At 58.4% G+C, this 267,717-nt stretch overlaps 19 protein-coding genes across 41 annotated transcripts in view; 8 read left to right on the top strand and 11 right to left on the bottom strand.

Moving 5' to 3' along the window:
* DENND6B (DENN domain containing 6B) overlaps positions 1-6,688 on the bottom strand; it is a 9,400-nt gene extending 2,712 nt beyond the window's left edge. For 3 of the 4 annotated variants that reach the window (XM_056107041.1, XM_056107040.1, XM_056107042.1), the window contains exons 1-8: positions 6,426-6,688; positions 2,444-2,482; positions 2,327-2,369; positions 1,409-1,521; positions 906-986; positions 278-383; positions 101-180; positions 1-27 (exon numbers count right to left, since the gene is read on the bottom strand). The exon at positions 1-27 is cut by the window's left edge and continues 36 nt beyond it. In XM_056107041.1, the coding sequence (XP_055963016.1) occupies positions 1-27; positions 101-180; positions 278-383; positions 906-986; positions 1,409-1,521; positions 2,327-2,369; positions 2,444-2,482; positions 6,426-6,587 (651 nt within the window). In that variant the 5' untranslated portion in view covers positions 6,588-6,688. The remainder of the gene's footprint in view (positions 28-100; positions 181-277; positions 384-905; positions 987-1,408; positions 1,522-2,326; positions 2,370-2,443; positions 2,483-6,425) is intronic. The other variant, XM_056107039.1, reaches the window with a different exon arrangement.
* Positions 6,689-13,417: 6,729 nt separating this feature from the next.
* On the top strand, positions 13,418-53,694 carry PPP6R2 (protein phosphatase 6 regulatory subunit 2). 6 transcript variants are annotated; one of them, XM_056107087.1, is made up of 24 exons: positions 13,419-13,652; positions 23,043-23,174; positions 30,359-30,601; positions 35,096-35,282; positions 41,521-41,658; positions 42,352-42,417; positions 43,539-43,651; positions 43,795-43,908; positions 45,045-45,174; positions 45,756-45,908; positions 48,321-48,509; positions 48,942-49,006; positions 49,529-49,644; positions 49,996-50,081; positions 50,233-50,313; positions 50,497-50,594; positions 51,059-51,116; positions 51,283-51,404; positions 51,504-51,643; positions 51,840-52,002; positions 52,089-52,177; positions 52,404-52,563; positions 53,224-53,451; positions 53,535-53,694. In XM_056107087.1, exons 3-24 carry the CDS (start codon positions 30,375-30,377, stop codon positions 53,584-53,586), a joined length of 2,775 nt encoding a protein of 924 aa, XP_055963062.1. In that variant the 5' UTR covers positions 13,419-13,652; positions 23,043-23,174; positions 30,359-30,374; the 3' UTR covers positions 53,587-53,694. The 6 variants fall into 6 exon arrangements, with proteins under 6 accessions (XP_055963067.1, XP_055963062.1, XP_055963061.1 ...); XM_056107086.1 differs by having other exon boundaries at positions 13,420-13,652; positions 23,043-23,171; XM_056107090.1 differs by having other exon boundaries at positions 13,421-13,652; positions 23,043-23,171; positions 30,359-30,545.
* Positions 53,695-54,504: 810 nt separating this feature from the next.
* Positions 54,505-72,609, bottom strand: SBF1 (SET binding factor 1). Of its 4 annotated transcripts, XM_056107082.1 has the most exons (42): positions 72,442-72,609; positions 70,346-70,431; positions 69,984-70,121; positions 69,736-69,888; positions 69,531-69,641; positions 69,354-69,377; positions 69,111-69,216; positions 68,897-69,029; positions 68,637-68,745; positions 68,445-68,558; positions 68,276-68,353; positions 68,035-68,148; positions 67,821-67,949; positions 67,617-67,715; positions 67,330-67,534; positions 67,107-67,219; positions 66,668-66,817; positions 66,072-66,140; positions 65,828-65,986; positions 65,497-65,759; positions 64,964-65,136; positions 64,817-64,890; positions 64,543-64,738; positions 64,304-64,431; positions 63,974-64,152; positions 63,766-63,902; positions 63,483-63,690; positions 63,207-63,403; positions 62,987-63,124; positions 60,944-61,021; positions 60,547-60,728; positions 60,298-60,477; positions 59,935-60,036; positions 59,529-59,714; positions 59,318-59,444; positions 59,054-59,184; positions 58,736-58,966; positions 55,660-55,767; positions 55,360-55,571; positions 55,185-55,272; positions 54,984-55,115; positions 54,505-54,906 (listed from the first exon to the last, which is right to left on the bottom strand). In XM_056107082.1, the coding sequence occupies exons 1-42, from the start codon at positions 72,494-72,496 to the stop codon at positions 54,808-54,810; spliced, it is 5,694 nt and encodes a 1,897-aa protein (XP_055963057.1). In that variant the 5' UTR covers positions 72,497-72,609; the 3' UTR covers positions 54,505-54,807. The 4 variants fall into 4 exon arrangements, with proteins under 4 accessions (XP_055963057.1, XP_055963059.1, XP_055963058.1 ...); XM_056107084.1 differs by lacking the exon at positions 60,944-61,021; XM_056107083.1 differs by lacking the exon at positions 69,354-69,377.
* A 4,350-nt stretch (positions 72,610-76,959) lies between these two features.
* ADM2 (adrenomedullin 2) lies at positions 76,960-78,118 on the top strand. Its single transcript, XM_056107112.1, has 2 exons — positions 76,960-77,112; positions 77,786-78,118. The coding sequence occupies exons 1-2, from the start codon at positions 77,012-77,014 to the stop codon at positions 78,114-78,116; spliced, it is 432 nt and encodes a 143-aa protein (XP_055963087.1). The 5' UTR covers positions 76,960-77,011; the 3' UTR covers positions 78,117-78,118.
* A 4,455-nt stretch (positions 78,119-82,573) lies between these two features.
* MIOX (myo-inositol oxygenase) lies at positions 82,574-84,854 on the top strand. The gene is made up of 10 exons (XM_056107093.1): positions 82,574-82,588; positions 83,137-83,217; positions 83,359-83,439; positions 83,528-83,690; positions 83,776-83,843; positions 83,924-84,033; positions 84,114-84,181; positions 84,256-84,305; positions 84,391-84,503; positions 84,746-84,854. Exons 1-10 carry the CDS (start codon positions 82,574-82,576, stop codon positions 84,852-84,854), a joined length of 858 nt encoding a protein of 285 aa, XP_055963068.1.
* A 4,524-nt stretch (positions 84,855-89,378) lies between these two features.
* Positions 89,379-93,602, bottom strand: LMF2 (lipase maturation factor 2). Its single transcript, XM_056107031.1, has 14 exons — positions 93,464-93,602; positions 92,945-93,198; positions 92,733-92,761; positions 92,416-92,606; positions 92,155-92,333; positions 91,605-91,746; positions 91,371-91,505; positions 91,193-91,298; positions 91,010-91,106; positions 90,742-90,924; positions 90,485-90,653; positions 90,254-90,365; positions 90,075-90,171; positions 89,379-89,982 (listed from the first exon to the last, which is right to left on the bottom strand). The coding sequence occupies exons 1-14, from the start codon at positions 93,555-93,557 to the stop codon at positions 89,680-89,682; spliced, it is 2,091 nt and encodes a 696-aa protein (XP_055963006.1). The 5' UTR covers positions 93,558-93,602; the 3' UTR covers positions 89,379-89,679.
* Positions 93,603-94,557: 955 nt separating this feature from the next.
* On the top strand, positions 94,558-101,053 carry NCAPH2 (non-SMC condensin II complex subunit H2). The gene is made up of 20 exons (XM_056107032.1): positions 94,558-94,794; positions 96,810-96,911; positions 97,633-97,688; positions 97,769-97,853; positions 98,001-98,069; positions 98,155-98,234; positions 98,316-98,440; positions 98,527-98,616; positions 98,747-98,856; positions 99,118-99,189; positions 99,312-99,378; positions 99,486-99,593; positions 99,679-99,732; positions 99,830-99,900; positions 99,978-100,071; positions 100,148-100,216; positions 100,321-100,376; positions 100,451-100,552; positions 100,635-100,784; positions 100,853-101,053. The coding sequence occupies exons 1-20, from the start codon at positions 94,687-94,689 to the stop codon at positions 101,036-101,038; spliced, it is 1,854 nt and encodes a 617-aa protein (XP_055963007.1). The 5' UTR covers positions 94,558-94,686; the 3' UTR covers positions 101,039-101,053.
* Positions 101,054-101,098: 45 nt separating this feature from the next.
* LOC130016360 (protein SCO2 homolog, mitochondrial) lies at positions 101,099-101,875 on the bottom strand. The gene has a single exon (XM_056107038.1). The coding sequence runs from the start codon at positions 101,849-101,851 to the stop codon at positions 101,111-101,113; it is 741 nt and encodes a 246-aa protein (XP_055963013.1). The 5' UTR covers positions 101,852-101,875; the 3' UTR covers positions 101,099-101,110.
* A 44-nt stretch (positions 101,876-101,919) lies between these two features.
* On the bottom strand, positions 101,920-105,244 carry TYMP (thymidine phosphorylase). Its single transcript, XM_056107033.1, has 9 exons — positions 104,908-105,244; positions 104,620-104,822; positions 103,903-104,001; positions 103,422-103,551; positions 103,152-103,270; positions 102,820-102,982; positions 102,500-102,730; positions 102,277-102,417; positions 101,920-102,191 (listed from the first exon to the last, which is right to left on the bottom strand). The coding sequence occupies exons 1-9, from the start codon at positions 105,086-105,088 to the stop codon at positions 102,031-102,033; spliced, it is 1,428 nt and encodes a 475-aa protein (XP_055963008.1). The 5' UTR covers positions 105,089-105,244; the 3' UTR covers positions 101,920-102,030.
* A 116-nt stretch (positions 105,245-105,360) lies between these two features.
* On the bottom strand, positions 105,361-107,338 carry CIMAP1B (ciliary microtubule associated protein 1B). 3 transcript variants are annotated; one of them, XM_056107037.1, is made up of 7 exons: positions 107,288-107,338; positions 106,827-106,963; positions 106,327-106,530; positions 106,071-106,175; positions 105,859-105,980; positions 105,629-105,769; positions 105,361-105,493 (listed from the first exon to the last, which is right to left on the bottom strand). In XM_056107037.1, exons 2-7 carry the CDS (start codon positions 106,933-106,935, stop codon positions 105,413-105,415), a joined length of 762 nt encoding a protein of 253 aa, XP_055963012.1. In that variant the 5' UTR covers positions 106,936-106,963; positions 107,288-107,338; the 3' UTR covers positions 105,361-105,412. The 3 variants fall into 3 exon arrangements, with proteins under 3 accessions (XP_055963012.1, XP_055963010.1, XP_055963009.1); XM_056107035.1 differs by lacking the exon at positions 107,288-107,338 and adding an exon at positions 107,183-107,265; XM_056107034.1 differs by lacking the exon at positions 107,288-107,338 and having other exon boundaries at positions 105,363-105,493; positions 106,827-107,042.
* A 3,946-nt stretch (positions 107,339-111,284) lies between these two features.
* On the top strand, positions 111,285-115,184 carry KLHDC7B (kelch domain containing 7B). The gene is made up of 3 exons (XM_056106996.1): positions 111,285-111,960; positions 113,458-113,573; positions 113,643-115,184. Exons 1-3 carry the CDS (start codon positions 111,285-111,287, stop codon positions 115,182-115,184), a joined length of 2,334 nt encoding a protein of 777 aa, XP_055962971.1.
* A 1,149-nt stretch (positions 115,185-116,333) lies between these two features.
* SYCE3 (synaptonemal complex central element protein 3) lies at positions 116,334-123,791 on the bottom strand. The gene is made up of 2 exons (XM_056107114.1): positions 123,683-123,791; positions 116,334-116,491 (listed from the first exon to the last, which is right to left on the bottom strand). The coding sequence occupies exons 1-2, from the start codon at positions 123,789-123,791 to the stop codon at positions 116,334-116,336; spliced, it is 267 nt and encodes an 88-aa protein (XP_055963089.1).
* Positions 123,792-129,105: 5,314 nt separating this feature from the next.
* On the bottom strand, positions 129,106-135,785 carry CPT1B (carnitine palmitoyltransferase 1B). Its single transcript, XM_056107043.1, has 19 exons — positions 135,730-135,785; positions 135,343-135,502; positions 135,076-135,218; positions 134,686-134,863; positions 134,395-134,496; positions 134,123-134,260; positions 133,967-134,044; positions 133,256-133,363; positions 133,097-133,181; positions 132,259-132,454; positions 131,872-132,057; positions 131,692-131,797; positions 131,486-131,602; positions 131,044-131,208; positions 130,835-130,969; positions 130,588-130,740; positions 129,997-130,110; positions 129,510-129,602; positions 129,106-129,411 (listed from the first exon to the last, which is right to left on the bottom strand). The coding sequence occupies exons 2-19, from the start codon at positions 135,481-135,483 to the stop codon at positions 129,328-129,330; spliced, it is 2,322 nt and encodes a 773-aa protein (XP_055963018.1). The 5' UTR covers positions 135,484-135,502; positions 135,730-135,785; the 3' UTR covers positions 129,106-129,327.
* Positions 135,786-136,275: 490 nt separating this feature from the next.
* On the bottom strand, positions 136,276-141,120 carry CHKB (choline kinase beta). The gene is made up of 11 exons (XM_056107048.1): positions 140,820-141,120; positions 139,042-139,150; positions 138,653-138,766; positions 138,323-138,456; positions 138,017-138,112; positions 137,863-137,921; positions 137,695-137,776; positions 137,465-137,573; positions 137,198-137,301; positions 136,715-136,796; positions 136,276-136,593 (listed from the first exon to the last, which is right to left on the bottom strand). Exons 1-11 carry the CDS (start codon positions 141,035-141,037, stop codon positions 136,519-136,521), a joined length of 1,182 nt encoding a protein of 393 aa, XP_055963023.1. The 5' UTR covers positions 141,038-141,120; the 3' UTR covers positions 136,276-136,518.
* An 8,348-nt stretch (positions 141,121-149,468) lies between these two features.
* Positions 149,469-177,752, top strand: MAPK8IP2 (mitogen-activated protein kinase 8 interacting protein 2). 2 transcript variants are annotated; one of them, XM_056107064.1, is made up of 13 exons: positions 149,469-149,648; positions 150,209-150,314; positions 151,428-151,700; positions 151,796-151,892; positions 152,204-153,142; positions 153,348-153,423; positions 153,526-153,698; positions 153,823-153,932; positions 154,282-154,386; positions 154,492-154,562; positions 156,082-156,180; positions 156,395-156,468; positions 177,743-177,752. In XM_056107064.1, the coding sequence occupies exons 1-12, from the start codon at positions 149,584-149,586 to the stop codon at positions 156,465-156,467; spliced, it is 2,187 nt and encodes a 728-aa protein (XP_055963039.1). In that variant the 5' UTR covers positions 149,469-149,583; the 3' UTR covers position 156,468; positions 177,743-177,752. The 2 variants fall into 2 exon arrangements, with proteins under 2 accessions (XP_055963039.1, XP_055963037.1); XM_056107062.1 differs by lacking the exon at positions 177,743-177,752 and having other exon boundaries at positions 156,395-157,037.
* ARSA (arylsulfatase A) lies at positions 159,007-178,034 on the bottom strand. 4 transcript variants are annotated; one of them, XM_056107068.1, is made up of 10 exons: positions 177,954-178,034; positions 165,698-165,729; positions 161,073-161,187; positions 160,743-160,983; positions 160,442-160,660; positions 160,137-160,306; positions 159,891-160,015; positions 159,611-159,807; positions 159,431-159,533; positions 159,007-159,341 (listed from the first exon to the last, which is right to left on the bottom strand). In XM_056107068.1, the coding sequence occupies exons 4-10, from the start codon at positions 160,947-160,949 to the stop codon at positions 159,022-159,024; spliced, it is 1,341 nt and encodes a 446-aa protein (XP_055963043.1). In that variant the 5' UTR covers positions 160,950-160,983; positions 161,073-161,187; positions 165,698-165,729; positions 177,954-178,034; the 3' UTR covers positions 159,007-159,021. The 4 variants fall into 4 exon arrangements, with proteins under 4 accessions (XP_055963043.1, XP_055963042.1, XP_055963040.1 ...); XM_056107067.1 differs by lacking the exon at positions 177,954-178,034 and adding an exon at positions 177,092-177,168; XM_056107065.1 differs by lacking the exons at positions 165,698-165,729; positions 177,954-178,034 and having other exon boundaries at positions 161,073-161,438.
* SHANK3 (SH3 and multiple ankyrin repeat domains 3) lies at positions 177,349-225,818 on the top strand. Of its 4 annotated transcripts, none has more exons than XM_056107057.1 (22): positions 177,349-177,606; positions 177,756-177,959; positions 178,819-178,890; positions 180,529-180,637; positions 180,712-180,863; positions 181,174-181,341; positions 181,421-181,537; positions 181,753-181,830; positions 182,431-182,497; positions 190,887-191,157; positions 193,075-193,268; positions 193,620-193,733; positions 201,460-201,535; positions 201,701-201,783; positions 202,216-202,340; positions 202,416-202,548; positions 203,312-203,392; positions 207,233-207,256; positions 210,710-210,840; positions 211,282-211,366; positions 215,280-217,500; positions 223,276-225,818. In XM_056107057.1, the coding sequence occupies exons 1-22, from the start codon at positions 177,349-177,351 to the stop codon at positions 223,856-223,858; spliced, it is 5,346 nt and encodes a 1,781-aa protein (XP_055963032.1). In that variant the 3' UTR covers positions 223,859-225,818. The 4 variants fall into 4 exon arrangements, with proteins under 4 accessions (XP_055963032.1, XP_055963036.1, XP_055963034.1 ...); XM_056107061.1 differs by lacking the exon at positions 223,276-225,818 and adding an exon at positions 221,972-222,507; XM_056107059.1 differs by having other exon boundaries at positions 177,472-177,606; positions 202,219-202,340.
* Positions 225,819-229,301: 3,483 nt separating this feature from the next.
* Positions 229,302-234,490, top strand: ACR (acrosin). The gene is made up of 6 exons (XM_056107113.1): positions 229,302-229,372; positions 230,239-230,445; positions 230,579-230,862; positions 233,271-233,416; positions 233,807-234,282; positions 234,361-234,490. The coding sequence occupies exons 1-6, from the start codon at positions 229,305-229,307 to the stop codon at positions 234,488-234,490; spliced, it is 1,311 nt and encodes a 436-aa protein (XP_055963088.1). The 5' UTR covers positions 229,302-229,304.
* Positions 234,491-238,894: 4,404 nt separating this feature from the next.
* On the bottom strand, positions 238,895-251,242 carry RABL2B (RAB, member of RAS oncogene family like 2B). Of its 3 annotated transcripts, none has more exons than XM_056107045.1 (8): positions 251,106-251,242; positions 244,735-244,764; positions 243,598-243,677; positions 242,718-242,797; positions 240,187-240,298; positions 239,844-239,941; positions 239,466-239,549; positions 238,895-239,390 (listed from the first exon to the last, which is right to left on the bottom strand). In XM_056107045.1, exons 1-8 carry the CDS (start codon positions 251,210-251,212, stop codon positions 239,271-239,273), a joined length of 711 nt encoding a protein of 236 aa, XP_055963020.1. In that variant the 5' UTR covers positions 251,213-251,242; the 3' UTR covers positions 238,895-239,270. The 3 variants fall into 3 exon arrangements, with proteins under 3 accessions (XP_055963020.1, XP_055963021.1, XP_055963022.1); XM_056107046.1 differs by having other exon boundaries at positions 239,844-239,938; XM_056107047.1 differs by lacking the exon at positions 242,718-242,797 and having other exon boundaries at positions 251,106-251,209.
* Positions 251,243-267,717: the final 16,475 nt, after the last annotated feature.

The following is a 267,717-nucleotide window of genomic DNA, read 5'->3' as shown; positions in this document are numbered from 1 at the left end:
CTTGTCCGCCCTGGACGGGATGCGCACCTGTGGGGCAGAGGCCACTGCATCTGGGGGCCGGCGCTGCCAGCCCCTGGGCTCCCGCCAGCCGGCACCTCACCTGCAGCACCACTCCCAGCACCGGCAGGTTCAGGGTCTGCCCCGGAATCGGGGCTGGCCACTGGTCAATCTCGTTGCACACTGCGGACACGAGTGGGAGGTCACGCAACCCCAGGCAGGGCTCGGTGCTGGCCCCCTGGGCAGCCACCGTGGGGAGCCCCACGCAGAGGCCCCTTACCTGCTTCCAGGCAGGGCGCCAGCTTGTCGAAGTACTCGGGGGCCATGAGGCCCAGAAGCGTCTGGAACAGCCGGACCAGGGGCAGGCGGGAGAGCAGAACCAGAGACTGCGGGTGCAGGCAGCGAGATGCCCTCGGGCCTCAGGAACCCGCAGGGGCACCCCGGGCGGGAACACCCCAGGTTGGCGCTGCCCCCAGGAAGGTGCTCAGGTAGTTGCTGCTAGTCTCTGGGTCACACTCAGCGGTGCTCGGGGCTTACTCCTGGCTCTGAGCTCAGGGATCTCTCCAGCTGGGGCACGGGGGACCCTATGTGGTGCTGGGGATTGGGCTGGGGCACTGCGGGTGAGGCGGGCACCTTCCGGGCTGTCCTATGGCTCTGGCCCTCTGCCACGTTTCTGAGCTGAAGCAAAAGCATGCCCAGGGGCGGGACTGAAGGTTCCAGCACTGTGCCGGGTCAGCAGGGGGCGCCAGCGATTCCCAGGGAGAGGGGCACGTGCACCCCCCACCCCATGCCATCCCACCAGGCTCTGCTCTTGGAAAATGGGCCCCACTTGGTGCCAAGAGGTGGGGGTGTCTGGTGACTCACACCCCAACAGGGTCCTCAGCCCCCCACCGCGCACTGGTCCCCACCTTCTGGAAGTAGCCCCTCTGCACGGAGCTGTCCCGCACCTGCCGGGAGTACACGTAGCCGAAGTAGTGCGCAGGCTCCCGCTGTAGGGGATGAGAGCCGTGACCTGAGGGTCCCCCCCACCCCCTGACTGACAGTCCCCGTGTCCCACCCCACCCCCTCCCTCTCAGGCAGGGCCGAGCGGCTGCAGAAGGAGGACGGGCTGCTCGGGCAGTCCCAGGCAGCCACCCCTGCGCTTGGGGAAGCGGCCCATGACCAGGGCAGCCCCTCAATGGGACCAGCTGGGCAGAGCTGTGGGTCACAGCGTGGAGGGCAGCGAGCACTGGGAGGGATGTGCTGGTCTGGGTTGCTGAGCCTGACCACTGGCTGGGCCACACGGAGAAGGGAGCGGAGTGCCAGCCCCCACCCCACAGTACTGGCCTGAGGGATCCCTCTGCTCACAGCCGCGAGCTTGGCCCCATGGGGCCACCAGGGGCTGCTTTCCCCTGCATGGGGAAATGCTCACCTGCAGCCACGTGGGGACCCCGCTGTCATAGCCTCTGTCCTCAGAGTGCCATGGGGTCCTGGGCCCTCCACACTGGCGAATGCGGAAGCTGAACTGGGTGTCCCCAAGGCAGCCTGGGGTGAAGCAGACCCCAGGTGTCAGGGCTGGGGTCCTAGCAAGGGCCCCTTGAGCTGGGCTGGGACATGTTGCAATGCCCTGGCCCAGAGCTGCGTACCCTAACTGTGGATTTCCCCTGGTGCCCACTCATTCAGCATTCAGGAACTGCCACCCACCCGACCCTGCGGCCCACCCAACTGTCCAGGGCAGTGGCACCTGGATGACTCAGCCCTTGGCCACAGGCCCCGCCCTCAGCGCTGCCAGGCAGGGACCCTACTCCTGGCATTCAGGTCCCGCCCCTGTCAGTCAGGCCTCCACCCACTACTTCGTGCCCCGCCCACGTCCTCTGGCCCCGCCCACGTCACTGTCAGAGCCCGCCCCCTGTCAGTCAGGTCTCCACCCACCTACTTCCTGCCCCGCCCTCAGCGCGGTCAGGCTCCACCCCTCCTGTCAGGCCCCGCCCACATCCTCCGGCCCCGCCCTCATCACTGTCAGGGCCCATCCCCTGTTAGTCAGGCCCCAACCCACCAACTTCCTGTCCTGCCCTGCCCTCAGTGTAGTCAGACCCACCTCTCCTGTCAGTCTGGCTCCGCCCTCATCACTACGGACCCGCCCCCTCCTCTGGCCCCGCCCTCATCAGTCAGGGCCCATCCCCTGTCAGTCAGGCCTCAACCCACTAACTTCCTGTCCCGTCCTCAGCGTGGTCAGGCCCGCCCCTTTTGGCAGTCAGACCCCGCCCACTGCCAAGTGGGCCCCGCCCACTGTCAAGAGGCCCCGCCCTCACCAGGGTCCGGCCCCCATCCCGCCTTGCGTGGCACCTACCTGAGTGGGAGTCCGGGAAGGACAGGTAGCAGATGCTGCTTTTCTGAAACACACGAGAGGCAGTGAGAGCCAGCTCACTCCTGGGGTGCGGCTGCTCCCGAGGGGGCCGGGACCCACCTCCTTGTCGGTGAGGCGGCAGTCGCTGGGGTACACGAGCTGCAGGACAAGAGCGCTGGCTGAGGACAGGTCACAGCATCCTCTCCTCCCTGGGCACGCGGCGGGCATGCCCCTCTGCCCCGCACCTGCCCACACCGCTCGGGGTCCCAGAGCTTGCGGGCCTCCACCTGCCAGTCTGCTGCCTGTCCCGCCCTCCCGTCCCTGACAGCGGCATCCACGCCCCAGCAGCATGGTGGGTGTCCGGAAGCTCCTGGCCTGCAGTGTATGCCTAGGACAGCCTGTGGCCCTGCTCCACCCAACCGTATGACACCTGCGGTCAGGGAAAGGCTGGCAACCTGGCAGCTGTACCCAGGCAGGGCCGGAACTCCCTATACAACACCAACCAGACAGGGCCAGCGGTGTTTCCCAGGGCATGGGTCTGCCTGATGCCCCCATGGTACCAAGGCGGGCTGTTTGGTAGAGTAGGTTGCCCAGGACCTGCATGTGGCTCCCCACCTGCACGGGCTGGACGTCAGTAGAACAAGTGACTCCCGCCGTGCAGGAACCCCAGTGGTGACCTTGGACTGGAGGGACCTTTATCTGTGCCACAAACCAAAGGCCTCTGGGGACGGGGCTGCCCCTCCCCCCCACTCCCACTCTGCTCAGCTGTTTGGGGACCCAGTCGCACAGGGTGAAGTTGACATGACCACTCAGCCTGGACGAGTGAGTGACTCTAGGACTGGCCTTTCAAAGTGGGGCTCGGAGGCTGAACAGGGTTCCAGGGGCTGGTGCAGGTTTTGCATGTAGGAGGCTCGGAGCCCCGAACACCACCAGGAGAGACTCCTGAGCACAGAGCTGGAAGGATCCCTTAAGCAGCACCAGGTGTGGGTCCAAAGGTCAAAGCTGCCTTCTCCACACTCCTCCTTTCCTCTTTCTCTTCTTTAGTTGTGTGGTGCCAGTTGCTGTGCCTCAGGGTTGCTCCAGGTCCCACCCACTTCCCTGCCTCCACTCTGGGGAGCTGGCACTGCAGACCACCAGCTGCTTCTGCTGGATCAGGAGTCAGCATTGTCACTTTTTTTTTCTTTTTGGGTCACTCCTGGCTCTGCACTCAGAAATTACCCCTGGTGGTGCTCAGGGGACCATATGGGATGCTGGAAATCAAACCCGGGACGGCCGCGTGCAAGGCAAACTCCCTTCCCACTGTGCTATTGCTCCAGCCCTAGCCCCTCATGGTCACGCTTTGTTGCTCAGTTTCATTCGAAGAAATACAGTGCTTTGCAGAGAAGCAATGCATCAGTCCATGGGGCTCTGTGCCTTTCCATGAGACGTCAGAAAGTGGCCTCTCAACTCCAATGCCTGGATGGTAAATGTTGATGGAAGCTTCACAAATGACTCTGGAGGTTCTCGGCTGTGCCTGAGACAGGACGGGCCCCGAGACAGCCTGCTGGCTGCGGGGGCCGACTAGGGGTGGCAGGATGGGAGGATGGAAGGGGCTCTGTGACCCTTCAGCCGAGATCCAACCAGCAGGCTCCCCAGACCCGCTGGGATCTGAGGAGGTTCCAGGAGCAGAGGTGGGGGAGCCAGACCCTTCCCAACATCCTGCAGACTCCTGAACCCACGGCGTCCCCACCCACTCAAGCCTGGCTCCTGCCTCACATGTAGGAAGGGGCGCAGGAAGTGTCTTCTGCGGGGATCCCTGTCACTCTCAGGGGGTCCCTGGCACAGGATGATCGTTCTGGCTGTGCTGTGTCCCAGGATGGAATAGGGCTGGGCTCTCATCGCTCTCACTGCAATGAGTGCACGTGAGCAGATGCTCTTCTGCTCTTCACTGTGGGGACTGTTCCGTGACCCAGTCCCTCTTCCTTGGTTGTGTGCAAAGACTCCTAAACTCTCCCTCAACTGTGATCTTTTTATTTTTTTGGCAAACCTGTTGCTATTCAGGGGCAACACTTGGCTTGGCCTAGGAGCAGGAGTCACTCCCAGTGGTGTTAAGGGACCACAGGGGGCAGGGCAAGGAGGTGGTGGTGATGAGGATTGAACCCAGGGTTTCAAATCGCAAAGCAGGAGCTCCAGGCCTCAGTCCCCATCTTTCAGCATCTGGTCAAACTGCCTTCCTTCCTCTGGTCTGCATCTGTACATGAAGTCTCTATGAGTCCTAAGCGCCTGCCCCAGGGTCCCCCAAGACCCTTCCTTGCACTGCCCAGCCTCAGAAAAGACTCAGGAGCCCAGGTACACAGAGCCTCTATCAATACTAGCTTAGAATTCACTTTCTGAATGGCCGTACCATTCAAAAAATTATATGCGAATGCCTTAAGAACCAATCTCTTGGCAGTGCTGAAGAGACAGTATAATGGCATGGCACTTACGCACCTTGCACGTGACCAACCCGGGATTTGATCCCTGGCAGCACATAGGGGCCCCCAGCACTGTCAGGTGTGACTCCTGAGAACAGAGGCAAGAGCCTTACCTCCCGAACTAATCCCTCTGACCCACCAACCCTGGGATGATTCTCGGCACTGCATGTTACCCTGAACATGAGGACCTGTCGGGGGTAGAAGAGTGACCAACCACTACCGGCTCCCACCCCCGCTACCCCCCCTTGCCAAAAAGGGGGGGAAAAAGCAAAGAAACAGTTTCCTAATCGCTTGTGATTGGATAAGAAAGAATTTGGAAAAGAGTAACAATGTCAGCTTTGTGACCTGGGCAAGTCAAGTGGGGATGTGACCAAAGCACCTTTGGGAGGGCTGCAGTTCCTGTGTGTGCTGAAGTCCACTTCAGCCCCATGGGCAGCTCATGCCTTTCATGCACAGAAGCTCCCTATCTAGATGGACCCAGCTTCATCTACACCTGGTGCTGGGGGAAGGGGCCTGCCGGAGGTGGGAAACGCCAAGTGAGGTGCTAATGAATGGGAGGGCCACCAGCTAGGTAGCTTGGGTGGGAAAGCAGAGACAGATTTCTGTTTGGAAACATCTAGAGTGCCTCTCTGGAGTTTTTCCAGTCCTGCTGGGCAGTGGCAGTGTTCACTGTTGGCTCCTGCTTGTCTGGATAGACCACCCACCAGTTTTCAGTGCTTGGGGGTGGTTTCCATTTTTATTTTTTTTGGTCACAGCCAGCAATGCTCAGGGGTTGCTCCTGGCTCTGCACTCAGGAACTACCCCTGGCGGTGCTCGGGGGACCATATGGAATTCTGGGAATCGAACCTGGGTTGGTCGCGTGCAAGGCAACGCCCTACCCGCTGTGCTATTGCTCCAACCACAACCCCTGGTTCCCATTTTTGCAGAGAATCCAGGCTGGCTTGGGTGCATGCAAGGCAGGTCCCTTAAGCTCTCTACTGGTTCTTCAACACCCCCTGAGGGTATCTCGGGTGTGTGTGTGTGTGGGTGGTGTAATCGTGTGTGTGTGTGTGTGTGTGTGTGTGTGTGTGTGTGTAAGAGAGAGAGCGCGCCACACCCGGTCTTATCTTGGTTCAGAGCTTAGGGACCACTCCAAGCAGGGTCCAGGAACCATATTTGGTTGCAGGGATGGACCCTTGCTGGCCCGTGCAAGACAAGCACTCTCCCCACTGTATTAGCTTCAGGGTCCAAGAGCATTACCCTGTTCCCCTCCCTACCAATGGGAAGTCCTGGCAACCTGTCCCTACTTCTTCGGAGAGGAGGCACACCTGAGCACTCAGCCCTGGGGAGGGGTCCGCCCTCCCCTCTAAGCTTCGCCCCTTAACGCCCACCCGCCCCTCACCAGACCTCTCCCCCTGGCTTCCAGCCCCGCCCTCCACGTAACTCCGAGATCGCCCCGCCCCTCAGGCCCCGCCCCCGGCTTCCGGCACCGCGCTATCATTTCCCGGCCCCGCCCCTCGCAGGCCCCGCCCCAGCTTCCGGCACCGCGCTATCCCCTCCCGCCCCTTCTCAGCTCCCGCCCCTTTGCTCGGCCCCGCCCCGACTTCCGGCACAGCCCGCCTCACCCTGGCCCCGCCCCCTGCCTCCTGGCCCCGCCCCGGCCCGCTCACCTCCAGCGCCTGGCCCAGCTCCAGGTCGAAGGTGACCACGCACACGCACTCCAGCCAGGCCGAGAAGCGCGCCCAGGGCGCCGCCGGGTCCGGTGCCCCCGAGGAGGCCGTGCCGGCACGGCTGCGGGCCCGCAGAGGCTCGGCGCCGCTCGGCACGTCCATGGCGGCTGCGGCGGCCGGCCGTGCGTTGCCGGGGGAACCGCTCGCCCGGGCGACGGCCTGGGCGTGCGTGGCCACAGCGCCGCGAAGCAGTCGAGCTCCGGCCACGGGCGGCCAGAGCGGCCGCGGGGGCGCCCCCTGGCGGCGGGAGGAGCGCGCTGCGCCCGGCTCGCCACGGAGCCGCGGCGGGCAGCAGGGACGCGCGGGTGCGGGACCCGCGACCTGCCCACTCGGCTGTCGGCGCCCCCGTGCGGGGACCCGGGTCCGCCGGGCACGGGTCAGCTCTCCTCGCGCCGATGCGTGGCGACCCGGCCGCGGGTCCTCGCCCTTGGGCCCCCGAGCCTTCCAGCGCCCCCCGGGCCGCCTCCGGGCAGCACCCGAGGCGTTTCCGCGAGTCCCCCCAGCGCCGCCCGGCTGACCCGGAGCTGAGCTAACAATCGTTGCGGGGTGACAGGTTATTCGAGAAGTCTCCGACGCACTTGTTCGCCTATTTGAAGAGCCTATTAGCAGCAACCTGCAGGGGCTGCCGAGCCCGAGAGCCGGGGTCTCAGCGGACCCAACAGCCCCCAGTTTGTCCAGGAGCTTTATACATTCTTACCACGTCCTCCTGGGCGGCATCCGTCCCAAGTTAAGCAAACAAGCATAGTACAGAAGTCAGACTGTGCACGCTTAGCCTGGAACGGTTCAGGACTTTTTTGCTTGGGGGTCGCAAAGGCAGTACAGCAGGTAGGGCGTTTGCCTTGCAAGCGCCCCCCCACCCCAAACCGCGCACTCCATTCGGTTCCCTGAGCATTGCCCGGAGTGGTTCCTGAGTGCCAAGCAGGAGTAACCCTGAGCACTGACAAGCGTGTCCCAAACCTCTCCCCCCCCCCCTCCCAAAAGGGGAAGAACTTTTATGCAGGTTGTTCTCCAGGCATCCGGTCCCTGGAGCATCTTGGAGCGTCTCACCTCCAAGCGTCTCACCCTGGAGCGTCTCACCCTGTTTCCAAGCTGCTTTTCTGCTAACTTTGGGTCGCCTCATCGCATAATGTGGTATCTTCTGATGATTCTTAGCAACGAAACAAGCTAAGCTCCCAATGCAGGCACTGTTGGCTCCTGTTTGGCCGGGTAGACCACCCACCAGTTTTCAGTGTCTTTTACACTCGTGCATAGGCTGGTGGTATACTCATCTTCCTCTCTCTAACCACACCTCTGGAGCACTGCAGCCTCTTGCTCAGAGGCAGGGGAAGGATGAATGCCGACTTTTGGATTTCCGTACTCTGGCCTGAAGTCAGATATGCCACTGCACATGGTCTGCCATCCAGTGTTGGATATTAATCCTAAGCGTTTTAGGCTTCATCAGTGAATTGCCCCTTTTTCCTCCTCCCAGAGAAGCTTATCATGCCCTTGCAAGCATCCCCAACTTAAAGTTTATCTTTGACTTTTCCTTTGTATTTTACCTCTCATTGTCACAGTTCCCCCAGTGAGTCTTGATTACTTATAAGCCCAAACGTTGTGGTAATTCTGTGCTTCGTATTTGAAGTACTGCGTATTGGTACTTACTTTTCTATTTCCCCTATAGCCTTTTTATATTTTACTATAGAGCAATGTTCTTTGGTTGAACACAGAAACACCATTAATGCTATGCTCCTGATATTTGGGAGTTGATTGACTCTGAAATATATTTACTCCTGGGCATAATTACTTGGTCATAATTACTTGACTCAGGCTTCAGTTGCTATAGTTCCTAATAACACCCCAAAAAGGAGGCCCTGCCACGGGACGGGGATGGACCTGGGATGAGTGACAAAGCTACCCTGGCATGGAAATGGGACATTCTATAAAGCATAAGTGTATGGTCTTGATGCAAGCTGTTGTGACTTAACAGACAGGATCCCCATGGGGAAGGACAAGCTGAATGGCCTGAGGACTTGGTCTGGGATTTATGGTAAAAGCCTTGTTTGCTCTCAGAGCCCAGAGAACTACATACAACTAGAGGGAAAGATAAAAGATAAAAGCGATGTAGATATCCCTGAGAGACAAAGTAATCTCCTCAAAAGAGAATTTCCTACCTTTTATCTATGTAAATAATCTACATAAATTTCTAGATGTCTTACCTATGTAAATGATCAATCACACCTATGTCCTTACCTCAACCCCCTCAGATCTTCTATAAGTATGTTAACCGCTTTGCATTAAACCATTTTCACCATCAGGCTGTGGTCCTCCGTCTCTCCGTCTCTCTGTTTCTCTGCTGGGGAGGCCTGGGGAGGACGGGGTGTGGCTCAGGGTCACTGAACGCACACGTGTGCTGTTGTAGCACCTGCATTTTACTTTGTGAACTCACAACTGCCCTCACCTTTCTTTCTTTGCCTTTTGGGTCATGCAAGTGTTTCTTGGGGCTCACTCCTGCTGGGACCGAGGGAACCGTATGTGGTGCTGGGATATAGGAAAATGCCCTCACTGCTGTACTATCTCTTGGGCCCACACTCTTTTTTGTCTTTTGCTCCTAGCAGGGCTAGGGGGACTGTGTGGTGCTGGGATCAAACCATCAAACCATGACCTCCTTCCAGCAAAGTCTGCACTTAAGCCTTTGAACTCTTATTCCTGTAAATGTAAATAGACTTTGTTTATTTTCCTGTTGGGGGACAACTCTATTATGTTAGTTATTATACATAAAACTGAAAATCCCTGGGTCCAGGGACGTGGCTGCAACCCTAGTTCAAATACACAGACTGCATATGGTCTTCTGAGTACTTCCAGGGTCACCCCTTAGCACAGAGCCAGGAATGGCCTCTGTGCATCGCCAGGTGTGACCCAAAAAGAAAAAAAAATTGAAGATCCCAGGCCAGAGTGATAGTACAGCAGGTAGGGTATTTCCCTTGCATGCAGCCAACCCGAGTTCAATCCCCGGCATCCCATATGATTCCCCAAGCACCACCAGGAGTAATTCCTGAGTGCAGAGCCAGGAGTAACCCCTGAGCATCACATGATCCAAAAAGAAAAAAAAAAACAGGGCTGGGGAGATAGCACAGTGGATAGGGTGTTTGCCTTGCGTGTGGCCGACCCGGATTTGACTCCCAGTGTCCCATAGGGCAGTGGGTAGGCCACTTGCCCTCATGCAGCCCACTCAGGTTTAATCCCCAGCATCCCATTTGGTCCCCCAGAACTGGCCTACCAGAACTGGTCTCTGAAGTGATCCAGGACTAAGCCCTGAGGACTGCTGACTGTCTCAAAACCAAAAATAAAAATTTTTAAAAAGTGGTGTTTTAGAGATGTGTACAGAGACGTTGTTCTTCCATAGAGCTCCCTGAGAGGTCACGCCTGGCCAGGGGGTGGCAGGAGCTGGAATGGAGAAACCTAGAGATGAGCCTCTGTATCTGAATGCCTGTGTGAACAGAGCCACAAGCAGAAGGCCAGAGTCATTCTGCCAAAAGGGTCATGCTGAATTTGGAGCTGAGGGGCAGTAACGACCACTAATGGAACAAGTTGTCTCTTGTTTTGGTGGTGAGGGTCACATCCTGAAGTGCTCAGGGACATTCCTGGCTGTGCTCTGGAATGACTGTGGTGGTACTGGAGGACCATATGCGGTCATAGGGATTTGGATTGATAGGATTGAGTCCCAGGTGAACTAGTTTAACGGGCCATTTAAAATTTTACCTGGGGCTGGAGTGATAGCACAGTGGGTAGGGTGTTTGCCTTGCATGTGGCCAATCTGGGTTCAATTTCCAGCATCCCATATGGTCCCCCGAGCACTGCCAGGAGTAATTCCTGAGTGCAGAGCCAGAAGTACCGCTGTGTATCGCTGGGTGTGACCCAAAAAGAAAAAAAAAAAACACCTGCAATAAAGGTCTCCACTCCAAATAGACAAGGGGATGTCTGGGGGTGGGAGGTAACAGGTAAAAGGTAGCCTCCCCAGGCAGCACCCTCTCTTTGCCCCCTCACCTATGCCAGACAGGTGACAGGACAGCTGGGATCTCACCCGTATGCATGAGGCCATGGCCAGAGACTTGAGGAAAACGGAGGGAACAGGGAACTGCTGGGGCACAGTCTGAGAGGCCTACCAATAGGTCACAGACCAGCAAGGCATGTGGTGGAACGTATCACAAGGTTCTTAACCCCTGCAGCCTCTCTGGGCCCCAAGACAGTGTTCTGTTCTGTTTCTTTTTCCAATACTTCCCCATAGCTCACACTGGCACAAGAAGTCACTGTCATTGTCCTCCTGTTGTTCATCGATTTGCTCGAGCGGGCCCAGTGATGTCTCCATTGTGAGACTTCTTGTTACTGTGTTTGGCATATCGAATATGCCACGGGGAGCTTGCCAGGCTTTGCCGGGCAGGCGAGATACTCTTGGTAGCTTTCTGGGCTCTCCGAGAGGGGCGGAGGAATTGACCCTGGGTCGGCCGGGTCAGCTGCGCGCAAGGTAAACACCCTACCCTCTGTGCTAAATCACAAAAATCTGTGGTGAGAAAAAGGATGCAAGCCTTGAAGGTGTCTTGACCATCTTTCCTTTATTGCATTCCTCTCCGGTAGGAAGAGACCCAGTGAGACCGTGAGGCCATCCTCAGGATCTCCGAGTAAGTTTGCGTCACTCACGTTAGGCTAAGTCATTCCCTCCTTCCAGGTGTGACCCTTCAAAGACAAATGTTCTTTGTTTTGTGTTTTCTACAACACTGTGTTTCTCTTAAAAATTAATACATCTGCATCCTAATTTTTCAAATAACAAAAGGTTAAATCACAAGAAAATGAACAGGATGACTATTTGAAATCACCCAAACTGGTTTTAGTATCAGTAAGGTAAAGGTAAAGGTAAAGGCCCTCCCGTTGATCATCGATTTGCTCGAGCGGGCCCAGTAACGTCTCCATTGGAGACTTTGTTGTTACTGTGTCTGGCATATCGAATACTCTCGGTAGCTTGCCGGGCTCTCCGAGAGGGGCGGAGGAATCGAACTCGGGTCAGCCATGTTGGCTGCGTGCAAGGCAAATGCCCTACCGCTGTGCTATTAGTATCAGTAATAAACTTAATAATTACATTATTAAACTTACTATTATAAAGTCCCTGTTTGGAAAGAACAAATTATTCCCTTTAAAGGTTTTTTTTAAGATTAGTTTTATAGCTAAATTTATTTGTAATTAGTAAAAGCAAACATTAATACAACCAAATGCAAGAAAATATGAACAATTTTTTTAGCCAGTTGACAGATCTGATTCTGGTTTCAGATGTCACAAGAACTGTTATTAGAATGGAATACTATGCAGCTGTTAGAAAAGATGAAGTTATGAAATTTGCATATAAGTGGATTGACATGGAGAGTATCATGCTAAGTAAATGAATCAGGAAGAAAGGGAAAAACATAGGAAGATTGCACTCGTTTGTGGAATATAACGTAACAGCATGGGAGATTTAGACCCAAGGATAGTAGAGAAGAAACTCATTTTAGAGAACCCTTTGAACTGTTTCCAACAAATATTCATGTACAAAACTGCAGCAACCTGGAAAAGCAGCGAGTACCAGTGGCCATTAGGAAACAGGGCTGGATGGGGACAGTCCATGGGCAGCAGGTGGCTGACATTGGCTGTGACCACCCCTGAGGTACACTGTAGAGGCGTTTAGCCACAGAGGAAGGTCCAAGGGAACCCCGTGTAAGTAAAGGACCTCAGATCCTAACAGATCTCCAAAGTACTGTTCTGTTGCCGGTGTTGCATTGGAAACTTTATTACCCCATAACAAAAGTGAATCGCGCTTAATTTATCAAACACTAGGGTGAAGCAAAAGAGAAGCCCGCACCCTACTATTACCTGCGCCCAGATTGCTCTCACCTTCTGTGGGCACCTCTCTGGCACCACGTGAGCGCGGCCCCGCCCCGCCCTTTGCAGCGCGGCCCCACCCCTGCCCTCCCTCCCGCCGCGCTCTAAGTCCCGCCCCACCATGACCTCCTCAGCGAGTCCCCGCCCCTTCCCCGCCCACCGCAACGCTAGGCCCCGCCCCTCCCTGCACGCCCCAGTGAGGTCCCGCCCCTTCCCCGCCTACCGCAGCTCTAGGCCCCTCCCCGTCCTGCGCGATCAGAGAGGCCCCGCCCCTTGCCCCTCCCGCCGCAGCACTAGGCCCAGCCTCATTCTGCCCATCCAGGTGAGATCCCGCCCCTCCCCGCCCGCCGCAGCGTCAGGCCCCGCCCCTCCCCGCCCGCCGCAGCGCCAGGCCCCGCCCCCCCGCCCGCCGCTGGTCTAAGCCACGCCCCACCTGCCCTCCGCAGCGCGGCCCCGCTCCTTCCTCCTCCCACCGCAGCTCTAAGCCCCGCCCCATTCTGCCCGCCTCAGCGAGGCCCCGCCCTTCCCCGCCCGCCGCAGCGCCAGGCCCCGCCCCCCCGCCCGCCGCTGCTCTAAGCCCCGCCCCACCTGCCCTCCGCAGCGCGGCCCCGCTCCTTCCTCCTCCCACCGCAGCTCTAAGCCCCGCCCCATTCTGCCCGCCTCAGCGAGGCCCCGCCCTTCCCCGCCCGCCGCAGCGCCAGGCCCCGCCCCATCCTGCCCGCCTCAGCGCGGCCCCGCTCCTTCCTCCTCCCACCGCAGCGTTAAGCCCCGCCCCATTCTGCCCACCCCAGTGAGACCCCGCCCCTCCCCGCCCGCCGCTGCTCTAAGCCCCGCCCCATCCCGCCCGCCTCAGCGAGGCCCCGCTCCTTCCTCCTCCCACCGCAGCGCCAAACCCCGCCCCATTCTGCCCGCCCCCGCCAGGCCCCGCCCCTCCCCGCCCGCCGCAGCGCCAGGCCCCGCCCCGTCCTGCCCTCCGCAGCGCGCGCGGCCCCGCCCGGTCCTGCCCCCGGCGCGCGTGCGCTCGGCCCCGCCGCCGCCATTTTGGAGCGACCCGAGCGCCGCCGCGGCCCGTTCGGGTCCCGAGCCGGTGCGAGCTGGTCCGAGCGGGTCCCGAGCCGGCCCCACGCCTCCGGCCGGCCCGCGCGTGTCAGTGGACGCGGCGCCCGGCCGGCCCATGTGCGTGCGGCCAGCCCCGCCGCCCGGGCTTCGCCGCCGCCCGCGCCCTGGCCCCCGCCGGGCCTCAGAGGAGCCGCCGCGCCGCCCGCCCGGCCCGCGGGGCAGGTGAGTGCGGCCCCCGCGGCGGCGTCGGCCCCTGTCCCCGCGTCGGGACCAGCTCGTCAGTGTCCTCCGGTCAGCGGCCCCGCGCTGCCCTCCTGTCAGCGTCCTCCCGTCAGTGTCCCTGTGTCAGCGGCCCGGCGCTGCCCTCCCGTCAAGTCCCCGGCACCGTCTGCCTTCCCCGTCCCCGCGTGTGTCCGCGTCACTGTCCCCCTGTCAGTGTCCTGTCCGGTCCCCGTCCGCCTGTCCCCGTCCCCCAGGTGTGTCCCCGGCACTGTCCCTGTGGCAGCGCTCCTGTCAGCGTCCTCCCGTCAGTGTCCCTGTGGCAGCGGCTCGGCACTGCCCTCCCGTCAAGTCCCCGTCACTGCCTGTCCCTGTCCCCCGTGTGTGTCCCCGGCACTGCCCTCCTGTCAGCGTCCTCCTGTCAAGTCCCTGTCACTGTCTGCCTGTCCCCGTCACTGTCCCTGTGTCAGTGTCCTGTCAGGTCCCCGTCACTGCTTGTCCCCGCCCCTCATGTGTGTCCCCGGCACTGCCCTCCTGTCAGCGTCCTCCCGTCAAGTCCCTGTCAGTCACTGTCTGCCTGTGCCCGTCCCCGTGTGTGTCCCCGGCGCTGTCAGCGTCCGCCTGTCAAGTCCCCGTGTGTGTCCCCGTCACTCTCAGCGTCCTCCTGTCAAGTCCCCGTCACTGCTTGTCCCCGCCCCTCATGTGTGTCCCCATCCATGTCCCTCGTGTCAGCCTCTCGGGCACTGCCCCTCCTGTCAGCGTCCTCCTGTCAGCGGCCCTGTCACTGCCCCTGTGTCAGCGTCCCAGTCAGTGTCTCCTTGTCAACATCCCTGTCACTGTTGCCGTCACTGCCCGCCTGCCAGTGTCCCTATGTCAGTCTCCTGGTCACTGTCCCCCGTCAGTGTCTCTGTGTCAGTGTCCCTGTTCGTGTTCCATGTCAACATCCCTGTCACTGTCCCCTGTGTCATGTCAGCGTCCTCATCACTGTCTCACTGTCCCCATGCCAGCATCCCCATCAGTCCCCTGTGTCAGTGTCTCCATCACTGTTGCCCACGTCAGTGTCCCATCACCGTCACTACCCTCGTGTCAGTGTCCCTGTCCCCAACACTGTCCCCTGTGTCAACATCTCCATGTCACTTCTGTCACTGCCCCCACGTCAGTGTCCTCATCACCGTCCCCATGTCACCCTAACCCTAACCCATGTCAGTGACCCTGTCACTGTCCCATTACTGCCTGTCACTACCCTGTGCCGGTGTCCCCATGTGAGCATTGCAGCATGTCATTGTCCCCCATGTCTCATGCCACTGCCCCCTGCGTGTCCACCTTGTCGTTGTCCCGCCATGTCACTGCCCTGGTCAGCATCCTCCTCAGTGGCCTCATGGCGGTGTTCCAGGCAATGTGCCCACCTTATAGTGGCTCAGTGCCTGTGGCGTGGTGGTCCTGTTCCCAGGGCCTCGTCACTCTCCAGCCCATGGTGTCCCCTCTGCCCTGCCTCCTGGCCACCCCTTCTCCAGGTGCTGCTGCTTCCATCTGCCTTTTCCTTGTCCCGTCCTCCGCCCGGCGCCTTACTGTCCCCTCCACTCATACCCACCCTTGCTTGGTCTGTCCAGCCCCCTTCTGTGGCCCGTGTGCCCCTGGCAGAGCTGATGGCCTGGGCTGGAAGTGCGCTGGTGGCCGAGCTGTGGCAAGGAAGAGAGGACGTTGCAAGGGACAGCAGCAGCTGGTGACGTCTGCTAGTGCCCTGAGCCCGGCTCCCGGAGACAAGCGAGGGGGCCGGCCCTGCTGCATGTGGGGAGCAAGGCTTCTCCATGCGAAGTTGTGGGAGAGGGTGTCCGTCCGGGGCTGAGAAGGATCGGGCGGCCGCTGTGTTGACTCTGCAGCTGCCCAGCTTCTCAGACTGGGCCTCTGGACTCGGGTCTTTCTTCTTGTCAGGTCACACCCAACTCCTGCTGTGTGACTGGGACGGTCCTTGTTGGCTCCTGTAGTCCCAGGGGTGGAACCTGGGCTTCCCTGTACAAAGCCCGTGGAGCTGCCTCTCCTGCCTGCGAGAGTTTTTTTTCCTGACTCGGGTTTGTTGGTTTTTGTTTTGGGGGCCACACCCAGTGATGCTCAAAGTTTCTGCTGGCTCTGTGCTCAGGGGCCACTCCTGGAATTGCTTGGGGGACCATCTGGGATTCTGGGGATCAAACCCAGTCAGCCGCGTGCCAGGCAGACAGGCATCTTCCCTGCTGCACTCTCGCTCCAGCTCCAGCCTCGGTTTGTTGTCTGTTTTCCTTTTGAGGCCATACCTGGTGGTGCTCAGGGATCACTCCTGGCGGAGCTCTCAGGGACCGTAGGTGATGCTGGGGATTGGACCTAGGGCAGATGCCTGCAGGACAAGCACCCTGCTGCTGTGCTGTCTCTCCAGCCCCTCTTCATGAGCTTTTCGCCGCGGAGGCCTGACTTGTGCATCTGTCCCATGCACTGATGTACCTGGGCTGGCGTTGGAGTTTTCCTGAGGAGAGAGTTGTGATGGAAGTAGCTCAGTGCGCCTCTCTAGAGGACCTGAGCTGGGGGCCCCCTGCCCTCGGAGTGCACGTGGCAAGTCAGTCGGGGGACACCCAGGGTTTGCCCCAGGCCGTCTGGCCGTGCCTCTCTCCCCTCTGTCCTCAGGCCACCCGGAGTGGTGCTGAGGAGGGCTGCTCCCAGCTTGGTGCTTGGGGGTCACTCCTGCGTGTGCTTTACAGGCCATGCAGTGCCGGGGCTTGAACCCAGGCCTCCTGCGTGCAAAGCATGTGCTCCAGTCATCGAGCGTTTTCTCTGGCCCAGGAGTCTGTTGTTGTTCTCTTTCTGGGCCGTACTTGCCAGTGTGGGGAAGGGCGAGGAGGTTCTGCTTCCTCCAGTGGGGCTTAGGATTGTACCTGGGGCAAAGCATGTACTCCAGCCCTTTGAGTCTCCTCTCATCTGTCCTCCCACAGTGGTCCTCCCTCTCATCATCCTCCCATTTCCATACTCTGACCTCATTCCTCTCTCTTCCCTCCCTCCTCCATCCTCTTCCCTCCTCTCACCTTCCTCCCACCCCCTTCTCTGTCCTCTCACCTCCTTCCACTTGTCTCCCTCCTCTTACCTCCTTCCTCCCATTTCCCTCCTCTTACCTCCCTCATCTCGCTTCCCTCGCAGCTCACCTCCTTACCTCTGTCCCTCACCTCCCTCTTCTTACCTCCCTACTCCCACCTCCCTTCTTCATCCTCCTCCCTCCGCTCATCACCCACCTCCTCCTCTCACCTTCCTCCACTCACCTCTCTCTACTTCCTCCTCTCACCTCCTCACCTCTGTTCTCTCACCTCCCTCAACCCTCCCTCCTCTCACTATCCTCCCTGTCACTTTCTACCTCACACCTCTCTTCAGCCTCCAACTTGGTCCTCCCACCTTTGTCCTCCCACCTCTTTCTCCCTTGCTCTCTCACCTTCGTTCTCCCCATTGTTTGAGCCGCATCCTAGTTCTTGAGGTAAAATTAGGGTGTAGTTCCCTATATGGTTATATAATTCTAGCATTTCTTTTATTTGTTTGGTTCATACCTGGCGGTGTTCAGGAATTACTCCTAGCGATGCTCGGGGGACCCTATGGGATGCTGGGGATTGAACCTGGGCCAGCCGCGTGCAAAGCAAATGCCCTACCCACTGTACTATAGCTCCAGCCCCCTTTATCTGTTTTTTAAATTGAAGCCATTATTATTATACATTGATTGGACCTCTCTGTGGGGCTCATTTCTGGACTTCCTGGTACGTGCCATTCATCTGGGGCTGGGATCTGTGTGCAGAGTACCACACCTGGCAGTGGTCAGGGGTTACTCTTGGCTCTGCACTCAGGAATTACTCTTGGCGCTGCTCCAGGGACCATATGGGATACCAGAGATGGAACCCAGCTCAGTTGTGTGCAAGGCAAGCTCCCTACCACTGTCCTATCGCTTTGACTCCCCTCTGCTTTTCTGTGCTATGCCAACCCTAGGTTGACTTAGTTTGCATAAATTACTTGATTCTAAGTCTTAAAATGAGGTAATGTGAGATCTCCATCTTTTTTCATCGACAGAATTGTCTGCTAGGGGCCAAGATGTAGCTTAGCATTAGAGCATTTGCCTTGTATGTCTGAGTCTCTGGGTCCAGTCTTTGGCACTGCAAAAATAAACGAACAATACCATCTCTCCAGTTTTGGAATAAGCTTTTCAAGCTGTATCAGCAAATTTTGCTGAGAATCTGGGTATATTGAACCTATAGATGAGTTAAATGTCTTTTTTTTTCTTTTTGGGTCACACCCGGCAATACACAGGGGTTACTCCTGGTGGTGCTCAGGGGACCATATGGGATGCTGGGAATCGAACTCGGGTCAGCCGCATGCAAGGCAAACACCCTACCTGCTGTGCTATCTCTCCAGCCCCAGAGTTAATTTTTTTTTTTTTTTTTTTTTTTTGCTTTTTGGGTCACACCTGCGATGCTCAGGGGTTACTCCTGGCTCATGCACTCAGGAATTGCTCCTGGCGGTGCTCAGGGGACCATATGGGGTGCTGGGAATCGAACCTGTGTTGGCCATGTTGACTGCGTGCAAGGCAAATGCCCTACCCGCTGTGCCATCGCTCTAGCCCCCAGAGTTAAATTTTTAACTTTGTAACATTTATTTAAATTTTTGGGCTATACCTGGAGTTGATCAGGAGACCTGTAGTGTCTGGATTTCATCCAGCATACAATGCAAGTGTTCCAGCCCTTTGAGACATTTACCTGGCCCAGAATCTTATAATATTCTGATAGAATAAGATATGATGTTAGTGTACAGCTTATAAAATATACCCAAGTAAGCACAGTGGTGGGGCATTTGCCTTGCACGCAGCCAACATGGCCGACCCGAGTTCAATTCCTCCGCCCCTCTCGGAGAGCCCAGCAAGCTACCGAGAGTACCTTGCCCGCATGGCAGAGCCTGGCAAGCTACCCGTGATGTATTCGAATATGCCAAACACAGTAACAACAAAAGTCTCCAATGGAGATGTTACTGGGCCCGCTCAAGCAAATTGATGGACAACAGGAGGACAGTGACAGAATATTTTAGTATATAGTGCACCTGAGGGTACATTTTTGAGATGTACCCTAAGAACTGAGTGGTTCTTTTGGTGGTGACAGGAACTGAACTCAGGGATTCATGCATACAAGACAAATGCTCTGCTACGTAGCTATATCTCTGGCTTGCCCAAGGTTTTAATTAATTTATTTATTTTTGCTTTTTTTGAGGGGGGTCACACCCGGTGATGCACAGGGGTTACTCCTGGCTTTGCACTCAGGAATTACCCCTGGCCTTGCACAGGGGACCATATGGGATGCTGGGAATTGAACACAGGTTGGCTGCATGCAAGGCAAACACACTACCTGCTGTGCTATTGCTCCAGCCCCCTTGCCCAAGGTTTTAGAATTGAATTTTTAATACTGATGGGACCAAGAGATAATACAGAGGGATGAGGTGCTTGCCTTGCACACTGCTCACTCAGGTTCAATCCTGGCACCATGATGGTCTCCTGAGTTCCTCCAGGAGTGAGCTCTGAGCATAGTAGTGTGTTGTCCCTCAAATAAGACTCACATTGAGGGCTGGGGAGGTGCTTAAAAGGTGGGAATCTAGGGTCTGCACATTAGGCCCCAGGATTGGGCCCTGGCACCACATGTGCCCTTGGGTAACCTAGCTGTGTTCCCCCTCTCTCAACCCCCAGATAGATGTTGGGCAGAGAGCTCATGCCTGGGGACAGCTCTCCGTTGGCACTGAGGAAACTGTCCTAGTCTAGCTGCTGTTGGTGCTGAGCAGGGGTCATGGTTAGGGGGCTTCGGGGTCACTGTTGTTTCCCCTCTCTGGTGGCCCCAGTCAGGTGAGGTCAGGGTCATTTACTTCAGCACCTACTCAGCACTGGACCTGCCCTGGTGCTTCCTGTCCACGGAGACACCCTCTGTGCTTTTGGTCCTGTCTCAGTGCATGTGTTGTCCCCTGCCAGTCAGGCACTGCGGCCGCTGAGGCAGCTTGAGGCCCCTGCTCAAGTGAGGTTTTAGGAATCCACAGCCGAGCAGGTCAGACAGCACGGCTGCTGTCCTGGGGTGGGCTTCTGTGATGGTTCAGTCCTGTCACAGACTCCCCTCCAGGTTCCCCTCTTCCACTCTGCCCTGAGCTCTGCCGCACACCAGGACCTGGCACACAGGCTTCATGGGGGTGCAGCTGGGGTGGCTGCTGTCTTCCCCCTTTTCTTGTGTGTCTTTCGCTTGGTCTCTGATGCCTTCAAACAGCCCTTTTTCTATTTTGGCCATGGTGCAGCGTAATTTGAAGGAGGAGGGTTATTCTGATACATGCCTGGGCCTGGAGCCTCAGGACCGTATTTTTAATTATTTTGATTTTTGGGTCACACCTGATGGTACTTGGGGGTCGCTTCTATCAGTGTTGGAGGGTCCCAGGGTGTCAGCGACCCAGTCTAGCCTGCTTTGTGCAAACATACCCATCCCACTGCCTATTCTCTCTGGCCTACAGCCTTCATTTTTTATATAATTGTGTTTTTGAGGTAAAAGGGAAGTTTCTCACTTGCAGGAAGTAATGGAAGCAAGGAAACTCATTTATTTAAAACTCTCCCTCCACAAACTTGCTGATGGGGAGAATGTAGGTCCCAGGCGTTTCCGGGGCCTGGGAGGAAGCTGATTGTAGAGTCTGCTGGGGGCGCTGTCGGCTCCCCTCTCTTTTTTTCCCTTTTTGGGTCATACCCAAGGGTTTCTCCTGGCTCTCCACTCAGGAATTACTCCGGGCAGTGCTTGGGGCACTGTATGGGATGCTGGGAATTGAACCCGGGTCAGCCGCATGCAAGGTGAATGCCCTACCTGCTGTGCTATTGCTCCAGCCCCTCGGCTCTGCTCTCTTGAGGGTCATCGGGGACAGAGTTCCCTCTGGCGACAACTTACAGCACTTGATGGTGGGAGGGCACTGCCCTCTGCTCCAGATATGGGACAGGTCAACAGGGAAGCCTGTAGCTGTGCTGCTGCCTCTTCTGGAAAATGGTTTATTTGGGAAGCTCTGGGGCAGCAGCTGCTGGGCCCACGCACAGTAGCTGACCCAGGGCAGCTGCCACTGATTACTATAACAGGATTCTCTCAGGAGGTCTCAGCAAGGGCCCCGGGATGTGGCTGGGGTTCTGCTCTGAGCCCACAGATCTGACCAGGCCTGCCCACATTGTCCGGCATGATCCTCAGGCTGTGGCCGGGATCGCTCTGGGATCTGCCTACTAGCCTGTGCTCTGCAGCCAGCTGTGCCTCCCTGCCAGGACAGCAGCAGCATGGAGCAGGGGAGGATTCAGTAAAAACCCAAGTGGCAGAGGCAGACTGGAGAGCACCCCGGAGAGCTTGAAAAAGCACACGCAGTTGAGTGCTGCGGCCCCTTCTCTCTTCTCCGCCTCCTGAGGATTCAGCATGCTCCTGGGGGCGCCGTTTGGATCTCTGTGTCTCTCACATTTCCGTGCAGCGTGTCTAGTTTTGTTTGTGGTCTCACCCAGTGGTGTGAAAGGCTGCTTGTGACTGGCGCGCGAGGGGTTGCTTCCCGGGGGCCTGAAGGGCCCTTGCAGTGCCAGGGATCGAGCCTGGACTCCACCAAGCATAGCAGTTGCCTGGTGTTTGGTGCTGTCTCTTGGCCTCTTAACATGCTGAAAGTTTCTTGTCAGTCTTTGAACGTGGAATGCAGTTGTAAACAACTGTTCAGATTGCCCTGCCTGCTGATTTAATCATTTTTCATGTCTGGGATTGTTTTGCTTGATTTTTCTCATCACACTGGTTCATATTTTCTTGCTCACTTGCATGCCTGGTAATTTTTGATTGGATGCCAAGACATTGTGAATTTTATCTTGTTGGATGTTGGCTATCTTTGTGTTACTATAAATAGTCATAACCTTTGTTCTAGGATAGGTTCAATGGAAAACAGTTGGACTCTGGTGCGTCTTTAAGTTTTGTGAGAAGGAACTGTGATGTGACAGCTCAATACCAATTTAGAATATGATTAGAATTGAATATGAATATATTTGATACATACGTATTCAGATCAATACAATATGTTCCTCTGGGGCTAGTTTGTTTTGGTGGCACGCTCAACAGTGCTCAGGGTTTACTCCTGGTTCTACACTCAGGGATGGCTCCTGGTGGGGCACCGGGGACCCTGTGCTGTGCATGGAACCAGCTGGGCCACATGCAAGGCAAGTACCTTAACCCCTGTATAATCTCTCTGGTTTCTTACTGGAGTGTTCTCAAAGAAAATTCCTGAAGACTTATCTCAAGCATAGTTAGGTCTCTATAAAGTTTTTTTCTGTTTGTTTGTTTTTGCTTTTTGGGTCACCCCTGGCAATTACTCCTGGTGGCGCACCTATAAAGGATGCTGGGGATTGAACCCAGGTTGGCCACATGCAAGGCAAATGCCCTACCCACTGTACTATCATTCCAGCCCCAATAAAACCTTGCTACTGTGCTCAGAACTACAAGGCTTCACCTTCATTTCAGGTGATGCCCGTCACAGTCACAATCACCCAAAACTCCCAGACACCTTTTCTAGCTGCTCCCATAACCTTGTCTTCTTGGGAGATGCAATCTGCAGGTGGGGTGACCGGCCTCGCGCATGCAGAGCCTTTGAATTACTCTCCTGACACCCATCCCTGTTGTTGTGTTTATTTTTTTCAGTGCTGGGTATGGACCTCAGCACCTTATACATGCAGGGCAGGGCGGCTCTGCCCCCTAACCACCTTCCTGGCTCTCACTTGTTCTGGTTCTTACTATAGACCTTGGAGCTGGTCATTCTACTAAGAGACTCGTTCATCTTGAGACTGGTCTGTAGCGGTCACTTTTCTTATGGGAATTGTGATGGATTTGCAGTAAGCCGTGCCGTCTCCAAGGTGGGCAGACCTTTCATGTTGGTGAGAGTAAGGATCTATAGAGACCCTTCTCCTGTCTTTGCATTTCCATTCAGGAGCTAGTTAGCCAGCTGTATAGTGGGTGTATAACTCTAGTCTCTCCAGAACAAACCAAGATAGGAGTTTTTGGTTTTTCAATCAGGAAACTTTCTGATGATTTGAATACTAAATAAAGCTATTGTTTTTTGTTGTTGTTGTTGTTGTCGTTTGGGGACCTTACCTGGCAGTGCTCAGGGCTTATTCCTGACTCTGCACTCAGGGATCATTCCTCACGGGTGGGGAGGGCTGTGTGGTACCTGGGATCAAACCTCAGTCGGCCACGTGCAAGGCAAGTACCTTAACCCCTGCACTATCACTCTGACAACCAGCTGTTGATTTTTGTTTTTCTTTTCCCCGCTACTGTGGTAAATTAGCTTTATAAAGACACAATTTAAAGTTAGAATTTTCCTTTTATTTTTCAGGTGAAGAGACTCTAAATCTTCTGCTGAATGGAAATAATTTTTTTCAAGTTGCATATATCCAAGAAGCAACCCCAGATGTTGTTCTGTTTTGCCTGAATACAAGGTTTCAACAAGAAGTTGCCATAGAAGGTGGTGAGATACTTTCTTCTCTGCATCTGCTCTGTCATGTCATGTTATTTCTGTGAATGTGCTGTGTCAGGGGGACTATGAAGATGGATGAGAGTCGAGCATTTGGTTTTCAGGATGAAGGTGGGATTTTTAGTCTGGTTTTGGGATGCTGTGTGGTGGGCAGGTTGCTTGGTCTGTCCAAGACAAGATATATTCCACAATGGTGAGGGACAGCTGCCTGCCTGGTGGATGCTCTGTGGGTTATGAGGTGGAAAGGTGAGGCCGTGCTTGCCCACAGGAGCCGCTTCTATTCTGTGTGTGCCTATGGCCTCTGCGTGGTGCACTTCTATTGGAGGGAAGGGACACTCGTGCTCTCAGCAGTGCTGGGTGCGCTTTGGTCAGTGATACATGTTGGATTATGCCAGCACTGGCGGGGGTGTGCTTAGGAGGCCTGGGAACCCCTCCTAACAATTCTTGGTGGGCCCTGGACCACTCCAACAGTGCTCAGGGGCCTCCAAGACTGTACCTGGTGATACTGGGGGCACATGGTGCCAGTGACATTGCCTCTCCAGCTTTGGTTCACAAAAGATACTGTTTCTTGTCTGCATGTTGGTCTCTTAGTAATTAACTCTGAAAAGGCCATCAAGAAATAAAAAGAAGAAAAGAAGAAATAAAGAAAAGAAGAGAAATGAAAAGGCTAGTGAGCATTGTGATAGTATATCTTTGCTTTTGCTTTTCCTCTTCAGAGGAAAGTGTGCTCACTGGAAGTCTTCATATTTCCAGAGGGTAATTCTCAGCAAGGGACTGGAGTGATAGCACAGCGGTAGGGCATTTGCCTTGCATGCAGCCAACGTGGCCGACCCGAGTTCGATTCCTCCTCCTCTCTCGGAGAGCCTGGCAAGCTACCGAGAGTATCTCGCCCGCACGGCAGAGCCTGGCAAGCTACCCGTGATGTATTCGATATGCCAAACACAGTAACAAAAGTCTCCAATGGAGACATTACTGGGCCCGCTCGAGCAAATCGATGAACAACGGGAGGACCGTGACCGTGAATTCTCAGCAAAGATGGACTTTGAGTCAGAAAATTCACTTAGAGTTCCTTATGAATAAGCATAGTTAGATGCTCAAGGCTTACATTGAACATTCGTCAAGTATGATATATGTCAGGATTTGAAAATCTTAATTTCTGGGAGGGTAGACCCCTTTGTGAGTGCTCAGAAGCTACTCCTAGCTCTGTACTCGGGAGCCACTCTTGGCAGTACTTGGGAGACCAAGTATCATAGATTGAACCTGGTTCTCCTGCATGCAAAGCGTGCTTTTTGTGCACTCAGCCTGTTTAGATCTCTTTCTGGCCCACATAATCTTATATGGTACATGTGTGTGATATGTGTGTTGTGTATGATATGTGGTGTGTGTTCTCAGTGTGTGGTATAGGTATAGTTTGTGTGATGTGTATATACATGGCTTGTGGATTGTGTGTGTGGATTGTATGTGGTTTGTGTGTGATATATGTATGGTATGTGTGTGGTGTGTAGAGTATGGGGTGTAGTGTGTGTGGTTTGTGGTGTGTAATGAGTATGTGAATGAACTCTGGGGGAGTCTGACTCTGCCATCTCCTGACCCTCCTTTGTTCATTTCGTGGATTCCGGGCTTTGCTGAGACTCAGTCCATACCAGATCCCTTACTTTTGAGGAAAGTGGGTTCATTTATAGGTAAAAGATCTTTAAAGTTCAGAGAGGTGAAGAAGCTTGTTGATGGGACCAGAGAGAGTGTGCACAGGTCAAGCCTTATAAACCGTTGACCAAGGTCCAGTCTCCAGCACTATGTAGAATCTCCTGAGCCTCGTCAGGAGTCATTCCTAAGCATGGATCTGAGAGGAAGCCCCGAGCTCTGCCGGAGGTGGCTCAAAGGGAAAAGAACCATACTTGCTGGGCCCAGGAGATAGGCCAGAGGGCTGGAGCGCAGCCCTGCGTTGGGGAGGCCTGAGCTCCATTCCTGGTGCCACATGGTCTCCTGAGCTACCCCAAAATGAACAAACAAACCCAAAGCTTGCTTCAACTGTATAGTCCTTGGGGAGAGTTCCGGCTGCTGCCACAGGTGCTCTAAGGAGCAGTGACACAGAGTGGGGTAGGGGAGCTTCCCACATGCTCTCAGAGGGCAGAAGAACCCAGGGCTCTCCCTCCCTCCTCCCCTGAGCTCGGTCACAGACCACACTGCCAAGAAGCCAAGGAACCACCAAAGGCTGCGGTTGCAGGTGGGTGGGGTGACAGGGGCACATGGACACTGTGCCTGTGGGTCCCAAGCCTGGCTGTGCAGTGGGGAACAGTCTGTGACTCAGCCTGTTCCTCCCCTGTGCCCTCAACCCTGGAGTAGGCCTTACCCCTCCTTTTTATTTTCTGGTGGTGCTGGGGATCATACTTGGACCTCTCGTGTGCCCACCAAGCACTTTGTCCTTTTCCCTGTCTGTAGTGCGGTAGCAGCAGTCAGCACATCCCTTCGTTAGCCAGTTTGACAAACCCAGATAGCTGCTGTATGCCAGAACTAGGTTAGGGCCAGGGGCTTCTCCTAGTGCAGCCAGTGGACCCTCAAAGTTGGTGGCCTGTCCTGGATCTTCACAGACTTGGGTGGGGGGTATTGCATGGGATAAAAGGACTTGAAGCATCTACCCTTCAGAGGAGCCTGGCTTTCGGTCCAGCTACTCTTTGGGGAGAGCATCCCCACACTTGGGATGGCGCTTCTCTGTCCGCAATGTGCGTAGGCTTCGTCACTCAGGCTCCATCAGTGATGACGTGATATATGACCAGTTTGTTTTTTTTACCTTTTTTTTTTTTTTACTCTTGTTTCTTTTCACTTCTTGTGGGCCAGAGGGTGCAGGGGACTGGGGCCATACCCAGTGGCTGTGTGTCTTGACCCTGTGCTCTCCTGGTCCTGCATCAGCCATACTTGTGGGCGACCACACCATGCAGGCTACCCTGAGCTCATCCACAGCTGGCAGGTGGGTGTTGTCTCTTTGCTTTCTTTGCAGATAGGACCTCTAAAGGCAAAATGCACTGGCCAGTGTGCTTGGGCTTGTTGCCCAGTGACTCAGTGAGGAAACCACGGTCACATGGGAGCGGTCACCCAGCCAGCCCAGCTCTCATGTCTAGAAGAGACAGCTAGCTGGGAAAGGGCACGTTTCAGATTCTGGTCTCCGGGCAACAGTCTCTGCCACGGAATGTGTATTTCTGCAGGGCCCTGTTCATGGAACTCTCTGAACATTTGCCACCTACCTGCTGACTGATGGTTGTATTAACCTGAGACCGTAAATAAAGAAGCAGTTTCAAGTTCCTTCCATTTGGCTGTTGGATAAGACGCTAGAAGATGTTGGGAATACTTGAATTGATATCCACCACCAGGTAGTGGTAGGCATGGTGAAGGGCTGAGGGGTCTCTGAGCTGCCGGATCCAAATGTCAGGTATAATATCAGAGGTGACTCCGTCGGTAGTTGACTCATGGGCTGGGATCTCTGGTAAAGATGCTGTCAGCCATGGGCCTTTGATCACCTGGGAAGGGCCCTTCCCCATGGGCAGCTGAGCAGATAGATGCTTGCAGAGCAACAGTGGGTAGTGGGCAGTTTTGGGAGTGAACAGTTTGGAAAAGAAACGTGCATCTATATCTGAGTCAGCTTCAGTCAGTGCCTCCCACCTGCGTTTTTTAACAGTGGCTTTAGCTGCAGCTGAACCAGTGCCAGTAAGGATATTTCCCGAGATGTGCAGGCAGACGGAAGCACAGAGGGGTGAGAGATACTTTATTAATGGCAAAGTGAAATGTACTGACAGGAGCAAGGGAAGCAAACGGTCTGTGTAAATTAAAGACTCTAAAGAGTAACCTTGTTTTATTTCAATTATCGGTGGTGATGTGAATTGAGATTTTCAACTGCTGTTCAGTAATGGTGAAAGGAACAAAATAAGTGTAATGAGGTGAGTTTTTCTTAGGACTGTTTTTCTCAGGGACCTGGGGAGATAGCTCAGAGGGAGTGTGTGCAGAATGAGAGAGATGGGACAGCAGTTAGGGCACTTGGCTTACACACAGTTGAGCCAGGTTTGATCACTGGCACTGCCTAGGGTTTTCTCCCAGCCCCTCCAGGAGCGACCCCTGGGTACAGATTCAGGAGTAAGGCTGAGCACTGCCGGGTGTGGCTCAAAAACCGAACGACTCAAAGGGAGTAAAGGAGTGCAGGTGTGGGAAGCCTGGTTCCTGTCTCTGACACCACATGGTCTCTCGACTGGCAGGCGCAGCTCCTGAGCACCCTAGCCTGAGACCATAGCCTTCTGTTTTGGGATATTTAAAGAACTGTTTTCTGAAATAAGGTCACTAAGGGGAGTAGGTAAAGTAGATGATAGTTTATCCATTCTTTTCTTTCCCTTTGCTTCTTGTTTGGGAAAATTAAGAAGTTTATAGACCTCTTAGTGAGGTGCAGCTAAAGCCATGCTTAAGAAGAAATTTGTGGCTTTAATTGCTTATAGTGGGAAAAAATAGAATGAAAGAGGAAATTAAAGAGTATTAAACTAAATTTAGTAAAAGAATATATAAGTAGCACTGTCCTCCCATTGTTCATCGATTTGCTCAAGCGGGCACCAGTAATCTCCATTGTGAGACTTATTGTTACTATTTTTGGCATATCGAATACGCCACAGGGAGCTTGCCAGGTTCTTGGAAAACCAATAACTGAAGCTTCTAGATTAAGAATCTGGGGGGGGAAGGGCTGGAGAGAAAATTCAGGGATTAAGGTTGCTGGTGGCTGATCCCAGTTTGTTCTCCAGCACCACATATAGAGTCCCTTGAGCACCACCAGGGATAACTTTTGAGCACAGAGCCAGGAAATCACCCCGAGCATCATCAGGTTGACCCCCAACCTCTACTCCCAAAACTAATTGAGAAAAAAAAATCTCAAAGTGTGCCCTTCAAAATTATGGAGATGAAGTAAAAAATGGACAAGTACCCGAAGCCATTTCCTCAAACAGCTCCTACCCTATCAGTCACTCTTTCGCTGCATGCATGGAGACAAGGGAGAGAGGAGGAGGAAGAGAGGCAGTGCTTAGAGGGATTAATGAGATGTGGGGACTGAACATTTTGGCCAAGTGGGATCCCCACTGCTTCTCTTTCCCTTGGATTCTCTGGGGCGTTTGGCTGAGAGACATCTGAGGAGTATGTAGAAACAGCCTTCTGTTACTAAAAGTACTTCTGGTAGTCATTTGCGCCACACCCGGCAGTGCCCAGGGACTATTCCTGGCTCTGCTCAGTGATCACTCCTGGCAGAGCTCAGTGGACCATATGTGGTGCTGGAGAGTTGAACTGGGTTACCCACATGTAAAGCAGCTGTCTCAGCCCTTGCACTATTTTCCTGACCCCAACATTCATTATTTCTGACAGGGCAGAATTGCCTTACCACTCCCCACAAATACCCACCTCATTCTCACAGGGGAAATAGGGACAATCTCAGGACCCAAAAGAAAACTGAGTGTAGGGTTAGCCTGTGGAGTTCCTGCAGTTGATTTTGTTTTTGGGCTACACAACGTGCTTAGGACTCACTCCTAACTACACTCAGGGATCACTCCTGATGGGGTTAGGGGAATCATATGGGATGCCGGTGATCAAACCTGGTCGGCCACTTTGAGGCAAGTGCCCTGCCAGCTATACTCTCTCTCCAGCCCAGTTTCTTCAACTGAAAGTCAGAGTTTCTGACATTGTGAGTCTGGCTGGGGCAGGTATACACAGCTGTGTGTGTAGGTCACGTGTATAGATGTGCGCTTATGTGTGAGTGTGGGAATTTGTGGTCATGCCGGAGGACACATGAGTGCTCACCCGTGTGTGTGTGCAGGTGAGTGCGGGCATGGGCAGGTAGAATTGTATACACACAAGTGTGTGTGGCTGTGTTGATGTGTGTCAGTGTAGGATGTGCTGAGGAAAAATGGGGAGTCTTCTTCTGTTCCTTGTAGTCAGGTTTGGATCTGGGGACAGGGAACAGTGCCCGGGAGCCTTGTGCAGAGTAGCCTGGTGAGTGCTGGGAGCTGGAGTTGGTGGAGTGTTGGCACAGAAACAAGAGCGATAGGGCAAAATCTGATTTGAAAAGTGATCTTGGTGCAGCAGGACAGAGTTTCTGAAGAGCTGACTGGCTGTGAGGACTCTGCATCCCAGAGACACAGACGGCTATTTCAGTGTTTGTGTGGTTGTTGGAATACTAGGGAAGACAATTCCTGGCTGTTTCCATCCTCTTGCAAATAATGGTCCATGTAATGTTGAAATCAGAGGTTTTGCTCAGTGGAAGTAGCAGTGTTCTGTTTTTCATTCTGCAGAAAATGGGCTGGTCAAGAGTGATGGGTCTGGCCAGAGCCCAAAGAGCTTGTGTGTGAGGGTGGGAGGCGACCGTGTGTGAGGATGGGAGGCGACCTCAAGAGTGACCTTGGTGTTTTCCAGGTGGAGGCCTGGTAGGGTGGGCGGGACTTCAAGTCATCACAGATGGACTGTGCTGAGTCCCACCTGCAAGTCCGTGTTTTCTCTTGTGAGTGTCAGGCATGGCCTCTCAGAAGACTGGGGAGAGGAAGTGTGTTGTGAGCAGAGCCTGGGTGCAGCCCTGGACAGTCCCAGCTGTGAACAGGCGGGTAGGGGTGTGGCCCTGGCAGTGAGCAGGTTGGCAGGGGTGGGCCCCTGCAATGAGTAGGCTGGCCAAGGGTGTGGTAGTGAGCAGGCCGGCAGGGGTGAGGGCTGCATTTGAGCCAGGGCTCAGCGGTGAAGCACGGCTGCTCGGTCAGTCAGCTGACCCACTGTTACGGGTCCCTAGCCCCTGGCTCTGGGGTGAGACTTCCCCAGAAGAAACTATGCACAGGGCCCTTTGCTCTCAGGATTGGTGATCTAGGGGGCAGCCCTCGCTTTCCTGTCAGGGCTTTGGTGTGCCAAAAGCTAAGACTTGCATGGCCTGGAAGTTTCTGGGAAAGGTGCCCAGTGTCACTCAGATGCTGCTGTTGGGGGTGGGGATGGTAACCAGTAAGTCACTGACCTGTTTGGGGTGACATGTAGTCATCCAGGGTCACGCAGATGCTGGCGTGGGTCTACCCCACGGGTTGTGGGGATCTGGGAAGTGTCCCCTGACAAGAGCATTCTGGTCAGCCTGGATGAACTCTGGGTGCATTGTCACAGGAGGAAAAGTGACCCTCTGCCTTTGCCTGCAGTTCTGTGGCCGCCACCATGTTCTGGAAATTTGACTTGAACACCACGTCCCATGTGGACAAGCTGCTGGATAAGGAGGACGTGACCCTGCATGAGCTGATGGATGAGGACGACATCCTGCAGGAGTGCAAGGCACAGAACCGGAAGCTGCTGGACTTCCTGTGCAGGCCGCAGTGTATGGAGGAGCTGGTGAGCCTCGTCACGCGTGACCCGCCCCTGGACATGGACGAGAAGGTCCGCTTCAAGTATGTACTGAGGTGGTGCTGGCCAGCACTAGGCTGTGCTGCAGGGCAGCGGTGGGCAGTATTGGAGGTCAGCCAGGGCTGGGGCTCATACCTTGTGCCCACTCCCAGAAATGCACGAGCTGATGGAGGTCCTGGAGCTGTGGGACTGTCCTGGACCCTGAAACTGCTCTGAAGTGCAGTGGGGCTCGCCAGCAGGAGGGTACTGATCTCCACCCCTGGGCTGGGCTGGGCTGGGCTGGGGGCGGGGTGCCATGTTAAGCTGCTGGTGCGAGTGGACAAGGAGGTCCAGTGACCAGCTTTGGAGCAGACCTGGGTGTGCTGGGGAGAAGGAGCTACTCTGGGGGAACCCCCACAGCCTGTGGAGTTGAGTCGCAGCTTCATCAGCACATGAATGCCCACAGGCAAGGGTCAGTCAGCGCAGCCCCCAAGGGCCCAGATGGCAACAGAATGGCTTCCATGCCTGAGGATGAGGTGTGGCGCTTGGTGTCTGAGAGACAAGAGCAGGGTGGGGAACTGTGACTGGCATCCGCTGAATGTCTGGCCTTTCTTGAAAGTCTGCTTGCCGTTGGTCCCAGGGAGATTAGCAGGAGGGGAGACGGGCACAGCTGGACCCCAGCAGCGCCTTTGCCAAGAACCCAGGGAAGAGCCGGGGCTTGTTTGTGGGACCCTCTGTCAGGCCAACACGGGCCGTCTCCTGCCTGATTGCAGTGGTGGGTCCAAGAGTCTTAGGGCCAGAGTCCAGGAGAACTTTGGAATTGGTGAGCACAGAGCGGAGCAAAACGAAGCTGCACTGCTGGCAAGACTTCCCCTGGGAAGCAAAGATCATTGAATTCAAGCCTCTTAAAAGCTGTGGATGAGGCTGGAGAGATAATACAGTATATAATACAGTGGGTTTTGCGTGCGGCTGACCTGGGTTCAACCCCTGGAGCCCTGTAACATGGTCCCTTGAGCCCTTCAAGTGACCCCTGAAGGCAGAACTAGAAGTAAGCTCTGAGTATATTGGGTGTGGCGTAAAAAAACAAACAAATTTAAAAAAAAACCCTTTGAACTGGGACCCCACTGAATGTGGGAGGGTCATGAAAAATTTGGCAGTGGGAAAAAATTTCTAAGTGTACAGCAAGCAAAAATTCAAAATCAGCTGTGTAATGAATCCCAGGAGTGTGTATGACCAAATTCAGTTTCTTCTGTATGGAATATCCACTTCACTATCACTTCTCTAGAGGCATTTTTGCAGTGCTTGCCCATGATAAATTCCTCAGGCAAAAAGTGGTTGGAATGGAAAAGGGCCAGGGTGCCCGCAGGGACCTGGAGAGATAGTGCTCGTGGGACAGTGACGGCCTTCCATGTGGCCCACTGTGGTTTGGTCCTTGGCGCCCCATGTGTTCCTCTGAGCCCCACCAGGAGTGAGACCTGAGACTGAGCCAGAAATAGCCCCTGTGTGCCACAAATGTGGCCCCAAAGTAAAAAACCAAAGCAAAAATGAAAATGAAGACCTGGTCAGCATCTGGATCACACAGTGCCGTGTTCCTGCTCCAATTGCATGGATGGAGCTGACAGGTGTGTGTTTGTGGAGAGACAGGGAAGGGACTGTGGTGGAGGGCAGGTGCCATGAGAATCAGTCACCTACATTAGAGGAAATGGTGTGTAATATCTGAAGTTAATGGGCGAGGGTGTGTGTGTGTGTGTGTGTGTGTGTAGTATCATTCTCAGAAGCCGGGAATTGGACTGCCCATTGAGGAGCATGGCTTTGGGAGGGGAGAGGTGTGGCTGGGCTGTGCCCCTGTGAAGCTGCCCTCTGCCTAGTGTTCAGAGAGTGTGTGTACAGCATGAGAGTAATGAAGGCTTACTAAACTGAAACCTAAAGTTTATTAAACTTCATTTCAATTAAAGTTGAGGTGTGGGGGGGTGGCTGGAGCAATAGCACAGCAGGTAGGGCGTTTGCCTTGCACGCAGCTGACCTAGGTTCGATTCCCAGCATCCCATATGGTCCCCCGAGCACTGCCAGGTTTAATTCCTGAGTGCATGAACCAGGAGTAACTCCTGTGCATCGCTGGGTGACCCAAAAAGCAAAAAAAAAAAAAAGTTGTGTGGGGAGCAGTTAGCTCAAGGTAGAGTGAAGGCTCACGTGTATGAGACCTGGTTCCATCTCAAGCGGTTCCTGCTCAGGAAAGTAGTGAAGTCAAGCTTCTGTTCTGAGGAAAGAAGTGGAAAGGGTGGGTGGAGGGGTCGGTAGGAAGGGGGCGTAGGTGGAGGCTTAGGGAGAAGTACTTAGGGCCAAGACGGTTCTTCAAAGAGAAGGCACAGATGACCAGACCAGGCAGCCTCGAGGTTACACAGAAATTGGATCCAGCTCTTCAGCAAAAGTAGCAGCAGTTTTATTAGCAAACTCAGTTTCTTCCCAAAAAGCCAAAAGAATTGCAGTTCAGGAGGTACATGCTGTGCACTGGCTGAACAAATCCAGACCTCCCAAAAAACCATCAGGGAAGCCAGGTGGGTAGGAAAGGAAGGGGCCCTGCTTCAGCAGTGCCTCTGGAGGAGGGGGCCCAAGTGGTGACTTGCACCTGCTCAGTAGTCAGGGGCTCCCGTTAGCAGTGCATGCATGCAGGGCCTGTGTGAGGGGACGGGACAGAGAGGAAGCGAGAGCACATCCCTCTGGCTTCCAACCTACACTACCAGGTGCTGGGTTCTGATCTGGTCCAACCTGTTCCTGGCCCCTCTCTTGGTTCAGGTGCTCAGTATCTGCAGCAGGGCAGACCCCTTCCCACCAACCCGCTGCCCAGACACCCCCATTTTCCTCTGAGGTGAAGCGCTGCACATCCCCAACTTTTCGTGGCTGATGGCGATGGTCTCCTCACATGCCTGGCAGGGAAGCTGCCCCCCACCCCTCTGCCCCAGGGCTGTGTGAGGCAGCAGCTGCCCTCCTGTCCTACCCAGGGTTGTGCAGGTACCGCTGGCTTTCCCTGGAGCCTCCTGCCCAGTTGACCTGTGCGTTCTGGGCCATTTGAGAAGACAGGAGAACCAGCAGATGGACGCCAGAATGTCGCTTTATTATACCTGAAGGTGGAGTGGAGAGTGCTGGCAGCCAGGCTGGGGCCAGACTCCCTCAGGCTCCCATATGCCTCCCTGCAGAAGCGGAAGCGTTGTCTGTCAAGGGGCAGAGTACAAGAACACAGTGGAGCCCTGGGGGATTCTGAGTCAGGGCCAAGAGGCATCTCCACCTACACACCCCCGGTCTGTGTGTGCTGTCCACCTAGCACCTCCATGTACCTCAGATCCTTCTCTCTGCTGCTTCCTGAGAAGGACGTTTCTGAGGGTCAGGCCTGGCTCTGTCTTCCTCTGATTTAGAGCCATGCACAGGATGAAGGACCTTGTTCCTGTTGTTGTCTGGTTTTCCCTGTTGTCCTCGCCCTGAGTAGGGCCTGTTTGCTTTATGCCTTTCCCTAAACCTGCCACTCTGGGATCCACCAAGGTGGGTCTGTTTTTCTTTCCAGCAGACTCAGTGTCTGCCGCGCTTTCCAGGTCTTTCCTCTTGGGCCTCTCCAACTTGGGCCCGCTTGCCTTCCACGATGACCTTGGCTGCATGTAAGCCTAGTGCTGGGGCCTTTGGTGGCTTCCAGGAACAGCGGGGTCACAACAGCTGACCTTGGCCCAGGCTTGCTCTGTGCTGAGCCCTCCTCTGATTCATAGCTGCTGTACATGGTGCGTGGCAGGTGGCGTAGGAGACCCAGGCCCAGAGTCTGTACAGCTGTCCTGTGGAGAGAGGGGACAGTACCCTGCTGGGGCCCTAGCCTGGAGTCAGTGAGCTGCTGCATGGACCTGCCTCTCCTGTGCCCATTGTCCAGGGTGAGGTCAAGAGCAATTTTGTGTCTGACTCCTCATCACTACCAGCACTTCTTCAGCCAAGACACAAGCCACATCAGTCCTGGTTTGTATGTGGGGACAAGAGGGTTGGGGAGGAGAGCGGAGACAGGGATGAGCGTCTGTGGAGAGGGGAAGCGACTATGGTGGGGAACAGGGTCTCCTGACTCACTCTGTCAGCAGGAGGTGAGTCCGGCATGGGGTGCAGCCGAGGTCAGAGGCAGAGGTATCCGGATGTGTGAGAGTCTGTTTAGATAGCAGAGGGTCTTGGGATAGGGCGTGCCAAGCAGAAAAGATTGGTGAACTTCTGAGCCTCCACTAATTAGAAACAATTATTGGTCAGGGTCAAATTTTCCTGTTCTGCAGTCTATCGGTGATCTTTCTTTCTTTTTCCTTTTTCTCTCTTTTTTTTTTTTTAAATAGGGGCCATATCCAGCCAGGCTGGAGGCATGTACGTGGGATTAAGCCTGAGGATCCTGTGTGCTAGGCCTGTCCCCTCCACTGGAGCCATAGGCTGGCCCTGCCATCGTTTTGTTCTTGTGTGTGGGCCTGCTTTCTTGGAGCCAGGTTATTTAAGCTGCTTCCTGCAAGTCACAGGAGTCTAATTTCACCTCCAGTTGCTTGCTGCTGTTGTAGGTACCCAAACACCGCCTGTGAGCTGCTGACCTGCGACGTTCCGCAGATCAATGATCGCCTGGGAGGGGATGAGGCCCTGCTGGGCCTTCTCTATGACTTCCTGGATCACGAGCCGCCACTCAACCCTCTGCTGGCCAGTTTCTTCAGCAAGACCATTGGCAATCTCATCGCCAGGAAAACAGACCAGGTGAGTGCTGCACCCCTGCCTAGGGTGTTCTGTGCAGCACACAGTGTAGCTTCAGGCAAGTGAGTTGACATTTGACAAACTGACCCTGGCTCTGGGTACAGATCCCTGCCCCCACGCAAAGTAGAGACCCCAAAGTAGCTGTCTTGGGGTCAGCCCTGACCTCATGCCTAAGAGTGAGTCAGGCTCGTGGGTGGCCCCATGGTTGGCAGGAAGAGCTGTTCTTTCTGAGTCCACTCACAGGTTGAAATCTCCTAGAAATCCAGGTGTGTCCTTTCATCCCTCCAAAAAGAATTTCCATTTGGGGGGCTGGAGAGATAATACAGCGGGGTAAGGCACCTGCCTTGCACTTGGCTGACCTGGGTTTGATCCCTGGCACTCATATGATTCCCTTAGGCCACCAGGTATGATCCCTGAGCAGAGAACCAAGAGTGAGCCCTGAGCTATGCCAGGTGTGACCCCAAAACCAAAATACTAAAATTTTAGAAACTTTCCATTTTGGGACGGAGACAGCTCAGTGGATTGAGTCAGGATTTGCACATGGGAATCCCAGGTTCTTTCCCTGGCACTGTGTGGCCTCTGAGGGGGCCCCCGTCTCTCTCAAGTCTCTACTCCTACTGTGGTTTGTCTGTTCTGTTTGTCAGTGTATCTTTGTAGCTCCCAGTGGTTGTCCCAGGGCTCAGTGGTTCCCAGAACGGGGAATCCTGTGCCGGAGCACCTGAACTATCCCAGGGGCTGGCAGTAGCGATTGGGGGGCATCAGAGAGAGATTTCTGGGCTGGCGAACGCTCAGTAGGCTAAACACCTTTGCGTGTGGGAGGCCTCGTTCAGTCCCCAGCATCGGTGTGAGAGACTTTTGAGTGCTGAGCCCAGGTAGCCCCCAGATACCACCCAGTGTGGCCAGACCAAAACAAAGGAAAGGAAGGTGAATTTCTGCGGCCACTTGAGTGATTTTCCCCTGGAATAGGTGGTAGCCAAATAAGTGTGGTCGCCTCAGCTCTCGGTGTCAGACTCTGCAGATGGTCGGGACCAGAATGGGCCTGGGTCCGCTTGATGGGGTGGAGCAGGAACAGCTGCGTGGCGGCACATGGCAGCTCTGCCCCTCTCTCCGGTATGATGTCCTGCAGCTGTTGCTGACCAGCATGGAGAGGCGTCTTTTCTTCACCACATATTGGCAAGGCCTGTTTCCTGTTAGGTTGACTCTCCCTCTTTACGGGCCTTTGGATTTTGTAGAAATTTGTGCATTTGGGGGGTTGCCTTTTCATTTTTACCCCATCCCCTCATTACCTCCCCTCTCTCCCACCTTCTCTCTTCCCCACCTCATGATATTTTAGTTTTTAGTTTGGGGCCACATCTGGAAGTGCTCAGGGCTTACTCCTGGCTCTGTGCTCAAGGATCATTCTTGGCAGGCTCCAGGAACCATATGGGCTGCCAGGGATCAATCCCCAGCTGCATGCAAGACAGGCGCCCTTCCTGCTATTCTATCTCTCGCCCACTCACATTATCTTTTTTTTTCCTTTTTTTCTTCTTTTTTGGGTCACACCTGGTAATGCACAGGGGTTACTCCTGGCTCTGCACTGAGAAATTGCTCCTGGTGATGCTCAGGGGACCATATGGGATGCTGGGAATTGAACCCAGGTTGGCCACATGCAAGGCAAATGTCCTACCCGCTGTGCTATCTCTCCAGCCCTGCCCCATGATCCTTTAATGAATAGAGGTTCAGATTTTTTTACTTATGCCAGTTTATAATTTATTTTATTTATGACTGTTGGAATTTTGGGCTCGTTTGCTAATTCTTTTAAAAAACATTTTCCTAAATTCAAGTCATGGAGATTTTCTTGCATATCATGGTTTAGAAGCTTAATTGTCCATCACCTCAGCCTTCCTGCAGTTGATTCTTAAAAGTGCTGTAGGCACCAGTTCTAGGTGAGGCACCAAGTATGGTCCCTGAGTGATTCCAGGAGTAATCCCTTAATGCAGAGCCAGGAGTAAGTCCTAAGCACTACTGGGTATGGCCCCCAAACTAAAACCAAACAAACAAAAAGAAGTGGGACTGAAGCGACAATACAGAGGGTAGGGAGCTTGCCTTGCATGCGTTTGACCCAGGTTTAATCCCCAGTATTCCATATGGTCCCCCAGGAGTGATTCCTGATTCTCCATGCAAAACTAGGACTAGGAGTAAGTAAGCAGTGTTGGATGTGACCTGCCCCTTCTCAAAATAAACAAAAAGAAGTGGTGTAAGGGTAGAATGTTTTTTTTTGTTGGTGGTGGTGGTGGTGGGGGAAGCAGTTTGGGGCCCACTCCCAGCAGTGCTTAGGGACTACTTGTGGTCATTGCTTAGGAATCTAGTCCTTCATTCTCCCTTTAGGGTGATAAGCAGCTAACCAGAACCTGTAATAATATGGCCACTCTAGCCTTCATCCTGTGTCATGGCAATACTGTCTCCCCTGGGCCGTGCTCTGGATTCTGCCCTAGGTCTGCAGTGGCACCACTGAAAAGGTCACAGCCACACAGTATGGTCTGTCTGCCAGACCGTCCTCTCATTAGCTTCAGGAGCATCTGAACTCTGCTTTTGGCTTCTGCGGTATTTCCGAACGAGCAGTTTCTTTCGATGGTCAGCACACCAGGCAGCTCTCAAGGGCCACTTGTAGCTCTGTGCTCTGGGCTTGTGGCTGATGATGCTGGGACTTGAACTCCAGCTGCCTATATGCAACATGTATGTGCAACCCTTTGAGCCTTCTCTCTGCTCCCAAGAGGTCACTGTCACTGTCACTGTCCTCCCATTGTTTATCGATTTCCTCGAGCGGGCCCAGTAACATTGTGAGACTTGTTACTGTGTTTGTCATATCGAATACATCACGGGTAGCTTGCCAGGCTTTGCCGTGCGGGTGAGATACGCTCGATAGCTTGCCGGACTCTCCAAGAGGGGCGGAGGAATCAAACTCGGGTCGGCCGTGTTGGCCGCATGCAAGGTAAACACCCTACCCACTGTGCTATCGCTCCAGCCCGATAGCACAGCGGTACGGCATTTGTCTTGCATGCAGCCAGCCCGGCCGACCTGGGTTCGATTCCTCTGCCCCTCTCGAAGAGCCCGGCAAGCTACCGAGCGTATCTCACCCGCACGGCAAAACCTGGCAAGCTAGCTACCCATGACATCCCAAGAGGTAATGCATTTTAATGAGTTTGTCAACTGCCACTCCCCCCTGACCTCAATTCCCCCCAATCCACCCCTCAAAAAGACCCACCCAAACTCAGACCTTGCAGTTGCCAAACTGAGGCCCCAGGCCAACCCCATTCTGCACCTGTTTTTGACAGTGAAACAACCGCTGCCGCTTTGCTTGTCTGTGACTGCTTATATTGTCAGAAAGTAGTCTGGGCTTTCCATGCCCTACTGATGACACTATAGTACTCAGGGGTCACCCGACAGTGCTCAGGGGTGACCGGTGGCCCTGCACTCAGGATCAATCCTGGCAGTGTTCAGGGGACCGTGTGGGGTGCTGGGAATCAAACCTGGGTTGGCCACTTGCAAGTCAAGCTCCCTCCCCACTGTGCTATTGCTCTGGCCTCAGGGCTCCAGTTTTTGCTGCTGCTGTCTGCTATGCTGTGCCTTTCCCTGTCCTGTCTCACACAACTCAGTCACACAGTGTCCCTCCATGTCCCGGTCAGAGGGCTCAGTGTCACTGTGTCCTTCTGTGTCCTGGTCAGTGTTCAGTCACTCTGTGTCCCTACATATCCCAGTTATAAGTCTCAGTCATTCTGTGTCCCTCCCTCCCATGTCCCGGTCACATGACCTAGTCACACTGTGTCTCTCTACTAGCTCTCGGGGTGCAGTCATACTGTTTCCCTCCATGTCACGGTCACAGGGTTCAGTGATACTGTGTCCCTCCATGTACCAGTTGCACTCTCCCTCTGTGTTCCGGTCCCTGGTTTCAGTCACACTGTGTCCCTCCATGTCGTGACACCAAAACTCTCAACTAATTCCTATGTCTGTCTGGTCCGCTGTAGCCGTCAGTGTCCCAGCTCACACCTCTCCAAAGACGCCAGTTCCTAGAGAGATGATCATGAGCAGAGAAGGTTCAGATAATCACATCAGCTACACAACCAGGGAGATCACTGCGGATCCTGCAGATTAAAGTCGGCTATTATGAATTACTTTATGCCAACTCACACAAATACAGAAAAATGGATAATTTCCACGAGAAGTATATTTATCTGAACTGAAAGAGACAAAATCTAAACAGCTCTAGAGTATAAAAAATAAACAATTTATTTTTTCTCAGGTGTTACTCCTGGCTCTGCACTGAGGGATCACTCCTGGCAGTGCTTGGGGGACCATATGGGATGCTGGGGATCGAACCCGGGTCAGCCATGTGCAAGGCAAACGCCCTACCTGCTGTGCTATCCCTCCAGCCCCCCCAAAACAAAATTTGTTTTATTTTGTTTTGTGCTTAGCACATGCAGGACATTGGGGGCAGGAGCCCATGACCTTGTGCTTGGAGAGAGGAGCTTTAAGGCCCTGCCCCATTTTGCTTCTGTGTTATGGAGTGTCTGCATCTGTCGCCCTCTAGTTTCCCGCTGTGATCCCTCACAACTCTTGGAATCAAGGTGCGATGGACTTAGCGACATGAGGCACATCCACTCTGTGACCTGGAAGCCACAGATCAGGATTAAGGTTTTTTGTTTGTTTGTTTTGGGGCCACACCCAGCAGTGCTCTGCACCCAGGAATCACTCCTGGCAGGCTCTGGGGTCTGTCCACATGGGGTGCCAGGGGATTGAACTGGGTAAGCTGTATGCAAGTCAAGAGCCCTACCTGCTGTACTATTGCTCCAGCCCCCAACTAGCTTTTTTTTTTTTTTTAAGTAAAACAGATTTTATTTGGAGAGTTTTAAAGTGTGGAGGGGGCGGGGATGGAGCAATAGCACAGCGGGTAGGAGTTTGCCTTGCATGTGGCTGACCTGGGTTCGATTCCCAGCATCCCATATGGTCCCCCGAGCACCGCCAGGAGTGATTCCTGAGTGCAAAGCCAGGAGTAACCCCTGAACATCGCCGGGTGTGACCCAAAAAGCAAAAAAAAAATAAAGTGTGGAGGGGGAAAGGGTGAAAGAGAGAGAGTAACGTGCTGAAGCGGAGAAAGCCCCTACACACGTCCCAGCATTAGACACGAAAGCATGAAAGTACACATCTCAAGAGGGGAGATGCAGGCGACACATGTGCTCAGGCACCACATGTGCTCGGCCACGTGGGCACAAGCAGCACATAGGCTCAGGCAGCATATGCACCCCGACTAGCATTTTTTAAAAATAATTGGCCCAGTTAACAAGGCTTTCATAGCCGAGAGTTTTTGGCTCTCATTGGTGAATCTGCTATAGATTTTGTTTCTCTTTATACTCTAGAGCTGTTTAGATTTTGTCTCTCTTAGTTCAGATAAATGTACGTCTTGTGGAAATTATCCATTTTTCTCTATTTGCGTGAGTTGGTACAAAGTAATTCATAATAGTTGATTTTTAATCTGCAGGATCCGTAGTCATCTCCCTGGTCATGTGGCTGATGTTATTATCTGTTGGTGATCATGTCTTCTCTGTTTGTGATCATGTCTCTAGGAGTTGGTGTCTTTGGGGGAAGGTGGGTTGCCAGGATGGGGCCCATGTCTCACGCAGGCTGAGTATGTACTGTACCATGAACCCCGCTCCCAGACTAAGGGTCCCCTCCCACTGCCCCTCTCCCTCCTCCCACTGCTCTGCTTCCCCATCAGTAGCATGTGGCTAAGGCCCAGCCGCACGGCATCCTCTGTTCCTGGGTGCCCACCTCACCGAGGAAGCAGGCCCTGCACTATTTGCCAGGCTGGACTTGCAGAGCCCTGTGGGCAGGGCTTTGGCTCAGGCTCTCCCCCGGCCCTGCTTGAGCCCCTTGGTGCTGGTGTAGGGCCCACTCCAAGCCTCACCTGGTTGGCGCTCTGCAGCCACCCGACACCTCTTCGGTCAGCCCGTCCCTGTGCCCTCTGACCCTGGAGTCTGCAGGTGAGTGTCCTACGCATGCATGCTCACTGCTCTGCAGGTCCGTGTCTCTGAGGCATCAGTGATGCTGCAGTGCCCCATCTCAGCTACCGCCACTCATTCCTGCTGGGTCAGGGTCAGCGAGCCTCATGCCTCCCAGCAGCACACTGAGGCCCTTCCCCTGTGTGTGCTCCACCCTCTCTCTTCTCAGCGCCGTCACCACCCAACACTCTCTCTGCTGCTTCCAGGTGCTAGTGTTCCTGAAGAAGAAGGAGCAGTTCATCAGCCTGGTACTGAAGCACCTCGGCACCTCAGCCCTCATGGACCTCCTGCTGCGGCTTGTCAGCTGCGTGGAGCCGGCCACGCTGCGACAGGGCGTCCTGCATGTGAGTGTTGCCTTCTCTGGGTGCTACCACATGGAGGTGGGCCCAGGCACAGTGGGGAGAGGGCAGGAGGCCGGCTGCTAGCCCAGATGAGAGGACACTGTCCATGGGGTAGCCCAGGCCCATGCAATATAGGCTGTGCCCTCAGGTTCAAATCTCAGCATCCCACATGGTCCCGAGCACCGCCAGGAGTAATTCCTGAGTGCAGAGCCAGGAGTAACCCCTGAGCATCGCCAGGTGTGACCCAAAAAGCAAAACAACAACAACAAAAAAGATAGGCTGTGCCCAGTCACTTAGAGTCACCAGCAGGAGGGAGAGGGCTGGAGGATGGGCCGGGGCACAGTTGCCTCACCTCAACTGTGTTCCCTCACTGGGAACCAGTCCTCATGGCCACATCACAGCGGCTGTGGCTAGCACTGGGGGGAGTCACTAGCCCAGCTCTGGGCACTGAGCACCCCTGTGCCATGGGGAGGGGACAGCCGGGTTCACAGTGAGCCAAGGGTGCTGGGTCTGTGCCTGTTCCCGAGTTGTGTCTCGGGCATATGTCCCAGCCCCTCCTTGGTGAGTAGGTCATGCTTGAGCCCGGTCCCTTATTCCTCACAGTCAGGGGCACATGTGGTGTGGGGCCCCTCTGGCCTCTGCAGGGTTGCTCCCCACAGACAGGAACAGAGTCCAGCACGAGCCTCTCCCTTCCAGTGGCTGAACGAAGAAAGGATCATCCAGAGGCTGGTGGGCCTGATCCATCCGAGCCAGGATGAAGATGTGAGTCCTCCGCCGCCCTGTCCCCTGCCTCCTGCTTCCCGACAGGCATCCACCCATCTGCGCATGCATGCAGTAATGACACCTCACGGAGGATTGTCTAAACTCTGGCTGCGTCACAAACTCCCCAAGACTAGTGGCTTCCATCAAGTATTTCTGTCTAAGTTCTTGGATTTGGGGCTTGGGGCAGGTGGGTGATGTCTGGGGCCTCAGGCTTAGTCCTTGTCCAAGGTTCTCAGGGACCACAGGACCCAGCCCCCTCAGTTCCATGTCGTGGGGCCCCACGTGGCTGCTGAATTCCCTGCACTCGCTCATGAGCCTGCTCAAGAGAGACAGGCAGTGAGAAAGAGAGACAGAGTGAGAGACAGAGAGGGACACTGAGAAAGAGACAGAGTGAGAGACAGACAGTGAGAGAGAGAGACAAGAGAGACACAGTGACAGAGAGGAGACACAGACACCACCTGGGGCCGCGTGTGGCTGCTGAATTCCCTGCACTCACTCATGAACCTGCTGGAGAGAGACAAAGAGCCAGAGACACAGCACAGCCTCCACCCCTGTGAGCACTGTTGAGCATTCCAGTCTGTCCCGCAGGCCCTGTCCTCTGTGCTGGCTCCTGCCCTTGCCCTGTTCCTGTCATGTCAGGGCCACAGTCTGCTGCTTGGGGTGTCTGTAGTGTCGAGTACAGGACAGGGCCCACGGGTGCTGTGGGCAGTGGGCCCAGAGGCAGGTCCAGTGCCACAGCCCACCTCCTGCTCTCACGAGACACAGCTGCCTGGGCCCCGTGGCCGGTCTGGTCATGGTATCAGCCCACTGAGCTGACGGCCTCCATCATTGCCACACACCCTGAGTCGGATCCTGTGTTGCCCAAGAGAAGTTGTCTTTATTTTTTCCATGTCGCCAGCTCACAGGACTCACCTGCACATGAGCAGCGATTGTGGATATGAAATGCCATGTCAGGATCACGGCCACACAAGCAGCCTTTCTCGAAACAGGCCTTGGGTGGGGAGCTGAGTCTGGCACATTGAGAACCCTTTCCAGCCCTGGAGTGCAGTCTTCCTCCCGAGAGTCTGCCCAGCTCTCCCTGGGAGCCGGGCCTGATGGGACCGTGTGCCCTATCCTTGCAGAGACAGTCCAATGCGTCCCAGACTCTCTGTGACATCATCCGGCTAGGCAGAGAGCAGGGCAGCCAGTTGCCAGAGGCCCCGGAGCCGGACCCCCTCCTCACCGTGCTGGAGTCGTGAGTGCTGGTGCAGGCGGTGGGCTGGCAGGCTTCGGGTTTTCTGCTCCAGGCGCCCTGCTGTGCCTGACGGCTCCTCACTGAGGGTCTGGGAGGGAGGCCCCGTGCCTTCGCCCCGGAGGTGAGTTCCCATGTGTGCACAGGCAGGACTGCGTGGAGCAGCTTCTGAAGAACATGTTTGATGGGGAGCGGACAGAGAGCTGCCTGGTCAGCGGGACGCAGGTGCTGCTAAGCCTGCTGGACACCCGGCGGGCCGGGTGAGCGCCTGGGGGGCCTGGCGAGGGCTCTGGAAGTGTCCCGTGTGCCGTGCACACGTCTGTGCACACACACAAGAGCATGGTGTGTGCAAGTGTGCCTGCACATGTGTGAGCCCATATGTGCTGTCTACACATGTGTGTTGGTCTGTTCACATGTATGTGTTAGTGTGCCTGTACACGTGAGCTTGCATGCATATGCACCCATGTGTGCTGCATGTGTCTGCACATGTTTTCGTGGGTGCTTTGTGATCATGCCTGCAGCTTGACTGTACGAGGGCACCCAGTCTTGGCAGAGGAAGGTCTTCGCAAGCTGATCAGCTCCCTCCTGCCTCCCGCGTGGGCACTCCGTGAAGGCCAGCCCCAGAGCCTGGCGGGAAGTGTGCCTGGACTTGTACTCTGCTGTCGAGCCACATGCTTAGCCTGGGAAGGAGAAAATAAATGATAAAAAATGGAGTCAATATCTAGAGCGAGTTATCGTTTCGCTCCTCCCCATGGCACCCAACATATGTTTATTAGCTGGTTACCTGCAGACAGAATCACGTCACACTTATTTTCTCTAGTTAGCTGGTCACATGTGGGGTTTTGTTTGTTGGTTTTTTGTTTTGCCACACTGGTGGTGCTCACACCGGGTCACTCCTGGCTCTGTACTCAGGAATTACTCCAGGTGGTGTCAGGGGTTCAGACCCAGGTCAGGGTCAGCCATGTGCAAGGCAAACACCCTCCCCGCTGTATTTTCTCTCTGGCCCCAGGATTTGGGTTTTCATCCTGCCTGGCATGAGGGGACGCAGACTGAGAAGGCAGTGAAGGGCCAGCTCAGCTTTGCTTTTCTGTGTCTAAGTGTTATCTGTAATGGTTTTGGCTGACCTGTAGAATGGGGGCCAGCAGCCATGAGGGCCGGCCCTGCTTCCTTCCGGGGCAGAGGAGCCCCTGTCAGCACCTGCTTGCGCCACCTCCCCCGCACAACCCCGTCCCCATCCCCCTCCCCAGCCCCAACCAGCATGCGGCTGAGGCCCTGATGGTCCCTGAGCAGGTTCCTGGGAATGGGGGGGCGTTTGACTCGGCTGCTGAAGGAGTGTTGGGGAGCAGGTGTAGCCCTGGCACTCTGTGCGGCATCTCTATCTGCCCCTCGCCCACAGGGCAGACGGCCTGCTGGACTGCTTTCCTCAGGGACTGGAGCGGCCACCAGGCACTGTCAGCGGGGGGGTGCTGCATGGCATTGAGCCGCGGCTGAAGGACTTCCACCAGCTGCTGCTCAGCCCGCCAAAGGTATGGGCCTGGCCACCTGGGGGCTCCTGGGGTGAGGGCGGGTGGCAGACACCCCTCCTGCAGGCTTCAGACCCTCTCCCAGAAGTTTAGCTTGGGTGCTTCCCCGGGTGCCTCTGGTCCTCTGAAGTAGGCCTGGTCCCAGCCTAACACTCTAGCCCTCGTGCTGGGAGGAGGCAGGGGGACCCAAGCCAATTACTAGTTCACCTTCCTCATGGCTAGCTCCATGAGAAAGCTTTGTGAAGGCAGGGGTTCTGGAATGTTCTCTTAGTGCAAAGGAGTGTAAGTGTGGGGAGCATAGCACTCTGCTTCTGGGTGTCTGACATGGCCAGCTCTAGCTTCAGCTCCCTACGGGAGTGTCCCCAGCAGTGTCCCTCAGGGCACTGTCCTTTGAGACCTTGCATCCTCTTCTCTTCTGTTTTTCATGGCTTGGGGGCCACGCTTGCGGGTGCTCAGGGCTCCTCATGGATTGGTACTTGGGACGGAGTCCACCACCACCCAGGCAAAGCACCTGCTCTTACCCTTTGAGCCCCCTCTTGGCCCTCTCCTTCCTCCCCTGGCAGTGTGTCATACTCTGCTTGCAGAAATCAGCCATCCTGACCACCATCGGCGTGCTGGAGGAGCCCCTGGGGAATGCCCGTCTGCACGGCGCCCGCCTCATGGCTGCACTCCTGCACACTGACACACCCAGCATCCACCGGGAGCTCTGCCGACTCAACACCATGGGTCTGCTGCTGGTGAGTGCCCACATCAGCACTGCCTGGAGGCTGGGACAGCAGCAGCTTCATGGCGCTCTGTCTGGGGTTTTGTTTGTTTTGGTCACACCCAGCGATGCTCAGGGCTTGCTCCTGGCTGAGCTCAGCGGACCATATGGGCATATGGGGTGCCTGGGATTGTATCTCGGTCAGTTGCCTGCAGGCGCCCTCCCCGCTGTGTTGTATCTCTAGCCCCAGCAGAGGTCTCTAGAGAGGCTCCGTGCAGGCCACGGAGTAGTGTGTATCTACAGAGCGGCCCTTCCTGGGGCCGTGGCTGGGCACATAGGTCCCAGGAGTCTGATGAGCTCACTGTGGGCACCTGATGAGGCAGTGGCTTCGAAAGAACGACCTGAGCAGAAGGCAAGGCTCTGTCTAGGGGCCAGGGCCGAGGGTCCGTCTTGTCCTGATGTGCTTGCCTTCAGGGTCGACAGGAATTACCTCAGTGCTGACAGGACCCTCGATGTGCAGTGGGGTCCATACAGGCTCTCCCAGAAGCTTCCTGAGGCTGAAGAGCTTCTGAGCCCGTGTTGAAACTGGACCAGGAGTCTGGCTGCCTCAGAAGCTCTTCTGGTTTTGAAAGCCGTCAGACCTGGGAATGGGTGTGGGACAGGAATTCTCCAGGGCCGCAGATGTGGTTCAGGGGTAAAGCAGTTGCCTGGCCTGTGTAAAGGCCAGGATTTGATTCCCAGCACTGATAAAGAGGGCAGGGTTGGGAGGGAGAGGCACAGGTGGAGTGCAGATACAGCCTACAGCCGGTAGGGTGCTTGCCTTGCACACGGCCAGCCCTGATTGAATTCCCGGCATTGCTTATGGGGTCCTGAGCCCCACAGGAGTGATCCCTGAACAACAACGACAACAACAAAAATGCAAAGTGCAAAACAAAACAAGCATAGCCTCAGAAACCAAAAACATAGGAAAGAAAGAAATTCTCCTGCAGGGCTGGAGATGCATGAGACCCAGGGTTCAGTCCCTGACACTGCAAGACACAAGTGAATGAAGTGAGCAGCTTTGCCAGAGGGCTCAGAGCTGCCACAAGTCCAAGGTATGATCCTTGTGTCATGTGGGTTTTGCCTGGTGATCCCCACTCTCCTGGGAAGACCCACCCTTGAGAACAGAACATTTTTCCTGCTACCCTGACACTTCCAGTTAATCAGTTTATATGTTATTTAGTTCTTTGCAGCACACCATGGGGCTGGGGGCTCCTCCTGGCTCTGAGCTTAGGGGTCACTCCCAAGTGGTGCTTTGGGATGAGGGTCAGAGCTGGCCTTCATACAGAGTATGCACTCAGCTTGCCACGTTCTTTCCATGACCCATCACTTTGATCTTTTTGTGGTAAACTACATGCTCATATATACCTCAATCATAAGTGCTTTTTTAGTTTGGTGACAATGTTGTATGATTTGCACCACTTTTTTGTTTGCTTGTTCATGGACCATACTCAGTGGAGCTCAGGGATCACTCCTGGTGGGTGCTGGAATTGAACCCTGGTCAGTTGTATGTATAGCACATGCCCTGCCTACCATACTATCTCTGGCCCCTAACCATCACTGCTTTTTCCAGAACTTTTTTATTTTCTCAAGCAAATTCTGTCAGTGGCCATCCATTCCCCTGCTCCACCCTACACTGTGTCTGAATCTGGCTGGCACCTTCCTGGAATGAAGTCAGCCTTTGCCCCGTTCACTGGCTCATGCTGCTGTGTGGGTCCCTTGGGTTCTTCTTGCAGTGTCAGCCATTAGAGTTTCCTTCTTTTGTTGGTTTTCTGTTCATGGTGACATTCTCTGAGCACAGAGCTTGGGGCGGGGCACTTGGTACCAGGGCTCAAACCTGGGGCTCCCACGTGCAAAGCCTGCACTCAGCCACACGAGGCATTGCTCCAGCCACCGGTTTCTGCAGATGAGCAGCACTGGAGGGAGCTCAGGGGCTAACAGGCTGGGCGCATGCTCCATGTGCAGGAGGCCACTACCACCTCCACGCTGCAGGGCTGCCAGGCACCGCTGAGTGCAACCAGGCACTGCCGGTATGGCCCAGATGTGCTGTTGTGTTTTTTCTTGTTTTGGGGTAGTCACATCTGCCAGTGCTCAAGCTACTCCTGACTTTGTCCTCAGGGACCACTCCTGGTGGGGCTTAGGCGACCATTTGGGGTGCCGTGAATCAAACCTGGGTTGGCCCTGTGCAAAGCCATCCCCCTCCCCCTGTGCTTTCTGTCCGGCCCTGGCCAGATGTGCTTTGTGCCCACAGTGCAGTTTTCTGTGTGGTCTCCCGGACACCTGTCTGCAGCCCTGTGTCACTGCTGTGCTAGAATGGAGTGGTCATGTGGCGCCCAACTCTGTGGTGATGTGGTCGCTGGGCTGTTCTGGGTCTGGGTGTGCACATGATGGACTGCCTTGTGTCCAGGACCTGTTCTTCAAGTACAGCTGGAACAACTTCCTGCACTTCCAAGTGGAGCTCTGCGTTGCCGCCATCCTCTCCCGCACCGCCTCCGACAGTAGGGTGGAAGCTGCCGGGCCCAACGGCGTGGCAGAGCTGCCAGAGACCCCCCAACCTGCTGCCAGTCACCCCGAGGAGCACACGATGGTGACCCATGTAAGCTCCCGAGGATCAGGGTTGGGAGCTGCTTGGTCCAGAACTGGTCACATGTGTGTGACTGTCCCTCCTCCTGGAAATTTTCCAGCCTGAAGGCCAGACAGGTGAAGCTTCCTTCTGCCCACAGCCTGGCAGCAGGACACATGGACGGGCAGTAGCAGGAGCCTGGGTTGCTCTGAGGGGGCTCAGAGGCCAGGGGACCTTCCCTATGGGCAGACAGCAGGAAGTGCCAGTGGTGATAGCCATTCAAGGTGGACAGTACATGGGGCTCAGAAGTGAGCACCTGATTCTAGGCAGTCTGGGTCACAGATGAACTTGGGGGCCGGGGAGCGTGGAGAGCCCTGAGGCAGCCTCTGAGTGCTGACCGTTGGGCTACTACAGCACCCCTGCCCTCCCCCGGGCACCTGCAGACCCTCCCGTCCTCTCCCCTAGCTGTTCGAGCAGTGCTGCCTGGTGCAGCGGATCCTGGAGGCCTGGGAAGCCAACGACCACACCCAGTAAGAGCCGCAAGGGCGGTGGGGGGCTGTTTGCTTCCAGGGCAGACCCTTTCCCAAGCATTTCTCTCTGCGGCCCTACGCCCGCAGGTCCCTTCACCACTGCTGCCCCATAGAAGGGATGGACTTGGCTTCTCCCAGTGGGCCTTGAGGTCTGGATATTGTCGACATTTGTGGGCACCTGTGCCATCCAGGGGCGGGTTCCAGGAGACACAGCCTAGTCTCCTAGCAGACGCAGGGCCATGGCCCATGGCAGGAGGGTCCCCACTGCACCCAGCTCTGCCTTTGCCCTCAGGCTGTACAGGGTCAGGGTTGAGACTAGGGATCTCTGACCTGAGGGACTATCTGTCCTTTGGGATTCGGTGGACCCAGTGTCCCACTCCCAGGACCACTGTGAGGGCTTCTGGGAGCAACTCCCTCACCCCTGCCTCCTGTGCGGAGTCACCAGCCCTGGAGGCTGCCTGCCTGGGCTGTGCCCACAGCTGAGGCATGTGCAGCCGCCGGCTTCAGAGACCTTCCTTCCAGGGCCGCAGGGGGCCGGAGGTGTGGAAACATGGGCCACCTGACACGCATTGCCAATGCTGTGGCACAGAGCCTGGAGAGGGGCCCCGTGCAGGGCCACGTCAGCGAGGCCATCCGAGGTGAGCCTAGACCCTCCCCAACCGCCCCGTGCCAGGTGCTGCGCATACACTCGAGTTTGGCCCACCGCAGCTTCTCCGCCCCTCCAGGCCTGGGCCCTTGGGTACCTGCTCCCGTCCTCCGGGAGGACGGAGAGTGTCTGGGTTCACGAGGGTAGATGCCAAGAGGCTAGGGGCAGAGCCACTGTAGCCTCAGCCTTGGGGGCCTCTGGCGGGGAGATGTCAGGAAGGAAAGGGTGCCCATCACTTGGGCCCAAGTCTTGCCCTGTTCCTGGCCTTGCTCACCGGCTCAGGTGTCCAAGCTCCTTGTCTGGGGCCCAGTGCTTTCCCCGGGCTCACCCTCCGCCCCCACAGGGCTCCCCGAGGATTGCCGTGGGCGCTGGGAAAGCTTCGTGGAAGAGACGCTGACGGAGACGAACCGCAGGAACGCAGTGGACCTGGTGAGCCTGCGGAGCCCTGCCGCGGGGACACTGGCCCTGCAGAGCCGCTGCTGCACATCCCCCGTCTCTGCAGGAGCCCAACCTGCTCCAGGGAGGGGTGGGCGGCATGTCCAGGGCTCTAGGCTCACGCCCACCGCTGTGGCCTTTCCAGGTCAGCACCCACCACCTGCACCCCTCGAGTGAGGATGAGGACATGGAGGGCGCGTTCCCTAACGAGCTGTCTCTGCAGCAGGTGCGTGCGCTGCACCCCGCACCCGGCCCTCCGGCCCCCGCAGCGCAGAGACCAGCTCTTGGGCCTGCCGCAGGGGCAGCCCCATGCACCCTCTCCTGGAGGCCCCCGCTCTTAGACAGTCAGCACTGGGGGCGCCCCCGGGCCTAGGAGCCAGGCTGAGGGTGTCACCCACTGTGCCCACAGGCGTTCTCTGAATACCAGCTCCAGCAGATGACCGCCACCTTCGTGGACCAGTTTGGTTTCAACGATGAGGAATTTGCTGACCAGGACGACAGTGTCAAGTGAGCTCGAGGGAAGCTTCTGCACGTGGCATCCGCCGCTTGGGATGCCCCGGCCCCCGGCTGTGGAGTGGCCAGCTCCCTCACTTTCTGCCCAAGAGGTGTCCCTGCCATGGGTGTCCCAGTAGCTGGGCATCCACGTTTCCTCAGCCAGAAGCCTGAGAAGCAGGCGGGCCCCCGAGCCAAACAGAACTTACAAGGCAGAGCTCTGAGGGGGGCCAGGAACTGGGCTGGGCTGCCCAATGGCCCCCAGACTTTGAGAGGATGCTGTGACAGGGACCCTGGTGGTACCTCCCGTGTTTTGCAGGAGGGCCTGTTTGCTCCCTCTCGGTCCACACATACTCCCAGCCAAGTTCTTGGCACATCCCAAGACAATGTCCCTGGCTTCAAGGGGGGACTGGGCCCCCTCCACTGGAGGGCCTGGTACCGTGGGCAGGTTCTCAGCATCCCCATCTCTGTTCTCGTAGCGCCCCTTTCGACAGGATCGCAGAGATCAACTTCCACATCGATGCTGACGAGGACACTGTGAGTGGTCTCAACCCTGGGCCTCCCCAAGGCAGTGGGGGAGGACCTGGCTGGGGAGGGGGTGCGGGTCTGGTTGGAGGGAGCCAGTCCTGGCTGGGGATACCTTCTTAGCTGTGGGGACCCAGGTCCGGGCTGCCCGCCCCAAAAGCCTGCATTGGCTGTACAGCCCAGTGCAGCCCTGTTTGAAGCCTGCTGTGGTGACCACATCCAGCCCTTTGACGATGACGAGGACGACATCTGGGAGGACAAGGATGCACACTGCACCACCCGGGTGACTGCCAGAGCCAGGTGGGCGCCCACTCTGCCTGCTCCAGCAGTGAGCACCCCGTGCAGAGCCCCTGTCCCCAGGGACTGGGGGCTGCTCTGATCTGTGTGCATGTCCCCCAGGTTCGGGGCTCCTCATGCCTCTGAGAGTTGCCCCAGGAATGGCCCCGAGCATGGTGGCCGTGACAGGAAGGAGGGCACAGACGCAGGCACTCCTGCCAGCCCCGGCCCAGAAGGCCCCCGTACACAGAACAGCTCCGAAGGTAGATACTCGCGTCAGGGGTGACAAGGGTCTCGGGTGGGGAACAGGACAGGGTCAGTGCCTTGACAGCCCCAGCTGCACCGGCTTTGAGCTGGAGTGACCTTTGCCCAGAGGCAGCAGTGCAGACGGTGGCAGGTCCCTGGGGCTGGGGGCTGCGGCAAGGTCCAAGGGTCTCAGCTGGTGGCTGCACCCTGCAGGTGCCATCTGGGCAGCGTCAGAGGAGCCGGGGAATGCAGCAGCACCAGCCTCAGGGGTGGCGATGGACGTGGGCTCCAGCGTGTGGGCAGCCGGCACCCCCAGTGCCTCTGCCCCAGAGGAGAAAGGCTGGGCCACGTTCACTGACTTCCAGCCTTTCTGCTGGTAAGCACCATGCGCTGGGCACATTGCCCGCCTGGGCTGTTCCACACCAGACCCTCCTGACTCACCCTGTTCCACCTCGCCCACAGCTCCGAGGCAGGGCCCAGGTGCAGCTCCCCGGTGGGCACGGGCAGTGTGGACGTCCAGGGGGGCCTGAAGCAAGGCCCTGAGAGCACATGTGAGTAGTGGGAGGAGCCCAGGGCAGGGGTGAGGGGGTCCTCCCGAGACCCTCCAGGTGCTGAACCAGAACCCAGCTTGGGGCCCCTGGGGTGACCGAGGCCAAGCCTCTGCCTCTGCACACACACGTGTGTATTATGTGCTGGGCAGCAGCGGGACCTCATGGGCTGAGGGGCTGCCCCACAAGACCCGCCACTGTCATGTCTGCACCCCACCCCGTCTCACAGCTGGCCCAGCCGCCCCCTGTGCCTGGAACGCCTGCGTGACCATGACAGCCCCCCCGGTGGCTCCTGCCAGTGACCAGAGTGAGCAGGTGGCTGGTGCATCAGAAGCTGTCAGTGTGGGGCCCAGCCGAGAGGCACCCCCCCTGCCCTCGGCACTGCCCAGGTGCGTGGGATGCCCAGTGGCTATGCTCCCCTGGAGGGGCCCTGACCCTCGGGCCACTTGGTCTTGGTCTTGATCTCAGGGCTGTGTTTGGGGCAGCTGTACCACAGAAGTGGGGCTGGGCCAGACCCTCCCTTGGGGACACGGAGCAAGTGACTGACAGGAGCAGCAAGTGTGGCCTCCCTCCTTGAAAGACCCCATGTCCTAGCTCAGACTGTCCCCTGCCCCAGATCTGTAGCACAGGTCGAGGTCCCCTCAATATTTTCAGGCTCCTGCTGAAAGGAAACAGAAGCATGTGGTCAGGGCCCTCGGGGAGCAGGTTCTGAGCAGATGGAATTGGAAAACCTTGTTCTTTGCCAGGGCATCAGCAGACCCCTCGCAGGCTGGGAGCGCCGCTGGTCTGTCCCCACACCAGCCTCCTTGTGACCTTCCCAGGTGCGCAGCTCTGTGCAGGGCAGTGCCAGGGTGGACCTGACAGCACAGAGCAGCAGCAGCACCGGGCTGAGCTTGGCTGCTGGGGTACTTGAGGGCCGTGCTCTGAACAGACGCCATCTGAGGGTGGCGTCACCTGGGCTGTCTCCAGCATGTTCAGAATTCGGGGTCACAGCTGCCTGGACGGTGTGCACCAGGGCGGCCTCCCTGACCACCACCTCTCACACACAGGACTGAGTCTGCCACCAGCAGGTCACCAGACCCCACCTCGGCAGCACCTGAAGAAGCCACCTCCATACCAGTCGTGGCTGCCTCCCCTGAGACCCCGACAGCGGCCGCCACAGCACTGAGCAAGGCTGGCCTGGGCTCGATGCCCCCAGCTGTCCCTCCTGCACCCGTGCTGGGAACCACCCCAGCCACCGCCACGGGGGCCACCCAGGGGACAGTGACAAAGGATGGGTGAGTGGGGCAGACCAGGGGAGCCGAGGGAGACACCACGGACCTGGAGCAACTCCAACCCCGAGCCCACCCCTTCTCTGCAGGAAGCTGGATGGGACACCGTCTGCAGGAGCCGCCTTAAAGGGCCCCGTCTGACACTGCTGCCCGGCCGCAGCCCTGAACCGAGAAACTACCTGGTGATGCGATTTGTCTTTTTAATTTAACTTAATTTAATTTAAAAATAAATGCTGCATTGGTAAAGCTGCCAGTTGGAACCAGTGGGACAGCCCAGCTTTCGTCTCCCGACCGGCCGTGTGGGCCTCGGGGCCCCCCACCCTCACCCCACCCCCAGCAATAAGGCCCGAGCTGTGCGTGCTGCTGCGGAGTGGGGCGGCGAGACACGGAAACTGGCAGGTGGGACACCACGGCGCCCAGCCTGTTTCTACCCTTTTCTGTCAAACACAGGAAGAACCACGTGTCTGCACTTTGTGTCCAGCCCCAGGGATGGTCTCCAGCTCTGGGGACAGACGCTGGTCAGGAGCCGCACGGCCAGGAAGGGTCCTAACTGCCCAGTGGCCCTGGGAGCTGGCCTCCAGCTAGGCTGCAGAATTCGACTGCCTTAAAAAACAGACCCGCGGCCGGTTGCCCCCACCCCGCCCCACTGCCGGGCGGGAGCTGGCCACAGCTGGTTCAGAAGGGGGGTGAGCAGTGCTGGGGGCCAGGGGCTGGCTGGCACAAGAGCCCATTTTCAATGTTCTGATAATCATGTGCAGGGCCCGGCCCCTGCCCCCCAATAAAGCTGTGTCACTCTCACTCCACCGTGTGTCAGTCTGGACCCCGCCCCCAGGAAGGTCAGCTGCTCAGGGCCTCAGAGCTGCTCTCCGAAAGCAGCTCAGCCTGGAGCGCAGGAGTCCAACCTGTGAAGCCAGGGCTGTCCCCGAGGGCCACCCCAGCCTCTGTCCCTGCAGAGCACAGTCACCCTCCTCTGGCACCTCCCTTCCTTGCTAGGGCCACCCGCTTCCTGCCTCTTCCTCCCAGGTCTGCGGGGGGTGGCGGCGGACAGCGAGGCAGGCGTGTAGCACGATTCCTTCTCTTTATAGACTCTGGTTCTAGGAGCGGGGCCTGGGGCCGGCCGGCCAGGGCCAGCGTGTGGACGGGCAGGCAGAAGTGGACTATTTACAGACCCACCACGAGGGCTGTACCATGGCCGGCCCTCAGCCATGACTCCAAAGTAGGTTAGAGCCGGCAGGTGGGGGGGAGGGGGGCTGTACACACATTTGGGGGTAGGGGGCCTCAATACTGTCGAGGGGGTCTGTAAACATGGCCGGGGGGCCCTGCCCACCCCTAGTGGTCTAGACCGACAGCACAGCAAAGTGCTCAGGCGTCAGACAGGCAGCCCTGGATCTGGTCCACCCACTGCTGGGCCGTCAGCACGTCCTGGGCACAGAAGTTGTAAACGCGGCGCGTCGTCTTCACCTGGAGATAGGGAGGTGCTGACTCCAGCGTCCCCCCTCAACAGCCCCGGCCCCCACCACCACCCAATAGGAGCTCACGTCAAAGAAGGCCTTCTCGTCCACGGTCTTGGGGGCGCCCATGGTGGGTGTGCCTGGCACCACAGCCTCCACCTCGGCCAGGTCGATGATGCCTTTGCACTCAGTGTCCACGCGATGGTCGTAGTAGCGCAGCTGTGGGGACAGGAGGTCAGGGCGGTCCCTCTCCGCTGTGGGCCCCCCACTCCGCCCTCTGCCACTCACCTGGTGCTTGGTTTTATCCAGCACGAACCAGCGAGCCTTCCAGGGCTTCATGAAGGCCCCCTTCTTGTAGAGGGTGCCCTCGTAGGACCTGCGGGGAGGTGAGTATGGCAGTGGTCACTGGACCCTGCCATGGCCTCCCCCCACAGACACTCTGCAGCTTGAGCGGAGCTGGCACCTGTTCTCACTCTCGGCTGTCTGGAACTGGCTGTACAAGGTGCTGGTGCTGCGGCGGGCTGCCTGGCGGGAGCCCGAGGCTGTGGAGCCACTGCTCTGGTCACTGTCCAGACTGAGGCTCAAGGTAGAACCCACTGGTCCCTCCTGCAGGTACACGCCCAGCGAGCGGCGGTGGTGGGGCACACTGGACACGAGCAGAGAGCTGGGGGTGCCCTGGGATGGGGACAGGAGGCCCATGTCAGGGCCAAGGCCTTGTCTTCTGACCACCGGCCCACCCAGTCCCACACCCCTCCTCACTCACACGGCCTTCAGGCCGGCCCTCAAGGCGCTGCGAGGCCTTCACCCTGTCCCACGTGTCCTTCCAGCGCTCGGCAGGCCGGCCCAGCTCCGTCTCCAGCCTCTGCAGCTCCTATGGGGAGAGAGGACGACTCACAGTCAAGGATGGCCAGAGGCAGGTCCAGGGACACAGCAGCTTCACCCGTAGCAAGAGGCGCCAACAGCTCAGGAAGTGCCACAGGGCCGTGGTCAGGGCAGCGGGTAAGTGTGGGCTTTCTCGAAGCCCACCTGGGCTTGTCAGGCACCGTACAGGGTCCCCCGAGCACTGCCAGGAGTCCCAGAATACCATTCATGTGCTCAGAAAATCAAAACCTGGGATGGGGGGGAGGAGGGGGCGGCGGAAATAGTGCCACAAACCCCAAGCAGGATGAAACAAACACAGGCCCCACGGTACTCTAGAGAGACAGACACGACCCCAACCAGCCGGCAGAGGTGCAGCAGGTGCCGAGACACACCTGAACACTCCTGGGTGCAGCCACAGAACCCATCACCACCCCAACCCACAGTGGGGAGGCCAAACACACCACCAGCTCTACCTCAGTGTGGACATGCTGCTGTCACAGAAACCAGTAGGAACACACTGACACCCGCTAAGTTGAACTAGGGAGTCATCCCTGTCACCCCAACTTGCCGTTCTGCCCTGGCATTTGTTGCCACAGACCTGTCACTCCAGCTCTGTCACCTCAGACCCAGCCACCACCCCTGTCACGTTACCTCCACTGTCACCTGTCATCCAGGCATTATCCTACCCCATCACCACAGCTCTCTATTCAGCCAGAGCCAAAGTTGTTCCCAGAAATGTCAGAAGTGGGCCTGGGTCTCCTGTGTCTTTCTGGGGGGGGGGGGGGGGGGGGTGTTAATGTGCTAGACAAGAGGCCCCAAGGGTCGGCAGAGTGCAGCTGGGTCCATCCTCAGATCACCCGGTGTGTGTGATGGAAGGTCCCCAAGAGCCAAACAAACCCTGCAAACATCAGAGGGTGACCCAGCACTGGGCTGCAAAGAGCCTGGAGAAGCCCTGGCCCCATTCTTGATCATCTTGCAAGACAAGGGAAAGAAATCCTGCCCTTCAGCCCCATCACAACAGAAGCTGCCACCATGACAGGACTGACTAGTCTCAACACAAAGGTCCCCCGAAGGAGCCAGGCTGCAGCTGCGACAGGTGAGGACACTCCTCAGAACTTAAGCAACAGAGAGGAGCAAAGGGGCTGAAAGCTGCCTGTGTGCTGCCAACCGCAGTTAGCTCGAAACTGGCACTATGCACAATCCCCTGGGCACGTAATGGGTCCAGCAGCCGAAGAAACCTGACCGGAGGGAAAAAACCCAAGGCTAGTGAGAAGCTCGGAGTGTGATGTGGCCCAGTGGTAAAGCATACATACCCTGCATATATGTGACCTAAGTTCAAGCCCTGGCTTTGAAAATTGGATGGGGGGGGGAACGTTCCATTCCACAGTGCCCATAGTCTTCTCACAACGCGAAAGCCTCTGGCCAAGGAAGGTTAGGTACAGAGTGAGAATGGCCAACACCACACGCATGAAGCACCTCTCACCCGAGGGAAGCCTGCACTCCAGACAAGGAAAAGTCTCAAAGACCAAAGAGGAATGAATGAGCACCTCAAATGCAGTTAGCGGAACAGGCTGTACGATCCACGGTCAAACTAGCACCTTGGGAGCTCGAGTGCAGACTCGGTGGGGCTGGGAACATCAGGCAGGCGAACTTGGGCAAGGCCATGGGCGAGACGCAGGGCCCACATGAGCTGCCCACAGCAAGACATTTATGAGCTTCACAGAACGGGGCACCTCAGTGAGCAGCATGACAGAAAAAGTGTAAAAGCTGCCGTGGCTGGGGACAAGACTCAGGACAGAGCACTGGCCTTGCACGTGTCAGGTGCCTGGATTGATCCCACAGAACTTGGCCACCCTGAGCACAGCCTGGGGCCTCCACTAAGGGCACGAGGCCTGGCCAGCACCACGGCTTGGTGCACCATCTCTGGGGGGCCCACAACGGGCACGGGCACCCCTACATCGCAATATCAGCCACCACGAAGGGATGGGGAACGTGGGTGGCCATGACTGTCCCTCTGACGGTCTCAGAGCTCTTGAGTCATCAGGACCGTGGGGGCTGGGAACAGCTGCTCTGTTGCCCTCGCAGTCAACTACAAAGCCGGGGCCCGAGGCCTCAGAGCCCAGGGGAGAGAAGGTAACCTGCATCCACCCCAGCAGCCGGAAGAGCCTGGTTCCTGAGGGCAGAGAGACAGGCCCACCAAGGATAGCAGAGGCTCATGTGCAAAGATACACACACATGCGTGCGCACACACACCAGGTGTCTGCACTGACACCTCTGCCTGAGGGAAGGAAGCCCTGACTAGCCATCAGACTAGATGGCTAGAATAGGCAACAAGGCAGAGGCACTCCTGGGATTCCTACAGGGCTCGCAGCCGCCATGACGAAGAGCACATATGCCCCAATGGCCTCAGCTCACCATGGCCTGCAGACATGACAGGTGCAGACTAGGCCACTGGGAGCAGCAGGGCCGGAAGTAGTAACCAAACACAAGCCTGTGCACAGGACTACACACACCTGCACACACACCTATACATCTGTATTCATGCACACATGGCTGCACCCATGTGCACATACCTATACATGCCTGTACCCATGCATGCACATCTGCACACGTGCCCATGCTGGCACACCCCAGCCATGCACCCACACGCGTGCGTGCACCCGAACCAGTATACACACACCCACACCCATGTATGCACATGCGCACACCAATACCCATGCAGGCATACCTGTACCCATGCACGCACACCGGGATCCATGTACTCACCCATACCCACGCACACATACCCGCACTCGTGCACACACATCTATACCCAAGCACACACTAGCACGCAACCTGTACCTTATGCGCAAGCACACTTGCACCCATGCACACACACCCGCGCCTGGCCACGCACCTGTACCCATGCACCGATACCTACACCCACACGCACATGCCTGCACCCATGCACATGGTGTCCAGGGCACACACGCACACACCTCCAGCAGGCGAGAGATGGCATCAGGCTGGGCCCGGGGCCGGCTGTCGTAGCAGGGCCATACGACACGGCGCTTGCTCTGGGGCGCACTCCCATCTGGCCGCTCCTCCTCGGGGGGCTCTGGGGGTCCCTGTGCCAGCTCCCAGTCATACGGGGGGCCCTCAGCCAGCGTCTCCTCCGTGTAGAAGTCCCACACCTTCAGGTTGGACACGTTGCTGTAGGGCCGCAGAACCTGGGGGTGCGGCAGGTGTGAAAGCAGGGCTGAATGTGAGTGGCTCATGAGAGCAGCCACCCTAGCCGACCGACATCTGAACCTCACCTCCGTGTCCTCAGGGGCATACATGTAGTTGTAGAACACAGGATTCCTCTTGCTCAGCCGCTCCACATACTCCCACACGGACCGGCACGGCTGCTGGGCCCTGCGCTCCCCCTTCTCCTCATAGAGCAGCCCTTCAAGAGCCAGAGATGAGACCACACCACCCCTCAGCCAGACCCCTGCCCACCCCTGTCTGACACCCACATCCAGCCACTTCCTGGTCTTTATCCAGCCCCTGCCCACACCAGCGTGCCCCATGCCATTCACCCAGTTCTATTCGCTCGTAGTCCGAGTCGAGCAGGAAAGTCCGGAAGCGGCGGGACACATGGTGGTAGCCAAGAAACTTGAGGTAGAAGAGGCTGAACTCGAACTCCATGGGGAACTGCAGGTGGACCTACATGGGACCAGGAGTCAGAGGTCAGGGCCAGGGCAGGACCGAAGCTGTCCCCTCCCCACCCAGCGCCTGTCCCCTGCCCACCTGGTGCACGCAGTCCAGGAACTGCAAGAAGACGGGTGTGAAGCCACTGCTCTGCCCTGCCAGGGTGTGAGCCCCGCGGTGGCTGAAGCGGTGGCCGAAGGACAGCCACTCCTTCTCCACCAGCAGCCGGAAGCCCTCCAGGGTACGGTAGAAGGGGTCCGAGAGCAGCTGCACCAGCGACACCACCTGCCAGCAGCAGCGATGTGAGCTCCCCCACCCCCACATGCGCCTGAGTAATGTCCCGGCACCCTCCTCACCCTACGCTCACCTGGGTGATGTCCCAGTGCCCTCCCCACCCCACCACTACACTCACCTGGGTGATGTCCCAGTGCCCTCCCCCATACACCCTTGCATGCACCCGAGTGGTGCCATCTCAGCGCCCTCCCCACCCAGCCCCTGCACGCACCTGGGTGGTGATGTCCCAGCCATCTTCTAGGCTCACCAGCACGGACGAGCCTGAATCCAAGAGCTCCACCACCAGCACTGACACCTGCAGCAGCTTGTGGATCTGCAGGGTCACAGCGCAGCCCTCAGCCCCCCGCCCCAGCCCCCCAACACCAGCCCCAGCCCCCAGCACCCCTGCACCAACCAGCTGGAGGCAGGTCCAGTGCCCCATGCAGACTGCCCACACGCTGCCCCTACAGAGCAGAGCCTGACAGGTGGGCTGGCTGCTCTCATCTAAGTGCTGCCTGTCCCCTGGCAGGAGAGCACAAGGCCCTCCTGCTGGGCATCAGCCAGAGGGCCCATGGGCACAGGGGCAGAATGGTACCTGCACCAGCCACTCAGACTCCTCAAGCGCACGCAGAAAGGAGGCCGGGCTGAAGTCGGCACTGGGGCAGCCAGGAACACAGGCCTTGAGCAGCTTCTTGAAGCTTGTCTTCACCTGCCGCGCCTCAAACACCTCGATGGGCACCAGCTCCCACTGCTGCAGGGGGTCCTGCCGCACACCCTGGGGGTCCACGTGGTCAGCCACACCCACACACCTCCTCCCCTCCTGCCCCCACTCCAAACCACTCACCTTCATCTGTGCTTTGTCCCCAATGATGTACAGGGCTGCACGCTGGGGGCGTAGGAAGCCAGGGTCGGGTGGGGCGCCATTGACCTGCGGCGGTGCCAGCATGTCCCTGCCTGCCAGCCGTGAGCCCACATCCGCGCTGAGCCCAGCACTGCGCCCACTGGCCCGGACACTGCCCCATTTGCCTGTAAAGAGAACCCAGATGAGGGTCCAGCAGGGTCAGGCCCTTGGACTTAGGTGGTGCCCCAGGTGGGCGGGGGGTCTGTGCCCATCAGTGCCGTGGGTAGGACTTGGGGATCGAGCTGTTAGTGCCGGGGCAGTGGGGCCGTTAGTGCCCGCGCACTTGGTGATGTGGGGCGTTGTGCTGGGTGGGGAGCTGGCCCGGGCAGCCATACAGTACCTCGGGGCGCAGTCCGTCTGGAGGCCGAGGCCGCCATTGGGTTGGACAGCGTGGTGACCCTGGCTCGGGGGCTGGGCACTGGGGGCACAGCAGAGAACAGGCTCAGGCCTGGCCCAGCTGCAGGGCGCCCAGCATGGACGGGGTGAAGAGGAGGAGCAGTGCCCCCGTTTGGGAGCAGAGTGGGCACGGGCAGGAGACTCCTCCAGGCACAGGAGCTGGGTGCCACTGCTCGCCAGGCCTGGAACACTGCCCAGCCTGGCCTGAGAGGCTGATGGGCTGGGAGGGGCCGGAGCAGCCCAGCCCTGGCCCCTGTTCCTCCTTGAAGACAAGCAGCGGGAGGCCCATTCACCAGCGACTTCGCCTCTCTTGTGACCACCCCTCCCCCCACCATCCCCAGTCACATCTCTGAGAAGTTCCGAAATGCAGGTCCTTGGGGAGGTGTTGCTTCTCCAGGCACCAATGAGCACCCCCCCTGGTGCACGCATAAGGCAGCATCAGGAGACTGGGGAGCAATGGCACTAGAGTCAGAGACTGGCAGAGCTCAAGGCAGGACTATGCCAGGGAGGAGGACGCTCACAGGGATAGGGCTACACCCGTGGGGGGGAGGGAGAGGAGGAGCAGGAGGAGGGAAGGATAAGAAAGAGCAGGAGGAAGAGGAGCGGGAGGAGGAGGGAGGGTCAGGGACAGCTGCCCAGCAGTGCAGCCCCTCCCAGGCCCCTGAAGTCTGTGGTCGGTCACGCTGGTCTGGCTGCTCAGAGCAGGGGAGCTGGGGAGCGCACCCACGATGGCCCCGGGCTGGGGGTTGAGGTGGCCCTGCCCACCCAACTTTTTGGGCCACACTGACTCCTTCTAGACCCCCCTCCATGGGAAACAGGTGTAGGTGCAGCCGACCCCACCCAGGGAGGTCAGCAGGAAAGACACAGGCTAAGAGCGGGGTATGAGGACGGGGCATGATGGATAAGGGGTGGGCACAGGGACGAGGCATGGCTGACAAACGATGGGGAGTGGGGGCAGAGACAGGGCATGGTGAGGGACCAGGCATGGGACAGGGAGGAGGCACACAGAGCATGGAGAACAGGGAACGAGAACAGGTGACGGGGACAGGAGACAGGGAAACCAGGGACGGGGACAAGGGGTGGAGAACATGAGATGAGGCACGGGGGAAGGACATGGTGGACGGGGAATGAGGAGGTCAAGCACAGGGATGGGGCATGCAGATATGAGGTGGGTCCAAGAACAGGGCACAGGATAGGACTTGGGGGATGGAGCAAACGGGATGGAAGACAGGGCATGGGGCATACATGGTACCATGGGACAGTGGATGGAGAGCAGGATGGGGAATAAGTACCATGGATGAGGGGCAGTGCATGGGGATATGGAAGGGGGTGGGAACAGGAGACAAGTGACAAGGCACAAGTCCAGGGAAAAGGGCCTAAGAAACAGGACACAAGGACAGGGCACAGAGGATGGAGCATGGGGAACAGAACACGGCATAGGGGGTGGGGCACAGTGGGTGGAGCATGGGGCATGGAGGGATGGAGCACGGGGGGGTGGGTGGAGTGCAGTCAGGGAGCACAGGGGAATGGAGCACACAGGATGGCGGAGTCATGGTGCACAGGACAGGGAGCACAGAGCACAGGGATGGAGCACAGAGCGTGGGGGCAGGCTGGCTGCTGTGCTCCAGTCCTGCCCTCAAAGAGCGGGTCTGCACGTGAGGGCTGGGGCACCCACATGCATATCTGGGTCCAAGGGTTCTGAGGGTTTGTGAACTGCAGGGAGGACAAGGCTGCTCACACAACCTCTGCCCTTTGGAGGTGCCCTCCTGTCAGTGACCCCCCCACATGACCCCAGACCAGTTCGCCCACCCCTCTGCACAGTGCACGGTGGGGGGCATTGCCCAGACCACACCCACCCCCACACTCGGAGGGCAGGATCCGGTCTGGAACCAGTTGGGGGAAGGATGGTAGCAGCGAGGGGGGACGGGGTAGAGAGATGGCAGAGACACCCCAGGCTCAGGTGGCCTCCCAGCCAGCTGGCCCTCACCATGGCTGCCCATGTGGGCCGAGGAGAAGCCGCTGAGGGTGTTGCGTCCGGAAGCGTCAGCAAAGCGCGGCATGGAGCTGACCACGGCCTGCAGGTACTTCTCCTGCTCCAAGCTGCTGGAGTCAGTCTGGGACTGTCCTGAAAGAAGAAGGAGCTGGGAAGGGAACCGGGCACTGGGCACCGGGAGCCGGGCTGGGGGCAGGGGCGGGGCGGGAGGTACCTGGGGAGGGTGCGTTCTGGGCCTTGAAGAGCCCCACCACGCCCTTGCTGTGCAGGCCGCCGGAGCGCAGCAGCACGGCCCGGGAGCGCCCGCTGCGCCAGCACACCACCGGGAAGCGGTTCTGCCGGTAGCAGCGGGAGACACGCTGCAAGGCATTGTCCTGGACGCTCTGCGGCACGATCAACAGCCCCGGGTAGCTGCGGAGAGGCGCGAGGCATGAGAGCCGGGGGAGGGGGCGCCGCGGGCCACCCGCCCGCCCGGCCAGCCGGCGCTCACCTGCGGCAGATGGCGTACATGCGGTTGACCGGGGAGATGCGGAAGGGTTCGGCCTTGGCGCGGCTCAGACTGCTGCTGAGGGTGCCCAGCCCCAGGCGCTGGTAGTCCCGGCAGCAGGCCCGTTCCACCAGGCTGCTCATGGTCATGCGGTCCGCGGGCTTGAGCGCCGAGGCCGGCGTCAGCGTGCTGGGCTCCAGCTCCTCCGACACTGGGCAGCAGGCAACACGGTGGGTCACCGGCACTGCCCAGGCGGCCCCGACCCCGGGACAGCCCCGAGCCCCACCTGAGATCTCGTCCTCGGGGTCCTCTGGGGGCAGCTGGCCCCGCTGCTCCCAGCTCGGGGGGCTGTACTTCTTGCGGGTGACGTAGTGGCGCCCCATGGTCTTCTTGGCGTTCTTCACCAGGTTCCGGGACAGGGTCCTGGGCACAGGTAGCACAGTGAGCAAGAGGGCCAAGACGCCACCCAGGCCGGGGCTGTGGACAGGGCGCACCTGAGCGAAGGCCCCTTGTCCTTGGCAATGCGGGGCGGCCGGCCGGGTGTGTGGGCAGAACCCAGAGTCAGAGCGAAGGTGCCCCTCACGTCAGCGGGGTAGCGCAGTTTGTGCAACTGTTTGCGGAAGAGCTCGGCGCTGTCGGAGCCCACCTCCTCGTCAAAGGCCATCTTCAGCAGCTGCACCAGACACGGCCCTCAGAAGCCACTCCGCACGCAGCCCCACTCTGGGGGTGTCCCCCCCGAGGCACCCCCATACCGCAGTGTGGCGATGGAGCCTGGAAGTCCCCAGGCCAGGCCCTGCAGCCCACCCCCAGGCCCCCTGCCTGACCTGGAAGGTACATGAGCGCAGCTGAAGTCCATCCTGCAGGAGCTGGTCCACGGGGGTCTGGACACTGATGCGCTTCTCCTTGGTCAGCGCAGCCACCGGGAAGGAGCGGACCACCACCTGCTCCCCCACTTGGGGCAGAGTGGGGGGCAGTCAGGATGGGAGGGGCCCGGTCTCCGGGCAACAGGACAGCAGAGATGGGGACCCAGGGCGGGGTGTGAGGGGCAGGGGGCAGCGCTCACCCAGGGGGTCAGTGGGCATCCCGGTGAAGATGACCCTGTAGGTGGTGAGGAAGACGGCTCCCTCGGCAGGCAGCAAGGCAGGGCCACCCCCGCTGCCCCCTCTGGCCTGCTCACGCCCGTCAGGCAGCAGGTAGACGCGCAGGCCATCCAGCACACACTCCTCCCCGGGAAGCAGGCGAGGCCGCAGCAGCTTGGGCTGGGAGGGATGAACAGAGTGGCTCAGGCCGGGGTGGGGCTGGGCGACTGCCCCTGCCCCTCCCAGACGGCTCCTCACCTTCTGGATGGGTGGCAGCCGCTTGCTCTCGCGGTGCACGGCCTCCAGCGTCTCGATGTGCATCTGGACAATGTCTGGGAGGAGACAGACACGTCCCAGGCCTGACCCCGCCCACTCCTGCGGGAGGGTCCCTGCCCAGACCCATACCTGGCACCATGACATGCAGCCCCTTGAGGTGGTCGCTGGTGACCCCACTCTCCGTGCAGACCTTGTCCACAAAGCGGTTGATGAAGCGCACCACCGTGCCAGCCACATCACAAGCCTCTGCATCCTCGAATCCACTCTCCGTGTCGTAGCTCTCCGCCACGCTGCCCGCCATGCTGGGCAGGAGGGAGCAGTGGGCATGGGCCCCCTCCCCCAGCTACCCCACAGCCCGCCCACACCCGTGACCAGGCCAGGCCCCTCCCATTCCTACTGATGAGGCCCCACACACACTTTTGGAGACCAGCCTGCCACCTGTTACAGACCAAGCCCTACACCTGTTGGTGACCAGTCCCCCACCTGTTGGTGACCAGTCCCCCATACCTGTTGGTGACCAGTCCCCCACCTGCTGGTGACCAGTCCCCCATACCTATTGGTGACCAGTCCCCCATACCTGTTGGAGACCAGTCCCCCACCTGTTGGTGACCATGCCCCATACCTGTTGGTGACCGCCCCCACCTGTTGGTGACCGCCCCCACCTGTTGGTGACCAGACTGTTGCTGGCGCTCTCTAGCTCGCCCAGGCCCGCGCGCTCCCGCAGCAGCCGGCTCTTGCTGCTGTCCAGGGGCAGCAGCAGGTAGCTCATGCGGTTGGCGTAGTGGATGGCCTGGCTGAAGACCGTGCTCTCCTCCTTCTGCACCAACTCCTGCTGCTTCTCCCGGCTCAGGGTCGGCCACAGGCGCCGCTGCTCGGACGCCACGTCCAGGGCCGAGCGGCTGTCCTCACGCGGTACCTCCCCGACCTGCAGTGCCACGGGTAAGTGGTGGCCAGGACGACCCCAGGCTCCCAGCATGGGCAGTCCCCACACACCTGGGAGGGGTCTTGGTCCTCAGTGGGCTCCAGGTAGAGGGCCCGGATGTGGGTCTGCACGTCCCCATAGAACATGGCCTCCCAGAACTGCGGCGTGCTCCACACGACATGCTCCTGCACACAGCTGTATGCAAACTGCGTCACGCCAGGGCTCAACTTCTGCAGAGGGCGGAGGAGTGGGGGATGTAGGGGTCACCGGGGCAGTCGTCCAAGGGGGAGGGGCCCCCAAGCTGCAGGCACTCACCCGACAGAAGGCCGTGACCAGGGGCAGCAGGGCAGCCGCAATGCCGTGTTCATCCAGCGAGGTACAGTCCTGGAGGGGCCAGTGCCGGGCCTGCCTATGCCGCCCAACGCATGCACTGCCCAGCTGTGCTCACACGTCCTCAAACGTACGCTCACACCCCTCCAGATGCACACACCAACCCACAAGTGTACAAACCTCCCATGCCACATGCCCACATGTGCACTACTCTGCACAGCATACACACACCTCCCTGTCCCATGCCCATGCGTGCACACACCACCCACACGTGCACATACCTCCCCATATCCTTATACATATGCAAACTGCCAACACTCATGTGTACACCCCATGCCCCACACGTGTGCACACGCTTCCCTGCACACACGCACATCTCCCATGCCACAGCACACATGCACATGCCACGTACCTTCGTGAACACGTGTGCATGCACATCCAAACCTGCTCACAACTCCCCATAACGCAACATGCACACGTGACATGCACTCCCATGCACATGTGTGCACACATCCCACCGTACACCAGGGTGGTCCTGTCAGAACAGGGCAGCCTGATCCCAAACATGAGGGGGGTCCTACCTGCAGGCAGCAGTTCATCATGCGGACCACAAAGTCGAACTGCTGGTGGTCCAGCACAGCCCGGTTCTGCTGCACGTGCAGATGTAGCTCCTGGGCCAGGCAGCGGCGGGCAGCCCGCCCCTTCAGGGCTCGCAGCACGGCCGGGAGCAGCTAAGGATAGCGAACAAGGGCCAGGGGCTGAGACAGCAGCCGCCACAGGGACACGCTGCCCAGGCCCCTGCCCAGGCCCCACACCTCACGGCAGGAGTGTTGGCTGTCACCCAGTGGGGCAGGTGCTCCAGTGGGCCCAGACCCCCGTGAGGGTGCCAGGCCAGGGACACGAAGCATAGGGTGGAACGGACAGGACAGGGCCCAACAGAGTGTGTGTGGGGCCCAGAGGGGCCCGAGCGCCGCCTGCCCCCAGGGCTCTCAAGTCAACATCGGGGCCCGGAGCACCCACCTTCTTGGCCTCGAGCATCTTCCCCTCGAACACGTAGGAAATGCAATTGCGGACCACCTCCAGCCGGCGTGCACTGTTGCCATGGAGCCCGCCGCCCCGTTCCAGGATGGCAGCTGGGAGAAGAGATGAATCGCCTGGGTCCGGGGCCAGCCGCACGCTCCCCTCCACACACACATCCCTCCGCCCAGCGCCACCCAACCCCGACCCCATCCCTGTCAAGTACTCATGGGGGGCCCTGAGGGCACGGTGGTCTTCCTCTCGGCCTTCACGGCGGGGGGTGCTCCCTGCATCTTGGCCGCGGCCTGGTCCACGATCCACTGCACGGTGCCTTCATCCAGGCGGGGGAAGGGCCGAGGCGTGCGCCGCAGGTGGCTGGCCTCGCCCGGCCTCTGCACCTTGTGCATGGCCACGGCCGGGTAGGGGTTCTCCTGCGGACGGCAGGCGAGTCAGCCGCATGCAGACGGGTGGGTGCGGGCAGCGAGGGCACAGCCGGACCCCCGCCCCACATACGTTCTTGTAGAGCTGCTCCGCCAGCTCCCTGACGTGGCGCAAGACGCGTTGTGGGTGCTGCTCGTCAGCCCGCATCCGTGCCACCTCGTGGGCCACCAGCTGTGCAGGAGGTGAGTGAGGAGGGTGGAGGGAGGGAGGGGAAGGGAGGGAAGGGGGGAGGGGGGAGGGGGCGGCCACTCCACCCACAGGCCAGGCCCCCCGTACCTCGTCGAACAGGTCTGTGGGGCGGTAGGGGACCCCACGCTCAGAGACGAACCCGGCAAAGGCCATGCCCTCCAGCACCTTCATCAGGAAGTCGTCCTCCAAGAGCCCGCGCTGGCCCAGGAAGGCCGCCTGGCGGGGGGGGGCGTGGGGTCAGTCCCTGCCAGCATCACCCCGCGGCCCCGCCCCCGCAGCCCTGCCCTGCAGCCCCGCCCACCTTGTGGAAGCGGATGACGGGCTCCGGGTGGATCCGCACCATGTGCAGGCACCAGCGGTAGCCCTGGAGCAGCTGAGCGAAGAGCCGCAGGAAGACGGCGCGCAGCTCCTTGTCCTGCGGCACAGGGGCCGCCAGGGTGGTCAGCGCAGGCCGCACACCTGCCCCCTCTACCCATGCAGCCCCTGGGCCTGCCTCGCAGCCTCCTGCTCCACCCTCCTGGCCGCGCGGCCCTGAGCGGCACCTGCATCTTCAGGGAGGACGTGGTGGTGGAGGGTGGCGGGAAGGCCAGGTCAGCCAGCTCCAGCTCCGGGTCCAGGACCTGTACAAGCCGGAGGAGCGGGTGGGCTGCTCACGCCTGGGCTCGGGATGCCGCCAGCCCCGCAGCGCCCACGCCTGCCCGCGCCGCCCACCATGCTCAGCACGCTGTGGGTCTGACTCTGCAGCGGCTCCGGCAGCGGTGGGATGTGGACACACTCGGGGACGGTCACTGTCCCCCCATCGAGATCAGCCACAATCACATCCAGCTGTGGGAGGGAAGCACGGGTCAGCCCAGGCCCAGTGGCACAGGGCCTGGCCCAAGAGACCCTGGCCCGGCACCTCACCAGCTCCTGCGTCTCTGCCTGGAAGGCGGCATTGACGCCGATGATGAAGGGTGTGGGCGTGCTGAGGACCTCCAGGAGCTGGGCCGGCAGGATGGGGACGTACGTGAAGCTGCAACAGAAGGAGAGCCCTGGGTCTGAGCGGGGCGGGACGGGCACCCGGGTCTGAGTGGGGCGGGACGGGCACCCGGGTCTGAGCGGGGGGGGGGGGAACGGGGCACCTGGGTCTGAGTGGGGCGGGGGGGAGGAGACGCGACAGGCACCTGTATCTGAGCGGGAACAGCAGGGCCAACAGACCCCGGCAGGCATCCGACAGCCGCTGGTAGCTCCGGGACAGGAAGAGGACCTTGTGCTCCGTGAGGGCGGCACAGAAGAGACACAGCACGTTGGTGATGCCTGCGGGGAGCAGAGGGTTGGCGGCGCCCCCAGAGGCCCCTCCAGCATGGACGCCACCGGGAGGCGAACAGACGACCTCACCCAGCTGGTGGAAGAGCAGGGCCACACTGCAGCGGCTGACAGGCAGGGAGTCGACCAGCGGCGTCTGGATGACCTGGCGGTCCCCGGCGCCCAGGGAGATGGTTCTCTGTGGGGAGAGAGGAACCGTGCTCACAGCTCTGACCCTTGCGGGGAGGGAGCTGGAGGCCTGAGGTGGGCGCTGCAGGGACCCCGGCCTCTGGTGGGGGCGGGCGGGGCGGGGGCAGAAGAAACAAAGAATCGTACCACGCTGTCCTCAACAGACTCCAGCTGCACAGGACAGACGCAGAGAGACAGGTTAGACACGCGCACAGGGACGCAGACAGGACAGAGGGGGCACACGCAGGGATGCCACAGGCAGAGAGACGACAGAGGCCCGGCAGGGGGGACGGGGCAGGGCCCAGGGGCTGCCCCCAGACGCACCTGCGAGCCGCCCGCCAAGGGGATGACGCAGGTCAGCAGGTTCCCCACCACGTTCTCCAGACCCACGCTCAGGCCCTCCACGTGGATGGTGTAGATGAGGCCCAGGCTGTTCTGCAAGGACAGAGGCCAGGCCGTGACACAGCCAACAGGGCGCTGCCCCCCGCCTGGAGCCCCACGCCCCCTGGCACCTGGCGATCCACCTCACCCTGAACACCTCCGTGTGGTCCAGCCGGGACACCAACACCAGCGTCTTGGGGGCAAACAGCTGGCTGGGCGGGCCGGGCGCCGTGGGCGAGGGCTGCACTGGGCCCCCCTCGTCGTCCTCCCTCTCAGCAGCATCCGGGGGACACCCCGCTTCCTGTGGACCAAGCCCAGCCCCAGCTGTAACGCACGGCCCGGCGGGGGCAGGGCAGGGACGGGCCTTCGTGGAGCCCCAGGCACGGCCCCACTGACCGGCGTGAGCTCCGCGGGCTCCCAGAAGGTCAGGCAGGCGCAGTAGTGACGCTCCGAGTTGATGTCGGTGAGGACGGCCACAAAGAAGGTCGGAGGGTTCTTCTCGGGGCACAGCTGCCATCCGCTGGGCTGGCAGAACTGCCAGGAGGGGAGGGCGGCCCGTCAGCGCCAGGGCCCATGTGGCACGGCACCTCGCCTGCCACCCAGCCCCACGGACAAGCAAGAGCTCGGCGCCCACCAGGCGGGCCGAGGGCCGTGTCTGCTGCACCCAGGAGCTCCGGGGCAGGGGGCCAAGTGCCCACCCTGCATGGACCTGCTCTGCCGACCTCTCCCGCGCCCCACGCCCGGGGCCTCGCGCTCACCAGCTCGACGCCCTGGGGAAAGGGACTGTCCTCCCAGTCCTTCTCCGGGAAGCGCTGCAGGATCTGGCCCTGGCCTTCCCCGCTCCCTGGGAGAGACATGCATCAGGGCAGGCCCGGGTGGGAGGGGGACACGCTCCCCCACTGTCCACACCCCATCACTGGCCTTCAGCGAGGGCAGGAGTCCCAGACTGTTCCACCTGCCTCCAGAGCCCCTGGGTAGACTCCAGGACCGTGGGGGCACCTCCCAGCCTGCCCCAGGCCCCCAAGACACCACAGGGAAAGGCCAGCGGGAGGAGGAGGTGGACGCATGCGGGCACGTGCTGGGAAGACGCCGCTGTGCTCAGGCTGACACAATGCCAAGCACAGCCCTGGCCCCGGGCACTCTCAGCCAGCAGCAGGACCAGGGTCAGGCCAGGGCAGAGGGAAGAGGAGACCCAGAAGCCTCCACTCCCCGACATCATGTGGACACAGCACGCACCCGCCACCCACGGCACGTGTACCATGCTAGACACACATGGCACACGCCATCACACAGGACCCTCATCACACATGGGACCTGCATCTCCCGAGACACACACCCACTGCAGCCAGTCTGGCTCACGGGTGATGGGAAGGAGCCCGAGACTCAGCCTGCTGCAGGGGTGGCCCTGGAGGGCAGCGGGGGCAGCACCGGGTGCCAGGCTGGGACACGCTGAGGGGTCATGGCTGATTCTGACTCACAGACCTCAGCTTCCTGCTCGCTCCCCTCCCCGACAAGAGGTTCAGGTGGGCGCCACGACCACAAGGCAAACCCCCCTGGGGCCCACCGGCCGACCAGGCCCAGAGCCAGGGTTGGCCCCTGCCCACAACCCCAAGGGCCAAGCCGCGTGCCGGGTTCCCTAGTCCTCAGAGGCCCAGAGCAGGCAGGAGCACACGCACAGGGCAGCAGCAGCAGCAGCACTGTTCCCACGGCAGTCCCCTCCGAGGGTGACAGGCAGGGCCCCTGTGCCGCCCACCCCGTGCCCTGGCTACGGGCCCTGGGCCACACCTGCCCACTCACGCCCCAGTAGCAAACAGGTTCTTCCACGGAAGCCAAGCGGCTTCCGGGGCGCTGAGCTCGGCGGGCGGCCCCCAGGCAGCCACGAGTCACAGCAGGCCCGGGGCCCCCTGAGACACATGGGGACAGGCGCTTCCTCTCACAGCCACAACCCTCGGCAGCCGGCAGTGTGGGCTGCGGGCCCGAGTGGGGCGGAGGACACAGCACGCCTTCTGTCATCAACGCAGTGACGCGGCCGTCACCACCGTGCCAGGCTCCGAGGCCGAGGGACGGCCCGGCCAGCACGCGCTGTGGGCAGAGGCGCCAGCCAGGGAGAGCAGGGCACGGCCCCCCGGCCCTGTCCTGGCCCCCTGGCCCCCTCCCCGCCACCCGGCTCCTGGGGCAGGGCGTAACCTGCTGAGGTCACCCCAACAGCCCCAACCTGCTTCGGGGAAGGCAGGAGCCTGGGTGGGGAGCAGAGCCGGCCCAGGAATGCGGGTGCCCAGCGGGCCACGGAGGGAGCCGCCCTGGGACGGGGTCCGGCCGCCGGGTGCCCCCGGCCCTCCTCCCAGCACCCTCGGACGGGCGCCTCTTCCGTCCCTTCCACAGCCAGCGCGGACCCGGCCCCGGGGAGCCGCTGCGAGCCCTGGACCCCGGCGGGCGCAGCGGGACCCCCGCCTGCCCCTGCCGGGGGTCTTGGGGCAGGGGGGCTGCACCCTCCGGACTCAGAGCCAGGCTGGGCAGCAGGGCCGGCTCCGGCAGCCGACCCGGGGTCCAGACCGGGGCAGGGACGCGCCACGCTCCCGGCCCAGCAGCGTCCCCGGAGACCCCCAGCGCCCCCCGGCCCGCCCCCGCCCCCCGGGCCCGGGTCCCGCACGCCCGAGGGGGCCCGGCCGGGGCGGCCCCGAGGCGGCCGGCGAGGGCCCGGCCGGACCCCGGCCCGGCGGCAGCGGGCGGCGCCGGGTGCCCGGGCCGGGCCGGGCCGCTGCCCCGCGGCCGGTCCCGGTCCGGCCCGGCCCGCCCGCACTTCCGGCCCCGCAGCCCGGCCGGGCCGCGGGCAGCGCGGGGCGCCGGCACTCACCGCGCGGGTGCGGCCCGAACGCCACCAGCACGAAGTAGTCCGCGAGCCGCGCCATGGCGAGCGGCGCGGGGCGGGCTCGGCGGCTCGGGCACCCGAGGGCGGCGCGCTCATGGCCCGGCGCCCGGCCCGGCCCGCGCCCCCCGGCCCGCCGCGGCCCCGGCTCCCGCCGCCATCTTCCCAGCCAGCCGGCCCGCCCGGCCGCGCCGTGCGCCTGCGCCGCCGCGCCCCGCCCACCGGGGGCGGGGCCCGGGGCCGCGCCGCGCGATTGGCCGGGCGGGCGCGGGCGCGGTTCCGGGGGCGGGGCGAAAGCGCGCGGCGCCGGCGCCCGGGCCCCGCCCCCGGGAGAGTGACAGCGACGGCGGCCGGGCCGGGCCAGCGGCGGGCGCGGCCGGGCGGGCGGGCGGGTGGCCTCGCCGGCCCTCTCTGGGTGGCCCCGGCTCCCTCTGGGGCCTGCGCTGGGGCCACCCGGGGTCCGACAGCGCCCACTCCCTGGGCTCAGGGCTCTGGGGGACGCCAAGTGCGCGGCCTCCTGGTAGGGAGTGGCCGCGCGGGATCAGCGTTCAGACGAGTTTGGGGGTCCCTCGGCGTCCCGAGGCCCCTGGGGAGTGCGGGGGCACCGAGCGCCACCGACGGAGGGAGACTCGACTGTTGTGCGCCACCTCGGAGTCATACTCAAGACCTCCAGCTGGAGTCCCGTCCCCGCCGCGGGCACCCTCCCCGCCAGCCGCCCCCTCCCCAAGAGGACCCACACCCGTCAGAGGGGCAGGCTTGTGGGCACAGGGTTTCACCACCAGGACCACCAAAAGCGAACAAATGCAAGTGGGTCTGGGGTCCTGCTCTCCAGCTGGCTCCTCCGTGTTCTGGGGCCATTCTTGACTCCTACACTGTCCCCACCACAGTCCCACCGGCCAGCTCCCCCTGGCCTTGCACCAGGGATGCAGAGTGGCCACAGGCCCTCATGACCCAGTTCTAGGGGAGACACCCCCGGGGCCAGCCCCGACGTGTGGGCGTTTTCGAACCTCTACAGGGGACCTCGGTCCCACCCTTCACAGAGCTCACAGGGTGCTGGGCCCGCACCCTGCAGCCCCGGCTGCTCCCTCACACCCCACGCCTCCAGCCACTCAGCGCAGGATCCTCCTGCCTCCCGCCCCCCCGCGGCTCACCAGCCTTGCCCCCCACAGACAGACGCAATCCTTCCCTCTTGAGAGCTTCGCCAATCCCTCCCGCCTTCAACACGCAAACAGGACCCTTGTCCAGCCAGTTTCCCTTCTGGCTTTTCTCATCCACCCCGTACATTTTTGTCCACCCCAAGGGAGCCTGAACCACTGGTCCCTCCTGGCCTGAGGCCAATGCACCGAGGGAGACCCTGCTCCACTTTGGGGCATTCTTGCCGTGATTGTTTGTTTGGTTTGGAGGCCGCTGGAGTCAGAAATCAAACCCAGGTCTCCCGCGTACAAAGAGCTAGCTCAGTCCTCTCTCGGCATTTCTTTTATTGTTGTTGTTGGGGACCACACCCAGTGCTGCTCAGGGGTTACTTCTGGCTCTGCATTTAGGAATTACTCCTAGTGGCGTGGCCCACCAGCAGCCCCCAGATGGAGTGAGATGACCTTGGCGCCTGTGGACAGTCAGAGCAAGGAGCGTGAGCTGCATGAGGCAGGAACCATGGACACACCCTGGGGTCTGTTCTAGCCAGGCTCCAGCACACCCGCCCCTGCCCCCCATCCCATGGGCAAAGGAAGCACAGGCTGAGGGTGCAAATTAGGGTGTGGTGGTGTTGGGGAGGGTTTGGGGCCGCACCTAGCAGTGATCAGGGCTCACTCCTGGTTCTGTGTTTGGGGGTCATTTCTGATTCCTGGCAGTGCTCAGCAGACCATGTGTGGTGCCAGGGATTGGTGTTGGCCACATGCAAGGCCAGCGCTCTGCCCCCCAGGAATATCTCTAGTGCAGCTGCTGTGAAGGAGAAGCTTGGTGAATGACCCCCTGCAGACAGGCTCTCGCTGGCCTTCATGATGGCAAGCCACTAAAGCAAGCACACCTGTTCTCTGGGAAGACAGTGCTGGGAGTCCTGTGGGGGACAGAGTGCCGGGAAGTGTGAGGAGCCTGAGAAGATGAGAAGCTGCCGCAGAATTCAGCCACTCTGGGGCCCTCCACCTGCCCCCTGCCTTGCCTGTCCTTGCAGAACTGCCACGTGGGGTGTCCAGCTCTCCCTGCACCCCACTTGTTCCCCAGACGACCACTCTCCAAACTCTCCTGCAGGTCTACCCTCTCCGCTGCTGCAGGCCCCTGAGCATGGAGGCCCAGCCAACACGTCTGCCCGGCTGGTCTGCTAGCTCCCTGTCTGGATAAACTGGAGGGCTGACTCCCCTCACACACCCCGTCCTCTGCCTCCCTGCCCAGCCTAGTGTCTCTCCGAACACCCACTGTCCCCCACCTCCACTAGCCTCTTGATGGCCCGTCCTGCTGGTGGAAACAACAGAAACGTGAGTGCACTTGTCAGCTTATTCATCTGGACCATTCCAGGAGCTCCCTGGCAACAGGCAGGAGGGCCAGTAGGCCAGGGGTCGTTCGGCAAGCTGCTGAGGAAGCAGGATGGGGCAGGAGGACAAGGGTGGGGCCGAGGTGCTCAGAAAAGGCAGCAAGCGCACAGCAGTGCTGGTGTCTTGGTGACGGCGGTCCCCTCCCAGAGGCACAGAGCAGCACTTTCTGCAAACAGGGGTCCGCTCTGCCTGGGGCGGCCCAACACAGGTCTGTGGAGCACTGTGGAGACCTGTATCTACCTCAGCCAGAATTTCCACTTCCCAGGAAGTGACTCAGGGCAAGGCTGTGAGCACGTGCAGAAAGACACGGGCTCCTGATAAGAACTGTCAGCAGGGGACAATGAAGTTGTCCCACGAGTCCTTAGACCACACGTGACCTAAGTACATCTTCTAGGTACATGTACTTGCTGGGCCCTTACACACACACTGCCCAGGGGGGGCCTGCCCAGACCTGCACTGTGAACCATGAAGGGAGGTCTCCCTTTTCACTGTGTCCACTATATTTCAGTTGCTGGGTGGTAAGTTTCCTACCCACTATACTATCTTTCCAATTTTCAGGGGGTTGAGGCTTTTATTTTTTTGAGCCCCCTCCCCCCATGATGCTCGGGGTGACTCCTGGTTCTTCACTCAGCGATCACTCCTGATAGTGCTTGGGGGACCATACGGGGTTCTAGGGATGAAACCTTGGTCGGTCACATGCAAGGCAAATGCTCTACCTGCTGTACTCTCTCCAGTCCTAGACTTGAGATTCTTTTTTTCAGGGACATGGTTACCAGGGGATCTTGCCAACTGAGAACAGGTCCTAGAAATCCCCTTAAAAAACTGAGTGGCCAGGCAGCAAAGCTGCTCCCCTGTGCAGACGTTTGCGGGGGAGGTTATAAATCCGGCCTCGGACACAGCAAAACCTGCTGCTACCCCTGCACCCACTTCTCCACCTAGGAGAAAGGGCTGAATGCGGTTCCAGGACAGTCTCCCCCACCCACACGTTAGGAGGGTCCCAGATTAGAGACCTGCTCATCTCAGCAGAAACGCACCACCCACAAGGGGCTAGAAGCACTGGGCGGGGCCTCCTCTAGCCCCGCCCCAGGGACGGCCCCCCTCCCCACTCTTCCCTCTACCGGGACAGACATCTCCCACCCAGGCTCCTCTCTGACACGCCTCCCAGGCCAGGCCCCATCCCGGCCCCCCTAACCCCGCCTCCCAGGCCACGCCACGCCCCAGGTTCCTCCTAACCCCGCCTCCCAGGCCAGGCCCCGCCCTAGGCTCCTCCTAACCCCGCCTCTTAGGCCACGCCACGCCCCAGGCTCCCCAATCCCGCTTCCTAGGCCAGGCCCCGCCCCAGGCTCCCCCAATCCCTCCTCCCAGGCCAGGCCCCGCCCCAGGCTCCTTCTAACCCCGCCTCCCAGGCAGACCCCGCCCCGCCCGGGAGCCCTTCCCTAACCCCGCCTCCCAGGCCAGGCCCCGCCCCATATTCCCTCTAACCCCGCCTACCAGGCAAGCCCCATCCCAGGAGCCCCCTAACCCCGCCTCTCAGGCAGGCCCCGCCCCGGGTTCCCCTAACCCCTCCTCCCAGGTCAGGCCCCGCCCCGGGTTCCCCTAACCCCTCCTCCCAGGTCAGGCCCCGCCCCGGGTTCCCCTAACCCCTCCTCCCAGGTCAGGCCCCGCCCCGGGTTCCCCTAACCCCTCCTCCCAGGTCAGGCCCCGCCCCGGGTTCCCCTAACCCCTCCTCCCAGGTCAGGCCCCGCCCCGGGTTCCCCTAACCCCTCCTCCCAGGTCAGGCCCCGCCCCGGGTTCCCTTAACCCCTCCTCCCAGGTCAGGCCCCGCCCTAGATTCCCTCTAACCCCGCCTCCCAGGCAGGCCCCGCCCCTCCCGCCGACTACTTAGCGGGGCAGGTGCCGCGTCCGCACAGCAGGTCGCTGCTGACTCGCTTCTCGCCCGGGACCCGTTCCGCCCGGACAGCAGAGCCAGCAGACGCGCGTCCAGGTCCCACCTGCCCGGGTCCCAGCGCGGGGGGCGAACGGTTCCGCCCGGCATGGCCCGGCTCGCCGTCGCGCTCGCTTGCATCAGCCTCCTGTGCCTGCAGCTCCCCGGCACGCTGGCCCGGAGCCGGGCGCGGCCACCCGCCAAGGACAGGTGAGCCTGCCCGGAGCCCCCCCAAGCCCTCCCCCAGTACCCGCTCACGGCAGCTTCCCGCCCCTTCCCCGCCCCCAGCCTACCCTCTAACCCCAGTCCAGCCCCCTGCCTTCAGCAAGCCTGGGGCGGGGGTCCTGCTCTTCACTTGCCCTCCGGGGCACTCCCTCCTCCCACTGGCTGAGCAGCTCCCACCTGTCCACCCTCACAGCGCCCCCCCCAGGGCTGGGGGCCATTGAGGTCTGGGTCTCTTGTCCAGGGAGGTGTGGGAGAGTGAGACGTGGCCACACAACACAGATGGCCGGCACAGGCCCAGTTCTAAAGGGGCACTGGGGGCTGGGAGGAGAGCTCAGAGGTTGGGTCAAGGCTCGGCATGAGGGGCTGGCCCCTGGGCGCTGAGCCAGCAGTGGCCCCCAAATAGATGAAACAGATTGAGGCTCTCTGGTGAGGGTGTGGTTGGAGTCATGCATGCACACAAGTGCGTTCGACAGGGGTGAAGCCCGTGGCTCCAGAGAAATGGTGAAATAAATAATCAAGTCGGGGCCTGGGCTTCCCCTGGCCTCGCTCCAGGCTGTGTGTGGGGGTGGGGGCAGCAGTGCCCTGGCCGTGTGCAGGCGGGTGGGCTCGGACCTGGACAGGCTGGGCCTCAGACTCACTTTCCTGTCTCCCTCCACAGGAAGCCCCCAGCCAGGACCCCTCCCGGAGACCCTCAGCCCCAGCGGCCCGCCCCGCGCCCTGCAGTCGGGAAACCTCGGAAGGCACATCCACATCGGAGTGGCCACCTGACCCCCAGCACCGGACACCCTGCCCGGGGTAGTCCCCACCGTCACCGCCACCACAGCCCCTCGGCCCCCCGCCGTCCCCGAGCCCAGCTCCTGCGGGTGGGCTGTGTGCTGGGCACCTGCCAGGTCCAGAACCTCAGTCACCGTCTGTGGCAGCTCTTCGGGTCGGCCGGCCCTCGGGACTCAGTCCCGGTGGACCCCAGCAGCCCCCATAGCTATGGCTGAGGCACAGCCCTCCCCCCTGCCCAGCCCAGCAGTGCAGACGCAGAAACGCACGTGGCAGGGCCCGGCCCCCCAGAGAGCCCCCCACCAGCCCCAAGCAGCCATGGGCACACAATCCCTCGCCCACGAGTGGACCAGGCACCCACTGGCCTGCCCCTGGTCTGGGGGGATTTCCGAGTGCTGAGCGGAGGCAGGAAGGGGCTTCTGGAGAAGAGGTCTGCTCCAGGGCTGCCTCCGAACCCTATGTCCACTCCGGGCAGCCAGGACCTGCACCCTGACCCGAAGAATCCAGTGTCCTGTGCCCCCACCCCCACCTGAAGCCTGGCGCGATGACCAAGGGCCCTGCCCCAAGCCCCCCGCACCCCCCGCCCTACCCACCGTGCCCTGCCCCAAGCCCCCTGCCCTGCCCACAGGGCCTTGCCCCAAGCCCCCCACCTGCCCCCCCACCCTGGGCAGCATTGCGAGATGAGGCCCCAAGAGCACAGCTCCCGCCCGCTCGGGCTCCACGACCGGCAGGAAGACTCGGAGACTGGGGTGCTGTCGCCGAGGGCTGCGGGAGGGCGGGTAGCCTCCCCCCCCCCCCCCCAGGGCACCGACCCGCGTTCGGACCCGCGTTCTCAGTAAACGCGAGCTCGCCGCGCTGCATCTGTGTGCTGCGTCTCCCGCGCCCGCCAGCAGGGGGCGCCGCCTCCTCTCAGCGCCCCGGGCAGGAGCTCAGGCCCCTGCCCGAGGCGGCGCGCTCCTCCTCTCCCCTGGTCACCTTTCTCCCACCTGCTCCGGAAAGGTCAGGCGGCTCCTGTCCTGCCGGGAGCCACAGGAGGCAATCAGGGGAGGCCGCCTGGAGGAGGCTTGTGGGGGAGCCCGTGGTCAGGGGCCCGGAGGGAGCTGAGCGCCAATGCCCCCAGGCTTGACGGCTGGGGGCCCTGCAGGACAGGAGGGGCTGGAGAGAGGGCGGCGGGGGGTCAAGTCAGGAACTCAGCTGGCCAAGACCTCGCCAGGCTTGCGGAGAGGCGGGGGCAAAGTTCCGGTCCGGGTGAGGGCTGTGTGTTCCCTACGTAGGCTCTCCCCGACATGCACCCCCCGCCCGTGCCCTCCAGCACCTCTGGGTCCCCGGCACCCCCATCCTGAAGTGCTCCTCCCAGAGGGTGCAGGGGCCGTGGCTGGGTGGCCTTGTGGGCGTAGCTCTGCCAGCTCCCTGCCCCGCGGCCTTTCACCCTGACACCCCAGCACCCCTGCCCACCACCTGCCATCACCCCATTCCTCACCTCCAAAGCTTCAGGCAAGCAGCTGCCCCGAGGGTTGGGGGCCGGCGGGTCCTGGGGGAAGGAGGCGCCCGTCTCCACCCCGCAGCTCTGCTTGGAGACCGTCCACGCGTTCCAGGGGCTCGGGCCACCACTCTTCAGGGGAGAGCAGCAAAGGGACAAAAATGCAGGTCTGGCGGATCGTACAGCCGGGAGGGGCTGCCTTCCACGCAGCCCACGGGGTTCGATCCCTGACCCCCACACGGTCCCCCAGGAGTGACCCCTGAGTTCAAGCCGGAGAACCCCTGGGTATGGCGCTAAAACAACCACAAATGTGTCTTTAAATCCCGAGCACTGCCAGAGATTGCTCCCGAACACAGACCCTGATCACCACCGGCTGGGTGTGGCCCCAGAGCCACAACTAAACAGACCTGGCACCTGAGTGAAAGGACGAGAGAGAGCACAGCCAGCCGGGAGGGCACTTACTGGCCTTGCATGCGGCTTGACCCCGGTTGGAGCTCCAACATCCTGAGCGTGCCAGGAGTAATGCCTGAGTGCAGAGCCAGGGGTATTCCTTGAGCACTGCCGGGTGTGATCCAAAACCCAAAATGATAATAATAATAATGGGAATTATTATTTGTTCGTCAATCTTGGAGCGCCCCCAGCAAGCTATCCCACCTGCACGGCAGAGCCTGGCTAGCTACCCGTGGCATTTTCGATATGTCAAAAACAGTAACAATAACAGGTCTCACTCCCCTGACCCCGAAAGAGCCTCCAACACAGCAGCGTTGGAAGGACGAGTAAGGGCAGGCTGCTAAAATCTCAGGGCTGGGACGAATGGAGACATTACTGGCACCTGCTCAAGGAAATCGATGAGCAATGGGACAACAGTGTCACTGTCACTGTTCTCTGTTGTTCATCGACTTCCTCGAGCAGGCCCAGTAACGTCTCCATTGTGACAATTGTTACTGTGTTTGGCACATCAAATACGTCATGGGTAGCTTGCCAGGCTTTGCTGTGTGGGCGAGACACTCTCAGTAGCTTAATAATAATGGGAGAGGGCTCTCCAAGAGGGAAGAGAAATCGAACTTGGGAGGCCATGTTGACCGCTTGCAAGGCAAACGCCCTACCGCTGTGCTATCGCTCCAGCCCAGGACATCAGTGATACAGTGATAATAATAATAATAATATAAAAATGAAAACGAATGCAAACAACCAAATGAGATGGAGACAAGGGGAAACCAGCAAGCGTTTTTGCCTACAGGAAAGGCCAGGGGGCTGGCCTGAGCTGAGCAGGCTGCAGGCTGCACTCTCCCATTCTATAATTATAAATGTTTTTAGGCTGGAGGAAAAAAGGGGGGAGGGGGCGTTGACTCACACCCAGCAGTGCTCAGGGGCTCGTCCTGACTCTGCACTCAGGAATCACTCCTGACAATGCTGGGGGATAGGGATAAAGCCTGGTGTGTGGCATACACCCTACCTGCAGGTGTATCTCTTCAGCCCTGGCCCGGGCCACTCCTGCTGATGTTTGCCCGACAGTGACAGCCTGGTTCTGCCCTGAGGGCACACCAGGGCTTGGCGCATGCAGTGTGTGGCCTCCCAGTAGCTCCACATCTCTGCTCCCAGTTTGCCGTTTATTTTAGTTTTACTTTTACTTTTTTCTGGTGCAGAGGCCCTACACCCATCAATGCTCAGGATTTACTCGTGACTTTGTGCTCAGGGGCTACTCCTGGCAGCACTCGGGGGCCCTCTGTGGTCCAGGCTGGCCACACACAAGGGGAGGGCCTTACACCTCTGCTCTCTCTTTGACCCAGTTTGCCATTTTATTTTTTAAATTTAGTTTGATTTGGGGGTTACACCCAGTGGTATTCAGGGGTAACTCCTGGCTTTGCACTCAGAAAGCTCTCCTGGTGGTCTCAGGGCTCTATCTGGGATGCTGGGATCAAACCCAGGTCGGCCACGTACAAGGCTAATGCATTATCTGCCTTTGTTTTATAATTTGTTTGTTTGGGGGCCACACCTGGCAGTGCTCAGCACTTGCTCCGGGCAGGACTTATGGGGATTGTATTTCGTGGGGATCAAACCTGGTTCCACTGCATACAAGACCGGCACCCTACCTGCTGTGCTCCAGTTTGCCATTTTAAAGGGGGGTCTGATGCCCACTTTTCCGGGGGTCTGCAGGAGCATCTGTGGCAGCGAATGCTCCTGAGTCCACCTGGCACTCTTGGCAGGGCTCCTGCCGCCCCGGGGATTCCAACCTTCCTGATTTGACATGCCCAGTGCCCACCTGCCCCTGTCTGCTGGGCGGGGGGCATGCTGCCGGCCCAGGAGTGACACCTGTGTGTGTGTGTCTGTGTGTGTGCGCGCGTGTGTATGTGGTCTAAGTCATGTGACAGAATGGAGAGAAGGCCAGAGAAAGACCCTCCTGACCAGACCCTTACACCTCTGCTACATCCCTCTGCACATCCCGCCCCCCCGCCACACCCAGAGGGGAAGAATCCTGGGAATTCGGTTCTCTGAGCCCCCTGCCCTCAGTATCTGATCAAAGGCCGGCCCACCTACCCCACAGGTCCAGGCAAGTTGGCCTGAGTGTCTGCCCACTACACATCTCCATGCCCCACAGTCGCTTGTTGGCTGTAGACCCCCAGCAAGCTCTGCTGGGGTGGGCAGGGCTCGGCTCTGGACAGATGTTCCCCGCCCAGCCCCCCAGAGACGGTGCCAGTTCCTTTGGCCTGAGACACGGCTTAGCCGACTGACTGAGCTCCGGGCACGTGCTCTGCATGCAGGAGCCCATGTTTGATCCCTGGTACCGCATGGTTCACCGAGCACCACTGGGAGTGACCCCTGAGCACTGCCCCGTGTAGCCCCCAAACTCAGCAAGCATCTTCCCTATTAATAAGTGCCCACCCTGTATAATCCCAGGGCCTCCGTGTGCACCCCAGGGGTCCGCACCACCCTCTGGGCAGCCTCCGGTAGCCTGGGGAGGTCAGAACCCCAGAGGCCAGAGGGAGCCGGGGACCAGGGGGCAGGGAGTAGGCCACACAGGAGCTGCGTGGTGCTGACACATTAACCTGCTGAGGTCGGGCGCAGGGTGGATGGTCATTCATTAGCAGGAGCCAAGGTCAAGGGGCTGGGAGGCGCCTGCGCTTATGTAAGGGGCGGACCTATATAGGGTCCAGCCCGGCCGTGCCTCCTGCACTCCAGCCGGACCCTGGCAAGATGAAGGTGGCTGTGGTGAGTGACCCAGAACGCCCGGAGGGGCCTCCACTGATCACTGTCCTGGTGGCTGCAGTCCATGGACACTGCCGGCTGACTCCCACCAGCCCTTCCTTCTAGTCCGGGCGCTCTGTCCTCCTGTGACGGCCAGCTGGTCAAAGGCAGACCCGGGCTCCTGGGCCCAGTGCTGGGAGATGGGGGTGCCCAGAGGGTGGGGTTACTGGGAGGAGACGGTGATTGAGATGTGGGTGCCAGGAGGATGGGGTTACCAGAGAAGGTGCCGGAAGGGTGGGGTGACCGGGAGGAGAAGGTGCTGCAGATGGGGGTGCCGGGAGGGTGGGTGCTGTCTGCTCCCACCCACTGCGTCCTGGCTGCACACTGCTTGGGGGCTGGCATGTGGTGGCCATCTCCTCTCAGATCAGGAGCCAGGTGCTGCATACCAGTAGGCCATGAGTTTCTGGCCACCTCCGGCACGGCCTGAACCCCGCTTGCAGCCTGTCCCTGGGAAGTCCTCGTCCCCTTGAGGTGCGGTCACCAAGGTGAAAGTGGTCTTGCTCTCTAACCAGGGCCCAGATCCTTCCCTGGTCTACCGGCCTGATGTGGACCAGGAGGCAGACAAAGACAAAGGCAATTTCCGGAACTATAAGGTGAGCCGCACCCTCCACTGAGGGTGTATGGGGGGCTGCCCTGGGGCCCTGCTCACTCTGGGCCCTGGGCGGCCTGGGTGCTGGGAGGCTGGACCCGGGGGGACGGGCTGGCTGCTGCCCCACTGACCCTCTGGCCTGCAGTCTGGTCCGCTCCTGGACCGCGTTTTTGCCACCTACAAGCTCATGCACACAAACCAGACGGTGGACTTCGTCCGCAAGAAGGTACGGGCGCTGCCACCCGGGGTCTGAGGGCTGCAGAAGGCTGGGCTGGTCTGCCCCTGCCAGGCTGATCTCGCCCTTCCTGGCCCAGCATGCCCAGTTTGGGAACTTCTCCTACAAGAGGATGACGGTGCTGGATGCTGTCGACATGCTGGACGAGCTGGTGGACGAGTCGGACCCCGACGTGGACTTCCCCAACTCCTTCCACGCCTTCCAGACGGCAGAGGGCATCCGCAAGGCCCACCCCGACAAGGGTGCAGCCCGGGGCCTCTGTGGGGGTGGGGAGGTGGGAAGGCCCCTTTCCCTCCCGACCGTCCTGAGCAGACCCTCCATCCCCAGACTGGTTCCACCTCGTCGGCCTCCTGCATGACCTGGGGAAGGTCCTGGCTCTCGCAGGGGAGCCCCAGGTGAGAGACGGGCCCTGCGGCTGGGGCAGGGCACTCAGAGCTGGGTGCAGGTCACCCACCCTGGCCTTGTCCCTCCCCAGTGGGCCGTAGTTGGAGACACCTTCCCTGTTGGCTGCCGGCCCCAGGCCTCGGTGGTCTTCTGCGACTCCACCTTCCAGGACAACCCGGACCTAAAGGACCCTCGATACAGGTGCCCCTCCCCACCGGCTGAGAACCCCCCAGGACGCCCCTCCCCTCCCTCTCACCCCCGTCTGCTGTCCCTCCTTGCAGCACGGAGCTCGGCATTTACAAGCCGCACTGTGGGCTGGAGAACGTCCTCATGTCATGGGGCCATGATGGTGAGCCCCCCTAGGGAGGCGTCAGCGGGGCCCTGCCCCCTGGGCTCCTGGTGGTGACCCCCTGTCTCCCACAGAGTACATGTACCAGATGATGAAGTTCAACAAATTCTCCCTCCCGCCGGAGGTAGGTTGGGGTGTGGCCAGCGGGAAGCCGGGAGCCCAGCCCGAGGCCAGGGAGACTGTCCCTGCTGACCCCGGTGTGCCCCCAGGCCTTCTACATGATCCGCTTCCACTCCTTCTACCCGTGGCACACTGGCGGCGACTACCGGCAGCTCTGCAACGAGCAGGACCTGGCCATGCTGCCCTGGGTGAAGGAGTTCAAGTGCGTGACCAGCGGCAGCACAGGGCAGCCTTGCCCAGGGTGGGGGGCGTGGCCAGACTAGGGGCGTGGTCAGGGAGCGGGGCGTGGCCAGGCGCGGGTGTGGCCAGACTCTGGGGCGTGGCCAGACTCTGGGCGTGGCCGGGCTGGGGCGTGGCCAGACTCGGGGCAGGGCCAGAGAGTGGGGCGTGGCCAGGGCTCGGGGGCGTGGCTTCTTACATCCCTGTTGGTCCCGTCTTCTGCAGCAAGTTTGACCTCTACACCAAGTCCCCCGACCTTCCGGACGTGAAAAAGCTGCGACCCTACTACCAGGGACTCATTGACAAGTACTGCCCTGGTATCCTGCGCTGGTGATGGACCCGCCTGGCTCCACCTCGGCCCTCTCACGTCCACTTCCCGTCAGCACCACCCCCCTCCCCCACCCTCCCAGGGTCACTCTGCCCGGGGATAATAAAGAGTTTGCAGCAGACCCTCCGTCCCCAGACTGGTTCTGAGTGTCACCCTCATTGGGATGGAGTGTGCCGTGACACAGGCAGGCGGGCAGACAGCCACCAGGCTTTGTGCATCAGGACCCAGTTTCCCTCCTCACCCCCACAGCCAGAAACATGAGTGAGGGTGGGAACAGACACTTGCAGCCAGGAGCAGACCCACCTGGTTGCAGACCCTCCCCTCCTGTCTTTCTCTCCTTTTGGGGGTCCCTCCCAGCAGTGCGGGGGACCGTGTGGTGCCAGGAATCAAACTGAACTTCCTTCATGCAAAGCCGGCGCTCAGCCCTGGGAGCCGTGTCCGGCCCACCCTTTCCTGTGGCTCATGTCGGCTGCGTCACCCTCGCTCTGCAGGGCGGTGTGGCCTGGTCTCCTTTAGCCCCAATGCTCCCCCTCTGTGTTCTAATGAGATCTTCCCTGGTGCTTCCTGGGAGTGATCACCCATCACCAAGCCCCGAGCTCAGTGAGGTTCTGGTTGGACCTACTGGGATGGGTGTGTCCCCGGTGGTGATGTCACAGGGGGTGGAGTCGCGGGTGATGAGGTCTCAAATATTGTCACAGCTGCTGGCCCCAGAGTGAGCAGAGGTGCCTCGGTTTCTCATTGTGTCTGTTTCTGTTGCTGGACATTGAACCTGGGCCGGCTGCATGCAAGGCAAGAGCCCTGCTTGCTGTCCTATGGCTCCAGCGCCATTCTTTTTTTTTTTTTTTTTGGTTTTTGGGTCACACCCGGCGATGCACAGGGGTTACTTCTGGCTCTGCACTCAGGAATAACTCCTGGCGGTGCTCAGGTGACCATACGGGATGCTGGGCGTCGAACCCGGGTTGGCTGCATGCAAGACAAACGTCCTACCCACTGTGCTATTGCTCCAGCCCCTCCAGCCCCATTCTTGAAATAATTATTATCATCATTATTTGGGTGTTGGGGCCACATGCATCAGTGCTCAGGGAGGGCCCAGTGGTCTGAGTGCAGGTTTCAATGCCAGAGGTCTGGCTTCCAGCCCAGCACTGTGTGGTCCTCCAAGTACCAGAAGAAGTGACCTCTGAGCATCGAGGCAAGAGAAGCACCAAGAACTGCTGGCTGTGCCCCTCCCAGAAAAAAGGCCCTGGGTGGGGATAGTCCAGGCACCAGGACCCCACGTTTCTGACCACTGAGGGAGGGGATGGCCCCTGGAGCAGGGATATGGGGCTCAGTTGTGCCTGCCCTGCCCTGGCATCTCACCCCCAAGTCTGACCTGGCGTGGCCCCTCTCCAGTTCATTCTGAGACCCACTGGCAGTGGCCCCTAGTTCCCTCTGGGCCACAGCGGGCTTCCATTCCTCCCTGGGAGGGCGCCTCTGCTGAGTAGTGGGTTCAGGCAACAAAACTGAGGGGCATCTGTCTGCCCGCCTGTCTGGGGCTGGAAGTTGGGCTGGAAGTTCTCTTGGGGCCCAGTGGCCCTGCTCCTTGGGAGGGGCTGTGAGCATGGTTGGACTGTGGGCAGTGCTGGAGGTGGGTGGCACTTCCAGGGTACCCGCGAGCCAAGGAAGCACAGGGCTAAGCTCAACCCAGCTCTCGCGCAAGCCAGGGAGGACAACTGGCAGCGAGTGGGTGCAGTTGCTTGGTGCCCCAGGTTTGCTGGGTGGCGTGAGAGGTTTCCAGAGCCCCTCTGTGGCCATCAGTGACAGGGGGCTCATGCTGGGTGACTGTGCGGGCCAGAGAAGCTTCCTTCTCGGCAGGAATGTGGTCGAGGCTACTGATGTGCAACGCGGTGCCCAGAATCTTCAATGGGGGTGAAAACTGTCTTTCCACCAGTGGGGCTGGGAAAGCGGGGTTTCCACATGCAAGCCATGTATCACACGCAAAGAACGAGCTCAGGTGGAGGTGTGACCTCAGCAGGGACGTGTGACCTCCGTGGATGCGTGACCTGTGCGGGACACATGACCTCAGTGGGGACGCAGTCTGAGGAGGTGGAAGAGCCAACACAGGAGCTGGCTACTGAACAGGGGCTCAGACCCCTGGATATTTCCAAGGACCAAGGACTCCGGGGAGAGAATGATCAGGAAACCGCAGGACATGAGATACCTGTAAATTCCAGGTCTGATGAGGGACCGGAATCTCCAGGGCTCAAAGAATTCCAACTATTCTACCACCAAAGTAGAGAAACAAGCAGGAAATGAGAAATGAGAAATGGACTTGATTAGACATTTCTCAGAAATACACAGGGCTAGAGCGATAGCACAGGGGTAGGGCGTTTGCCTTGCATGCAGCCGGCCCGGCCGACCTGGGTTCAATTTCTCTGCCCCTCTCAGAGAGCCGAGCAAGCTGCCTAGAGTATCTCGCCGCACGGCAAAGCCTGGCAAGCTACCCGTGACATATTCGATATGCCAAACACAGTAACAACAGGTCTCACAGTGGAGACATTACTGGGCCCGCTTGAGCAAATCGATGAACAATGGGAGGACAGTGCTACACGGGGCCAGAAAGCTAGTTCAGTGGGTAGTGCTCTTGCCTGGCTTGCAGCAGACCCAGGTTCCATCCCCCGTATCTCCTATGGTCCCTGTGTAGAGTCAGGAGTAAGCTCTGAGCACTGCTGGAAGCCCCCCCCTCAAAAAAAAGCCCAAGGGAACCAATATGTATTGGGGGAGTGGGTGGAGTGATAGCCTTGGGGCGTCTGCTTGCAGGTGGCTAGTCTTTTCAATCTCTGACATCCCATATGGACCCCCTCATTTGTACTAGGAGTGATCTTTAGTATAGAGCTGGAGTAAGCCCTGAGCACTGGTGGGGTGGCCCCCAAAATATTCATGTACATGTATATATATGTGTGTGTGTGTTCGTATGTATACACACATATGCATATGTAATGTGCATATAAATACATACACACACACATATAAATTAGGCCAGAGAGAGCTTAGGGGGCTGAGCACATCCTTCACTCAGCTTTAGTCCTTGGCACTGAAAGGATGAAGGGAGTGACTCCTGAGCACAGAGCCATGTGTGACCCGAAAACAAACAAAAATCACTAAAGGGGTCAGAGCGATAGCACAGTGGGGAGGGGGGTTTGCCTTGTACGAGGCTGACCTGGGTTCGATTCCCAGCATCCCATATGGTACCCCAGCACTGCCAGGAATGATTCCTGAGTGCAGAGCCAGGAGTGACCCCTGAGCATCATCAGGTGTGATCCAAAAAGCCAAATAAATAAAGAGCTTGCCTTTAAAAAGAAATACCACTAAAATGTGGTATTTGGGCTGGAGTGATAGCACAGCAGGCAGGGCGTTTGCCTTGCACGTGGTCGACCTGGGTTCGATTCCTCCATCCCTCTCAGAGAGCCCGGCAAGCTACTGAGAGTACCCCCACCCACTCGGCAGAGCCTGGCAAGCTCCCCGTGGCATATTCAATATGCCAAAAACAAGTCTCACGATGGAGATGTTACTAGTGCCTGCTCGAGCAAATCGATGAACAACGGGAGGACAGTGCAACAGTGCTACCACTAAAATGTACATCTATGGGAGTGGAGGGCGAGCACAGGGCTTAAGGCACTTCCTTTGCAGTGCTAGCGACCCATTCAACCCCTGAGACCACATATGGTCCCATCAGCATGGCCAGGGGTCACTCCCAGGCAAGAATGAGCCGGGAGTAGCCTGACCCCCATCAGATGAGCCCGTGCCCCAAGTGCATGACCACCGTGATGGACGTCCATACGCCAGTGGAAAAGAAGCACAGAAGGACATGCTCAGTGTGCCTCCTCCCAGGCGCTTCCAAACCCACCGCCAGACCACTCTTCAGTCAGCAGGGCAGCAACGAGGGGAGTCAGGACTCGCACGGCGACCTGAGCTCCTCCCCTGACTGCAAAGCATCCACACGGAAGTCACCAGTGTGGCATGACATGAGAAGGCGTGCGATTCCCTCACAAAAGGCAAAAACAAGCCCTGGACACACGCTCACATGCCACGGGGCGCGGGGGGGAGGGGGCCCAAAGAGGAGCTCTCAGTTTCTAAATCAGATTCAGGTAATGCGGGCACAGATGGCTCAGGGTGGTTATCGGCGTCCCCTCAGCGTCCTAGACCCTCCACCACTGTCCTGTCCTTCCCTTGATAGTTGGGACCTGGGGCCTCTGTGTGCAGACCTGACCCAGGGCTTCTTCTCCCACCAGTCCAGCCCACCCATCCAGGGCCACAGTGCCCCTGCGGCTCAGAAGAGCCCAAGCAAGGCCTGTGGCCATGCCCGGGGCGTATCCTGACAAGCAGGGCAGCAGGAGGAAGCAGTTCTCCAGAGGGATCCAAGCACTGGCCACCTGGTCCATGACGCAGGTGGCTGACAGGTGGGCCAGGCGTGCCAGCGGGAGCTGCTGACAGCTGTGCACCCCCCAGGCAGGCCTGGCCCATGGTCCTCAGGGGAAGGAGCCCAGGCAGCGGCCAGTATAAAGATGCCTTTATTGGTGTGCGGGTCCGAGATCTGGGCTGGCAGGGCCCCTCGGCTCTGTGCCGGGGACCAGGACTCCAGACCTTGTGGTGGAGGCAGGGGAGCGGGTCCCCAGTTCTGATGCCCCAACTCGGGGCTGTGTACCACCATCAGGCCAGAGTGGAGAATCCAGGGGCGCCCGGCACAGGGGCAGCCCGCTGGGGACAGCAGCACCAGCTGCCTAAGGCACTGTGGCTCAGTGGCCGAGACCTGAGCTTCTGGCTGGCCCTCCAGGGCCAGGCGGTGGACACGGGGCTACTTCTTCTTCCGGGAGGCCCGGGACCGCAGGCTGCCGCTCTCGGATGCTGGGGTCGACGGCTTGCTGGCACTTCCTGAGTCCTTCTTGGGGGACAGCTGGGGCTTCTCCTCGCGGGCAGGAGCGGAGGACCGAGCAGAGCGGGGGCCCCAGAGGGCCTGGAAAACCCTGAGGGCTACGGTGGCGGCAAGGAGCCCCCAGAGCAGCGTGGGGGTGTCCAGGGGCGTCAGCTGCTCCCGTATCCAGTGCAGGCTCTGGGCCAGGGTGTTGGTGGTGCTGCGGACCCGGGGAGGGCTCTTGTCCTGTGTGTGTGTGTGTGTGGGGGGGGGGGGTGACAGGTCACTGGCAGGCAGGGGCAGCCACCCACCCCCGGGGCTGGCCCGGCTGCTACTACCTGAAGACCGAACTGTCTGAGCAGCGTTTCCAGTGTGGGATCCCCGAGGGTCACGGCCGGGAAGAACTCCTCCACCCACTGCCGGCGCCACCATCTCCTGCCACGGGACCGGGAGTGCAGGTCACGACAGGGAAACCGGCCTTCTAGGTGACCCCAGTCCCCAGACCCGTGGGTCTTACCGCTGCTCCCCGGGCTGTGAGAACCAGTATTTGTACCGCTGGGCCCGCAGGTAGGTGGGCGGTCGCTGGTAGAAAGGGTACCTGGCTGGGTGGTTCTGGATGAGGCGGATCACTGGATGGTTGGAAAGTGGGGGTGAGCGCGGGAGGCTGCCCCGCCCACCAGCCCAGGGCAGGCCCCGCCCCTCCCAGGCCCCGCCCACACAGCCCTCCCAGGCCCCGCCCCCGCCGCACCTGGCTCCTTGCCCTGCAGCAGGCGGTGCACCAGGCTGGTGAACCAGGGGCTGTGGGTGTGTGGGCCCAGCGCTGCGAACCACATCTGCCAGTCCAGGCGCGGCTGGTGCGGCGTCACGATGGGGGGTAGCTGGCTCATGTTCCCTGGCTTGTACATGAACTCCACCTCCTGGCGCGGGAGCCCCGGTCAGCACCACCTGGACCCGAGTCCTTCCCCCCTCCCCTCGCCCCCACGCATGCCACGCTGGGGAAGTCACCGTCCACTGGTTCCCATCATAGCTGCCCTCCAACACCACTTCGGGCCGCCCGCCCACACCAGTCATGCGGCGGAAGAGGCCGTAGGAGCTGGCGAGCTGCAGGTGTCCCACCGAGTTGAAGAGGCGGTGGGCGCCCGTCCAGAGGCGGCTGTGGCTGTCCGGCTCCACGTAGGAGTACGGCACCTGGAGGCGGTGGGGAGATTCCGCTGGGCTGCTCTGGCCCGGCGCTGCCGCCCTGCCCTTCCTCCCCGCCGGGAGCAGTACGCACCAGGCTGACTGTGAACAGGGCCACGGTGGCTGCACCCATGATGCACAGCTCAGTGGCTGCGACCAGCTTTGGAAGCCACCCTCGCACCTGTGTCCACCTGGGGGACCCAAGGGTGGTGAGGCCCTGTCCTGCACAAGTCATCCTACCCCTGTGCCCTGCCCCCTCCCCTCGGAGCCCTTCTACCTCCAGAGGGCAGTTAGCAGTTCCCAGGTGAGGGAGGCCGCCCCCAGCCACATGGTGGGCACAGTCACTGTCTTCAGCCACTGGGAGAACTGGTGGAAGGTGAAGGCTGTGGAGACGGACATGTCAGGGAGGGGCCGGTCCCGCCCCCAGGCCTCGAAGCCGCCCCCTCAGCACTCACTGGTCCTGGACTCCACACTGTGCCTCTCCCAGTCCACCTCCAGGCCAAAGCAGCAAATGGTGCCGTAGGCCAGCAGGCCATAGACGCCCAGTTCCAGCAGCAGCCCCAGCGCGGCCAGCACTGTCTTGGGCCAGGCTGTGGGCAAGAGCGGAGCAGGGTCTCTCAGACCATGGCTGGGGAAGGGGTAGGACCCTGGGCTGAGGTGGCTGCTCGTGGGATCAGGGAGGCACTCACAGGCGGGCGTCCTCCTGCGGCGACTGTGGTCACAGTGGACAGACAGGTGGGCGTCATCCAGGAGGGCAGTGGTGAGCACCAGCGTGAGGAGGTTGAAGAAGTTGTAGTTGCCGGTAATGATGATCAGTACTTGGAGCAGGACCTGGACACGGGGTGGGGGTGGGTCTGTGCCGAGAGCTTGGGCCTGGCTCCTCCTGCACACCCAGAGTGTCTCCTGCACACCCCCAGTCTCTCCTACACCCCGAGTCTCTCCCGCACACCTTGAATCTCTCCCGCACACCTGAGTCTCTCCCGCAAACCCCAAGTCTCTCCCGCACCCGAGTCTCTCCCACACACCGATTCTCTCCCGCGCACCCCCACCTCTGTGGGGCCCCGTTCCATCTGCCCTCCTGGACTTCTCCCAGACCAGCCCTTCTACACCCGCCCGTTCCCCAGGCTCATCTTCGCGCCCATCTCCTCCCCCTCCGCCCCCCAGGTCTCCTCGAGCAGCACCTGGGCATGGGACCCAGCGACCGGGCCGTGGGCCACGTGGGCCTGTCCCCTGGCCCACCTGGGAGTAGAAGGAGACCAGGCGCAGGCGGCGGACGGGGCCAAAGAACAGCAGGGGCATGGCCACCTCGATGAGGAAGGTGGCCACCACGCTGAGCTTGTGCAGCCACACGGGCAGGTGGTGGGCGTACCAGGCGGCAGGCGTGGGCAGGCACTGGGTCTCGTAGTGGTAGGTGAGCGCTGCGGGCAGGCAAGGCGTCAGACCCCGCGGGCCACCCAGCGTCCCCCGAGCCGCCCGGTGCTCCTCCACCAGGACCCTCACCGGTGAGCCCCCACCATGTGGGGCAGCGGCTGGTCAGCTTGACCACACCCGAGGAGAACATGAGTCTGAAGAGTAGCCAGCGCACCAGCCAGAAGGGGAGGTCCTCGTGGGGGGCCTGCTTGTGGTGGGGGGGTCGCCACAGCGGGGCCACCAGCGCAGCCAGGAAGCCGGTTTCCAGCAGGAGGGAGTCCCTGCGGCGAGCAAGACTGCTCCTGGGGGACAGCACAGACAGACACCCCCGCCGCCCCCGCAGGCCCGAACTCCCGTGAGCACACCCCCCCCTGTGCACCCACTCCCGCGTGAGAGTACACACTCACCACTGGAAGTAGAGAAACACCTGTCCCACCTGCCGAGAGAGAGAGAGGGGGAGAGAGAGAGAGAGAGGGAGAGAGAGAGAGAGAGAGAGAGAGAGAGAGAGAGAGAGAGGGAGAGAGAGAGAGAGAGAGAGGGAGGGAGAGAGAGAGAGAGGGGTAGTCAGGGCAGGCGCGCCGGGCGGGGCAGGGCAGGGCAGGGCCGGCCGGGCGCTCACCTGGCAGGCCGACAGGTAGGCAGCCCAGAGCAGCAGGTAGGTGAGCGGGTGGCGCAGGCGGCGCAGCAGCAGCGCGCCCAGGGCCAGCAGCGCGCCCAGCAGGCTCAGCAGCTCCAGGCCCTGCGCGGTGTCCAGCCCCAGCAGCGGCGCCTCCCACAGCAGCGTCGGGGTCTCCCACAGCTGCCTCCAGCGGCCCTTGCCCTGCGGCCGCAGCATCCTCCGGGCGGGCAAGATGCCGTCGGCGCCGTAGAGGCCTGGGGATGGACAGGTCAGCGCGCGCGCGGCCGAGCGACACCAGCCCCGGGACGCCGCCGGCAGGGCCAGTGCCCAGGCGGCGTGGGGGGAGGTGGCGCGCCAGCCTCCTCTGCGCGAGGACGGGCGCCCAGGCCGCAGGCAACGCCGACCCCCGCACGCGGCCTGGACCCCCGTCCGGCCCCGGCTGCGCCGCGCCCGGGGCGGGGGGCGGCGGGAGAGGCGGGAGGGCGCGGGGGTGGCGATTCCCGGCCTGGGCGCCCTCACCAGGGATCTGCATGTAGAGGGAGGCAAAGGCGCACATGAAGACGGCGGCCACACCCTGGAGGAAGAGCTGCTGCGGGAGCCGGGAGCCCGCCATGTCCGCTACGCGGCTCCGGGGCAGGACAGCGCTGGCCCGGACCCCGCCCGCGCCGCCCGGGGCCCCGCCCAATCCGGAGCGGGCGCCCCGCCCAGGCCCCGCCCACCACGAGCCCGCCCCTCGTTTACACCCGGCAGGCCCCGCCCACACGCGGCCCTCCGGCCTGGGCGCCCGCTACTTGGCCCCGCCCACAGGCCTGGGCGCCCGCTAGTTGGCCCCTCCTACCACGAATTCCCGCCCTCCTGCTTCCCCCACATCCCCGCCCAATCCGCCATGGGCGCCCCGCCCAGGCCCCGCCCACCACGAGTCCCACCCCCTCGTTTCCATCCGACCGGCCCCGCCCACACGCGGCCCTCCGGCCGGGGCGCCCGCTACTTGGCCCCGCCCACAGGCCTGGGCGCCCGCTAGTTGGCCCCGCCTACCACGAATTCCCGCCCTCCTGCTTCCCCACATCCCCGCCCAATCCGTCCTGGGCGCCCCGCCCAGGCCCCGCCCACCACGAGCCCCGCCCCTCGTTTACATCCGGCAGGCCCCGCCCACACGCGGCCCTCCGGCCTGGGCGCCCGCTAGTTGGCCCCGCCCACCACGAATTCCCGCCTTCCTATTTCCCCACGTCCCCGCCCAATCCGTCCTGAGCGCCCCGCCCCTCGTTTACATCCGGCAGGCCCCGCCCACACGCGGCCCTCCGGCCTGGGCGCCCGCCACTTGGCCCCGCCCACAGGCCTGGGCGCCCGCTACTTGGCCCCGCCCACCACGAATTCCCGCCTTCCTATTTCCCCACGTCCCCGCCCAATCCGCCATGGGCGCCCCGCCCACGCCCGGCGCTCCGGCAGGGGCGGCCAATTTCTGGTCCCGCCTACCACGAATTCCCGCCTCCTCATCTACATCCCGACTGGCCCCGCCCCTCCGGCCTGGATGCCCACTCGCCGGCCGGCCTCCCTAGGCCCCGCCCCCTCGTTTGCATCGCCCCGCCCCGCCGCCGTGTCATAAGTGTGCGCGGGCCGCCCGCGGCGTCGTTCCTGGGCGGGAACAGCAAAATGGCGCCAGAGCGGGCGGCGGGCTGAGCGCGAGACTGGCGCCCCGCAGAGCCGGCCCCGCGGCCCCCGGGCCGCCGCTGCCCCTCCCGGACATGGAGGACGTGGAGGCGCGCTTCGCCCACCTGCTGCAGCCCATCCGCGACCTCACCAAGAACTGGGAGGTGGACGTGGCGGCGCAGCTGGGCGAGTACCTGGAGGAGGTGAGCGGGCGGGCGGGGCGGGGCGGGCGGGGTCGGGGGGCGGCGGGCGGGGCGGGGCGGGCGGGGGGCGGCGGGCGGGGCGTGCCCGGGCTCGCGGGCCGCGTCCGGCCTTGCCTGGCCCCCCGCCGCGTCCCGCGTGCGTGACGCCCCGCGCCCCCAGCAGAGACCGGGCAGGGGCCCCTCGCAGGCCGGCGGCGGGGCGACCCTCTCGCCGCGTCCGACCCCGCGCGCCGCACCCGCCTGGGCCCGGCCGGCGCGCTTGGCGCCCGGCGGCTCGGGGCTCCGCCTCGGACCCCGCCCCCACTTCCTATCCCGGGCGTGTTTTGGGGCTTGGGCCTAGTGGTGCTTGGGAGTCCTTGGAGGCCCCGCTTGCCGGTGCCGAATGTCGAGAGCTGCTGTCTGGCCGATAAACTGATCCTGCCCATGAGGTTGTGCTTCTGCTTAGCAGCTGCCCGAGGCGCTGACTCCGGAGGGACCTGCCCGTGCTCCTATGGGAGGGATGGAGCCTGGGTCTGCCCCCTGCCAGGCAGGTGCCTTCCCTTCTCTGCCACCTGTCAGCCCGAGTCTGTTGCCTTTTGGGGGGGGTATTGGGTGCTCAGAGTTTGCTCCTGGCTCTGCACTCAGGAATTCCTCCCGGCAGTGCTCGGGGGACCCCGTGGGATGCCGGGGATCTAACCGGGGTCGGTCCCGTGCAAGGCAAATGCCCTCGCCGCTGTGCTCTCGCCCCAGCTCCCCACACTGAGTATGTTTAAAGTGAGCTCTTTGCTGTACAAAGCAAAATGAGATCTGGCCTTCCCGATCTCCGCTAACAGCATCACTTGAAAGCCAAGGGCTGTTCTGTGAAGCCCCACACCCACAGGCCGCCCCTCCTGTCAGTTAGACCCCAGCTTCTTCAGTCGCGGCCCGTGTGACTTTAGAGACAGTTGTTTTAGAGTCAGTTTATTCATGATTTACTGTTAGCAAATATTTCACTTCTGTACCTGCCTCCTGTGCCTGTACCAGGTGGGAAGGGCTGCAAGGAGAAAATGAGCACAAGCCCGACTCAGTCGCAAAACCTCTCGCAGGCCTCGGTCTCCATCTCTCTGCTCAGGTCCTCTTGAACCTGAGGCACCCCAAGTTCTTTGGCCTGCTACTTCCTTTTCAGAAAAATAAAGCACTTCCCTTGCTCTGGAAATTACCTTCTTTGGTGTAGCTCCCTCGCGTTGTCCCCTGCTCAAGGGAAAAAGAAAGTTTCAAGTAGAGGATGTGCGGAGGGGCCTGCTTGTGGCGGGGTAGGGCTGGGCCTGCGGGTGACGCCTACGTGCAGGGCTGCAGTGTGGGGAGGAGCAGACAGGCTGGTGCATGTGAGTGGGGTGAGCGGAGGGAAGGAGTGGCGGCCCCAGGATCTGCACATCGGTTTCGGGAGGGGCTCCCCATGACTCTGCTCTGGGGGAGGCCCTGGAGAGGTGGGGTTTTTTGTCAGCTGCATCGCAGGCTGTCCCCTGTCCCTGTGACTCGTCCCTCCTCTTGGGAGTGGGTACGTCCTGCTGCCCCCCTTCCTGGGCTCCCCATAGGGCCTCTTCTGTGGCGCTGGCAGGGCCTCGCTTTCCCCGGCTGGCTGGGCAGAGAGAGGGCGCTGGGGTGCAGGGAAGGTCCTGCGCTCCTGCCTGCTCCTCTCCAGACAGAGAGGGCAGCTGGCGAGTGCTCAGAACAGGGAGGGCTTTGGCAGAGGCTTGCAGAGCTGCTGGCCTGTGGCCGACTGAGATTCCAGGTCCCAGGAGCTGCTGGGGGCCCCGAGGAATGGGGGGGTGCTCTGACACTTCTGAGCTTCTCCCCGCCTGCAGGGAGCTTCTTCCTCCTAAGGTCCGAGAGGGTCGCTGGGATGTGCGTGTGGTGCCTCTTGCTGGGGTCTCCCCGGAGGCAGCTGCAGCCTCTGGAGGCCTCGGGTCAGGGGATGGAGTGGTCGGGACCTGCTGCCCCCTCTAGGGGCCCAGAGGCCCTGCAGACCACTCAGCCAGCCCCCTTGTGTCTCGCAGCTGGACCAGATCTGCATTTCCTTTGATGAGGGCAAGACCAGCATGAACTTCATCGAGGCCGCGCTCCTGATCCAGGGCTCCGCCTGCGTATACAGCAAGAAGGTGGGCCTCTCTCTCCCGCCGCGTCACCTCCTGCACCAGCGCCTGTGCAGGGGGAACGGCTAGCCTGCCACGGGGCAGCAGGGCTGCGGGGCTGTGTGAGAGCTCGTGTCACAGGGCCAGCACTGTCCCTGTAGTTCCCGGGTCACTCGGGCTCCAGCATCATTGCTCTGGCCCTGTGGATGCTGTTAGCTGTCACAGTGAGCTGGGGAACCTGCAGAGTGGCACATCGGAGGCGTGTGGGCGGGGCCGTGGGCCTGGGCAGTGAGGCGCTGAGGAACACAGATGTCCCACGTGGTGGTTGCTCGCTCGGTGGGGTGCCTGAGCCCAGAAACACGTGAGTGAGAAGCTTGGGCTTTTACTGTTGCAGACTCAACCGAGTTATGTGCAACGGATCCAGCGCTGCAATGGGGCCCTAGGCGGCTCGGGCCCCCAGTTTTCTGCATCGCGTTGGTCCTACAGAGGACAGGGCAGAGAAGGCTCCGTGCTGGGGGCAGGGGCTGGGCCAACCCCGGGGGTGGGCCTCCCTCTCAGAGGCCGGCCCCGTGTCCTGGGGTCTCACGGATGTTGGGTGGTTCTGGAGGAGAAAGCTGAGGCCACACGGGCTGCAGCTTACAGCGTGAGCCTCAGGGACGCCATCAGGCTCGGAAGCGGGGGGAGGGTGGAGGAGGAGCCCAGGGCCTGGCAGCCCCTGGTCTGCACTCAGCACCGCCTCTGCTTCCAGGTGGAGTACCTGTACTCGCTGGTCTACCAGGCTCTGGACTTCATCTCCGGGAAGAGGTGAGGAGGGCAGGGCTGGCCGAGGCCCCGTCGGCTCGGTGTGGGGGGCTCGCCCTGACGCCCTGACTGGGTTCTCGCAGGCGGGCCAAGCAGCTCCCCTCGGAGCAGGCACAGGCGTCCAGCGGGAGCCTTCCCTCCGGGGCCTCCCAGGAGGTGGAGGATGAGGTGAGACTTTCCTCAAGGTGAGGTTTTTCTAATCTGGGCGCAGCTCAGGGCACCAGAGAACAAGAGTCCATGGAGAACTCAGGTGAGGCTTCTGGGTGCGGGGCGCTGCCTGCTGTCTGGCCCCACCCTGAGTCACCTGTCCCACAGTTCCTGTCGCTGGACGACCTCCCTCACTCCCGGACCAACATCTACCTGCGGGCCGGCCAGGAGCCCACCGTGAGTGCCCGCGAGGGAGGGCATGGGCACAGCCTCCCCGGGGTCCATGGTGGGGCAATGCCTCACCCAGCGTCCCCCCAAACAGGAAGTGCTCATCATTCCACTCCTGCCTATGGCCCTGGTGGCCCCCGACGAGCTGGAGAAGAGCCAGCACCCGCTGTATAGGTACAGGCTGAGTGGGGGCCCGACAGGTGGGGGCTGGGGGCTGGAGGGGCGCTTTCTGAGAGGGCCGTTCCTGCCACACAGCTGTCAGGGGGAGATCCTGGCCAGCAGGAAGGACTATCGGATGAACACGAGCACCCCGAACCTCCAAGGCTCCTTCATGCTGGAGCCCATAGGCATGTGCCAGGAGACCCTGGGAGAGCCGCAGGGTGAGATGTGGACAGGGATGAGGAGCTTCCTGGCTGCCCCCCCCCCCAGGGTGCAGGGCCTGACCGTCTGTCCCCTCCTGTCCCAGAGGCCAGGGAGGCTGAGGAGCAGCCCATGGACGTCTCTTTGTCTGCGAGCCCTGCCCCTGGCCCTGTGCTCAGCTGCTGCCAGGACCCAGGTGAGAGCACCAGCCTGGCCTGGACACCTTGAAGTGTCCCCTTGGCTTGGACCCATGTCCAAGGCAGCATAGGAAAGGGAGGCTGGGGGCAGCCCCGAGCTGCCAACCCTGCTCTCGCCCCTCTGCCTAGGTCCTTCCCGAGACGCTCAGATGCCCGGCAACAATGGAGGCGAGGACGAAGATGCAGGCTGTGGGGTAGAGGCCCCCTCCCCAGAGCCTCCAGAGTCTGGGAGCCCACAGGTGAGGCAGGCGGGGCAGAGGCTGCCTCTCCCCCGAACCTCCCTGGTCTGCAGCTGTTGAGTATCCCCCTTGTCTACCCCATGTCAGTCTTGGCCAGTACAGAGGCCCTGAGCGGGGTGGGCAGGCCAGTGGGTGTAAGCCAGAGTCCATCCTGGGGACTCTGAGGACAGAATCTTCTTGAGCTCCTCCAGGCCTGGCTGAGCTCCTGGGGTGCCCAGGGCCTTGGGTGGGGGAGGGACCCCAAGACTGTCTTCCTCACAGGGCACAGTACAGCCCCGGAAGTATTTGCTGCGGGAGAGGCACCAGGTGCTGGAGCCTGTGTCCCGGCTAAAGGTGAGGCCCCGGGAGGACTCCTGTGTGCCCAGAGATGGGTCCCCTCCCCCAGAGCACGTGGCATCCCTGGGTTCCGAGGGGTGCCGGGGGACCATCCCCACCATGTCTGCTGTGCTCTGCAGGAGACCCCAGACCCCTGGCAGAGTCTGGACCCCTTTGACTCCCTGGATTCAAAGCCCTTCAAGAAAGGTAACTGGGAGTGGAACGCCCTTTGCTGGCAGGGGCGTGTGTGGTGCCAGGATGGTGTGTGTGTGTGCAGCAGGTGGTTCGTCAGCATCAACAGTCACTGCCCCTAGGTCGGCCCTTCTCTGTGCCCCCCTGTGTGGAAGAGGCTCCAGGGCAGAAACGCAAGAAGAAAGGCGCCTCCAAGCTGCAGGACTTCCACCAGTGGTACCTGGCTGCCTGTGAGTGGGGACGCGGGGGATCCCCAGAATGCTGTGGGGGGCTCTCCCTCCCTCAGGGGGCTCAGCCTTGCACTGCCCCTCACAGACAACGACCACGCTGACGCCAGGAGGTCCCGGAGGAAGGGCCCGTCCTTCGCAGGTGAGGCCACGGCCCAGCGGTGGGTGTAGGGGGCTGCTGGGTCTTCCTGCTCTCAGCCGGGGCAGTGGGACAAGAGCGCTCACAGGCCCACTTGCAGACATGGAAGTCCTGTACTGGAAGCACGTGAAGGAGCAGCTGGAGACCCTCCGGAGGCTGCAGAGGCGGCAGGCAAGTGCCGCCCCGTGGGCCCCGCTTAGCCCCAGGGTGGTGGCCAGCCCCTCATGTGTGCTCCGTGCTCTCTGCAGATGGCTCCGCGCTGGCTCCCAGGAACCGAGGAGGGGCTGTGGCCCGTGGAGGAGGACCGGGGAGAAGACTCCTCAGAGGACCTAGGGGCCGCAGGTGGGTGTCGTGTGCCGGGCTGGAGGGCGGGGACCCTGTGCTGCTGACGCGCCCCAGCTGGGCTCTCTCCCAACAGAGGACGACCTAGAGGCTGCGGAGTACGCCGAGCCTGAGGGGGCAGAGCCCGAGGAAGCCATAGACCTGAGTGAGCATGGGTGTGGGCTGCAGGCTGGGGCTGGAGAAGGGCCGGGCTGGGGGGCGGTTGGTGGTTAGCGGCCGCGGCTGCAGCTCCAGCTGCTCCTTCCCCAGAAGACGCCGCCATGCCCGCACCGCTGAGCTACGAAGAGCTGGTCCGCAAGAATGTGGTAGGCAGGGGGCTGGGGGCTGGTGGGCGTGGTGGGGGCAGCGCACACAGAGGCTGGAGCCCCTTCTCCCCTAGGAGCTGTACATCACCTCCTCCCAGAGGTTCGTGCATGAGACGGAGCTGAGCCAGCGCATCCGAGACTGGGAGGACAGAGTGCAGCCCCTCCTCCAGGAGCAGGTAGGGGTTGGCGTGGGCGTGCGGGGCCTCCCGCCCGTCCTGCTGCCTGGGGCTTGCCCAGGACCTGGCCTTCCTCTCGCAGGAGGAGCGCGTGCCCTTCGACATCTACACATACCAGGACCAGGTGATCTCAAGCTTCAGCCAGCTCAACCAGTGGTGCCCCTTTGCGCAGCTAGTGGCCGGCCAGCCTGCCTTCGAGGTGTGCCGCTCTATGCTGGCCTCCCTGCAGCTGGTGAGTGGCCTGGGGCAGGGCGGGAGAGAGGAGGCTCGTGCCTGGCCTCTGACACCTCCTTCCTGCAGGCCAACGACCACACGGTGGAGATCAGGCAGCAGCCGGGCCTGGAGGAGGCCGTGGACACCATGTCCCTGAGGCTGCTCACGCAGCAGAGGGCCTACCAGCGCTTCCAGACCTACACGGCCCCGTCCATGGCCCAGCCCCAGGCTGGGCCTCCCTCCCCCGCCCCGAGTCCTTCTGGCCCAGCCTAATAAAGTGTCGTGACTGCACCTCCCCGCAAGGCTGCACAGACCACAGGGCACACGCAGGCCGCCTCTTCCGCTTTAATGACCGGGCTCGCCCAGGACGCTCCGGAAGGTGGCCATGTGGCCCCGCACGCTGTCCGCGATCTGCTGGGCCGAGCGGGAGCGGCCGTAGTAGTCCGTGAAGAGGCCGTCGGGGCTGAGCAGGTAGATGGCGATGGAGTGGTCCACGATGTAGTCCTGGTCCTCGTCCTTCGGGCCCGCGCTGTAGTACACGCGGTAGCTGCGGCTGGCCTGGGCCACCTGCTCGGCGGAGCCCGTCAGCCCCAGCAGGCGCGGGTGGAAGTCCTGCACGTAGCGGGCCATGGCGGCGACGTCGTCCCGCTCGGGGTCCACGGTCACGAAGAGGGGCTGCACCGGGGGCAGCCCCGGCTCGGCCTCCAGCGCGCGCACCACCTGCACCAGCTTCTCCAGCTCGTCGGGGCAGATGTCGGGGCAGTGCGTGAAGCCGAAGTACAGCAGCACCCACTGGCCGCGGAAGTCGGCCTTGCGGCGCGGGCGGCCGTGGTGGTCCAGCAGCTCGAAGTCGCCCTGGCCCACGGCCGCCTGGCGCAGGGCCTCGGCCCGCTGCTGCCGCCGCCGCTGCTCCTTCTCGGCGCGCGCGGCCCGCCAGGCGCCCCACAGCCCCGCGCCGAACGCGGCGGTCACGAGCAGCCGCGCGCGCAGCCCCGGGCCCCGCGCGCCCGCCGGCCCGAGCCGCGACAGCGCGCGGCGGCCCAGGCGGCAGAGCCCCGCGGCGGGGAGCCGCGCCAGCAGCGCCATGGGCGGCGGGAAGGTCACCGGGCCCGCGCCCCACGCGGCTGCCTGCGCTCCGCGGCGGCGCCCCGGCCAGCGCGCGTGCGCGGGCGGGCGGGGCGGGGCTTCCGGCGCGCGGGCCGGCGCTTCCGGCGCCCGCGAGGCCCCGCCCACGGGCGCCCGGGCGCGGCGGCGGCTCGCGGGCTTTAGTGCTGCGCAGGCGCGGGCGGCGGCAGCACCAGCTCGGCGAAGGGCGACGGGGCGGCGAAGGGCGCGCGGCTCGAGAGCACGAGCGCCTCCTGCAGGGCGCGGCGCTGCGGGTCGCTGAGCGCGGGCGCGTCCAGGTGCACGCGGAGCCAGGGCGTCCCTGCGGGCGGGCAGGCCGGCGGGCAGTCAGCGTGGGCCGGCGCGCACGGGGCCCGGGGGCCCGGGGGCCCGGGGGCGGTGCTCACCGCGGCTCACTCTCTGGCCCACGTCCACCAGCAGCTCGGCGCCCACGCCTGGCCGGAGCGACTCCCCGGCGCGGCTGCGCCCGGCCCCGAGCTCGTGCAGTACGCGCGCCAGGGGCAGCGCCCGGACCAGCTCCACGGTGCCTGCGGGGCGGGGGGCTGGGCTCAGGGACGGCGGCCGCGGCGGCGGCGGCGCGGGCAGGGCTGGACTTCTCCGGGCACTCACCGTCCACGGGCGCGCGCAGCTCCTCCTGCACCTGGGCGCGAGGCAGCAGCTGCCGACGCTGCGCGGGGCTCCCGCCGCACAGGGCCTGGGCCAGGCCCGGGTCCACGCCCTGAGCCACGAGCATCCGCTCGAAGCGTGCCCGGGCCGAGCCGTCGTCCAGCGCAGCGGCCACGCGCTCGGCGCCGGCGTCCTGGGTCTGCGCCTGCCCGCCAAGCCACAGCAGAGCGCCCCCTGCGGGCGGGACGGGCTCAGACGCGCGGCGCCGGGACCTGCGGCGCTGGGCCGGCCCGCCCCCGCCCCCGCCCCCGCCGGGGCCTCACCGAGCCTCACGACCAGGTCCCGCAGGTCTGGTGGCCCCGCGCCGTCCATGGCGAGCAGCGCCTCTTCCACCTCCAGCGAGTTGCCCACGCAGCGGCCCAGAGGGCCGTCCATGGCGGTGAGGGCAGCCGCGACGCGCAGCCCCAGGCCCGCCCCCACGCCCACCTGCGGAAACGAGGTTGGGCCGACGCGCCCCCAGGCCCTGCTGCACTCTTGCATGCGGGCCTGGCTCCAAGGTTGGGGTCGGGTGGTGTCCCAAAGGTAGGGGCTGCCGCCTAGGGGCCTGGTCCCCGCAGGTGCGGGCTGGGACATGGCTGCTGGGACAGGGGCTCACCAGTGCTTCAGCCAGTTCCCGGGCCTGGGCCTGGGTGGGGAAGAACGCAGCCTCTCCAAACTTCACATCCACCACCAGCGCCGACAGCCTCTCCACCACCTTCTTGCTGAGGATGGAGGCTGTGGTGGTCAGAGAGGCCGCTGGTGAGGAGAGGGCCCCAAGCTCCTGGCTTGGTCAGTAAGGAGGGGCCTAAACGTTGCGGGTCCAGGCCCCTGGGACGGTGACAGGACCTCGGGGCAGGGCTTGAGGCACGCTGTGAGGCTGGGTCACCTGTGATGAGGGGCAGGCTGTCGATGGTGGCTGTCACGTCTCTGGCTGCATACAGGAGACCGTCTGCAGGGACCAGCTGCTGGCTCTGACCCACAATGCAGCAGCCCACGTGCTCCAGCATCTCTTGCATCTGGAGAGCCCCATGGAATCAGGCTTTCCAGTGACCCTCAGTGACCCCTGATTAATCACTGACCATCCCTCAAGCTGATCAAGGAGTCTTCAGCAACCTCGACGAGTATCCAAAGCCATAACCAATGAGGGATAAGTTCAGAAATACCCTCATTGCCTGGTTGTAACCTTAGTCAGCACCCTGTAGCCCATTAATGATTGCCAGTGAGACAGCAATTCAACCAAGCCCAGGGTATGATTCCAAAGACCAGTGACCACAACTGATCAGCGCATGCATAAGTGACTGATTAATGACCCAGCAGTGATCCTCCAGAGATTACAGCCAATCCTTCCATCTGTAGCCCTGCTCTACCTGCTCTGGGCTCTGAAGGACCGTGAATCCAGGAATCGACTCCAGCTTATCCAGGGTGCCCCCGGTGTGCCCCAGACCACGGCCACTGATCATTGGGACCTGCTGGGCAACATGCTGACACGCCTGCGTTGTCCCCTCCCTACCCCCACCTGCATTGTCCCTTGTTCCCAGCTGGGCTGCAGCGGAGCCAGAGTATCTAGTGGGCAGATGCAGGGGATGCCCAGCTGCTGGAGAGGGTACTGCGGGTAAACCGCCCAATTTGGGGGCTGGAATGATAGCACAGCGGGGAGGGTATTTGCCTTGCACGCGGCCGACCTAGGTTCGATTCCCAGTATCCCATAGGGTCCCCCAAGCACCGACAGGAGTAATTCCTGAGTGCAGAGCCAGGAGTAGCCCCTGTGCATCGCGGGGTGTGATCCAAAAAGAAAAACACTGCCCAATTTTCAGGGTGGTCAGTAGGAAGGAGGGTGGCCTCTGTCCTTGGGAGGGTGACTTGGGGGAGTGGGGATATGGGAGGCCCTTGGGGAGAAAACAGGTACAAAGAGCTGGGACACTTGGTCCTGGCAGGGAGATCATGATATCATGATGGGGAGAGGGACCCACGTTCTGCCAGGGGGTGGGCAGAAACCCTGGGTTCTGCATTTGGGATTCCTGGGCCAGGCTTGGGGTCAGGAGCAGTGAAGCAGCAGGAGGGCTCTGGGGATGTGTGATTCTAACCTTGCAGCCACAGGCCGCTAGGGCAGGCGCCAGGACCAGGCTGACCTTGTCCCCCACGCCCCCTGTGGAGTGTTTGTCCACCAGCTGCTGGTGCCAGGTCTCAGGCCACTGTAGCTGCTGCCCCGAGTTGGCCAGTGCTCGAGTCAGCACCTCCGTCTCCGTCATATCCATGCCTCGCAGCCGGATGGCCATGAGCATGGCCCCTGCGCACGGGGTTCGGTGATGTAGACAGCATGCGGGGGCAGGAGGTGGGCGGTCCGGCCGGGGGCGCCCCGCTCTCCTACCCACCGATTTGCGGGCCCTGCGCGCTCCCGTCCACCACTGCGCGCACGAAGCTCCGGATGTCCACCTCGCTCAGGCGGCCGCCGTCGCGCTTCAGGCGGATGAGCTCCGGCAGCGGCCTGGGCTCCGGCGAAGAGTCGCCGGGACCCCGGGACCCTCCCTCCGAGGCGCCTCGGGGTGCAGCCATCGCTCTGGATGCTGCACTGGAGCCTGCCGCAGCCCGGTCCCCGGCGCGTCTCGGCGGCTGGAGCCCGCCCCTCACCGCCGCCCCCGCGCGTACCTGTCCCGACAGCCGCCCTCGCCCGACCCGCTCGGGACTCCCACCGGCTTCGGCCCGCTCTGTCCGAGTGCGGCGCGGGCGCCGCGGACCGGCGGCCCGAGGACTTCGGCCCCGGCCTCCCGCGGCCAATCCCGAGGGCCCCGCCCGAGCGCAAGGCGCGGCGCGCACAGACAGGCGGACGCAGGGCTACTCTCAAGTTTTAAGTGATCAGCGGAGGGGCGCGCGGGAGGGTCACTTCTCCGGGTCGATGAGCAGCGGGGCCATGTAGTCCGAGTGCCGGATCCCGAAGCTCCAGCCTCCGGGCTTACGGTTCTGCGGCCCCAGGACACGGCGCTGGCACCCGGGCAGCAGCCTGCCTCGTGCCTGGCCCCCAGCCCCAACCCCTGGACCTCAGGCCTGGGCCCCTCATCCCCTTCCTCGGACCCCCGACCCTGGGCTCCAGACCACCTGGTCCACGTTGTAGGCCGCTGGCCCGGGCTTCTGAGACTGGTCTTGGGGGAGTGACGTTCGCGCCAGCATGGTGAACTGGGGGGCCCGGGACTTGTAGACGCCGGTGTTCACCACGTGGTAAGCGCAGGGCCCTGGGGTCTGCAGGGCGGGAGGGCCGCTGGGTCCAGCCTGTCCTGCCGATGCCCCGGCCCCACCCCCGACTGCCGGGGCCCTGCGGTTCCCCACACCTTGCTCAGGTCCTCCAGGAAGCTGCCCACCGGGTTGCGGCCGTTCATAGAGTAAGTCGGGGCCGAGACTTTACTGACCAAGTTTGGGCCCAAGAGCGATGGCACCTTGTAGGTCGCTGGGCCTGCAGGCAGGAGGAGGGGCGGAGGGGAGCGGTGGGCGCGCGTTGTTGGGGTGGGCCGGTGCGGTGCGGGCCGTGCCTCCCCCTCCTCACCTGGGATATGCGTATCCACGCGCAGGCCCCAGTTCCGGGGAGCTAGGGTGTACCGCGGCGCACTGGGGTATGCCACGTTCCCGGCCAGCTCCGGACGGTACCTGCCTGCGGGGCGGGGTGTGCGTGAGCTGGACTCCGGTGGGGTGCTGGGCCACACCCTCCTGCCCCTCTTTCAGCATCTCGGGCTGGGGGAGCGGGTGGCTAGCCCCAGCTCCGAGTGCCGGTACCCTGGGCAGGCCTCCCTCCAGCGCCTGACCCGGTCCCGGGGTGCGGAAGGCCGTGGTGGCGCGCGGACGGCCGTAGATGGAGAAGGCGGGGGTGCCGTCGCGCCCGCGCGCGGTCATGCGCGGCGGCACCAGGTAGCCGGGGCCTGGGCCGCTCGGAGCTGACAGCGTGGGGAGGCGCGAGCCGAAGGTGAAGGCGGGGGCGCGGGCCCGAGACGGGTCGTGCAGGGCGTAGCCTGCGGGGAGGTTGGTCCCGCGTCACCGCCCGTCCCCGTCTCCCCCTCGCCACCCACCCCCGCCCCGGACGCCACCCTTGGTGCTCAGACTGCCCCGCACAGCCTCACCCGCTCCACTGGCCCGCACACCGCCCCCTCCGTGCCGGGGCACCCCGCACGCCCCCTCCCCGCTCCCCTGTCCTGCACACCCCCTTCGCTCCCCAAACACCCTCTCCCTCTCTCCTCGCTCCCCTGCCCCGCACACCCTCCCCTCCATGCCCGGGACGCCCTGCACATCCCCTCCCCGCCCCGCGTACCGGTGTTGGGAGGGAGCATGTACTTGGGCCCGGGGCCGCTGTAGAGCGCCGCGATGGGGCCCCGCGGGCGGTGCGGCCGCCACGGGCCCACCCACACGTCCGAGCCCATGATGCGCGGGCGTGCGCTGGCCGCTTACCTGCGGACAGAAGGTGGCGGCCCGGCCCCTCCACCCCGAGTCCGTGCCCGTCCGCCCCTCCCGGCCAGTACCCCGAGCCCGAGAGCAAGCAGGGGCTCTCCGGCTCCGCGGGGCGTGGGCGCCGGCGCGTCCCTGCGGTGTCCGCGGCAGCCGAGTCCGGACGCGGATCTCGGAGAGGGACTGGACATCCGCGGGCGCCCGGCTCCCCGCCGCACTGACCTGCTCCCGCGCCGCGGAGTGTCCGGCTCCGTCCTGGCCCGGCCCGCAGCCCCCATTGTGTTCGGGTCTGGCCTCCTGGCAACCGTCGGGCCAATGCGTCCTTACCCGACTCCGCCCCTCTCGGGCCTCCGCGGGTGTCGCCGGCGCCTGGCAGCAGTGGGGGTTTCCTGGGCCTCCTGGACTTCACAAGCCCCACCCAAGAGTGGACAGATCTGTAGCCAGGAAACACAGATGAGACTAGACTCCGCAGAGTCCAAACAGCAAGTTGGACCCAACTCTTTGGTGGAACAGGAGAACTTTCTGTTTAAGCCCATGGAATGTTTGCCCAAAAAAAGCATGTAGGGAACTTGTGCAACAGGCAGGGAACTTGCCATGCACGTGGCTGACCTGGGTTCCATCCTCAGTGTTCCATATGGTCCCCTGAGCCCTGCCAGGAGTAATGCCTGAGCACCTAGAAATTAAATCAGAAGAAGTAAAACAAGGAGCATGTAACGGGCACCACAAAAGTAAAAAAGTGAGTAAAAAAATAGAAATACCGAATGGAATCAGGACTACATGACCTCCACGGCCACACCTGCACATGTGATCTTGTTCTATTGACACAGCCCTCGTTTTCTGTGCTACTGTCTGGGGACAAGGACCCAGCTGAGCAGTTGCCACAGTGACCCTGTGACCTACAAAGGTTGTGCCCTGACCCTTTCCAAAACAAGTTCTGTGGGGCTGGAGACACCGGACAGGTTAAGGCAATTGCCTTGCATGTAGCTGACCCCAGTTCGATCTCCAGCACTAGATATGGATCCCCAAACAAAGTGGTGGGATACTCCAAGTACTGCTGTATGTAGCCCAGCCTCCTCACCCCCAGGTACCCCCAAATAGAACAAGCTTTCTGGGGCTAAGGAGATCGCACGGGGCTAGAGACTTGGTCTAATCCTTGGTGCCCCACGTGCCTGAGTGTGCCAGGTGCAGCCCTGCACCCTTGGACTCTAGTTGACGAGTATCACTAGGAGTGGCCCCTATGAACCCTGTCTCTGTGACTGATGGGTGTGGATGAGGAAGAAAAGAAAGAGCCAGATTCTGGGTGCTGCTGTGGTTCTGGGCTGAAGATTTACAGAAATGAGTTCTCTGACATGTGAATCATAAAGAAGTGGTCCCCAGAGCCATGGAGCACTCTCCTTCTGGGCGTGGCTAAAGCCCTGCACTACCAGGAGCGTTCTCCTCCCCTCCAAAATAAGGCATGTGTTCAGTCTAAGATCTTGCAACCTTACGGAAAGAAAACCCAAGTCATCTACAAAAGGAGAAATGAGGTTAGCAGGAGCTGAGTGGTCTTCAACACTGGGAGTGGCAGCAAAAACAGCTTCTGGAAAGGACAGAGCTGAGGGAATCTCAAGGCAGCAAAGGAAAGATGGTGCTAGGATGTGGGCGACAGAACTGAGAGTACTGCACAGGAAGGACCCAGGCAGAGGGGGCCCTTGGAAACATTTTTCCTTATTTTGGAGAGCACTGTATACAGCAATTCCACCAGAGGGCGCTCTGTATACAAGTAAGAGATTCCGTTTTTCTTTTTGGGTCACACCCAGCTATGCTCAAGGGTTACTCCTGGCTCTGCACTCAGGAATCACTCCTGGCGGTGCTTAGGGGGCTCCTATGGGATGCCGGAGATTGAACCTGGGTCTGCCGCATGCAAGGCAAATGCCCTTCCAGCTGTCCTATTGCTCTGGCACCAAGATTTCGTTTTCCTTTCATTTTACCCTGTTGTCTTTTTTTCACAAATTCTGAAACACAGGGCGAGTATCTGGCAGTGTCTATGACTTTCATAGGTGTAACTGATATTTCAACTGTTACCTTGCCCAGAAGTGCTCAAGGATTACTCTTGGCTCTGTGCTCTGGAGTTGCTCTCAGCAGTGTGAAGGGGATGGTGCGCTGCCGGGGATCAAGCCCCACCTCCTACATACAAATCGTGCTGAGGCTCCAGAGGAGAGGGTGCTTACCTTACCCGTGGCCGACCCCAGCACCACATAAACCCGAGACTGCCGGGGGTGGAGGGTGGGGGTGTGTGATTCTTAAGCACAAAGGCAGAAGGGAGTCCTGATTACCACCAGGGGTGGGCCCAAAACAAAAAAACTAAACAAAGCATGAGCTTAGCACATCGAGCTATCTCTCCAGCCCTCAACTATTACTTGTAGATTTAGAAATATCCGTAGCTGATATGATTAGTGATTCTTTTTTTTTTCTTTTTGGGTCACACCCGACAATGCTCAGGGGTTACTCCTGGCTCATGCACTCAGGAATTACTCCTGGCGGTGCTCGGGGGACCATATGGGATGTTGGGAATTGAACCTGGGTCGGCCATGTTGGCTGCATGCAAGGCAAAGGCCCTACCCGCTGTGCTATCGCTCCAGCCCCTGATTAGTGATTCTTGGTGGGGGGTGGGGCAGGGCAGACAGTGCTGAGTACCATGGCAGTGCTCTGGACACCACATGATGCTAGTGACTGAATTCGTGCCCTACATGCAAAGCGTGTGCTCCAGCCCTTTGCGTCATCTCCTTGGCCCAGCCAAGTGACTCGTAATGGAACACTGATGCTGAGGAGATGCGGCTTAATGCTCCTTTCCTCTGCAGGTAGGAAGCTGAGCAGGGACGGAGCTCTGGGTCAAAACAGCAGAGGTCTTTCCTGCTGCTGTCCTAAGCCAGGACCCCCACGACACCCCTCTGAAGGCAGATCCTAGGTCTGTGGGGTCTCAGACTCACTTCTTATCACTTAGAGAAACTGGGCTGGGCCTCATCCCTTCTGGGGAACTGAGCGTCCCAGTCTCTTCACTGAGGTGACTTCCTTGTTCTCTCTGTCCCTCAGATATACCTGGGCTAGGAAAGGATGAAGGCCATATCCAAGATTCCACCCGCAGGTGGAGGGCCACCTTAAGGCATGACCCCCCCCCCACACACACCCCTTGCTGTCATGTAATCTGCTTGGGGAAGCCAGGAGGGGACCAGAGAGATGGGTGTGATACCTGAGGACCAGCAGAGCCAGGCTGGATGCCAGGGACGCTCCTGGGCTACCTTCTTGCTGCCTGAGTCAGGGAGGTCTGTGTCTCGCAAGAAGCACAACCCACACATTTGAAGCCCTGCCTTATCCCAGGGGCTCCGGCCCCACCTGGCTCCTGTCCCAAGAAGATACCTGAGGCCAGCTTTGGTGAGAAGGCTCCTCTCTGGGAAGGTCAAATGCTTGCCCTGAAGACTCACCTACATGCAGTCTCTGAGTGGCTGAGGGGAAGGTGAGGGTAGAGAGACTCCCAAGGAATATGGGGAGGGGTACTGGGAGTCAGGGTGAGGGAGGGCATGGGACAGCGGCAGGTGGTCAGTCAGTGCAGCCAGACCTAGGGAAGCAGGAAGCTCTCCCAGGCCAGGGGGATTGCAATAAGCCTGGCCAAGAAAAAAAAAATAAAAGTTTGGGGTTTCTGGATTTTAAAATTCTTTTCAAACCCATTCCTCTCTGTGGTACTATCAGTAAAATCTGCCTTGTTGCACAAGTTCCCCTCCCCCAGAACTTGGGGGACACAGTGCCAGCGCCCCCACCCCCCACAGAGGCAGCTTGCAAGGGCCCCCTCTCCTCTTTCCTGGCCAGCCAACAGTGGGGAGTTCTTCTCTGGTTTCTGGTAATTTCATCGGGCTGCATCAAGTTGCTAAAACTACAGATACCATCTCCCCAGGGGTAACTCTTTCTTGCCAGAGTCCCCTGAGGCTGGACCTATGCTCAGAGGAGGGACAGAGAAGAGTCTGGGGTGTGTGCACTCCTTAGAAGCAGGATGGCTGAGATGCTATTAAACTGCCTCTAGAACTTTTGGAAGAGGAGAAGGGGCGTCTGGAGAGGCGTGAGCTCTTGTAGACAATGCTGTCCCCTGATACCCACACAAGGCCCTGCATACTCCCTGCCCTACCCACCAGCCAGGCAGAGTGGCTGGCACTAGCACAGTCCACCTTAACTGGCGGCTTCTGGGCGGGGCGCTTCCCTGGACACCTCCTGCAGAGGCAGCCCAGGCCCAGTGCTGGACTCACTCACACACAGCTGCGGGCCTGATGCTGGGTCTGGTGCTGGCATCTCCATGATGCCCATGCAGGGCAGTTCGGAGCCTGCCAGTCCCGCCTGGGGCTGGGCAGGGGAAGAGGAAGACGACTGGGACAGCCCTGCCTTGAGCCTGCTGGCACTTGCTGTGGTCGCTGCCACTGCTCTGGCCTTGCACTGGTTTGGCTCTGGGCAGCACCAGGAAGCAGAGGGACAAGCAGCAGCCACAGACTCCGGGGCTCAAACTGCTCAGACTGGAGGAACTGGGCCAGCCCTGTCTCCAAAGGCCAGTGGCGGTATTGGAGGATGTGGCCCAGGGCAGGGAAAAGCAGCTCTTCCGGGAGCAGGCAAGGAGAGTGTGGCTGCCACAGGAGTTCAGGAGCAGAAGACCCCCCCAGGTGGGGGGCTGGCTGCCTTGGCGGCACCTTCGCTCCAGACAACTGGTCAAGTGGCTGGCGGAAAGCAGCAGGGCAACAACGCTGCAGAGGACCCTCAAGGGAGAGGAAAGGAACCTCTGGGGTCAGGCTCCGTGCTGGAGAGGAGCAAAGTAGGGGGGACTTCTGCCCCCCTCCTGATATACTTCACCCCTCGGAGTTCTGGCGAAGACAGGGAGCTGCAGGAGAAGACAGGAGGTGTCCAAGCCAAGGCAGCAGGCCACCAGCTCCCGGGCCACACCACAGCAGAGGACAGCAGACCCTGGAAAAGGGCTCTGGGGCCACGTGATTCTTTGGGGAGAGGTCCACGCAGCCGGCTGCAGAGGCAGGTGGACAGCTCAGGAGTGAGACCCTGTGGCCGCCCCAAGCCAGACTATCTCTGCCTGGGCAATGTGGTGAGTGTGTGGGATGCAGTGGATGCAGCTTGCAGCCTCTCAGGGGGCACCCAGCGCATGCCCTTTCCCCAGGAGCTGCCCCTATCACACGTGGGGCAGGCTGGGCCCCAGGCAGATGACTCAGAGAGAGGGCACAGGAAAAGCTGTCCTCAACCCGTTCCAATGCTCACTCTAGACTCAGGGGCCAAAACTGATGAGAGCAAGAAGACTGGGCCCCAGGACTTCAGGGGATCTCAGGAATCCCCAACGTCCAAGGAAGGCTGGCCTTGGGCAAGGAGGGAAGTCCTCATCACTGGCAGCCACTTGTGCCCAGGGTCAGAACAGGGCCGCCCAGTCCATGGGCAGGGGACTGCCTCTGTGGGAGCACCTGCGGGCAACGGTTCTGCAGATCATGAATTCTGCAGCTCTGCGCAGGGCTGGACAGAGAAGCAAGGGGTCCAGTCTGCAGAAGGGGGCAGATCTGGGCAGGGCCAGGCGGAGCAGAGCAGGGGCCAGGGGGGACACAGCATGGCCCCTCCCCAGCTGCTAGTACAGCCAGTTTGGGGCACAACCCCGAGGCCCTCCCCGGTGCCCCGCCCACTGTTCACCTCCCCACCTGCCCACCCTGGCTCCTCTCCCCCTGGGACTGACCAGGGCCCTACAGAGCGCCAGGGGCCCAGGGCAGTCCCCACCTCAGTCTTGCCTCCTGTCTCTGCTCCTGCCCTCCCAGTCCCCACCCCCACCTCTATCACAGCCCCTACTCAGGGTCCTGCCCTTGCCTTAGCTGCAGCCCCCACCTCTAACCCCACCTCCACCCTTGCTCCAGTCCCCGTGCCTGCCCCAGCCCCCACCGGAGTTTCCAGTCCAATCTCCACCCTTGTCCCTATCTCTGCCGCAGACGCAGTCCCTACCCCTGCCTTCATCCCTCTCTCCGCCCCCGCCCCCGCTCCAGCCCGGGACCCCACCCCTGCCCCGGCTCCAGCCCAGGACCAGGCAGCAGCCCCAGCTCTAGCCTCCAAACCTGTCCCCGCTCCCGCCCCCGCCCCCACTCCAGCCCCGGACCCCACCCCTGCCCGGGCTCCAGCCCAGGACCAGGCAGCAGCCCCAGCTCTAGCCTCCAAACCTGTCCCCGCTCCCGCCCCCGCCCCCACTCCAGCCCCGGACCCCACCCCTGCCCGGGCTCCAGCCCAGGACCAGGCAGCAGCCCCAGCTCTAGCCTCCAAACCTGTCCCCGCTCCCGCCCCCGCCCCCACTCCAGCCCCGGACCCCACCCCTGCCCGGGCTCCAGCCCAGGACCAGGCAGCAGCCCCAGCTCTAGCCTCCAAACCTGTCCCCGCTCCCGACCCCGCCCCCGCAGCAGCCCCCACCCCAGGTCCTGCTCCCACCCCAGCCGCGATGCCCGTCGCAGCTCCTGCCACAGCCCCCACCCCTGTCCCTGCTCCCGTTCCCTCCAGCCCAGCCCCCATGCCCGTCCTTGCTCCCACTCCCGCCCCCGCGGCAGCCCCCACCCCTGTCCCTGCTCCCGTCCCCAGCCCAGCCGCACAGCCTCCAGCCCCTGACCCCGTGGCCCCCACCCCAGCCGGGGCCGAGGAGGAGCCGTCGGGGCGCGGGGCCGCGCCCCAGGAGCAGGAGGGGCGGCTCTCCACGAGCTGGGGGACCCTGATTTCGATGGTTCTCAGGAACCACCCCTTCCCCAAGGCGGAGAGCCTCCCGGGGAGAGCCCCCGGCCCCTCCACGCCCTCTGGGGCCCCGGGTGGGGCCGCGCCCAGTCTCCCGGAGGGGCTCTGCTCCGAGGCTCCGAGTGGGCCGCAGAGCCAGGGGCCCCCCGCAGCCCCGCGGCCTCGCCCGCGCCCGCGGAGACGCAGCCCGGGCGCCGCGCCGCAGCGGGAGGCGCGCAAAGCCGCGGCGTTGCCGCAGAGCGCCGGGAGCGGGGGGCCGGCGGACCCCAGGCCCAGCGCCGCGGCTCGCGAGCCCGCGTCGACAGCTGCTCTGCCGCGGCCCCTGGACCTCGGCGGCTGCCTCGAGGCGCTGGCCGTCGCGCAGCAGCGCGGGGAGCCCGGCCTGGCGCAGGACACCTACGCCCTCATGAGCGACAACCTTCTGCACGTGCTGGCCGAGCCCGGCCTCTACCGGCAGCTGAGCGGGGCCGAGCGCGAGCGCATCCTGAGCCTGCGGACCCGCCGCGGCCAGGCCGTGCTGGGGGTGCTGGTGCTGCCCAGCCTCTACCAGGTGAGCCGCGGGGGTCTCCCCCGGAGAGCACCCAGGGAGGAGGCCCCAGCGGCAGAGCCTGCCCACCTGCCTGCCCGCTCCCACCTGCACGTGTTCAACCCCCAAGAGAACACCTGGAGGCCCCTGACCCAGGTGCCCGAGGAGGCCCCGCTCAGGGGCTGTGGTCTCTGCACCATGCACAACTACCTGTTCTTGGCGGGGGGCATCCGAGGCTCCGGTGCGCAGGCAGTCTGCTCCAAGGAGGTCTTCTGCTACAACCCCCTGACTAACATCTGGAGCCAAGTGCAGCCCATGCAGCAGGCACGAGCGCAGCTCAAGCTGGTGGCCTTGGACGGGCTGCTCTACGCCATCGGGGGCGAGTGCCTGTACAGCATGGAGCGCTACGACCCACGCACGGATGCCTGGACCTCACGAGCTCCCCTCCCTGCCGGCACCTTCCCTGTGGCACACGAGGCCGTGGCCTGCCGTGGGGACATCTATGTCACCGGGGGCCACCTGTTCTACCGCTTGCTCAGGTACAGCCCTGACAAGGACACGTGGGATGAGTGCTCATACAGTGCCAGCCACCGGCGTTCCAGTGACATGGTGGCGCTGGGGGGCTTCCTGTACCGCTTTGATCTGCTGAGGGGGGTGGGCGCTGCGGTGATGCGCTACAACACAGTGACAGGCTCCTGGAGCCGCACAGCCTCCCTGCCCCTGCCTGACCCTGCTCCGCTCCGCTGTGCTGTTCTGGGCAACACCATCTACTGCCTCAACCACCAGGTCACAGCCACCTTCACGGTGTCTGAGGGGACAGCCCAGTTCCAGGCCAAGGAGCTGCAGCCTTTTCCTCTGGGGGGCACAGGTGTCCTGTGTCCATTCACCCTGACTCTGCCCTCGGCAGTACCCCTGCAGACTGCCCTCTGAGGGCTACGCATCTGTCCAATGGGGATACAGAACGTTTTTCTGTTGTAATCCCTCTCCTGCAGGCCCTTTTCTCTCCCCAACCCCCTTCCCAGACAGCCCTGTCCTTCTGGCACCTACCTGTGCTGGAGGCCAGCTGTCACTCCCAGCTCAAGCTTCTCACACACCTGAAGTTCACCCGCTTTGGGGCCCAGTTCTTGCCCACAGTCCTCTTCAGGCTGCCCACAGGCCAGATCTCACAGACCAGCCTTGCTGCTGCTGCGAAGAGTTGGCCCGTGGCACACCCTGGTGTCCCAGAGCAGGGCTCCTATGCTCCCAAGGGCAGGGCTGGGCTCCCTGCGGTGCCTGGCGAGAGTGAGCAGAGGAAGGAGATGGAAGCACATTGTTCTGCCCTTAGGGTCCACACTAGGCCAGGAGCCCATGAGGGGGTGGAAAAGCTTTCTCATCTCTAGGACTCTGTCCTGAGGCCTCTGGGGAGCCTCTTCAGGATCAGCCTTTAGGTACTACCCCCAGCCCATCCTCACTTGTTGGGTTGGTCCTGAAGGACCAAGAGAGAACTCTATCAGTATCCCTAGCCCAGGACCCAGCCAGGACCACTAGGGCCCCTCTCCAGCCTGCCCTGTTCAGTCCCTGCAGAAGCCCACCACACTTCCTAACAACTCCCCCCTTAAATATGACCCTGGTTTCACTTGAGTTCTGCCTCTTCCTAGCTGCGTGCACTTGATGAGACTTTCCTTACTTGTAAAATGGGGTGAGGTACATCGGTCATTCAGGGGAGCTGTGGAAGTATGAGGTCACCTGGGTGAACACCTAGCCCAGAGTCCAGGACATGGAGTTGAGTAAATATCACTCCCCCTTACCCACTCTGGAACCCCCATCGGGCGATGAATAAAGCTGATTGAACTCTGCTGCTGCTGCCCTCTCTGCCTGCCTGGTCAATGTCTCCCCACCCCACCCCACCCCCAAGCCCATGAGGGCCCTGCTGCTGAGTTCACTAGAACACTTGCCTGCTCTGTCCACCAGGTTGATGAGCACCTGAGCAGGACAGAGAGTGTTCGAAAATAGATTTATTGAGATACAAATAAATACACACAGCTGTGCCTGTGGGCCGCTGTCCCTCCATCAAGGGAAGGCTGTCCACAGCGTACTGTCCTACTGCATGCGTTTGGTTTCACTGAGTAGGTCCTGCCAGTTCTTCTCCATCTCTTCCTTGCAGTTGAGGAAGGCATCTTCCAGCCGGCGCATGGACTCGGCCAGTGTGGGGTTGGTACGCATCACCACCATGTCATAGGCCATCCAGGTGGCCTGCACTGCAACAAGCAGACAGATCCTGTTCAGGCCACAGGTGGGACTATGGCCCAGGACACTTGGTTGTGTGTATGGATACTCCAGCACAGATGAGCATCCTGGGGACCAGACCCTACTGGGTCACCTGGTGATTTTAAGGAGAGAAAGAGTGTGGGGGTTTCCTCTCTAAAACTCTACCAGAATTCCTTCTGACAGAGAGAAGTGATGAACTTCCTTCATCTCATACAGCCTTAACTCCTGGAGAAATCAGACCAAGACACTAGAAGACTGGAGATCAGTTGGATATGAAATCTTAGGAAATATTAGAGTTAACACAGATCCTTGCCTATATAGTTCACAGTGTATACACAGTGCAGAGTGTTTTTTGGGTCACACCCGGCAGTGCTCAGGGCTTACTCCTGGCTCTGTATTCTGGAATCATTCCTGATGGGACTCAGGTGACCCTGTGGAGTACTGGGACTCAAATAGGTCGGTCATGTGAAAGGTGAGTGCCTACCCACTGTACTATAGCTCTGACCCTTAACAGACCTGCATACACAGTGCCTAAGAAAAAATTGGAAAAAAGAAAGAAGGAGAAAAAAGAAGAAAGGATAAAGGGTGATGATTGTTAGTGCATGTCTTTAACAGCCTTGAGTTTATTTATTTATTTATTTGTTTATTGCTTTTTGGCTCACACCCGGTGATGCACAGGGGTTACTCCTGACTCATGCACTCAGGAATTACTCCTGGCAGTACTCGGGGGACCACATGGGATGCTGGGGATCGAACCCGGGCTGGCCACGTGCAAGGCAAATGCCCTACCCGCTGTGCTATTGCTCCAGCCCTAACAGACTTGAGTTTAAAAAGTAAAATGTCAATTATATTGGCAAAGGAAGCAAAACAAAAATAAATAAATGGAACTCTATCAAACTAAAGGGGATCTATATGGTAAAGAAACTTGGGCTAAAATAAAACCCTATTGAAAAGGAGAAACTATTTAAATGTCACACATCTGACAAATTTGACTGATATTCAAGATACATAAAGAACTCCTGATCTCAACAACAAAACTAATAATCACAAGGAAAAAAATGGGGACAACAGCTAACCACTTCTCCAAAGAAGACATATAGATGACTAACAGACATATGAAAAAGTGTTCATCATCACTTATTACCTGGGAAATATAAATAAAAATGACAATAAGATATCACTTCACACCACTGAGAGAGGCCTATACTCTAACCCTAACCCAAAAGACCAGAACAGCCAATGCTGATGGGGAATGTAATGAAAAAGACTTTCTCATTTACTGTTGGTACGGATACAATCTGGTTCAGATTCCATGGAAAACAGTATATAAATTTCTCAAAATATTAAAAAAAAGAACTATCATATCAGTAATTCCATTCCTTAGCATCCTTACAATCAACACGAAATCACTAATTTGAAGGGTCAGAGAGACAATACAAGGGTTAAGGCACTTGTCTTAAAAAAAAAAAAAAGGGAACTTGCCTTGCAAGTGGCCAATCCCAGTTCAATCCCAGGTACCACAAATGCTCCCTGAACACTACCAGGAGTGTTCCCAAAGTACAGAGCCAGGAGTCTGAGCAGTCAGGTGTGTTCCATTTCCCATCCCCCGCCAAGGTAAATTATATATATATTTTAATGTTAAGTTGTGATTTCTGACAAATTACTGAAGGAAAAATTTAGAAGATGTATTAACTTTAGACAGTTGTATAGAACATTTACATAAAAATAAAAAAACAGGGCCCGAGTGATGGTATAGCAGGTAGAGTGCTTGCTTTGCACATGGCCATCCCGGGTCTGATCTCCAGCACCCCATATGGTAGGTGTGACCACCCCCCACTCCACACACAAACCAAATTAAAATGTCTTCCTTGAAATCCCAAATGACTCCTTATCACCGAGACAAGAAGGATGAAATTCATTGTTTTGTTTTGTGCCACATCCAGTGGTATTCAAGTGTTACTCCTGGTTGTGTACTCAGGAATTTTTCCTGGTAATGCTCAGGGCACCATATGAGATGCAGGGGATTGAACCCTAACTGGCTGTGTGCAGGGCAAAGATCCTACCCACTGTACTCGAAATATGAAATTCTTTAGTGTGCATTGAAGACCCTTCCCACTTTTTTTTTTCTTTTTGGGTCATACCTGGCAATGCACAGGGCTTACTCCTGGCTCATGAACTCAGAAATTACTCCTGGTGTTGCTTGGGGTACCATATGGGATGCTGGGAATCAAACCTGGGTCAGCCACGTGCAAAGCAAACACCCTTACCCACTATGCTATCGCTCCAGCCCCCTTCTCACCTTTTTTTTATCTCTTTCTTTGGTCTTGAAAATCCTGTGCAGTGATGTGATTCATTGAACACATCAGATTTTCCCTTCAGGATACAGTATCTTGACTGTCTTTTTTTTTTTTTTTTTTTTTTGCTTTTTGGGTCACACCTGGCGATGCACAGGGGTTACTCCTGGCTCTGCACTCAGGAGTTACTCCTGGCGGTGCTCAGGGGACCATATGGGATGCTGGGAATCGAACCCGGGTCGGCCGTGTGCCAGGCAAACGCCCTACCCGCTGTGCTATCTCTCCAGCCCCAGTCTTGACTGTCTTTGAACTGAAATTCCTTTCCTCATTATCCCCAGCAACCTGCCTCATCTGTCTAATCACTACCTCTTCTCTAAAGTTCTAATCAAAGAGTACTTGTATCCCAGGCAGTCAGTTGTTCCTCCAAATTTGGATTCCTCCCCAGTATTTGATGGACACCATTATTACCATTTTTATTGTCATTTTTTTTTGGTGTGTGTGGGGGACTTTGGGTCACACCAGGAGATGCTCAGGGGTTCTTCCTGGCTCTTCTCAGAAATTACTCCTGGTGGGGTCTGGAGGACCAAATGAGATGCCAAGGATCAACCTGGGCCTCCTGCATGCAAGGCATTCACCCTACTGGCTATAATATTGCTGTGGTCCAAGGCCCCCTGCTTTTTTTTGTTTTTTGCTTTTTGGGTCACACCCAGTGATGCTCGGGGGACAACATGGAATGCCGGGAATTGAGCCCAGGTCAGCTGCGTGCAAGGCAAACACCCTACCTGCTGTACTACCACTCCAGCCCCCGACCCCTTACTTTTTGGAGGGCCACAACCAGTGGTGCTCTGGGGTTACTCTTGACACCGTGCTCAGGAGTGACCCCTGGTAGTGCTCAGGGTACCAGATGTGGTGCTAGGTATCACACCAGGATAACTTGCATGCAAGGTAAATCTTATCTCTCTGACCTTATAGTCTTTGTTTTTTGGCCACACCCAGCAGCGCTCAGGGATCACTCCTGGTGGGGCTCAGGGGACCATATGAGGTGCTGGGATTGGTCAATCTATGTGCAAGGTAAACCCCTACCCAATATACTGTCACTCCAGCCTCTAATTAGTCATTTTGATGTCCAATCTTCACCAACATTTTTTTTCCTTTTTTTTTTTTTTTTTGGTGGGGGAGAAAACAACCACATCCAGTGGTACTTGGGCTACTATTGGAACAGTGTTCAGGGGGTTTCCCGTAGCATTGCACAGAGACTCATACAGTACCAGGAAAAGAACACATGGTCTAATATATGTGAGAAAAGTGCTCTACCACTCAAACACATCAATGGTCTCACCAGTTTTTTCCAAAAAAGGAGCATCTCTATTCAACTTTATATTCCTAGAATATACACCAACACTGTTGAACAGTATGTCATTATACTGAAAGGATTATATATAGCACAGCAGTAGGGCGCTTGCCTTGCACGCAGCCAACATGACCGACCCGAGTTCGATTCCTCCGCCCCTCTCGGAGAGCCCGGCAAGCTACCGAGAGTATCTCGCCCGCACGGCAGGGCCTGGCAAGCTCCCCGTGACGTATTCGATATGCCAAACACAGTAACAACAAAGTCTCCAATGGAGACATTACTGGGCCCGCTCGAGCAAATCGATGATCAACGGGAGGGCCTTTACTTACTTTATTTTGGGTGATGCCAGGGACTGAACCCAGGGTCTTGTGCATGCAAAGCAAGTACCCTACCAGTAAGCTACTTCCTGGTCACAAGAAATTATTTTTCCTAAAAAGGGTAAGTTAAAAATTTATATATATACTTCTGGCACCACAGATGGTCCCCCAAGTCCTGCCAAAAGTGATCCCTGAGCACGGAGCCAGGAGTAAGTCCTAAGCATTGCCGTGTCTGGCCCCCAAATATATATCACTGTCATTATCTTCCCGTTGTTCATCGATTTGCTCGAGCGGGCCCAGTAACGTCTTCATCATGAGACTTGTTGTTACTGTATTTGGCATATTGAATACGTCATGGGGAGCTTGCCAGGCTTTGCCATGCGGGCGAGATACTCTCAGTAGCTTGCAGGGCTCTCTGAGAGGGGCAGAGGAATATATACAAGCAAATCGATGAATAACGGAAGGACAGTGACAGTGACTATATAGGAAAAATACTTCAATGTTTGTATGCTTTTGTTTGGGTGTCAGAACTGGCAGTGATCAGGGATGACTCACGGCTCTGTGCTCAGGGATCACTCCTGGTGATGTGGAGGGATCATATACAATGGCAGGGATTGAACTGGTGTCAATCACATGCAATACAAGTGCCTTAACCCCTATACTATCTTGCTGGCGCCCCAAACTGCAATCATTTCTTTTTTGGCATGGACACATCCAACTGTGTTCTTTCAGGGCTTACTCCTGGCTCTGCACTAAGGGATCACTTTCTTTTTTTTTTTTGTGGGGTCATACCCCATGGTCAGGGTCACCCCTAACTCTGTACTCAGGAGTTACTTATGGCAGTGCACGGGGGACCATATGGGATGCTGGGGATCGAACCCAGGTTGGCTGTGTGTAAGGTAAGCATCCTACCCACTGTACTATCTCTCCAGCAAGTGATCTCCTCAGGGATCACTTCTGGCAGGCTCTGGGGAATATGTGGTATAAGTATCCATTAGTATCCAATGAGTAACACAGCACTCACAGTTGTGTTGCTCAGGTTAGAAACCTGAAGTCAGGCTTCATAAACTGACTCATGGCCCTTTATTTTTTTCCAATGAATCTATTAATGAAATTTCTATTGCTGTGTTTAAAATTTGGGCTGGAACGATAGAACAGCGGATAAGGCGTTTGCCTTGCACGCAGCCGACGTGGCCGACTGGTTCGATTCCTCCGCCCCTCTTGGAGAGCCCGGCAAGCTACCGAGAGTATCTCGCCCGCATGGCAAAGCCTGGCAAGCTCCCCATGACATATTCAATATGCCAAAAACAGTAACAAGTCTCACAATTTGTTGTGAGACATTACTGGTGCCCGCTTGAGCAAATCAATGGACAATGGGAGGACAGTGCTACAGTGTTTAAAATTTGAGATAGGCTCATTTAGTTCACTTATATTATTCTCACACCGCACATTCAAGAATGCAAGAGATCAAACCCAGGTCAGCAGCATGCACAGCAAGGACCTTACTCGCTGTACAATCTTTGGTCTCTGAGAGCATTTTCTAAAGAGAAAATTTCCAAACTCTATTGTAATGAATAGAAAAATATTTATAAACTAAAGAAAGTATTCTTTAAATTTTGTTGTCAATATTTGTAAAATAAATATCTTAAATAGGTGCCAGGAAGAACTCTGTATTAGGTCTTTGAACTGTTGATTATCACAGTTGTACCCAAACAAAGAAGGATAATTAAAGTTTTCATTTCATTTCATTTCATCATCCTGTTATTCGTCGATTGCCTCGAGCAGGCCCCAGTAACGTCTCTTTCATCCTAGCCCTGAGATTATATTCAAGGCTATTTAGGAGAATGAGACCCATCATTGTTACTGGTATTTGGCATATTTGGTATGCCACGGGGAGTTTGCCAGACTCTGCCCTGTGGGCAGGCTACATTAGATAGCCTGCAAGTTTGTCCAAAGTAGGAATGAGACAATAAGATGTCAAAAAAAAAAAAAGTTCTGATAAGAATTTGCGGCCGCGCGGTTCCGGGATCTGGATTTTATAGTCTCTGAGTCTTGGCCGCTGATGGGATTACACGGCGCCAGGGGGCCAGGTGGTGGGTGTGACCCCTGCCTACTGGAATTTGGAGGATCTGGGTGGAAGATGCTCGACTCCAATTCGAGTAGGCTTGGAGGTCTCGGCCCCGGAACCCGCGTGGCTTTGTCCCTCTGCCAGTACCTTCATGTGTGCGGAGAGTGGTCTCAGCATGGTGGTGGCTGGTCCTGGAGGTCTTCGGCTGCCGGAGCCCTGGTCGGGGCGGGGAGGAAAGCCTACTCGAATTGGAGTCGAGCATCTTCCACCCAGATCCTCCAAATTCCAGTAGGCAGGGGTCACACCCACCACCTGGCCCCCTGGCGCCGTGTAATCCCATCAGCGGCCAAGACTCAGAGACTATAAAATCCAGATCCCGGACGAGAACAGTGCAGCCTTCTGCCCCCGCGCCTGGGTGTTCCTTCCCGGAGCCCCTTGGAGGGGAGCGGGTTGAGCTTTCCTCCCCGCCCCGACCAGGGCTCCGGCAATTAAAGTTAATCAGGGTGAATATATGTTCACTCATGGCAAACCAACACTTGGGAAATGATTTCATTCTCAGGAATAATACCTGAGCATTGCCCGGTGTGGTCCCCAAAAAACAAAATTAAAAAAATTTAAAGGCAACATGTCAACATTTTGTGGTACAGTGGTTACATGCTATAAAATTTGAGAAATGTTTAGGGATGGCCTCTTTTTTGTTGTTAGTTTGTGAGGGTTATACTTGATGGTATTTCACGGGTTACTAGTCTAGGGGGATGACACATGCAGTACTAGGAATAGAAAACTGAGGGCTTCATATTTGCGCGGCATTTGTGTTACTACTTGAGACACATTCATCCATCCTTCTTAAGAAGACGCTTGATTTGTGTTTAGAAGTACAGGGAGGAGTTATTAAAAAGATGGAGACCAGAGAGATAATACAGTGGGCACAGTACTTGCCTTGAACTCAGCCAACCTGGGTATGATCCCTGGTACCCCATGTGGTCCACTGAGCCTGCCAAGAGTGGTCCCTGACTGAAGAGCCAAGAGTAAGCTATGAGCACAGCCAGGAGTGGCCCCCAAACACCCAAAAAACAAAACCCAGAAATCACACACATACACATACAAAAGGGTTGGGTGGGGAAGGCATCCTGCTTGGGAAAACGTCCTACCTGAGATTTTCTCCATTTCTTCTAGCAGCTTTTCCAAGTCTTTATTCAGGTCCGACAGCATTTTCATCATGTTGTCATAGTTTCTTTCTCCAGGGTCAGAATCAGCCATCTAAGCCGAGGACAGAGGGAGGCTTCAGAGGGGCAGCCTGACCTTTCACCTGCAGCGCCAACACTCACAGTTGTGCCGCTCAGGATAGAAGCCTGAAGTCAAGTTTATTTGATTTTTGGGTCACATCCAGGTGGTAGTTCTCAGGGCTTACCCCTGGCTCCACATTCAGGGATCACTCTTGGTGGGGCTCGGGAAACCAGCTGGGGTACCAGCGATCAAACCTGGGTGGCACATGCAAGCACTGTACCTGCTGTGCTGTAGCTTCAGTCCCAGGAGAGACAGCTATTAAGTAACGTTAAACTACTACAGAATCTCTCTCTCTCTCTCTCTCTCTCTCTCTCTCTCTCTCTCTCTCTCACACACACACACACACCAGAATAGAAAAAAACAATCCTGTCATGTAGGTGGCTACAAAAATCTGTGTGAAGGCTAAGAATGACATAATTCACATCTAAGTTTGAGGACGATTTGCTCAACTGCCTCGTTACACAGTTTCAGTCACATCTCTTGTCTGTAGGTTCAACTTCTACTTATTGGGCTCATTACACTCTTAATATTTTATATTCTGAAGCTACAGCAGTGAACAAGACTAAAATCCCTGGTTTCATGAAGTTTAGAATCTGGTGGCTAGAGAAGACAACTAACAAGCTGGGGATTAAAAATACACGGAGGGAGAAAAAAAAGTCAAGCAGAGATGAAGGTGAGAGGAGGGGGGGGTTGGGGGGTCCTGGGGCTGGGCTCAGTGGCAAAGGGAAGGAGGGAGCAGGTGACTGGGCACAGGGGTAGCAACTGCCGACTGCCCTGGAGGGTGAAGGCTCCTGTGCCAGAACTGAGGAGTGGTGTGAGGGGAGCGCAAGAAGCCCGGGTCAGAGGGGGCGTGAGGGGGGGGGGAAGGGAGAGAGGGAAGGGGGAGAAAGAGGGAGAGGGGGAGAGAGAAGAGAGAGAGAGGAGAGAGAGAGAGAGAGAGAGAGAGAGAGAGAGAGAGAGAGAGAGAGCGAGCGCGAGCGCTGAGGGGAGGGAGGCGAGGGGCTGGTCAGGACGAGGAGCCAGAGACAGAGGCGGGGTGGTCAGTGCTGGCGGAGGCAGGAGGGAGGTGAGGGGTCCGGTCAGACTGAGGCACAGAGCTGAGGTGAGGGGAGGTTGAGGGGGGACTTCGAGCGGGGCGCGATACCCGCAAGTCAGGAGTGGGGCATCGGTGAGGAGCCGAGGGGGCAGCGGCAGGGGTAAGCGTGAGGGGGCAGGTGGTGGCCCGCAGCGCCGGGCGTGAGGGGCTGAGTGCGGGCTGTGTCCGGGAGACGGCTGGGGGTGCAGGGCGTGGGGCGGCCGCCTGGGCCTCGCGTCCGCGCTCACCTCCGGCTCTGCCCGCGACACCCGCGTCGTCTGTCCGCTCACGCTCTCTCCTCCTCGGAGCTCCGCGGCTGCCCCAGGCACGGCACGCGCTTCCGCCGCTGCTCGGCCTTTCCGTTATCTGGCCCGCCCCCGGCTCCGGCCTGCTACCCTCATTGGCTGGTTTCCGGGCCGGAAGGGGCGGGGCCTACGCACCTCGGTTTGCTTGGCTGGAGGCGCCGAAGCCCGAGCGGGAGCGGTCCACGTGGCGGGGCGCGGGGTGCTGGGCCTGAGCTCGCGGCTTGTGTGGCCCCGGGCCCTGACTGGGGACACCAACTCCCAGTGTCATAGGCCCCGTCTCTTCGCAACCACAGTGTTCACGGAGGACACTGTTATGCGGTTCGGGGGAAGCTCGGGGAGCTGAGGTGGAGCTCCGGTGACCTGACTCACGCCCCTGGGCGCCTTTCACCACCTGACGACCGGGGCCAGGCGCCTCCGAGTTGGCCCCCACCCTGCCCGGAGCAGGTGAGCCTGTGGCCGGAACCTGCTTACTGGCCTGAGGAGCTCGGCTGTGGAGAGCACTTCAAGGCTCAGGGGCTTCCTGAGCCACCTCAAGGGGTACAAGGGCTTGGGGACCCCGGGGAGTGCAGGATCAGGCCGAGAGTAGGCAGAGCCTGTACATGGCCCCTGTACTCTGCCCCCGGCCCCGTGGGGTTCTGTGTGATTTATAGGGCGACAGGCATGGTCCGGAGGTGGCAAGCAGAGTGACTGGGTAGGAGGGAGAGAGCTAGAACCAACTTCTGCTGTCTGGTGGGGGAGGATGGCAGAGCGGTGGCCAGGAGTTGGTGATCCTGGGAGAGGAACACAGAGGAGGATGCCATCGGAGGTAGACTTGAGAAGGGTCGGTACTGTGAGCGGGAAGGGGGTGGCGCGTAGGTGCATGGTGTTCTTGTAGGACCTTTGGAGCGTCTGCCTTTTTTTTTCCTTTTTTTTGGGTCACACCCCGCAATGCACAAGGGTTATTCCTGGCTCATGCACTCAGCAATGACTCCTGGCGGTGCTTGGGGGACCCTATGGGATGCTGGGAATCAAACCCGGGTCAGCTGCGTGCAAGGCAAACACCCTACCTGCTGTGCTGTTGCTCCAGCTCCATGGAGTGTCTGCCTTCTGACTTTCTCCTAGGTGCTGTTTTCAAGACCTAGGTCTCTCTGAAGCATCCCAATTATTATTATTATTATTATTATTATTAATTTTGCTTTCTTGGGTCACACCTGGCGATGCTCAGGGGTTCCTCCTGGCTCTGCACTCGAGTTACTCCTGGTGGTGCTCGAGGGGGACCAATGGGATACTGGGGATTGCACTCGGACCGACTGCATGCAAGGCAAATGCCCTACCTGCTGTACTATTGCTCTGACCCCTGAAGCCTCCCAATTATACATCCCAAGAATCTGAGGGATTCTCACAATTTATTTTTCTAGGCCACACTTGTGTTCAGGGCTCTGTCCTGGCACCCTCTAGGGACCATATGGGGTGCTGGAGATTGAACTGGGGTCAGCTGTGTGCAAGGCATAGGCCTTATTCACTGTACTATTGTTCTGGCCCGTGAAAAATTTCTTGTAGGCAAGTAAACATTTCAGAAATCTCATTTTAGGATCTAGCGGCTGCAAAGAAAAGCCTGTGTTACTTTTGGTGCCTCCCTTTGTTGGGGAGCTTCCGTATTCTCCATTCCATGGTCTGAACCCACTGTTGGCCTGCTCCTGCCATCAGCATGAGCAAGATTCCTGCCTCTCTCTCGGCTTCCATTCCAGTGACATCCCGTTGTTCTGCTTTCATCCCAGTCAGGCAGAGGGAAAATCTAGGATGGACGACGTCGATATGCTTAAACCAGATTCCCCAGAGAACCTAGTGTGGGCTTGAGGCCCTGGCCTCTGCACTCTGCTGTGTTGGCGGTGCCCCTCCCCAGGCTTCCCACAATAAGACTCGGGATCCTCCATGGGAGGAGACACCTCCCACCTGCAGCTCTGGCTTTCCCCACAGCAGGAATTCTTCACCCTATAGTCACTCAGTGGCTGCACCCCCATTTTCTTCCCATCTGTAGCCAGATGCTCGCCCTTAGGAAGGCCTGTCTGTGCCACCCTGTCTGAAATTGTTCCCACCCTTACTGACTGTTCTCCTCAGCGCTTATTACCATCTGACTTACTCTATAATTTACTCATTCTTTTTGGTTACTGCCTGTCTCCCTCTCTAGACTCTAAGCCCCATAGGGAGGGACTGTTTTCGCCAGTTCTGTTCACTGCTGTGAACAGCACCTTCCACACTGTGGCACTCAATAAGTACTTGCTAAATGGATTATTCCACAGCTTCCTTGCTTCTCTGCCAGCCCCTTGGTCTCCATGTCTGCTTCACTGAGTAGTGAGATCCATGGGGCAGTCTGCACCCTGTTCCACACCAAATCTCCATATCAGAGTGAGCAGATGGTGCTTTACTGGTTCCTAAGAGGTGTCCCAGAACTGGAGTGCAAGCACTCTACGCCCTCAGCCCAGGCAGAGTGCTGAGATCCAGGTTCATCCAAGATGTGATACTAATAGAATGTCTACTCCCGTGTTCCATAACTAATAGAATGTCTACTCCCATGGGGCCAGAGCAATAGTACAGTGGGTAGGGTGCTTGCCTTGCACATTGCTGAACCAGGTTTGATCTCCAGCACCCTATATGGTCCCCTGAGCCCACCAGGAGTGATCCCTAAGCATAAAGCCAGGAGTAAGCCCTGAACACCACCAGGTGTGATCCGAAAACAAATCATAAAAAAAAACCCTCAATAAACCCCAAAAATAAAACAAAAAACCTCTACCCTCTGTGGGCCAGAGAGATACAATGGTTAGAGCACTTGCCTTGCTTATGCTAAATGCTGATTTCATCCCTGGTACCACATATGGTCCCCTGAGCTCCACTAGGAGTGATCCCTGAGCTCAGAACCCTGTGTACGGCCAGATGTGGCCCAAGTCAAAAAACAAAACTAAACCAAAAAACACTACCATTTGTTGAGGCCATAAAGGTAGTATAAGGGGTAAGGAGCTTGCCTTGCCATGGCCAACCCTGGCTCAATCCCCAGCACTGTATGATTCCTTCCCCCCGCCCCCTGCCAAAGCACTGCCAAGAATGATCCCTGAGCACAGCCTGATGTGTCCCCCAAAGGCCCCCCAAAACCAAAACCAAATGATCTCATTTACTTTTAGTCTTGTTTTAATAAGAAAGCAGAGCCAGAGAGATAGTAGAGCAGGTAAGGCACTTGCCTTTCACATGGATGAATGGGGTTTGATTCCCGGATTCATTTTCTGCCACCATTTAAGGTGGAAGTGCCACCAAGCACCACCAAGAATGACACCGGAATAGCCCTGAGCACTGCCAGGTGTAGCTCCAAAATAAGACAAAGAACGAAAAGAGACCTGGTAGGGCTAGAGAGAACTCAGCAGGCTGAGCACACCCTCCTCCACAGAGGCCTGGGTCAGCTCCCTGGCACTGCTAGGTCCCCAGGCACTGCCAGGAGTGACCCCAAAGCAGTAAGTCCGGGTGCAACCACAGAGCACCACTGAGCATAGTCCTCTCTTGCCCCTCAGTAAAAAGAAAATAAAAGGCTGTTTAGTTTAGGGAAGGAGCATGCCACCTTGGGGTATCCTGTATGTCTTGTCAGAGCCTGGCAGGGAAGCAGGGTTTCCCTTCCACTGCTGAGAATTCATGGAGGGTGTCTGTCTGTGAGACAAAGTGGCCCTGGGGATCAGGTAAAGGTTCTGAAGCAAGAATTTATTTCATGTTCACTGGTGGGTGTGGACAGTGACGTGAGAGCATGTTACACCACAGAGACTCACTTCAGGACAGGTCGCAGGCCTCCAACTGGTCCCCTGCCCCACGCTGCATGCCCCAGCCCTCTCTTACCACCTCTCTGGTCTAGCCTTCTTCCCACATAAAACACAGGCATGGAAGGCTAAGAGGGAATTAGACAGTCTTATTTTTATTAGTATCCAGCAAGAAAAAAAATCAAAATCCCCTCCCTATCCAACCCCACCTCCACCACTGAGGCCTCGGGGAGCAGCCATGGGCTGTCTGTGCCTGCACCCAGAGATGTCATCAGAGCCTAGGCACATGCATGGTGTCCCCTTGGGTGCCAGCTAACCAGTGCAGGGTGATGGGGTCGCTGGCACTCCCTCGGCCCTCAGCTGTCACTCTTGGCGTCTTTGAAGAGATTGGAAATGTCCACCAGAGCTTGACGGATGTGGTTTCCAAAGCGCTGGGAATTCTGTGGGGGCCAGAGTTCAGGCGCAGCTCCGAGGAAGTGCATGCCTTGGGGACACCCTCTTCCTGAGCCCCTCCCTAGGCCCAAGTGGGGACACTCACTGTCTCTGAGCTGGAGAACTTGCTGGAGACGTGGAAGAACATGGTGTTCTCACCCGCGATCATGTAGGAAACCCCATAGCCATCGTCTGCTACCTGAGCCAGACAAGAGGGGCAAGAGGAAGCTGACAAGCATCAGATCCTGTCCTTGAGCCCCCTCAGGATTTTTAGGAAAGAGTATGAAAACTGGAGTACCTGTCCTGGGGGCTCTTGGCCTCACAACACACCCATGTACAAGTCTCACTGGGTGAGCTAGGTGAGCAACCTGGAGGGGCCCCATGTAGAGCCCGGTGCCCGGTACCCTGGACACCAGCTGTGGACAGTACTACATGTGGCCATAGGATGCTGTCAGGGGCAGCCTGCAGGTTCAGCAGCATCCTCTCCTGTTCCCATGCTGTGCTCCCATCTCTGCGTGGGCCTCTAAGGCCCTGCGCCTGCTATGGGAACCCCGAGACTGGTCCCGCCCCAGCCCCCCAGCAAGGGCACTCACGGGACCAAAGCCGCCTCCGGCACCCAGGTGGTTGGGGTACTGGTTTGGGTCAAACATGCCAATCTGGAATTGAGTGGTCTGGCTGGTGGAGAGGCGCCAGGGCTCCGAAAGGACCTGCCACAGGAAGGTCTCAGCGTCAGACTCCACATGCGTGTGCACAGGACATGCCTGCCCACAGTGGGCGCTGGGGCACCTGTTAAGTCTGACACGACCATGACCGACAGAACAGGTGGAAGTGAATAGAGCCCACCCTAGGCCCCGCCTCTTACCACCCTTGACAGCCATAGCATTTCAGGTCTCCGTGCCCTGCCTTTGCCCCTGATCTTTCCTCCCACCCTGACCTGCCGGCACCTCTGCTCCCCACTCCTGCTCCTCTTGCACCGCACACACTGTCTCTCCTCTGTCTCTGCAGGAAGAGGGCGTTCTCCTGGCTGCCTCTGAATGTCTCGCAGATTTGCCCGCCTCCCACCTAGCTTTACATAGGACACTGTTAGGTGGTGCCAGGACCACAGGTCTGATGGGGAACGAGCCTCAGGAAATCTGGGGAGCTGGGAAACAGCAGAGGCATGAGGACCCTTTGGCAACACTGACCTCAGCCAGGAAGGGGGAGTTGACCCCCAGAAACTTGGAGACCACGTAGAGGCAGAAGAGGTGCCTGTCAATCCCAGCCCCCGTCATGGCCAGGCGGTACATATTCTGGTGCTTCTCTGCAGCTTTCCGGAAGAGGTCGATGAGGTCTGGTTTCTGGAGCCAAGGTGGAAAAAGGAAGAACAGCCTGAGCCTCAGGAGGGGTGGGAGATGGAAGGGGCTCCCCCAGTGCCTGCAGGGCAGCGCTCACCATGACATCCCCCTTCACCATGGCCTGAACAAAGGCAGTGGACTCCATGGTACAGGAACGAACGGTCTCTGTTCGTCCCTCCCGGAACATTCTTGTCATTGAGGCCTCATAGGTTAGGCAGAACTTGCCCCTGTCCTAGGGAACACAGAAGGGTAAAACAAGCAAGTGAATCCACTACCATGCTGCCCACTGGTGCCTGTGGCACCTACCCGGAAGTGGGCCAGCTGCAGGGCGATCTGTACGAAGGCATCTGGGCTGGTTCGGCACTTCTTGATGAGGCCTTTGCCAAAGGGCAGGAACTGGAAACAGTACAGCTCCACATCATCCGCCAGTTCTCTGGCCACCTTGTAGGATTGCTCGATGATTTCCTGGCACTGCCGAGACACATAGGGGTCAGCTGGGGGCAGAGCTCTAGACGTCTAGGAGGCCCAAGGTGAGGTAAGCAAGGCCCAGCAAGCCTCAAGAGACATGGGCCAGCCAAGCCAGCCTGAGTTTCATGGGGGAGGGGATGTAGGAAGGGGGTCTGTGGGCATGTGCCTCTAACTACTGGATGCGTGGGGTCTCTCTTCTCCCCATGAGATGCTCCAGACCACTCAGAGTGGGGCTGGGCTGGAGGGAGGTAATGGTGAAGGGTCACAGGGCCCTGCCTACCTCATCAGGGATGTCCCACTGTAGCCGCTGGGGAGGTGCCAGCACGGTATTAGGTTTGCCCAAGCAGTGCCCAGTGTCCGAATATCCCAGATGGAAGGTATCAGTGGATAGAACAAACTGCAGGTAGAAGGTCAGGCTGTGAGACTGCTGCTATGTCCCCTCACTCCCAGCTTGCCCCGCTCCGGGCTGCTTTCTAATCCCGTTACCTCCCAGAGGTGCCCGATGATGGGGGCATCTGCCCACGCGTGCTCCGTGTTGAGGCCCAATTTGCCATTCTTAAAGGCGACGAGAGTGAAGGACTTGTCAAACCACCTGCAGGAGAGGGGAGCCATGACTCAGGGGCTGCGGGGTGGGGCGGTGGCGGGGGCTGGGGGCACTGGCCATACCTGTTGTAACAGTTGCCGTGCAGCAGGGCCTTGCCGTAGAGGCTGAGACTGGCCTCATCCTCGGGGTTGTACTGGTGAGATTCCTCATCCAGGGCCACAAAGAAGGCAGCACGCTCAATGGCATCCAGAGACGCCCTGTTCTTGCCTGAGCCGAAGAACTTGCAGCGTGCGTGTGCCCACTGATCCCTGAGGGCACAGGGCAGGGTGAGCTGCTGGCTTCCCTGGGCAGTGGCAAGGCTGTCCTGGGTAGGGCCTCCCTCCGGCAAGGCCACGCAGCACGACCCAAGGGGAAGGAGGCAGAGACAGTGCGGCACCCCCCAGCACCCCTCACACTCTGTGGGCCCTTCCTTGCCGTGCCCCCAGCCTCTCTCCTTGGGGGGCTGGTACCTTCCCCCCGCAGTGAGGGCAGCCAGCTTCTCCTCCCCAGGCTGGGGTGGAGATGGGTCATCTAGGATCCTCTGGAACTGCATCTCCAGGTCCCGGGGCTTGAGCAGGCGGGAGCCGTTGTAGAGCCACAGCTTGTAGAAGCGGCCCTTGTGGTACACGGCCACGTGCCTGCTCTCAGTCAGGTGCTGCAGGATGTCTGCGGTGGGGTTCAAGACTGAGGTGGGGGTGGCCCCCACCCCAGCCCCCCGAGGATGTCTGGCCTGGCACTAGTCGACCCTGCTTTGCAGGCCATACTAGGGACTCGGTCCCAGGGGTGGACTGACGGGTACCTGTGTCGGGGGCTCCTGAGTCTGGACTACAGCAACGATCCCAGGAGCTGCTACTTTTTTGTATTGTTTTGGTTTTTGTTTTGAGGCCAGGCCTGGTAGTGCTCAGGGCTGATTCCTGGCTCTGTATGCAGGGATCACTCCTGGAGAGGAGTGGGGGCCCATATGGGGTGCTGTGAACTGAACCTGAGGCAAGGCAAATGCCCTACCTGCTATACTGTTGCCCCGGACCCCAGGAGGTGTTTCTTGGAAGTGACGGAGACTGTCCCAATGGCTCCCACCAGGCCCCGAGGCCAGCTCCATAACCCTGTCCCCAGATAGTTTGCAGTAGTCCCCTCCCCACCACTGTGAGCCCCTGGAGTTGGGGGCAGCTCTGGGCTCTGAGGGGTATGGCACTAGCGTGGCGCATCAAACAGCAGGCATCTTGGCTCAGGTGCCAACAAATTTTCACTGTGATGGAACCCTGAGACGCAGAGAATGACTGGCTCCGTGGCCCCTGCCCAGGCCCACACCTGTCTCCTTGCCAGGGACGCGAGTGGTGTTGAACATTCTCTCCATCTGGTAGGAGCACATGGGCACGATGCCCAGCGCCATCACCTGGGGAGGAAGCCCAGCATGGCTCAGACACAGCCCATTCTCCCCGACAGACCCTCAACCCCAGCATAACTCACAGGCTTGATCTCTTCACGATCCAGTTTACGGCGATACAAGATCATGGCGTGGACAATGTTACCCAGGCGAGCGGCCTGTACCTCTGTGTTTCTGATGAGCACAAAGTCCTATGGAGAAAGGAAGAGCAGGGCCTGCAGGGAGCATCCCGGCTATGTCCCCTTGCAGAAGCCCGCAGTTTCCTGTCCCTGTCCTCAGGTCTCCTGCGAGCTGGCAGAGGGAAAGGCCTGACATAGAGCCCTCGCTCCTCTGCCCCCCTCCCTGTCCATGACCTACTCTATTTGCTCGTGTTTGCATTTGTTTTGAGAAGGGGGCTCCTTCACTTGAAAGAAAATTCAGAACCCCTGGTTCACACAGGAACACAGCACACTGCTTGGCATCTGCTTTGGCACTCTGTGTGACCTGGCTGAGGGACAGGGCCAACCCCTCTGTGCACAGGGCTGTTCTGGCCCCACAGAATGAATACAGGGAGGCGTACTGAAGGAAGTCTCTGTGCCAGGGCCTGTGCTGGGCATTCACTGAGCCCAGGGGGCCCTGAGAGCAGCAAGGGGGCTCCTGGACTTTCCAGATTCTCAGCATCCCTGTCACCCCTCAGCTGCTTCCCAACCATTCCAGAATCTCCCTCTCTGAAGAACCCCAGTTTCTGTGGAATCTGCCCCCAGGTCTCTGGCCGTGACAGAGGCCAGTACGCAGGAGCATACACGGGCACTCACCATGGCATAATAGTTGCTGTTCACCATGAGGGGGCTCCGGCCTCGAAGGTAGATGTACTCCTCCCACCAGTCGCTCACCTGCGGGTCAGAGGGGGCCGGTGAGGGCTGAGGGAAGGCAGGGGCACGGGCAGCCATGGGGAGCCAGAAGGAACTCACATAGTTTGTGGCCCACCAGGACTTGAGAATCAGAAACCTCTGCAGTTTGCTGGCAGTCTTGTCCTGGAACTCCTTGGCCAGCTTCTCCATGCGGTAAAATTCCTCATCATCCAACAGGGGGCGCACGGACTCCAGGTACTGCAAAGCCAGGCGCTCTGCTGTCAGCTGCCTCTGTCCTGACCCTCTGCCCCTTCCCTCTAGCTGGCTGTTCGCAGGAGATGGGGCCCTTCGTTTGGAGAGACCCTTTGAGTCTGCCTGAAACAGGCCCTCACCCGCTGAATCGTGGCTGACACTTTGGGCACAGGGAGCTTGGGCAGGGACGACTGAAAGCTGTAGAGCATGGGCTTCCGGCTGGACAGAAGGCGGACACAGATCTGGGGACACAAAACAAGAGCCAGAGACAAGGGCTGGGGGAAGGCATTTGCTACACCTGGATCCTCGGAACTAGCACAAATACCCCAAGCAGGTACTGGCCTTGCCAGCCTCTCCCTCCAGCTCTGCCCAAACCAGGGTGACTTGGGATATCAGACCACGGCCCCAGCCCGTGTCCTGGGTCTGCTCACAGCCCAGACTTTGGTGAAGCGACTGGTCCGGCCATGCATCTCAAACATCCAACCATGGTAGGACAGAAGCACTTTCAGTGACTTGCGGAAGAAGAAGATGCCGGTCATCCACAGCCCCGTGGAGAAGATGGCAATGCTGACCAGTTCCCGGGTCTGGTCCCCCTGCAAGGGGCTGAATCTGTGGGAAGGGGACGAGGGCTAAGAGAGCGCCCTCCAGGCCACCAAGAAAAGGCTGGCTCTGCAGTGTGGGGGCTGTGGTCCATCCGGGTCGGGAGCATCTCACAGAGGATGGGGCACAGGGACGGACCCCGGGGGGCCACCCTCCAGCCTCCAGTGGCTGTCCAGCTCCGGGACCCTCTCCCCTAAATGTCTCCAGGCCCAGCTGCTCACCCCGTCTCGGGGAGCCACCTCTGGATGCAAGAGACCAGACCGAAGGAGACGTCCACGTCGAAGTAGGAGGAGCCCACTGTTGCCATGGTGACGACCAGCCAGCTGGAGGGGCTGCCGGGGTACACGCCCCGCAGGACGCCATTCTGGAGGGGAAACAGCTGGACGGTCTCCCCTCTCGGCGGGCCCTCCTGCAGCCCCCACCCGCTGCCCGTCCCTGCACCGCCGCGGCGGGGCGCCGCCAGGCCCCGCCGGGAGCCCCGCGCGCACCTTGATCCGAGTCAGGCGCTTCTTCCAGGAGTTGATGCCCGACAGGTAGATGTGCTTCAGGGCCTCCCGACTCAGCCGGAAGTCCACCCCCTCCGGGGTCACCGTGAACTGGAAGGCCACGGCCTGATGAGCTTCCGCCATGCTGGGGGTTGGCCGGCACCTGCGAGGGGGCGCGAGAGGGGGCGCGGCAGGCTCCGGCTGGCCCCGCCGCTCGTGCGCCCCCCGCGCGCCGCGCGCCCGCCCGGCCCGCGCCCGCCCACCCGCGCCCCCGGTCCGGCCAACGGCCGCGGAACCCGCGCCCCTCGCGCCCCGCCCCCTGGGCACCCGGCGGTGCGGGCTCCCGCGCTGGGTGGGCTGGTGGGGTCGCCCTGCGCCGCCCCCACTCACGGCTCTGCTCACTCCTGTCCGCCCGCGTGCGGGGCCAGTCGCTCTGGCCGTGTCCCCACGTCCTTCAGGCCCGGCCACCGCCCCGCCCTCCCCGGGAACTTGATCCCTGCTCCCAAATTTGGGGCGAGAAAACCCGGGAGGGGGCGGGGCCCAGAATCCCCCTCCCCTTTGGGAATGGGCGTGGGGGGCTGGATTTGTGCTGGAGTCGGTGCCCAAAGGTCTGGGGATCCAGGGGGCAGTGGAGCTAAAAATAGCCCAAATGTAGAGCAAAGGTCGTGCGTGTCCGCTTGGCCTGTCTGCTGATGTCGTCGCCCAGGCTCCGGCAGCTCCAGGCATCCCCTACCCCAACTCCCACCCCACCCTCTCTGGACGGACCCCCACGGAAGGGCCTCTGGCACTTAGTACTTCTAAGCAGGAGCTGGGGAAGGTGCAAGAACTGGCAGAGGCCCTGTTCACAGCGGGGTGGTGGAGCAGCAGCTGGGTCACCCACTGGCCCATGTGCACCCCTCCCTGCCACCTTCTACTGCCCCCAGCAGTACCACAGGAGACAGTGGGAGAAACGTGTTTATTGCATGAAGGTGAACAGTCCAGAAGTGCCCGCCTGCTGCCCGCTCACCAGGGGCCGACCCGAGCAAAGTCGGGGAGAGGTCAGCGCCTTAGCCCCAGTGCTGTGGGGCGGGGTGGGGCCAGGCCCAGCCAGTCCCCAGGGAGAGCCTCCTGCTCTCTCCCTCCCTCCAAGGTCCTGCCCTAGAGGCTGCTGGAGAAGTCTGCGGAGGTGGGAGGCTGCAGTCAAGGCGAAGGGTGGTGGCTGGCCAGCTGTCCCTTCTGCTTGAAGTAGAACTGGAAGCGAGACTGGGCGTATTCCTGGGGAGGGGACCCATCCTATGCATGGGTGAGGGTGCCAGGGACAGGCAACCCCGCCCCAGGACCTGGGTGTGTCCCTGAACCCCCACCCCACTCCCAACTGCACGGGCTAGTCACTCACCAAGTAACCAAATTCTATGGTGGACATGGATGCCTGGAGGATGGACCAGAGTCCCCAAAAGAAATGGGAGGCCAGAGCATACCTGAGGGGCAAGGAAAGTGGGGGTTCAGAGCCCAGGGCCCGGGCCCTTTCTCTAAGCTACCCAAGCAACTAAGCTCTAGGATCTTCCCTCTGCCAAGCCCTGTCCTGCCTTATTCTTTTGTACTTTGAAAGGGGTGTCACATCAGTGGTGCTCAGAGGCCGCTCCCCGTGGTGCCTGGCGGACTCTATGGGGCTGGGGACAGAAGTGGGTTTGGCACCATGAATGCATATACTTTAACACGTGTCCTGTTTCTCCCGCTTCCTGTCCTGGCTCTACACTCAAACCGTGCATCCCTGCCAGCCTCAGGTCCCCACGTTGTACTGGGTCTGACTAGCTGCTGCTTCCTCAGGCCCCCCCCGCTCTGTATCCTAGCCTTGCCCCGCCACCCCATCTTTTCTCACCGATTGACTTCTACCAGCAAATCTTCTTCCAGTTTCCTCTGCTCTTCTTGGGAGAGGATCTCACCTTTTTTAACCTCTGCCAGGTAATGGCGAATAAAATGGAGCTGAGATAAGAGGAGAATCAGGAATGGGGGAGTGGGGGGGGTGGAGGAGGGGGGTGTGTGAATTTATTTCCCAGGTCACAGTCTCTCCCCATTCTTTCTAGATGTCCCCCCAGCCCCACCCCACGCCCAGCCAGCTCCTGCTCCCTGGCTTCTGACCTCTTACCTGCTGTTCCCGGCTGGGGTAGTCTGCAGGCTGTGCTCTGTAGTGAGGCCACTCCTCGTAAGTGTAATCATAAACCCACTCACAGAAATGGTTCCCAATGTCAAAGCCCCTGGGGAAGGAGGAGGACACTCAGTCCTTTAAGACCTCGTGGGGCTGGGGGCAGGGAGAAAGTCTGGCCTGTGTGTCAGGGCAACATGGAGACGGACGGCAGGGGCTGTTGGCATCCTCACCTGTAGTTGTAGCTGCTGTACTCAAAGTCCACTAACATCAGGTTGTCGGCACTTTTTGGCTCCAAGAGCAGCAAGATGTTCCCTGGGGGACGGGGACAGGGCTGGGTCACTGCAGGGCCCACAGGCCCTCCCTCACCACGGGCTGGAGACGCCTGTGTTTTCTCCTACCTTCCTGGATGTCATTGTGGCAGAAGACCACGGGGGACGGGGTGGACGATAACAGCTTCCTACAGGGGGACAGAAGCCTGGGTCGACAGCAGTCCCTGGGGAGGACCGCAGAGGCCTGGCACCACCTCCTGCTCCCCCATCCTGTTTTCCTCACCTGAGGTGGCCCATTTCATCTTTGAGGCTGTACATCTCCAGCAGGTTCATCTGGGGGAGGCCAGTGGGAGGCAGGTCCTGGATCTGCTTTAGGTATCTGAAAGGCCCCAAACAGGGAATGTTCCTGTCTGTTGCTCCCTCCCCATCCCTCTCTTGTCTGTCCCAGACTGAGAGAAGGGCCCGTTTCCGGCAGTGTGATGCATCTGGCAGCCGTGGGAGCCTGTGAGGCACAGACACCGCCCACTGGAGCACTGGGCAGGGTGCCCTGGGCAGCGCGAGGGCTCAGCGCAGGCGGGGGCTGACTCACCGCTCCATGGTCCCAAACAGCCAGTGGGGCTCCTTGGTGAAAGGCATCTCCATGCCATGGAACTGGGCCATCTTTGTGGCAATGGTGGCTGACAACACTGGCTCTTGAAGCTCTCGCGTTTTCAGTGGCCGGCTCTGCACCCAGGAACCTATCAGGGTGTTGAGGGGGCTGGGGCAGGAGGGGGGAGGGGTGGGGGAATGCGGGGAGGTCAGGGTCTTGGGGACTGGCCTCTAGCTAGGGTGAGAGACGTAAAGACGCACAACAGGATGGGGCACAGGGGCTGAGGGAAAGAGGTGCCCGGGGGATTTCAGGGCCAGACCAGGCTCGTACTGGGATATACTGCTCCAGCCGCCCCTCCGGGAAGACTCCGTAGAGCTGGGGCCCCAGCGACCGCTCTGCGAGGATGGCGAACATCACACTCTCCAGAACCAAGGAATCCACACCCTGAAGGAAGAGGGGAGCAAGGGCCCAGAGTGCTGCTGCGATACCACGGCAGCCGTGTGCTCTGTCCACCACCATGGCGCAGCGCCGTGACCAGAGTGGCCAGAGCACAGGCGCCTCTGAGTTCTGTCCCCGGCAGACAGAGTACTGCCAGGAGAGCCTCCAGGGCCCAGCCGAGATGTGGGAGGCCAGTCCAGAGCAAACCCCAGAGGCCCACAGAGTCTAGCATGTTCCACTTCGCACAAGCAAGGCCAGCAAGGCCCTCGCCTCGTCCTCACCTGTAGGATGGCCCCGTACACCCGCAGCAGCACCTCCCGGGGCTCCTCGCCAACGCTGGGCAGGTGGTCAGGAAGCGAGCAGCGGAACAGCAGGTTACTGAGTCCTCCGCTGGGGACCCACAGTGGATGCTCAGAAGGCGCCCCGCCCCCAGCATCAGACCCCTCCCCGCGCTGCCAGTTTCCCCTCGAGACCCCGCCCCCAGCCCCACCCCCGCCGCCAGCTGTCCGAGGCCCCGCCCCGGGGCTCGCCCTCCAGCTCCCCCAGGCCCCGCCCCAGCCCCTCCCTCGCCGCCAGTTTCCCCTCGAGGCCCCGCCCCAGGTCCTCCCGATGCCCCGCCCCGCCCGCGCCGCCAGCCCCTCCCGCGCCGCCAGCTCCACCTCGAGGCTCCGCCCCAGACCCTCCCTGTGCCCCCCGCCAGCTCCCCCTCGAGGCCCCGCCTCCAGCCCCATCCGCGCCGCCAGCTCGAGACTCCACCCAAGATCCTCCCGAGGCCGCGCCCTCCAGCAACCCCGAGGCCCCGCCCCAGATCCTCCCGATGCCCCGCCCCGCCCGCCAGCTCCCCCTGAGGCCCCGCCCCTAGCCCCTTCCGCGCCGCCAGCTCCTTCATGGCCCCGCCCCAGCCCCTCCCGCGCCTCCAGCTCCAGCTCGAGGCTCCGCCCCAGATCCTCCCGAGGCCGCGCCCTCCAGCAACCCCGAGGCCCCGCCCCAGATCCTCCCGATGCCCCGCCCCGCCCGCCAGCTCCCCCTCGAGGCCCCGCCCCTGGCCCCTTCCGCGCCGCCAGCTCCTTCACGGCCCCGCCCCAGCCCCTCCCGCGCCTCCAGCTCCACCTCGAGGCTCCGCCCCAGATCCTTCCGAGGCCGCGCCCTCCAGCAACCCCGAGGCCCCGGCCCAGATCCTCCCGATGCCCCGCCCCGCCCGCCAGCTCCCCCTCGAGGCCCCGCCCCTAGCCCCTTCCGCGCCGCCAGCTCCTTCATGGCCCCGCCCCAGCTCCTCCCGCGCCTCCAGCTCCACCTCGAGGCTCCGCCCCAGATCCTCCCGAGGCCGCGCCCTCCAGCAACCCCGAGGCCCCGCCCCAGATCCTCCCGATGCCCCGCCCCGCCCGCCAGCTCCCCCTCGAGGCCCCGCCCCTGGCCCCTTCCGCGCCGCCAGCTCCTTCATGGCCCCGCCCCAGCCCCTCCCGCGCCTCCAGCTCCACCTCGAGGCTCCGCCCCAGATCCTCCCGAGGCCGCGCCCTCCAGCAACCCCGAGGCCCCGCCCCAGATCCTCCCGATGCCCCGCCCCGCCCGCCAGCTCCCCCTCGAGGCCCCGCCCCTGGCCCCTTCCGCGCCGCCAGCTCCTTCACGGCCCCGCCCCAGCCCCTCCCGCGCCTCCAGCTCCACCTCGAGGCTCCGCCCCAGATCCTTCCGAGGCCGCGCCCTCCAGCAACCCCGAGGCCCCGCCCCAGATCCTCCCGATGCCCCGCCCCGCCCGCCAGCTCCCCCTCGAGGCCCCGCCCCTGGCCCCTTCCGCGCCGCCAGCTCCTTCACGGCCCCGCCCCAGCCGCTCCCGCGCCTCCAGCTCCACCTCGAGGCTCCGCCCCAGATCCTCCCGAGGCCGCGCCCTCCAGCAACCCCGTGGCCCCGCCCCAGATCCTCCCGAGGCCCCGCCTCGGATGCTATCGAGGCCCCGCCCCAGCCCATCCGCGCCGCCAGCGCCCCTCCAAGGCTCCGCCCCCAGCCCCTCCCGCGCCGCCAGCGCCCCCTCGAGGCCCCGCCCCGGCCCCGCCCCCGGCCCCACCTCACGGGCTGCACCCGCAGCTCCTCGGGCGGCACCCGGCGCCAGGCCCCGCCCAGGTACTCCCGGCACCACTGGTGGGCTCGGTGTTCGGCGTCACGCGAAAGCGACGAGAAGCGCCGCCGGCTCGGGGCCGCGGCCGGGCACTGCTGAGGGCGCCCCGGGGCCAGGCGGCCGCCGGCGACCTCGCCCCCGCTCCCGGCCGTCTGCTCCGTCGCCATCGCGCGGCCTCGCCCGGCTGCTTCCGGCCACGCGGGCTGCGCTTCCGGCGCCGCGAGCTGCGCTTCCGGCGCTCCGGGTGACGGCCTCGGGGGACGGCGCGGCCAGTCGGGGCCCGCCCGGGCTCGGGGAGAAGCGCTCGGGCGCCCTGGCCGGAGGGGCCGGCCCCGCAAGGGGCCCGCGCAGGCCCCGGGGGCGGCTGGAGGCGCGGGCCCCGCGCGCCGGCCCCACCCCGCGCTCCTCCCCAGCGGCCCCGGAAGAAACCTCCGAGGTGCGCGAGTGCCAACAGGGCCTACAGGCCATAGCGGTTACTTAAAGACCCAGTCACCTCGAGGAGAGCCCCGCCTCTGTTGGGGGCACCTCCCCGGACACGAGTGACCCCTTGTCCCAGCCCGCTGCCTCTCCCACCTTCAGACCTGGAACCTGTTACAGACCCAGGAGGGGAGCGGCCCAGACCTTGTAGGAGATCCTGGGGTGGCGTGGGATGGGGTTGGGGGTGTTCCGACAGTAGTGGGGGTCCCTTTCGATGCATCTTCAATCTTTTTGTTTGTTTGCTCTTAGGGGACACACCCGGTGATGCTCAGAGGTTGCTCCTGGCTTTGCGCTCAGGAATTACCACAGAGGGTGTGGGGATGCCAGCCGGGGTGGTGCGCAGGGGACCGCAAGGGATGCCAGGGATTGAACTGGGATCACCTTGTGTGCAAGGCAAGCTGCCTACCCGCTGGAATATTGCTCTGACCCCGCCTTGTGCATTTCTGTTTCTGCCCCAGGATGACGTCCCAGTCAGCACTTGTTGGCCCACAATATTGCTTGGGGTAAAACGCCAGAGCTCCCTGGCTGAAAGGACTGGTTCTTCCAAAGAAGGTCACATCAACACACACAATACTGTCCCTCCTGTCCTTTCCCAAATGGACCCAAAGCCACTTGACAAAGTAACTGATTCACTTTGGAGAGTGGAGTGTGCACACTGTTCAAGGCCTGTTAGACATGGTCTGGGCTAGTTAGACATAGGACCAATGGCTAGGTTTGGGGCTTCTGAGGTCAGATGATATGGAATCCTCACCCAGTGCATGTGTGGAATTATTACACCCTGCAGTAGGCAGAGCCTGCACCTGGGTCCCTGACCAGTAGAAGAATTGTGATGGCAGGAAGCTCATGAAATTCCCCTCCCCTCTCCTGAGTGTCATGTGAGATGGCATCTTACCTACCTCCTACTCTCAGACGGAATGTGGTCCTCACTGTTATACCCTTTTCATTCACACCAGTGGCCCCTGCAATGTCCTGATGGATTCCAGCTTTGTGAAGTGGGTACCCACCAGTGCACCCCTGATACTGGATAATGCAATTCTGTTTTGTTTTTTGAAGGCCTGGCAGTACAATAGGGTTACCACCAATGATCCCAGTATCACTCCCACCCACCCCCATACCATCCCATCCCCACCCTACTTCTGTGGCAGGGCATTCCCTTTTGTCCTCTCTCTCTCTTTTTGGGTGTTGTGGTTTGCAATAGAGGTAGTGAATGGCCATCGTGTTCGATCTATAGTCTACTTTCTGGACATATCTCCCATCCCAAGCGGGTCCTCCAACCACACTTTACTTGGTGTTCCCTTCTCTATCTGAGCTGCTGTTTCCTCTAGCATGTGAGGCCAGCTTCCAAGCCATGGAGCAAACCTCCTGGTACTTATCTCTACTATTCTTGGGTGCTAGTCTCCCATTCTGTTACTTTATATTCCACAGATGAGTACAATCATTCTGTCTGTGCCTCTTTTTTTGACTCATTGATCCACTTACATGAAAAGTTCATTACTTCATCTTTTCTAACAGCTGCATAGTATTCCATTGTGTAGATGTACCAAAGTTTCTTTAACCAGTCATCTGTTCTTGGGCACTTGGGTTTTTTCCAGATTTTGGCTATTGTAAACAGTGCTGCAATGAACATATGAGTGCAGATATCATTTCGACTGTACTTTTTTTTCCTCTCTGGGATATATTCCCAGGAGTGGTATTGCATGGTCAAATGGGAGCTCAATTTCTAATTTTTTAAAAATTTTTTATTACTGATACAGCATGAGGTACTGTTGTAGACTTACAAATTTTGTGCTTGGATTTCAATTATACAATGATCAAATATCCATCGTAAATTTCTGATTTTTTGAGAGTTGTCCATACTTTTTCCCAAAAGGGCTGAACCAGTCAGCATTCCCACCAGCAGTGAAGGAGGGTTCCTTTCTCCCCACATCCACGCCAACACGTTTGATTTTGTTCTTTTGGATGTGTGTTAATTATCACTGTCATTGTCCTCCCGTTGTTCATCGATTTGCTCGAGCAGACAGCAGTAACATCTCACAACAAACTGTGAGACTTGTTGTTACTGTGTTTGGCATATTGAATAACGTCACGGGTAGCTTGCCAGGCTTTGCCGTGCGGGCGAGATACTCTCGGTAGCTTGCCAGGCTCTCTGAGAGGGGCAGAGGAATCAAACTTGGGTCGGCCATGTTGGCTGCGTGTAAGGCAAATGCCCTAACCGCTGTGCTATCGCTCCAGCCCGTGCTAATTATAATTCTTAATAATATTAGTCTTTTTGTATGGACACACTAAGAGACACATTAAGCTTAGAAGGTGGCCCTCCTGGGGACATCTCGCTGTAGATCTCAGACTACAGTGCTCAGGCCAGATGAGCCCTTCCTAACCCCAAGCAGAGTCCTTGTCCAGTTGTTTCTCTTTGGATCATGACAGAATTTGTCCATGACTGTGCTCTTAAATTTCAGTTAAGCATTACGGAACTTGGCCTGTACTGTTTTGGTGCCAGGGTAGCTCACAGCTTGCCCTGGGTCCATCCAGTTCCTTTGTTGAGATCCTGCTTTTGGTTGCTAGGAACTCAGGGCAGTTGAGGTTTAAGTTGGGTAAATATGACATACTCAGGAGTAAATATTATTCAGTCAGTTTACTCCCAAGTTACAAAGTATAACATTAACTGTCTTCCTGTTTCTATACAAAAAGGACGTTGCTCAAAAGTAAACTATTTAAGAAACATAAGGGAAAGATAAAAGTGATATTTACTTACAAATACAGAATTCAGAGTTCTTAGAAGAATCTGACCTTACAAGTCAGGGTATGATTTGGGGATAAAGGTGATTAAGCCAGGGGCTGGAGTGATAGAACAGCAGCATATAGGGCGTTTGCCTTGCACGCGGCCGACCCAGGTTCGATTTCCAGCACCCCATATGGTCCCCTGAGCACCGCCAGAAGTAATTCCTGAGTGCATGAGTCAGGAGTAACCCCTGTGCATTGCCAGGTGTGACCCAAAAAGCAAAAAAAAAAAAAAGTGATTAACCGGTTGGGGAAGTAGAGCACAGAGGAGAGGTTAAAGATAAATGCAGAGCAGTGGGAGCTAATAAACTGAAAAAACCTAAGCTCTCTGCGGCCAGGGAGAAAGGACAAACCAATGTTATCCTACAGTAAACATTCTGATTCTTTTCAGAAGCAAAGAGTGATCTTTTTTGTTGTTTTTTGGGGCCACACCTAGAGGTGCTCAGGGCTTACTCCTGGCTCTGAGCTGAGGGATTACTCCTGGTGGGCTCCGGGAGGCTATATGGGTTGTCAGGAACCAAACCCAGGTCAGCTGAGTGCAAGGTAAGTGTCCTACCTGCTGTGCTATCACTTTGTCCATGTAAAGAGTGATTTTCAAAAGTTTTTCATATTTGTGTGGGAAGGACAACCAAATAGATTCACTCTCTGCCTGTCACAGCACAGTCTGAGTCACCTGGGTGGTCTGGACATTGCCCAGACAACTACTACCACTGTGTTAAGCAGACATACTGAAGGGGCAGTTCTTCTTCATGGTCCACAAGTTCTGCAGCCTATCATGTGACATTTCAGGGATGCTGTTTGTCGGGCATCATCTTTGCATTGAGGAGGAGTTTCTGTCTTGCGTTCCCTTCCACAGAGGAGGCAGAACTCTTGATGCTCCTCTACACTTTGCGCTGCACTTGGGAACACTGTTGTGCCCCTCTGACTTGGCGATTGGGAAGCTGCCAGTGCTGCGGGATCCCAGAGCGAAGGAGGGCTCTGTTGAAGTCCCTGATCGCTGGGTTGGTTCTCTTGTCACTGAGCACAACCAATGGGTTGGAGTTTGTTTGTGAGGGACCTTGTGTAGCATCTTCGCCAGGCTCTTATCAGGAGGCTTATATGCCCTGCTCAGTCTAAAGCAATGACAGGGTGCTGTGGTGGACATCTCTCCAGGGGAAAGGAGGCCCTCAACACTACTGGACCGAGGGGAAGACAAAGGCCTCCCCACGGTGCAGTGATTGACCAAGTGATAGAATCTTCAGAGTGAGACATTGTACAATTGCTACTCAGAGAAGGCACACTGGTCCACATTGACTGCAAGTCCTGTTACACAAGTCTATCCAGGATACCTTCCCTGGCAAGACAGAAAGGTGCTAATTTGGCCAGCCACGGCTCTGCCTAGGGAGTTGTGAATGCTTCAGTCTCTTGTTTTCTGAAATGGCTTAGGTAGAATTAGTACCGCTTAATCCTTAACTTTTTGTTACATGTTCTGTTTTGGTTTATGGGTCACACCCAGCATAGTTTTCAGAGCCCATTTCTGAGATACTCCTGGCAGTGCTCAGGGACTGTGTAGAGCCAGGGGTCACACCAGCTTGGTCTACGTGCAAAGCAGGCAGCCCATACTGCTGAGTTTGCTCTCTGACCCCATCCTTAAGTGTGAGCTGGAATCCTGCAGTCAAGTAGTCTGAGTCTGAGTGTTGTTTGTGGAAGATTTTTAGTTGGAAATTCAGTTTCTTTGTGATGCTGGAAGTCACTAGAGCTATTTCTGGAAGTGCTATAGGTCAGATCCAGTGTCTTGTACATGCCAGGCATGTGCTCCAGCTGTTTAAGCTATTTCTCTAGTCTAAGATTTAATTTCCTTAATACCTGAGGGGCCATCCAGATTTTTTCTTTTCCTGTTCCAGCTCTCATAGTGTGTGTCTCAAGAAATTTGTTCACTTAATCTAAGTAGTCAAATTTATTAGCAAAAAGAGAAACAATATAGCAGGTAGGGCACTTGACTTGCTTGCGGCTAACCTGGGTTTCATCTCTGGTATTCTGTATGGTCCCCTGAACCCATCAGGAGTGATCCCTGAGTGCAGAACCAGGAGTAAGCCCTGAGCATCGATGTCCTGAAAAACAATTGTTGTCTATGGCATTTTTGGAGGAGATGGGATTGAAACACACATGGTGATGCTCAGGGTTACTCCAGGCTCTCCTGGGGAGTTCAGGGGACCATGTGGGATGCCAGGGATCTAACTTGGGTCAGACACAGGCAGGACATGCACCTTCCCTGTTGTACTATCTCTAGAGTCCCTGTTTGTAGTACTTGTATTATTATTTAAGAATTGTTGAATCTGTAGTGATGCTTTTTATTTCAGACCTGACACTGATCATCCTTTTTTGCTCATATTTTTTTCTTGAGTAGAGGTATTCAACTTTATTGACTTTTTTAAAGAATCAGTTTTTCACTTTATATGATTTCCTCCAAAGGTATCTATGTTTCTATTTCATTTATTTTCTGTTATTTTATTTTGGGGGGTAACATCCGAAGGTGCTCGGGGTCACTCCTGGTGGTGATTTTGTTTTGTTTTGTATTTGAGGCTACACCCTTTGGTGCTCAGTACTCACTCCTGGCTCTGTACTCCAATAAATTACTCCTGGTGGGGCTCAGGGGACCATACGGGGTGCCAGGCATCAAACTGGGGATGTCCACATGCAAGGCCAGTGCTCTGCCTGCTGTGCTGTCTCTGTGGTGCTTGGGGGACCTTGTGGTGGTATGGTTTGAACCTGGTATTTCTGCATGTAAAGCATTTTCTCAGCCCATTCAGCCATTGCTCTGGCCCAAGCCTATTTTTATATTAAAATTAATTTCTTTAGTCAGTCTATAGTCTGGTCCTTCTTTTTGATATATTTCGGTAATCTCCGATTTTAATTTAAATATTTAAAACTTTCCCATTTATTGTACTTACTGACATTGTTGGGTTTAAATTAAAATCTGCTGTCTGTTTTGTATTTGTCCCATCATTCATTTATTCCATTTTACCTCATTTTTGCTTTATTTTGTATCCATAAAATGTTCCAGTATATTTTTGTTGTTGTTGTTTTGGGCCATATCTGATCATGCTCAGGGCTTACTCCTGGCTCTGCACTCAGGGATCACTCCTGGCTCTGTGCTCAGGGGACCACCTGGGGTGGGGGGAATCAAAACACACACCCTACCTGCTGTACTATCTCTATGGCTCCAGTCTTGGAAACTTCTGAAGAAGGTACTTTAGGCAAAAGGGAGGTGCTGTCCCAGGAGGATCTACAGTGTGAATGGACAGATCAGAGCCATTTCCCTAGTCTAAGATAAAATTTCTTAAATACCTGAGTAGTTAGCTTATGGGAGATCTAAGTAAGCAGGCATTATTCAAGCAGAGATCGCAATTCCTGTTGGTCTTTAGTTTTGGTGGTGGGGGGGACATAGATTCCTTAGGGAACAAGAGTCTGCCTTTTGGTCACTATCCCTTGCTGGAAGAAACAGCCCAGAGGGTTCCAGTGTGAGGAGCCTGGAACCATCATAAATGAGAAGAATGAGATGAACAAGAGCTCTTGCACACCAGGGCCTGACCCTTACTCTCAGGCGAGCCCTGAAGCACCAGTGAGCAGGGGGCCCAGAGGATAGGAACAATGATGGCAAAACTCAGGCTGGTAGCACATTCTCAAATTGGTGATGATGCGCATCCGTGCTCAGGAGAGAGGGAATGTTCCAGAGTTACATGGGAAGTCTAAGTCCCTGGTGCTAGATCATTCTTTGCCTGAGTCTGGGGGCAAGGCATTCCATCAGGGGGAGGGATGAACAGGGAAACGCCTGTGAAGAATTGTGGGGGTAATGGTGTGAGATAGAATTTAGGAATCCAAGGGTTTATGGTTGGTGGATGTCCAGGTGGAGCAAAACCCTGGGGCTTTGGGAGAGGTCACCAGAGAAATTCCAAAGGTGGCTATCGTGTGACATCAGGCATGCAGAGGCACCCATGGGCTGCTGCGTGTGCCAGGCAAAATGGGGTAGAAAAGAAAGCCAGGAAGTTGGGATCCAAGTCTGCAAACTCTGGGAAGAAACCTAGAGTTTTGCGGGGAAAGCTGGGGTGTGGTTAGCAATGCTTGTAGAATGGAAAGAGCAACAGCCTGGCAGGGATTGGATGTGCCAGCCTGGCAGAACCACAAACCCTCTCACTCGTGCTGAGTACATACTTCATGACTACTGGGCACTGCTGGGAGCTCAGAGTGCAGAATGGGTTTGAGCTCTGTTCTGTCTCTCAGTCACGGGGCAGGGAGACAGATTCATAGGCACTATATTCTTAGGGAAAAAGAATGCAATTGAGAGAAAACAGAAGTTGAACCTGGGGCACCCAAGAAGGCACATATGCTTCCCCGTGGCCAGAGGCCTCCTGTCCAGGATGGAGCTGGGTGCCAGAAAGCACAGTGCCCCCCACCCCCTGCATTTGCATGATGGCTCCCAGGCTTGATGGCCAAATGCTTCACCCTTCACTCAGAAATGGTTTGGCACAGTCCTGGGGATTGGGGGGGGGGGCACGTTCTGGCCCGAGCTCTGTCCTGGGTCTCCTAACTGCCTCCCACCTCATCCTCTTCCCCGCCCTGCCTTCCCAGCCCTCACAGCTGACCCTGCCCTCGCACATAGCCACGGTCCAGTGGGGTCCTGCCACTCACGTAGTCGGTGCTGGTGGAGCAGCCTTTATCGAAGGATCTGACTTCCGCGGGAGCCCATCAGATCCCAAATCCACCAGCACAGTCGGCATCAGCCTCTGCAGGTTCCAGCTCAGTCCCTGTCCAGGCTCTCCGAGAGGCCAGCGCTGACCCAGCAGCACTTGGACTGAGGTCTGCAGCCAGCAGCAGGCAGCACACTGTCCTCGCTCTGACCTGCCATGCCCGGAGACAGCTCCCAGCGCGGAGAGCCTGGTTAGAGAGCGTGTCCCGGCCGGGTCAGCACTGCTGGAGGGACAGCTCCAGGCAGCTCGGATCAGCACTGGAAGCGGACAGCCCTTGAGCCCCTTCTCCAGCCCTGGTCAGTCCGTGAGCCCCCTTTTGCCGGCTCAGTCCCCGAGCCTCTTCTCCGCCCTGGTCAGGTTCTGAGCCCCGTTTTGTTTTGCCCCGGTCACCCGAGGGGCGGACAGCCCTCCACCCCTTCTCCAGCCCCGGTCAGCCCCGGAGCCCCTTCTCGCCCTGGTCACCCGGTGTGGGGAAGCCCAGGGCCCCTTCTCCCCTCTGAGCGGCCCCGAAGGCCCTTTTTGCCCCCGCCGGCCGGGCCCCGGCGCCCACCCTCGGCGGGGACAGGCCGCGGCCCCGCCCCGCGCGCGCGTCTCCGCCAACCCGCGGCCGCGCCTCCCCCTCCCTGCGGCGCGGCTGCCGCGGTGTCCGCGCGGCTCTCGGGCGTGTCGCGGGCCCGGGCGCTGTCGCAGGGCGTGTGGCCCGTCCCCCCCCGCAGCCGCGGCCGGAGAAGATGGCGGACCGCGCGGAGATGTTCTCGCTGTCCACCTTCCACTCGCTGTCCCCGCCCGGGTGCAGGTAGGCCCGCCCCTCCCCCACCGCGGCCTGCGCCCGGCGCGCGCCGGTTTTTGTCCCGGGTCCCGTCCCCGGGGGCAGGCCTGGGCCCGGTGCGGCCCAGCCGAGCCATCCGCGCAACGCCCTGTGTCCTTTCCGCCCTGGCGCGCGCCTCCGGGCCGGGCCCTCGGGTCCGGTCGGGGGAGGACAGTCGCAGGCCGGGACCTTGCGGGGAAGGGCCAGGAGCTGCGGAGGGGCTGGGCTGGGGCCACCCCCAGACCCTACCCCCACCCAGGCGCCACCCCGCCCTCTCCTCGCGGCATCAGCCCCCTCCCCCAGGGAGCCGTAGAGGCCTCTCGGAGGGCGCCGCGGCCTGTCTGGGGGAAGGGGAGGACAGCCCCGGTGCCCTAGTGGTCATGGCTCAGATTCTGGGAGCCACTGGACAGCTGTGCTGAGAGTGCAAGATGGTGGCAGGACGCCGGGCGGCCCTCCGAGTTGGAGGGTGTCCCTGGGCCCTTCCAGGCAGGCTGGGGGGCTCTTTCCCTGGAGCCCCGCCCGCCCTTTAACCCCCAGTCTCCCTCCAGGCCACCCCAGGACATAAGCCTGGAAGAATTCGACGATGAGGATCTGTCAGAGATCACCGACGACTGTGGTCTGGGCCTTAGCTATGACTCAGACCACTGTGAGAAGGTGGGCATGGGGCTGGGGCCAGGGCCCACGCAGAGAGGGTGCCCACCCACCCCTGTTTGGTTATGCTCAGGCCTTCAAGGTGAACAACTCGGCCTCACAAGAGCCCTCTGGCAGCCTCACCGGGCTGCTCAGCCTGAGGTCCTCCTCCTCTTTGGGGTCTTTGGCAGGTTGTGGTCCCTCCCCAGGGCCTCCTCACATCCCCCACAGAACCCCCGTGGCAGCCAGCTGCTCTGAGTGAGGGCAGCTGTGCCAGTGCGCGGACGGACAGCTGCTGACCTCGGTCCTCAAACTTCTCACCCCTTCCCGCTGCCCCCAGGTCTCTGTCCCATCCCTATCCCAGCCTCTGGGGAGGGGAGGTGCGGGTGGCAGGGCTGATTCCTGGGGGAGGGCCCAGGTGCAGTACCAGGTGGGAGGAGGGGCCAGCCCAGGTGACACGGAGGCCTCCAGGGACCCTTGCCAGGGGAAGCCACACAGCCTGTGCCCTTAGGGAGGCTGGCAGAGCTGAGCCTGGGATGGTAGGAGGGGGTTCACCCGCCGAGGGCCCTGAGACCAGGACAAGTCGCTGCCACTGTGCTGGCCGCCTCTTCCTTGGTGCATGGTCTGTGTTGAGGCCCGGTGTCAGTGAGGTGCTGACCCAGTCCTGGTGGGGCTTGGATCTGTGTGTGTGTGTGTGTGTGTGTGTATAGACTCCAGGCGCTGTTTGCAGGGGTTGTGAGTTTCATTGGAGGATGCTGTGTCTGATGTGGAGAAGTTTGGAGGCGAGGGGAGGCTGTCCATTGGTCAGGCCACTCAGTCCCCGGCTCCCTTACTGGCAGTTTGGGCTTGGACCCAGAGCTGGAGCGATCCTTCTGGATGTTACTTAAGCAGATTTATTGGGTCGGGGGCGTAGCCAGGCTTGGGGCCCACTGGGATTATATCTGGCAGTGCTCCAGGGGCCCTGCTGTGTGGGATGGAAGCTGAAGCCATGTGCTCTACCCAGAGCTCCATCTCTGGCCCTGGTGCCTTAAGCAGGCACAAGCCAACAGTCCTGCAAGCAGCAGCGTCTCTCCATCTCCCTGCTCCCCTTCTGGCTTTGGGCCCTGAGCTTTGCCCCTGTCTCCCTCCTTCCTGCAGGATAGCCTTTCCCTGGGGCGTTCGGAGCAGCCGCACCCCATCTGCTCCTTCCAGGATGACTTCCAAGAGTTTGAGATGATCGATGACAATGAAGAGGAGGAAGAAGAGGAAGAGGAGGAGGAGGAGGAGGATGAGGAGGGAGGCGTGGAGGGCAAGGAGGGAGGCCGAGGCGGCCCCGGGGGCCTGTTGGAGCCCCTGATCCCCTCCCCCACCTTAGAGGAACCCCCTAAGCACCGGCCCACCACGCTCCACCTGACTAAGCTGGGAGCCCAGGTGAGCCCCCAGGCTCCGCACCTCTCGGCAGCCTGACCCCAGCTTCCAAGGCCCGAGCCTCTCCTCAGCGCCGCTCTCCTGTCCTCGTCCCCCAGGACTCTCTCAACAACAACAACGGAGGCTTTGCCCCTGGACCCCCGCGCGCCTGGCAGGAGACTGAGCTGAGCGCGCCCGCCCGCGAGCCGCTCCGAGGTGAGGCGGGGCGGGGCCTGGGCCGGGGCGGGGGGCTTGGGTGGAGCAGGGAGGGTGGGTGAGAAGCGCGTGACGCCCGGGAGCGATGGGGCGGGGGCTGGGGCATGGGCAGGTCTGGACAGGGGATGGGGACCAGGTCTGGACAGGAGCGGGGACTGCACGGGCAGGTCTGGTCGGGGCGGGGAGCGGACCGGGGGCAGGTCTGAACAGGGGGCGCGTCCGGAAGGGGGTGGGGACGGGACAGGGGTGGGAACTGGACGGGGCGGGGCCCGGCTGCCCGCGGACCAGCTGCCCTGTCCCCCGCCCCGCAGAGCCGCCCGCCCCGCGCGCGCCCTCCGGGGACAGCCCCTCGCCCGTGCGCGCCGCGGGGGCCCCGGGCGCGGACGGGGCGTCGCCGTCGTCGGACCCGGGCATCGAGGCGGATCTGGGCAGCGGCGGCGGGCGGCGCGGCAGCGCGGAGCTGTGGTCGCCGGGCTCGGGCCGCCTCATCTCGTGCATCTCCGAGGCCGAGCTGGAGCTGAGCAGCGACGGCGGCAGCAGCAGCAGCGGCCGCTCCTCGCACCTCACCAACTCCATCGAGGAGGCGTCGTCGCCCGCGTCCGAGCCCGAGCGCGCGCCGCGCCGCCCCGCCTTCCTGCCCGTGCGCGCCGACGACACCAACAGCGAGTACGAGTCGGGCTCCGAGTCGGAGGCGGACGTGAGCGAGGACGCCGACTCGCCCTGGCTGCTCAGCAACCTCGTGAGCCGCATGCTGTCCGAGGGCGCGGCGCCCATCCGCTGCCCCGGCCAGTGCCTGTCCCCCGCCGGCCGCGCCGAGCCGCCCGCCGCGCCCTGCCTGGTCCTCAGCAACCCCACGCGCGACACCATCACGCCGCTGCGCGCCCGCGCCTGCTCGGCCGCCTGCTCGGAGGAGGAGGAGGACGACGAGGACGAGGCCGAGCCCCAGGGCCCGGTCGGGGAAGGGCGCGCGCGCCCCGCCGCGGCCCTGGACGCGTCGCTGGTGTACGACGCGGTCAAGTACACGCTGGTGGTGGACGAGCACACGCAGCTGGAGCTGGTGAGCCTGCGGCGCTGCGCCGGCCTGGGCGAGGACAGCCAGGACAGCAGCGGCGAGGCCAGCGAGGAGGAGTCGGGCGCCGCCCTGCTGGATGCCGGCCCGGATCCCGGGGACGAGTCCCCCGACAGCCCCGACCTCACCTTCTCCAAGAAGTTCCTCAACGTCTTTGTCAACAGCACCTCGCGCTCCTCCAGTGAGTGTGCGGGGTCCGCAGGGCAGCGGTGCGGGGGAGGGGACCCACCTCAGGCCAGCGAGTCCCCCTGCCCACAGCCCATGACAACGTGTGGACAGTTTGGGGACGCGATGGTTCAGCTGGGCCATGCACCGGCACGCTCATGGGGTGGGGGTGGGGTACCCAGCCAGGCCGTCCCCTCCCTGCCCAGCGTTCTCCCTCTCAGGCACGGAGTCCTTCGGCCTCTTTTCCTGCCTTGTGAACGGCGAGGAGCGGGAACAAACCCACCGGGCGGTCTTCAGGTGAGCTGGTCCCCACCCAGTCAGCCCTGCCCCCCGCACTCTCCTGCCCCCGTGTCCCCCTTCTCTCCCTGCCCCCTGATGCCCTCCTGTCCCCTTGCTCAGGTTCATTCCCCGCCACCCTGACGAGCTGGAGCTGGACGTGGATGACCCGGTGCTGGTGGAGGCTGAGGAGGATGACTTCTGGTTCCGGGGCTTCAACATGCGCACCGGAGAGCGTGGCGTCTTCCCTGCCTTCTATGCCCATGCTGTGCCGGGCACTGCCAAGGACCTGCTGGGTGAGGGCCCAAAGCCACACCACAGACCCCCCACCTGACACATGCCCAGGAGCTGCACAGACCCTCACCCCTCAGGGCTTCACAGACTCCACCCGCACTCACCTGGCATACCCCCTCTCCACAGGGAGCAAGCGCAGCCCATGTTGGGTGGATCGCTTTGACGTGCAGTTCCTGGGTTCTGTGGAGGTGCCCTGTCACCAGGGCAACGGGATCCTGTGTGCGGCCATGCAGAAGGTCAGTGAGGAGGCCAGTGCCTGCCTCATGTCCTCCGGTTCCTTGCCCATTCAGCGGGCCACTCCATTCCTGCGGTTTCTGTTTTCCTGCAGCTTGTTTTCCTCTTGTCTGGGCCCCTTCTTGGGGTGCTCTCTGTGAGCACCTGCAGATCCTGAACTTGAGGCAAAGCCAGGCAAGGGGGCTCCTGGCCAGACAGGGAGGACGGGAGGAGGCAGCCTGGGTGGAGAAGCCTTTGGGCTGGGTGAGGTGGCCTCATCTTTCGGAAGCAGCGTTTGCTGCCCAGACATGGGCAGGGGCGCCTTGCAGCCCTGAGAGCCTCCTGTCCCTCCTCGCCCGGCTTCCTCCCTAGATCGCCACGGCTCGCAAGTTGACCGTTCACCTGCGCCCACCTGCCTCCTGCGACCTGGAGATTTCCCTTCGGGGTGTCAAGCTGAGTCTGAGCGGAGGACCTGAGGTGGGACTCTGAGGCTCAGGGCCCGGGGTGGTGAAATGGAGGGTGTGGAGGGAGGGTGCTTAGCAGGGCGGGCCAGTCTGACGTGGGCCCCATGGTGTTGTCCAGTTCCAGCGCTGCAGCCATTTCTTCCAGATGAAGAACATTTCCTTCTGCGGCTGCCATCCCCGTAACAGCTGGTGAGCATCACCCTGACCCCCACCCAGACCTGAGAGGACCCTCTTCTCTCAGACCAGCTGGGCAATGCCATGGGTGAGGGCCTCCCAGGACTGGGGTGTCAGTGGGTCCCACTGGTGGTGGTCCTAGATGTGACAGCCTGTGACAGGCGGGTCTTGGCTGCTATGCAGAGAGTCAGGCCCCGGTCTCTCTCTTGGAGCAGATGCAGGCCTGACCCGGGGCGGGCAGGCAGGTGTGGCCCTACTGAGAGGCATGAGGGGGGCTGACCCCCCGCAGAGACGATCTCCCATTCTAGTGAGGGTGCCTTCCATGACCTTGTTTCCTGGGAGTGCGAGGCCACGGTGGCCGTGGCTGTGGCAGATACTGAGGTATGTCCACAGGGCCTGGGCACCTGTGCCGAGGAGGAGCGGCTCTGCTGGCAGGGCTGGTGGCAGAGCTCGCCTGGCCGCACCTCAGTGTGTGTGTGTGGGTGGGGGGGAAGGTGCCCCGTGCAGCAGCAGAGCACCGGCATCACCCCCAGCCCAGGCATCCAGCATCTGCTGGGAGGAGCCGCAGCGAACGTCATCTCAGCGTCAGGCCTTCACCCGGATGGTTGTACGCCCTTGGGCGAGTGTGTGTGGAGGGCCAGGACACCCACCTCGCGCGCTGTTGGAGGTTTCTGCGCGTCTGTGACTGGGGGAGCAGGAGCCACAGCGAGCGTGGGGCTGGAAGTTGCTCTTCAGCTGCATGTGGAGACACAGACGTGCCGTGTTCCTGGGAAACAGGAGCATGTTGTCCTGGCAGTGGCATCTGTCCTGAGGGTCCCAGATGGTGCCGAGACCTGGAGCAGCTGGGCAGTGTGTGTGTGCGCTTGTGTAGGAATGCATGTGTGTATGAGTGGAGGTATGTGTGTGTAGGTGCTGAGTGTGTGAATTTGTGAGAATGTGAATGTGTGTGTGTGTGTGTGTGTGTGGCTTCCTGCCACAGAACCGGAACCAGGGCTCAGGAAGGGCTTGGAGGGAACCGTGGTGCCTGAGGTGGGACTGGCCCTTCCAGGAAGAGGTGCTCCCAGTTGAGGGGGGCAGTGTGAGCCCCATGTGGGAGCTTGGGGACAGCTGTCCTTGCAGGATCCACAGCAAGGCTGGGCAGGGAGGGCGGTCAGGACACCACGAGGCAGGACTCAGCTGAGACTCAGCTTGAGTCTGGGCAAGGCCTTGCTGAGAAGCTGGGAGCAGGCCCGAGTGTGGGACCCCCAGGCCCTGCAGGCTGCAAGTGGGTCCGAGTGTGGGCTGGACCAGGCTTGAGTGTGGGACCCCCAGATCCCACAGGCTGGGACGCCCCGGGTCCCACTGCTGAGCTGGCCCTGGAGAGCAGCCCGGGTGGCCTGACATGAGCAGGACCCAGGTCACTCGCCAGCTCCCCATGGGGACAGAGCGGGACTGGGACGGGAAGGCATGTGGTTCCCCGCACCCTCTCTGGAGCCTGGGCGGGCGTGGGGGCTGCGGGACAGGCCTCCATCGCCGCCCTCCCACCTCCCTGCAGCTACTTCGGCTTCATCACCAAGCACCCGCTGCTGAGCCGCTTTGCCTGCCACGTCTTTGTCTCCCAGGAGTCCATGAGGGCCGTGGCCCAGAGTGTGGGGTGAGCGGGGCCCAGGGGGCAGAGAGAATCGGTGGGATGGGCAGCGGGCCCAGGGGCAGGGGCTTGGGAGGACACCAGAGGGAAGGCTGGCACGGGCCAGGCACGGGGGCCTCCAGGGAACACAAGGGTGCACCCCACAGGGCACTCGGTGAGAATGCAGGGTGGGGGGAGCCGAGAGGGCGCGCCTAGGGTGACGCGGGCGACCTGTCCACAGCCGCGCCTTCCTGGAGTACTACCAGGAGCACCTGGAGTACGCCTGCCCCACAGAGGACATCTACCTGGAGTAGCTGCTCCGCTCTCCACTCCAGGTGCAGCTGGGGCTGGGGGTCTCAAGAGCCCACGGTGGCTTCAGCAAGGACTGGACTGGGGGCCTTCGGGGCCTGGGCTGTGCTGGAGGCTCCTCCGTGCTCGCCCGCCTCTTGCTGCCCTGCCTCGTCTCCCCCCTGCCCTGCCCTCTCTGTGCCTGCACACTCTTACCCTCCGCTCTTTACTTTGGGGTCAGAACTGGGGGGCGAGGGGAGGGGAAGTGGCAGGGGGAGCAACGTAGGCCCCCAGGTGGCCCCTCCTGCCCTCCCCGTGATTTATAAAGGAATTTTAATTTTTATAGTGAATCTCCAGGGATTGTGGCCTCCTTGACCATGGGGACAGAGGGAGGGACCCCCTTAACGCCCCAGGTGGAGCTCAGGGGGAGCAGCGAGGGGTCCCCAAGGGCTCTGGGAAGACCGTGGTTCTGAGGCTCCCTCGAGCACCCAGGCCTGCCATGAGGAGGGACCCTGCCCTGGCCACACCAGCGCCCGCTTTGCCTCTGCAATGCTCCCCGCAGACCAGCGCCTCAATAAACTCTCTGCTTGGTGTGATCATGGCTGTTTGTGGGGGGCCCGGGTGCGGGCTGGTGGCGGGACAGACCCAGGGTTTTGGGGTCCTGGCAGGGGTCTCCTCGGTGCTCTCTGAAACAGGTACATCCCCATATCCCCTCCGGAATTCTCCGGAGTCACACTTGAGTCACCACGGGGAGCTGAACCCTGAGCAAGGTTCACGTCCCCGGCCACACCTGCACCTCCCAATGGGAACCTCAAGGAAACGTGACGGGGGCTGTCATGGCTGGTCTTGAGTGTGTGTGCACAGCTGTGTGTGCATGCAAAGCTATGTGTGTGTGAAAACAGTTGTGCGGGGGGTTATGTGTGTGCATGGCTGTGTGTGTGTGTGCATGGTTGCGCTAGCACCACTGTGCATGCACCACAGTGTGCATGGCTGTGGTGAGCCTGACTTGTTTCCTCTCCCTCCCGGGGGCCCCCCCTCCCGGAGCGCCTCACTGGATGGTTCTTCACAAGACCCCACACACCATGGACCCGATGAGAAAGGGCACGGGCTTGGGGGCTCCCTGCTCTCTCACAAGTTTTCCCTGTGCCTCATTTTGTCCATGTTCTGCATTTTGTTTTCCCCCCAGTGTTGCGCTGGAGCCCTAGAGCCAGCGGGACCCCCCTTGCCGTCTCCTTCTCCTGCCTTGCCCCCCCCCCCAAGTCTGCCGTTCCCTGCCTGCTGGACCCAGCTGGTCAGCCTGTGCCAGAGACAGGCCAGCTCCAGCCTGCCTGGGAGCTGCTGGACCCAGATGCCGACCAGCGTCTTTCTCTCAGTTCCCATCTGGCCTGTCTGGCCCTGTCTCTGCCCCTTTCCTCCAGAGCCTGGGGCATCCCCCTACCCCCGTCCCACCCTGCGACCACTGCTGGGAGGGAAAACCGTGAACATGAAGTGGCGACTGAGCAGAGCCTGGCCTAACAGACAAAGGGTCTGAGAGGGTCGGAGGGCGGCGGGGCAGGGACCCCCTTGCCGGCTGGAGGCCAGGAATTCGATTCCTGCCGCCAGCCCCACACTGAGCTCCACCCTGCAGCCTGACAGCAGAGTGGGCCGCCCCCGCGGGCACAGCTGCTAACATCACACACACTTGTGGTCATCACTGCAGCCAAAGGAAGGGAAATACAGACTCAGGAAACAGGAAGTTTGTCTCCTTACCTTCCTGCACCATGGGGCGGCCCGTCAGCATCTCTGGCCAGAGAAGGTGTGGGGGTGACCCCCCCCCCCGTGCCATGGCTGCAGGGACTCTGGGGCGTGGTCAGCACAGCCCCTACACCCTCCAGAGCTGATAGGTGAGTCACAGGAGAACGCTACCTGGCCATCACACCATAGCCCACGTCCTGTCCCACGGGCTGTCCTGGCTTGCGGAGCCCCAGGACCCTGCAGGGCCTCTGCTATTGAGGCTGCCTTCTCTCCCCAGAACTCTGCAGGGCGGTGTTGGGGCCCAGCCTCACTGGGAGTGGTCAGCTCCCCCTCCCCCACACACACACCAAGCATGGGGCTATGAGGGGTACAAGCAGGGAGGGGGAGGCAGGCGGTCCTTTGGGTGGGCTGCTCTCACACAGACCCCGGGGCACACACAAAGTGACCAGGTGGAAGAGAAAACAGACCCTCAGGCTAGGCTAGGAGCAAGAGGGAGATGGTGGGCACAGGGCAAGGCCCTGGGAGAAATCTGGATGAATTCTGATGGCTCCTCCACATCCGGTGGGCTTAAGGTCTGCAGAGCACAGGAAGTGCAGGCCCGGGGCTGTCTCCAGAGTGCCCTGTGGGAACCTGCAATCCCCACTCACCTGCAGAGCCAGGCTGCTCCCAGGGGCACCCACCTGCCCAGGCCTTGCGCAGCAGCCAGTGCAACCCCACCCCATCTGTCCCGCCCGGGAGGGTTGGGGGCGGGGCAGGTGCTAGCTGGCCGTGCAGGGGTGGCTGGCCCAGACTACAGGAAGGAGCACGCCTGACAAGTGTCAGCTGGTGTTATTGTTCTCAGGGCCCTCAGGTCTTGGACTCTGGGCAGTGGCAGCAGCTGGGCTTTGGGCTGCAGCTGGGCAGGCAGCAGATCTGCAGTGCGGGGTCCTCGCCCTGGGCCATCTGGCTGGGGCTAAAGACGACAGAAGCGTCGAACTCAGCCTTGAGCAGCTGGAGGTGCTTCAGCTCCTGCATCACCTCTGGGGAGACGTCTGTCACTTTCTCGAGGAGATTGTAGTTCTCGCTGGGGTCCTCCGCCAGATTGAAGAGCAGCGGGGGCTCGTGGGCTGTCAGAGGGCTTGTCGAGTGGCAGGCAGGGTCGGCTGTGGTGTCACTGTGCTTAGAGCCTGGGGGGCAGGGAAGGGGCTGTGTCTGTGCACAGGGCCCGGGCGGGCGAGGGGCTGCTGGGCTGGGGAGCTGGCAAGGTGGGCGTTACCCTGGGTGAAGAAGTGAGCCTTGTACTTCCCACTCCGCACTGCAAAGACCCCACGGATCATGTCTGGGAAGGGCGAGTAGAAGAAGAGAGACTTCCGGGGGCTCTGGGGGCAGGTAGGGGCACAGTGTCACAGGCAGCCTGCCCCCCCGCCACTGGTGCCCGAGGCCCCGCCCCTCACACTTGCTGGAGCCCACAGGGATTCCCGGAGGAACGGGTGCCCGCCGGGCGAGGGGTTGCCCAGGGCCTCACCGGGCCAGTGCCCAGCAGCACGGGGCTGAGGTCGAAGCCGTCCAAGGTGGTGTTGGGCAGTGTGGCCTTGCTTAGCGCTGCCAAGGTGGGGAGCAGGTCGAGGGTGCTGGCCAGCTCATGTGTCACACCTGGGGGCGGACCCAGGCAGTCACTTTATTAGCCACTGGCTGGAGAGGGGCACAGGGCAGGGGGCACAGGTGCGAGCACTGACCTGGGGCGATGTGGCCTGGCCAGAAGAACAGGGCAGGTTCTCGGACGCCGCCTTCAAATGTGGTTCCCTTTCCGCAGCGCAGGAGGCCAGAGCTGCCGCCATGGGACATGCGCATGGTCTCGGGTCTGGGGGACAGCACAAGCATCGGTCGTCAGGCCAGCGCTCATCTCTCTGCAACCCCGTCAAGGGGCCAGTACCTCCAGGAGCCTGGCCTGGAAGTGGCTGGCAGCTCCGCCCCAAACGCACCCATTGTCAGCAGTGAAGATGACCAGCGTGTCCCCCAGCAGTCCTAGGTCCCCCAAGGCTGTCATCAGGGCCCCCACTGCGGTGTCCAGCTCCATGAGGGAGTCTCCAAAAGGCCCCCGGCCTGATCGTCCCACAAAGGTCTGGCCGCTGAACTGGGGGTAGTGGGTGTGCTGAGGGCAGAGACTGGAGTCAGCAGGGGTGGGGCAGGGTGGACTGGCCGTGTGTGCGTGTGCATGTGTGTGTGTGTGTGTGTGTGTGTGTGTGTGCGCGCGCGGGGGGACGGCTGGGGGTGTGGGGGCCCTCACGTGCGAGGCATAGTACAGGAAGAAAGGGCGGCCTAGGCGCTGGGCATCAGCCATGAGCTCCCTGGCGAAGGCCACGTAGCGGGCTTCCAGGCCGGGCAGCCAGGGCGGCTGTGCTTCCACTGTCAGGTTGTTCAGCAGCGGGATGGGAACCACATCCTGGTCACAGGAGCCCTCGCAGGTGGTGCTCGGCGGGAAGCAGATCAGGTTATGGCAGGGGCCCTGGTGTGTGTGGGGGAACACTCAGCTGGTGCGGCAGGCGGGGCCCCGCAGCCAGGACAGGGCAGCGGCCAGCCAGGCTCACCTGGTCGTGGGAGTAGGGGATCCCCAAGAAGCGGTGAAAGCCGTGGTTAGGGGGGAGAAAGGCCCCGTCAGGGCCCACCCCAAGGTGCCACTTTCCAGCCATGCCTGTGAGGTAGCCTTGAGCAGCCAGCATCTCCGCCATGGTCACCTCGCCCAGGGGCAGGCCCCCCCGCGAGCTGGGTTCCAGGACTCCGGGGTACAGGCCCATCCGCACGGGGAAGCGGCCGGTCAGCAGAGCGGCACTGTGGGCGGGCAAGGTGAACAGAGAGGCTGGTGGCTCTGCCTGAGCACCCGGGCCCCCACCACCCGGAGCCCAGGCCCGTGCACATACCGGGACGGCGTGCACAGAGACACTGGCACGTAGAAGTCTGTGAAGCGCAGGGCCCCGGCGGCCAGCTGATCCAGGTTGGGGGTGGTGGAGCTGGGGTGCCCGTAGACCCCGAGGTCTCCGTAACCCAGGTCATCGGCGAATATGAGCAGGATGTTGGGGGGCAGCCCAGCGGCCAGGCCGGCGGCCCCCACCAGTGCCAGCAGCCACAGGGTGCCCATGTGTGGCACCGGCCCGCACACGCCCTGGAGGGGCCCAGACCCTCCCGGTCGGTCCCGAGTGCCCAGGCCCGGCCCCTCGGAGCGCAGGGGCTTCACCTACAAGGTCTGGGCGGTCCGAGGCGCGGGCTGGACGCGGGGCGGGGCGCGGCGAGGCTCAGGCTCGGTCGGGCGGTGCGGGGGAGGCGCGGCGGGCCCAGCGGCGCGGCGGGCGGCGGGGCCGCTCCGGCTTCCGCGTCCCGCCCCGCCCCCGGCCCCGTGACCGCGCGCGCCGGCGGGGCGGGCGGGGGCGGGCCGGGCTCCGCGGGCTGCGGGGCGGCCTGCCGGGCGGGGCCGGAGCTGGCCCGGAGGTCGGGCTTGGGTGGGGGTTCCCAGCCGGGGCCCGGGGTCGCGGGGGGCGCGGTGCGGGCTGCGGGCGCGCGCGTGCTGTGCGCCCTGACGCCGTTGGTGCCGGGTGCGCCTGCCGGCGCGCGCGTGACCCCGTGGGCAGGTCTGGTGGGAGAAGCGGGTCCGACCTGCTAAAAGCCCCAAACGCGCGGGGCCAACCGGTGAACGTGCAAACGGAGGTGACACCGGGTCCCCGCCTGCCGCGCCCCCAGCCTCCTGGACACGCCCCGCAGCCCTCCTCCCTCCCTTCTGCTGTCGGCAGCTGGGCGAGCTGCGTGCGGCCTGTGCTTGTGGCGTGTGCATTTAGAGTGCGATGTTGTATGTGAGATGTGTCTGCACTGTATGTAGGCCATGTGTACTGCGTGCCGTGTACATACGGTGTGCCGCATGTGTACATGTCTAATGTGTGTGCAGTGTTCCACTGTGTGCCGTGTGTGCTGCATCTATACTATGTACTCTGTGTGTGCAGTGCGTGTACGGTTTATATTGTGTGTGCTGTGTGGGTGCTGTGTGTGCTGTATGTCTATCATGGAACTGTGCTATATGTATACTGTGTGTGCTGGGTACGCCATGTACACTGTGTGTGCTGGGGGTGTTGCTGTCTGCCCTGGGTAGAAGGCATCTGATGGTGCGTCTGAAGATGAGGCATCTGACTCCTGGCTCCAATGCTGAAGAGCACCGGACGGACAGTTTCATCTGTAGAATTTTGGGTCTGGAGCTGCAGCCTCACCTGAGACATGTGCCATGTGCCCGACATCTGGTCCCCTTTGGGATCCCTGTTTTCATGGCCTCAAAGTAAAGGAGGGCACCCCAGAAAGTGGACGTGGACACCATTTCCGCAATGGCTGGGGAGGGCACCTGTGATGCCAACGCCAAAGCCAGGGGAGCGCGATGAGCCCTGGATAGGCCTGGGCACTGGTGTGAGCGGGGCTGGGAGAAGGCAGAGTCCTGAGGGTGCTGGGTGCTCATGCTTCACAGTGGGGAGCAGCATTGCCACGGCAGGGCCCCCTACGTCCTGAGATAGGCTGGCAGCAGGTTCCTGGCTTTGTGGGCCCCCACGACAGGGGCCACGGCCTTGCCATGACTTTGCAGCATGTGACGGGACTGTGTGTGGTAGCAGTCTGAGCTGGCTGACCAGGACAGAAAGTTTCCCATGGCCCAGAAATCTTTGAACTTATAATTAGAGCTCTCACAGCTGGTTGGTGCTGTGAATTGGACTTTCAAAGGAATCCACCAAAGGGCTTTCTCTCCTGCGGACGGCCAGCTGGGGAGCACTGCGGCGGCAGCGGATCAGCCCTCATTCTCAGGAAGAGCCCGTGGCAAGGCGGCGGTGCTGCCCCAACAGTTTCTGGGGCCCCTCAGGCAGATGCGTGCACACAAGCTAGCAGAGCTGCCCGGCCCTGACCTACGTGGGGAGCCGTGCCGCCAGCTCTGCTCGTTCAAAGCCGAGCCTCTGCAGGTGACTGAGTCTTTCTGAGCTATGAGTTTTTTTGGCTCTGCTGCAGGCGTGGGCAGGGGAGTCAGCTTGGGACAGCCGTGATGGGGGGTGGCCTGCCAGGGTCAGGAAGCAGCCTGGATGCCTGGGACATGTCTAATTTGGGCTGAATGCTCACACTTCAGAGAGGGGCCTTGCCAGGTGATTTCAACACCTTGGACAAGGGGTCGGAGAAGCCTGCATGCTGGCGGCCAGAGCGGGGGGCCAGCAAGGGCTGCTTCAGTGAAAACACGCAGCCTTTTGGGAGCGTCTCTGCAGAGATGCCCAGGACCCCCACTCCCGCCCAGGTATGCTCCATCCTCTGAGCCTTCCACAGTCACCTTCCCTGATGCTGTGCCCACATGCCCAGGTGGCCTTCATGCACTTGCTTCCAATTCCAGAAGTCAGGGGCATGACTTCAAGGGGGAGGGACCAGCCAACAAAGGCCCTCAGCAGAATTGCGATGGACTCTGACCTGGAGCCTTCCCCCAGGTCCCTCTCTGCACGTGGCTGTCAACCCAGTTTTAGCAGCAAGCTACTGAACCCTCTGCTCAAGTAAGTGCCCTCCATCCACGAGGAGGGGCACCTTGGGGTGCTGGAGCGGACACTCAGGCCCCATACAGGGCAGGCAGGTTCTCCTTCTCTTGAACCACATCCCAGGACCCTTGTGAAAGTTCTACATGGGGGCGTTCATAAGGAAAGGGAGAGCCGAAAAGATGGTCAGAGTGGTCGGATCTAGGTTTTGGGGGGAGAGTCATGGGCTGAGGTCAGCGCACCATGCACGCCTGTCTGTGGCAGGCCATGGAACACGAGGATATGCTGGCACCAGTGTTCTTCCCGCACCTGCTCTTCTCCCCTCAGTGTGCCGTAATCGGGCGCTGGGCTCTGCACCCCTCCCCCTAGAAGGCCCAGTTACAGCCAGAGCTCCACCAACCTCTTGCTCTCATGGCAAAGTGGCATGCGGGGGCCTGGAGCCCAGACTCCCTGGTGCAGTGCTCCCTGGGAGGGATGGCTTCACCATCTTGCCAGGTGTTTGTTGTGAAGGTTTCTGTTTTCTGTTTTTTTTTTTTTTGCCTTTTGGGTAATGCTCAAACCCAGCAATGCTCATGGGTTACTCCTGTCTCTGAATTCAGGAATTACTCCTGGTTGTGCTTAGGGGACCATGTGGAATGCTGGGGATTGAACCTGGGTCGGCCACATGCAAGGCAAACGCCCTCCCCGCTGTACAATCGCTCCGGCCCAGGTTTCTGTTTTCATTTACAAGGAGCTGCCCAAGTTCAGAGAGACAGTCCAGTGGGCAGGGCTCTTACCTTGCACACGGCTGACTTGGGTTCCCTCTCTGGCACCTCCTGTGGTCCCAGGAGCCCCACCAAGAGTGATCCCTGAGCTCAGAGCCTGGAGGGAGCCCTGAGCATTGCCAGGTCTGACTCCAAAACCAACACAGAAGAAGCACTGACTCAGGGGTCCTCACAGCACCCATGGCAATGCACAGAGGGCAGGAGTGGCATTGGAGAGGAGAGTGGCCTGGAGCCAGTGGAAGAAGCTCATGGTGGTGGGGGGTGGTGGTGTGGGGGCAAATCTTGGTGGCTGTCCTGGGCTCCTGCCCTAGGATGATTCCAAGCCAAGTGAAGATCTGGGCTGGGAGCTGTTTCCTTCCAGAAACTGGATGGCCATTGGCTCAGCTCCTGTCTCTTGTCCCTGTAGAACCACTTGTCTCATTCTCAGTCAGGCCCTCCCTGGTCCCAAGTTTCCTCCTCTCCCCCTGCTCTGACCCATCATCCTTTGGTGCCTTTGGTGGGAGGAGAAGGTGATTAGCCCAGAGAAGATATGCCCCAGTTGGTGTGAGCAGGACATGGGTCTGCCCCGCTATTATCATCAGCCACATTTGAAGGGCAAGGGGATCAAACCCAGGGCCTCTCATGTGAGCTGTGAGCTTCACCACCGACCCACATCCTTGACCCAAGTCTCTACTCTTGCTGCTGCGTCATCAGTCACTGCAGCAGCTGGACGGGACTCCCAGGGCCTGAGATATCCCAGGAGTATTGAAGTTGAAGCAACAGAGGGGACAGAGGGCGATGAGTTGAACTGAGGGGGAGGCAGAGATAGTGCATCAGGCAGCTGAGGCTTAAGCTGGGGCAAGGGGGAGGAAGCCCCCCACCTCCAACACCTCTCTCAGAGAGCAAGCCTGTGCAGAGCGCCTTCCTGGGACTGGGAACTGCACCCCCTCCAAAGCACCTGGACTCCAGTGTGGGCGTTTGCTCTTATGTGCTCTTTCCTGCCAGGCCAGCAGGGGGCTATCTTTCTGTCCTTTCAAGGAACCGGAGCTGGGAAAGACCATCTGGAGCTAACCCAACACATGGGCCCAAGCTGGACTCGGAGTGGAAGCCAAGCAGGGCCACCCCACTGGACTGGCGCAAGTCAGGCTGTGGATGAGAGGCACCTGCCACACATGGGTCTGCGGGCTGGGGCAAAGCAGAAGTGCCCAGCAAAGTTCCAAGGCACGAATTGTGGAAGAGGCAGGGGATGGAGCTCTATGGCACTCCGCTCACCTGGCAGGTGTGAACTCCCTGGAGCTCACCAACTGCAGCAAAAAAATAAAAATAAGGGGCTGGAGAGATAGCACAGCGGGTAGGGTGTTTGCCTTGCACGCGGCCGACCCGGGTTCGATTCCCAGCATCCCATAGGGTCCCCTGAGCACCACCAGGAGTAATTCCTGAGTGCAGAGCCAGGAGTAACCCCTGTGCATCACCAGGTGTGACCCAAAAAGCAAAAATAAAATAAAATAAAAATAAGAGAAATGAGTGTCATCGGAATTGATCCTAGACAGAGTGATGGTGAATTTCTGGATCAAGGACTGGTGGGGGCCAGGGTGATGCTAATAGGTAAAGGTAAAGGCCCTCCCGTTTATCGTCGATTTGCTCGAGCGGGCCCAGTAACGTCTCCATTGGAGACTTTGTTGTTACTGTGTCTGGCATATCAAATACTCTCGGTAGCTTGCCGGGCTCTCCGAGAGGGGCGGAGGACTCGAACTCGGGTCGGCCATGTTGGCCGCGTGTAAGGCGAACGCCCTACCCGCTGTGCTATCGCTCCAGCCCATACTGATAATTAAAGTAGGGGCCCTCAGTTCATGGAGCTCAGATGCTGGCAAGGCCTCACCTTACTGGGGGAAAGGCAACTCCAAACGCCGGGAGGGCTCGACTGTGCCTACCTCCTCACTTGTCCCCTGCCTCCCTTGGAAGGCTGGAGAACTCACCCACACTGTAACTTCAGGGAGTGCATTTGGAGTGCGCGGAGCAGCAAAACTCAGGCCCAGCTCTGGGCAGACTGACCTCTGGAGGGCAGAGAGAGACGGGGAGGGGAGTGCCCAGGTGGTAGAAGCAGGTGCCAGAAAGGTGGCCTTTGAGGCCAGATAGAAGCAGAGCTCAGCACCAGGGGTGGAGAGACCCTCGCTCTCCGGAAAAAGGCCGGAACTGACTCACAGCGCTGGACACCCAATTCCTGGATGTGAGTCACCCACAGGCCCAGGACCCTGCCCACGCAACTGGAGGGGGGAGCAGCTTGCGTTCTGGGGGTGCGGCCCCTGTCTGGGCAAATATCACTTCCCAGACACTCAAGACTGCCGCTACCTGCTATTCAGAGGGGGTGCAAGGTTGCCGCTGGACCCGCCAAGGGACAGCATGGGTGTGTCCACCTCTTGCATTAATCTCCGTGCTTCTCAAGCACATGGCTAGAACAGATGTGCTGGGCAACAGGCCAAGGGGACAGGGTGGGGAGGCACAGAGCTCCCTTCTATCAGCTGAGGAAACACCAGCTACTGTGATACAACCCCAAACCTCAGTGACTTATCACAATAGGTATTTATTTCTTGCTCATAGAAAATTCAGTTTGCAAAATGGCTGGGCTTGGAGGTTCTTGTTTCACGTGGTTCTTTAGGGACCCAGACCAATAGAAGTGCTGTCATATGGACCTGTGGGTGGGTGGTGATCCTGAAGACCCACATGTAGGGAGCAAAAGGGCGAAGAGGGAAAAATGGAGGGACGAGCGGGACATGAACATCATTCCTATGCGATCCATTCAGAAGCCAGGACAGGACCAGAAGCAAAAGGGTCTGATCCAGTTTCAAGAGGTGCAAAGTTTCAGATCCCAAGTTTGTCGATCACTGAGAGTGATTCCCTGGAGGCCAGTTCGCAGATGCTATGGGGGCAGTGTTTCTAGAAGCTCCTACGTGCTCTCGGTCATTCCTTCTCAAGACTTGGCAGGCACCAATTCCATCATTAAGTCACTATCCACAAGCAAGAGAGATGTGTCAAAGTGCACGGTCCACAGGGGAGGCTCAGTCAAACTTCAGGCGCCGTCTGCTTCTCTGAACTCTACGGTAGGGCTGGGAGAAACCCTCCAGCACTTCAGGCACAGCCCCAGACAACAAAACAGAACACAAGACCAAATTTAAACAAACAAACAAACATCCAAGCAGTCAAACTAGCCAACACTTGAGTCTGGAATGTGCACCCATGTCCTAGCACTTACCGTTGGTGTGCTGAGAGTGAAGGACAGGAAGACGCCAAGTGGCAACTTGGGTGAACAGGCAAATTGGGACCAAGACAGCAAAATCCTCAGCAGAATGGAGGGTGTGGCTGACCAAGTGGGACATATCCGATCATGTTTGGTTTTTCTTAGTATCTCATTTTAAAAAATGGTTGTTGTTGTTGTTTGGGACACACCTGCAATGCTCAGGGGTTACTTCTGGCTCTGCATTCAGGAATCACTGCAGCACTTGGGGGACCATATGGGGTACCTGGGATGGATTTGAATCAGCGGCATGCAAGGCAAGTGCCCTAACCATTATCTCTCTGGCCCCATTGGTTTTTATTAAGAAAATGTTTTCTTGGCTTACAATACTATTAATAATAATTTCCCATGGATATCATTCCAACACCACACCCATCACCAGTGTGCCTGTCTCCCTCCTCCAAGGACCCCAGCCTCCCTCTTTCCCAACTCACCTTCCTCTCACCCCCCAACTCAGTTGTGTGCGGCAGGTCTGTTATGTTATCTTTGGATCTTTATTGCTTCCTCACTCTAAGTCCCCCAGGTGAAAGAGATCATTTCGTACCATTTGGCCATGTCTTTCTTCCTTGTGTCACACAAACTGATGTACTCCAGAGCTTTCTGTCTGGCAGATACGTACTAAATGCATGTGGCTAAACAGGAAACTTCAAGGACATAACCTAAACCACTCTATAAACGTAAGGGAATCTGACAAGAAACTAGCAGCACCTTCTTCTGAAAGGTAAAACTGATCTTGAGAGAAGGCAAGTGCTTTCCCCCAGACTAACCAAGACTGCAGCCTGGGGCTGACAGGTTAGCATGGTACCCTGGGGCCACTCACAACTCCTGGACCTTTGACCTCTGAGGGAAGGGTGGGGCTGTGTACCCTGAGAAGCTGTAATTTAGGGGCCAGGGAGATAGTGCAAAAGACTAAAGTGAGGCCTCAAGATCCCTGGCACCACCCTCGAAAGAACACAGAATCTAGAAAGACGAGGAAGAAAATATGCTTTCATGGGAAAGAGAAAGGAAAGATTTGATAGATTTTGCAGCGCCTCACCACCTGAGGAAAGTAAAGTCTCCCTTCAGAATTCACAGCATAGGCTTCCCTTCAAATGGTGTGAGTTTAAATATATACTCTCTGGGCGGTTTGGAACGGAATTCAAGCAGTTGTAGGTGGCAGCATGAGTGCCCAGCAGGCGCCAATGCAAATCATCCAGGGCTGGGGGTGGGAATTCCAGTCTCAACTTAGTCCTTTCAGGGCCTCAGAGACCAAATTAGCCAGACAAGAGACCCTCTCAATTCCCCAAACAAGCAAGCATGCCAACATGTTTGCAGAGCCAAAGAGTGCAGTTGGAGGGGCTGGAGAGACAGTACAGTGGAGGGGGCACTTGCCTTACATGTGTTCAACCCAAGTTTGACCCCTAATAGCCCATATTATCATCCTCTACACAACACCAGGAGTGATCCCTAAGCACAGGGCCAGGAGTCAGACTTGAGCACCTCTGGGTGAGGGCTCTTAAAAAAAAAAGAGAGGTGCAAATAGAGATCTGAACAAGAAATCAGAAACTTACAGGAAGAATTAGAAAAGCGGAAAAAAAACCCCCACAGTACATTGAGTTTGAAAAAGAGCAAGATATAACCAAATGAATTAATACATGCCACCATATGGAGTGCTATGGAGGTACTCAGAGCCCTGCCCTTGGCCTCCCTGTGAACAAGTGACCACTGCTATAACCACTGGTTTTGGAGTTTGAATTCTCTTCTCTGTATAATCCCTAGAACCCCAAAGTTAAGAAATGATCCTAAAAGAGGCCTCTGGGGGCTGGAGAGATAGCACAGCGGGTAGGGCATTTGCCTTGCACGCAGCCGACCCGGGTCCGATTCCTAGCATTCCATATGGTCCCTTGAGCACCGTCAGGAGTAATTCCTGAGTGAAGAGCCAGGAGTAACCCCTGTGCATTGCCGGGTGTGACCCAAAAAGGAAAAAAAATAAATAAAAGAGGCCCTGAGTTAGAGGTTCTCCTCTCAATGGACATGTGCACATAGGGTCCACATCAAGCATCAGAAGTGAGTCTGTGCTGCATTCATTTGTGGAATATAAAATAACATGAGACTAACACCCAAGGACAGTAGAGACAAGAGTCAGGAATATTGCTCCATAGTTGGAAGCCTGCCTCATGAGCTGGGGGATAAGGCAGCTGGAATAGAGAATGGATCACTAAGTCAAAGATGGTTGGAGGGATCGCTCAGGATGGGAGATGTGTGCTGAAAGCAGATAAAGGACCAAACGTGAGGGCCTCTCAGTATCTGTATTGCAAAACCATAATGCCCAAAAGTAGGGAGAAAGAGGGAAATTGTCTGCCATAGAGGTAGTGGGAAGGGTGGGACGAAGTTGGGGGAGGGATACTGGGGACATTGGTGGTAGAAAATGTACACTGGTGGAGGGATGGGTGTTTGATCATTGTATGACCGAAACTCAAACGTGAGAGTTTTATAACTGTCTCATGGTGATTCAATTGGAAAAAAAAAAGTGAATCTGTGTATGCCACAAAGGACAGATAAGGAGCCCCTCTAATACCCACAGCAGAACTGCCAACTAAAAACAGCAACAACAAAAAATCTTTGAAATGACTCAAGCCAAAAGAAAAGTACAAGAGTCGCACTGAATAAAAAGGAAAATGTCGCTACTCAGAGAAGCTGTGCTTGGGGAAGCTGAGCACACACGAGGCCCCAGGTTCCATCCCTGGGCACCCCTTGACCCCTGTACCACTCAGTACGAGCAAGGCCATACCTCCAGAAAAGGCTTCTGCTAAAAAACAGTCACGGATTCAATAATGTGAGCATGATTAAATAGTAGCTAATAGAACACTAATTATTAAAAATTAAGGGATACTAATACTGAGGGCCTCTAGAAATAAGATCTATATGACCACTGGAACAGAAAACTATAGGTAGAAAAAAACCCTTTCTAGTTGGAATCAATAGGCTGGAGCGATAGCACAGCGGGTAGGGCGTCTGCCTTGCACGCAGTCAACATGGCCGACCCGAGTTCGAGTCCTCCGCCCCTCTCGGAGAGCCCGGCAAGCTACCGAGAGTATTCGATATGCCAGACACAGTAACAACAAAGTCTCCAATGGAGACGTTACTGGGCCCGCTCGAGCAAATCGACGATCAACGGGAGGGCCTTTACTTTCACTTTACTTAGCTGGAATCTCAAGAGAATAAACGCAAAGAGAGAACTGGTAAGAGAGAAGTCAGACTTGAGAAAATTACCGCAAGTTTAGCACACAGAAGAGAAAATCTTCAAAGTATTGAAAGAGAAACTGAACATAATCAGAATTCTTTTTGGGTTATGTTTGCATTTAGGAATGGGGATGAAATAAGATATTCCAAAGACTTGAAGAAATCCTAACTTCTAGACATTGGTTTAACAAAATTGAAAGTGTATATTCCAGATGAAACAATGAACTGAAAAGGAAAGAGGAGACTTAAGAAACGACAGTGAGTAAAGGATGTGTCAGCATGGGACTGAATCAAAGCTGACATTCACTGGTGGTCAGATGACCAACCAAGGGTGGGGGGAACAAAATGGACAAAACCTGTAGGTGAGTGAGGTGACTATAGAGTATTCTAAAGTTTTAAGGTCACACAGATGGAGGTACAGATACCAGTTAAATTTAACTTTGCTAATTACTCATGTTGAAAGTCTTAGAATAAAGAAAACTTGGGTAAACCAACGGAGGGCAGAAAGGGAGAAAAAAAAGGCTGAGAAACTTTGGGCAGGTTTGCTCCAGGGATGGAACTGAGGACCTCAGACAAGCAAGGCAAACGCTCTCTACTGCTGAGCATACCCTGGGTCCCAGAAAAAAAAAGCTTAAGGAAAAAACAGACCACACAAAACTAGGTGTTGAAAATCAATCTAAACATATCATTAGTCACTATAAACACAACACTAACAATTGGAAATGGTCAAATTGGATTTCTTTTCTATTCCAGCTACACAGCTATTTACTAGAAGCCTACATAAAGAATATAACATGTAGCAAGCTAAAAGGAAAACAATGAGAAAAGATAGGTCATACACAAAAATTCTGTAGCTATGTTAATTACTAGAAAGAGAAAAAAACTATTAAGGACAAAAGAAAACACCATAATGTGTGTGTGTATGTGTGTGTGTGTATGTGTGTGTGTGTGTGTGTGTTTTGGACCACACCCAGCTGTGCTCAAGACTTACTCCTGGCTCTGTGCTCAGGAGTCACTCCTGTTGGTGCTCAGGGAACTGGGCTGCCAGGGACTGAAAGCTGATAGGCTGTGTACAAGGCAAGTGCCTTATCCACAGTACTGTCTCTTCACCTCCAGGACCATATAATGATAAGAGGCATCATTTATGAGGAAGCTATAGTAATTCTTTTTTTTTTTTTTTTTTTTTTTTTTTGCTTTTTGGGTCATAGCCAGTGATGTCACTCCTGGCTCTGCACTCAGGAACCACCCCTGGCGGTGCTCAGGGTACCGTATGGGATGCCGGGAATTGAAACCAGGTCGGCCGTGTGCAAGGCAAACGCCCTATCCGCTGTGCTATCGCTCTAGCCCCAAGAAGCTATAGTAATTCAAAACCTGAGAGCACATATTAACAAAGGTACAAAATACATAAAATCAAACTTGGTAAATTGGTAAAATATCAAAGAGAGATCACAAAAGTCACTAGCAAAGCAGTGAATTCTAACCCATTTCCCAGTGACTTATAAACCACTCAGATACAAAATTAGTAAGGAATTTAAATATTCAACGGAACATTTGCACGGTGCACGAACAAGCTTGGTGTGATAGAGACCAATTAAAACCACGTACCAGGCTACTAAGTTGGTCTTCACTTCTTCACACGCTCAGTATTATCTAGACCACTCTGGCCATCCTGCAGTGCAAGAAATCAGAAACCAAAGGCCAGTCTCCTTTCAAAACAACTAGGACATGAATCCTCGCTCAGGTTTACTGCTCAATTCTTGGAAACTATGATCTTGGCATAGAAATAGCGTGTGTTTGTGTGTGTGAGGGCTTGTTTAACCTGAGCTTCCCAATCCCCAGGTCCTCAAGCATACTGGTGTGCCCCAGAGCATAAGCACAGTTGCTGTATGTGAAACAAGAAAGTGCATTCTCAAAAGCATTTCTTTTAGTCTCCCCCTAGAATTTATTTCTCCATTTCTTTTTGTTGTTGTTGTTGTTGTTTTGGTTCAACATCCGGTGATGCTCAGCGGTTATTCCTGGCTCTGTGCTCAGGAATCACTCCTGGTGGTGCTCGGGGAACCATACGGGATGCTGGGAATCGAATCCAGGTGGGCCGCATGCAAGGCAAACAGCCCTATCTACTGTAGTATCGATCCAGGCCCAGTTTCTTTCTTTTCATCAAGGCTACAAGGACACTAGGCTGAACAAAGTATAGAACTTGCCAGACATGTGTGAGAACTTAAATAGGTACAGCTTCCCTGCAATCCCTAAACAAAGTTACAATCGATATAAGAAAATCAGAACAGGGTAAATATTTAAATACTAATCATCACTACTTAATGGGTGTAATTACAGTGGCAATTGGCCCTTTATATCCTTACATGCTATTGCCAAAAAAGAGACTACAGCCAACCAACAAAGACCTGGGGCAGATTGCTAGGTTGGGCACATGCTCTGCACTCAGGAAAGCATGGTTGGAAGTGGCAGCTTGTGTTCTGCTCCACTGCTGGGACCTACCCCTGAGCACAGAGCTGGGAGCAGGCCCTGAGCACTGCTGGGTGTGGCCCAAGAACCAAAACACAAAAATAAAAGAGACCAAACAAACGAGGTATGTAAGGTCAAGAACTTAGCCAAAGAACAATAAAGATTCAGAAAGTAGAGACAAATAATCAGAGTGAAATGAAATAGAGACAGGGGATTAACAAGATGAAAGCCAATTCTTTAACACTTTCATATTCCAGGTTGGAGAGACAGAACAGGCAGGGTGCTTGCCTTGCTCGCAGCCAAGCAGGATTCGATCCCCAGCACCCCAACGAGTTGAGTAATCACTGAGCACAGAGCCAGAAGGAAGCCCTGAATACAGTCAGGTGTGACCCCTCCAAAAACGGTATTCCTAGAAAAATAAAGCTGAAACATGGAAGTCAGGAGGAAATAAAATCTAAATATACTGATGAATATTAAATAACTAGGAGCAATAAAATGTCTGCTGAGCGCTGGAGATAGTCCAGCGACTTAGGCATATGCTTTGTATGTGGCCAGCCCCAGGCTGATCCCTGGCACCACATGGGCCCCGAGCAACCTGGTGGCTCAGGCCATGAGCGGCACCATCCTTGGGCCTTGGCTTCGAATCCCTGCCTGTTAGTGACAGGGGCCCCCGACCTCTGAGCACTGCTTGGGAGGACAAACAAATACACAACAAACGTTTACTGGTAGGTGGCAGGGAGGGCGCCGAGGGCTGGAACAGATGCTTCTCATGCTGAAGCCTGAAGTTGGTTCCTGGCACCGAGCGTCGCTGGGTGTGGCCAAAACAACCCTCAAAATACAGCACATCTAGTTTCCTAGTGAAAAAAATTTTCATGGCTTCTAGACTCAAACTGCCCTGCTTTGTGAGAGGGTCTGACAGACGTGGGTGCAGACAGCCTGGAGGTAACCGGGGAAGCTTCGCGCTACCTGCTCGGGAAGTCCAGGTCCCTGAATGGTCAGCGGAGCCCAGGGAAAGCGCCTGTTCCAGCGAGCACCCGGTGGGCACAGACAAGTGGCTTCTGGGAAGGCAGGGGTGTGTGCAGGAGGGAGCAGATGAAAGGAAGGCATGGGGGGCGGAGAGCGGAGAGCAGGGCAGACTTGGGGAGAGTGAAAACCAGGACAGCAAAGGGAGGGCAGGGGCGGCCAGCAGGACACCAGCTGCCTCTCTGGTTGTCTTGGAAACAAGGGTGGGGGGGGTGGCAGGAGATCCTCATGGATGGATGGATGGACGGACATGTGCCAGGGACTTAGAAGCACCCAAGCCTCAGTGTGGGCTGGGCAGAGGAAGCAACCCCAGAGTGGAAAGGGGGGGGGGAAGTGGTGCAGGGGTGCGGGACTGTGAGCCGCAGTGGGGTGAACTGCCTCCTCGGACAGGAACTAAGCTTGGAGGCGGGAGGTGGGCTTGGGCAGGGGGACTGTCCATGCAGGAGCAGAGGCAAGGCTGGGAGCCTTCGGGGTGCTCTGCCCCAGAAGGCCTGTTGGCGCCTGAGTGTGTGTAGGATGTGGGGATGGAGGGAACATGGACCTCTGAGGGAGAGGACCAGCAAGGAGGGGCAGAGCGCCAGGCAAGTCCAGGATGGGGTAGTGTGAGGGGTTTTTGTGTCCTGGACACAGAGGGGGCACAGCTCCCTTTGCCCCCCTCCTCACGAGGATGGACAGAAAGTGGGTAAGGTGCTTCTGTCTTTATTTTTGCATCATTGTGGTGGTAGGGCTGTGGAGTGAGAAGGCTGGAAATCCACATGACCTGGGTGCATCTGGGGTGCCAACCTCAAACAAGGGCTCCTGAACTCCCCAGGGCAGGGCAGTCACAGGGCAGGGTCAGTGGCCCGATTCACCTACAGAAGAGGGAGGTCTGGGAGGCCCAAAGGGCACCAGTGAAGTCTGGCCGTGCTGTCCAGGCAGGCAGGAGCTGGTGGGGAAGGTGCAGACAACTCTGGCTCAGCCCTGAGGGGTGTCCGAGGTCCGCGCTTAAAGGAGAGGGGAGGGAGGTGGCGGTAGAGGAGCCATGTCAGGAGTGGTGGCGTCTGGGCTGTCAGGGTGCTGGGGCCTGATGACCTGTGGGGACAGTGAGCCAGGCAGGAAGGTGGTGGAGACGGAGAGGGCCGGGAAAGCACAGGCTTCCTCTGTCCAGGGCCGGCCTCAGGAAGCTGGCCTTAGGCTCCACCAGGTGCTTCCTGCAGATAAGTGAGCTTCCACCCGCCCCTTCCTGCACCCCCCTCTCCCCACCCCTCCCATCCTGCCTGGACCCCAGGGGACCCTCAGCTCTACTCAGGCCAGGCCTGTGGCCTTGGGTAGTCTGCTGTGTGTGTGTGTGTGTGTGTGTGTGTGTGTGTGTAGGGGGGTGGGGGTTGGTTTGGGCATCCTGGGGCCACACATCCGGGCAGAGAGGGTCCGCCCAGGCCCGGGGAGAAAGCAGCAGACCACAGTAGCTCTGGACAGCGCTGGACACGCAGCTCTGCGGGTCAGTGGAGTCCCGGGAAGCAGAAACCTTTCCCAGGGCTGGTGAATGGGGAAGCCAGGGTTAGATCTGGCCCCTGGGGGCAGAGCCGGCTCCAGCACGTCCCAGGCTATTGGGGGCTGAGGGAAAAGGGCTGATGTACAGGGCTGAGGGGAGCAGGGGCTGAGAGGACAGGGCCGAAGGGGGTTGTTGAGGCTATGTGAGTGGGGCCGAGCCGGAGAGGCGCTGAGGGGGCAGGGCTGAGTGGGTAGGGACTGTGTGTGCTGGGTCTTAGGGGGACGGGGGTTATACACAGGGCTGAAGGGGCAGGGCTAATGGGGACGGCACCCCGGGAAGGGGGTTCAGTTCACAGAGATGAGACGGGCAGGGGTTCTGTGCGCAGGCCTGAAGGGGCAGGATTGACCAGGACAGGGGGGGCTGTTAACAGGGATGAGGCGGGCAGGGGGTTTCTGCGCAGGGGCTGTGGACCAGGCGGGCAAGGGGACCAGGGAGGCCCCGGGCTGGCACCGGAGGCGTTTCTGGGCCTCATTCTTGTCTCCTGAAGGAGGTTGGGTGGGGGCGGGGGGAGCCGCGGGCCACTGAGGGCGGGGGGGGGGGGGGGATAGAGCTGGCTCAGGGCTAGGGCGGCCCGGGGCTCACCCGGTGGCCGGTACTTGGGGCGCCAGTGGCCCCCGGGGCTGGGGGCTGGAGCGCCGGGGCGGTGGCGGCGCCCGAGCCAGCTTCTCCACTGCCTCCCGCTCCTCCGCCCACTCGTCACCCTCCCGGTTGCCACGACAACGCATAAAGCTAAAATTCACTTCCCCGTGGCAGGTGGAGACTCGTGGCGCCCCCTCCCCTGGGCCCTTCCCCTAGGTCGCGCCCCCACCCTGCCGTCTCTAAGGTGACGGGGAGGGGGCGACCGGCGCTGGCTCCAGGGGCCGGGGGGCTGCAGAGGGGGCGGCGGAGAGGCGGGCCCGAGTCCGGGGACAACTCCCCAAACTCGGCGGGGGGCGCCTCGTCCCGGCCGGGGGAAGGCGCAGGGCGCGCGCGGCACAGCCCCGGCCGCCAGGGCCACGCGGGGCAGGGCGGGTCCCCCGCACCTCCCGGGGCCCAAGGGGAGACCCTCGCCGCCCCGCCACTGACTCTCCTCTCCCCCTCCCCGCCCGGCCCGTGCCCCCCGCCCCGTTCCAGGACCCCCCGCGCCTCGTCTTACCCGGCTCGGCGGATGTTCGCCGGCGGCAGGAGCGCGGCGCGGGCCCCGCCGCTCAGCAGCCCCCGCGCGCCGCGGCCTAGGGCGCCCCCCGCCCCGGCACAGCCCCCGGGGCCCCCGCGCCGCCGCGCGCCCCCGCGCCCCGCGCGCCCCGCGCCCCCCGCGGCCCCCGCGCCGCCCCCGCGCCCCGCGCGCCTCGGGCCCCCTCCCCGCGCCGCGCCCGCCCCCGGGGAAGCCGGCGCCGCGCCGAGCCGGGGCCGATGCAGCTGAGCCGCGCCGCCGCCGCCGCCGCCGCCCCAGCCGAGCCCCCCGCGCCGCTGCCCCCCGCGCCGGCCCCGGCCCCCGCCCCCCCCGGCCCCCTCCCGCGCGGCGCGGCCGACGGGGCCCCGGCGGGGGGCACGGGGGGGCCGGGGCGCCGCTCGGAGACCCCGAGCGCCGCGTTCCCGGCCGCGGGCATGGACGGCCCCGGGGCCGCCACCGTGGTGGTGCGCGTCGGCATCCCGGACCTGCAGCAGACGGTGAGTGCGGGGCGCGGGCGACCCCGGCCCGGCGCGCCCCTCCCCCGCCGCCTCCGCCCGGGCCCCGGGGAGCCGGCCGGGGGCGCGGGGGGCCGTGGGCCCCGTGGGGTGCGGGGCTCGAGCCGGCTCAACATCCCGCTCCGCCGCAGAAGTGCCTGCGCTTCGACCCGGCCGCGCCCGTGTGGGCAGCCAAGCAGCGCGTGCTCTGCGCCCTCAACCACAGTCTCCAGGACGCGCTCAACTATGGGCTCTTCCAGCCGCCCTCCCGGGGCCGGGCCGGCAAGTTCCTGGACGAGGAGCGGCTGCTGCAGGACTACCCGCCCAACCTGGACACGCCCCTGCCCTACCTGGAGGTGAGCCGCGGCGCGCTCCGGGGGACCCCGCTCCGCGACCCAGGAGTGCCGGGCGCGGGCTGAGCGGCGCAAGGGAGTTGGTGGCGGAACTGGGCTGCTCGCCCCGCGCGTGCGGCGAGCGGTGGAGCGGTGGGAGCCGTGCGGTGCCAGGGAACAGGGAATGATGTGTGCGTGAGTGCGTGTGCCCGCTCTTGGAGCTGCGGCCAGTGTGCCTGTGTGCAGGGAGCAGCGTGCAGTGTGTGTACGGGTAAAGGGCACGACTGCGTGCGCCTCGTGGAGGGAGTGTGCATGCGTGTGCACGACTGCGTGTGCATCGTGCATGCGCGTGCAGGGAGCACTGTGCAGATGTGTGTGCGAGGAGCAGTGTGCAGTGCCTGCAGGAGCCAGCTGTGTGCAGTGTGTTTCCGGGTGTGCAGTGTGCGCGGTCTGGGTGGTGCCTGACTCCCCTGAGCACCTCTCTGCAGTGTGGGTGTGAGCCACAGAAATAGGTGTTCTGTGCAGGCAGCCTTTGTCCCCTGGCCCTAAGTCTTCCTCCTCTGCTCCCACATTCACAGTGAGGCATGAGCACCCAAGCTCATGGTCTGGACTGGTCATCACTCCAGGCTGGCTCAAAGCTTGGCCCAGGTGGTGGCACAGGGCTGCCAGGGATGGTCAGCTTGGAGCAGGTGCTAGAGAGCAGTGCCGTGCCCCAGACCGCTGGCTCAGAGTGCTTGCAGGGCCCTGGGCAGCCGGCCCGCACCTCTCACCTGGGGGACTCCTATGAGGCTGGTACTGGGGTAGCTTGGAGGGTGGTGTGGAGTCGGCACCTGCTCACTCAACCCAGGGGTGCCTTCTCCCTGTCCCTCCTTCACCTGTGCAGTTCCGATACAAACGGCGAGTGTATGCTCAGAACCTCATCGATGATAAACAGTTCGCGAAGCTCCACACCAAGGTAAGGAAAGAGCTGTCGGGAGGGTCCCCCGGGGGATTTCTGGGCCGGTGTCCCCCGTCCTGGTCTTGGCTGGGTTTTGTGAGGTTCAAATGTCTCTCAGAAGTTCCCTTCTGGAGAGCCACCCCTGCTTTGCTGCCCTCTGGGGCTGGCCATCATCCTCCCAACTTTGTTCATCTTTGGTCCTGTTGGCAGAGACCAGGAGGGGTGTGGGGTGGCTGGCGAGCTGGGTGCAGATCCCTGGCAGCATGGTTGAGAAGTGGGGGTCTGTGAAGGCCCAGTGAGGTCAGGTTCTTGCTGACCCTCTGGTAGACCCTGGCTTGTGAGGGATGGACTGTGATGGGTGCAGTGCTGGCAGGGGAGACATGTGGTCCTGTGTAGACCAGGAGACAGGCTTCTAACCTGAGGGTTGTAAGAGGGTTGGAGGAAGGGGGGGCGGATAAAGGAGTCTGGCACTTCTGCAACCATAGATGTCCATTATTCGCTCCTGGAGGGACTCTGGTGTTGTTCGGAGGAGAAGGCCGAGTCCAGTGGAGGTCATTCCCAGCTGGCCTGAACTAGCCTGTCTGGTGTAAAACCCAGTCTCTAGGCTGGAGTGTGGGTCTGTGATGCTGGGCAGTCTCCTCTGGGGACCGATCCTCTAAAGCCTACAGGGGTTGTAATGCTGTTTCTGGAAGCTCTTCCTGGGCAGACTCCTGAGTTCCACTCAGGCTCCCAGGACATTTAATGGACAGTCTTTGGAACCCATGGTCCAACCACAGTGCCCCCACTGTGACTCTATGGCTCTCCCTGACTTCTGTGCGTAGTTGTCACTGGGCCCTCTCTGGCTGTTTCCCCGGGGTCCTGCCAGGACACCAGTGACACTTATTCCTCATTGAGCCTTACTCAGCTTCATCCATGTCCACCCACCTCCATAGGCTGGTGCTATTGTAGGTGTAGAAAGGATGGAGAGCATGACTGGTCGAAACCTAGCCATGGCAGCAGAGGTGTGTCCTCAGGTGTAGAAAGAGTGGAGAATGCTGGTTCAGACAGCTCATTCAGCCCCATGAATCTAGGTGCCAGCTCCCTACCTTAACCCCGTATACCTGCAGTCTACACAAGGTCCCCACCCTCTGTTTCTGGTTCCCTTCTTTCTGCTCATTGCCCTGACTCACTGCAGAGGCCACCTGCCATGGCATGGCTCTGTGGTGCCCCTCCTGCCTGTGTGTGTTCAGTGGCCCTGTGAGCCTGGGGCCTGCCCGGTGTCCCTGGCTTTGTGCTCTTGGCATCCACAGCACCTGAGGCTCCTGAGGCTTTGCTGAGGCCATCAGTGCATGTCTGGGAAGGAACAAGACAAGTGTGTTAAGGGTCTCACACGAGGGGTCTTCTTGGGGGCCAGAGAGTGACACTTCCACCTAGGAAGAGGGGGGGTGTCATGGCGCTATTAGACTGGGAACCCGGCATGAGGGCAGGAGCAGGCACTGTGATGGGGCTGGGGGCATTGGGTGGAGGGAAGGGCTTTAGCCTGCAAGTGTTCAGTAGGCTGGAATTGGACCTTGCAGTGAGGGCTGTGTGGGTGACAGTCACATAGAGGCCCCCAGGTAGCCTGAGGCAGTGGTTCCATGAGGTGATGTTGGACTGATCCCTGCTTGGCCCATCCAGGCAAACCTGAAGAAGTTCATGGACTACATCCAGCTGCACAGCACAGATAAGGTGGCCCGCCTGTTGGACAAGGGGCTGGACCCCAATTTTCATGATCCTGACTCAGGAGGTGAGTTTAAGAGCTGGAAGGGACAGGGCCATGGAGTGACCAGAACCATAACCTTCATCTGTCCCTGAACTCAGAGTGTCCCCTGAGTCTTGCGGCCCAGCTGGACCATACCACAGACCTGCTGAAGGTGCTGCGCAACGGCGGGGCTCACCTGGACTTCCGTACCCGCGACGGGCTCACGGCTGTGCACTGTGCCACCCGCCAGAGAAACGCAGCCGCCCTGACGGTCAGCGTCAGCGGAGGGGCGTGGGCGGGCTCAGGGGTGGGGGTGTGGCCAGAGAACGGGGCGGGGCAGGCTGGGAATGTGGGTGGGGCATGAGGTGTTAGGGTCCTGGGGAGTGGGGGGAGTGGGTGGGGCAGGGCAGTGGCCCTGTGAGCCTGGGTGGGGACCCCACTTTCCACGTGGGGCTGGGATGCAGGGAGGGTGGGGTGGGGGAGTGGGTGGGCCTGGGGAGTCCCGGGCTGGGATGTGGGTAGGTGGGGCGGGGTGTGGGCAGGGCCTGGCCCACGTGGGTGCTGAGGTCTCCTACCCGCAGACTCTGCTGGACCTGGGCGCCTCACCAGACTACAAGGACAGCCGCGGCCTGACACCCCTGTACCACAGCGCCCTGGGGGGTGGTGACGCCCTCTGCTGTGAGCTGCTGCTCCACGATCATGCGCAGCTGGGGACCACGGATGAGAACGGGTGGCAGGAGATCCACCAGGTGGGCGGAGCCGGAGGGCCTGAGGTGCGGGGGTGTGGGGAGAGGCAGCTGCCGGTCCCACAGCCCCCTCCGCCCCTAGGCCTGCCGCTTTGGGCACGTGCAGCACCTGGAGCACCTGCTGTTCTACGGGGCTGACATGGGCGCCCAGAACGCATCGGGGAACACGGCTCTTCACATCTGCGCCCTCTACAACCAGGTGTGGCCCTGGACCCTCCATGCTGGGCAGAGGGCCGTGGCCCTTCCTGCAAGCGAGTGGTAAAGGATGGGCGGGACCGCAGGCTGGCCTGCCCTCCTCTCCCAGGGCACTGCCTGTGTGAGTGAGTGGGCGAGTGCCCTGTGCGGGGCACTGACCCCTCCAGGGGTGAGTGCCCTGGTGCGGGCCACTGACACTACCAGCACTGTCCCTCACAGGAGAGCTGTGCACGCGTGCTGCTTTTCCGCGGGGCCAGCAAGGATGTCCGGAACTACAACAGCCAGACGGCCTTCCAGGTGTGCAGGGACAGGGCATGAGATGACCCCCGGGGGTACGCTGGTCACTGGGACCTGGCTCCTCCCACCTGGGTCGGCCCCTCTGAATGGGTGCGGGGCGGGCTTTGCAGGCATCCCCACAGCCCCTCCTGGACAGAGCAGTCTTGGTTCTGGAGGGAGAACAGGCATGGCCAGAGCAAGTAGAAGAAAGTTCTGAGGCCAGGTAGGGCCAGGATCGGCCCTTCACTCAGAAGGGTCACAGCTGTGGGTTCTTCCTCTGACTGGACCTTCCCCTGGCTTCAGGGTGAACAGGCAGGGTCTTTCTGTGGTCTGAAGCCTGTGGGGGAGGTTAAGAGGCCACGTCAGAGGGTTGGGACCACAGGAGGAGATGTGGAGAGTGCTGGCCTTGAGGCTGAGCGATGAAAGAGGGTCTGGGGGGCTTTGTGGAGTAGGGGAGGGTGGACAGGTCTTCACAGACTGGCCCTGCCTCCAGCTCCGAGTCTCCTCCTGGCAGACTGGGGCATTACAGTGGTCAGGGCAGGGGCCCAGCCTGTGTCCGAAATGGGGAAGGAACAGGTAAGGAGCCAGAGGGGCCACTGACCCCCCGCCCCCACCCCCCAGGTGGCAATCATTGCAGGGAACTTCGAGCTGGCAGAGGTCATCAAGACCCACAAGGACTCTGATGTTGGTGAGTTCTGCCCGTGCCCTGGGTGCGTTAGTTGAGGGGCTTGGGCACTCACCAGGGCAGTCCACGCCCCATGTCTCCCTCCACTTCTCCCTCCTAGCTGTTCTCTTTGGCCCATGGTCCAGTTGCGGCCCCTGCAGGGACAGGGAATGTTCCAAGGAGGGGCCCTGGCAAGGGTCAGCATCAAGTGTGTATTTGGCGTGGACACTGGTTGGAGGGGGGCTGGTTTATGTCCGCCCTGGGGTGAAAGTGGGCTTGGGTTGAGTTTCCCACTTACCACTGGAGGGTGTGGTGTGAACCTGCCCTTGAGAACCTGCCATCCATCCCCTCGCCGGGAAGCCAGGCCTCCCTGCCCTTCTCGGTACCCTTTGGCCCACTGTCCCCTTGTGGACACAGGTGTCTAGGGGAAGAGTTTTCTGGACCAGGCTCCTGGGTTCCCCCTTTTGCCCCAAGTCCAGCGTGCCCTGATTTATTTTGTCACTCTGAGCTCCATTGCTCATGGCCACTCCTAGTGGTGCTTAGGACACCCCTGTGGTACCAAGATTTGGGGTCAGCTATGTGCAAGGCAAGCGCCTGAACCCGCATTGGAACAGCATGTGCAGGATGGCTGATGTCTGTTTCCTGGTTCTACTCGGAAGCTGTGGACAGGGCAGGGGGGATTTTGGCCTGTGGCTCAAGCTAGTGTTAAATTCATCTGAAAGGATCTGCGTCTGTCTGTCGAGGACTTTTTCAGCTGACCTCCTTGCAGGAAGGCTGTTTCTGAGTCCTGTGCCTCAGGCTGTGTCTGTGTGGGGGGGGGCATGGGGTGTGTGACGCATGGGATGTGCATCGTGTGTCACGTGGGCTGTGTGGGCGTGGGGGTATGTGGCACACAGGTGTGTGGAGTGTGTGGTATATGGTGCACCGGGCGAGTGGCACAAGGGGTGTGTGGTGCCTCTGGGTGGAGTGAGCTATTGGGCAGACAGCAGTGCCCAGGCTGAGAGGGGAAGAGGCTGCCTGGCTTCTGGCTGGGAGCCTATCGAGTGAGCTTGGGCCTGGTAAGAAGGAGGGCTCGGGCATGTAAGGTTGTGTCCTGATAGGGGCCCAGAGCTCAGACCCGTGGAGCGGGCGTTCTGATTTGCTGATTAGGCCTCTGTGCCCACGTCTGGGAGGAAAGTAGGTCTGTCTGCATTCCAGTCCCATCCAGACCCCATCTGTGGGTGGGATTCGGCTCTGTGCTCTGAACTCCGGCCAGGAGGGTTGGAGGGAGGGCTTGTTTGTGCCTCAGCTGCCCCTCATGTCCGCAGTATGCCCTGTGCGCTCAACTCTGGGGTCACTCCGTGACAGGTTGGCTGGCCTAGTGCATGGAGCTCGGGCCTTGATGAGTTGAGGTCCAGGTGGTTTCTGTGTCTGTCTGACCTTTTGCGGACACTGGCTCTGGTGGTCTTGTGACCTACTCAGGTGTTAGTGTACACAAGGGTTACATCTTAAACGGGATGCATGACTCAGAAGATATGGCCACATGGTCTGAGCCACAGACAGTGCATTTGTGGGTGTTCACTTTTCACCCATGGTCCAGGTCTGTCCTCTCTGTGGCCCCCTAGTGCTGACCATGAGTCCATTTCCACACTCTGGGAAACTGAGTCCCAGAAAGGTGACTGTCCTTGTCCCTACACATTGAGTCCAGACACTTGTGACAGCCGAATGGACCCCGGAGAGTCTGGGATGCTGGAGCCTGTCACCCCTGGGGACAGACCCCTCCGAGCCTCTGCAGCCCTCTCCCCCACGTGGAAAGACATCTCTGCTCCACCTCGCCACTCTGCCCTCCTGGGTGCACTTATACTTCCTTCTCCTGGGCCTGCCGGGGCACGGTGCTCTGGGGAAGAGCTTTTCCTTCTGTTCCTCTGAGTCCCACACTCTGGTTAAATGTGGATTCTGACTCAGCAGGTCAGGGTGGCACCTGAGACTCCGCTCCCAAGTGCGGCTTGCGTGTGCAGCCCACATGTCCCTGCACGGGGTCTAGAGCAGGCCTTTGAACAAGGCCTTGCAGAAGGTTTGGGGTCGGAGAGAGTGCCCAGGTGGAAGGTGGCTGTGGCCCAGCACTCACCTACTCCCCAGCACCAGCAGGTGTGGCCCAGCACAGAAACGGAATCAGATTTATTGTCATCTGTAATTAAATTCAACACATAAAGTTTAGAATTTTAGAATAATTCAATAGCGTTGATTCCATTCACCAACTCTATTGACCCCCAAAGAAGCCTGTACATGAGGCTCCCCCAGTCCTGCTGCCATCACCATGCTTTCTGTCTGGGTTTGCTGCCCTGGGTATATTTCTTTCTTTCGTTTCTTACTTATTTATTTGCTTTTTGGGTCACACTCGGTGATACGCAGGGGTTACTCCTGGCTCTGCACTCAGGAATTACTCCTGGTGCTGCTTGGGGGACCATATGGATGCTGGATGCCAGGGATCAAACTCGGGTCAGCCACATGCCAGGAAAACACCCTCCCTGTTGTGCTATTGCTCTGGCCCTGATCTGGGTGTGTGTGTGTGTGTGTATATATATATATATATATATATATATATATGTATGTATATTACCATGGTATGTGGCCTTGGTTTTTCCTTCATTGCACAGCTTCTGTGGTGACTCAGCTGTCACTCAGGCCCCTTTCCATGATGACAGACTTACCATCAGTACAGATGTATGCAAACACACACCTGGTGATGATGGTGTGTTTCTACCCTGAGGCCACTGTGGAAGGCGCAGTGAGCATGTGTGTATCTGTCCTTGCCTGAGTACCTGTTTTCAGTGGCTTTGGGCATCACTGGGTCACGTGGTTGTTCTGTTTACCTTTCAGAGGAAGTTCCCAGCTGTTTCGCACCGTTTTGCATTCCCACCAGCAATGTGTTAGTTCTATCCTCCCAATACTTGTCAGGAGCTCTGTCTTGGATTCTGGTCGGCGTAAAGTGGTATCTCCTGGTGATGCTTGCGGCTTGCGTTTTCCTGATGACTCCGAAGGTTGAGCTCACATCTTCTTATGGTTTCATTGGCCGTTTGCATTTCTTCTTTGGAGAAATGTCAAGTCCTATGCTCATTTCTTAATTGCTTATAGGATAAGTTAGGAAGTATTCCCTCCTCCTGTAATTTTGGAAGAGCTTGAATAGGGATTGCTGTTAATTTTCTTGAAATATTCGGTAGACTTGGCCGGGGGCTGTGGCTTGAGAGGCAGACATGAGTGCCTAGGCTCCTCCCCAGCCCTACATGTCCTCTCAAACCTGCCAGGGATGACCTCCAGTGACAAGATGGTGGTGGATTCTGGCAGTGGTGGTGTGTGATGCAGCACTATTGTTTGCTAGGAGATTTGATACTGACTAGTCTCTTGTATGTTAAGATTTGTTTGTGTTACCTTGAGTTTTGTTTATGTCCTTGACTCTGTTTTGGGAAATTTGTGTTTTTCTAGAATTTTTTAAGTCTCATTGAGGCCATCCCATTTGTTGTCATACATTTGTTCAGGGTATAATCTTATATTTCTCTTTTATTCTGTAGGAAGCCCCATATTTAATTTCTTCCCCCCCCCCCCCCCCCCGCTCTTTCTTTAAATTGTAATTAATTCTGGGGCTTTGGGGCCACGTCCAATGCAGTGCTTTGTGCTCAAGACTCACTCCTGGTGGTGCTAAAAGAGAGTGTGTGGAGTTGGGGGTTAAATTGGGGTTGGCAGTACTTGGGGGACCATTGGGGATGTCGTGGATTGAACCCAGGTTGGCTTCATCCAAGGCATATGTTCTACCTGCTATACTATTGTCTGGCCACCAATATACTGGGTTTTTATTTTTATGGCTCCACCTTACACACAGCCGATCTGGGTTTGATTTCTCCGACCCTTTTGGAGAGCCCGGCAAGCTATCTAGAGTATCCCTCCCGCACGGTAGATCCTGGCAAGCTCCCCATGGCGTATTTGATATGCCAAAAACAGTAACAACAAGTCTCACAATGGAGACGTTACTGGTGCCCGCTAGACAGATAGGCTTCACCAATGGAATTCGGGCCACATACGTGTGACACTGGTGCTCTACCACTGAGCTGCACCCCCAGCCCAGGGTTATTGGTATTGAAAAAAGAAAACCACTGTATGGGGTGCGTCCTTGCTCAGGCAGCCTGAGGGTCCCTCCTGGCGATCCTCAGCCTTGCGGTGCAGGCCTGAGAGTTGAGGGCTCAGCCAGAGGGAGTTTCTGGGTCGCACATGGTAGCACCATGTGGGACCGGGCCAGGGCAGGACATCAGACCTGCCAGGCATCAGACCTCTTCAAAACATCCCCCTGGCACTTGAAGGACTGCAGTTTTATCTGTCTGTCTGTCTGTCTGTCTGTCTGTCTACCTACCTACCTACCTACCTACCTATTATTTGTGGGCCACAGTTGTCTCAGGGGCTCCTCCAAGTGTAATGCTTCAGAGCTTATGTGTCAGAGCTTCTCTCTGACCTGGCTGATCCATCTTTAACGTGTTCATAGCTACAGTTCACTCCATCCCATTTTATTTTAGTTTGATTTAATTAATTATTTTGGCTTAAGTTCAGCATCTTACCTGCTGTACTACCTCTCCCTTCCCCCTGCCCCCATTTTTGTTTTTTTGTTTGTTAGTGGGCCACACCAGCAGTGTTTAGGTTACTCCTGACTCCACACTTAGGAATTACTTCTGTGCTTGGGGCACCATGTGGGATGCTGGGGATTGAACCTGGGTCAGGCCATTATAGTATATTGTTCTTTTCATTTGTCTCAAAACTGCTTTCTAGTTTTCCTTGTTTCTGTTCTCACACCTGGGTTGTTTAAGAGTAGGTTGTTTGATTTTTATGTATTTGTGAATTTTTCACTTTTCCTCTGTTCTTTTTTTTTAACTCCTTATTTATTTTATCCTTATAAAGTAGTTAACAATGTTTGATTACATTTAATATTCGAACACCAATTCCACCACCATGACACCTTCCCACCACCATATTTTGGATATTTCCACCCTGAACACCAATCCCTGCCCCCCAAAGCAGAACCGAAATAATTTACTTTGTATTGTTTGTTATGAATAGTCCATTAAAAATGACCCCAAAAAAGTTTCTTAGAGGAAAGTGTGTGAAGATTGTTGTATTTTACTCAGGAGCATTAAGCCTTTCTATAAGAGATTACTAACATGTTGTTAAAGGTTTTGAGCCTTGTGTGCTTTTATACATGTGTATATATATATGTGTGTGTATATTTATATATCTGTAGTGCTGGAGTGATAGCACAATGGATAGGGCGTTTGCCTTGCACACGGCCTACCTGGGTTTGATTCCTCTGCCTCTCTCGGAGAGTCCGGTAAGCTACCAAGAGTATCCCGCCTGCATGGTAGAGCCTGGCAAGCTCCCCGCAGCGTATTTGATATGCCAGAAACAGTAAAAACAAGTCTCACAATGGAGACATTACTGGTGCTCGCTCAAGCAAATCGAAGAACAACGGGAGGACAGTGCTACCGTGCTATATATCTATAAAAATATACCTCCCCCTAGATTGGTTGCTTTCTACTTTAAACACTCAAATGTGGTGTACTACTCTTGGAATCTTAGTGGTGTAAAGTATGAGATTATGAGATGTTGCACGACTGCAAATGCGGCCTTGTGGTCCAGAAATAGCTTCATTCCTGGGTGAGGCTCCACCCGAGTGTGTGGAGAGCGACGGTGAGCACTGTGGCGACTGAGTTCTAGAGGTTTCCAGCTGCTGGGGCTGGCTCCTAGGGGCAGGGTGGGGCCTCACCCGCCCCCCTCTGGGGTGCCCTGAGTGAAACAGCTTGGCACGGGTTCCAGTGGCATGGTTATGGTGACTGGTTTTATGCTCTCTTCCAAGAGATTTGTAATGAGTCTCTGGATCATGGCCATTGATGAAATTATCTAGCCCCAGTCAGAGGTGGCTTGTGGGCATGACTTCCAAGTTGCTGGAAACAGCGGGAGATGGGGAAGGTCACCCCTTCCCGGTTCCATTGAACCTGGAGTTTTCAGCCACAAGTCCCACATACCTGGATTTCCCTCTGGGTGAGGCTCGGCTTGAGCATGTGGAGAGTGGCCGTGAGCATGGCAGAGGTTGAGTTCTGGAGGTTTTTGGCTGCCGGGGCGGCTCCCTGGGGCGGGGCGGGGAGCTCACCCGCCCCCCTCTGGGTTGCCCTGAATTTTTCCGCTGCTCTTAATTCCTGGCTTCATTCCATTCTGACTGAAGAAGACTGTTCCAGCCTCTGTAAATGTCGTGAGAGCTGCTCTGTGGCATGGCATAGTCTCTCCTCGGTGCTGTGCCACATCTCCGGGGATGCTGTGGTGCTGCTCCTGTTTGTGAATGTTTGCCTAGACTTGCTAGGTGCCAGGTCCAGATGTGCGCTGTCCTCTCTGGTCTATTCCTGACTGTGGGGCTGAAGCCTTCTCGACTGCGGCGGACCCTTCTCCTTCACTCCTGTGCCAGAATTGGTTTCCTATTTCTGGCACTTTGTTGTTGGGTGTATGTTATTCTTAGCTTTACTTGATGAATTGATACCAACATATCAAGTCCTTTTCTTTCTATTGCCACATTTTAAAGTATATTTTCTCTGATTTTAATAGAGCTGCTCAGGGCCTCGGGATGTGACTCACATAGGCATTCTAGGGCTGACTTGTGCAAAGCCCTGGACCAGTCCCGGCACTGCTGCTGAGTGTAGCACTCACAATAAAAAAGTTACTTTGTTACTTAGCTTTCTTCTGGTTACTGTTTACACAGAATATCTTTCAGTATCTTCCTATTTTTGTGGTTCTTGTTTTAGAGCTCAGAAGCTATTCTAGATTCTTGTTCAGGGTTCTGGCTGGTGCTAGGGGCACTTGCTGTGTCAGGGATGGACCCCCAGACCTCCTGCAAGCGAAGTGTGCACTCAGGTGCTGACCTCTCTCTCTAGCCCTGTCCTTGTATTTTATTATTTTTTGGTGGGAAACACATCCGGCTTACTCCTGACTATGCATCCAGGGATCAGTCTGAGAAGGACTCAGAGGACCATATGGGATGTTGGGGATTGAACCCAAGTGGAGTAATTGCCTCTCACTGTACGATTTCTCCAGTGCTATGTGTTTCAAACCTACTCTCATCTCTGGAGCTACAGTGAGATTTTGTAATATAGTTGGATTGTGATGTTGGCACATGGTGACACTCTCTGCTTTTCCAAATAAAGTTTTATTGGAACTCCACCATACTCATTTGTTTATCTGTTGTTTGTGGCAGTTTTCCTGCTACAGAGGCAGTGTTGAATCGCTGCAGCAGAGATTATGTGACTTGCAAAATCTTAAATAGAAAAGAAACAAAAGCTTTTTTTCCTCTTGGTGCTGGGGAAGCGAACCAAGGTCTCCTATGTGTGCTTTTGTTTTCGCTTTGGGGTCATACCTATTGATGCCCAAGGCTTACTCTTGGCTCTGGACTCAGGAGTTACTCCTGGTGGAACTCAGGGGACCATACGGACTGCCTGTAATTGATCTCAGTCGGCTGAATGCAAGGCAAATAAATATCCTACCTGCTGGACTATCGCTCTGGCCTCATGTGAAGATAGCACTCTGCCGCTGGGCCACATTCCCTGTAGTTAGTATCTGGTTTTATAAAAACTTACAAAATAGATCCCATCAGCTTACAATACCAGGGAAATTAATAAGTATAGTATAGCCTCCCGGCTTACATATGCATGTGGTCACTGCACCCAGCACCAACAGTCCCAGTTTGACACACTGAAGGACCCCACTGCCCTTCCCTCCACTCCTCCTCCCTCTGGTAACTATCGCAGCTTTTCAAGAGTTGTTTTTGTTGGGTTTTGCAAACTCATTTGCTTGGGTTATTTATATTCTACATATGAGCACAACCATCCGGTAATTGTCTTTCGTATCCTGCCTTTACTCCCGTTGTGGGGCACACCCAGTGATTCTCAGGGGACCCTTTGGTGCTGGGGATGGAGCCCTGGCCTCCTGCATGCACAGCCCACACTCAGCCCTTTGAGCATCTCCTGACCCCTGGCTTCAGGCACCTCCATCCAAGTCCCACAGTGGGCAGAAGCCCCACACTTGGGATTCTTTTAGATAGTCTCAGCTCTGGGGTGTGTCTGTATTCCAGGTCTCAGTCCAGCCAGCCAGACGGCAGTGGTGAGGTTTGTGTCCTGCGAGTGGCAGTTCTAGGAGTGGATCTGATGGGAGGTGTAGGTGTCTGCCCCAGGTGGTAGAGATGAAGGCACCTTGTGGTCAGCCTTGGTCATGGGGTGCCCACTGTCCTGGGGGGCCTGACTGGAGGCTGCTCCTGGGACAGGATTTGACTTTTAAAATCTAGAAAGTCCAGTCCAGCAGAACGTGTTGGTCACCCTGTCTGCTGCCCGAGTCTTACCTGCTCCCCTCCCCTCAGTACCATTTAGGGAAACCCCCAGTTATGCGAAGCGGCGGCGGCTAGCTGGCCCCAGTGGCCTGGCCTCACCTCGGCCTCTGCAGCGCTCGGCCAGTGACATCAACCTGAAAGGTGAGGTGCAGCCGGTAGCCTCCCCAGGACCCTCGCTGCGAAGCCTTCCCCACCAGCTCCTGCTCCAGAGGCTGCAGGAAGAGAAGGATCGGGACCGGGACAGCGACCACAATGACCTTGGGGGCCTTGTCGTACGCTGGGGTAGCCAGAGCAGGATCAGGTAGGTGGAACTGAGGAGCACCCAGACTCAAGCCCCAGGAGCCAGATCGGGAGTCCGAGAGAGGCGGGTGAGGCCTGGTGCTTCTGCAGAGACGGGCCAAGACTGGGGTGCGTAGGGAGTTCCCAGGCATCCAGGAGGACCTCCTGGATGAAGAGTGGAACAAGGTGGGGTCTGCTGGCTGGGGTCATCTCTGCTGGAGCTGGGATTTGCCCTGTGTAGTCTGGAGGAGTCTTGCCTGGCACGTGGTCTAGAAGACCCACTGCAGTGAGGAGGGTGAGGCCTGGAAGGGTGTGCTGGGGGGAGGTGGAGAAGCTGGAGAGCTGTCCCCGTCAGCCACAGGATCCGCTGGGCTCCCCACCCCCCACCACACCCCCGTGAGGCCTTGAGGTATCCCCTGAGCTCTTGAGTCCGTGCTCTGGGCTCACCGTGGGAAGCAGGAGGGGGGCACTGACTGCAAATGTGGAGTGGGCTCTTGTGCAGGCCTGTTTCCACTGGCCACTCTGAGCCTGCTCTTCACCTTCTAAGGGAGGATGGGAGCTTGGTGGGGGCTCCTTGGAACCCGCTGGGGTCCCTCCTCCAGCCCCAGAGGGCAGCCCTGAGTTCTTGTGACTTTGGGTTTCTGAGCCGTGAACCAGAGGTGCTGGGAGGATGTTGAAGGGTTGGTCTCATGAGACAACCAGGCTGGGCTCGGCGTGGCAGCCCTTAGCCTTGGCCCTGGTGGGGAGGCTAGACAGAGCTGAGAGGCTGGGGCTGTGGCCCCAGGACACTCGGCAGAGCAGATGGCAAAGTTGTTCTTGCTGGCTCTGGTCCCACTCATCACCCTGTTGCTGGACCCCTTCTCTGCCCAGACCCCAGGCAGAACTTGGCACATTTGGTTTTGCTCCTGGGCTGGGGTGGTGTTGGCTGATACTTTCTCTGGTTCCACTTGCTCGTGGACGTCCGAGAACTACTGTGGGAAGCTCCAAGCCAGGCCCTGGGAAGTGCAGGGCTGTCCCTCTCCCCTTCCCGCAGACAGTGTGGTGCTGGTGCGCAGATGCCCAGGGGTCTGAGCCTGAGCTGAGCAGGAATTAGGTGGGCAGTGGTCGAGGGGAGGGTCTCCAGCTGAGTGGCCGGGATTCTCGGGCACCGAGGCGAGCCCAGGTTTGGGCAGGTGGCCTTCACCTTTAGGCAAAAGCGAGAAGGGGACATTTAAGCAGCGACTGGGGGGAGCCAACCACGCTCCACCTGGGCAGAGCCTGCAGGCAAGGTGGGGTCCCCAGAAATGTGGCAGAGAGGGCAGGTCTGCAGTGGACAGGCAGCTTGGTGGCCAGTGCTGTTGGAGGTTGGGGCCAGCAAGCGAGCAGAGGCTGGAAGGGAAAAGGGGGCACCCCTGCGCGCTCGGCAGGAGCGGCGCCCGAGCCAGGGAGGCGGCAGTCCTGGGGCCTGGCTGGGGGCCAGTGAGGTCCAGGCCTCAGGCTCGGTGCCCGGCAGGAGCGGCCTGGGAGGGTGGTCAGTCACCGGGACCTCCGGGGCAGTGTCCGGAGCGGCGCCCCGCACGTGGCCGGGACAGCCCCGGGGCCGCCCGGCGGGTTGGGGGCGTGGACGGGGGTGGGGTGGGGGCGTCGCCCCTCGCGGGGGTGGGGCTTCGCGGTGGGCGCGCGGAGCCGGCCCGCCCGGCCCGCCGCAGTGGCCCGCGCCCGGGGGGCGGCGGCCCCGCGCCCGCAGAGGGAGGAGCGCGCGGCGGAGGCGGGGCGCGGCGGGCGCGGAGCGGGCGGGCGGCCGGAGCCGGGCGCGGCGCGCGGGGGGTCGCGGCGGCCCATGGCGCGGGCGCGGGGCCGCGCCGAGCCGGGCAGGCCGCGCCATGGAGGCCCCGGGCGCCGGCTTCGCGTGCCCGCTGCCGCCCGGCATCGCGTCCGTCACCTACGTGTTCGTCTACAGCCCGAGCGGGCCCGGCGGCGCCGGCGGCCCGGGCCCCGCGCCCCTCGCGCCCCCCGCGCCCCCCGCGCCGCCGCCGCGCGGCCCGAAGCGGAAACTTTACAGCGCGGTCCCCGGCCGCAAGTTCATCGCCGTGAAGGCGCACAGCCCGCAGGGAGAGGGCGAGATCCCGCTGCACCGCGGCGAGGCCGTCAAGGGTGAGCGCGGGCCAGGGGGCGGCCGTCCCGCGGGGCCCTCCCGGCCGGGCACTGCCCGTCCCGGGGGAGCGAGCCCGGCTCCTCGCCCGGGGGCCTCTCCGGCCCCGCGCTGGGTCCGCGGCGGGAGGAGGGCGCCCGGGCCGGGGCCCTGCTCTGCCTTCTGTCCCCTGTGTGTCCATCTGTGTGTCTCTGTCCCCCACATGCCCATCCTGTGCGGGCCCATCTGTTCCCCTCTCTGCTCGGTGGCTCCCGGGGAGAAGGCCGGGCGAGGGAAGGAGCTGGTGGGTGGTGGGCAGGGGGCCCGGCCGCCCTGCCCTGCCCTGACAGCCCGCCCGGCTTCTGTCCCCCCAGTGCTCAGCATCGGGGAGGGCGGTTTCTGGGAGGGGACCGTGAAAGGCCGCACGGGCTGGTTCCCAGCTGACTGCGTGGAGGAAGTACAGATGAGACAGTATGACAACCGGCACGGTGAGTGACCCCCCACCCCGTGCCCCTGGCAGTGCCCTCCTGGTCCTGCGTGGAGCTCAGTCCACATGGCTGTCCACCGAGGAAAGGCTGACCCCAAACACACGTTTGAATAAACTAGTGTGCAGGATGCAGACACGGGGCCCTGCACACACACACAGGCGGACATGTAAGAAAGCATGCACCCGTGGGAGCCCCCGTGAACACAGGGAGAACACACGTGCGCAGGAAGTCACATGTGCACAAAGGAAGCATTTGCACACAGAACACACGTGCACGGGAGATCCACGCACATAGGAAGAACACATGGAGATCACGTGCCCATGGAAGAGTGGTTTCACGCAGAACACGTGTGCATACATGAGGAACACTCGGCACTGGACATAGTGCACATAGGGAGTACATGTGCAAATGTGACTGCCGTGTGTGCACGCAGGAAGCATGTGTGCACAAGGAGCTCGCATGTGCAGATTGGATATCACACTGCCTAGGAGGACCATATGTGCACACACATGTGCACACATGACCATAGAGGGAGTCCCATGTGTACGCTGGGAGACGGCATCTGTGTACAGGAAGCACTCATGTGCACGGGGTCAGAGACACACCGGGGTAGTGCATGTACAGCTGGTAGAGCATACTGATACAAGATCATGTGTGTGCACAGTGGAACACATGCGCACAGGGAAGGCTCAGCTGCACACTGGCCTGCAGTGGTGATGGGTGGCACCTGCTCACAGGGGCATAGGTGCAGATGGGTCTGTGTGACCTCTCAGCGTGCAGTTCTGAGAGAGTGGGTGCCTGGTGGGTGTGTGCTGTGCACAGATGGACGGCAGAGGGTCAGTGTGAGAAGAGAGGCATCCTTCCTAAGGGGGAGGCCAGATGAAATGAGGCCACGTGGGCACAGAGGGGCTGTGGTTGAGAAGGGCGTGGGGGTCACCATGATGTGAAAAGGGCAGGTGAGGGGCTCGCTGTGAGGTGAGGAGGGGTTGGAGGGTCATCAATAGGTGACGAGGGTTTGGAGGTTCACCATGAGATGAGGAGGGTGGGGAGTCACCATGAGGTGAGAAGGGGTTTGGGGATCACCATGGGGTGAGAGGGGGTTGAGTGGTCACCATGAGGTAAGGAGGGCAGGTGGGGGGTCACCATGATGTGAGGAGGGCAGGTGAAGGGTCATTATGAGGTGGGAAGGGTGGTGGGTTACCGTGAAGTTAGGAGGGGTTGGAGGGAGTCGTCATGAGGTGAGGAGGGTGGGTAGGGTCACTGTGAAGAGAGGACAGGGTGGGGGTCACCATGGGGTGAGGAGGGAGTGGAGGGTTACCACGAGGTGAGGTGAGTCAAGGGTCACCATGATGTGAGGAGAGGGTAGGAGGTCACCATGAGGTGAGCAGGGTGAGGGGTCAGCATGAGGTGAGGAAGGGGTGGGGGTCCCCATGATGTGAGGAGAGTTGGGGGTCACCATGAGGTGAGAAGGGCAGATGGGGGTCATCATGGGGTGAGGAGGGGGTTGGGGTTACCATGAGGTGAGGAGAGTCAGGGGTCACCATGAGGTGAGGAGAGGGTAGGAGGTCACCATGAGGTGAGGAGGGTGAGGGGTCACCATGAGGTGAGGAGGGGGTGGGGTCACCATGAGGTAAAGAGGTTGAGGAGTTACCACGAGGTGAGGAGAGGTGAGGAGAGTCGGGTCACCGTGAGGTGAGGAGGTTGAGGGGTCACCATGAGTTGAGGAGGGTGAGGGGTCACCATGAGGTGAGGAGGGTGAGGGGTCACCATGAGGTGAGGAGGAGTTGGGGTCACCATGAGGTAAAGAGGTTGAGGGTTACCACGAGGTGAGGAGAATCAGGGGTCACCATGAGGTGAGAGAACAGGGGGTCACCGTGAGGTGAGGTTGGTGGGTAGGGGTCACCATGACGTGAGGAGAGTGGGGAGTACCCTCGGTGAGGAGGGCGGGTGAGGGGTCACCGTGAGGTGAAGAGGTATCCCTGTGAGGTGAGGACGGCAGGTGCGGGGCAAAGGCAGCAGTTCTGGTGTGCGGAGCCTGACTGGCCTCACTCGCCCACTGGTCCACAGGTGCACGGCCAGGGCAGCACCTGATTACGGGGGAGACCTCTGACCTTCCCAGTGCTCCATGGTGCAGTAGCACTTCCTGCCTCATGGTTGTGTTGGACCAGGGTCTCGGGTACTCCCCTGAAATGGCTTGCGCTGGACTGGCTCTGCCCTCCTGCCCTGGGCTGTTTCAGGGAACCCTCCCCTGCACGTCATGAGCAGAGCATGGCAGAGCACGGCAGAGCACGGCAGAGCATGGAGTGCCCCCAGACAGGTGCCTCTCCTCCACGTGCCTGGCACCTTCTGATGCCAGATTGAGACAGAACACGCCCTGTTCTGTCGGTAGGTGGGTGCGTGTCTCAGTGATTTCTGGGGAGAAGGGGGTCTTCAGGCCTGGAGAGCAGGTCGGAGTCCTGGGAACCTCCTGGTTTGAGAAGTTTGGATCCAGAGCTATGTGGTCATGAATGGAAATCTGGCATCAGGCAGGGCTGGCCAAGAAGCGCCGGGCCTACAGGAGGGCATGTGTAGAGGTCTCAGGGCCATATTTGTGCGGCTGTGGTGCTCGAGGCAGCCCCGGGGCTGCCAGTGGAGGTGCCCATGGTGCTGAGCCCTGAACGAAGCCTTTGGGTCTTGTTTCCTCTCTGGTCTATGTAGCCCCTGGAGGCCCCAGGGTATTGCATAGGTCCACGGGATGAGATGAGGGACCAGACCAGCCCACTGCAGTAGGACCCACAGGATAGAAACAGGCCCGAAGGGGTCATGGGCAGAAGGCTGAGACATGATGTTCCAGGTCGGTGGTTTTCAGCCGTGTCCCACGTGCGGGCCAGACCGTCTTCTCTGCCTTTTCGTGACTGCTCTAGTGCCCAGCCCAGAAGGCGGTACCTGGCCCACAGCAGCAGCAGCACTGACCCTGCATGTCCCTTAGTGCTTGGCACGAGAGCTTCTTGCTGCCCCAGCCCACCTTGTTTCTGGGGTCCATGCCAAACGGCCATGTGTATGGGGCGCCTCCTGGGCAGGAGGGCCTCTGCTGGGCCCCAGGCTGCTGGGTGCTGACTGCATGCACGGGAGGGGAAAGCTGGACAGAGGTGCTGGGACCAGGGCTGGTGGCATGGAGTGGTTGGTGCAGGGGACGGGGTGGGGGTGGGGTGGTGGGACCGTCCCAGGCACCCGTGGACCCCTCATCGGGATATCCACTAGTGTTTGCCTTCTGAAAGAAAATGTCAGAAGGTTCCTGAAAGAGGAAGAAATTCATGGAGAATGGGCACTTCTGTCTGCAGCTGCTCTGAGTCCTGCCAGAGGCCAGACCAGCCCAGGAGGTGAACTGGTGTCTGTCAGGCCCAGAACCTCACAGTGAAGTGCTTCTGAGATTGGGTTGGGGGAGAGTGACTTGCAGGCAAAGGAAGGGTGCTGCCATGCCCCACTGTGGGCTTGGCCAGTGCCCGGGGTTGGGCCACATGGGCCTGTGGCACCTGTCCGCCTGGGAGGGGCTTTGGTGAGTGCAACCGTGGTGTTGGGCCCAAAGCTGCGTCTTGAACAGCACCCAGCCCACTCCTCTCTCTGGTGCTGGTACTTTCACAGGCTTTTGTGTGTCTGATCAATGAAAATGGAAAATGAACTTGTTATGTAATAACCAGATTTGGTGGACTCACCCCGAGCAGGCCGGGGCTGCAGAGAAGCTCAGAGGACAAAGTGCCTCTGACGTGGGCCCCCAGGGTCCACCTCTGCTCCCATATGGTCCCCAGCCCCACTGGACTGGCAGCTTTGAACTGTGTGCCTTGATGTCTGAGGCTCACCAGGAGGGTCCCCCAGCACCCTGAGTGTTGCTAGAAGCTCCTCCCCACAAAGCAGAGCCTGAACAGGGCAGGCGGGTTGGTAGTGCTTGCAGTCAGACACTGCAGCTGCCGGATGTGAAGGGGGTGTGACGTGCTCCCAGTGGTGATATGATCCTGGTCCTGGAAGGCCTGGGGGTGTTGCATGGGCATGGGGGGCCATGGGCATGGAAGATGCTGGGGGAGGCTCTAGGCCATCAGCATGGGGTGGGGGGCTCGGGGATCCGGGGGCAGGTCCTTTGTAGAGAGTTTTTCCATGTCCAAGGACAGGTTTCAAGGCAGCTCCTGGCGCAGGGTCGTCTTTCTCCTCCTCCTCCTCCCTTCCAGAAACTGCTGTCCACTCTTGGTTGGCCTTCACCCACCCGCCCCGCCATCCCTTCACTCATTCCTCAACCTGCCCCTTCCCCCTCACCCCTTCCTGCCCTTCTCTTGGTTCTCAGTCCCCCACCCCGCTTTCCCCCGCTTCCACGTCCTTTGATTCCTGCCTGAGCCCCCACCTTTCTGCTCACCCTCCCTGAGGTCCCCACCCACTCATCCTGTGGTAAGTGTTCAGAGCCAGCACCTGTTGTCCAGATGGGTGCCTCCAGGGCAGACATGCGGGGACAGGCAGGATCAGAGGTGAAAGCTGTCTGTGCCCACCCCCAGAGGCCACCACATGGGACAGTGGAGAAAACCCTGTTCCCTGTCTGGCCTCACTTCCTGCAGCGGCTTCTCACTGCCCCTGCACACGCCACGTTCATGTTCTAGAGTGTCCCTGCTCCCCCAAGCCTGTGGCCTGCAGGCCTCTCTCCCTTCCTGGTGCAGCCCAGGGCAGCCGGCCTGTGACACAGACTCTCTGCTCCCTTTCTGCTCAGTTCTCCGCATTTCCTGCACTCGGCACGTCGGCTCTGTGGGCTCCTGTTTCCTGTCTCTCCTCTGGGGGAACAGACTCTGCGGGAGCCTCAGCTGTATCCTCAGAGTCCTGAGCACTGCCACAGTGATGGGGATGGGGAGGGTTGCGGCCACAGGGCCATGTGGCTCTCAGTGCTGCCCAGAGCCCTGGGAACTGGAGACAGAGGCACCAGGGAACTAGGAGGCAGAATCTGATAAACAGATGCCAGAGGGACCCGGAACCCAACATGGGTGGCTGCGGATGACCGCCAGGACGTGAGCGCTTCTAGCCGGATTCTCTGCAGTGGTTCTGAGGGGCTTTGAGACCAGGTGACAGAGGGGATGGAGGAACCTGAGGAGGGGCCTGGCCCCACCCTGCACCCCCTGCTTTTTTGGGCAGTACGAAGTCAGGGGCACCTTGACATGCAGCATTGATGGGCTGTTGGGAGAGTTCCATGTGACTTTGACACACAGACACACCATAGAAACCCATGACTCTGGGCACACACACTCCTGTAGGAACCTGTGACTCTGGCGTGAACAGACAATCCTAGGAACCTGTGACTCTGACATACACAGACATGTCTGTAGGAACCTGTGTCTCTGACACGCCTGTAGGAACCTGTGACTCAAGCACACACAGACACGCCTGTAGGAACCGATGACTCTGGGCACACAGACATCAGTACGAACCCATGACTGACACACACAGACATGCCTGTAGGAACCCATGACTCTGACACACAGATACACCATAGGAACTTGTGGCTTCAATACACACATACTTTTAGAAACCCGTGACTCTGACATGCACAGACATGCCTGTAGGAACCCATGACTGACACAGACACGCCTGTAGGATCCTGTAGCTGGCATGCACAGACATAGTAGCCCCTGACTTTGACAGAGACACGCCTATGGGAACCCTTGACTCGAGACAGACACGCCTATAGGAACTCATGATTCTGGCACACACAGACATGCCTCTAGGGTCCTGTGACTGACACACACAGGCACACCTGTAGTAGCCCGTGACTCTGACAGAGACCTGTAGGAACCCATGACTGACACAGACATGCCTGTAGGAACCCATGATTCTGGCATACCTGAACAGGCCTGTAGGAATCCATGACTCTGACACATACAGACATGCCTCTAGGATCCCATGACTCTGACACACACAGACATGCCCGTAGGAGCCTGTGACCCTGACATAGACACGCCTGTAGGAACCCATGACTCTAACACAGACATGCCTGAAGGGTCCTGTAACTGACATGCACAGACATGCCTTTAGTAGGCCGTGACTGACAGATACACACCTGTAGGAACCCATGACTCTGACACACAGACACACCATTGGAACTCATGACTCTGGGCACACAGACACACCTGTAGGAACCTGTGACTCTGGCATGTGCAGACATGCCTGTAGGAACCCATGACTCTGACAGAGACACACCATAGGAAACTATGACTCTGACACACAGACACACCATAGGTACCCATGACTCTGACACACAGACACACCATAGGAACCCATGACTCTGACACACAGACACGCCTGTAGGAACCTGTGACTCTGGCATGCGCAGACATGCCTGTAGGAACTCATGACTCTGACAGAGACACACCATAGGAAACTATGACTCTGACACACAGACACACCATAGGAACCCATGACTCTGACACACAGATGCACCATAGGTACCCATGACTCTGACACACAGACACACCATAGGAACCCATGACTCTGACACACAGACACCCCTGTAGGAACCTGTGACTCTGGCATGTGCAGACATGCCTGTAGGAACCCATGACTCTGACAGAGACACTCCATAGGAACCCATGACTCTGACGCACAGACACACTATAGGTACCCATGACTCTGACACACAGACACACCATGGGAACCCATGACTCTGACACACAGACACGCCTGTAGGAACCTGTGACTCTGGCATGCGCAGACATGCCTGTAGGAACTCATGACTCTGACAGAGACACACCATAGGAAACTATGACTCTGACACACAGACACACCATAAGAACCCATGACTCTGACACACAGATGCACCATAGGTACCCATGACTCTGACACACAGACACACCATAGGAACCCATGACTCTGACACACAGACACCCCTGTAGGAACCTGTGACTCTGGCATGTGCAGACATGCCTGTAGGAACCCATGACTCTGACAGAGACACTCCATAGGAACCCATGACTCTGACACACAGACACACCATAGGTACCCATGACTCCTGACACACAGACACACCATGGGAACCCATGACTCTGACACACAGACACGCCTGTAGGAACCTGTGACTCTGGCATGCGCAAACATGCCTGCGGGAACCCATGACTGTGGCCATGCTCAGACATGTACGTACCCACAGTTGTGTGGATATGAGACAGACATGCTTATATGACACAAGAGTGTGGATCATATAGACATACAGTAGGCATCATATTACCCTGGGAGTGTACACAGACCTGCCTGTATGAACCCATAACTCTAGTTACACATGCAGACATGCCCGTATTACGTGGGGCTGTGGCCATAAGCACACGCACTTGCCTGGCCCAGGACCGAGGGCCACACGCACTTGCCTGGCCCAGGGCTGAGGGCTGCACCCTGCCCCTGTGTGAGCTCAGCTGCGGCTTGCATGCACTGTGCTTGTACTCCCCTCCCTGCCCTCGCACTCGGCTCTGTGATTCTGGGTGGGCCTGGTGCTGTCCACCCTTGTATTCAGCTCCCGGGAAAGAAGGGCCACAGACCCTGTTCCTTCTGGAGCCTGATTCCCAGAGGCCAGAAGACCCCCATTTCAGGCCCTCTGGGCCCCATTCCAGGGTTTGGGTCCCACATCCATCGAGGCCCAGTGGCCCAGAGAGTGTGTGTGCAGAGGGTGGAGCCAGTGTGGCCCAGGGACTGGGCAGCCCAGTGGGCACAGCAGCTCCTGAACTTCCCTCAGAAACCCGTGAGGACCGGACCAAGCGACTTTTCCGCCACTACACGGTGGGCTCCTACGACAGCCTCACGTCCCACAGGTACCGGCGGGCATCGTGGGGGCGGGACAGCCGCTCTGGGGGTGCTGGGGCCCAGCTCCTGCCTCCAGCCCAGTTGGTGGCAGGCTGGGCCCTGTGTGGAGGGTCCTGCAGGGACATGGGGGTCACCCTGCTCAGGGCTCCTCACTCCCACTCTCTCCCTACCAGTGACTATATCATCGACGACAAGGTGGCCATCCTACAGAAACGGGACCATGAGGGCTTTGGGTTCGTGCTCCGGGGGGCCAAAGGTAAGGGATGGGGCTTCAGTGTGCGGGCTTTTGACTCTTGTCTCAGCTGCTGCTCCCGCACTCCCGCCTCGCCCTGCCCCCTCTCGCATGCCCGTCCTCTCCCGTCTCTTCCCGTCCCCAGCATTTTCTGTCCCCTTCCTCACCCTGATCACCCCCCACCTCACTCCTCCCCACTCCCTGCCTGGCCCTGTGCTTCTCCCTTTCTGCTCCCGTGTGAGGGCTCTCTTCTCGGGCCCCCCGCCCCCCGGCCCCCATTTCTAGCATGGCCAGGGGCATCTGGCCCCAGAGGCCGGCACTTCTGTGCGGGTGGCCCCAAACCGGCTCAGCTGCCTCAGTGGGCACGCGCTTAGGCTTTCTGGGGAGGTGGTGGGCAGCAGCACCTCCACCTGGGAGCGACCGCTGAAGCTCCTTCCTGATGGCCCCACGCCGCAGCAGAGACCCCCATCGAGGAGTTCACGCCCACCCCAGCCTTCCCCGCACTGCAGTACCTGGAGTCGGTGGATGTGGAGGGTGTGGCCTGGAGGGCCGGGCTGCGTACCGGGGACTTTCTCATTGAGGTGAGGGCTGGGGTCCTGGGCCTGGGCTCGAGGTTGGTGCAGAGCCCGGGCACCCACTGGCCACCTCTGTCCCAGGTGAATGGGGTGAACGTCGTGAAGGTTGGCCACAAGCAGGTGGTGGCCCTGATCCGCCAGGGCGGGAACCGTCTCGTCATGAAGGTGGTTTCTGTGACTCGGAAGCAGGAGGAGGACGGGGTGCGTCGCAGAGGTGAGGGGCCACGTGTTCTGGCACCTGTGACCTTACGCCTTAGACCTTGTGACCCCAGACCGTGCCCACACCCCTTGTCAAGCGCCCACAGTGCACCCTTGATGGCCCCAGCTCCGCCCCTGCCTCCCGTCCCCCAGCCCTGCGGGAAGAGCCTCCTTCCCGACACTGCCAGCAGCTGCCTGGAGGCCGGAGTTGCCATGGCAACGGGAGGTTGACGCTGCCTCATTGTCGGAGGGAAGGGGGAGGCGGCACCTGCGGGAACAGGAAAAGCGTCTTCTCCCGGCGCCCGCCGAGGGCACAGCCCGGTCCGGCCCCAAGGCTGCCGGCCAGCCGGCCCGGCCCTGCGGCTCCTGCTCAGCCCCTGCTCAAGGGCCACACCCTGGTCCCCCCTGGGCAGAGACCTCCACCCCCGCAGCCCCGTCTCCGCCTGCGACCCTCCCAGCCCCCACCCCATGGCTCTGCGCCCTGCTCAGGCCCCGGAGCCGACGGGCTGGGTGTGCAGGCCGCAGCCAGCAGCACCCTGACCTCACGGGCCTGGGCCCCTTCAGAGGCCCCACAGGCCCCCGCCCTGAGCCCTGCGCCTCGAGCGCCATGAAGAAGTTCGCGTCGAGCCGGAGCCTGAACAAGATCCTGGCACAGTGTGACTCTTCGTCCCGGGAGTACGAGGAGATCCAGGCGGTGGAGCGCAGGTGGCACCTGCACCTGGCCACACCCCGCTGCCCACTGCTGGACCGGAGGGCCAAGGCCTCCCTCTTCTTTGCAGCTCCACCGCCCCCCAAGAGGGCCCCAAGCACGACGCTGACCCTGCGCTCCAAATCCATGACAGCAGAGCTCGAGGAACTGGGTGAGCAGTGCAGTGGGCAGGTAGCCCGGGAAGGCCAGGTGCAGAGGGACGGGCAGATGTAGGGACAGGTCAGAGGTAGAGGGTGGGGGGAGAGCTGAGGGCGGGTGGCCAGGCAGTGGGTGGGGGGTGAGGATGGGCCATACGTGTTCGCATGCTGCTCTTGTGTCGTGGTATGTGCTTAGGATCTCCAGGCTGGCTTCCTGCCCTGTGAGCAGAGCATGAGTCCGGCACTTGTGCCCAGCCCCTGCCCGGCCTGGCCTTGGAGGTGTGACCTTGGTCCTGTGCCTTCCAGTACCTGTGCATGGTGGGCCGACAGGGTGGCCAGGTGCACAGGGCTGTGTGCAGGGCTGACAGGCGCCTGTGAGTGCAGGGAGCTGGCCGGTGTGTGCAGGGCTGGGGTGGGGCATGCTCTGGGCGTGGCGAAGGTGTCCTGGGCCTGCTGCAGCCTGTGCAGGCAAACTCGGCTTCTCCTGAGACCTCCCGCTCTGTGACTGTTCGAGGCAGCATCCCTGGTGTGCCCAGGTACTCATGACTGTGCCCTGACACCCGTGATGTTGATGTGCAGCTGCAGACATGCACACGCACCTGTCCCTCCCTGTGGCCATGCCTGCCTGACTCCCGGCAGTGCAGGGCAGTGAGTGTCCTGGCCTGCACACTCACTGGCCCCAGCCCTAAACTGATCTCTGGGCAAGTCCTGGTTCTGGACTGAGTCCCAACCTGAGCTCCCGCTTGTCTCTGCCCTGGCCAATGGACCACGCTCACTTGCCCCAAATGCCCTGGGCCTGATTCCTGAGCGTGGCTCCAGCCCTGTTCTGATCCCAGCCTGGGCATCCCGCTGCCAAGCGGCTGCTTTTAGCTGTAGTTCAGTTCCAGGTGGGGAGCTGAGACAAGTGGGTTGGAATGCTCAGAATTTTCTTCCCCAAGAACGTTCTGAATGAACTAGAACTCATGAAACGTGGCCGACTCACAAGGAGGGAAGATGAATCCTCAGGTTCCAGAGATGGAGAGAGAAAATGACGCCAGAATGAGAATAAGCCGAGCTTTTTGTGCTCTCTGAAGGCTGGGGACAGGATATGGGTCCACAGGACAAGTTGATGAGGTTCTTCTGGTGCTCCCCACAAAACCTCAAGACACAACTGTGAGCTTATAAGAGGCAGGAAAGCCAGAACCAAGCCCTGGCACTGGTATTGGAACCAGAGGAACAGGAATTCATGGAAGAGAATGAAGGAGACAAAATACGATATGAAAAGGTAAAGTCAGAGAGAACCAGCAGAATGTGTGATGCGGATGGAAAACAGCAAGCCGGCAGATGTCCCTGAAGCAGGGCTTAGAGTGACTGTTTGGAGCTTAAAGCCTGTGGCCAGGACAGACAGTGCATCAGACCCAGATACAGAAACTGTGCATTTGAAGATAAATTGGAGGAAATTTCCCAAAGCACAAAATGTCAGAGAGTCAGGGAGGATAAAGCAAAGGAATTCCCAGCCACATGGACATTCCAGGGGAAGTCGGAAGGAATGGAGGCATCAAAACACTGAACCACTAAGAAGTTCAAGTGGTTGAAAAAGTCTGGAAACGTGTAAAATCATCCCAAGCAGGGAGACACGTGAAAGCAGACCCAGCCTTTCCCTAGCTGGACCTCCGGGCATGAGCACAAGGAGATGCCCACGGCAGAAAAGAGGAATCTGGGCTGTTGCTCTGACCCTGGTGATTCCATTCCATGTCAAGTTGATGCTTGAAGACAGTGGAACATGGAGTCTTAAAGACTGAGTCAAAATGCTTTTCACCTGGAATTCCACACCTAGGGTGGCCACTCCCCCCAGAGCTCGGTCCCAGGGCCTTCAGGCTGTTCCAGGGACCATCATTCTGATGGAACAGCCATAGGCTAGGAGGGGGGGCTCACACCTTTCGGGTGGGAGGCTACACGTTCAACTCCAAGTATGGGAGCGGGGTGCTCTGCTCTCTGGGACCCCCATCTCTGTCCTTTCTGTGACCACCACAGCCTGTGTGATGCCTGGTGAACATCACATCTAGAATATGTGTAGAGGGCCAAAGCGATAGCACAGCGGGTAGGGCATTTGCCTTGCGTGCGGCTGACCCGGCTTCGACTCCCAGCATCCCATATGGTTCCCTGAGCACCGCCGGGGTAATTCCTGAGTGCAAAGCCAGGGGTAACCCCTGTGCGTCACTGGGTGTGACCCAGAAAGTAAAAAAAGAATATGTGTAAGCTCTGTGGCCAAGGGGAATGTCTCTGTGCGTGCCACGGCAGCGCCCATTCAGCACTGAGCCAGTTGTGTATGAGCTCCACAGCCAAAAGGAAGGTGTGGGACCTCCCAAGTAAGAACTGCAGCGGCGTGGATGAACGCCACAACCAGATGTGCCGGCACACCTGAGTCCAGGGCATGAGGGTGGGCTGAGGGGAGCACAGCTGAGCACATGAGCACCCCAACCAAGAATGCAAACACAACTGAGTGTGCAAACCCATCTGAACATGCAAGCACCACATCTGAGTGAGCCAGCTCCACAGCCAAACATGCACGCGCAGCTGAGCATGCAAGCACCATGTCCCCGTCTTTGCACTCCCGACAAAGGGAAGGGGACACCGCGACAGTCCCAAAAGACACCAGACCTGGCTCCCAGGGCAGTGCCTGAGGGCACAGTTCCACAGTGACCTCACAGCTGCAGACTCAGGGAACCCGCCTCATTCTGCACATGCAGGAGTGTGGACATCTGAGAGTGTGACGGCTCCCAGGTGACTGGCCAGCAGAACCCGGACTGCCTTCTGCCTTCTGGACTCCTCTATGTGGGAAAGAGGCTTCCAGCAAACCTTCCTCCCTGGGCCTGCTGCCCACCATGGGGCTGGCTCACAACCTTGCATTCCCAGAGAGACTCAGACTGGTGGTTCCAGGCTGGCTTTTCCTGTGGTGGAGTCTGAGGAAAGACAGGAGAGCTTGGCCTCGAGTTCCCAACACTACTGAGAGGGGCCGTCCAGATTCCTGGAGGCACCAATGGCCACCTCTGTGGCCATTCCTTCCACCTCAAGGGGAAGGAATCAAGAGGCGTCTGGAAAAGCGAATGGGGAAGTAGGATCTTACAGAAGGGGGAGGTCCCCTGGCGGGCAGAGGTGGGGCCCAGAAAATGCGGGATACAGGGTCTGCAGACGTAGGCCAGAGGGCCAGAGAGCAAGTGTTCGGGGTAAGTGCCCTCCCGAGATGGGGCTGGGTCAGAGGAAGGGTGGACACCCCGGGTCCTTCAGCTTTGGGAGCTCCTTGTGGTCACCATGTGTCACTTGCTCAAAGTGCAGGGATGCTGATGGGCAGTGGACAGCATAGCTGGGCGGCTTCAAGCAGGAGCCCCTTGTTCATCTGTTTCCTGTGAGCTGCCTGGGCACCTTTGCCCTTTGTGGTGAGTGTCCGGGCAGGTGGCCCAGTGTGTGACGCCTGGTTTGGCAGACGCTGGCTGCCGTGTGCTTCTGTGCAGCTGGAAGCCTCAGGGCAGGCAGCGTCCCATTCCCGCTCTGGACTCTGCCTCTTCCCTGAGCAGGGTTGACTGAAGGGAGTATGATTTAGCTGTATGTGGAGGATTCCACCTGTGTACACATCTGTGCACATGTACGTGCATGTGGTGTGCACGTGTGTGCATGAATGTGCTTGTGTGTGCATGCGTGCGGAGATGCCCCTGACCCTGGTTGTTTTCACTAGGAGTTCTGGGCCATGTCCCGACCCAAGGGCCTATAGGGAGGTTCAGGGACAGTGTGGGTATCGGGAGGTTCAGCTCTTGGGAGGGCTGGGAGTGGGACACGGCACTGCCTTTCACCCCATTTCTCTGTTTTTTGATTCCAAGCCTCCATTCGGAGAAGGAAAGGGGGTGAGTCATTTGTTGTTTCTGTGCCCAGCTTGACCCATTCAGGGAAGTGCTGGTGTGTGAAGACCGTTTTCGTGAGGGTGGTCTGTGGGCTGGGTGGGCCTTCCTGCTGACCTCTGGGGGACAGAGGAGGAGTCCCTGGTCCTACTGGTCCTGAGCTGTTCCAGGTCCCTGTGATTCTGGAGGGGGCCCGGGAGAAGGCGCTCCATCCCACCTCTTCAGTGGGGCTCCTCTGCCTGTTGTGGGGATCCCCATCCTGGGCTGTCCTGGGGGGCCAGGTCCATGCTCAGAGTCCCCCGAAGGAGGCTGGTCCTGCACACTGACTGCGCCTTGGCCCAGCCTCTGCCAGGCCCTTGAGGCCACTTCCAGGCTGTCTGGGAACCCAACTAGCTGGCAAGAAATGGCAGCATCTGTGTGGCCCAAAGTCCGGATTGGGAACTAACTGAGGCTCAGTGCCTGGGTGACCCCAGGCTGCCACACTGCTTAAGGACTGGGCCTCCTCCTGCTGCACCGCTGCCGCCGAAGTCTCGGCTGGCCACAGGCATGTGCTCACCCTGTCCGTGCACCTGCCTGTCCCTGTCTCCTGCCTCCCAGCGCTTGGGCGTGCTAGCGCCTCAGTCTCAGCCCGACTTCCCTCAGAAGCCGCCTTCCCTGAGCCTTCAGCTACCAGCACGCAGGTCTCCTCTGCTCCGTGGGGTATCTGCAGTGTGCTTCCTCCTGGTTCATCGTGGGCTCCAAGGAGCTGTACTCCAGCCTCCATACTTCTAGCTGTAGGGGAATGTGGGGACCGTCACCAAGGTTTGGGGCCTGGAGTGCAAATAGCTCAGACCTGGCTACACCCACACATAGTACCCAGTGACCCGCCTGGCAGCACAGGGGTGTCATTTCCTTCGGGAGCTAAAAGTACTCAGGAGTTTGTTTCTAATTCTGCTGGGGACTGATGGCAAACTCATTAGCTTATAGGTTGTAGAATTTTCTGTGTTTTTTTTTTTAACCACAGCCAGCAGCGCTCAGGGAGGGATTACTCCTGGCTCTGTGCTTCGGTGTTGCTCAGGGGACCATGTGGGCTTCTGAGGATCAAATCGGGGTCAACCAAATGCAAGATGAACATCCTACCTACTGTACCAGGGCTTGGGCACCTTAGGTTGTGGAGTTTGTGTGGTGCTAGGGATGGAATTGAGAACCTCACCCTCATGACGTGTGTCTCTGCCTCCAAGCCCTTTCTTGGCACTGAAGAACTTCAGCTCTCATCTTGCCTGAGCTCCTGAACTCAGCTCCTTGCTGGCCCATCCCCCTGAATGTGGCTGTGATCTGGCCTGATGCCCTGTGAGCTATGAGTAGCTCTGCTCACCGCATGTTCTCTACGGGGTTTCTAGAATCGAATTCCTCTGGACCTAGATAGGCAACCTTTAGACCCAGTCTGGGTGAGCATACCCCGGCCCAGGGTAGCACAGACCCCATAGGTGAGCACAGACCCCAGACAGGGTGAGCACAGACCCCAGACAAGGTGAACACTGACCCCACAAGTGAACACAGACCCCAGCCCAAGTGAGCATAACCAGCCCAAGTGAGACAAACTCCATCGCAGTTCTAGCTCAGGTGAATACAGACCCCACAGGTGAGCACAGACCCCACAGATGAGTACAGAGCCCAGCCAAAGTGAGCATAGCCAGCCCAGCTGAGACCGACTCCATCCCTGGTGAGCACAGTCCCAGTCCAGGTGTGCACAGACCCCACAGGTAAGCCTGTGCCGCTCCTGTGAGCACAGGACTGGTTTTCCCAGGAGTGTCTTTCTCTCACGGGCATCTCTCTTTGCATTTAGCAGTCCCCGAGTGATCATGTCTCATTTTTTTCTCACAGGCTTCATCTCAATTTCAGCTTTTTGCCTGGTGAGAAGGGAGCAGTGGTGGGTCCCCCATGAGGCCTTGGTGACCCGGTAGCTCCTTTGACTCCGGTGTCCTCATGGGTCTAGCAGTGACTCAGCTCCTGAGGAAATGACCTGTTGGAAATTCGAACAGGAATACCCCGTTTGGGTCAGAGTGTCCCAGGCAGTGTTGCTGGCCAGGTGTGACTTGAGAAGCCCTTGTAGAAGCGAGGGCCGTGGGTGAGCCCAGGCTCAGGACTCGGGCACAAGAACTGGCCTGTGTCCTTGGGGCTGCTGGGCCGACCACAGCTGTGGCTCTGCCGTACAATTCACCCTGACCCAGCTGACTTTTTTTTTTTTGGTTGTTTATTTGGTTTGGGTGTTTATTTGGTTTGGGGGCCACATCTGGCAGTACTCAGAGCTCTTCCTGTCTGCTGTCTGCATTCAGGGCTCACTTTGGCAGTGCTCAGGGGGTCAAACCCGGCCTCCTGTGTGCAGAGCTGAGCCCGGCCCTTTGAGCGTCTCCCCCGCTGCCAAGTTGCCATATTTAGGTCTGTTGATAAAACAAGGAAAATGGCACACAGCTAAGCCAGGACCAAGTCTGTGTTTGGGGTCCATCTGGCTAGGAGCTGGGCGTCTTGGGGGATCCTCATAGACACCCCACTCCTGAACAAGCTGCAGAGGGAGGGTCGTGGGTGCTACCCGGAGGTGAGGAAACAGCAGCGTCTCTGGAGTGGACACGCCAGCCCAGCTCTGGTCCTGCTAGCGGGAAGGGCTTGGGACTCGGAGCATGGATGGTGGGTGGGACAAGGTGGGCTGCTGAAGAAGGGGCTGGGGGTGTGGCAGGTGGGTGCCAAGGCCTGCTCTCGCTCCCTGCTAGCCGGGCAGGCCCACCCTGCTGCTCCAGCGGCCACCAGGTTCCTCCTGCGTAGCCTCCACAGCACTGGGAGCACAGAGGCAGCTTAAGCTCTGGCTCTTGGCACTTCCCTGCCCCTCTGACTAGGCCCCCTTTTCTTTGCACCCCATATTTGGGAGGGGTGTTCTTCCAGGTAGGGGGGCTCGGCTTCTTGCCTAGCTGTGAGCTATTCTCCCAAAGGGTCCCGGATGTGTCTGGCCAGTCCCCTCTTGGAGGCTTCTTCTGGGTGTCCATGAGGGTGTACTGGGGGCCGGAGAGAGAGCAGAGGGGGGTGAGGCACTCACCTTGCACTGGCACCACATAGGGTCACCTGAGCCCCACTGGGTGGGGCCAGCCCCTACCTGCCACTAAATGCAGGGTCTGTTCTGGGGCCACACACATAAGGAAGAGCTTCTGGTGCTGTGAGGGAACCAAGGGGAGAGGGCGGGTACAGTGGCATCCAGGAGACCTATGTCTGCCCTGAGGTCTAGGCCCACCCTGCTCCTGTCCTTAGGGCTGCCTGGATCCACCTGCGGACAGCGGGCAGCTGGGCTCTGGGCTGCGTTTCAGGGTGGATGTGGTGGAGCGCAGTGCCCAGGCGGGAGTGCCTGGCCCTCAATGCAGCGTGAGGGAGGGTGGCCCGGAGGGACAGGCCGGGGCTCGAGCCATACGCTGAGGTGGTGTCTCTCGATTGCAGAGAAGCTGGACGAGATCCTGGCCGCCGCCGCCGAGCCCACACTGAGGCCAGACATCGCTGACGCTGACTCGAGGGCTGCCACCGTCAAACAGCGGCCTACCAGCCGGAGGATCACGCCCGCGGAGATCAGCGTGAGCTTCCGAGCAGATGGGCACAGGGGGTGGCTGTTCTGAGAGGAGTGGGAGGGTCGAACCAGGACCCTCTCTCTAGGAGAGCAACTGAAAAGCCTCTGTTTGGAGTCCCTGGATGCGACTCCAGCCCCGAGTAGCCTCTGGGCTGTGTGCAGCCGCCCGGGAGGGGCTGCAGTTGCTGCCTGCTCCCCACATTTCTGCTCTGGCACCTCTGCATCCCTCCAGGCTCCCCACACCACCTGCATCAGCTCCCCATCGCATGTGGGCCTGCACTGGCCCGTCCTGGCCCTGACCTCTGCCCTCCCCACCCCCATCTGGGCCTGCACCCAGCTTCTGTGACCCCCTGGGACATGGCCAGCAGCTGTGGAGACACATGCATGGGTGGGGCTGGCTGGGGAACGAGGGGCCCCAGAGCCCTCTGACCTCACGCCCCACCCACAGTCACTGTTTGAGCGCCAAGGCCTCCCAGGCCCAGAGAAGCTGCCGGGCTCCCTGCGGAAGGGGATTCCACGGACCAAGTCAGTAGGTACGGCTGGGTTTGGGGCTTGCGTGAGCGGGGAGGGCAGGGCTGGAGGCACTCACCCCTGGTTTCCTCCCTCTCCCCCACCCACCCCCTCCTAGGGCCTCCTTTGCTGGGGAGTTGGGGGCGGGGTTGCTCCTAGCTTAGAGAGCTTTACTGGAAGATCCCCAGGCTTTCCCCACATCCGCCGCTCCTCATTTAGGGCCTCTGTCCACAGCCCCGTCCATGGTTTCCCATCCCCGGCCCCTGTCCACGGCTTCTCATCCATGGCCCCTGTTCACGGCCCCCCATCCGTGGCCGCTGTCCATGGCTTCCTCTCCCCAGTCCCTGTCCACGGCTCCCCATCCGTGACCCCTGTACATGGCTCTCCATCCCCAGCCCCTGTCCACAGCTTTCTGTCCCGGTCCCTGGTCACGACTCTCCGTCCCTGGCCCCTGTCCACGGCTCCCTGTTCCATAGCTCTCCGTCCCCGGCCCCAGTCCACGGCTCCCCATTCACAGCCCCTGAGCAGGGGTGTCCTGCCACCATGCCCTGCAGACACCAGTGTCACTGTCTCCAATCTGGGCTGTCCCCCTAAATCCACATAAGGTTTTTCTCCTGAGCCTCTGTCCCCTCTCCCGTCCCCACCAGTCTGGCTCTCCCCTCACCGCAGTGGGCATTGAGTGTCTGGCACATTTTGGGTCATTTTCCTCTCCCCCCACCCGCACCCGTCCCCCTCCCCAGGCTGCGGCTTTTCAGTTGCTTCTCCTCCCCCACCATGTGTGTCCTTTCGGGACCTCGGCACAGCCCCCGTTTGTCAGTCTCTCCCAGCCCAAATTGGGTCATTTCTCATGCTGCACTCTCTGCTGCCCCCTCCAGACAGCCAGTCCTGTCCCCTCTCCATCTGGCCACCCACTGTCCCATCCCTTGTCCATCTGTGCAGCTGTGTAGTCAGTGACCCACAGAGTTCAGACTTCTGGACACTCACAGCACATTGTCTCAGGCACTGGCTCACGTAGATGCAGGGGGACCCTGTGAAGGGAATAGCATTAGCAGGGGGTGGACTGCAGGTGGAGCTGGGCAGGGTGGGCAGTGTCTGGGGCCCCACAGCTCTCTCCTCTGTCATCTTACCAGCTGTGCGGAATGTGGTCCTCTGCTCACAAAGGCCTTTGTGGGCCCACACTGGCCAGGGTCTAGGGCTCCTCTGGGGACATGGCAAGCACAGGTGCAACCTGCCCCCTGTCCCAGCCACAGCCAGGCGTCACAGAAGGAGGGGCACCAGGGCCTAAATTTTCAGGATGAGTGGGGGCAGGAGCCAGGAGACAGCTGAGGCCATTCCTGGAGGAGGGGCCGTGAAAGACCCCCATTCTCATACTCGGCCCCTGTGCACAGTTTGCTTCCTCTCCACTCTGCCCTGTCTGGCTAACAGCCAACTCTGGGCTCTGGTCTCTCTGGCACACCCTGCCCACTTCTGCCTGCAGTCCAGCCTCTGGCCACAGGGGACATTCTGTAGAGCAGTGTCACCCTGCTCCTTCCTGGGGAGCAGCTGCTGGTCACTTCTGATCTGTCTCTGGCCTGGGTGGCCTGTCCTGTCGTCCTGCCCTGCCCAGTCCCTGCTCTTCCCTGCCTAGACACTGAGAGGGCTGCTCCATTGCCTGTGCCGGCTGCACTGTGGCCCTGAAACCATTCAGTTGACAGCCACCATGAACACTAGCCTGTCAGGAGCGGTTGCAGCCCCACGGAGGGTCTCGCACCCTGACTCTGGGCCATGACACTCCCGTGTCCCATTACTGCTCATGTGTGTCGCCAGGCAGAGTGAGACTGCCCTGCTGGTGTTTGTCCCCAGGTCTGGCCCCATTCCCCTTCCCCTCCCCAGCCAGTGACTTGTCTTCCCTGAGTCATGCAGACCCTCTCCTTGGCCAGGCGTGCAGCCCATACCTGTCCACACCCAGGAGTTGGCCAGGAGGTTCTGCCTCTAGCACTGGTGGAGGCAGACAGAAGCCACAGTGGTGCGCCTGGTGATGACCTCGCCTGCCTTTGGGACGCTTCGAGGTGCTTTGCCCTGAGCTGTCAGCTTTAAATAGCTCCAGTTCACACAGTCCCCTGCCGGGGGTGGCAGCTCTCCTGAGATTAGGGAACAGGTTCCCAGGAGTAGGGAACATCAGACAGTACCTGACAGAACTAGAATTTGTGCCTGAGGCTTTCCATAAAAGTCCCCCTTGGCTGAACTGGTGGCCCAGGAGCTGGTCAGTGCATGTGGTGGCCACAGGACATTCTGGGAACAGGAAGTCTGTCTCATAGTTCTAAAAACTGTTTGTTAGCAAACCCCAAGTGAGATCCAGGGACTAGCACACATCTGCGTGCACACACACATGCATATGCACATGCACACATACACCATACATGCACCACACATACACACACATGCACACACACCACTTGCAGATGCGCACACATACACGTACACACACCACACACACTATGTACACATGCATTCATGTGTACACACACACGCACGCACACACACTCCAGAGCTTTGGGACCCTTTTGCGTCTCTGGCAACCACTGCAAGGGCCCTGCAGAGCACGCCGGTGTATACGTGCTCACGGTGCTCAGGAGGCTGCAGGAGGCCAGGCTGGAGGGCGATGAGGCCCCTGAGGCCCCTGCCCTGTTCTTGTGCAGACTTGAATCTCAGTAGCATCTGGGCGAGGCTGTGGGAATCCACATTGTCCCAGAGATTTACGGGTGAGGAGGCCAGCCCTGGGGAGTGAAGCTGAACATCCTTTGTCCATGCCCACCTACCCCTGGCCCCCCTAGAACCTCTTGCCACAAGTAGGCTGTCAGCTCCAAGGCCCCTGGTCAAGGTCTTTAGCAGGATGTCACCCCTGTTCATGCTGTGTTCATGACACCGACACCCCCAATCAGCTGTTTCCCACCTCCAGGTGTCTCCAGGCCCTTCCAGGGCAAGCCCTGCCCAGTGTGAGGGGGCAGTGGGGCCTGCAACACCACCCCAGTGCAGTACTCTCTTCTCTGAGGCCTGAGACTAGCAGACTGGGCTCGTGGCTGGCCTCCAGGTCTTATCTTGGTGCCAGAGCTGGGGGGGCCTGTGTCCGACCTATTATCGGTCCTTCTGCAGCACAGCCCTCAGGAGACCTGAGAGGAGTCGGCCCGGATCAGGCTGGTGCCGCCCCCAAAGAGATTTTTGCCAGCGGCGTGCTCATGGCCTCCCTGTGCCCCTGCCCAGTCCCGTTGTCCATGCCTGGGCCGAGCCCCGCCCCAGGGAAGCCCAGAAGCTTGGCATTCCAACAGTGGGGGATGGAATGTTAGGGTATTGGGGTGCATCTCACAGCCTACCTGCAGTTCCTCTCCACCCATTTCTTTCCTTTTTTACCTTTTTATTGAATCACTGTGAGATGGACCCTTACAAAGCTGTTCATGATTGGACTTAAGTCACACAGTATTCCAACACCTGTCCCTCCACCAGGGCACATTTCCCAGCACCAGTGTCCCCAGGTTCCCTCCCATCACACCCCACCCCTGCCTGCCTCAAGACAGACAGGCGCTTTTCTCCCCTGTCCCCCTTTTGGGCATTGTGGTCTGCAACAGTGATACTGAAATCCACCCATTTCTTTATTCTCTTTCACTTTTGTTTTTGTTTTGGGCTACCCCCGGCCTTACTCAGGGCTTACTCCTGGTGGGCTGGGGGGGAGGGGGAGACCCATCTGGGGTGCCAGGGATCCAACCGGGTGCGAGGCAATCGCCCTCCCCGCTCTACCGCCACTCCAGCCCCTGGTCCACCCATTTCCAAGGGGTTTCCTGGCCGCCCTTCCGCCCTGGGAGCCCAGCGGCCGTGGTGGGTGTGAAGTCAGCCCCAGCCCCCTCGGCCGCTCCCTCCTCCGGCCGCGCCCCCTCCACTCAGGGCCCCCTGTCCCGTCCGCAGGGGAAGATGAGAAGCTGGCGTCCCTGCTGGAGGGGCGCTTCCCGCGGAGCTCGTCCATGCAGGACACGGGCCGCGAGGGCCGGGGCATCCCGCCGCCGCCGCAGACCGCGCCGCCGCCGCCGCCCGCCCCCTACTACCTGGACTCGGGCCCGCCGCCCGCCTTCTCGCCGCCGCCGCCGCCCGGCCGCGCCTACGACACGGTGCGCTCCAGCTTCAAGCCGGGGCTGGAGGCGCGCCTGGGCGCGGGGCTGTACGAGGCGGGCGCGGCGCCGGGCGCGCTGCCCTACCCCGAGCGGCAGCGGCGCGCGCGCTCCATGATCATCCTGCAGGACGCGGCGGCCGAGCCCGGCGACCCGCGCGCCGGCCAGGCCACCCCGCCCGAGCGGCCCCGCCGCCGGCCGCGCGCCCCCGGCCCCGACAGCCCCTACGCCAACCTGGGCGCCTTCAGCGCCAGCCTCTTCGCGCCGTCCAAGCCGCAGCGCCGCAAGAGCCCGCTGGTGAAGCAGCTGCAGGTGGAGGACGCGCAGGACCGCGCCGGCCTGGCCGTGGGCAGCCCCGGGCCCATGGGCGGCAGCTTCGCGCGCGACCCCTCCCCGACGCACCGCGGCCCGCGCCCGGGCGGCCTCGACTACCCCGGGGACGGCCCCGCGCTGCCTTTCGGCGGCCCCAAAGACCGGCGGCTGGAGGAGCGGCGCCGCTCCACGGTCTTCCTGTCGGTGGGCGCCGTGGAAGGCAGCCCCCCGCCCCCCGCCGAGCTGCCCTCGCTGCAGCCCTCCCGCTCCATCGACGAGCGGCTCCTGGGACCTGGGCTCGCGCCCACCCGGGACCTGCTGCTGCCCTCGCCCGTGTCCGCCCTGAAGCCACTGGTCAGCGGCCCCAGCTTGAGCCCGTCAGGCTCCACCTTCATCCACCCGCTCACCGGAAAGCCCCTGGACCCCAGCTCGCCGCTGGCCCTGGCCCTGGCCGCCCGCGAGCGGGCTCTGGCCTCCCAGGCCTCATCCCGGGCTCCCACGCCCGTGCACAGTCCTGATGCCGACAGGCCAGGGCCGCTGTTTGTGGATGTCCAGCCCCGCGACCCCGAGCGAGGAGCGCTGGCCTCCCCCGCCTTCTCCCCAAGGAGCCCCGCATGGGTCCCTGTGCCCACACGCCGGGAGCCTGAGAAAGTCCCCCGGGAGGACCGGAAGTCCCCCGATGACAAGAAGGCGATGATCCTCAGCGTCCTAGACACGTCCTTGCAGCGCCCCGCCGGCCTCATCGTGGTGCACGCCACCAGCAACGGGCAGGAGCCCAGCGGGCTGGGGCCCGAAGAGGCCCGTCCCGGCACCCCTGAGCTGGCCCCGGCACCCGCCCAGTCGGCGGTGGTGGCAGAGCCCCTGCCCAGTCCCCGGGCCCAGCCCCCAGGCAGCACCCCGGTGGACCCGGGGCCAGGGCAGGGCAGCTCCGAGGAGGAGCCTGAGCTGGTCTTCGCCATGAACCTGCCGCCCGCCCAGCTGTCCTCCAGCGACGAGGAGACCCGAGAGGAGTTGGCCCGGATCGGGCTGGTGCCGCCCCCCGAAGAGTTTGCCAACGGTGGTCTCATGGCCTCCCCGCTCCCAGGCCCAGGCCCCTCGTCCACGCCTGGGCCAAGCCCCGCCCCGGGGAAGCCCAGCACCGAGCTGCCCCCGGCGCCAGAGTCAGCCGCAGACTCGGGGGTCGAGGAGGCCGACACACGCAGCTCCAGCGACCCACACCTGGAGACCACGAGCACCATCTCCACCGTGTCCAGCATGTCCACCCTGAGCTCCGAGAGCGGGGAGCTCACGGACACCCACACCTCCTTTGCAAACGGACACACTTTTCTCCTCGAGAAGCCGCCAGTGCCTCCCAAGCCCAAGCTGAAGCCCCCGCTGGGGAAGGGGCCGGTGACCTTCAGGGACCCGCTGCTGAAGCAGTCCTCCGACAGCGAGCTCATGGCCCAGCACCATGCCGCCACCGCCGGGCTGGCCTCAGCCGCCGGGCCCGCTCGCCCTCGCTACCTCTTCCAGAGAAGGTCCAAGCTATGGGGGGACCCCGTGGAGAGGACACTCTCCGGGTCCGATGATGACAAACCAACTGTGATCAGCGAGCTGAGCTCCCGCCTGCAGCAGCTGAATAAGGACACCCGCTCCCTGGGGGAGGAGCCGGCCGGCGGCCTGGGCGGCTTGCTCGACCCGTCCAAGAAGTCGCCCATCGCTGCAGCTCGGTGAGCAGGGCAGAGTGGGGAGGGCTCCACCCCGTGGCCTGCCTTTCGCCCCCTTCTGCAGCCTCCCACCTGTCTGTGGCCCCACCTGTCTACCCTCTGCTCTGTTCTCACCCGGCTTCCTGTGTCTGTCGCCGACTATAGCGCCTGCAGGTTCTTGGTAGCTGGGAGGGGGTGGCGTCCACCAGAGACCACCGGGCTAGGCCTGTTGCCCAGCCACTACTGCTGCCCTGATGGCTGGCTCTGGGCCTGCTCTGGAACTGCCCTCCCCTTCCCAGCTACTTGGCTTTCTGTGACCCCATTCCCAGGGGTCTCTGTGGCTGGAATCCCCTTTCTCTTAAAGTCAGGGCATGCGGACACTTTTTCCTTGGGGAACCCCCACCGGTTTCTGGCTTCCTGCCCCTGCTTAGGGTTCAGAGTGCATGGCGACACGCTCTCAGGTGGAGGGGCCCGACTCTGCCTTTTCCGTTGCTCTGCGCCCCCCACCTAGAGTGGGGACATGAGAAGCATGTGGAGCTGTGGGGGGGGGCTGATGTGCTGCTCTGGGGAGGGGGGTGCTGCTGAGTTCCTGGCCGGGCCCCTGGACAGATTCTTGAACAGCCCATTCCTTGAAGCTCTGTACCCCGTTGTCTTGCCTGCTGTGGCCAAGCACCCTCTTCCTCCCTGGCTTTGGGGGGAGTGTGCGGGTACCACCACCTGATTCCTCCTTTCTGCCTCCCGGGCCCTTTCCCGAGGACTGGTCAGGTGTGAAGAGGACTGGGGAGGGCCCTGTGCTCCCTCCTGGCCCCTGAGCTCGCCATCTGGCTCCTGTCAGCCTGGGACTTGCTGTGGGGTTATCTGCCCCCTCAGTGCAGGGACCTACTGGGACTGTGCCCTCACCCCGGGCACCTTGGGGTGAGGCCCGTGTGGGGCTGCACCTGACCAGCCTCCACCGGCACCTGCACTCTTCCTCTCTTCCTCTGTGTCCCTTGGTCCCAAGGAGCCCCAAGCCCCATGCAGACACTTGCTAAGCAGGTGACAGAATCCAGCTTCATTCAGACTGCTGTGTGCAGAGGCCTGGGATGCAGGGAGGTGGCGAGGCCACGTTCCACAGCCAGACACACGCCTGCCGCCGAGACAGGATTGGAGCCCCTGGCTGGGCCTGGTGGGCTCTGCCTGTACCCTCAGGCCACCCCTCTGAGCTCATCCTACAGCCTCTGCAGCATTTCTTTAGGTGAAGTTCCCAGTTTCCTCTTGGACCCGGTGTGGGGGGCGGCCTGAGGAGTGGGACCATCTCAGCTGCACTGGAAACAGCTTTCAGCCCCGGGGCTTCCTGCAGGTCCCCTCGGGAAGGCCAGGGCTGCGAAGGAGCATCGAAGGGTGTGTATCTTCAGGCAGGCTGGAGCTTGACTGTGCCCCTCCAGCACCCTAGCAGGCTCCCCCGTGAGACCTGGAGGGAGTTTCCCCCTAGAAGCACCGTGTCCTGTATTTCATCTCCATGGCTCTGCCGTGGGACGGTCGAAGGCGGACAGTCTGCCAGAAGGTCAGGCTCACCACAAAGGGTTCTCCAGGGACAGGCTTGGCCACTGAGCGGGAGCCGCCCACCCAGCCCTGACTTGCCAGCTCATTCGGAGGACGCCCTGGTCTCATCCTGGCTGGCTGGGCAGCGAGCGCCAGACACGGAGCTGTGGGCTCAACTTCGTCCAGTCGTCTCTCCCCTGCTGCTCCTGTCTGTGCCTCTCCCTGCCTCTGATGTCCCCTTCATGTCCTCTGACCTGCTGACCACAGTTAGCAGACTGCAGAGGTGCTAGGCAGGTCCAGCCCACTTCCACCCTGTGGCCAGTGGTGGAGCCTTCCACAGTGGCTGCAGAGAGAAGCCATTGCGGGCTTCTAATGCCCAGCAGGCTCTTTTTCCCAGAGGGTGTCAGGGCCCCCAGAGTGCATGTTCTAAAGCCTGTGCCTCCCTCCCGCCCCCAGAAGAGTCACTCTCTCCAGCGTGGCTCAGCAGAGCTGCAGCTTGAGGCTCAGTACTGCCCGAGTGCTTTCAGGATGGGCCTTGGCTCTCAGGAACCTGTGGTCACTCATCTCTACCTCTCACCCCAGCTTGCAGCCTTCTCTGTTCTTCGGGTGGCCCCTGAGGGGCAGCACCCATGTGCAACTTCCGGGGGTCCATAGCTCTGGCTTTGGGCACATTGGTTCAAGGCCACCCACCTCATTTGTTTTTAGCTTCATAGTCTCGTGGACAGAAAGGACGTCCATAGTTCAGAGCCACACAGTTGCCTCTGAGGCCCTTATGCTGCACGCCCCCATCCCCATCTCTACAAACCCTCCCCACACCACACCCTGATCAGCCTTGCATCTCTCTCTCTCTCTCTCTCTCTCTCTCTCTCTGAAGCTCTCTGCCTGTGTCTAAATCCAGTTAGCCTTGCCCAGGCTTGGCCATGATGCTCCTGTGTAAATGAGCCCTTGCTGCCCTCTGTCCCTTTGGGGTCTCCCTGGCTGTGAAGGAAGTTGAGGCGTGGGGTCTCGGGGTGGCGGGTCCTCCCCCACAGCATCTCTGGGTCTGAGCTCGCATATCTGCAGGTCTTGGCTGCTGGCAGGAGCAGCAGAAGCCATGGCGTGCTTCTGATGGTGGAGAAACATCCCCTGGCTTACTTCTCTGGACCAAGCCTACAGGGGCAGGACTTGTTCTCAGCCTGGGGGGACACAGGGCAGCTGCGTGGTGGGGTCCTGGTGCAGGTTGTGTGAGCAGGGGAACACATGCCGGGGGCCATGATATGGGGAAGCAGGAGGGGCCCAAAGGTGGGGCTGTTACACCTCTGTGGTGGGTGTTACTGGGGGTGGACGGTGAGCTGGGTCCAAGAAGCATCAGGAACACAGAAGGTGCCTCCGCCCTCACAGTGGGGGCGAGTTCTAGAGGATCATTTTCCCTAGGCAGCCCCCAGACTGTGCTGATCCCCACCTTGCTTACCCCTGTCCTGTGTGTGGTAGCAGCAGGCCCAGCCCAGGTCCCCGTGTGGCCCTCAGGGGCAGCGCATGCTGTCAGCAGAAGGGAGCTCCTGGTCCTGGTTTGCAGACATGCCCCCAGTCAGGAGGATGGAGCTGCGAGGGGTGTGAGGGCCCGAGTGGGCTGGGGGCCTGGATGCCCGCTCCTAATTGGCTGAGAAGGTGGACAAGCGGCTCAGGCAGTGGATGTGAGGACCCTAGGAGGGGCAGGGTGTGTTTGGGAGTGTGACAGGACTCAGATGTCATGAAAAGGGGGTGGAGCATGCCTGGGAAGGGACAAAGGAAGGGGCCACCTCAGTGGGAAACAGGCGGCTGGTTAGCAGGGACTGTGCTTGGAGAAAAGACAGAGCCCCAGGAGGGAGCGGGCTGGGTGTGGGGGTGTGTGCCAGTGCTGGGCGAGGCCCGTGTGTCAGGAGCAGCCGGTTGTGGGGGGGGTGGGCTGGCTGGTGCTGGGGTGGACATGGGTGTGTGCAGGGACTCTGCACTGCTTTCTGCTCTGGGGACAATGTGGCCATGTCCTGCTGCCCCAAGAGAGGAAGAGGAACTGTCGTGAGGGCCTAGTTGCCCCTCCCTTCCCATCCTTCTCAGACGTCCTGCCACCCCAGCCGGGGGCCTTCGGTTGCCCACTCCCAGTCCGCCCGCTCTCACTGCCCACCGCTCCCTGCACCAGCCCTGCACCCCAGGCCCCCAGGTGTCTCTGCGGCCACGGCATGGGCTGCCTGGCCTGATCCATCGGTGCTTAGCCCTCGGGTGCCATTCTGAGGCAAGGGGGTTCCAGTGTGGCTCTGGAGGGGCCGTCCTGAGCGCAGCACCAGCATGCCCTCCAGCATCACCCCACCGGTGTACTGCCCTCCCTCCTGCTCCCCCATTTCCCCTACACCCTCAGAGGCCAGGGAGGGGTGTGGGGAGGGTATCCTCGGAGCCCACCCCAGGGTCCATGCCTCCTCTCCACCAGACAAGCGGAGGGTGCAGCTGCAGTCTGAACCACGGCTTGGCTCTGCTCTGGGTATGCACATTGAGAAGGTGACTTCGCTCGGAGGCTCTGGGAGCCTCGGTGGTTGGGGATGAAGAGGTCAGCGGGAAGGGCAGAGGTGGCTCTCAGCGGACCAAACATAGGAGGGGACACTTTAGGGGATAAAGGATTGCAGGGACCCTATGCTGTGTGGCTGCCGGCAGGCACAGACGGGCTGTGTGTTGGGGGTGGACCAAGCCCTACTGGCAAAGAGCAGGATACTTGGGGCCTGCGGCCACGGTGGGCAGTGTGGGGTTCTCGGGTGCCGTGGACACAGTGGGCAGGGTGCAGGGTACTCAGGTGCTATGGCCACTGATGGGCTGCACTCCAGAAGCCAGAGTGCTCCTGAGTTCCGAAGTCCCTCCATGGCAGGGTTTCAGCCACACCGCGGCAGTGGCTGGGGGGTGCCCCTGCACAAGGCTAACACTCTCTCTCATTGCTCTCTCCTGCCCATCTGCATGTGGCTGCTCTGTGTAGCTGCGCGGTGGTTCCGAGCGGCGGCCTTGTAAGTGAGCATGCCCATCCCATGCCTCTCGCCGTCCATGCACTGTGCTGGCCACTGGGTCTCTGCTCTGCTTGGCTTTGGGAGACTTCAGGGCCACGGAGGGGCCACCTAGCCCCAGGCATCCCCTGACTGGAGAATGGGGAGGAAGCAGGGAGGGACCCACGAGGATGGGACAGCTGTCCCGGAGCCTGGGACCCATCAGGTGATGTCGGGAAGGGAGGTGCCGTCTGCGTGCGTGTGGCTTTGCATGTGTCTAGCACGCTGGGCGTGTCCCCAGGGTGCCGCATGTTGGGAACACCTGTGCAGCAGCTGAGGGTCGTCGCCTCGTCCATGCCTCGTCCTGCATGTGCTGCTGCTCCACACGGGCGCAGATGCTGCCATGTCTGTCTCCATGTCACCGGTCCGTCCCATCATGTCCTGCTGCCACCAGCCTTCACCGTGACTCAGCTGCCGGGTCGCCTCAGGGGTCCTCCTACTAGGCATGGATGGCCCCAGGCAATCCTCAGGGATAATATTGCCCCCCCCCCCACCGCGTATATTCAGGGGTGATATCGCCCAGCATAGTTTGGAGTAAATACTGCCCCAGGCATCCATGTAGGGGTAATATTACCCCCAGGTTCACCCTTTGGTTAATATTCTCCCAGGCATACCTTGGGGGTAATACTGCTCAAGCATACCCTGGAGTTAATGCTGCCCCTGGCATACCTTGGGGTGATAGTGCCCCAGGCATAACCCGAGGTCAGTACTGCCCCAGGCATGCCTTGGGGTTAATACTTCCCTAGACAACCTTCTGGGGGTAATACTGCCCCAGGTACACCAAAGAAATTAATGCTACCCCAGGCACAGTCCAGGGCTAATACTGCCCCAGGCCACTCTCTGGGGTCACTACTGCCCCAGGCACACCTCAGAGATTAATATTACTCCAGGCACAACTCAGGCAACCTTAAAGGGGAGTTTAATGCCGCCCCAGGCAGGCCCTGGGGTTGAAACTGTAGCCCCAGGTTGGGGTGAGGTTTGGGGTGAGCAGTGCAGGGACTGACCTCTGCCCAGGGAGAGGCTCTTTCCTTCTCTGTGTAGAGGGCCACAAACATCACAGACATTCTACCCACACTCCGTCAGCCTAGTGCTCCCCTGGCTCTGAGCCTTGGCACCCCACTTAGGGGCTAGGTCCTATAGGGACCGGCCGTCTCCCTTGGACCCCGGCAGCTCCCCGCCCCCTTCCGCGCCCTCTTCTCTCGGTGCCCCTCACCTGGCCTTGACCCCTCTCCCTCCGCAGGCTCTTCAGCAGCCTCGGTGAGCTGAGCACCATCTCAGCGCAGCGCAGCCCCGGGGCCCCCGGCGGGGCCTCCTACCCGGTGCGGCCGAGCGGCCGTTACCCCGTGGCGCGGCGCGCCCCGAGCCCGGTGAAGCCCGCGTCGCTGGAGCGGGTGGAGGGGCTGGGGGCGGGCGCGGGGGGCGTGGGACGGCCCTTCGGCCTCACCCCTCCCACCATCCTCAAGTCGTCCAGCCTCTCCATCCCGCACGAGCCCAAGGAGGTGCGCTTCGTGGTGCGCAGCGTCAGCGCGCGCAGCCGCTCGCCCTCCCCGTCGCCGCTGCCCTCGCCCGCCCCGGGCCCGGGCGCCCCTGGCCCGCGGCGCCCCTTCCAGCAGAAGCCGCTGCAGCTCTGGAGCAAGTTCGACGTGGGCGACTGGCTGGAGAGCATCCACCTGGGCGAGCACCGCGACCGCTTCGAGGACCACGAGATCGAGGGCGCGCACCTGCACGCGCTCACCAAGGACGACTTCGTGGAGCTGGGCGTCACGCGCGTGGGCCACCGCATGAACATCGAGCGCGCGCTGCGGCAGCTGGACGGCAGCTGACGCCCCTCCCGCGCCCTGCGGGCAGGGCCCCCCACCCCGGGCCGCCGGCTCGGCCCGCCCCGGGCCAGGAATGTTGCATGAACCGTCCTTTGCCGTAGCTCGGAGACTTGCCCTGTACATTGCTTAGCGCCCTCCCTGGCTGGCCAGAGCCCCCAGCACATGGTCAGGAAGGGCGCGGGCGGGAGGCGGAGCAGGAGCGGGTGGGCTGGGGTGTTCTGGCCTGACCACCTCCCACACAGCTCCTGGTGGCCACTCTCCCAGAGGGGGGATCTAGTCCAGCATGCGAGGTCAGGACACACCTTGTTGACTCGGGGGGAGGGGGGAGACACTAGGGTTCTTGGTTGGGGGCCAAGGAGCCCCCTGTTTTGCATATTTTAATCCACTCTATATTTGGAACAAGAAAAGGAACAAATATCTCTGTCCTTAATAGCTTCCCTTTCCCTCCTCTCCGGCACCCTCTGGTTTCCGCTGCGGCTGCCCAGTCTTCCATCTCTGGCCCCTCACTGCCACTGCCACCCCACATGGGGCGGGGGACGCTCCAGCTGGTCTGGGGTTGGCCAGGGTCCCGGTACCCCGCCCTGGGGCCCCAGCTCGGCCCCCTCCTCGCGCTGAGCTATCCTGTGCCCCTCAGACTCCTCAGGTGCTGCGTGGAGGAGGGGTGGCCGTGTCCTACCGGACACGAGCAAGGGCAGGTGGCTGGGAGACCCTTGTCCAGGGAAGCAGGGCCCCACACCTGCACCGGCCATTGCCCCCGCCCCCAGGGCCCTCCCCATACAAGGAGCAACAGCAGCAGAGAAGCGTCCCTGCCCGGGCCTGGAGCCTGGGGATTCTGGCCCGTGTGTGCACACATGAGTGTGAACCTGGTGCCCCGGGAACCCGTGTGCACACACGTGAGTGAAGTCTAGTGCCCTGTGAGCCCGTGTGTGCACACGTGAGTGTGAGACTAGGTGCCCCGGAAGCCTGTGTGTGCACGTGTGAGTGTGACTCTGGTGCCCTGGGAGCCCACGTGTGTGTGCACCCACGACTGTGAGGCCTGGTGCCCCCGGAGCCTGCGTGTGCACACGTGAGGGAAGCCTGGTGCCCCGGGAGCCTGTGTGTGTGTCTGTCTGTGCACGCGTCTGTGTGAAGCCAGGTGTCTGCTTGTGCCTGTGCGGAGAGCGGTCCCAGGCCTGCTCCGGATGAGTGCTCGGGGTGTGTGCATGGGTGTGCGCCTGAGACAGTGCCACATATCCACTCCAAAGAGTCGGGGGCCGTCCTGCACCCTGGGGCCCGCTGTTGCCCATCTGGAGCGGCCTCCTCAGGGGAGTTGCTTGGGAGAGCCCCCAGGCCTTGGAGGCAGTGACACCCCCTTGGGCTCCTGAGGGTGTCACCGGGGACCCCTGAGTCAAGCTACCACAAGCCCTGCGGAGAGGCCAAGACCCCTGAGGGCCCCTCAGCCCCCTTACTGTGACTCCTCACGCTCAGCAATGTCTGTGAGTGGGGGCTGGGATGTTTTTAAACCTGGGGTTTGGGGTCCGGACCAAGCTCCATCCACGTCACTCAAGTTTCTGTTTCTATTTCTAGCTTTTTTTAATAAAAAGAAAAACCTGAAAACACAAGTTTTCACCGCCCAGGGGCTTGGCACGCCGGTCTGTGCCCCTTAGCCGCCCGGCCCACGGGCCCGCTCCCCTGGGCAGAGTCCCCAACAGACCAGGTCCCACACGCGGCCTACGACTGGCTGCCACACAGTCTCACTCACCTGTGGGGTTCGGTTCCGTTCCATTTGGGTTTTTAACTTCACAGGGTCAGTCCCGCTTTCCCCCTCCTTTTGTATGGAGTCCACAGGGGATTTTCCCCTCTCCAGTCCCGAGGCCTCCTGACCCTGCCGTTGTGATACACCCCACAGAGATCTATGTTTCTTATACTATTATTATTATTGATAATTATAATATTATTATGTAATAAATTTATAAGAAATGAAGCCGTGCACTTTTTGCCGCCCTGACACAGGCTCACAGCTGGGTGTCAGCACATGGTCATGCCCCTGCCCCCCCCCCCCCCCGTGCTCTGTCCTTGACTCTCCAGCCTTGCTGGCTGAGGCCCATGTCCACTTTCTGCTCTCATTGGGCAGTGACAGGGCAAGTCCAGGCTGGAGACCCATCTCAGGGGGTGGTGGTCATGGGAGGGCACAGGAAGCAAGGCAGGTTGAAGTTGGAGTCACTGTGGGAGCCGGGCAGTTGATGTGGTGAAGTCTGGGGGCAGATTGGGGGGAGGGTGTCCTCGTGCCCCGCATGTCACAGGGGGCCAGGACTGTGGGCTGGGGAGGGGCTGCTTGCAGTGGGGCCTGGAGAGGAAGCTAGTCTGCTCCCAGGTCGTGCTGTCAAATCTGCAGTATCATTTTCAGAGGGCACCTGGGGAGGCCAAATGTGGCAGGGCTGGAGCACTGGAGGCTGAGTGGGCATCTCTGGGGCCCTGGGAGGGGCACCAAAGAAGATGCAGGGGTGGAAGCCAGGCGGCCATGAGAGTGGCACCCCACAGGCTCATGTCCTGTTGCTCAGAGGCCCTCAGGCAGCTCTGTCTGTGTCAGAGAAGCTTGGGGGCTGAGTCTTCCCCTTCGACACGGGGGACCCTCACCCCCGCAGCCCCTTGTGGCCTCACATACCATCTCCGGACCCTGGAGCAGAGATGAGCCATTGTCCCACACACCCGCATCTTCCAAGGTCCCACGGACAGTGCTTGAGTGTGGTTGGGGCTACAGCTGGATGCAGGAGTAGCCAGAGAAGGCCAGGGGTCCAGGGGGTTAAGGATAAGGGTGAGAAAAAAATGGGGTTCAAGTTGAATTGCTTTGACGTGTGTCTGGTTCCTCACATGAGCAAGAACAGGGCCTTTGGAGGTGGGGGGAATAGAGGGGAGACCTCCGCTGCTCCATGGGTTGGAGATGACCAGTTGACTGAGTGGTGCCTCAGTAGCCACTGGGAGGCTACCCTCTGGCTCCAGATTCCTGACCTCCCACACCCTCCCCTGACTCCTGGAGCATCAGTGGACCCTGCCTCCCTTAGGGCTTACCATAGAACGAACCACAGAATAAGTCACACAAGAAACCAGGGCTATGTGCTCCGGCCTTTTAGTGGAGCCAGTGGACAGGAACCGGGAATGTAGGCCCCACTATTTGTAGTTTTTGCTGTTGGGGACACCCCTGGTGGTGCTCAGGGATCATTCCTGGCAGTGCTCAGGTGAACATATGTGGTGTCAGGGGTGGAACGAGGCTAGCACCTCCTGGGCTGTCTGTCTCACTGGCCCCAGAGGCTCTTGTAGAATCAGAAGTGAATGCTGCAATGCAGAGTCCAGACTGTTTTTATGCTTGGTTGTTGCATTCTTTCCCGGAATGGCTTTTGAAAACGAGCTACTATTTTTCTCTCAGTGTCTTTTTCAGTTTATGTCTAAATACTCACACAGGTTAGCATTTCCAGCAAAATTCTCTTTAAAAACTCCAACCAATTAATATTGGTTGGGTGGGGGTTGGGGAGGCTGGTCCATGAGCAGCAGCAGTGACCCCTGCTGGTACTTGGGGATCTACCGCAGCCATGGATTCAAGCCCTGGGGGTGCAATGTGCCTTAGGTCCTGTACTATCTCCTGGACTCCTGCCCATCTTTAAATCATCCAGACTTTTCTGTTTCGCCTTGAGTTCTTGTTGCCATTTCTCAAACAGTGTTTCCAAAGTGTGTTTTAGTTCCTCTATCAGGGTGGACTCTTGAAGGGGGTGTGTTACACTCACCACCCTTTTGCAGCGCTTAGGCGAGGTCATCTGATAGTCACCAGGGCCAGAGCTGGGGAGCACCTGGACAAGCCCACCAGGGAGAAGCTTCCAGAAAGTGTGAGGGATGGAGCAAGTCCACTTGCCACTTAGGTGAGAGATGCCCATGCTCAGGTAGGGCCCGGGCATGCCCAGAGAGGAGAGGGTCAACCCTGGGCCAGTGCTGTTGAGGTGTTGAGGCCTGACTATGTCCAGCAAAGGACGATCTCCTTCTAGCTCCAGCATTGTCCTGGGGTGGGAGGACCATACTCTTTTACCTTCCCCACAAATGGAGCAGACTGACCAGGAAGGACGTGTGAGTCCTCCCCTGTGGCCACCTCCCTCTCTGGCTCAGGGCACGGATGCAGCCCCTCAGGCTCTGACCGGCGCCCTCTGGTGGTGGAGGTAGACCAGTTCTGAGATGACCATGGACCCTCCTCACTCCTCTGGCTTGGGGGTGTAGCTCCAAGGTCTCCGAGGACAGGCCACACTGGAGCCGCAACAGTTCCTGGACCAAGGGTGACATTCAGATGAGGTACCCATGGAGGACCCACTGTGTCCACCAGGACAAAGTGTGACATTCAGAGGATGAGGTGCTCAGGAAGCAGAATCAGGATCGTCCTGCTATTGCTCCCCGGGTGGGGTGAGGGGGCCTGTGGAGAGACGAAGAAGGTCCAGCCAGCTGTGGGCTGGCTTTCCCAGGGAGGGACCCTGGAGGGCGGCCACGTTCTGCTGTGTGAATTCTGCTTCTGGATCACCTGCTGAGTGGGCCTTCCTGTGACGAGGACTCTGAGACCTCAGGGATAGTGCCTGCTACTGGGAGGTCTGCAAGGAGAGGGTGCCAGCACTTAGAAATGGCCAGAGACAGTCATGGCCACCAGGAGGGCGAGTTGGGGGGGGTGGTCTGGGTTAGGGACTCTCAGTTGGCCTCTCTGAAGCCTGCAGCTCAGCGGCTGAGCACTTGCCTTGCAATGGTGAGTCTAAGCCCTGATAACACCCATGTGCCTGAGCAGTGGCCCTGATGGGGGGATCCTGTGTGTGCTCTCTGGTATTACCCCATCACCACACCAGTAGTGGGGGAGGGGATGCCTCCAGGGGTCCCAGAAGCCCTCTGAAGGGATCCCACTGAGGCCTGAGGCTCTCTGGCCCCGAGCTCTAGTACCTAGAGTGCCCAAGCTGACCTCAAACCCTGGGAATATGAGTTGGAGGCTGGCATTATAGTACAGTGGGGAGGGTGTTTGCCTTGCACACAGTCTATCAGGGTTCAATCCCCAGCATGCCGTATGGTTCCCCAAACACTGCCAGGAGCAGTTCCTGAGTGCAGAGCCAGGAGGAACCCCTGAGCATTGCTGGAATGACTCAAAAAGCCAAAAAAAAAAAAAGAAAAGAAAAGGAAATAGGAGTTTGTTTTGGGGTAGGGTGTGTGTGACCCCTAAATCTTCACGCAGCTGTGGGACCTTGTCAAGTGACAGAAAAGGCCCTGGACGTGCAGAGCGGTTTTCCCCTCAGTTGCCACCTTCATGGCCAGGACTTTGTAGGAGGATGTTACTGCAGCATGAACTAGTTAAGGCCCTGTCTGGCCCTGCGGTGCTACCTGCTGATTGGCCAGCAGGCCTCGGAGCTTTGTGAGGTCATGGAGGTTCCAGACCACGCCAGGCAGGAGGCTGGTGGAGATGCTGCCAACTGCCGCTCTGCTATTCCTGGCAGTGTCTGTGGTCGCCAAAGAGAACAGCACGTGTGAGTAAGTGTCTGGGGCACCTTGAAGCAGGGGGGTGTGGCACCTGGACATGCAGTCCCATGTAAACGCCCTGTGCCAGGGCCAGCAAGGAGACCTACCTAGGCCTCAGAGCCACACCCCAAGCCAGAGCCTCCCCGGTCCTAGGGATTGAGATGAACAGGAGACCCGGGGATTCAGCTATCACTGCATCCACTTGAGACAGACCCTCAGCTCCCACCCCTTCCTCCCTGCCTTCCAACGGAGAGAACGCAAGGCCCAAGTCTGGCCACTGATCACCTAAATGCTCTGAAGCTATTCTCAGGACACTCGACATGCCAATTCACTGCCTGGCTCCAGGCCCAGGGTCGTGCCATGTCCCCCACCCCAGAATTTCCTTAGCCCCAGAGGGGCCATGTGGTGCCAACCACTCCTCAGCTGTGACCTCCGACCAGGGGCTCAATCCTTTGTCATCCTGTGGTCTGGTTCTCCCCATTATGGTGTGTCTCCCAAACCTCCCCCCTCCCCCAACAACCACCCTATGGCCCTCCAGCCCTGTTTGGCTCTTTCCACCATACTGCAGCTCTCTCTGCTCCAGCTCTCCCTGTCAGCCCATGGCCCTCACAGTTCCTGGTTCTTCCCTCATGCTATCACCCAAGGCTGGTCCTGAAGATCTTGGGCCACACCCTTCCCTCTCCCCTTGGACCCAGGATATGTATGTTCTAGGACCTTCCGGTCTGCTCCGTGACTCCATCCACCGACAAAGATGTCAGACTTTGCCACTCTCAGATCCATTTCCTGGGGCAGCTGCCCCTGGGGGACCCCTGAGTTGAGCTCTCCCCAGCCTTCGCTATGCCTATTCTGGTCTTGAATTGTGTCCCCTTTCTTTGCAGTGGCCCCTGCGGGGTAAGGTTCAGGCAGAACCAGCAAATAGGGACTCGGATTGTAGGAGGGCAGAATGCAGCCTTGGGGGCCTGGCCTTGGATGGTCAGCCTCCAGGTCTACACGTACCACACGAATCGGAGGTACCATGCCTGCGGGGGTACGCTGATCAATTCTCACTGGCTGCTGACGGCTGCGCACTGCTTCAGGGAGAAAAAGTAGGTCTCTGAGAGGCTCTTGTGGGGGCTCCTGTGCACCTCCAGGCCATGGGAGGGGCAAGGAGGCTGTGCCAGGGTTTCCATCTGGCCAAGCCTGTCTAGAGAACGGACGGGCCCACCCATGTGCCCACAGGAACGTGTATGATTGGAGGCTGATTTTTGGAGCCAGGGAGGTTGTGTTTGGGAACAACAAGCCCGTGAAACCACCTCAGCAGGAGCGTTATGTGGAGAAGATCATCATCCATGAGAAGTATGTGCCGTCGCTGGAGATCAATGATATTGCCCTCCTGAAGATCACGCCTCCAGTCCAGTGTGACCACTACATCGGGCCCGGCTGCCTGCCCCAGTTCAAAGCCGGTCCTCCCCGTCTGCCCCAGACGTGCTGGGTGACTGGCTGGGGCTTCTTAAATGAGGATGGTGAGAACTGGAGGGCTGGGCAGCCATTTCCTGGGTGGTCTTGGGAGAGAAGAGGCAGCTTGTCAAGGAATGGTTAAGCCTGTGTTCAGATGCCAGCCCCATACCAGCCCTGTGGCATCTCTGTCTCCTTCCCAGCTGGAGCAGCTGAGCCCTTGTCTGGCTGCTGTCTGGACACTTGTGTGACCTCTCCCCATTGTCCTGGGGTGCTGAGTAGCTTTGTTTCAGAGAAGGCAGCCGTAGGTTGGATACCTTTGGAACACTGCCTACATGGGAGCTGCACACAGACCCCAGGAGAACCTCGGAGATTGTAGAAGGTGTCTGGGAAAGGCCATGTCTTTATCTGCTGTCTGGGACCCCGGCTGATAGTTCTGGAATGAGGTGCCAACCCCGGAACTGGACCCTGGGAAGAGACGCGTTGGGCTTTTGTAGTGGGAGTTTCCCTGAATTCCCGCCTGTCACAGGGCACGTGCACAGAGCACTCTGGGCCCAGCATTCCTGCTCAGCCCGCAGCATTGACGCCAAACTCCAGTCTCCCAATTCCCACAGCCCTGGGCTGGACAGCGCAGGGGTTTTCTAGGGGGCCAAAAGTGGGCAGAAAGTGGTGCTGGAGCAGGTGACCAGGCATCCATGTGCTGCTCCAAGCTGTTGGGAGCATGCGAGTTTTCCCTGGTCCCATCAGGGACAGACTTGAAGACAGGCTTTCTGCAGCTTCTGCTCTGTGAGAGCGAATAATGCATTCTTCCTGCTTCAAGAGCAAACAGTCACTGACCCAGTCAAGGGGTGGGGGTAAAGCTCAGCTTTTGGTGGAGAAAACTCCCAGCAATCTTGAGATTCGTTTTTGTTCTGTTTTGGGGCCACACCTGGTGGTGCTCAGGGAGCACACCTGGCGGGGTGTTGGGGGTTGATTCCAGGATGACCATGTGCCTGGCGAGTACTACCTGCTGTACTCTCGCTCCAGCCCCACTCTTGAGGTTCTTCTTCCCATGCTTGAAGGTTGGTTTCTCTGGTACTATCGGCCTGCTCCTTAGGAAAGGGCCTTCCGTATCCTTGCTTTCAATAGCTTGTTCTAGAACCTCACCCAGTGGGATGTCAGCAATCTTTAATCTCTCACTCCCAAGCCTTCCTTTTCCTGTATGTTCTCAAATGCTATTGCTCTGGGAGCCAAAAGTGTTCCCAGGTTAGTTCTCCTCTTGTTGAATTCTCATCTTTCATTTTAAGCTTTAACTTTTTGGTTTTTGGGCCACACCTGGTGGTGCTCAGGGGTTACTCCTAGCTCTGTGCTCAAGGATCTCTCCTGGAGTAGCTTGGGAAATGCTGGGAATCACACAGAGGTCAACTGCGCACAAATCAGCACCCTCTCCTCTAGACGATTGCTCTGGCCCTATTTTTATTTTTTAACATTGAAGCCAAAATGCTGTGGCTGAGAACACTTTTCTGTTTCAGGATATCTGGTTCTGTTCTGACATCACAGCTTGGGGGTTTGAGTCTCTGCTGTGGCTTTCACAGGGGTCTCCTTAGTGTCGTCCTTACTCAGTGCCAGCTGTCTCCAGGGCTCTGCACAGACAGAGCTTGCATCTGTGGGCATGTGAGCATGGGGCTGGAAACGTGACGAGGCCTTGTGGCTGGACTGGGTGACCATGGCTGTCCTCCCACCATGCTCCCACGGCCACATGGCACCTCAGGGGGTGGAGGTGTTGCTGTTGTGGAGAGCCTCGGTCTGTGGGACTACCTGGATGTGACGTTGGCCAGTCTGCACCTTTGCATGAGGCTGGCAGGAGCTAGAGAGAATACAGAGGGCAGAGCACTTGCCTTGCATGTGCCGGCCGACCCATGTTCTTCAGTCCCTGGCACCGCCTAGGGTTCCCTGAGCACAGGGCTAGGAGTAAGCCCTGAGCACCGCCAAATCTGGCCCCCAAACCAAACCAAAGAGGATTTAGCTCTGTAAAGCAATTCTTGGTGTGTGGCCCACTTGTCAGGTCAGCCTGGGTAGAGTGGGCAGGCCACAGTTTTTGGATCTTATTCACATAGGTACAGGCACATGGGGAGGACAGTGGAACCTCTCATTCTGGGCAGGGTAGAGGTGGTGGTGGCTATGGTCTTGGTGGAAACAGAACCAGCAGGGTGAGAAAAAAGGCGTGGCCTGGGGGTGAGCCTGGGGAGGCCCACAACATGGCCAAGACTCAGACCTCACACCTGCCCTGTGGGAACTGGGTCCAGGACTCCAGGTTCCTGAACTGGCTGAGGGGGTGCCCACTGTCCCTGTCACCACCATCTGACCCTGGCGGTCACGTCCCTTGAGAAGTGAGCAGGGAGACGCTGGGCACTGGCAGCATGTGGGGCTGGTGGGGGGCCCTCGGCTTTCTGGGCTACCTCCAGTCATCACTGACCACTGAGTGGCCTGGCTGCAGCCCAAAAGGTCTCACCGACGCTGCAGGAAGCACGCGTGAACCTCGTGAGCCTCCCGAAGTGCAACTCCAGTCGATGGTATAACGGACGCATCCATTCCACTAACCTGTGTGCAGGCTACCCTGAAGGCAAGGTGGACACCTGCCAGGTAACCTCTCTGTCCACACCCTGCGAGCCTGAGCTCCTCTCTGGGTCCCTTCCAGGACCGTGGCAGGTGAACCCCCTGGCTGTTCCTACAAAGAACCAGTCACCACATTTAGAGTTCTGGGCTCCCACCCATCTCCCACATCTCCTGCCACCAGACTGCAGGGCCCTTAAGCCCAGACACACGTACTCACGTTCACATGGGACTTGCCTCCTCAGTGAGAAGGGCTCTGGGATATCCCCCCATGCCTCCCAAGCCTTGCCACAGTGATCATGTGATTATGATGATCATGACTGTTGTTACATGGTCACAGTATTGTCCTTCTGCAGCCTGTGGTCCTTGGTGGTGGGGGTGGTCTGGGCAGAGAGTGACCTCCTCCATCCTCCCGGGCAGGGGGACAGCGGCGGGCCCCTCATGTGCAAAGACGATGCGGAGAACACCTTTGTGGTCGTGGGGATCACCAGCTGGGGCATTGGTTGTGCCCGTGCCTTGCGCCCTGGAGTCTACACGTCCACCTGGCCCTACCTGAACTGGATTGCATCCAAGATCGGCACAAACGCCTTGCACATGGCTCAGCTGCCTGTCTCTTACCTTCCTTCTCAAGGTTCCCAACTCCAACCCTCAAACCCCTCAACTGCTCACCCTCCTTGGTACCAAGGCCAGCAGGAGGGCCGGCCCAAACCTCCTGTCAAACCACCCCCACCCCCGCCCCCGCCCCCGCCCCCGCCCCCACTCCTGACAGCATCCATTCAACAGACTCCACCCCCACCCCCGGCTCAGCCCCAACCCCCGGTTCTGTCCCCACTCCCGACCCTGCCCCCGACCCCACCCCCACCCCCACCTCCGCCCCCACCCTCACCTCAGGCTCCGTACCCTTTCGCCTTACCCCAAGTCCAAATCCAGTTCCAACCTCTAGGCCACCTTGTGCCTCCATCTGCCCCTACTAGGCCCCCACAGGAACTCTCATTTGCCAAACGACTCCAGCAGCTCATAGAGATCCTGAAAGGAAAATCTCTTCCTAACCCCAAGAGCTACTACGAGGTAGAGGCCATGCCGGAGATGACCACCATCTCCTGACCCCACTTCAGGTGGAGACCATTCCAGAATTGAACACCTCCTCCTGCCCCCACCGTGTTCTCATAGTCCCAGTGAGCCCTTCATTCCCACAGGGGAAGAAGGTGAGCTAGAGATATATGAATCCGAGGGTAAATACATATCTCATACATAGATGGTGCTGTCTTCCTGGTCTTTTCTCACTCTGCCCTCCACACCAGAGTCCAAATGCTACTTGTCTCCCTACCCTCTACTCTCCAACAAGGTGTGCTGGCCACTCTGCACACTTGTGCACACTGTCTTCATTTTTGTGTTGGCTGTTGAAATAGGATCAAAGGGAACAGCTATGGCCATTGCCACTTGGCGGCAGGATCCCATATATGCCATGTTTGGGGCTGCGCCCTGGAAGCAGCTCCCGGAGGACGGGTTTGGGTGGGTTTCAGTGTGTCGTCCTAAGACAACCCCATGGGCTGGTTTCCAGAGCTGGATTCCCAGAAACTAGAGATGAGCAGGAGATACAGCTGCCCAGCAGCCAGCGTCCAACAGACACACTCCCAGACAAGACTTTATTCGACTTCCATGACTGGCTCTGTTCTGGAGTTAAGTGAATTGGAAAAGTGATTGATCAAAACTCTTGGGAAAAGCAACAAGGTCGGTTTTGAGAGGCCCCCACTAATGCACAAGATGAACTTTTTTTGGGGTGGGGGAAGTCACACTGGGAGTACTCAGGAGCTAGTCTCAGCTCTGTGCTCCGGGGTCACTCCTGGTGGTGCTCAAGGGCCCACGTCTTGGGGCATAAATCCAGGCCTCCTGCATGGGAATGAACCTACTGCATGCAGAACAGGAAGTGAGGCAGCTGATGAGGTCACGTGCAGGAGTAGCCTACAGTCGAGGGTGCAGGGAGGTCACCTGCGGCAGCTGCCCAGGACAGTGAGGAGCCTGGCAAGGCAGAGCAGACTGCGATGTAGTTCCATGAGACTTTCAGAGTTTTCATACCGTGGGGAGACCTTCTAACCTCTGATTCTTGGCCAGCTGGGTCAGTGGTTCAGTGTAAGTAGATGAGGATGCAATGCTGCCTGGGGACAGCCATCCCAGTGCTCAGGGCTATTTTTTTTTTTTTTTTTTTTAAGATCCTTAACCCATCTTGCTTTGACCTTGCTACAGACAGAAAACTGTGTCCTATTCCTCCGTGGAGTCCTTTTTAACAAAACTCTCACCGATAATTCAAGCCTTACTCAACAGGTTAATAGGGTTGTTTCCCACCCCCACAAAAAGCCATCTTAGTTCTTCAAACATTTTCTCAGCTTTTTATTTTTGCTTTCATTCATTCATTCATTCATTCATCCTGTTAATCGTCGATTGCCTCGAGCAGGCCCCAGTAACGTCTCTTTCATCCTAGCCCTGAGATTATATTCAAGGCTTTTTAGGAGAATGAGACCCATCATTGTTACTGGTATTTGGCATATTTGGTGTGCCACGGGGAGTTTGCCAGACTCTGCCCTGTGGGCAGGCTATATTCGATAGCCTGCAAGTTTGTCCAGAGTAGGAATGGGATAATGAGATATCATAAAAAGATGTTTTGATAAGATGTTGCGCGGCCGTGAATGCGGCCGCGCGGTTCCGGGAGCTGCATTTTGTAGTCTCTGAGTCTTGGCCACTGATGGGATTACACGGCGCCAGGGGGCCAGGTGGTGGGTGTGACCCCCGCCTACTGGAATTTGGAGGATCTGGGTAGAGGATGCTCGACTCCAATTCGAGTAGGCTTGGAGATCTCGGTATCTCCAATAGGCCGAGATCTCCAAGCCTATTTTTGCTTAAGCCTCCAATTTCCCACAGGATTCTGAGACATGACATTCTGGCAGGAACTGATCAGAGTAAAACCGACCTTCTCGTTTCTGAAACCTGAGTTCTTTGTCAATGGTCTCTGGTAAAGAAGATCTGTGGGTACCTGATCCACTCATTCCAGCAACCAGCCCTCACTGGCCAAAGACTCCTGGTCAGAAGACAGAGCTGGGTCAGCCCTTAGCCAGAAGCATGTCCAAGGCCCCTCACGGGCTCCGTATGTGTGTGCGCGTGCATGCATGTGTGTGTGTGTGCACGTGCATGTGTTTCCACCTGTTCCCAAAGTCTTAAGAGAAATTCCACTTTTGATCTTCATGCTTCAGGAGAATGGGTTCATTTCCATGGATATATTTCACAGAGAAAAAGAAATGGGGCCAGAGAGATAATACTGAGTAGGGCAGTTGCCTTGCATGTGGCCAACCCAGGTTCAATCCCTGGCATCCCATATGGTCCTCCAAGCCAGCCAGAAATTATTCCTCAGTGCTGAGCCAGGATCAATCCCAGAGCACTGCTAGGTGTGACCCCAAAACAAAAACTAAATTAAAAAAAGACAGACATGGGTGGATGTTAGAAACATGGTGCTGAAGGGAAGACAGATGCAGAATATTGTTTCATTTATGCAAACTAACCATAAAGACAAATGGCCATCAGAAGCTTCCAGGGTTGAGGGGAGGGAGGTTGGCCAAAATGGGTGAGGAAAGAGCTTTCAAGTGATGGGAAGTCAATGATTTTCAAAGTAGAGAAAGTGATTGCATAAGATGGTAATGATTAAACGGCACTAATCATTCACTTTAAAATGGTGAATTTGAGGTGCCAGAGAAATAGTAGGCGGCATCTAGGATCTTGCCTTACAGCCAACTTCAATTCTATTTCCAGTTTTACATGGACTTTGAATCCTCCAAGCATTGCCAGAAGTGACCCCTAGGCTCAGAGCTGAGAGCAGGCCCTGCGTATCACCACTGGTTAAGTTTGTGTCGAGTATTTCACCTCCATCAATTGTTAAAGAAACAATTCAGGATCCACAGTGATAGTACAGAGGATAAGATGCCTGCAGCCTGGCATACAACTGAGTCCCATTCTCATCCCTAATACTGCAGATGGTGCCCCCCACGCTGTCTGGAGCCTCTGGAGCAGAGAGGCAGGAGCAGTTCTGAATACTGGTGATCCAACCCTTGACCCCACCCCCCAACGACTCAGGAGTGGTCTCCCCAGGGTAGCCCTAAGCCCATGTGGGGCTGCCCTCCCCTCCCCAGCTGCTCTTGGCTGCTGCTTGATCCTGGAAAATGCAGGGAGGGACATCACCAGCACTGACAGGCAGCCTGTTCCCTGGGTGCAACGTGGCTACATGAGACCAGCATGACCAGGCCCTATTATTTAAATTCTACCTCAGTGCTCTGAGTCCTTTAGAAGCACTAAAGATGTTTTTCTGATTTTGTTGGTGAAAAACCCCCTTTTCAAAAGGCTAACTCGCTCCTGAAAATTCCTGAAGTGGAGATGAACAGTCTCGGTGACTCAGATAAGACCCACAGCAGTGATCTCTGTCCCTGTGGCTCACAGCATAACCTGGTGACTACAGCAGATCAAGGCAGAGGTCCCTTCCTATGCCTGTACCACACAAGGATTCATGTTATTCTGTGCCTCTTTGCCATTCAGAGAACCTGCCTCCCCCCGCCCCACCCCCACTGTATCAACTCTGTCTATAAAAAAAAAATCAATGGGAAGGGGGCACATGATGACCACAGGATGTCTGGGCTCAGGGCAACTGGGAAAAACAGCTGCTGGCGGGTGGGTGTGGGTGGGGTATGTCTCCGGGCCTGGCCCTAAGTCCTTGCTGAAATGATGCTATAAAAAGGCTTACTGGGGCTGGAGCGATAGCACAGCGGGTAGGGCGTTTGCCTTGCATGCAGCCATGACCCATACAGGTTCGATTCCCAGCACCCCATATGGTCCCCTGACCACCGCCAGGAGCAATTCCTGAGTGCATGAGCCAGGAGTAACCCCTGAGCATCGCCAGGTGTGACCCAAAAAAAAAAGCAAAAAAAAAAAAAAAAGGCTTACTGATTTAGTTTGGTTAGTCTGCGCCTCATAAGTCAGTGGCTGTTCCTGGTGGGGGGCTGTTGGGGAGCTGTTATACCCTATGGAGAGCAGCACCCCCTTGCCCTTTCAACAGGTCATCTGACCTCTGACCCCACCTCTCTGTCTGCTCGGGCCTGGTGACACCTGTGACTCACCACCTCCATTTAAAACTAGTTTCTAAGGAACCTTGGCAGAGACATAGGACAGTAGGTAGGGTACTTGCTGTGCATGTGGCGGAGCCAGGTTCTATCTGTAGAACCACATATGCTCCCGAACCCTGCCAGGAGCGATCCCTGAGTACAGACAGAGCTAGGAGTAAACCCTGAGCACTGCGGGTGTGGCCCAAAAGACAAAACAAAAATAAAAACAACAACCAAAAACAACGCACGCAAAGACGGAGCCACTGGCTAGGAGACAAGGAAGGGAAAAGGACGAGGTCTCAGAACTTCTGAGTGTGACATGACAGCTGGGGACCAGAACTCATCTCCTGGGGAAGAGTCCAGAGGCCGGTTCTGGGAGAAGATGCCGTGGAGCGGACCTTTATTCAACAGACGCACCAAGTATGTGCTGTGCAGCTGTGGACAGGGTCTTCCCAGGGTCTACGAGGGTTATGTCCGACTGAGGTGCTACAGTGCTGTCCCTTCTGTCCTCGAGGAAGAGCACGACCTCTGTGCAGGCTCAGGCATGTGGGTGTAAACAAGATGGGGGGTCTGCAGGATGCGGATGGGGTGGCCAGGGTGGTGGGTCTGTGGGCATGGACAGGGTGGTCAGGATGGGGGGTCTGCACGATGCAGATGGGGTGACCTGGACAGTGCGTCTGCGGGACAGACGGGTGGCCAGGACAGTGAGTCTGCAGGATGTGCGTGCGGTGCCCTGGAGTCCCATCTCAGGACTGTGGGACTGCTGGAGGGGTTGTGTCCTCTGACTCAGGAGGGACATGGGCTTCCAGGGGGCCAGGCTGCTTCTGCTCCGGCACATCCTCCTCCTTCTGCTCCAAGTCAAAGTTCTACGGACAAGGCTGAAGTCAGAGCCCACTTCTGCCTTCTATACCCTGTCCTCCTCTCACTCCTGCCAGACCCACCTCCAGCTCCTGCAGGACCTCGTCCATGAAATCCTGTGAGTTCTGTTTGTAAGACACAGCTAAGCGGATGGCATCATTGAAGAGCTGGGGGGAAATGTGATGGTCAGCATCAGGCCCCACCCCCAAGCCCAGCCAGGTCACCCCTCACCTGAACTTGCGTGTGGCCAGTAGCCCTTACAGAGCAGCCTAAGTCCAACCTTCAGCTCTCCTGTCAGTGCTGACAGACCCTTCGCTTCCTATGTCTCCCCCCGGCCCCCAATTCCACACCAAGACTGCCCCCTTCACCACTTCTGTGACTGGCCCCTCTCTTGGTAGCTGTCCTGGCCAATTCCCCACCTGGCTACCCCAGCCTTGCTGGAATGTCTTGGACATCTTTACCTTCACGACATTGGTGCCATCAGCAGCTGAGACAAAGTACAGGGGCAGGGAGAACTTCCTGGCAAAATTGAAGCTTTTTTGGGTCATCTTTATATCTGCTGTAGAGGAAAGGCAGAATAGTGGTCTGTTCACTGGAGAGGATGGTGAGGGCATTCAGCCTGGCCACTAGTGGGCTGGACAGGGACCCCCCTGGACTACACTCAAAAGAGTTCATTCATCATGGGAGAGGCTGCATGTTGGGGAGGAAGAGGTCACTAGAACCACTGGCCCAAGAGGAGGGACATGTGGGGACAGTCCCCCCAACCCCCAGGATCGCTGACACCCCCATCAGGGATGGCCCCACCATCGATTTTATTGGCCACCACGATGCACGGGATCTCTGGCCTGGACTCCCGAAGCTCCGCATACCAGGTGCTCAGGTTCTTGTAGGTGACTTTTCTCTGGACATCAAACACCTGCCATAAGCAGAGGGAGACACTTAGGTGCATTTGGGACCCTGCCTACCACCCCGGCACTCACACTGCCAGGCTGGCGTGGATGCCCTGCTCAAGGCAGCACCTGCCCCCGTCAGGATCAACAGCCCTGGGATCCAAGGTGCTGCTTTAGGCCGGAGCGACAGGACAGCGGAAAGGCACTTACCTTGCACGAGGCTGACCCAGGTTCTGTCCCCAGAATCCCAAATGGTCCCAAATGATCCCCGAGTGCAGAGCCAGTAAGGCTGCTTTAGAACTGTCTCTCCCGGCTGGGCGACAGCTTCCAAGTGATACATGACACACACCCCAAACACCAAGCTGGGAGAGCCCCCAAGCACAGCTAGTTGTGACCCTCAAACTAGAAAAATGGAAATGAAAACTACACCTTCTTCTGTTTCACCAAATCTTAGTTACCTAGCTTAACCAGGAATATCATTTTACTAATTGACATACTGTTACAAATGGTAAAATGCTTGTTCTTGCCTGCATGTCATTTTTGTGGCAAAAATTCTTATTGCTTTCATCCTCCTTTGTAAATTTAGAATTTCCCTCTAGTTTCTGTTTATTTACTCTAGGCTTTTCTTCAGTATTTTGTTCATGTAGTTTAAAAAATATTTTATTAGTTACTTCCGTGACTGTGTAGTTTATAATCTTATAAAAATGATAAAGCCGCTTTGTTGCTGTGACTCCAGGTGCTGCTCAGGAGACTGTATGGCCCCAACGCCTGGTTTAGGCCTTGCACACGCCAGACAGGGCCTAAGCACCGAGCGCCATAACGGTCAGCTTCAGACCATGGCTTGGAATCAACTTCTAGGACCAGCCGCCCCAACACTATAGCTATGCTGGTCCCTGCTAAGTCCCAGTCTGCCACAGGAAGAGTGTGGCCATGCCATAGAGGCAGTGAGCAAACACAAGCCAGGACTCTCAGGGGGTGGGGGGCGTGTCTTCCAAGGAGATTCCCAGGCCCAATCCAGTATTACGGACCTGGAGGTCCTGCCCTCCCTGTAAGGGCATCCTTCGAGTGTGCCAGGGGCCTGTTCCAGGTGTACTGCTCCAGGCGGCCCCCCACTACCCCCATCAGTTATCTCTGTCGGGTCTGACTCCCTTGGCTTCTACCTCTTGTTTTGAGAGCCAAGAAGGGATGCTACCTGGGATGAGAGCACCCTGTCAGGGTCCAAGGTGAAGGGTGGATGCTTTGGCCCCTAATGGTTAGTTCCCTGCTAGAAGGAGGCAAGTCTGCAAGGCCCCTGCTTGCAGGGCGTACAAAGAGCTGGAGGGCACAGCCAGGCAGGTCACTCCACAGAAGCAGGGTTGGAACCCAGGGTCAGAAATGCCACCCAGGACAACCTCCTGGGCACCACATGGCCCCCAGTGCCCTCCCAGGGCCCCACTTTGGTCTGTTCCCCTGTGGGGACCACTTTCAACCTTTTGGAAAATTTCGAGGGATTCTGTGCTTGAAGGACAGTCAGCTGTTCATCTCTGCAAGAGCCAGACCAACTTCTTGCTGTTTGTGCGTCCATGAGCCCCAGTGGAACGCCAAACGAGAGCACGAGGCCTTCTCTCCCAAGCTAGTGGCTGCACATACACACACCATGAGGCTCCTGCTCTGTGACAGTCACAGACAGCCAGTGAGTGGCCACATAATAGGGTCAAGCCACCAAAGGTGGCACAGGACCACCCAGCTCTCTGGGGGTATATTCTGGGACATGGCTGCCTCTTGGGAGTTCATCCCTTCCAACAGCCTATGTGGAAGGGTCACACAGGGTCGTACCCCATTGCTGCCGACCCAGAGAAGGGCCATGCAGGCTGGGCCAGCCACCAGCAGTCACCTGCCACAGTGCCAGCCAGGTCATCCATTGGCCTGCAGCTGAGTCTTCGCAGCTGAGATTCTGACAGAGTCCACAAGTGTTAGAAAATGGCCAAGCTTGGGGGTGTGCGTGAGTTGCTGAATGCCACTGAAGAAGTCTGAGGGGCAAATTGTCATGGACTGAACACTGCTGGACTCCCTACACCAGCCTTCACATCCCGTGGCAGCACGCAGACACTCTTAATGCTCACGAGAATGTCAGGCATCCTGCAAAGCTGAGTGTGCTCTTGACTGGGCAGGGGGTCTGGAGCTGTGCCTATTCATTCATTACCCCGGAGGGTAAGACAGATGAGACTAAGAGCCTAACACTGGCATCTGCCCCAGAGCACAGGTGACAGCTGGGAACATGGTAGTGTCCACCACCTGGAGGGCCATAGGCCATGCACAGTCCCACTTGAGTCTCAGAACCTTTGGGACCCAAGTGGTATGAGATGAATCCCCCAACCATTCCCCCGAAGCCCCTTGGGGTGGGGGCTCCTCTCCTCCCCTCGAGCCTAGCCCTGCCCTCGTGGCTGACCCCCAGCAGGACCATACCATGATGCAGGCGTGGGCTTTGTGGTAGTAAGAGGCATGCATGCTCTGGAAACGCTCCTGGCCAGCCGTGTCCCAGAAGTCTGCAATAAGAACATAGTTCTGTCTGCTGGGCCGGGTGGGGTGGTGCAGATACCCTGTGCACTGTGGGGTGGCGTCACAATGCTCCACCATGATGCTCCGAGCAGGTCGTCACAGCCTGACGGAGCTGGATGGGGGTGCTGCATATGCAGGGACATAGGGCTAGAGTGAGTGAGTGTGCGGTGTGCGGTGTGTGTGTGCGCGCGCGTGTGAAGGGCCAGGGTATGTGTTGTGTGTGAAGCACAGGGCCAGGTATGTGCTCTGTGTGTGTGTGTGTGTGTGTGTGTGTGTGTGTGTGTATGAGACAAAGGGCCAGGTGTGTGCTGTGACAGGGGCCAGGGTGTATGTTGCGTGTGTGTGTGTGTGTGTGTGTGTGAGAGAGAGAGAGAGAGAGAGAGAGAGGGCTAGGTGTGTGCTGTGTGTGACACAGGGCTAGGGGCCAGTATATCTGGCAAGAGGGTGTGCTGCCTGCATGCATGGGGTGGTGAGGGGGACACAGGTCAGGCCCAGGAGGAAGAAGGTAGGTAGGAAGCCACAAGAGAAGCAGAGAGGTGCCCCCCTACTTCCCCCACTAGGGATTGCATTCTGCAGTGGTTCCCTACGGGCCAACTTTCCAGTGAGGGTGAGTGGCCTGATCCAGAGAAAGGCTGTGATGGCAAATGGGCAGAGCTGTCCAGTGTGCAGGACTGGAGCCACCTTCCCGCCTCACTTGGTGTCATCCCTACACTCCGCCCTATGCTTGGAGTCTCTGTTCCTCCGCACCTGTCCCCTGCCCCCATTCGGTCCATCTTGTGCTGCTCACCAACAAGGACAGTCTTGCCATCCACTGTAGCTGTGTGCTTGTACAAGGTCAGGGCGTACGTGGACAGCTGCTGGGGCTGGCTGCACTGAGGTTAAGGAATCAACAGGCATTAGAGGGGAGTGAAGGTGGAGACCAGGGAGGGGGGTGCTGGTCTGATGGAATGGCCCCTCCCCTTGTCTTGCTGACATGCAGTTTACTAACTGAATGAACATTGTAGCAAGAGGGCAGGCTTAGTGCTCTTCTGTGGTGCTGTGTGTTTCCTGCTGCTATCAGCCCTGTTTTTTGATGCAGACTTTAGTAAGTGTTTGCCTTCTGATGGACTGGGCCCCATGTCATTATGCAGTGTCTATCTTTGTCTCTTTTTCCTTTGTGCTGTTGCAGATCTAGTTCCTGTAAGAGAACACACCGATCTGCAGAAACTGCTGGTACTAACTCCAGGGCCAGGACCATGAGTACCTGGGAGTGTGTACTGGCCACCCAGGTCCACTGTGACACACGAAACAGTGTTAGCAGAGAAGTAGTAGATATGGAGAATGGACCCAGGGCTGCCCTAGGGGCTCTGGCGACAGGCTGTTGCCAGCAGAGAGAGGCCAGATGCAGGCAGACGGGGCCCGTCCCAGGGACAGGGTCCACGCTGGAGGAAGCTGATTGACTGTTCTTGCATGTCACAACCTATGTGTGGAGCCCAGAGAAAACCTGGGACTCGTGCTTGCACAGAGGTCTGACCAGTGAAGGTTGACAACGCAGGTGAGCCAGGGGCTTTCATGTTCTACCTAGAGCAGGCACCTCACTGGACACATCTGGAAGCCATGACGGAACGTCTCATTCCCAAGGGGCACAAGGCAACAACTTGAGGGGCAAAATGGGGCTCAGTGCTCCCATTTCACACTGGTGGGTATGTGAATGTCAGAGAGCCAAAGCACCGAGGTCAGAGTGGGTAAGCACCTGGCCTGGAGTGAGTTGTGGATGCAAACTCAAGCAGGCCAGGAGGCTCAGAAGCAGCATGCCAACTCTGGGGTGCAAAGAGAACCACAGGTGCCCTCACCCACTTCTCTGCCCTTACAGCCAGGGCAAATGCAGGAGCACTGACCCTCAGTGGGCTCTGGGATCAAGCTGCATCTCAGCCTTGAAGGATACAATCCGTCCAGGAGAAATCGCTCCATCAGTCTGTAAGGGAAACAGGTAAGAGTCAACCCTCCTCTGAGCCCCCATGGCCAAAGTTCCACCAACCTCTAGGACCCAGTGCCCCCTAAGAACTCTCCTCACCTGTCTGCCACCCTGCTGTGGCTAGCCCAAAGCCTGCAGCTGCTGACAGGGAGGCCCTCAGCAGCTTGTCACCAGGACCAGAGAGAGTGGAACTCAGAGCCCAGCCACGTATGGGCAACGAAGGTACTGGAGACCCGAAACTCAGACTCCCTGGTCAGGCTGCTGAGCCTGCCTCAAGTTCTCTGGCCAGCGCTACCTCCCCATTCTCCAAGCTCAGAACCTGAGAAACAATACTGCTAGCTCTGATGACCAGCAGCACACACCAGTCCACCCAAGGTCACTGCCCTTTCACCTGGACACACCTTCACACCCTGCCCACAGCACTCTGCTGTTCTTCCTCATGCCTCTGCTGAGACACTTCCCCAACACATGGCTGGTCCCTTTGCTCAGACATCACCCAAGCTGAGGGAACTCCCTGATTCACTCAGGCAGGCTCCAGGTCAGCTGGGTCTGCCTGCCCTGCAGGTGATAGCAGCCAGACTGGGGATTTTTACTGTTTGCTCCTACTGCAATGAAATGCCAGTAAAAGTTTCTGAATTTTCACTTTATTGCTGCATTCCCAGTGCCTAGGATAGGACCCTCTGTCTGCACAGTACAGAACAATGAGACTGTTAACCCCATATGCAAAGGCTCAGTGAGGGTCCCATGTGCCATGCTTGAGTCCCCAAATCCTATACTGGAGCTGATGCTGCTCTACTGTGCTCTGGGCACTGCTCTGACCCAAACTAAGGTAATTGTGCAGAAGCCAAGAATATGCTAATGTTATTGCTGGAATTAACAATATACATATAAGCAATATTCACAGTGTACAGCTTATGAATAACATCTCAATAAAGCCAAATTTTTTAAACTTAAGGACTCAAAAGAGTCATTTTGTTAACACTAAATTTTCTTGTTCATAAAAATACACTAATAATAAAGTAATAAGCCACAGGCTGTAAGAAGTGAAGAACATATAAAGGTGTCAAACAATCTGATTGAAATGGGGAACTGGCTTAAAAAGGCATCCCACCAAAGAGAACCTCCAAATATGAAAAAGATATTCAACATACCCAGTGGTAGGGCGTTTGCCTTGCACGCAGCCAACATGGCCGACCCGAGTTCGATTCCTCCGCCCCTCTCGGAGAGCCCGGCAAGCTACTGAGAGTATCTCGCCCGCACGGCAGAGCCTGGCAAGCTAACTGTGATGTATTCGATATGCCAAACACAGTAACAACAAAGTCTCCAATGGAGACGTTACTGGGCCCACTCGAGCAAATTGATGAACAACGGGAGGACAGTGATACAGTGATACTGATAGTCAGTGAAATGCAGAACTAAAGATCACTGTAGAGTAGCCAGACCAATAGAACAGCAGGGAGGGCACTTGCCTTACATGCAGCTGACCCAGGTTCCATCCCCGGAATTCCATAGGGTCCCCAAGTACCGTCAAGAGTGATCCATGAGTGCAAAGCCAGGAGTGAGTCATGAGTACTGCTGGGTGTAGCCACCCCCCCCCCCCCCCAAACAAAGGCAGATCTAAAAAATCACTGCAGAAACTCACAAAATCTCACTCAAGCCACACTGGAGTGACTGACCTTGATGGCTGTGTGGTGCAAATGTTCTGTCACCTTGCTGCTTTTTCTTCCCGCCTCACCTGTTGCCTAACTGATCGATGAGGAATACCTATTGGAATGTGGTCAGTGATGCAGTTGGAAAGTTAGTGAGCAGCCCCTGGGGGTGGATCAGTGGCTAAAGGCTGACGTGAGACCCTGGGCTTGACCCCTGGGGTTGTCCCTGAGTGCTGAGCATGGACTCCATGTGTGTATGTCTCGGACACACAGGCTGGTCTGTGTGAGCACGACAGAAGCATGCGGGCCCCCAGGAGCACAGCTCCCAGGATGTACACACTGTGACTGGCAGTGTGGCCCTGATGAGCACGTGTGGGCACACATGCCTGTGTGAGCATGTACGTACACTTGTGCGTGCGCGCATACATATCCCTGTTCAAGTCTGTGAACATGTGTGCATTCATGCACGTGTGTGTGTGTGTACAAGTGTGTGAGTGCCACAGTGTCCTTTGGCTTACACCACAGCCAGGCTGTGTTGAGCACAAGGAGAGGAGTATAAACCCCAAAGCAAGTGTGCAAAGAATCACAACTGTGGATCCGGGACAAGCACCATAGTTGAGTATATGAGCTACAGAGGGAAGCTACAACTAAATGTCCAAGCCCCAGAGCCAACGTGTACATCCTGGCTTTGTGACCACCACAGCAACCAACCGTAAAAAAAACTACACAAGGCCACTCTGCTGGGAAGTTCCAGTGGCTCCCCTGGGCCTGGCCTCACCAGACTCTGCCCCAAAATTCCACCTGAGGCTGAATCACACTTTTCCCTGGCTAAGAGTTCCTTGTTACCTGTCCAACTGCTGCTGTGGCTCCCATGGGTGGTAGATCTGATTGACAACTAAAGAGGAAAAGCATCTCTTCCCTTTTTGTAAGCGATGGAGAGTTATAAAAGGGAAAATGACACCTAAAGGCCAATTCACATAGTTTAAAAAAAATTAAAAAGCTGCACCTGGACATAGTTTGCGTGTATGTGTGTGTTGGGGGATGGGGGTAGGGGAGGTCGAGGGGAGAGGCACACCCGGTTGAGGACTTACTCCTGGGTCTATGCTCAGGGTTCTCTCCTGGAGGGGCTCAGAGAATCATATGACAGGCTGCGGACAGGACCTGGGTTTATCACATGCAAGTTAAGTGCCTGCCTTGCTGTGCTGTGCTATCTCCTCAGCCACCGCAGTTATTGTTAAATTGGGAATCGGAAAAGGCCATGTCTTTTCATCAAGCAGAAACAACATCTGGGAGACAAAGAATGTGTAAGGGAAAGGGAATGCTTAGGTGATGACAGAGGACGGCTGCCTCCTGAGGTGCCGTCAGAGGCCATGGTAAGAGTGGGGGATGGTGGGTGACTAAAGTGAGCAGGTGACACCAATGTACAGAAATGAAGGAACACATTTTCTGGGCCACACTGGGTGGTAGTCAGGGCTGATTCCTGGTTCTGTGCTCAGGGATCACTCCTGAAGGGGTTCTGGGGACCGCATGAGGTGCCAGGGTTGAATCCAGGTCAGCTGTGTGCAAGGGAAGCATCTCACACACTGTACTATTGCTCTGGCCACATGGTTGATTATTGAAGCAGTGTTTACAATGGTGAAAAATGAAAATACTCAGTTCTCCAACAATGAACATAGAATTCATCAAAGTCAGTGCACCAAATATAAAATGCTATAGAGTCATGAAACACTGTTTAGAGCTGGGAATGCAGAGAAGTAGTAGAGAGAACTCTACTTGTTTGTATAAGGACCTGGTACAGTACCTTAAAAATATTCCAGTACCACATGGAAAGTATCATGCTAAGCGAAATGAGTTAGAAAGAGAGGGACATACATAGAAAGACTGCATTCATCTGGGGGGGAACATAAAGTAAAAAAATAGGAGACTAACACCCAAAAATAACTGAGATAAGTACCAGGAGGTTCATTCCATGGCTTGGAGGCCAGCTGCACGTTCTAGGGGAAAAGGCAGCTCAGATAGAGAAGGGAGCACCAAATAAAGGGTGTTGGGAGGATCCTCCCAGGATTGGAGATGCATGCTGAAAGTAGACCCTAGACCGGACATGATTCCCACTCAACGCAAACCACAGCACCCAAAAGGAGAGAGAGAACAAAAGGGAATGCCCTGCCACAGAGACAGGGTGGGATGGAAGGGGTGGGGGGTGGGAGGGATACGGGATCATTGGTGGTGGAGAATGGTCACTGGTGGAGGGATGGGTACTCGATCATTGCATAACTGAAACCCAAGCACAAAAATTTGTAAGTCTACAACTGTACCTCATGGTGTTTCACTAATAAAAATTTTTTAAAATAAAAAAAAATATTCCAGTACCACAGACATAGAAAAAAAGAAAAACAAATCTTCTTAGATTTTAGCTGCTAACACTGAAAGCACCATAACACATGTATCTATTATCATTTTTAATCTTATTTGATTTCTGGGTCATAGGTGCTCAGGATTTATTCTTGGTTCTGTGCTAAAGGACAACTCCAGGCAGTGCTCAGGAGATCATATGTGATGCCAGGGATCTAACCAGGGTTGGCTGCATGCAACGCAAGGGCCTTACCTCCTGTACTATCTCTGCAGTCTCCACAATACATTTAAAAATAAAATAACTACATTAAAAAATAAAACACGTGTTGTCTTGAGTGTCTTGAGGTGGCATGAGCACAGGACAGGACAAGGATCCACCATGGCCATGTCACTGTCCTTGACGTACCATCCAGGCGAGACCCTGGGAACCCAGGCTGATGGAGTCAAAATGTTGGGGGAGTTCACCCCCTTTACAGAATCCACCGGACAAGTGCAAGGGAAACCATCCCCTTACACAGAACCCACCAGACATGTGCTAGAGAGACCATCCTCTTACACAGAACTCACCAGACACGTGCTAGGGAGATCATCTCCTTACACAGAACCCACCAGACATGTGCTGGAGAGACCATTTCCTTACTGCATAGTAGAGGGAAGGTGAAGCCTTCTTGAGACAATGCTTAGGATTGAAGGCAACAGCTCACAAGCCACTGAGATGTGGAGTGTGGAGTCAGAAACACATGAAAACATGGAGTCCAACAAGGCAGCTATGGTGCAGGAGAGAGGAGGCCCCTCATGTGGTCTCAGCAGTTGCACTACCACCTCCTACATCTCTAAACTGCCCAGAGGTGAGATTGAGCAGACGGACAGGAGTATCTCAGTCGGAGTTTTCTCCCATATGTGTACAGAGCCAGAGAATGGAGATACTAAAATCTGGCAGAGCTTTTTTTTTTGGGGGGAGGGGTATAACCAATGGTACTCCAGGCTCACTCCTGGCTCTGTACTCAGGGATCATTCCTGGTATGCATCAGGGGACAATATGGGATGCCGGGGACTGCACCAGCATACAGAGTGCAAGTCAAGTGCCCTCACCACTCTACTAGCACTCCAGCCTGGCAGAGGATTCTCCAGTCTTGCAAAGCCCAACCAAGACATCTTCCTTCAGCTTCTATGTTTTCATCTTAGTCTTCCACCTGGGGTAGTGTGAGGTGTTGGCACTGACTTGTTTTCCAGATGTATGGCCACAGAGGTCAATGCTGAGACCATTCTTGATGTGCTGTTAGTTCTTAATTTTTTTTTTCAAGTGTTGCTTACAAGATACTAGAGTTGGACCTGAAGGTTGGGTGGCACTGAGTTAGCAGATAACTGCCCACTGAGGCTCTCCCAGGCAAAGGTCCCCCCTCAAGAAAGCTTCACCTTCCCTCCTCTGTGTATCTCGTTCAGTTACTAAGTAGATACTTCATTCTCCCACTGTCCACAATTCCTGTGCTCTTATGTACTGGATCTAAACTTGGGTCAGAGAAAGGAGCTGTAATTTTTCTCTGCAATCAACCCAAACTAAGGCACCCTCACTTCTAATGCAGAGGCAGGTCAAGGCAATTCCAGAAACAAGCAAAACTAAAGACAAGCACAGGCTTTGTAAACAGGAGTCCCTTTGATCCCTTGCTCTGCATGCCCTTCAAAGCACTGCTTGGAATAACCCTGAGCAATGTGCCAGGAGCAGTTCCTAAGCAACACAGGGTATGGTCTCCAAACCTGCAACCCTCCTCAAACGTTATTCACAAAAGCCTGAGTCCCAGGGATTGTTAATAAAAAGCAAAGATGAAAAACAAGGTAGATCAGGAGGACTTGGGAAATATGACCACAGGGGACATCTGGTCTACCCTTGCCCCCAGAGGCAGAAATGAACAGAGCCCTCACTGCCCCAAAGAAGTGAGACAAAGCATGTGGGACCAAGGGGACAAGCAGTCAGCCCTGCTGGGGAGGGGGACACCTGTGTGCACAGGCATGAGGTCGATCGTCACAAGGAACAAGCTCATCTTCACTGGGGCCAGCTGCTTTTCCGTCCGCTCCTGGCCAGCTCCGTGAGCTTCCTGGGAAAGCACGCTCCCTGTCTTCACTAACTGGCCGCAGTCCTGCCCAGTCTCCATCCCCCTCTAACTGCTAAGTCCATCCACCTCCTTCTCCGTGGTGGGCACCACCTGCCCCCGCTCAGGACGAAAGGCCCCATCGCGCTGCCCTTGGCTTCGTGCGCCCACCCCACCTGCACACCACCCCTCCCTGCCTCGGGGGTCTTTGCCTAGCAACCCAGGCACAGTCCGGACGACGTTCCCCTCGTACTTGGACTTGCCCACAGCGCTGTCGCCCAGGCAGATGATCTTCACGTTGTCCTCTGCATCGTATTTCTCCTGGTCTATTTCACACGGCTTGGCTTTGTCCACGGCCATGGGCTCGAGGCTCGTCCGGTCGCTGTCCGGGAGGGCACGAGGCTGTTGGGCAGGAAGCGTCCACGGCCCTGCGGGAAGCGGGCCGCTCCGTCCGTCCCAGCCCACGGCCGCCGGGGGCCCTCCGGAGCCCCACGCTGCGCCCCTCGCCCCCCGAGAGGGACCGCCCCTGCCCGCCCACGCTGAGCCCGCGCCGGAGGGGGCAACAAAAAGCGACGCCCGGACGCAGACACGCCGCGTCACGCGCTGGGACGGAGGTCGCGGGGCCCGCGCCCGCCCCCGTCCGGCCGAGCCGCCCCGCCCGGCGACCCCCGCGCCCGCTCACCGCGGCCCGACGCCGCTTCCGGCTCCGCCCGCGTCCCCGGCTGCTACGCAACGCCCCAGGACCCCGCGGGGCTGCCCGCCGAGCGCCCGAAGGACCCGAGCGGAGCGGCCGGGGCGGGGCTCGTCGAGGCGCGGCCATTTCCTCCGGGAGCGGTCCCTTCGGTCTGGGTGTGTGTGGGGGGGCGCGGGTGCCTGAGGTGACAGGGTGAGGGGACTGAGGTGAGGGGTGCGGGTGCCTGAAGTGACCGGGTGAGGGGCCTGGGGTGAGGGGTGCGGGTGTCGGGGGTGACGGGGTGAGGGGCCTGAGGTGAGGGATGCGGGTGCCTGAGGTGAGGGATGCGGGTGCCTGAAGTGACCGGGTGAGGGGCCTGGGGTGAGGGGTGCGGGTGTCGGGGGTGACGGGGTGAGGGGCCTGAGGTGAGGGATGCGGGTGCCTGAGGTGAGGGATGCAGGTGCCTGAAGTGACCGGGTGAGGGGCCTGGGGTGAGGGGTGCGGGTGTCGGGGGTGACGGGGTGAGGGGCCTGAGGTGAGGGATGCGGGTGCCTGAGGTGAGGGATGCGGGTGCCTGAAGTGACCGGGTGAGGGGCCTGGGGTGAGGGGTGCGGGTGTCGGGGGTGACGGGGTGAGGGGCCTGAGGTGAGGGATGCGGGTGCCTGAGGTGAGGGGTGCGGGTACCTGAGAGGACCGGGTGAGGGGCCTGGGGTGAGGAGTGCGGGTACCTGAGAGGACCGGGTGAGGGGCCTGGGGTGAGGAGTGCGGGTGCCTGGGGTGACGGGGTGAGGGGTCTGAGTTGATGGGGTGAGGGGCTTGAGGTGACAGGGTGAGGGGCCTGAGGTGAGGGATGCGGGTGCCTGAGGTGAGGGGTGCCGCTGCCTGAGGTGACAGGGTGAGTGAGGTGACAGGGTGAGGGGCCTGAGGTGAGGGGTGGGGGTTCGTGAGATGAGAGGGTGCAGATGCCTGAGATGAGGGGTTGCGGGTGCTTAAGGTGAGGGGGTGCGGGTACCTAGGGTCAGGGAGGGTGTGCGTATGCTTGAGGGTAAGGGTGGGGGTGTTTGAGGTAAGGGGGTTCCTGAGGTGAGGGTGTGCGTGCCTGAGGGTGAGGGGTGGGGGTGCATGTGAGTTAGGGGTCATGGATATTTCTCTAGAGGGAATAAAAAAGGGGAGACATGCAAGAAGATGGAGGCTGTCAGAGGTAGTGTTTTTTTTTAGAACGTTTGAAACTAAACATCATGATTTACAAAGTGTTCCTAATACAGTGTTTTCATGTATTCAGTGTTTTAACATCACTCCCACCACCAGTGGACCTTCCCTGCACCAATGTCTCTAGTTTCCCCCACCTCCACCCCAAGTCTGCCCCCTTAGCAGGCACAAAATAATTTACTTGATGTTCCTGAGCTGTTAGGGGCTAGCTGAGCCTTCTGTGTTACATTTTTCGCTCATTGAGTTAGTGGGCTTCTGCATAACTTGTCATCTCATTTGCTGTGCTCCTAACTGGGCTGTCAGTACTGTGAAGTTTGGAAATGTGGCCACACTGGCATCTCTCCAAGATTAGTCCTGAGGCTGGGCCAGAAGAGGTCAGGTGTGGGTAGGGAGCTGGGCTTTCAGACAGGGTGGGATGTTTTCGAGGCTAACCTATCCTTTATCCTGGGTGCAAATCCTAGGCCTATTCTTCAGGAATTTTTATTTGTGGTTATTCTTTCTATTAGCACCATGATTTTCCCCCGTCTCTATGTAGTTACAGTTTTTCTTTCCTACCCTCCACCCTCCGTAGCAGGGATGTCAGACCACTCAGGAAATCATGGGTGATGAAGTTATCTGTGTATTTCCCTCTCAGGGAGGTCAGACATGAATTCGAGGTGGAGTCTTCTCCCAAAAGGGGTTTTTAGAGGGCCCTCCCTCTGTTGAGGCTGTGTGTAAATGACTATTTTGGGTTGTAGCACCACGTCTCATAAAGGAGTTTTGGATACCAGGGACAAGGTTTATCAATATGTTAGGAAACCTGGGCCAGATATTGGAAATCAAGACAGCCGAATGTGGGTAAGAAATGCCCCCACATTCTGGCCTTCAAAGGGGCACCAGGAGCTAGGTTGTACTTTCAGAAGAGTGAGGGAGACTCTAGTGAGATCAGAGGGGGTCCTTTTTCTGTGAGGCCATTATTGATGCACGAGAGTGACGATAGAACTTCACGGATGTGCAGGACTGATAAAATGTAGACTCAAACCTGGGTCCTTTGGTGTTGGATATCAGCCCTAAGTGTTTTAGGCTTTACCAGTGAATTGCCCCTTTCCTCCTCCCAGAGAAGCTTACCATGCCCTTGCTAACATCCCAAATTTGGTTAAAGCCTATCTTCAACCTTTCCTTTGTGTTCGATATTAACCCTGAGTGGTTTAGGCTTCATCAGTGAATTGCCACCTTTCTTCCTCCCAGAGAAGCTAGACTAACCTTTCCTTTGTATTTTACCTCTCTTTGTCACAGTTCCCTAAGTCAGTCTTGATTACTTACAAGTCAAAACTTGCTGGTAATTCTGAACTTTGTACTGCTTCGTATTTGAAGTGCTGTATATTTGTACCTGCTTTTCTATTTCCCTTATAGCCTTTTTATATTTTACAATAGAGCAATGTTCTTTGGTTAAACACAGAAGAACCATTACTGCTATGCTCCTAATATTTGGGAATTGATTGACTCTGTAATATATCTACTCCTGGGCATAATTACTTGGTCATAATTACTTGACTCAGGCTTCAGTTGCTGTAGTTCCTGACACCCCAAAAGGGAGGTCCCGTTGTGGGACTGGGATGGACCTGGGGTAAGTGGCAAAGCTACCCCGGCATTGAAAGGGGACATTCTAAAAAGCATAAATAATAGATCTTGATGCAAGCTGTTAAGATTTAAGAGACAGAACCCCCCATGGGGAAGGACAAGCTGAACTGGCCTGAAGACTCAGTCTGGGATTTTCAGTAAAAGCCTTTCTCTCAGAGCCCAGAGAATTAAGTGTTCAAAGCCTTGCTTCCTCTCAGCCCCGAGAACTAAGTGTTGAGATCGTTGCCTCTTACTGTGTTTATCCGAACAACTGCACGTATTGATAACTTATACAACTAGAGGGAAAGAGAAAAGCAATGTAGATGTCCCTGGGAGACAGTGTCTCCTTGAGTAAATCTCCCCAAGAGAATTTCATCCACCAACTGTTTCTGTGTAAATGATTAATCACACCTATGTCCTTACCTCAACCTCCCTTTAGATGTTCTATAAGTATGCTACCAGCTCTACATTAAATGGGCAGTTTTCATCCTCAGGCTGTGGTGTCTGTATGTCCTCCCCTCCCCTGTTGGGGAGGCCTGGGGAGGTGGGGAGGCAGGGAGGTGGCTCTGGGCTACCGAACACATGTTCAAATAGCAGTAGCAGCAGCAGCAACAGCATGCCGTGTTTTACTTTGTGAAATTTTGTGAACTCACACTTTGGTACCACTCGTTGCCTGTTCTGAAAGAGTCTGTGGGATTTCATTTTGTATTTCAATGGGAAGTGATTAGCCAACTATTGGAGTAGAAATTGTTTCAGTTTATTTTGGGGCCGCACCTGATTGAGCTCAGTGCTCTGTACTCAGGGTCCATCTGGGTGCTGGGGATCAAATCCAGGTGGGCCATCTGCAAGGCAAATGCCTTACCCTCTCTGGCCCCTAGAATTTTTTTTTTAAACCTAAAGAGGAGACGTTTTAAATGATTCCAGGTTTCCTAAATTAAGTTCTACCTAGATAAACTGTAACCACCCACCATCTTGGTGAGAGTTTAAAGAAGAAAGCCAATCTCTTTCCTGAAGGGCTTTAGTTTTTTTGTGACTGAATCTGGTCCTGAAGGGGACCAGAAGGGGAGCACGTTTAAATACTAGCAACTTGGGAGTCTGTCTTCTTTGCAGTTTCCATTGAAAATAGGGGATTAAGAAAAATAAAAGTAAATAACCTCTAGTTGGAGAGTGACTCCTTCTCTTGTTTCCAGCATCCTTTTATACTCCAAAAATATTTGCAGCGATCTTTCCTAACCATCTTGTGCCGCTTTCTGGTGACCTTTTCCTTGATTGGTTCAGTGGTTATCTCCATTGACTTCATGTAGGGGTAATTCTGCTTTTTCAGCTGATCCCCATAAATAGATTGGGGGAAGTTCTGCCTTTTTGGCTGATTCCCATAAATAGGTATTATCTGGTACACCCGACAGTTACTGACTAAAGCCTGTGAGGGGCAGCTGTGCGGGGCCTCTAGATCAGTCAGAGTGAGGTACTCCCCTCAGGCTGCGGGTCCCGCTGGCTTCTCTCTCCCTCCCTGGGGTCCTGCTGGCCTCTCTCTCTTGGGGGTCCCTGCTGACTGGCCTCTTGAGTGGACACTGGAGCCTCCAGGCCTTTCCTCCCTCTGGCCTTGATCTGTGTTGACTTTTTCCTGAAGTAAAGCACATGAACCCATTGGAATTTTCCCTGAGGTAAAGCAGGTGAATACATTTACTCTCAAATTCTTCTAGCCAGAGGCCAGAGTGGAGCTTCTTTGGGACAGAAAGCTGGTGTTTTTGTCGTCATTCCCCCCCCCCCCCCCCCCCATACACACACTGAGGCAAAGTAGTATTTTTTTTCTGAGAAAGATGCAGAGAAATATGGGGAGAGAGAGACAGGAGAAAGAGACAGAAACAGACAGACAGAGACAAATGGAGAGAGAGAGGGAGAGACGGAGAGAGAGAGAGAGAGTACACATGGCTGAGGAAAGAGCCCGGACTTGGAGCTTCAGGACAGAGCTTGGACTTGGAAAACGCTAGAAGCCTCGGACTTACCCTTGGCACCACACAGTTCTGTTGGAGCACCCTGGCCCCCCATGCGTGGAGGTGGGTAGGACCCTATCTGGACGAATTTGTGTGTATGAAGATTTATCTTTTTCTCCCCTTTTTTCTTGACTGGGTGTCTGCTGAGTTTTCCCAGTGATGCTGGAAAGATGCCCCTTTTTTATTGCTCCATGGGGTGCCATGGGGTGCCTGAAGTAGATACCTTGCAGTGGTGATTTCTGACGGGGACAAATTCCAGGTCATTTGTCTGCATTCAGCTCACGTTTTCTCCTGTGTTCAGACCTTTCATTCTTCAAATACCAGGTCTTCACATGTGAAAGGCTGTGAACATCATGGGATGATATGTGTGCCATCAGGACACTAGAAGTGCCTGAGTTGCTCTTTTAATCATCTTTGACAGAGAATCACACTCTCTGAAGCACTGTCACGAGGCCCTGCTGAACATTTGTATCTACAGTTGCTGTGAAGCAACAGACTTGATTGGTTTTGTCATGAAGATATTGCCACTTGATATGTGGCATTGATTTTAAGTTAGCACTGCTCATCTCTTCTTGGTTCTGGACTGGGCTGTGAACCCCAGCAGTGTTTATGGTTGAGTGCAGTGCCAGCGCTGGGCTGGGAGGTGCTTGCTTGCCACATGCATGCCAGAAATGTGTCTTACCTGATGATCTGCTCTCTTTCTTTCTCCTTACTTGGGTTATGAAGGAATGGATAGCCAGCATGAGAAATTGGACAGCTCAGGAACTTAAGAGGTTCTTGCTGTTCCTGCTGGTTTGGTGAACTGATGACCTTTGAGATACTGGTAAAAGTCTAGAGAAAACAATGTATTCCTGTCCTTCCATAGTGTGCAGTGGTGGGTGGGAGATGTGGTATGATCCATGTGGGTCTGTGGTTCAGTCTATGCTTCTCCTGTGTGAAGCTCTAGGTTCTATCCACAGTTCTAAGGCCAAAACAGTCATGTGTGTCTTAAGTGTGTGTTGCACTGACAATCAGAACTCTATTATTTCATGGCATATTTGGAATTTACTTGTGAGGTGCAGTATTTCATTGTATGTTGTAGGATAACATAGGTTTGTCCTTTCTGCCTTGCCACAGGGAAGGGTTTATTGGGTTACTCCCATCACAGTGCTCCCATTCCTCTGTGTTTGCTTGTAACCTCTTTCTTTGTGCTCTGCTCCAACTGGTCAATCACCTTTATATCCTAATCAGACTATGTTAGCTTGTAAATACTGCTTTTCTCTTCTCCTTCAGTCCTTTGCGTAGTTAATTCAGAGCAATGTCCTTTTTGTGTAGACACAGAAAGACAGTTAATGCTATACTTCTGTAACTTGGGAGTTAATTGACTCCAAATGATATTCACTTCGGGGCATCTGTTCTCTTGACTTAAGCCTCAGTTGCCCTTGCTTCCTAGCACCCCAAAAAGAGGGTCCCAAGGAGGGACTGGATGGACCCAGGGCAAGCTGTGAGCTACCCTGGCACCGAAATGGGCCATGCCAAAGCACCATAATACTTTACTATAAGTTAAGAGCACGGTCATGAACAAATTCTGTCATGATCCAAAAAATAAAAACTGGATTAGGACCCTGCTAGGGTTAGGAAAGATAAACACCCTGCCCTCTGTAATCTCTTCCCCCGACCCTTTCCAAACAGTTTCTATGGAGAAGCTGATTTGCTTTGCTTTTCTACGTGCATGCTGCCTTTGTGGGATCTCACTTGCCTGTGCTTGAGCGGTCGAGTCTCTAGTGTACCTCCTTGCCTCCACCTGGGGGCCTAGGGGCATGGCCTCGCCTGTGAGCTGGAGAGGCCGGGCCTTCCTTGCACCACATGGGGGTGTGGCCTCGCTTCCCTATTTCCGGCTTCGACCATCCCAGCCTCTACCTCACAGCTGAGGGGCCTTTTTCCTGCTCTCGCTTCTGGGCTGCTCTGCGCTGTTTCAGGGGAGGGACCTCGTTCCTGCCGTGCGTGGCTGGAGGGTTGGGATGGAGCGCGCTGTGACTGCTGTGAGGGTCTGTCTGTGTGTTTGGTTCCGGCTGTTTCTCTGGGGGGTTGCAGACTCGGACCGGCCCAGGCCGGGTGTCCCCTCAGGTTGAGCTTCCGCTAAGCGGGGCTTTTCTCCGCGTCTTACCTCACCGGACCCTTTTCCGCCCATTGAAGCAACGTGAGGGTGTTTGGCTTTTCCCTCACGTTCCAGCCAGGGCCCAGAGCTTCTTTGGCTAGAGTCAGGCGAGCCTTTTTTTCTTTTTTTGCAAATTTTCCCCACCGAGGCAAAGCAAATTTTCCTCACCTAGACAAAGCAAGTCTTCTTCACTGAGGCAAAGCTAATTTCCTCACCGAGGCAAAGCAGATTTTCCTCGCCGAGGCAAAGTAAGTTTTCTTCACCGAGGCAAAGCAGATTTTCCTCATGGAGGCAAAGCAAGTTTTCCTCACCAAGGCAAAGCAAATTTTCCTCACTGAAGTCCTATAGTATTTTCTGAGAAAGATTTAGAGAGATGTGAATGTGGAGGGAGGGAGACAGAGGGGCAGGAGTTGGTGCTCAGTAGAGAGAGAGCCGTGCTCTGCAAGCAGCCTGCATATCTGCATATTTGCCCTGTGGAGGCTGTGGTTCTAGCTTTGACACAATGTGGCTATGTGGCACCTCTGGGAAGGCTCCTACCACTGATGGATGTGGTTGCAATCCTATTTGGATAAATTTGTGTTTGTGGAGATTGTGTTTGTCTGACGTCTCAGGCCGGTTCCCCCACCCCAGGGAGGTTGATGGCGATGGGCAAGTGGAGGAAGGAAACGAGGGAGGGCCAGACTGGTTGGTCTTAGTTGCAGTTTATTCCAATCCTTTTTCCATTCACTCCCGTCTCTCCTCTGCCTCCCTCAGCTCCCTCTTATAGTCTCATTATATCCCAGAAAGTTATGACATGGAGGGCCCATACCTGTCACCCCCAGATTCTCTCAGCTTGTGTTCCCTAGGTTCTCTCAGGCCTGTGTCCCCACCAGAGTGCCCCGAAATCTCCTTTTATTGATCATGGTACCTCTAAAGGGCACAGTGCAGTGATGTCATCAAAAAGTTATAGAAAGAACATTGAGGCAGCAAAACATACATTGTTTCTTTACATCTGTAGGCCAGTAATTTTGGCCTCAGGAAAGAAGATAGAAAACCAAAACTAAAACCTTTCTTGGGCTACAAGCACTTGGTTTTGCATCCCAGAGACTAGTCTGCTAGAGCTTGGAATCTACGTCCCAAAGACAAGTATCTGAGCTTTGCATCCCAAAGACTAGTCTGGCTAGAGCCTGGAATCTACATCCCAAAGATCAGGCCTGGCTAGTGCCTGAGATCTGCATGTCTAAGACCAGCCAGGTTTCTGTGAGAAAAGGAAAACTGCCTCTTACTATATACTGAAATTATTTATTGAAGGCAGTTTGAAGGGGAAAAATGTTCAGCCTCATCCAAATTAGTCAGGACACGCCCATTTCCATGGGTCCCTATGTTCCTGCCCGTTTTGCGGTGCAGTCTACATAGGCTCACCCTGACAGTTCAGTCCAGCCCCAACAGGTTGGGGTAACAATTATACATAGGTGTGGTCACAGTCAATAGGGGTAGAATTCTTTCTCTCGGGGGGAAAGCCGCTTCTAGGACAGATTCTCATATAGCAGATCGACCCACCCTAGAACGAAATCCCCTGGGTGTGTTTCTCCTCTCCTTGTCCAACAAACATATAAGCATACATAATATAAATCATTTTGTATGGACACAGTAAGAAATACTTTAAGCTTATAGAATTGCTCCCCGAGGGCCATCTTGATCTCAGACTACAGTGCTCAGGCCAGATAGTCTTTCCTATCCCTAGCAGGGTCTTAGTCTTGTCGTTACTTTTGGACCATGACATCATTTGTCTATGATCAAATTCCTACCTTATAGTTAAGAATTGTGGCACTTTGGCCTGCCCCATCTCATACCGCTTGCCCTGGTCCCTCGTTGGGACCCTGCTTTTGGGGGTGCTAGGAAGTGAGGGCAACTGAGGTTTAAGTTGAGAAAGCAGATGACCAGGAGTGAATAATATTCAAAGCCAATTAAATTCTAAATTACAAAACATAATAGTAACTGTCTTCCTATATCTATACAAAAAGGACATTGCATTAAAGTAAACTATTCAAAAGACCGAAGGAGAGGAGAAAGGCAATATTAACTTACAATACAAGTTCAGTGTCCTAGAAAAATCTGACCTTACAAAGTAATAGATTCTGACTAGAAGAAAAGCTGATTAACTGGTTGGGGAAGAGAGCCCAAAGCAGTGGTTACAGATAGACAAAGTAATGGGAGTGACTCGGGAGCACTGTGATGGGTTGTGACTCAATGAACCTAAGCTCCTTGTGGCAAGGGAGAAAGGATGAATCAGTTGTTAGGCCTAAAATATTTGGAGCTATTTTCCAACAAGTTGGTGTCCGAGCTTTTAGGTATTTGGTTGACTGTGTTCTGAGTGATCTTTGGGGCACAAAGGTCGCTGCATATCATGTTTGTCTGCCTGGATGGAAGGTGTGGTGCTTGGTTGGGATGGCAGTCTGATGCTACTCAGGTCCCCATGATACTTGGAGAGTGGGATTGATCACGTTTGACTGCTGGGTAGGGCACTGAACTTCAGGGATTGGATACCTGTTTCTCTGTGTCAAACATCTATTCCCATTTCAGTATTGGCCAGTGATACCGAGCCGTGTTCACAGTTGCTGGGAACTGTCGCCAAACCTTTTAATTTTTTTTAAAGAAAAGTTTTATTTTTATTTTTAGAATTTTAATTTATTTTGTAAATTAAATCACAGTGGGATACACATTAAGAGTTGTTAATGGTTGGATTTCAGTCATGAAATCCTAACATTCCAATACCCATCTCTTCACCAGTGTATGCTTCTCACCACCAGTGTTCCCAGTTTCCCTCCCCAGTGCCAGGTAACCCCTATGTGCACCAGAAATGTGCCTTACCTGACTCTCTTTGTGTTCTTTCTGTCACTAGGTTCTATTGGAAGCTGTGAATGGGCACCAGAAGATGAGGTCAGAGCGCCTGAGCTTTAGAGGTAGGACTCGTGCTTGCCTATTACTCCCCTTTAGTGTAGTAACCAACGTTACTATAAGAAGATCATTACTGACCTTTCTTGGCATAGGTGTCTCAAGGAAGTAGTTCTGAAAGATAATGGAGTGTTTGAAGGGCGCACTACTTCTAAGATGGCATTCATTTTGAGAGTGAATGAGCTAAGAATTCACAGGGGCATTACATAAATAGAAGGCATTACAATGAGGATCGCTGGGAAGGCAACAAGCTTAGCATGTATGATGGACTAGGGATTGTTGTTTAACAGGTTAGCTTCCCCTTGTCTGAGACCATGACTAGTGCTCATGGAGGGTTGCATGTCCTCACACACCGCTCTGCTTCTGCCCAGTGACTGACTTAGTCATAGCAGCATACAGATCTGAGAGCACTGGGTGACCATCACCTCCATAAAGGTCTAAAGAAATCCATAGAAATGGAGTGAGGTGGGCATCATGCCAGTTACCACTTACATATATCACTCTAGCCCTTACACTCATATTGTGTCTCTGAGCATATCCATGGGTTTTCAGCTACCAATACATACCTGTTTTCTAGGTTTTACTGTCAGCCTCCATAACCTCAGAGTGCAATCATGAATTGGTGCTCAACGTGTTCCACCAGAGACCCACGTGACTGCTTCTGCTCCTGTCACAACACTGTCAGCTTCCGGCTCCAGAGTTCCTGAGGTGCTGTGCAGAGGTGAGTCATCGCCGATCACACACAGTGCAGGTGTGTCGTGTCATATGCACATTTTTCACATCATGTGGAAAAGTTTTTGTGGCATTCAACTATGTTTAATATTTTCCAGCTTTTACAATGGCTGGTTCTATGATTCGTGAATTAAGTTTCTCACCTTTTATAAGGTATAACATATGTAACATACAGAATCCTTGTTGCATACTTTCTGTGTGTGTTCATTTACATCATGCAGCTATTTCCTGGGTGTGTTCATTCACATCACTATAATCCATGATAAAGGATTAGATTTGAAGAAATCCACCATTTGCATCATTAAGAATGATTTCGGCGGGACGGGCACGGAGGCCCAGCTCTGGGCAACAAAGCTGAACGGCTCCAATTCCAACCAGGTACAGCCCGCCCCCAAGGGCCTGGGACCCTCTCTGGGCATGCGCAGCTAGATCCATCTCCTAGAAAGCCGGTTTTCTCCCCTGTTCTGTGCGGGCACGGAGGCCCAGCTCTGGGTAACAAAGCTGAACGGTTCCTCATTCCAACCAGGAGACGTTCCCAACTCCTCGCCCAGTGCCAGGGACTCTTTCCGGAGCTGCGGCCGCTAATGCAGCTGCAAAATATTTTCCCACTACATATGCCGTAGGAACCATAAGCTACCTTCTTAGATGGAAACTTCTCTAGTTTAGCTTAGCCACTAGAAACACAGTAGCCAATAACTCATAAGCCTATCTTAACTCACACTGCATATCAAGCAGAATAGTAACAGTGAACGTGAAGGACTAAACCACACTTGTCACAATGGTAAAGCAACGCAAAAGCCCACCAAACTTTCTTATTGAAGAGTCTAGCCCAGATGACACCAACAGTACTGTAGTGTTAGACAACCTCTCTGACAAGGAATTCAGAAGGGAGCTACTTAGGATGCTTAGGGAACTAAAAGAAACAATGGAAAGCAATGCCAATAGGAGACAAGAGGATTTGAAGGCAGAAATGAGGAAAATGCAATCGGAAATGTCAGACCTGAAAAATCTCGTAGGCGAATTGAAAAACTCAGTGGAAGGCCTCAGCAGCAAAGTAAGAGCTGCTGAGAATAGAATCAGTGAGCTCGAAGATGAAGTTCAGAGACTCTCCAGAAAAGAGCAGAAAATGGAAAAGAGACTCACAATTCAGGAACAGATGGCAAGAGAAGATCGTGATGAAGCCAAGAGGGGTAACATAAGAATTATTGGAGTCCCAGAGGTACAGGAAGAAAACCTTGATGAAGAAGAAACTGTCAAAGACATCATTGCTACAACGTTTCCAGAGCTGAAGAAAACTTGTGACCACATTCAGGAGGCCCGAAGGGTACCAGCTAGAAGAAATCCGAATAAAAATACCCCAAGACACATTCTGATCAAAATGACCAAAACCTTAGACAGAGACAAAATTCTGAAAGCAGCAAGATCGAAGAAAGAAATCTCTTACAAAGGAGCATCCTTAAAATTCACAGCTGATTTTTCTGATGAAACCCTCATGGCCCGAAAACAGTGGTGGGACATAGTGAAAAAACTCAATGAAATAAATGCCTCACCAAAAATACTTTACCCAGCGAGACTCTCATTCATAATAGAAGGAACAACACACAGTTTCACAGACAAACAACAGCTCAGGAACTTCATAGACTCAAAACCATGGTTACAAGAACAACTAAATGGGCTACTTTAAGGCAAGAAAGGCCCCTCAAATACACCAGATTTCAACAGAACAATGGGACAAAATCCTATAACAATAATCTCTCTCAATGTCAATGGGCTAAACGCACCAATTAAAAGACATAGAGTGGCAGAATGGATTAGAAAATTGAACCCAACATTCTGCTGCCTGCAAGAAACACATCTCAATAGTCAAAGCAAACACAGACTCAGAGTCAAAGGCCGGAAAACAATCCTACAGGCAAACAGATCCCATAAAAAAGCTGGGGTAGCCATCCTAATATCAGACCACATCGATTTCAGAGTGAAGAAGGTCATAAGAGACAGTGAAGGCCATTTCTTATTGATCAAAGGATCTGTACAACAGGAAGAACTTACAATAATAAATGTATATGCACCTAATGAGAGACCAGCAAAGTACTTAAAACTACTCATAGATTTGGAAAAAGACATCAATAGCAACACAATACTAGTGGGAGTCTTCAAAACCGCTTTCTCACCTCTTGATAGATCAACCAGACTCAAGCTTCGCAAGGACATACTTCATCGAGGGAAACAATGGAAGAAAGGGACTTAGTAGATATATACAGGACACTTCATCCACAAAAAGCTGAATACACATTCTTCTCAAGCGTACATGGAACATTCTCCAAGATAGACCACATGCTGAGCCACAAAACATGCCTCCATAAAATTAAGAAGATAGAAATTGTATCAACAATCTTCTCAGACCATAATGCGCTGAAATTAGAAGTAAATCACACACAAAAACAGAAAACTAAATCAAACACCTGGAAATTAAACAGTGCGCTATTGAACAACGAGTGGATTAGACAGGAAATCAAAGAGGAAATCAAAAGATACCTAGAAACGAATGAAAATGAGAACACGAGTTACCAAAACTTATGGGACACAGCAAAAGCTGTGTTAAGAGGAAAGTTTACAAGCATTCCTCAGGAAGGAGGAGCGAGCACACATAAGTAACCTAACCTCACAGCTCAAGAGCTTGGAGAAGGACCAAAAAAAGGAGCACAACCCGAACAGGAGAAAGGAAATAATAAAACTCAGAGCAGAGATTAACGAGATGGAAACCCAAAAAACAATCCGAAAGATCAATGAAACCAAGAGTTGGTTCTTCGAGAAAATTAACAAGATCGATAAGCCTCTAGCAAAACTCACAAAGAAAGGGAGAGAGAAAAACCCTAATAAACCGAATCAGAAATGAAAAGGGGGTCATTACAACAGAAACTACAGAAATTCAAAGGATCCTCAGGGAGTACTTTGAGAAGCTTTATGCCACGGAACATCAAAACCTCGAGGAAATGGATAAATTCCTAGACTCCTACAGACTCCCAAGGCTGAACCAAGAAGACCTGAAATACCTGAACAGACCTATCACCATCAAGGAAATTGAAATGGTAATAAAAAGTCTCCCCAAGCACAAAAGTCCTGGCCTGGATGGATTCACTAGTGAATTCTTCCAAATCTTTAAAGAGGACTTACTCCCAATCCTCTTTAAGCTTTTCCACGAAATGTAGCACACTTCCTTGGTGTGGATACAGGAAGTTTTAGGGAGTGAGTGCTGGTTTCTGTATATGACACAGCTGCACTTGCACTCCTTCTCAGCCCCTGAAAATTGGTCATCTTTTCCCATAGGGAGCATCATGGGAAGCACCGTCTGGGCTTCGTGACAGTGAGTCTCTAAACAGGTTAGGTGAACAACTACATGACAAAGCATACTTTGACTGTCACCATTGGCAGACTTTCAGCCTGTGTTGCTTCTATGCAAGATTTGTGATGGATTTCCACTTTCACTTAGATGTGAAGTGAGTCCTTCTGCCTAATTTTCTTTTGGGCCGTCCAGACTAGTGTTCATTCACCTATGGATTTGCCACATTTGCTTATACACAGTGGCATGCTATACTTTGTTTCCAGGTACCGTCCAAGTGTGCTTCTTGTCTTAGTATATTCTTCATTAGCAGTTGCAGCAGTGCCATTGTTTTGGAATGTCTGCTACTGCATTCATCCTGAATGATGGTCAAATCTTATTGGATGGCTGTACTGGAGTACTTCTTAATGAGTGACTTTGCAACTTCTCCCACTTTTCCTGTACCTTAATAAATGAGCCAGAATGAAAGTCCCAGTGTGAGACTAGGGGACTAGGGGGCATGAGAGGCCCATGTTCTCAGGGCATTCATTCCTAGGGCATCCCTAAGAACATGTATCGCTGACATTCTGTGAGATAGGCATGTCATAAATCAGTGCTCAGAGTATTCACTGTCAGTAAGAACAGGTGGGAGGCCTTTATTTCTTTTCTCATTTTACCCTGTGCCCTTTTTTGGTCAACTTTTAGTGAAACCAGACACTTCAGGTAGATTCCTCTGCAAGTTATCTGTGCATGGTCAAGTCTGTGGTCTGTGGATGGACATTTCAATCACTGTTGCTCTATTTGGCATTCCAGTAACTCAGGAATGCCCCTGGTGAGTGAATGGAGGAGTCTTAGCTGGGTTCCTGTCCTGACCTCAGGACTGTGTGTGGACATTTGCGTGTCTCTCATGATGTTGGCCATTGACTTGTATTCTGGACCTTATTGGAGAGGTAAAAGGTAAAGGTAAAGGCCCTCCCGTTGATCATCGATTTGCTCGAGCGGGCCCAGTAACGTCTCCATTGGAGACTTTGTTGTTACTGTGTCTGGCATATCGAATACTTATTCCTGCTTTGCATGGATGTTTCAACGTCTCGAGGAGTGGGGTGCTGTTGTAGTGCCATTTACCACCATCAGGTGGTGTCAGATGTCTTTTCAAGTTTCCTTTACAGGTTGACTGTGGTAGCTCATCTGAGCTGGGACCACCCGTTCACCATGGTCGGGTGTGTCTCAAGGAGACTAATAAAATACTACAAAACCTGTGCCTGGATCTTTTTTTTATTAATTCACATATTTTCTTTTTGGCATGTTTGTGCTATTGCCCCTGTGCTGATCCTTTATGTGATGCTTCATGGTGCTGCTGCTATGTTTTGTTATTGCCGAGATGCTCATGATTTAATGTTTCTGAACATTGGTATGGTTACATTAGATTAATGTTACAGTGGTTACATGGGTATGTTAAGATTGTTGTTACTGATACTTAAAACACTCACTATAACTGGAATCACAGGATACAGGTGAACACAGATGGTCTCGATAATTCATTGTTCACATAATAAGATGCATTTTCAGAAATCACCTTTCTGAATAGCCAGCTGTTGAAAACAAGATTCAAGTTATTAATCATTCTTGCAAGTGTTGTGGTATTCATGCTCCAGTTTTGACTTCAGTAAACTGTTGCTTAACACACAGTGCTGACCATTTTCTTAAATTCTATGTGTTCCCTATTTCTTTTACCTGTATGTATCATATTTTTTGTTATGGCTGTACATTTCTTATTTCTTGTGTACCTGTATTTTCTGTATTTCTTGTTCCATAATTCTGTGTCACACATGTGATTTACTACCCATGATTTACCACATGCTCACACAACACATATAGACACAAAGTTTTATTTTATGCTTTAGATGAAGGTATGGGCTGGCAAGTAAGCCTGCATAGCTCACCACTTAAGTATGCTCGCCACTGCTTTATTTCCTGATCCTGATCCTTAAAGCAGACACAGGCATGCGTCTTCATTCACATGCCTGTGGACTTCCTTCCATGTGTGTGCACATTCACTGAATGTTCTCTGTAATCAGTCACATTGTTTGGAAGTAACTGGCAGATGCACAATTTAATCAGCCAGATCTCTGTCTACTACCTCTCTCTTCCATGTGAACACACACACCTACATCCACAAACATGCTCAGATCATGGCTATTTATTCTTTGCTTATGAAACAGGAATTTTTGGCTAAGCTTCTCAGGTTTGGGCATACTAACACACACC

Source organism: Sorex fumeus, unplaced genomic scaffold, assembly GCF_029834395.1.
Source record: "Sorex fumeus unplaced genomic scaffold, SorFum_2.1 ptg000153l, whole genome shotgun sequence".
Lineage (NCBI taxonomy): Eukaryota > Metazoa > Chordata > Mammalia > Eulipotyphla > Soricidae > Sorex > Sorex fumeus.
Note: the sequence above shows the minus strand (reverse complement) of the source record. Positions and strands in the feature narration are given on the sequence as shown.

Bases quoted from the DNA above. Each gene is read 5' to 3' on its own strand.
- PPP6R2 (XM_056107087.1), top strand. From the start codon at position 30,375: ATGTTCTGGAAATTTGACTTGAACACCACGTCCCATGTGGACAAGCTG. The intron at 43,909-45,044 runs GTGAGCGCCTGG...CCTCGCCCACAG, and splicing joins CTGGACACCCGGCGGGCCGG to GGCAGACGGCCTGCTGGACT. The intron at 51,644-51,839 runs GTAGATACTCGC...TGCACCCTGCAG, and splicing joins TACACAGAACAGCTCCGAAG to GTGCCATCTGGGCAGCGTCA.
- SBF1 (XM_056107082.1), bottom strand. From the start codon at position 72,496: ATGGCGCGGCTCGCGGACTACTTCGTGCTGGTGGCGTTCGGGCCGCAC. The intron at 69,378-69,530 runs GTGCGTCTGGGG...TGTCCTGTGCAG, and splicing joins CCTTGGCGGGCGGCTCGCAG to CTGGAGTCTGTTGAGGACAG. The intron at 68,746-68,896 runs GTGCCTGTCGCG...CTTCTGTTGCAG, and splicing joins CTGTTCCCGCTCAGATACAG to CTTCACGTACGTCCCCATCC.
- ADM2 (XM_056107112.1), top strand. From the start codon at position 77,012: ATGGCCCGGCTCGCCGTCGCGCTCGCTTGCATCAGCCTCCTGTGCCTG. The intron at 77,113-77,785 runs GTGAGCCTGCCC...CTCCCTCCACAG, and splicing joins CGGCCACCCGCCAAGGACAG to GAAGCCCCCAGCCAGGACCC.
- MIOX (XM_056107093.1), top strand. The intron at 83,691-83,775 runs GTGCAGCCCGGG...CTCCATCCCCAG, and splicing joins CAAGGCCCACCCCGACAAGG to ACTGGTTCCACCTCGTCGGC. The intron at 84,034-84,113 runs GTGCCCCTCCCC...CCCTCCTTGCAG, and splicing joins CTAAAGGACCCTCGATACAG to CACGGAGCTCGGCATTTACA.
- LMF2 (XM_056107031.1), bottom strand. From the start codon at position 93,557: ATGGCGGGCTCCCGGCTCCCGCAGCAGCTCTTCCTCCAGGGTGTGGCC. The intron at 92,607-92,732 runs GTGAGTGTGTAC...TGCTCGCCGCAG, and splicing joins GTGTTTCTCTACTTCCAGTG to GGACTCCCTCCTGCTGGAAA. The intron at 92,334-92,415 runs GTGAGGGTCCTG...GCCTGCCCGCAG, and splicing joins CACATGGTGGGGGCTCACCG to CGCTCACCTACCACTACGAG.
- NCAPH2 (XM_056107032.1), top strand. From the start codon at position 94,687: ATGGAGGACGTGGAGGCGCGCTTCGCCCACCTGCTGCAGCCCATCCGC. The intron at 99,594-99,678 runs GTGAGTGGGGAC...TGCCCCTCACAG, and splicing joins CCAGTGGTACCTGGCTGCCT to ACAACGACCACGCTGACGCC. The intron at 100,785-100,852 runs GTGAGTGGCCTG...TCCTTCCTGCAG, and splicing joins TGCTGGCCTCCCTGCAGCTG to GCCAACGACCACACGGTGGA.
- LOC130016360 (XM_056107038.1), bottom strand. From the start codon at position 101,851: ATGGCGCTGCTGGCGCGGCTCCCCGCCGCGGGGCTCTGCCGCCTGGGC.
- TYMP (XM_056107033.1), bottom strand. From the start codon at position 105,088: ATGGCTGCACCCCGAGGCGCCTCGGAGGGAGGGTCCCGGGGTCCCGGC. The intron at 103,552-103,902 runs GTAGAGCAGGGC...GGGGCTCTCCAG, and splicing joins TCCTTCAGAGCCCAGAGCAG to ATGCAAGAGATGCTGGAGCA. The intron at 102,418-102,499 runs GTGAGTGCCCGG...CCCGCCCCGCAG, and splicing joins GCTGCGCGCGCCCGTGGACG to GCACCGTGGAGCTGGTCCGG.
- CIMAP1B (XM_056107037.1), bottom strand. From the start codon at position 106,935: ATGGGCTCGGACGTGTGGGTGGGCCCGTGGCGGCCGCACCGCCCGCGG. The intron at 106,531-106,826 runs GTACGCGGGGCG...ACCTCCCCGCAG, and splicing joins CATGCTCCCTCCCAACACCG to GCTACGCCCTGCACGACCCG. The intron at 105,770-105,858 runs GTGTGGGGAACC...CCCGCCCTGCAG, and splicing joins TCCTGGAGGACCTGAGCAAG to ACCCCAGGGCCCTGCGCTTA.
- KLHDC7B (XM_056106996.1), top strand. From the start codon at position 111,285: ATGCCCATGCAGGGCAGTTCGGAGCCTGCCAGTCCCGCCTGGGGCTGG. The intron at 111,961-113,457 runs GTGATTCTTTGG...TGCCCGTCGCAG, and splicing joins GAAAAGGGCTCTGGGGCCAC to CTCCTGCCACAGCCCCCACC. The intron at 113,574-113,642 runs GTCCCCAGCCCA...GGGGCCGAGGAG, and splicing joins CCACCCCTGTCCCTGCTCCC to GAGCCGTCGGGGCGCGGGGC.
- SYCE3 (XM_056107114.1), bottom strand. From the start codon at position 123,791: ATGGCTGATTCTGACCCTGGAGAAAGAAACTATGACAACATGATGAAA. The intron at 116,492-123,682 runs GTAGGACGTTTT...TGCTTGTTGCAG, and splicing joins AGAAATGGAGAAAATCTCAG to TGCAGGCCACCTGGATGGCC.
- CPT1B (XM_056107043.1), bottom strand. From the start codon at position 135,483: ATGGCGGAAGCTCATCAGGCCGTGGCCTTCCAGTTCACGGTGACCCCG. The intron at 131,209-131,485 runs GTAGGCAGGGCC...GTGTCTCGGCAG, and splicing joins AGTGGGACATCCCTGATGAG to TGCCAGGAAATCATCGAGCA. The intron at 129,412-129,509 runs GTGAGTGTCCCC...TGGCCCCCACAG, and splicing joins AGTTCTCCAGCTCAGAGACA to AATTCCCAGCGCTTTGGAAA.
- CHKB (XM_056107048.1), bottom strand. From the start codon at position 141,037: ATGGCGACGGAGCAGACGGCCGGGAGCGGGGGCGAGGTCGCCGGCGGC. The intron at 138,457-138,652 runs GTACGAGCCTGG...TCCTGGGTGCAG, and splicing joins GGCTGGAGCAGTATATCCCA to AGCCGGCCACTGAAAACGCG. The intron at 137,302-137,464 runs GTAAGAGGTCAG...CTCTTATCTCAG, and splicing joins ACCCCAGCCGGGAACAGCAG to CTCCATTTTATTCGCCATTA.
- MAPK8IP2 (XM_056107064.1), top strand. From the start codon at position 149,584: ATGGCGGACCGCGCGGAGATGTTCTCGCTGTCCACCTTCCACTCGCTG. The intron at 153,933-154,281 runs GTCAGTGAGGAG...CTTCCTCCCTAG, and splicing joins TGTGTGCGGCCATGCAGAAG to ATCGCCACGGCTCGCAAGTT. The intron at 154,563-156,081 runs GTGAGCATCACC...ACCTCCCTGCAG, and splicing joins TGCCATCCCCGTAACAGCTG to CTACTTCGGCTTCATCACCA.
- ARSA (XM_056107065.1), bottom strand. From the start codon at position 161,290: ATGGGCACCCTGTGGCTGCTGGCACTGGTGGGGGCCGCCGGCCTGGCC. The intron at 160,661-160,742 runs GTGAGCCTGGCT...CACACACACCAG, and splicing joins TCCCCTACTCCCACGACCAG to GGCCCCTGCCATAACCTGAT. The intron at 159,534-159,610 runs GTGTGAGGGGCG...ACCTGCCCCCAG, and splicing joins ATCCCTGTGGGCTCCAGCAA to AGCCCCCGGAAGTCTCTCTT.
- SHANK3 (XM_056107057.1), top strand. From the start codon at position 177,349: ATGCAGCTGAGCCGCGCCGCCGCCGCCGCCGCCGCCCCAGCCGAGCCC. The intron at 177,960-178,818 runs GTGAGCCGCGGC...TCACCTGTGCAG, and splicing joins CGCCCCTGCCCTACCTGGAG to TTCCGATACAAACGGCGAGT. The intron at 181,831-182,430 runs GTGTGCAGGGAC...CCCACCCCCCAG, and splicing joins ACAGCCAGACGGCCTTCCAG to GTGGCAATCATTGCAGGGAA.
- ACR (XM_056107113.1), top strand. From the start codon at position 229,305: ATGCTGCCAACTGCCGCTCTGCTATTCCTGGCAGTGTCTGTGGTCGCC. The intron at 233,417-233,806 runs GTAACCTCTCTG...CCTCCCGGGCAG, and splicing joins GCAAGGTGGACACCTGCCAG to GGGGACAGCGGCGGGCCCCT. The intron at 234,283-234,360 runs GTACCCTTTCGC...TGCCCCTACTAG, and splicing joins CCACCCTCACCTCAGGCTCC to GCCCCCACAGGAACTCTCAT.
- RABL2B (XM_056107045.1), bottom strand. From the start codon at position 251,212: ATGGCCGTGGACAAAGCCAAGCCGTGTGAAATAGACCAGGAGAAATAC. The intron at 243,678-244,734 runs GTATCCTTCAAG...ACCTCAGTGCAG, and splicing joins CGATTTCTCCTGGACGGATT to CCAGCCCCAGCAGCTGTCCA. The intron at 240,299-242,717 runs GTATGGTCCTGC...TGCTTATGGCAG, and splicing joins AAGCCCACGCCTGCATCATG to GTGTTTGATGTCCAGAGAAA.